Source organism: Aphelocoma coerulescens, chromosome 12 (assembly GCF_041296385.1).
Source record: "Aphelocoma coerulescens isolate FSJ_1873_10779 chromosome 12, UR_Acoe_1.0, whole genome shotgun sequence".
NCBI classification, from domain to species: domain Eukaryota; kingdom Metazoa; phylum Chordata; class Aves; order Passeriformes; family Corvidae; genus Aphelocoma; species Aphelocoma coerulescens.
In genome coordinates this window covers 3,428,206-3,702,223 of record NC_091026.1, presented here as the reverse complement: position 1 = coordinate 3,702,223, position 274,018 = coordinate 3,428,206, and the positions used below count along the sequence as shown (strand labels likewise).

Genomic DNA, 274,018 nt, shown 5'->3' with positions numbered 1-274,018 from the left:
TATTATCTGCATAACCTCAGCAGAACCTAGCCCATATTGTGCCACCTTGGATTGGAGGTCCTGGGCAACTTTCCAGGCAATTACCTCATGCTTGTCATGCTCCCCTGAATCTGGGAGAGCCTTATACACTGGGAAAGCTTGGATCTCCCCTTTAGGGGAAGCACTACCATCCTGAACTTCTGGCACCGCCTGTGGATGGAGCGTAACAGCTCCCCGGTTACCCCCAGAATCCTCAGATCTATATGGCATTCCAAGGATTTTTAATGACCTCCAGTCACCCTCCTCCAATGCTCGCATCTTAAGGGACTCTAAGAAGCGATTATAATGCGTCGGACGCACTGTTACTGTGCAGTCCTGAAAGGTCCAGGGGCGAGACCGGCGCAGCCTTTTTCTTCGCCGCGCGGCTACAGCCGCCTGACGACCTGGGGCCAGCACCTCATCTGCCTCACTGCCTGACGAGGAATCATCAGGCAAAGGCAACTTTGGGGTGCTGGGAGTGAACAGAAATTTACGTGGAGGGGCACTTTGGCTAAGTTCGCTAGAGGCAGAACAGACAGGACAGACTGCAGCTGGCTGCGCGGCAGTTTTTGCACCAGTTTCTATACGGGAGGCCGTCTCGGCCAGCCCCGACCGAACTGGTACTGGAACTGCTGCCGCTGTCTCTGAGGCTACAGCTGCTCTCGGCGCCGCCGCCTCTGGCACAGCAGCTGCGTTCGGCGCGGTCGCCGCTGCCGCTGCTGTTTCGCGCTCCCCAGCCGCGCTCGGCGCTGCTGCCGCTGGCCCGCTCTCGGCGGTCGCTCTGGGCGCTTCCCCCCCTGCCCGCTGCTCCGCAGCCGCCGTCTCTGGCCGCGTCTCCGCAGCCGCGTCCGGGTTTTCCCGCGGCTGCGCCGCTTCTGGGTTCGCCGCCGGCCGCGCCGTTTCTCGGCTCGGAGCCGCGTCTCCCGCAGATGGCGGGGGGGGGGCGCGGGCGGCGCTGGTTCGGGCATTCGCCGATCTAGCAGGGTGAGGAGTTCCTCCATCCTTCGGGATAGGTTTGGCAGCTCCATCAGAAAAGGCAAATGCTGCATTAAAAGGTCGATGGCTCGGTTCTGCGACTGCGCAGAACAGTCCAGCGCCAGGGAGGGCAGCGGACCACACCCAGGGAGTCCCGGGGCAGGCACGCCCGGCGCTACGCCGGCTAAGAAGTTAGATCCAGGTCCATACGGAACCGAGCTAGGAGCCTCTCTGGGCATCCAAGTGGCTAAGCCGCTGATCTGAGGCCCTGGATAAGCCGTGGCCGCTGCCCAGCCGAACGGCAAGGCAGGCTGTGCGCCCTCCTGCTGCCTTGACCCCACCGCCTCTGGCGGCGCGGGGTCCCTGGGGGCTGTGGAGTCCTGCGATTGTGCAGGGTGAGCCGGCGCAAGCTCTGCCTGTGGAGCCGGGGGGGGTTTTCTGAATCCATTATCATTTTCCCCGGAAACCCAGTCAACGGGGCCCCCCTCGGACATTCCTCCGTCACTCATCACCGAGATAGGCGAGCCAGCCCTGCTATCACAGTCAAGGTCTGTCAGCAGGATAAATAATGAACGCCAGGTTTTGTATAATTCTAACGCTGCTGAGTCCCCAGTCGGGAGCTCCTGTCGGACAGCGCATCCGAGTTCCTGCCATAAGGCAAAGTCCAGGGCAGTATCTCTGTCCATGGAAATCCCTTTTAAAGTAGCCCAGTCTAATAATTCCCGAACTGAGTTTTCAGGAATGGAGGTGCGCAATATGCTAAACACACCTTTCCAGACCAGCATCGCAGCTTCGGTTTGTGAGCCGCTGTTTGCCATTTCTCAGTTCTGTCGGACCTCCCGGTCCCGGGGGACAAAGGAGAACAGCGTACCTCTAGAGGAATTCGGCTCGGCTCGCAGCAGCAGGACACGTCAGAGAGTGCAGATCACGTCGGGCAGCACCAAATATTACCGCAGGCCTGGTTCCTACGGTATAGCACCGTGTCCCGCAGCCATAGGGAGGAGGAGGAGGAGAAGATCCAGCAGGCAGGAGTTGTGCAGCAAGATTGATTTATTTAATTATTTTACAAACTCTTTTATAGACTTTTTTCTTCATAGACTAATTGGACAAAGGGCCAGCCACCCCTTGGGGGTGATTGGCTAAAATCCTAAAACATCCATTGTCAAAATATTTTTCTACTATACCATAAACAAGACTTTTCAAGGTTGCAGGTGGCTTGGTTGTTTACATTCCCTGCTACCTCTTCTGTGAGAGAGAAAAGTCTCTCACGGACTTAGAAAATAACAAGAAAATCCTCGCTAGCAGCATTTTTGTATCTACATCAGGCAGGTGCAGGGTGTCCCTGCTCGTCACCCCTTGCTTTCCAGGGGTCCCGCTGATTGTTCTAGAAGCCATTGATCTGGATTTTCCAGGAGCATGCCTGCAAAGACATGAATGAGAAAAGGCCAAAAGAACGGTTTGTGCTTCTCTTCTAGCTGTTTTTTTCAATTTATTTATTTGCTAGTAGGAAGGCATGGACCAAACTGGCAAAAGTGCCTTTCATGTGGGAAAAGCATCCTCCTGCATTTGACTTCTGAGTCGAGGACTGGTTCAAGCTCTCCAGTCAGCTGCACGCAGAAAACTCCCACTGAATTCTCTGGGTTTCCATCAGAGTCAGTGTAAAAGCTGACGTTTCTCAGGAGCTTAACACTAACTTTTCCATTTAATACTAAATGTCAAAGTTGTTAGTTCATAGGGTGACAGGATAATTGAGGTTGGGAGCCACGTGTGGTGGTCTCCAGTTTTATCTCCTGTTCCCAACACTGATCAGCAAGAGCATCAAATCAGGTTCCTCTGGGATTTCTCCAGACAGGTGTCAGGGAAAACGTCGCTCCACCTGGGGCAGCTTTTGAATCTGTCCAGTGCAAGAGAGCCCACAAGCTCTCTGGGCAGCCGACTGCCAGGGGCAGGAGCCCTGGAGTGGCACTGCCTGAACAGCCCCTTTCTGCCAACAGTGCCACCCTCGATGGCTGCCCCAGGGCCTGGCATCTGACCCTGCACTTGCTGCAGGAGCCCCTGCCCTGGTTGGGCTCTGACCAAAGGCTCGGACCCATCTCAGAACCTCGGTTCCCAAGGGGGCAGCCTCAAATGGGTGGCGTGGGACTGAGGCCATCGCTGCCCCCATTTTGGGTGCACGTTGCTGATGTCAGAGTGGCCATTGTGACCCGTGCGACCAAGGCCACAAGAGGGAACGCTGAGCTCAGGCCAGCGTGTGTCAGTGCGACCTGACAACGGGAGGGGAAGGTAGGACAGGGACAGGGCTGCCCAGGGGCCAGAGGGGCCCCACACCTCGGGGCTCTGGGCCTGTGCTGCAGGCTCACCTGCCTCTTCTTTCCCAGACGCAGCAGAGGAACATCCACGGGAGACAGCAGTGTTCCTCGACGCTGTGACAGGAGGAGAAGGCGGACTGGAGCAGGGCTCACGCAGGGCTCACCAGGGAGTAGTGCCCTCGTGGCTCTGGGCCTGTTCTACAAACTCCCCACACTCTTCTTTCTCCCACAAAAGGAGAGGACGAGCCCCTGGAGAAGACCGCGGTGTTTCTGCACAGGGACTCACTGCTGACAAGAGCCATGGCAGAAGGGAAGCAGGAGGCCCCTGATGCCAGAGAGCCAGGTGAGGGCAAAGCAGCCCTCCCGCAGGCTGGCACAGGGGCTGTCGGGGCAGCCAGCGTGGGGCCCGGAGCGGAGGCAGGGGGAGGCAGGAGCTGCCCAGCCATGCTGGGGCTGGGAGCCTCCTTCCTCCCCAAGGGGGGCCCAGCCGGGCCAGGGGGCAGCTGTGGGGACACCCGTGCCCGCGCTGTCCCCTGCTCCCCAAGGCCTCCAGGCCTGCCCATCAGCCAGGCAGGCAGGGCCAGAGCAGCCCTTGGGGCCGATGCTGCGGGCTAAGAGCCCCGCAGAGGTGCCCGGTGCCATTGGCTCTGTCCCCTGCAGCATGCCTGCTGTGCCGCCGCGCAGAGGCTGACCCGGACATCTGCGGCGACAAATGGGAGAAGCACGGGCTCTGTGCCCACGTCTTCTGCCTGGTGAGCTGCGCTGAGCCTCTCTCCAGCACTGCAGTGGGCAGCCCCTGCCACTCTCTCCTCATCAGCTCCCTGCCTTTGCCACAGAATTTCGCCAGCCTCATTTTTCAACAAGACAGTGATCGGATTGGACTCAAGGGGTTTCGCCCTCGCGATATCCAACTTGCAGTCAGCCGGGCGGCTCAGCAGGTGAGAGCCTGACAAGAGCAGGGAGGCTTGTGCCAGGCGAGGTTTGCCAGGGCTTAGCCCAGACCCCACAAAAGAAAGGCCGGCCCTTCCCACCAGCTGTGGGACAAAAGTCTGGCTCCCAGCAGCTCCACAGAGGCTCTGGCACAGGAGCCTCTTCCTCCAGGCGGGTCTGTGGGCTGAGACCCAGCAGCGGCCACAGTCCTGCGCCCTGCCCGGAGCCGTGGGGCTGCCTGGGGAGGCCCGAGGCTGCCTCTGATGGGGCTGCTTGGCTCTTTCCAGCACTGCTGCGTCTGTGGGGAGACTGGGGCCACCATCATGTGCTGTCACGAAGACTGCGACAGATGGTTCCACCTGCCCTGTGCCAAGGAGGGTCACTGTGTGACTAACTACATAACCCCATACAGGTACGTCCTCTCCCGTTCTGGCCACCCCTGCAGAAGGACCCAGCACGTCTCACTTTGCCCATCCCTTTTCCCCCAGGTCCTACTGCCCTGAGCACTCCCCAGAACAGGATGCGACGGTGATTCCGGAGCCGGGCACCGAATGCCCCATCTGCATGGAGCCTGTGGAGGAGAGAAAGAGCTACACAACACTGGTGTGCCCAGCGTGCAAAAGGGCCTGGTTCCACAGGGACTGCATCCAGGTAGGAGCCATTCCCGCAGCCCCGGGGCACAGCGGGTGCTCAGCAGCACCAGGGCCTTGCTCACACTGCTGCTGTTTGCCCTGCAGGGACAGGCCTTGCGCGCTGGTGCATTGTACTTCCAGTGCCCCCTCTGCAGAGACGATGATGAGTTTCTTGTCCAAATGTTCATCATGGGGATCCGAATCCCCTTCAGGTCGGTGTCCTTCTGCCTGGCTCACAACACAGGAGGGGGCAGCTGCTGTGCCAGGGCCTGCCCCCGCAGTCCTGGCCCTGCCCTGTCCCGTGAGTTTGGGCTTCAGCTTCACGCAAGACTTGGAAAAGCACTGGAGGAAGAGCAGGGACAGCCTGTACCTCCAGGATGGTGGAGCAGCACGAGCTCATCGGCTTCTCCTTTCCTCATCAGAGAGCCAACATGGGAGGACAACGATGCCTTTGCAGAATTAGGAGACAGGCACAGCCAGTGCAATGCCAGGAAGTGCCTTTATCCAGGAGGCAGGGAGGAGGCAGAGGAAGAGGGGTAAGTTGGGCAGCTGCACCCCAGGGCTCTGCAGGGAACCTGTGTCTTGGCAAGGGCTCGAAGCAGAAGGAGCCAGAAGAAGAGCTCAGCCGGACAATCCCGAGCTGTGGACGCTTTGTCCTCAGTGCCATGAAACCATTTGTTTTCCCAGGCCCTGGGAACTGCTCCTGTGCTCCTCCTGTGCTGCTGAGGGCACCCACAGGCGCTGCTCTGGCCTCAGAAACGACACACCCAGCTGGGAGTGCGACAGCTGTGCTGATCTGGGCACAGGTATGAGGCAACGCAGCTGCGTGGCCCTGGGCTGGGGTCAGTGCCAAGGCTGGGCTTGGCAGAGCCTGTCCGCTCCTGGAGGGCTGGGGGCACCGCACTGGCCTGGCCTGGCCCAGGCCTGCTGGGCCCCTCTCATTCCTTCTTCCCCTTACAGCCCCCAGGGATGAGCCGGAGCTCTATGCCCCCAGGGATGAACTGGAGCTCAATGTCCCCAGCCTGGCTGGACAGTCAGGATTGGAACCTTCCCATGGATTGGAGCCTTCCCATGGCTCTGCACAATCCGAGGCCATCAGCCCCAACTCTGGCATCCTGGCACCATCGGGTGTGCCTCCCCTGTCTCCATCTCCAGAGACCAGCAAACGCAGCAGCGTCCAACATGCACCAATGGGGCAGCTGCTGCAATCTTCCTCGCTGGAGAGCAGCAGCCCCTGCATGGAGAGTGAGGTGACATCAAGGTCATCAGACACCAGCCATTCCAGAAGCTCTGGGTCTGACCGCAGGCGAAATCGCTCTCGCCGGCAAAGCTGGGCCTCAAATCCACCTGTCCGATCGAGGAGTTGCCGTGACAGGAGCCAGAGCACAGCACCAAGGGCTGAGAGGCCCAGGCACAGAAGGACACCATCGGAGACATCCCCCAGACGCAGCCGCACCCGCCAGCGACGTCGGGCCTCAAATCCACCGGTGCGGTCGAGGAGTCGCCGTGACAGGAGCCGCAGGACAGCACCAAGGGCTGAGACGCCCAGGCCAAGGGAGACAGCATCAGGGACATCCACCAGGAGCAACCGCTCCCGCCAGCGACGTCGGGCCTCAAATCCACCTGCCCGGTCGAGGAGTCGCCGTGACAGGAGCCAGAGCACAGCACCAAGGGCTGAGAGGCCCAGGCACAGAAGGACACCATCGGAGACATCCCCCAGACGCAGCCGCACCCGCCAGCGACGTCGGGCCTCAAATCCACCGGTGCGGTCGAGGAGTCGCCGTGACAGCAGCCGCAGGACAGCACCAAGGGCTGAGACGCCCAGGCGTAGGGTGACATTGTCGGAGACATCCACCAGGAGCAACCGCTCCCGCCAGCGACGTCGGGCCTCAACTCAGGCCTCGAAAAGCAGCATGTAGTGTCATCTTTTCTTTCTAGTCCGTCTGTTCTCTGCCGTAAGTGAAGGTGAGGAAGCTCAATACAGGGACCTTGAGATTTGCAGGTCTCTGAGAAAAGTGTATTAACTCTTGACATTGCTATTGGCAGGAATCTGTGCTAAATACCTGATTTCTATGTTACCACCTATTAAGTGAAAAGTCACTTAAGGGGGTGGCTAATTAAAAAGGACACTTGCTCCTGCCTTTAGACTCAAACCTCAGATGTTTCCCCACTGCTTCCCCTTGATAGTGAACCACTCCTTAATGGGCTTGGATACGTTTAGGGAGACAGAAGAGCAAGGTGGCTCTTAGGGAAGCTGTCTTTGGAAAGGACATGTGCTGTGTTGCTATCCTTGAACAATCTGATTTCAGGAAAGCCAAAAGGAAGAAGAAAGAAGAGAGTGAGACACTGCCTCAAGTGTCTGAAGAAATCTATTACGACATTGCTGCTGATTTAAAAGACTTGTTTGGACCTTCAAAGAACAAACCAGAAAACACTGAGGACATACCCTTGGGACAAAGAGGATGCGCAGGACTCTGTCCCAGCTGACCATCTGGGACCTTTGCCTGCGAACGACGTAGCTCAGGAGTTGAGTGCTTTCACTTTTCCTTCTTCGGAGACACACAGGAGTTGGGCATGAAAGAAGGTAACAGCAGAACCCTTCTAACGGTGCCATTCCTAGGAAGAGCTTAAGGCAGGCACTGCAGAGCAATACGGTGTAAAGAGGGTCTGGATCCAGGGGATTTTCAGCGGCAGAAGCCAGTAATTAGGCAGAAGCATTCTGATCTTCATTTCTACTTGCCAGGCTTGCGGTAGATTAAGGAGAGGTAACTCGTGCTTGCATCTCAGAGTTCTGAAAGGCGGGCTTTGAGAGAGAAGGCAGTGGGGTCTTTGCAGAGTGGTGAAAAAGCTTGTTGTCATCCCCTAAATTTCTCAAACAGGGAAAAAGGTGACACACCAGTCCTGGCAAGTTTCATAGAACCCAACCAGATTGCAAAGAAAATGTGTGTTAATGTAGAGTGAAGAGCAAAATCCTGGAGCTGACCCCAAGATTCAAGAATATTTTATTAGTTACTGAATTCTATTCTTGGACCTTTAGAGAATGGAAGCTGAATGACACATCATCATTGGCATGTCCTAACCTCAGATAAAATGAGGCCTTATGAAATGAAGATGAAACAATATTAAATCAAGTCACAGTCTTGTAGGAAAGAAAAGAAACTGTGCAAAGTTACCCAAAAGATTAAAAAACCCAAGGTGCTTTGTGTGCAACAGCACAAAGCAACAAGCCCCCCACACTTCTGCTGAATTCAGAAGGTAGTTAGTGTCTTCTGAATGCAGCGATCAAGGTTTAGGAATACGTGGGAGATGCCTAGAACAAAGGGGAAAATACTGGAGCAGAGATTTAGCTCAGAAAATCTGAGGGGAGAAGATTCTGTCCTTCCTAAATCTGCCTTCTCCAGTGTAAGTATTTCACTTGAAAGGAAGGACTTTTCCTGGCAAGTAGAGGAATAACCTGGTTTTGGCTTTTTTTTCTTTTTTGGTGCTGTTATATTGCAGAGCCTTACATACTGGGACCAATAAAACCGGTAAAAGTCACGTGGCAAGAGGATCCACGTTTCCAAGACAGCAGTTCTGAGAGTGATGATGAGCCTGAGCCATCAGAAATTGGAAAGGACCGAGAAATGCAAGTTCCATTTGTATTGGTTCTCTCCTTGGTTGTCGTAGTTGGATGCTGTGGGCATATTAAGAGCAGCACTCAGGAAATGGGAAACGGACGTTGCACACCTCTGAGCAGTGAAAGTCATCTTGGACAAACCGTTTGTGCTGCACAGAGTCAAAACTCCCAGCAGCCCCTTTGATGTGAAGTTGAATATGAAGAGAGAGAAGTTGAGCACAAGAAATTAACTGGGTCGTTTTGGGTTGACCAAACCCAATCTGAGTTTGGCCAAAAGCCAAAGACACAGTCAGTTTTCTTTTAAAAAGTGGGGGTTTTTATAGAAGGCTCTGTTTGGTTACTGTGGAGTAAAGCTCTTCAATGTTTACCGTTTCTCTGAAGCGCTGCAGCTTTAACTCATGTTCATGGAATTTGGTAGTGCCTTTTAGGATGCTAAAATCCCTTTGTACTTGTCCAGGTTTCTTTCTTTACCCCACACGGAAAGTGCTAGAGTTTTCTTCTTCTCCAAAGATGATGAACGCCTAAGAGGTACAACTGAACTTATTCACCCCTTTTGTATTTTTTTCTTTTTAAACTCTTACTGGAATTCAGTGAGGAAAAAATGCTGCCCGCTTATGAATGGTTTGTAGTCAACATTTGCCACCCTTACTTGGGGTCTAGGTTGTGGTAGCAGCCCGTGAGGAAGTCCTGGCAAAATAAAGGCTGAGCAGCTGTCTGGCTTTCTTGTCTTTCAGATAATTGCCTAATGGGTATCTGGACTTTTGGAGCTTACCAAAAAGATAGTCACTGGACAAGTTGCCTAGACATTTCAGACCCTTTCAGGCATGTATATCATCTTTATTTTTTTCCTGTCTTTCTGCTGCTATCATTAAGAATGTTGAGTATTCTTATCAGCCACATATGCCCTTCTTTGTCCTCATGAATCTTGGTTTTTCTCTTCTGAATCCAGTGAATTTTGTACTTAAAAACAAAGGAAACAACAACCAAAGAAAACATACAATGCCCTAAAACATTCCACAGGCCACCAAAACAATAGCTTGTTACATGTGATAGAACACAGTTCTAGGACAGGCTTCTTTCTTGAGACCTACTAGGTAACTCTGATGCAATAACTGATGTGTTCATACAGTTACCATCCTGCGTGCTTCCAGTCTGCCTGATTTACAGCGCGCGTTAAAATGGGGATCGCAGTCATCAGCAGCCATCAGTTTTGGGGGGAGATGTGGGATCCTGGTGTTGAGCTTTTACTGGAGCAGCTGCTATTTCACTGCAATCTAGATTTCAGCATGTTCAGGAGAACTGCTGCTGCCTTTCATTCTTCGTAGTACACGAGGCTGTAACACAGAACATTTCTGTTGGAGCCCACGTGTGGTGGTGGGGGGAAGAGAATAGGAAGGATGCGAAGAATAGGGCTGCTGACTTTATTGCTGTGTTGCTCATGAGTGATCCAAGCAGCAGCAGCAGCAGAAGTGTTTAACCCTTATAATTGGTTCTTTGTTTTGTGCAGAAGGCCCAAAGTTATTTTGTAGATCTGTAGAGCTCAGTGAAGAAAAAGAGGATTGGGAAGACAGACGTAGATTATTGCTTGAGGTGAGTGTGAAACGTCCGTTCCCTGGTAACTGTGGCTGAAAGCTGAGCATGAGGAGGGAACAGGGCTATGAATCTGCATGAGAAATTAATTCAGGACCTCAACAAGAGCCTGAAACTTTGTAATTACCAGAGAACAAAAGTGGTTTAGTATACTGGTGTGTATAACATCAGGTTGTGACGTCACTCAGGTAAACCACTAAATCTCTGCACGTTACAGGACAGGACCAGCGACTTAACTGTACATAAAGAAAGTGTTCAAGAGAAAGAGTGAATTTAGAGACTTCTCCTAATAGTGGATTCAGAAACTTCTAATAATAATACGTTGGATTTTCACTATTTTCAGGAATGCCGGAAGAAGCATAAGGACGCCAAAAGAAAAGTGAAAGCAAACCAATAAAGCTTCTTTTACTGATGAGAAGTGTGTCATGTTTCTTCCTTGAAGAAGTTGCCAAACAATGTTACTTTGGAAATCCTTTCCAAGATCTAATAGGAAAAACTATTGGCCAACACTGTCAGCCTGTGTTTCTGAACAGGTATACATGTCCTGTGTCAATTCAAGGTTTGTACCAGGGGTTGGGGTTTTCTGTGTGTAGGGCTTCAATGTCAGTTGCTTCTTGGCCGGACTTTTGATAATTAGATCATGTAACGAAGACAACATTTTACTGTGTCCTCCTGTCCAGTGCTGCACAGGGTTGGGAAAGAGCAGGTAGCTCTGTGTCTATACATAACTTGCAGGGGCAGCACAGGAGCAGCTCCCAGGGCCTGGGGAACAAGGAGGTTCATGGCGCCGAGGACAAAGTGTCCAGAGCTCGGCATTGTCCGGCTGAGCTCTTCTGGTTCCTTCTGCTTCCAGCCCTTGCCGAGACACGGGTTCACTACAGACCCCGGGGTGCCACTTCCCAACTTAGCCCTCTTCCTCTGCCTCCTCCCTGCCTCCTGGATAAAGGCACTCCCTGGCATTGCACCAGCTGTGCCTCCCTCCTAGTTCAGTGAAGGCATCCTTGTCCTCCCAAGGTGCCTCTCCCATGGAGACAGGAAAATTGATGAACTCCCCCTGCCCCGGCATCAGGCAGGTGCAGGGTGTCCCTGCTCGTCACCCCTTGCTTTCCAGGGGTCCCGCTGATTGTTCTAGAAGCCATTGATCTGGATTTTCCAGGAGCATGCCTGCAAAGACATGAATGAGAAAAGGCCAAAAGAACGGTTTGTGTTTCTCTTCTAGCTGTTTTTTTCAATTTATTTATTTGCTAGTAGGAAGGCATGGACCAAACTGGCAAAAGTGCCTTTCATGTGGGAAAAGCATCCTCCTGCATTTGACTTCTGAGTCGAGGACTGGTTCAAGCTCTCCAGTCAGCTGCACGCAGAAAACTCCCACTGAATTCTCTGGGTTTCCATCAGAGTCAGTGTAAAAGCTGACGTTTCTCAGGAGCTTAACACTAACTTTTCCATTTAATACTAAATGTCAAAGTTGTTAGTTCATAGGGTGACAGGATAATTGAGGTTGGGAGCCACGTGTGGTGGTCTCCAGTTTTATCTCCTGTTCCCAACACTGATCAGCAAGAGCATCAAATCAGGTTCCTCTGGGATTTCTCCAGACAGGTGTCAGGGAAAACGTCGCTCCACCTGGGGCAGCTTTTGAATCTGTCCAGTGCAAGAGAGCCCACAAGCTCTCTGGGCAGCCGACTGCCAGGGGCAGGAGCCCTGGAGTGGCACTGCCTGAACAGCCCCTTTCTGCCAACAGTGCCACCCTCGATGGCTGCCCCAGGGCCTGGCATCTGACCCTGCACTTGCTGCAGGAGCCCCTGCCCTGGTTGGGCTCTGACCAAAGGCTCGGACCCATCTCAGAACCTCGGTTCCCAAGGGGGCAGCCTCAAATGGGTGGCGTGGGACTGAGGCCATCGCTGCCCCCATTTTGGGTGCACGTTGCTGATGTCAGAGTGGCCATTGTGACCCGTGCGACCAAGGCCACAAGAGGGAACGCTGAGCTCAGGCCAGCGTGTGTCAGTGCGACCTGACAACGGGAGGGGAAGGTAGGACAGGGACAGGGCTGCCCAGGGGCCAGAGGGGCCCCACACCTCGGGGCTCTGGGCCTGTGCTGCAGGCTCACCTGCCTCTTCCTTCCCAGACGCAGCAGAGGAACATCCACGGGAGACAGCAGTGTTCCTCGACGCTGTGACGGGAGGAGAAGGCGGACTGGAGCAGGGCTCACGCAGGGCTCACCAGGGAGTAGTGCCCTCGTGGCTCTGGGCCTGTTCTACAAACTCCCCACACTCTTCTTTCTCCCACAAAAGGAGAGGACGAGCCCCTGGAGAAGACCGCGGTGTTTCTGCACAGGGACTCACTGCTGACAAGAGCCATGGCAGAAGGGAAGCAGGAGGCCCCTGATGCCAGAGAGCCAGGTGAGGGCAAAGCAGCCCTCCCGCAGGCTGGCACAGGGGCTGTCGGGGCAGCCAGCGTGGGGCCCGGAGCGGAGGCAGGGGGAGGCAGGAGCTGCCCAGCCATGCTGGGGCTGGGAGCCTCCTTCCTCCCCAAGGGGGGCCCAGCCGGGCCAGGGGGCAGCTGTGGGGACACCCGTGCCCGCGCTGTCCCCTGCTCCCCAAGGCCTCCAGGCCTGCCCATCAGCCAGGCAGGCAGGGCCAGAGCAGCCCTTGGGGCCGATGCTGCGGGCTAAGAGCCCCGCAGAGGTGCCCGGTGCCATTGGCTCTGTCCCCTGCAGCATGCCTGCTGTGCCGCCGCGCAGAGGCTGACCCGGACATCTGCGGCGACAAATGGGAGAAGCACGGGCTCTGTGCCCACGTCTTCTGCCTGGTGAGCTGCGCTGAGCCTCTCTCCAGCACTGCAGTGGGCAGCCCCTGCCACTCTCTCCTCATCAGCTCCCTGCCTTTGCCACAGAATTTCGCCAGCCTCATTTTTCAACAAGACAGTGATCGGATTGGACTCAAGGGGTTTCGCCCTCGCGATATCCAACTTGCAGTCAGCCGGGCGGCTCAGCAGGTGAGAGCCTGACAAGAGCAGGGAGGCTTGTGCCAGGCGAGGTTTGCCAGGGCTTAGCCCAGACCCCACAAAAGAAAGGCCGGCCCTTCCCACCAGCTGTGGGACAAAAGTCTGGCTCCCAGCAGCTCCACAGAGGCTCTGGCACAGGAGCCTCTTCCTCCAGGCGGGTCTGTGGGCTGAGACCCAGCAGCGGCCACAGTCCTGCGCCCTGCCCGGAGCCGTGGGGCTGCCTGGGGAGGCCCGAGGCTGCCTCTGATGGGGCTGCTTGGCTCTTTCCAGCACTGCTGCGTCTGTGGGGAGACTGGGGCCACCATCATGTGCTGTCACGAAGACTGCGACAGATGGTTCCACCTGCCCTGTGCCAAGGAGGGTCACTGTGTGACTAACTACATAACCCCATACAGGTACGTCCTCTCCCGTTCTGGCCACCCCTGCAGAAGGACCCAGCACGTCTCACTTTGCCCATCCCTTTTCCCCCAGGTCCTACTGCCCTGAGCACTCCCCAGAACAGGATGCGACGGTGATTCCGGAGCCGGGCACCGAATGCCCCATCTGCATGGAGCCTGTGGAGGAGAGAAAGAGCTACACAACACTGGTGTGCCCAGCGTGCAAAAGGGCCTGGTTCCACAGGGACTGCATCCAGGTAGGAGCCATTCCCGCAGCCCCGGGGCACAGCGGGTGCTCAGCAGCACCAGGGCCTTGCTCACACTGCTGCTGTTTGCCCTGCAGGGACAGGCCTTGCGCGCTGGTGCATTGTACTTCCAGTGCCCCCTCTGCAGAGACGATGATGAGTTTCTTGTCCAAATGTTCATCATGGGGATCCGAATCCCCTTCAGGTCGGTGTCCTTCTGCCTGGCTCACAACACAGGAGGGGGCAGCTGCTGTGCCAGGGCCTGCCCCCGCAGTCCTGGCCCTGCCCTGTCCCGTGAGTTTGGGCTTCAGCTTCACGCAAGACTTGGAAAAGCACTGGAGGAAGAGCAGGGACAGCCTGTACCTCCAGGATGGTGGAGCAGCACGAGCTCATCGGCTTCTCCTTTCCTCATCAGAGAGCCAACATGGGAGGACAACGATGCCTTTGCAGAATTAGGAGACAGGCACAGCCAGTGCAATGCCAGGAAGTGCCTTTATCCAGGAGGCAGGGAGGAGGCAGAGGAAGAGGGGTAAGTTGGGCAGCTGCACCCCAGGGCTCTGCAGGGAACCTGTGTCTTGGCAAGGGCTCGAAGCAGAAGGAGCCAGAAGAAGAGCTCAGCCGGACAATCCCGAGCTGTGGACGCTTTGTCCTCAGTGCCATGAAACCATTTGTTTTCCCAGGCCCTGGGAACTGCTCCTGTGCTCCTCCTGTGCTGCTGAGGGCACCCACAGGCGCTGCTCTGGCCTCAGAAACGACACACCCAGCTGGGAGTGCGACAGCTGTGCTGATCTGGGCACAGGTATGAGGCAACGCAGCTGCGTGGCCCTGGGCTGGGGTCAGTGCCAAGGCTGGGCTTGGCAGAGCCTGTCCGCTCCTGGAGGGCTGGGGGCACCGCACTGGCCTGGCCTGGCCCAGGCCTGCTGGGCCCCTCTCATTCCTTCTTCCCCTTACAGCCCCCAGGGATGAGCCGGAGCTCTATGCCCCCAGGGATGAACTGGAGCTCAATGTCCCCAGCCTGGCTGGACAGTCAGGATTGGAACCTTCCCATGGATTGGAGCCTTCCCATGGCTCTGCACAATCCGAGGCCATCAGCCCCAACTCTGGCATCCTGGCACCATCGGGTGTGCCTCCCCTGTCTCCATCTCCAGAGACCAGCAAACGCAGCAGCGTCCAACATGCACCAATGGGGCAGCTGCTGCAATCTTCCTCGCTGGAGAGCAGCAGCCCCTGCATGGAGAGTGAGGTGACATCAAGGTCATCAGACACCAGCCATTCCAGAAGCTCTGGGTCTGACCGCAGGCGAAATCGCTCTCGCCGGCAAAGCTGGGCCTCAAATCCACCTGTCCGATCGAGGAGTTGCCGTGACAGGAGCCAGAGCACAGCACCAAGGGCTGAGACGCCCAGGCACAGAAGGACACCATCGGAGACATCCCCCAGATGCAGCCGCACCCGCCAGCGACGTCGGGCCTCAAATCCACCGGTGCGGTCGAGGAGTCGCCGTGACAGGAGCCAGAGCACAGCACCAAGGGCTGAGAGGCCCAGGCACAGAAGGACACCATCGGAGACATCCCCCAGACGCAGCCGCACCCGCCAGCGACGTCGGGCCTCAAATCCACCGGTGCGGTCGAGGAGTCGCCGTGACAGGAGCCGCAGGACAGCACCAAGGGCTGAGACGCCCAGGCCAAGGGAGACAGCATCAGGGACATCCACCAGGAGCAACCGCTCCCGCCAGCGACGTCGGGCCTCAAATCCACCTGCCCGGTCGAGGAGTCGCCGTGACAGGAGCCAGAGCACAGCACCAAGGGCTGAGAGGCCCAGGCACAGAAGGACACCATCGGAGACATCCCCCAGACGCAGCCGCACCCGCCAGCGACGTCGGGCCTCAAATCCACCGGTGCGGTCGAGGAGTCGCCGTGACAGCAGCCGCAGGACAGCACCAAGGGCTGAGACGCCCAGGCGTAGGGTGACATTGTCGGAGACATCCACCAGGAGCAACCGCTCCCGCCAGCGACGTCGGGCCTCAACTCAGGCCTCGAAAAGCAGCATGTAGTGTCATCTTTTCTTTCTAGTCCGTCTGTTCTCTGCCGTAAGTGAAGGTGAGGAAGCTCAATACAGGGACCTTGAGATTTGCAGGTCTCTGAGAAAAGTGTATTAACTCTTGACATTGCTATTGGCAGGAATCTGTGCTAAATACCTGATTTCTATGTTACCACCTATTAAGTGAAAAGTCACTTAAGGGGGTGGCTAATTAAAAAGGACACTTGCTCCTGCCTTTAGACTCAAACCTCAGATGTTTCCCCACTGCTTCCCCTTGATAGTGAACCACTCCTTAATGGGCTTGGATACGTTTAGGGAGACAGAAGAGCAAGGTGGCTCTTAGGGAAGCTGTCTTTGGAAAGGACATGTGCTGTGTTGCTATCCTTGAACAATCTGATTTCAGGAAAGCCAAAAGGAAGAAGAAAGAAGAGAGTGAGACACTGCCTCAAGTGTCTGAAGAAATCTATTACGACATTGCTGCTGATTTAAAAGACTTGTTTGGACCTTCAAAGAACAAACCAGAAAACACTGAGGACATACCCTTGGGACAAAGAGGATGCGCAGGACTCTGTCCCAGCTGACCATCTGGGACCTTTGCCTGCGAACGACGTAGCTCAGGAGTTGAGTGCTTTCACTTTTCCTTCTTCGGAGACACACAGGAGTTGGGCATGAAAGAAGGTAACAGCAGAACCCTTCTAACGGTGCCATTCCTAGGAAGAGCTTAAGGCAGGCACTGCAGAGCAATACGGTGTAAAGAGGGTCTGGATCCAGGGGATTTTCAGCGGCAGAAGCCAGTAATTAGGCAGAAGCATTCTGATCTTCATTTCTACTTGCCAGGCTTGCGGTAGATTAAGGAGAGGTAACTCGTGCTTGCATCTCAGAGTTCTGAAAGGCGGGCTTTGAGAGAGAAGGCAGTGGGGTCTTTGCAGAGTGGTGAAAAAGCTTGTTGTCATCCCCTAAATTTCTCAAACAGGGAAAAAGGTGACACACCAGTCCTGGCAAGTTTCATAGAACCCAACCAGATTGCAAAGAAAATGTGTGTTAATGTAGAGTGAAGAGCAAAATCCTGGAGCTGACCCCAAGATTCAAGAATATTTTATTAGTTACTGAATTCTATTCTTGGACCTTTAGAGAATGGAAGCTGAATGACACATCATCATTGGCATGTCCTAACCTCAGATAAAATGAGGCCTTATGAAATGAAGATGAAACAATATTAAATCAAGTCACAGTCTTGTAGGAAAGAAAAGAAACTGTGCAAAGTTACCCAAAAGATTAAAAAACCCAAGGTGCTTTGTGTGCAACAGCACAAAGCAACAAGCCCCCCACACTTCTGCTGAATTCAGAAGGTAGTTAGTGTCTTCTGAATGCAGCGATCAAGGTTTAGGAATACGTGGGAGATGCCTAGAACAAAGGGGAAAATACTGGAGCAGAGATTTAGCTCAGAAAATCTGAGGGGAGAAGATTCTGTCCTTCCTAAATCTGCCTTCTCCAGTGTAAGTATTTCACTTGAAAGGAAGGACTTTTCCTGGCAAGTAGAGGAATAACCTGGTTTTGGCTTTTTTTTCTTTTTTGGTGCTGTTATATTGCAGAGCCTTACATACTGGGACCAATAAAACCGGTAAAAGTCACGTGGCAAGAGGATCCACGTTTCCAAGACAGCAGTTCTGAGAGTGATGATGAGCCTGAGCCATCAGAAATTGGAAAGGACCGAGAAATGCAAGTTCCATTTGTATTGGTTCTCTCCTTGGTTGTCGTAGTTGGATGCTGTGGGCATATTAAGAGCAGCACTCAGGAAATGGGAAACGGACGTTGCACACCTCTGAGCAGTGAAAGTCATCTTGGACAAACCGTTTGTGCTGCACAGAGTCAAAACTCCCAGCAGCCCCTTTGATGTGAAGTTGAATATGAAGAGAGAGAAGTTGAGCACAAGAAATTAACTGGGTCGTTTTGGGTTGACCAAACCCAATCTGAGTTTGGCCAAAAGCCAAAGACACAGTCAGTTTTCTTTTAAAAAGTGGGGGTTTTTATAGAAGGCTCTGTTTGGTTACTGTGGAGTAAAGCTCTTCAATGTTTACCGTTTCTCTGAAGCGCTGCAGCTTTAACTCATGTTCATGGAATTTGGTAGTGCCTTTTAGGATGCTAAAATCCCTTTGTACTTGTCCAGGTTTCTTTCTTTACCCCACACGGAAAGTGCTAGAGTTTTCTTCTTCTCCAAAGATGATGAACGCCTAAGAGGTACAACTGAACTTATTCACCCCTTTTGTATTTTTTTCTTTTTAAACTCTTACTGGAATTCAGTGAGGAAAAAATGCTGCCCGCTTATGAATGGTTTGTAGTCAACATTTGCCACCCTTACTTGGGGTCTAGGTTGTGGTAGCAGCCCGTGAGGAAGTCCTGGCAAAATAAAGGCTGAGCAGCTGTCTGGCTTTCTTGTCTTTCAGATAATTGCCTAATGGGTATCTGGACTTTTGGAGCTTACCAAAAAGATAGTCACTGGACAAGTTGCCTAGACATTTCAGACCCTTTCAGGCATGTATATCATCTTTATTTTTTTCCTGTCTTTCTGCTGCTATCATTAAGAATGTTGAGTATTCTTATCAGCCACATATGCCCTTCTTTGTCCTCATGAATCTTGGTTTTTCTCTTCTGAATCCAGTGAATTTTGTACTTAAAAACAAAGGAAACAACAACCAAAGAAAACATACAATGCCCTAAAACATTCCACAGGCCACCAAAACAATAGCTTGTTACATGTGATAGAACACAGTTCTAGGACAGGCTTCTTTCTTGAGACCTACTAGGTAACTCTGATGCAATAACTGATGTGTTCATACAGTTACCATCCTGCGTGCTTCCAGTCTGCCTGATTTACAGCGCGCGTTAAAATGGGGATCGCAGTCATCAGCAGCCATCAGTTTTGGGGGGAGATGTGGGATCCTGGTGTTGAGCTTTTACTGGAGCAGCTGCTATTTCACTGCAATCTAGATTTCAGCATGTTCAGGAGAACTGCTGCTGCCTTTCATTCTTCGTAGTACACGAGGCTGTAACACAGAACATTTCTGTTGGAGCCCACGTGTGGTGGTGGGGGGAAGAGAATAGGAAGGATGCGAAGAATAGGGCTGCTGACTTTATTGCTGTGTTGCTCATGAGTGATCCAAGCAGCAGCAGCAGCAGAAGTGTTTAACCCTTATAATTGGTTCTTTGTTTTGTGCAGAAGGCCCAAAGTTATTTTGTAGATCTGTAGAGCTCAGTGAAGAAAAAGAGGATTGGGAAGACAGACGTAGATTATTGCTTGAGGTGAGTGTGAAACGTCCGTTCCCTGGTAACTGTGGCTGAAAGCTGAGCATGAGGAGGGAACAGGGCTATGAATCTGCATGAGAAATTAATTCAGGACCTCAACAAGAGCCTGAAACTTTGTAATTACCAGAGAACAAAAGTGGTTTAGTATACTGGTGTGTATAACATCAGGTTGTGACGTCACTCAGGTAAACCACTAAATCTCTGCACGTTACAGGACAGGACCAGCGACTTAACTGTACATAAAGAAAGTGTTCAAGAGAAAGAGTGAATTTAGAGACTTCTCCTAATAGTGGATTCAGAAACTTCTAATAATAATACGTTGGATTTTCACTATTTTCAGGAATGCCGGAAGAAGCATAAGGACGCCAAAAGAAAAGTGAAAGCAAACCAATAAAGCTTCTTTTACTGATGAGAAGTGTGTCATGTTTCTTCCTTGAAGAAGTTGCCAAACAATGTTACTTTGGAAATCCTTTCCAAGATCTAATAGGAAAAACTATTGGCCAACACTGTCAGCCTGTGTTTCTGAACAGGTATACATGTCCTGTGTCAATTCAAGGTTTGTACCAGGGGTTGGGGTTTTCTGTGTGTAGGGCTTCAATGTCAGTTGCTTCTTGGCCGGACTTTTGATAATTAGATCATGTAACGAAGACAACATTTTACTGTGTCCTCCTGTCCAGTGCTGCACAGGGTTGGGAAAGAGCAGGTAGCTCTGTGTCTATACATAACTTGCAGGGGCAGCACAGGAGCAGCTCCCAGGGCCTGGGGAACAAGGAGGTTCATGGCGCCGAGGACAAAGTGTCCAGAGCTCGGCATTGTCCGGCTGAGCTCTTCTGGTTCCTTCTGCTTCCAGCCCTTGCCGAGACACGGGTTCACTACAGACCCCGGGGTGCCACTTCCCAACTTAGCCCTCTTCCTCTGCCTCCTCCCTGCCTCCTGGATAAAGGCACTCCCTGGCATTGCACCAGCTGTGCCTCCCTCCTAGTTCAGTGAAGGCATCCTTGTCCTCCCAAGGTGCCTCTCCCATGGAGACAGGAAAATTGATGAACTCCCCCTGCCCCGGCATCAGGCAGGTGCAGGGTGTCCCTGCTCGTCACCCCTTGCTTTCCAGGGGTCCCGCTGATTGTTCTAGAAGCCATTGATCTGGATTTTCCAGGAGCATGCCTGCAAAGACATGAATGAGAAAAGGCCAAAAGAACGGTTTGTGTTTCTCTTCTAGCTGTTTTTTTCAATTTATTTATTTGCTAGTAGGAAGGCATGGACCAAACTGGCAAAAGTGCCTTTCATGTGGGAAAAGCATCCTCCTGCATTTGACTTCTGAGTCGAGGACTGGTTCAAGCTCTCCAGTCAGCTGCACGCAGAAAACTCCCACTGAATTCTCTGGGTTTCCATCAGAGTCAGTGTAAAAGCTGACGTTTCTCAGGAGCTTAACACTAACTTTTCCATTTAATACTAAATGTCAAAGTTGTTAGTTCATAGGGTGACAGGATAATTGAGGTTGGGAGCCACGTGTGGTGGTCTCCAGTTTTATCTCCTGTTCCCAACACTGATCAGCAAGAGCATCAAATCAGGTTCCTCTGGGATTTCTCCAGACAGGTGTCAGGGAAAACGTCGCTCCACCTGGGGCAGCTTTTGAATCTGTCCAGTGCAAGAGAGCCCACAAGCTCTCTGGGCAGCCGACTGCCAGGGGCAGGAGCCCTGGAGTGGCACTGCCTGAACAGCCCCTTTCTGCCAACAGTGCCACCCTCGATGGCTGCCCCAGGGCCTGGCATCTGACCCTGCACTTGCTGCAGGAGCCCCTGCCCTGGTTGGGCTCTGACCAAAGGCTCGGACCCATCTCAGAACCTCGGTTCCCAAGGGGGCAGCCTCAAATGGGTGGCGTGGGACTGAGGCCATCGCTGCCCCCATTTTGGGTGCACGTTGCTGATGTCAGAGTGGCCATTGTGACCCGTGCGACCAAGGCCACAAGAGGGAACGCTGAGCTCAGGCCAGCGTGTGTCAGTGCGACCTGACAACGGGAGGGGAAGGTAGGACAGGGACAGGGCTGCCCAGGGGCCAGAGGGGCCCCACACCTCGGGGCTCTGGGCCTGTGCTGCAGGCTCACCTGCCTCTTCCTTCCCAGACGCAGCAGAGGAACATCCACGGGAGACAGCAGTGTTCCTCGACGCTGTGACGGGAGGAGAAGGCGGACTGGAGCAGGGCTCACGCAGGGCTCACCAGGGAGTAGTGCCCTCGTGGCTCTGGGCCTGTTCTACAAACTCCCCACACTCTTCTTTCTCCCACAAAAGGAGAGGACGAGCCCCTGGAGAAGACCGCGGTGTTTCTGCACAGGGACTCACTGCTGACAAGAGCCATGGCAGAAGGGAAGCAGGAGGCCCCTGATGCCAGAGAGCCAGGTGAGGGCAAAGCAGCCCTCCCGCAGGCTGGCACAGGGGCTGTCGGGGCAGCCAGCGTGGGGCCCGGAGCGGAGGCAGGGGGAGGCAGGAGCTGCCCAGCCATGCTGGGGCTGGGAGCCTCCTTCCTCCCCAAGGGGGGCCCAGCCGGGCCAGGGGGCAGCTGTGGGGACACCCGTGCCCGCGCTGTCCCCTGCTCCCCAAGGCCTCCAGGCCTGCCCATCAGCCAGGCAGGCAGGGCCAGAGCAGCCCTTGGGGCCGATGCTGCGGGCTAAGAGCCCCGCAGAGGTGCCCGGTGCCATTGGCTCTGTCCCCTGCAGCATGCCTGCTGTGCCGCCGCGCAGAGGCTGACCCGGACATCTGCGGCGACAAATGGGAGAAGCACGGGCTCTGTGCCCACGTCTTCTGCCTGGTGAGCTGCGCTGAGCCTCTCTCCAGCACTGCAGTGGGCAGCCCCTGCCACTCTCTCCTCATCAGCTCCCTGCCTTTGCCACAGAATTTCGCCAGCCTCATTTTTCAACAAGACAGTGATCGGATTGGACTCAAGGGGTTTCGCCCTCGCGATATCCAACTTGCAGTCAGCCGGGCGGCTCAGCAGGTGAGAGCCTGACAAGAGCAGGGAGGCTTGTGCCAGGCGAGGTTTGCCAGGGCTTAGCCCAGACCCCACAAAAGAAAGGCCGGCCCTTCCCACCAGCTGTGGGACAAAAGTCTGGCTCCCAGCAGCTCCACAGAGGCTCTGGCACAGGAGCCTCTTCCTCCAGGCGGGTCTGTGGGCTGAGACCCAGCAGCGGCCACAGTCCTGCGCCCTGCCCGGAGCCGTGGGGCTGCCTGGGGAGGCCCGAGGCTGCCTCTGATGGGGCTGCTTGGCTCTTTCCAGCACTGCTGCGTCTGTGGGGAGACTGGGGCCACCATCATGTGCTGTCACGAAGACTGCGACAGATGGTTCCACCTGCCCTGTGCCAAGGAGGGTCACTGTGTGACTAACTACATAACCCCATACAGGTACGTCCTCTCCCGTTCTGGCCACCCCTGCAGAAGGACCCAGCACGTCTCACTTTGCCCATCCCTTTTCCCCCAGGTCCTACTGCCCTGAGCACTCCCCAGAACAGGATGCGACGGTGATTCCGGAGCCGGGCACCGAATGCCCCATCTGCATGGAGCCTGTGGAGGAGAGAAAGAGCTACACAACACTGGTGTGCCCAGCGTGCAAAAGGGCCTGGTTCCACAGGGACTGCATCCAGGTAGGAGCCATTCCCGCAGCCCCGGGGCACAGCGGGTGCTCAGCAGCACCAGGGCCTTGCTCACACTGCTGCTGTTTGCCCTGCAGGGACAGGCCTTGCGCGCTGGTGCATTGTACTTCCAGTGCCCCCTCTGCAGAGACGATGATGAGTTTCTTGTCCAAATGTTCATCATGGGGATCCGAATCCCCTTCAGGTCGGTGTCCTTCTGCCTGGCTCACAACACAGGAGGGGGCAGCTGCTGTGCCAGGGCCTGCCCCCGCAGTCCTGGCCCTGCCCTGTCCCGTGAGTTTGGGCTTCAGCTTCACGCAAGACTTGGAAAAGCACTGGAGGAAGAGCAGGGACAGCCTGTACCTCCAGGATGGTGGAGCAGCACGAGCTCATCGGCTTCTCCTTTCCTCATCAGAGAGCCAACATGGGAGGACAACGATGCCTTTGCAGAATTAGGAGACAGGCACAGCCAGTGCAATGCCAGGAAGTGCCTTTATCCAGGAGGCAGGGAGGAGGCAGAGGAAGAGGGGTAAGTTGGGCAGCTGCACCCCAGGGCTCTGCAGGGAACCTGTGTCTTGGCAAGGGCTCGAAGCAGAAGGAGCCAGAAGAAGAGCTCAGCCGGACAATCCCGAGCTGTGGACGCTTTGTCCTCAGTGCCATGAAACCATTTGTTTTCCCAGGCCCTGGGAACTGCTCCTGTGCTCCTCCTGTGCTGCTGAGGGCACCCACAGGCGCTGCTCTGGCCTCAGAAACGACACACCCAGCTGGGAGTGCGACAGCTGTGCTGATCTGGGCACAGGTATGAGGCAACGCAGCTGCGTGGCCCTGGGCTGGGGTCAGTGCCAAGGCTGGGCTTGGCAGAGCCTGTCCGCTCCTGGAGGGCTGGGGGCACCGCACTGGCCTGGCCTGGCCCAGGCCTGCTGGGCCCCTCTCATTCCTTCTTCCCCTTACAGCCCCCAGGGATGAGCCGGAGCTCTATGCCCCCAGGGATGAACTGGAGCTCAATGTCCCCAGCCTGGCTGGACAGTCAGGATTGGAACCTTCCCATGGATTGGAGCCTTCCCATGGCTCTGCACAATCCGAGGCCATCAGCCCCAACTCTGGCATCCTGGCACCATCGGGTGTGCCTCCCCTGTCTCCATCTCCAGAGACCAGCAAACGCAGCAGCGTCCAACATGCACCAATGGGGCAGCTGCTGCAATCTTCCTCGCTGGAGAGCAGCAGCCCCTGCATGGAGAGTGAGGTGACATCAAGGTCATCAGACACCAGCCATTCCAGAAGCTCTGGGTCTGACCGCAGGCGAAATCGCTCTCGCCGGCAAAGCTGGGCCTCAAATCCACCTGTCCGATCGAGGAGTTGCCGTGACAGGAGCCAGAGCACAGCACCAAGGGCTGAGACGCCCAGGCACAGAAGGACACCATCGGAGACATCCCCCAGATGCAGCCGCACCCGCCAGCGACGTCGGGCCTCAAATCCACCGGTGCGGTCGAGGAGTCGCCGTGACAGGAGCCAGAGCACAGCACCAAGGGCTGAGAGGCCCAGGCACAGAAGGACACCATCGGAGACATCCCCCAGACGCAGCCGCACCCGCCAGCGACGTCGGGCCTCAAATCCACCGGTGCGGTCGAGGAGTCGCCGTGACAGGAGCCGCAGGACAGCACCAAGGGCTGAGACGCCCAGGCCAAGGGAGACAGCATCAGGGACATCCACCAGGAGCAACCGCTCCCGCCAGCGACGTCGGGCCTCAAATCCACCTGCCCGGTCGAGGAGTCGCCGTGACAGGAGCCAGAGCACAGCACCAAGGGCTGAGAGGCCCAGGCACAGAAGGACACCATCGGAGACATCCCCCAGACGCAGCCGCACCCGCCAGCGACGTCGGGCCTCAAATCCACCGGTGCGGTCGAGGAGTCGCCGTGACAGCAGCCGCAGGACAGCACCAAGGGCTGAGACGCCCAGGCGTAGGGTGACATTGTCGGAGACATCCACCAGGAGCAACCGCTCCCGCCAGCGACGTCGGGCCTCAACTCAGGCCTCGAAAAGCAGCATGTAGTGTCATCTTTTCTTTCTAGTCCGTCTGTTCTCTGCCGTAAGTGAAGGTGAGGAAGCTCAATACAGGGACCTTGAGATTTGCAGGTCTCTGAGAAAAGTGTATTAACTCTTGACATTGCTATTGGCAGGAATCTGTGCTAAATACCTGATTTCTATGTTACCACCTATTAAGTGAAAAGTCACTTAAGGGGGTGGCTAATTAAAAAGGACACTTGCTCCTGCCTTTAGACTCAAACCTCAGATGTTTCCCCACTGCTTCCCCTTGATAGTGAACCACTCCTTAATGGGCTTGGATACGTTTAGGGAGACAGAAGAGCAAGGTGGCTCTTAGGGAAGCTGTCTTTGGAAAGGACATGTGCTGTGTTGCTATCCTTGAACAATCTGATTTCAGGAAAGCCAAAAGGAAGAAGAAAGAAGAGAGTGAGACACTGCCTCAAGTGTCTGAAGAAATCTATTACGACATTGCTGCTGATTTAAAAGACTTGTTTGGACCTTCAAAGAACAAACCAGAAAACACTGAGGACATACCCTTGGGACAAAGAGGATGCGCAGGACTCTGTCCCAGCTGACCATCTGGGACCTTTGCCTGCGAACGACGTAGCTCAGGAGTTGAGTGCTTTCACTTTTCCTTCTTCGGAGACACACAGGAGTTGGGCATGAAAGAAGGTAACAGCAGAACCCTTCTAACGGTGCCATTCCTAGGAAGAGCTTAAGGCAGGCACTGCAGAGCAATACGGTGTAAAGAGGGTCTGGATCCAGGGGATTTTCAGCGGCAGAAGCCAGTAATTAGGCAGAAGCATTCTGATCTTCATTTCTACTTGCCAGGCTTGCGGTAGATTAAGGAGAGGTAACTCGTGCTTGCATCTCAGAGTTCTGAAAGGCGGGCTTTGAGAGAGAAGGCAGTGGGGTCTTTGCAGAGTGGTGAAAAAGCTTGTTGTCATCCCCTAAATTTCTCAAACAGGGAAAAAGGTGACACACCAGTCCTGGCAAGTTTCATAGAACCCAACCAGATTGCAAAGAAAATGTGTGTTAATGTAGAGTGAAGAGCAAAATCCTGGAGCTGACCCCAAGATTCAAGAATATTTTATTAGTTACTGAATTCTATTCTTGGACCTTTAGAGAATGGAAGCTGAATGACACATCATCATTGGCATGTCCTAACCTCAGATAAAATGAGGCCTTATGAAATGAAGATGAAACAATATTAAATCAAGTCACAGTCTTGTAGGAAAGAAAAGAAACTGTGCAAAGTTACCCAAAAGATTAAAAAACCCAAGGTGCTTTGTGTGCAACAGCACAAAGCAACAAGCCCCCCACACTTCTGCTGAATTCAGAAGGTAGTTAGTGTCTTCTGAATGCAGCGATCAAGGTTTAGGAATACGTGGGAGATGCCTAGAACAAAGGGGAAAATACTGGAGCAGAGATTTAGCTCAGAAAATCTGAGGGGAGAAGATTCTGTCCTTCCTAAATCTGCCTTCTCCAGTGTAAGTATTTCACTTGAAAGGAAGGACTTTTCCTGGCAAGTAGAGGAATAACCTGGTTTTGGCTTTTTTTTCTTTTTTGGTGCTGTTATATTGCAGAGCCTTACATACTGGGACCAATAAAACCGGTAAAAGTCACGTGGCAAGAGGATCCACGTTTCCAAGACAGCAGTTCTGAGAGTGATGATGAGCCTGAGCCATCAGAAATTGGAAAGGACCGAGAAATGCAAGTTCCATTTGTATTGGTTCTCTCCTTGGTTGTCGTAGTTGGATGCTGTGGGCATATTAAGAGCAGCACTCAGGAAATGGGAAACGGACGTTGCACACCTCTGAGCAGTGAAAGTCATCTTGGACAAACCGTTTGTGCTGCACAGAGTCAAAACTCCCAGCAGCCCCTTTGATGTGAAGTTGAATATGAAGAGAGAGAAGTTGAGCACAAGAAATTAACTGGGTCGTTTTGGGTTGACCAAACCCAATCTGAGTTTGGCCAAAAGCCAAAGACACAGTCAGTTTTCTTTTAAAAAGTGGGGGTTTTTATAGAAGGCTCTGTTTGGTTACTGTGGAGTAAAGCTCTTCAATGTTTACCGTTTCTCTGAAGCGCTGCAGCTTTAACTCATGTTCATGGAATTTGGTAGTGCCTTTTAGGATGCTAAAATCCCTTTGTACTTGTCCAGGTTTCTTTCTTTACCCCACACGGAAAGTGCTAGAGTTTTCTTCTTCTCCAAAGATGATGAACGCCTAAGAGGTACAACTGAACTTATTCACCCCTTTTGTATTTTTTTCTTTTTAAACTCTTACTGGAATTCAGTGAGGAAAAAATGCTGCCCGCTTATGAATGGTTTGTAGTCAACATTTGCCACCCTTACTTGGGGTCTAGGTTGTGGTAGCAGCCCGTGAGGAAGTCCTGGCAAAATAAAGGCTGAGCAGCTGTCTGGCTTTCTTGTCTTTCAGATAATTGCCTAATGGGTATCTGGACTTTTGGAGCTTACCAAAAAGATAGTCACTGGACAAGTTGCCTAGACATTTCAGACCCTTTCAGGCATGTATATCATCTTTATTTTTTTCCTGTCTTTCTGCTGCTATCATTAAGAATGTTGAGTATTCTTATCAGCCACATATGCCCTTCTTTGTCCTCATGAATCTTGGTTTTTCTCTTCTGAATCCAGTGAATTTTGTACTTAAAAACAAAGGAAACAACAACCAAAGAAAACATACAATGCCCTAAAACATTCCACAGGCCACCAAAACAATAGCTTGTTACATGTGATAGAACACAGTTCTAGGACAGGCTTCTTTCTTGAGACCTACTAGGTAACTCTGATGCAATAACTGATGTGTTCATACAGTTACCATCCTGCGTGCTTCCAGTCTGCCTGATTTACAGCGCGCGTTAAAATGGGGATCGCAGTCATCAGCAGCCATCAGTTTTGGGGGGAGATGTGGGATCCTGGTGTTGAGCTTTTACTGGAGCAGCTGCTATTTCACTGCAATCTAGATTTCAGCATGTTCAGGAGAACTGCTGCTGCCTTTCATTCTTCGTAGTACACGAGGCTGTAACACAGAACATTTCTGTTGGAGCCCACGTGTGGTGGTGGGGGGAAGAGAATAGGAAGGATGCGAAGAATAGGGCTGCTGACTTTATTGCTGTGTTGCTCATGAGTGATCCAAGCAGCAGCAGCAGCAGAAGTGTTTAACCCTTATAATTGGTTCTTTGTTTTGTGCAGAAGGCCCAAAGTTATTTTGTAGATCTGTAGAGCTCAGTGAAGAAAAAGAGGATTGGGAAGACAGACGTAGATTATTGCTTGAGGTGAGTGTGAAACGTCCGTTCCCTGGTAACTGTGGCTGAAAGCTGAGCATGAGGAGGGAACAGGGCTATGAATCTGCATGAGAAATTAATTCAGGACCTCAACAAGAGCCTGAAACTTTGTAATTACCAGAGAACAAAAGTGGTTTAGTATACTGGTGTGTATAACATCAGGTTGTGACGTCACTCAGGTAAACCACTAAATCTCTGCACGTTACAGGACAGGACCAGCGACTTAACTGTACATAAAGAAAGTGTTCAAGAGAAAGAGTGAATTTAGAGACTTCTCCTAATAGTGGATTCAGAAACTTCTAATAATAATACGTTGGATTTTCACTATTTTCAGGAATGCCGGAAGAAGCATAAGGACGCCAAAAGAAAAGTGAAAGCAAACCAATAAAGCTTCTTTTACTGATGAGAAGTGTGTCATGTTTCTTCCTTGAAGAAGTTGCCAAACAATGTTACTTTGGAAATCCTTTCCAAGATCTAATAGGAAAAACTATTGGCCAACACTGTCAGCCTGTGTTTCTGAACAGGTATACATGTCCTGTGTCAATTCAAGGTTTGTACCAGGGGTTGGGGTTTTCTGTGTGTAGGGCTTCAATGTCAGTTGCTTCTTGGCCGGACTTTTGATAATTAGATCATGTAACGAAGACAACATTTTACTGTGTCCTCCTGTCCAGTGCTGCACAGGGTTGGGAAAGAGCAGGTAGCTCTGTGTCTATACATAACTTGCAGGGGCAGCACAGGAGCAGCTCCCAGGGCCTGGGGAACAAGGAGGTTCATGGCGCCGAGGACAAAGTGTCCAGAGCTCGGCATTGTCCGGCTGAGCTCTTCTGGTTCCTTCTGCTTCCAGCCCTTGCCGAGACACGGGTTCACTACAGACCCCGGGGTGCCACTTCCCAACTTAGCCCTCTTCCTCTGCCTCCTCCCTGCCTCCTGGATAAAGGCACTCCCTGGCATTGCACCAGCTGTGCCTCCCTCCTAGTTCAGTGAAGGCATCCTTGTCCTCCCAAGGTGCCTCTCCCATGGAGACAGGAAAATTGATGAACTCCCCCTGCCCCGGCATCAGGCAGGTGCAGGGTGTCCCTGCTCGTCACCCCTTGCTTTCCAGGGGTCCCGCTGATTGTTCTAGAAGCCATTGATCTGGATTTTCCAGGAGCATGCCTGCAAAGACATGAATGAGAAAAGGCCAAAAGAACGGTTTGTGTTTCTCTTCTAGCTGTTTTTTTCAATTTATTTATTTGCTAGTAGGAAGGCATGGACCAAACTGGCAAAAGTGCCTTTCATGTGGGAAAAGCATCCTCCTGCATTTGACTTCTGAGTCGAGGACTGGTTCAAGCTCTCCAGTCAGCTGCACGCAGAAAACTCCCACTGAATTCTCTGGGTTTCCATCAGAGTCAGTGTAAAAGCTGACGTTTCTCAGGAGCTTAACACTAACTTTTCCATTTAATACTAAATGTCAAAGTTGTTAGTTCATAGGGTGACAGGATAATTGAGGTTGGGAGCCACGTGTGGTGGTCTCCAGTTTTATCTCCTGTTCCCAACACTGATCAGCAAGAGCATCAAATCAGGTTCCTCTGGGATTTCTCCAGACAGGTGTCAGGGAAAACGTCGCTCCACCTGGGGCAGCTTTTGAATCTGTCCAGTGCAAGAGAGCCCACAAGCTCTCTGGGCAGCCGACTGCCAGGGGCAGGAGCCCTGGAGTGGCACTGCCTGAACAGCCCCTTTCTGCCAACAGTGCCACCCTCGATGGCTGCCCCAGGGCCTGGCATCTGACCCTGCACTTGCTGCAGGAGCCCCTGCCCTGGTTGGGCTCTGACCAAAGGCTCGGACCCATCTCAGAACCTCGGTTCCCAAGGGGGCAGCCTCAAATGGGTGGCGTGGGACTGAGGCCATCGCTGCCCCCATTTTGGGTGCACGTTGCTGATGTCAGAGTGGCCATTGTGACCCGTGCGACCAAGGCCACAAGAGGGAACGCTGAGCTCAGGCCAGCGTGTGTCAGTGCGACCTGACAACGGGAGGGGAAGGTAGGACAGGGACAGGGCTGCCCAGGGGCCAGAGGGGCCCCACACCTCGGGGCTCTGGGCCTGTGCTGCAGGCTCACCTGCCTCTTCCTTCCCAGACGCAGCAGAGGAACATCCACGGGAGACAGCAGTGTTCCTCGACGCTGTGACGGGAGGAGAAGGCGGACTGGAGCAGGGCTCACGCAGGGCTCACCAGGGAGTAGTGCCCTCGTGGCTCTGGGCCTGTTCTACAAACTCCCCACACTCTTCTTTCTCCCACAAAAGGAGAGGACGAGCCCCTGGAGAAGACCGCGGTGTTTCTGCACAGGGACTCACTGCTGACAAGAGCCATGGCAGAAGGGAAGCAGGAGGCCCCTGATGCCAGAGAGCCAGGTGAGGGCAAAGCAGCCCTCCCGCAGGCTGGCACAGGGGCTGTCGGGGCAGCCAGCGTGGGGCCCGGAGCGGAGGCAGGGGGAGGCAGGAGCTGCCCAGCCATGCTGGGGCTGGGAGCCTCCTTCCTCCCCAAGGGGGGCCCAGCCGGGCCAGGGGGCAGCTGTGGGGACACCCGTGCCCGCGCTGTCCCCTGCTCCCCAAGGCCTCCAGGCCTGCCCATCAGCCAGGCAGGCAGGGCCAGAGCAGCCCTTGGGGCCGATGCTGCGGGCTAAGAGCCCCGCAGAGGTGCCCGGTGCCATTGGCTCTGTCCCCTGCAGCATGCCTGCTGTGCCGCCGCGCAGAGGCTGACCCGGACATCTGCGGCGACAAATGGGAGAAGCACGGGCTCTGTGCCCACGTCTTCTGCCTGGTGAGCTGCGCTGAGCCTCTCTCCAGCACTGCAGTGGGCAGCCCCTGCCACTCTCTCCTCATCAGCTCCCTGCCTTTGCCACAGAATTTCGCCAGCCTCATTTTTCAACAAGACAGTGATCGGATTGGACTCAAGGGGTTTCGCCCTCGCGATATCCAACTTGCAGTCAGCCGGGCGGCTCAGCAGGTGAGAGCCTGACAAGAGCAGGGAGGCTTGTGCCAGGCGAGGTTTGCCAGGGCTTAGCCCAGACCCCACAAAAGAAAGGCCGGCCCTTCCCACCAGCTGTGGGACAAAAGTCTGGCTCCCAGCAGCTCCACAGAGGCTCTGGCACAGGAGCCTCTTCCTCCAGGCGGGTCTGTGGGCTGAGACCCAGCAGCGGCCACAGTCCTGCGCCCTGCCCGGAGCCGTGGGGCTGCCTGGGGAGGCCCGAGGCTGCCTCTGATGGGGCTGCTTGGCTCTTTCCAGCACTGCTGCGTCTGTGGGGAGACTGGGGCCACCATCATGTGCTGTCACGAAGACTGCGACAGATGGTTCCACCTGCCCTGTGCCAAGGAGGGTCACTGTGTGACTAACTACATAACCCCATACAGGTACGTCCTCTCCCGTTCTGGCCACCCCTGCAGAAGGACCCAGCACGTCTCACTTTGCCCATCCCTTTTCCCCCAGGTCCTACTGCCCTGAGCACTCCCCAGAACAGGATGTGACGGTGATTCCGGAGCCGGGCACCGAATGCCCCATCTGCATGGAGCCTGTGGAGGAGAGAAAGAGCTACACAACACTGGTGTGCCCAGCGTGCAAAAGGGCCTGGTTCCACAGGGACTGCATCCAGGTAGGAGCCATTCCCGCAGCCCCGGGGCACAGCAGGTGCTCAGCAGCACCAGGGCCTTGCTCACACTGCTGCTGTTTGCCCTGCAGGGACAGGCCTTGCGCGCTGGTGCATTGTACTTCCAGTGCCCCCTCTGCAGAGACGATGATGAGTTTCTTGTCCAAATGTTCATCATGGGGATCCGAATCCCCTTCAGGTCGGTGTCCTTCTGCCTGGCTCACAACACAGGAGGGGGCAGCTGCTGTGCCAGGGCCTGCCCCCGCAGTCCTGGCCCTGCCCTGTCCCGTGAGTTTGGGCTTCAGCTTCACGCAAGACTTGGAAAAGCACTGGAGGAAGAGCAGGGACAGCCTGTACCTCCAGGATGGTGGAGCAGCACGAGCTCATCGGCTTCTCCTTTCCTCATCAGAGAGCCAACATGGGAGGACAACGATGCCTTTGCAGAATTAGGAGACAGGCACAGCCAGTGCAATGCCAGGAAGTGCCTTTATCCAGGAGGCAGGGAGGAGGCAGAGGAAGAGGGGTAAGTTGGGCAGCTGCACCCCAGGGCTCTGCAGGGAACCTGTGTCTTGGCAAGGGCTCGAAGCAGAAGGAGCCAGAAGAAGAGCTCAGCCGGACAATCCCGAGCTGTGGACGCTTTGTCCTCAGTGCCATGAAACCATTTGTTTTCCCAGGCCCTGGGAACTGCTCCTGTGCTCCTCCTGTGCTGCTGAGGGCACCCACAGGCGCTGCTCTGGCCTCAGAAACGACACACCCAGCTGGGAGTGCGACAGCTGTGCTGATCTGGGCACAGGTATGAGGCAACGCAGCTGCGTGGCCCTGGGCTGGGGTCAGTGCCAAGGCTGGGCTTGGCAGAGCCTGTCCGCTCCTGGAGGGCTGGGGGCACCGCACTGGCCTGGCCTGGCCCAGGCCTGCTGGGCCCCTCTCATTCCTTCTTCCCCTTACAGCCCCCAGGGATGAGCCGGAGCTCTATGCCCCCAGGGATGAACTGGAGCTCAATGTCCCCAGCCTGGCTGGACAGTCAGGATTGGAACCTTCCCATGGATTGGAGCCTTCCCATGGCTCTGCACAATCCGAGGCCATCAGCCCCAACTCTGGCATCCTGGCACCATCGGGTGTGCCTCCCCTGTCTCCATCTCCAGAGACCAGCAAACGCAGCAGCGTCCAACATGCACCAATGGGGCAGCTGCTGCAATCTTCCTCGCTGGAGAGCAGCAGCCCCTGCATGGAGAGTGAGGTGACATCAAGGTCATCAGACACCAGCCATTCCAGAAGCTCTGGGTCTGACCGCAGGCGAAATCGCTCTCGCCGGCAAAGCTGGGCCTCAAATCCACCTGTCCGATCGAGGAGTTGCCGTGACAGGAGCCAGAGCACAGCACCAAGGGCTGAGAGGCCCAGGCACAGAAGGACACCATCGGAGACATCCCCCAGACGCAGCCGCACCCGCCAGCGACGTCGGGCCTCAAATCCACCGGTGCGGTCGAGGAGTCGCCGTGACAGGAGCCAGAGCACAGCACCAAGGGCTGAGAGGCCCAGGCACAGAAGGACACCATCGGAGACATCCCCCAGACGCAGCCGCACCCGCCAGCGACGTCGGGCCTCAAATCCACCGGTGCGGTCGAGGAGTCGCCGTGACAGGAGCCGCAGGACAGCACCAAGGGCTGAGACGCCCAGGCCAAGGGAGACAGCATCAGGGACATCCACCAGGAGCAACCGCTCCCGCCAGCGACGTCGGGCCTCAAATCCACCTGCCCGGTCGAGGAGTCACCGTGACAGGAGCCAGAGCACAGCACCAAGGGCTGAGAGGCCCAGGCACAGAAGGACACCATCGGAGACATCCCCCAGACGCAGCCGCACCCGCCAGCGACGTCGGGCCTCAAATCCACCGGTGCGGTCGAGGAGTCGCCGTGACAGCAGCCGCAGGACAGCACCAAGGGCTGAGACGCCCAGGCGTAGGGTGACATTGTCGGAGACATCCACCAGGAGCAACCGCTCCCGCCAGCGACGTCGGGCCTCAACTCAGGCCTCGAAAAGCAGCATGTAGTGTCATCTTTTCTTTCTAGTCCGTCTGCTCTCTGCCGTAAGTGAAGGTGAGGAAGCTCAATACAGGGACCTTGAGATTTGCAGGTCTCTGAGAAAAGTGTATTAACTCTTGACATTGCTATTGGCAGGAATCTGTGCTAAATACCTGATTTCTATGTTACCACCTATTAAGTGAAAAGTCACTTAAGGGGGTGGCTAATTAAAAAGGACACTTGCTCCTGCCTTTAGACTCAAACCTCAGATGTTTCCCCACTGCTTCCCCTTGATAGTGAACCACTCCTTAATGGGCTTGGATACGTTTAGGGAGACAGAAGAGCAAGGTGGCTCTTAGGGAAGCTGTCTTTGGAAAGGACATGTGCTGTGTTGCTATCCTTGAACAATCTGATTTCAGGAAAGCCAAAAGGAAGAAGAAAGAAGAGAGTGAGACACTGCCTCAAGTGTCTGAAGAAATCTATTACGACATTGCTGCTGATTTAAAAGACTTGTTTGGACCTTCAAAGAACAAACCAGAAAACACTGAGGACATACCCTTGGGACAAAGAGGATGCGCAGGACTCTGTCCCAGCTGACCATCTGGGACCTTTGCCTGCGAACGACGTAGCTCAGGAGTTGAGTGCTTTCACTTTTCCTTCTTCGGAGACACACAGGAGTCGGGCATGAAAGAAGGTAACAGCAGAACCCTTCTAACGGTGCCATTCCTAGGAAGAGCTTAAGGCAGGCACTGCAGAGCAATACGGTGTAAAGAGGGTCTGGATCCAGGGGATTTTCAGCGGCAGAAGCCAGTAATTAGGCAGAAGCATTCTGATCTTCATTTCTACTTGCCAGGCTTGCGGTAGATTAAGGAGAGGTAACTCGTGCTTGCATCTCAGAGTTCTGAAAGGCGGGCTTTGAGAGAGAAGGCAGTGGGGTCTTTGCAGAGTGGTGAAAAAGCTTGTTGTCATCCCCTAAATTTCTCAAACAGGGAAAAAGGTGACACACCAGTCCTGGCAAGTTTCATAGAACCCAACCAGATTGCAAAGAAAATGTGTGTTAATGTAGAGTGAAGAGCAAAATCCTGGAGCTGACCCCAAGATTCAAGAATATTTTATTAGTTACTGAATTCTATTCTTGGACCTTTAGAGAATGGAAGCTGAATGACACATCATCATTGGCATGTCCTAACCTCAGATAAAATGAGGCCTTATGAAATGAAGATGAAACAATATTAAATCAAGTCACAGTCTTGTAGGAAAGAAAAGAAACTGTGCAAAGTTACCCAAAAGATTAAAAAACCCAAGGTGCTTTGTGTGCAACAGCACAAAGCAACAAGCCCCCCACACTTCTGCTGAATTCAGAAGGTAGTTAGTGTCTTCTGAATGCAGCGATCAAGGTTTAGGAATACGTGGGAGATGCCTAGAACAAAGGGGAAAATACTGGAGCAGAGATTTAGCTCAGAAAATCTGAGGGGAGAAGATTCTGTCCTTCCTAAATCTGCCTTCTCCAGTGTAAGTATTTCACTTGAAAGGAAGGACTTTTCCTGGCAAGTAGAGGAATAACCTGGTTTTGGCTTTTTTTTCTTTTTTGGTGCTGTTATATTGCAGAGCCTTACATACTGGGACCAATAAAACCGGTAAAAGTCACGTGGCAAGAGGATCCACGTTTCCAAGACAGCAGTTCTGAGAGTGATGATGAGCCTGAGCCATCAGAAATTGGAAAGGACCGAGAAATGCAAGTTCCATTTGTATTGGTTCTCTCCTTGGTTGTCGTAGTTGGATGCTGTGGGCATATTAAGAGCAGCACTCAGGAAATGGGAAACGGACGTTGCACACCTCTGAGCAGTGAAAGTCATCTTGGACAAACCGTTTGTGCTGCACAGAGTCAAAACTCCCAGCAGCCCCTTTGATGTGAAGTTGAATATGAAGAGAGAGAAGTTGAGCACAAGAAATTAACTGGGTCGTTTTGGGTTGACCAAACCCAATCTGAGTTTGGCCAAAAGCCAAAGACACAGTCAGTTTTCTTTTAAAAAGTGGGGGTTTTTATAGAAGGCTCTGTTTGGTTACTGTGGAGTAAAGCTCTTCAATGTTTACCGTTTCTCTGAAGCGCTGCAGCTTTAACTCATGTTCATGGAATTTGGTAGTGCCTTTTAGGATGCTAAAATCCCTTTGTACTTGTCCAGGTTTCTTTCTTTACCCCACACGGAAAGTGCTAGAGTTTTCTTCTTCTCCAAAGATGATGAACGCCTAAGAGGTACAACTGAACTTATTCACCCCTTTTGTATTTTTTTCTTTTTAAACTCTTACTGGAATTCAGTGAGGAAAAAATGCTGCCCGCTTATGAATGGTTTGTAGTCAACATTTGCCACCCTTACTTGGGGTCTAGGTTGTGGTAGCAGCCCGTGAGGAAGTCCTGGCAAAATAAAGGCTGAGCAGCTGTCTGGCTTTCTTGTCTTTCAGATAATTGCCTAATGGGTATCTGGACTTTTGGAGCTTACCAAAAAGATAGTCACTGGACAAGTTGCCTAGACATTTCAGACCCTTTCAGGCATGTATATCATCTTTATTTTTTTCCTGTCTTTCTGCTGCTATCATTAAGAATGTTGAGTATTCTTATCAGCCACATATGCCCTTCTTTGTCCTCATGAATCTTGGTTTTTCTCTTCTGAATCCAGTGAATTTTGTACTTAAAAACAAAGGAAACAACAACCAAAGAAAACATACAATGCCCTAAAACATTCCACAGGCCACCAAAACAATAGCTTGTTACATGTGATAGAACACAGTTCTAGGACAGGCTTCTTTCTTGAGACCTACTAGGTAACTCTGATGCAATAACTGATGTGTTCATACAGTTACCATCCTGCGTGCTTCCAGTCTGCCTGATTTACAGCGCGCGTTAAAATGGGGATCGCAGTCATCAGCAGCCATCAGTTTTGGGGGGAGATGTGGGATCCTGGTGTTGAGCTTTTACTGGAGCAGCTGCTATTTCACTGCAATCTAGATTTCAGCATGTTCAGGAGAACTGCTGCTGCCTTTCATTCTTCGTAGTACACGAGGCTGTAACACAGAACATTTCTGTTGGAGCCCACGTGTGGTGGTGGGGGGAAGAGAATAGGAAGGATGCGAAGAATAGGGCTGCTGACTTTATTGCTGTGTTGCTCATGAGTGATCCAAGCAGCAGCAGCAGCAGAAGTGTTTAACCCTTATAATTGGTTCTTTGTTTTGTGCAGAAGGCCCAAAGTTATTTTGTAGATCTGTAGAGCTCAGTGAAGAAAAAGAGGATTGGGAAGACAGACGTAGATTATTGCTTGAGGTGAGTGTGAAACGTCCGTTCCCTGGTAACTGTGGCTGAAAGCTGAGCATGAGGAGGGAACAGGGCTATGAATCTGCATGAGAAATTAATTCAGGACCTCAACAAGAGCCTGAAACTTTGTAATTACCAGAGAACAAAAGTGGTTTAGTATACTGGTGTGTATAACATCAGGTTGTGACGTCACTCAGGTAAACCACTAAATCTCTGCACGTTACAGGACAGGACCAGCGACTTAACTGTACATAAAGAAAGTGTTCAAGAGAAAGAGTGAATTTAGAGACTTCTCCTAATAGTGGATTCAGAAACTTCTAATAATAATACGTTGGATTTTCACTATTTTCAGGAATGCCGGAAGAAGCATAAGGACGCCAAAAGAAAAGTGAAAGCAAACCAATAAAGCTTCTTTTACTGATGAGAAGTGTGTCATGTTTCTTCCTTGAAGAAGTTGCCAAACAATGTTACTTTGGAAATCCTTTCCAAGATCTAATAGGAAAAACTATTGGCCAACACTGTCAGCCTGTGTTTCTGAACAGGTATACATGTCCTGTGTCAATTCAAGGTTTGTACCAGGGGTTGGGGTTTTCTGTGTGTAGGGCTTCAATGTCAGTTGCTTCTCGGCCGGACTTTTGATAATTAGATCATGTAACGAAGACAACATTTTACTGTGTCCTCCTGTCCAGTGCTGCACAGGGTTGGGAAAGAGCAGGTAGCTCTGTGTCTATACATAACTTGCAGGGGCAGCACAGGAGCAGCTCCCAGGGCCTGGGGAACAAGGAGGTTCATGGCGCCGAGGACAAAGTGTCCAGAGCTCGGCATTGTCCGGCTGAGCTCTTCTGGTTCCTTCTGCTTCCAGCCCTTGCCGAGACACGGGTTCACTACAGACCCCGGGGTGCCACTTCCCAACTTAGCCCTCTTCCTCTGCCTCCTCCCTGCCTCCTGGATAAAGGCACTCCCTGGCATTGCACCAGCTGTGCCTCCCTCCTAGTTCAGTGAAGGCATCCTTGTCCTCCCAAGGTGCCTCTCCCATGGAGACAGGAAAATTGATGAACTCCCCCTGCCCCGGCATCAGGCTATTACCGCAGGCCTGGTTCCTACGGTATAGCACCGTGTCCCGCAGCCATAGGGAGGAGGAGGAGGAGAAGATCCAGCAGGCAGGAGTTGTGCAGCAAGATTGATTTATTTAATTATTTTACAAACTCTTTTATAGACTTTTTTCTTCATAGACTAATTGGACAAAGGGCCAGCCACCCCTTGGGGGTGATTGGCTAAAATCCTAAAATATCCATTGTCAAAATATTTTTCTACTATACCATAAACAAGACTTTTCAAGGTTGCAGGTGGCTTGGTTGTTTACATTCCCTGCTACCTCTTCTGTGAGAGAGAAAAGTCTCTCACGGTCTTAGAAAATAACAAGAAAATCCTCGCTAGCAGCATTTTTGTATCTACAATTCCCCCTTTTTGTTTTATAAGATAACAACTCTACTATTAATGCCAAATAGAAATCTACATCAGTTATTAATTCTAAATATGTCCTTAAGGCTTTAACTATCTGACTCCATAACAAGAAATTTAAAGTTCAGTCTCTGCTTGTGGAAGGACCATCCCAGTCTCTGCTTGCAGAAGGACCATCTGCCTGATGGTTGACATCCTGGTCATCATCAGAAGAGCCATTAGGCTGATGCTCTACATTCTGGTCGCCATTTGGATGATTGGCGTTCTGGTCATCATTTGGAGGTTGCCTGTTCTGCCTCTGGTGCCGTAGGTCAGGGCGAACGCATTTTGAAGGTAGCCACTGTATCCCAGTATCTGTGGAAACGCAAGCATACCCACGACCCCAGACGATAAGCTCATGTGGGCCTTCCCACTGGTTAGTGAGTAAATTCCGCACCCAGACTTTTGCCTGGGGCAGTTGTCTGTCACCTGCAGACTGCAATGAGAAAAAATGATTCAGAATAACAGGATTATTTGAATTTTGTGGTACTGTAAGGTGATTAATGGTATACAAAGCTTTTGCTAGTCGGCTCTGTGGGGTTTCTCCATGCATTCCCCTTTTCTGTTTGTCCAAAACACGCTTCAAGGTACCATGAGCGCGTTCAACAATGGCTTGGCCAGTAGGAGAATGTGGGATACCAAAGGTATGGTCTACACCCCACAGGTGTAAAAACTGCCGCGTCTTCTCCGAGGCGTAGGCAGGACCATTATCGGTTTTCACAGAAGCTGGCACGCCCAGGACTGAGAAAGCCAATTTCCAATGGGCAATGACATCACGGCCCTTCTCTCCAGTGTGAGCAGTAGCCCACATAGCCAAGGAGAAAGTGTCAATAGACACGTGCACATATTTCAGCCGACCAAATTCTGGGATGTGAGTTACATCCGTTTGCCAAATCTGCAAGGCTTTCAGCCCTCTGGGGTTTACCCCCGCTGGCAAAGGCGCAGCAAGTCCATGACAGTCAGCACAAGCGCTGACAATGTCGCGCGCCTCGGTTGGCGTTAAATGAAACTGCTTCTGCAGGGTATGTGCACTTTGATGGAAGAAACCGTGCGATGCCTTGGCTTGTGCAATTTTGTCAGGCTGAGGCCCTACCCATGCAGGGTTTGCCAGCATGTCAGCCCTGGCATTGCCTTCCGTTAGAAACCCTGGTAAATTGGTGTGGCTTCGAATGTGCAGAATGTAATACGGATGCACTCGAGCCCGAATTGCAGACCACAAGGTTTGCAACAGCGAAAACAGAGCCGCATTATTCACCTCCTTCAGAAGGGAACAATCTAAGCGTTGGGTGATCTCTGCTACATAAGCAGAGTCAGTAACCAAATTCAAAGGTTCCTGTGAGAATCGCTGAAAAGCCATGGTAACAGCCCTTAGTTCAACTAACTGAGCAGAGTCTGACTCGGATTGGTGTGTTAATGAACCACCTCAAAGGCAGCGTAGGATACTGTGCGCTCTTACACACAGTGACCCCTGCTAAAATTTGTCCCAATCCGTACGCCCCAAGCTGCCAACACATCCCGTCCCCAAAGGTTACAGGAAGTGGTAGTAACATAAGGCCTAATTGTAGCTGTGTGTCCCTCTGAATCCTTCACCACCACAGGCTGTTCACTTAAATAGCTCTGTGTGGTTCCTCCTAATCCTGCGATGGCCGATCCCACCGGGGCTAAAGGCCATGAGGGAGGCCACGCAGAGAAGGAGATGACAGTTACATCAGCACCCGTATCAATCAAACCTCGAAGCTGAATCCGGGGTGGTTGGGCGCTTGGCAGGACCAGGGTACATGTCATCTGTGGCCTTTGGTCAGAGATGTCTGCAGTCCAGAAGGCCTGCGGAAGTCCCGTAGATCCACTGCCGTTATCTTCCTGAGTTTGTTCTACCCTGGGGACACAAGACTTAAAAGGCATTAATTTAGCAAGGCAGGTCTTTTCAGGAATAGTGACAGGGGGTTTTTGCGTGGAGACCATAGCGCAAATCTGGCCTTTAAAGTCAGCATCAATAACTCCTGAGTGCACTAAGATTCCTTGATGGGCAACATCAGGTTTTCCCACCAGCATCGCACTGGATCCCTGGGCTAAGGGTCCATATGCATCCAAGGGAACCTTATAAATACCGCTAGAGTCTAAGACGACTGTGGCTGCGGTGTGGACGTCAAACCCGTCTGATCCGTGGGTGCCGTCTGATCCCTGGGTGCTGTCTCTAGGGTGGCTGGGTAGGCCTGTGCCTGTACCTGTGCCACTCTCTGGGGGAGCGACTGCATCGGAGAGCAATTCCCCCTCCTTGCACCCCAGCGGAAGTTTCCCGACAAAGGCCGACCATCGGCATGAGTCCGGGATCTACAGTAGCCCGTACAATGGCCTGGCCTGCCACACCTCTTGCACTGGGGGATCGGTGTGTTCTCTTTTTGGCTCGGCTTAGGCCGCTTCCGTTTCTTCACCTGTTTTGGTGGCTTTGGTTCACGACCAGAAGATGCGTGAACAGGCTGCAGGAACGCAGCCAAGGCAGACCTTTTCTGGTTCCCAGATCCCACCTTAGCACAGGCCTCGACCATGTCTGTTACCTCAGGGTCCCCTGGTAAGGCATCTATGATTTTTCTGCACTCCTCGTTTGCGTTATCTCTCACTAACTGCCTTAACAACATCTGTCTTAACCCGTCATCCTCAACCTGCTTCTCAAGAGAAGCAGCGACTTTCTCTACAAAAGAGAGGAATGACTCTGATTTGCCTTGAACTATTTCAGTGTATCGCTTTCTGGGCGCAGACAACTCTATGGTTTTCAACAGGGCAGCCATGCCGACCTGTTGAGCTTGCTGCAGGATGCTAGAGGGCAAATTACCCTGTAGACTGGGATCAGAGAAGGGACCAGTCCCCATCAAAGCATCCACTCCTGCTGTCTGTCTAGGATCAGCAGCAGGGAGCTGCATATTTGCTAATGCAGTCTTGCCGGCCAGCTTTCTCCAGGTTTTCTCAAAAACTGTAAATTGTACAGGTTGAAATAGAATTTGACCTAAGTGTCTGATATCAAATGGAGAAAGCAAATCTGTATTTATCACCCTTATTATCTGCATAACCTCAGCAGAACCTAGCCCATATTGTGCCACCTTGGATTGGAGGTCCTGGGCAACTTTCCAGGCAATTACCTCATGCTTGTCATGCTCCCCTGAATCTGGGAGAGCCTTATACACTGGGAAAGCTTGGATCTCCCCTTTAGGGGAAGCACTACCATCCTGAACTTCTGGCACCGCCTGTGGATGGAGCGTAACAGCTCCCCGGTTACCCCCAGAATCCTCAGATCTATATGGCATTCCAAGGATTTTTAATGACCTCCAGTCACCCTCCTCCAATGCTCGCATCTTAAGGGACTCTAAGAAGCGATTATAATGCGTCGGACGCACTGTTACTGTGCAGTCCTGAAAGGTCCAGGGGCGAGACCGGCGCAGCCTTTTTCTTCGCCGCGCGGCTACAGCCGCCTGACGACCTGGGGCCAGCACCTCATCTGCCTCACTGCCTGACGAGGAATCATCAGGCAAAGGCAACTTTGGGGTGCTGGGAGTGAACAGAAATTTACGTGGAGGGGCACTTTGGCTAAGTTCGCTAGAGGCAGAACAGACAGGACAGACTGCAGCTGGCTGCGCGGCAGTTTTTGCACCAGTTTCTATACGGGAGGCCGTCTCGGCCAGCCCCGACCGAACTGGTACTGGAACTGCTGCCGCTGTCTCTGAGGCTACAGCTGCTCTCGGCGCCGCCGCCTCTGGCACAGCAGCTGCGTTCGGCGCGGTCGCCGCTGCCGCTGCTGTTTCGCGCTCCCCAGCCGCGCTCGGCGCTGCTGCCGCTGGCCCGCTCTCGGCGGTCGCTCTGGGCGCTTCCCCCCCTGCCCGCTGCTCCGCAGCCGCCGTCTCTGGCCGCGTCTCCGCAGCCGCGTCCGGGTTTTCCCGCGGCTGCGCCGCTTCTGGGTTCGCCGCCGGCCGCGCCGTTTCTCGGCTCGGAGCCGCGTCTCCCGCAGATGGCGGGGGGGGGGCGCGGGCGGCGCTGGTTCGGGCATTCGCCGATCTAGCAGGGTGAGGAGTTCCTCCATCCTTCGGGATAGGTTTGGCAGCTCCATCAGAAAAGGCAAATGCTGCATTAAAAGGTCGATGGCTCGGTTCTGCGACTGCGCAGAACAGTCCAGCGCCAGGGAGGGCAGCGGACCACACCCAGGGAGTCCCGGGGCAGGCACGCCCGGCGCTACGCCGGCTAAGAAGTTAGATCCAGGTCCATACGGAACCGAGCTAGGAGCCTCTCTGGGCATCCAAGTGGCTAAGCCGCTGATCTGAGGCCCTGGATAAGCCGTGGCCGCTGCCCAGCCGAACGGCAAGGCAGGCTGTGCGCCCTCCTGCTGCCTTGACCCCACCGCCTCTGGCGGCGCGGGGTCCCTGGGGGCTGTGGAGTCCTGCGATTGTGCAGGGTGAGCCGGCGCAAGCTCTGCCTGTGGAGCCGGGGGGGGTTTTCTGAATCCATTATCATTTTCCCCGGAAACCCAGTCAACGGGGCCCCCCTCGGACATTCCTCCGTCACTCATCACCGAGATAGGCGAGCCAGCCCTGCTATCACAGTCAAGGTCTGTCAGCAGGATAAATAATGAACGCCAGGTTTTGTATAATTCTAACGCTGCTGAGTCCCCAGTCGGGAGCTCCTGTCGGACAGCGCATCCGAGTTCCTGCCATAAGGCAAAGTCCAGGGCAGTATCTCTGTCCATGGAAATCCCTTTTAAAGTAGCCCAGTCTAATAATTCCCGAACTGAGTTTTCAGGAATGGAGGTGCGCAATATGCTAAACACACCTTTCCAGACCAGCATCGCAGCTTCGGTTTGTGAGCCGCTGTTTGCCATTTCTCAGTTCTGTCGGACCTCCCGGTCCCGGGGGACAAAGGAGAACAGCGTACCTCTAGAGGAATTCGGCTCGGCTCGCAGCAGCAGGACACGTCAGAGAGTGCAGATCACGTCGGGCAGCACCAAATATTACCGCAGGCCTGGTTCCTACGGTATAGCACCGTGTCCCGCAGCCATAGGGAGGAGGAGGAGGAGAAGATCCAGCAGGCAGGAGTTGTGCAGCAAGATTGATTTATTTAATTATTTTACAAACTCTTTTATAGACTTTTTTCTTCATAGACTAATTGGACAAAGGGCCAGCCACCCCTTGGGGGTGATTGGCTAAAATCCTAAAACATCCATTGTCAAAATATTTTTCTACTATACCATAAACAAGACTTTTCAAGGTTGCAGGTGGCTTGGTTGTTTACATTCCCTGCTACCTCTTCTGTGAGAGAGAAAAGTCTCTCACGGACTTAGAAAATAACAAGAAAATCCTCGCTAGCAGCATTTTTGTATCTACATCAGGCAGGTGCAGGGTGTCCCTGCTCGTCACCCCTTGCTTTCCAGGGGTCCCGCTGATTGTTCTAGAAGCCATTGATCTGGATTTTCCAGGAGCATGCCTGCAAAGACATGAATGAGAAAAGGCCAAAAGAACGGTTTGTGCTTCTCTTCTAGCTGTTTTTTTCAATTTATTTATTTGCTAGTAGGAAGGCATGGACCAAACTGGCAAAAGTGCCTTTCATGTGGGAAAAGCATCCTCCTGCATTTGACTTCTGAGTCGAGGACTGGTTCAAGCTCTCCAGTCAGCTGCACGCAGAAAACTCCCACTGAATTCTCTGGGTTTCCATCAGAGTCAGTGTAAAAGCTGACGTTTCTCAGGAGCTTAACACTAACTTTTCCATTTAATACTAAATGTCAAAGTTGTTAGTTCATAGGGTGACAGGATAATTGAGGTTGGGAGCCACGTGTGGTGGTCTCCAGTTTTATCTCCTGTTCCCAACACTGATCAGCAAGAGCATCAAATCAGGTTCCTCTGGGATTTCTCCAGACAGGTGTCAGGGAAAACGTCGCTCCACCTGGGGCAGCTTTTGAATCTGTCCAGTGCAAGAGAGCCCACAAGCTCTCTGGGCAGCCGACTGCCAGGGGCAGGAGCCCTGGACTGGCACTGCCTGAACAGCCCCTTTCTGCCAACAGTGCCACCCTCGATGGCTGCCCCAGGGCCTGGCATCTGACCCTGCACTTGCTGCAGGAGCCCCTGCCCTGGTTGGGCTCTGACCAAAGGCTCGGACCCATCTCAGAACCTCGGTTCCCAAGGGGGCAGCCTCAAATGGGTGGCGTGGGACTGAGGCCATCGCTGCCCCCATTTTGGGTGCACGTTGCTGATGTCAGAGTGGCCATTGTGACCCGTGCGACCAAGGCCACAAGAGGGAACGCTGAGCTCAGGCCAGCGTGTGTCAGTGCGACCTGACAACGGGAGGGGAAGGTAGGACAGGGACAGGGCTGCCCAGGGGCCAGAGGGGCCCCACACCTCGGGGCTCTGGGCCTGTGCTGCAGGCTCACCTGCCTCTTCCTTCCCAGACGCAGCAGAGGAACATCCACGGGAGACAGCAGTGTTCCTCGACGCTGTGACGGGAGGAGAAGGCGGACTGGAGCAGGGCTCACGCAGGGCTCACCAGGGAGTAGTGCCCTCGTGGCTCTGGGCCTGTTCTACAAACTCCCCACACTCTTCTTTCTCCCACAAAAGGAGAGGACGAGCCCCTGGAGAAGACCGCGGTGTTTCTGCACAGGGACTCACTGCTGACAAGAGCCATGGCAGAAGGGAAGCAGGAGGCCCCTGATGCCAGAGAGCCAGGTGAGGGCAAAGCAGCCCTCCCGCAGGCTGGCACAGGGGCTGTCGGGGCAGCCAGCGTGGGGCCCGGAGCGGAGGCAGGGGGAGGCAGGAGCTGCCCAGCCATGCTGGGGCTGGGAGCCTCCTTCCTCCCCAAGGGGGGCCCAGCCGGGCCAGGGGGCAGCTGTGGGGACACCCGTGCCCGCGCTGTCCCCTGCTCCCCAAGGCCTCCAGGCCTGCCCATCAGCCAGGCAGGCAGGGCCAGAGCAGCCCTTGGGGCCGATGCTGCGGGCTAAGAGCCCCGCAGAGGTGCCCGGTGCCATTGGCTCTGTCCCCTGCAGCATGCCTGCTGTGCCGCCGCGCAGAGGCTGACCCGGACATCTGCGGCGACAAATGGGAGAAGCACGGGCTCTGTGCCCACGTCTTCTGCCTGGTGAGCTGCGCTGAGCCTCTCTCCAGCACTGCAGTGGGCAGCCCCTGCCACTCTCTCCTCATCAGCTCCCTGCCTTTGCCACAGAATTTCGCCAGCCTCATTTTTCAACAAGACAGTGATCGGATTGGACTCAAGGGGTTTCGCCCTCGCGATATCCAACTTGCAGTCAGCCGGGCGGCTCAGCAGGTGAGAGCCTGACAAGAGCAGGGAGGCTTGTGCCAGGCGAGGTTTGCCAGGGCTTAGCCCAGACCCCACAAAAGAAAGGCCGGCCCTTCCCACCAGCTGTGGGACAAAAGTCTGGCTCCCAGCAGCTCCACAGAGGCTCTGGCACAGGAGCCTCTTCCTCCAGGCGGGTCTGTGGGCTGAGACCCAGCAGCGGCCACAGTCCTGCGCCCTGCCCGGAGCCGTGGGGCTGCCTGGGGAGGCCCGAGGCTGCCTCTGATGGGGCTGCTTGGCTCTTTCCAGCACTGCTGCGTCTGTGGGGAGACTGGGGCCACCATCATGTGCTGTCACGAAGACTGCGACAGATGGTTCCACCTGCCCTGTGCCAAGGAGGGTCACTGTGTGACTAACTACATAACCCCATACAGGTACGTCCTCTCCCGTTCTGGCCACCCCTGCAGAAGGACCCAGCACGTCTCACTTTGCCCATCCCTTTTCCCCCAGGTCCTACTGCCCTGAGCACTCCCCAGAACAGGATGCGACGGTGATTCCGGAGCCGGGCACCGAATGCCCCATCTGCATGGAGCCTGTGGAGGAGAGAAAGAGCTACACAACACTGGTGTGCCCAGCGTGCAAAAGGGCCTGGTTCCACAGGGACTGCATCCAGGTAGGAGCCATTCCCGCAGCCCCGGGGCACAGCAGGTGCTCAGCAGCACCAGGGCCTTGCTCACACTGCTGCTGTTTGCCCTGCAGGGACAGGCCTTGCGCGCTGGTGCATTGTACTTCCAGTGCCCCCTCTGCAGAGACGATGATGAGTTTCTTGTCCAAATGTTCATCATGGGGATCCGAATCCCCTTCAGGTCGGTGTCCTTCTGCCTGGCTCACAACACAGGAGGGGGCAGCTGCTGTGCCAGGGCCTGCCCCCGCAGTCCTGGCCCTGCCCTGTCCCGTGAGTTTGGGCTTCAGCTTCACGCAAGACTTGGAAAAGCACTGGAGGAAGAGCAGGGACAGCCTGTACCTCCAGGATGGTGGAGCAGCACGAGCTCATCGGCTTCTCCTTTCCTCATCAGAGAGCCAACATGGGAGGACAACGATGCCTTTGCAGAATTAGGAGACAGGCACAGCCAGTGCAATGCCAGGAAGTGCCTTTATCCAGGAGGCAGGGAGGAGGCAGAGGAAGAGGGGTAAGTTGGGCAGCTGCACCCCAGGGCTCTGCAGGGAACCTGTGTCTTGGCAAGGGCTCGAAGCAGAAGGAGCCAGAAGAAGAGCTCAGCCGGACAATCCCGAGCTGTGGACGCTTTGTCCTCAGTGCCATGAAACCATTTGTTTTCCCAGGCCCTGGGAACTGCTCCTGTGCTCCTCCTGTGCTGCTGAGGGCACCCACAGGCGCTGCTCTGGCCTCAGAAACGACACACCCAGCTGGGAGTGCGACAGCTGTGCTGATCTGGGCACAGGTATGAGGCAACGCAGCTGCGTGGCCCTGGGCTGGGGTCAGTGCCAAGGCTGGGCTTGGCAGAGCCTGTCCGCTCCTGGAGGGCTGGGGGCACCGCACTGGCCTGGCCTGGCCCAGGCCTGCTGGGCCCCTCTCATTCCTTCTTCCCCTTACAGCCCCCAGGGATGAGCCGGAGCTCTATGCCCCCAGGGATGAACTGGAGCTCAATGTCCCCAGCCTGGCTGGACAGTCAGGATTGGAACCTTCCCATGGATTGGAGCCTTCCCATGGCTCTGCACAATCCGAGGCCATCAGCCCCAACTCTGGCATCCTGGCACCATCGGGTGTGCCTCCCCTGTCTCCATCTCCAGAGACCAGCAAACGCAGCAGCGTCCAACATGCACCAATGGGGCAGCTGCTGCAATCTTCCTCGCTGGAGAGCAGCAGCCCCTGCATGGAGAGTGAGGTGACATCAAGGTCATCAGACACCAGCCATTCCAGAAGCTCTGGGTCTGACCGCAGGCGAAATCGCTCTCGCCGGCAAAGCTGGGCCTCAAATCCACCTGTCCGATCGAGGAGTCGCCGTGACAGGAGCCAGAGCACAGCACCAAGGGCTGAGAGGCCCAGGCACAGAAGGACACCATCGGAGACATCCCCCAGACGCAGCCGCACCCGCCAGCGACGTCGGGCCTCAAATCCACCGGTGCGGTCGAGGAGTCGCCGTGACAGGAGCCAGAGCACAGCACCAAGGGCTGAGACGCCCAGGCCAAGGGAGACAGCATCAGGGACATCCACCAGGAGCAACCGCTCCCGCCAGCGACGTCGGGCCTCAAATCCACCTGCCCGGTCGAGGAGTCGCCGTGACAGGAGCCAGAGCACAGCACCAAGGGCTGAGAGGCCCAGGCACAGAAGGACACCATCGGAGACATCCCCCAGACGCAGCCGCACCCGCCAGCGACGTCGGGCCTCAAATCCACCGGTGCGGTCGAGGAGTCGCCGTGACAGGAGCCGCAGGACAGCACCAAGGGCTGAGACGCCCAGGCGTAGGGTGACATTGTCGGAGACATCCACCAGGAGCAACCGCTCCCGCCAGCGACGTCGGGCCTCAACTCAGGCCTCGAAAAGCAGCATGTAGTGTCATCTTTTCTTTCTAGTCCGTCTGCTCTCTGCCGTAAGTGAAGGTGAGGAAGCTCAATACAGGGACCTTGAGATTTGCAGGTCTCTGAGAAAAGTGTATTAACTCTTGACATTGCTATTGGCAGGAATCTGTGCTAAATACCTGATTTCTATGTTACCACCTATTAAGTGAAAAGTCACTTAAGGGGGTGGCTAATTAAAAAGGACACTTGCTCCTGCCTTTAGACTCAAACCTCAGATGTTTCCCCACTGCTTCCCCTTGATAGTGAACCACTCCTTAATGGGCTTGGATACGTTTAGGGAGACAGAAGAGCAAGGTGGCTCTTAGGGAAGCTGTCTTTGGAAAGGACATGTGCTGTGTTGCTATCCTTGAACAATCTGATTTCAGGAAAGCCAAAAGGAAGAAGAAAGAAGAGAGTGAGACACTGCCTCAAGTGTCTGAAGAAATCTATTACGACATTGCTGCTGATTTAAAAGACTTGTTTGGACCTTCAAAGAACAAACCAGAAAACACTGAGGACATACCCTTGGGACAAAGAGGATGCGCAGGACTCTGTCCCAGCTGACCATCTGGGACCTTTGCCTGCGAACGACGTAGCTCAGGAGTTGAGTGCTTTCACTTTTCCTTCTTCGGAGACACACAGGAGTCGGGCATGAAAGAAGGTAACAGCAGAACCCTTCTAACGGTGCCATTCCTAGGAAGAGCTTAAGGCAGGCACTGCAGAGCAATACGGTGTAAAGAGGGTCTGGATCCAGGGGATTTTCAGCGGCAGAAGCCAGTAATTAGGCAGAAGCATTCTGATCTTCATTTCTACTTGCCAGGCTTGCGGTAGATTAAGGAGAGGTAACTCGTGCTTGCATCTCAGAGTTCTGAAAGGCGGGCTTTGAGAGAGAAGGCAGTGGGGTCTTTGCAGAGTGGTGAAAAAGCTTGTTGTCATCCCCTAAATTTCTCAAACAGGGAAAAAGGTGACACACCAGTCCTGGCAAGTTTCATAGAACCCAACCAGATTGCAAAGAAAATGTGTGTTAATGTAGAGTGAAGAGCAAAATCCTGGAGCTGACCCCAAGATTCAAGAATATTTTATTAGTTACTGAATTCTATTCTTGGACCTTTAGAGAATGGAAGCTGAATGACACATCATCATTGGCATGTCCTAACCTCAGATAAAATGAGGCCTTATGAAATGAAGATGAAACAATATTAAATCAAGTCACAGTCTTGTAGGAAAGAAAAGAAACTGTGCAAAGTTACCCAAAAGATTAAAAAACCCAAGGTGCTTTGTGTGCAACAGCACAAAGCAACAAGCCCCCCACACTTCTGCTGAATTCAGAAGGTAGTTAGTGTCTTCTGAATGCAGCGATCAAGGTTTAGGAATACGTGGGAGATGCCTAGAACAAAGGGGAAAATACTGGAGCAGAGATTTAGCTCAGAAAATCTGAGGGGAGAAGATTCTGTCCTTCCTAAATCTGCCTTCTCCAGTGTAAGTATTTCACTTGAAAGGAAGGACTTTTCCTGGCAAGTAGAGGAATAACCTGGTTTTGGCTTTTTTTTCTTTTTTGGTGCTGTTATATTGCAGAGCCTTACATACTGGGACCAATAAAACCGGTAAAAGTCACGTGGCAAGAGGATCCACGTTTCCAAGACAGCAGTTCTGAGAGTGATGATGAGCCTGAGCCATCAGAAATTGGAAAGGACCGAGAAATGCAAGTTCCATTTGTATTGGTTCTCTCCTTGGTTGTCGTAGTTGGATGCTGTGGGCATATTAAGAGCAGCACTCAGGAAATGGGAAACGGACGTTGCACACCTCTGAGCAGTGAAAGTCATCTTGGACAAACCGTTTGTGCTGCACAGAGTCAAAACTCCCAGCAGCCCCTTTGATGTGAAGTTGAATATGAAGAGAGAGAAGTTGAGCACAAGAAATTAACTGGGTCGTTTTGGGTTGACCAAACCCAATCTGAGTTTGGCCAAAAGCCAAAGACACAGTCAGTTTTCTTTTAAAAAGTGGGGGTTTTTATAGAAGGCTCTGTTTGGTTACTGTGGAGTAAAGCTCTTCAATGTTTACCGTTTCTCTGAAGCGCTGCAGCTTTAACTCATGTTCATGGAATTTGGTAGTGCCTTTTAGGATGCTAAAATCCCTTTGTACTTGTCCAGGTTTCTTTCTTTACCCCACACGGAAAGTGCTAGAGTTTTCTTCTTCTCCAAAGATGATGAACGCCTAAGAGGTACAACTGAACTTATTCACCCCTTTTGTATTTTTTTCTTTTTAAACTCTTACTGGAATTCAGTGAGGAAAAAATGCTGCCCGCTTATGAATGGTTTGTAGTCAACATTTGCCACCCTTACTTGGGGTCTAGGTTGTGGTAGCAGCCCGTGAGGAAGTCCTGGCAAAATAAAGGCTGAGCAGCTGTCTGGCTTTCTTGTCTTTCAGATAATTGCCTAATGGGTATCTGGACTTTTGGAGCTTACCAAAAAGATAGTCACTGGACAAGTTGCCTAGACATTTCAGACCCTTTCAGGCATGTATATCATCTTTATTTTTTTCCTGTCTTTCTGCTGCTATCATTAAGAATGTTGAGTATTCTTATCAGCCACATATGCCCTTCTTTGTCCTCATGAATCTTGGTTTTTCTCTTCTGAATCCAGTGAATTTTGTACTTAAAAACAAAGGAAACAACAACCAAAGAAAACATACAATGCCCTAAAACATTCCACAGGCCACCAAAACAATAGCTTGTTACATGTGATAGAACACAGTTCTAGGACAGGCTTCTTTCTTGAGACCTACTAGGTAACTCTGATGCAATAACTGATGTGTTCATACAGTTACCATCCTGCGTGCTTCCAGTCTGCCTGATTTACAGCGCGCGTTAAAATGGGGATCGCAGTCATCAGCAGCCATCAGTTTTGGGGGGAGATGTGGGATCCTGGTGTTGAGCTTTTACTGGAGCAGCTGCTATTTCACTGCAATCTAGATTTCAGCATGTTCAGGAGAACTGCTGCTGCCTTTCATTCTTCGTAGTACACGAGGCTGTAACACAGAACATTTCTGTTGGAGCCCACGTGTGGTGGTGGGGGGAAGAGAATAGGAAGGATGCGAAGAATAGGGCTGCTGACTTTATTGCTGTGTTGCTCATGAGTGATCCAAGCAGCAGCAGCAGCAGAAGTGTTTAACCCTTATAATTGGTTCTTTGTTTTGTGCAGAAGGCCCAAAGTTATTTTGTAGATCTGTAGAGCTCAGTGAAGAAAAAGAGGATTGGGAAGACAGACGTAGATTATTGCTTGAGGTGAGTGTGAAACGTCCGTTCCCTGGTAACTGTGGCTGAAAGCTGAGCATGAGGAGGGAACAGGGCTATGAATCTGCATGAGAAATTAATTCAGGACCTCAACAAGAGCCTGAAACTTTGTAATTACCAGAGAACAAAAGTGGTTTAGTATACTGGTGTGTATAACATCAGGTTGTGACGTCACTCAGGTAAACCACTAAATCTCTGCACGTTACAGGACAGGACCAGCGACTTAACTGTACATAAAGAAAGTGTTCAAGAGAAAGAGTGAATTTAGAGACTTCTCCTAATAGTGGATTCAGAAACTTCTAATAATAATACGTTGGATTTTCACTATTTTCAGGAATGCCGGAAGAAGCATAAGGACGCCAAAAGAAAAGTGAAAGCAAACCAATAAAGCTTCTTTTACTGATGAGAAGTGTGTCATGTTTCTTCCTTGAAGAAGTTGCCAAACAATGTTACTTTGGAAATCCTTTCCAAGATCTAATAGGAAAAACTATTGGCCAACACTGTCAGCCTGTGTTTCTGAACAGGTATACATGTCCTGTGTCAATTCAAGGTTTGTACCAGGGGTTGGGGTTTTCTGTGTGTAGGGCTTCAATGTCAGTTGCTTCTTGGCCGGACTTTTGATAATTAGATCATGTAACGAAGACAACATTTTACTGTGTCCTCCTGTCCAGTGCTGCACAGGGTTGGGAAAGAGCAGGTAGCTCTGTGTCTATACATAACTTGCAGGGGCAGCACAGGAGCAGCTCCCAGGGCCTGGGGAACAAGGAGGTTCATGGCGCCGAGGACAAAGTGTCCAGAGCTCGGCATTGTCCGGCTGAGCTCTTCTGGTTCCTTCTGCTTCGAGCCCTTGCCAAGACACGGGTTCACTACAGACCCCGGGGTGCCACTTCCCAACTTAGCCCTCTTCCTCTGCCTCCTCCCTGCCTCCTGGATAAAGGCACTCCCTGGCATTGCACCAGCTGTGCCTCCCTCCTAGTTCAGTGAAGGCATCCTTGTCCTCCCAAGGTGCCTCTCCCATGGAGACAGGAAAATTGATGAACTCCCCCTGCCCTGGCATCAGGCAGGTGCAGGGTGTCCCTGCTCGTCACCCCTTGCTTTCCAGGGGTCCCGCTGATTGTTCTAGAAGCCATTGATCTGGATTTTCCAGGAGCATGCCTGCAAAGACATGAATGAGAAAAGGCCAAAAGAACGGTTTGTGTTTCTCTTCTAGCTGTTTTTTTCAATTTATTTATTTGCTAGTAGGAAGGCATGGACCAAACTGGCAAAAGTGCCTTTCATGTGGGAAAAGCATCCTCCTGCATTTGACTTCTGAGTCGAGGACTGGTTCAAGCTCTCCAGTCAGCTGCACGCAGAAAACTCCCACTGAATTCTCTGGGTTTCCATCAGAGTCAGTGTAAAAGCTGACGTTTCTCAGGAGCTTAACACTAACTTTTCCATTTAATACTAAATGTCAAAGTTGTTAGTTCATAGGGTGACAGGATAATTGAGGTTGGGAGCCACGTGTGGTGGTCTCCAGTTTTATCTCCTGTTCCCAACACTGATCAGCAAGAGCATCAAATCAGGTTCCTCTGGGATTTCTCCAGACAGGTGTCAGGGAAAACGTCGCTCCACCTGGGGCAGCTTTTGAATCTGTCCAGTGCAAGAGAGCCCACAAGCTCTCTGGGCAGCCGACTGCCAGGGGCAGGAGCCCTGGACTGGCACTGCCTGAACAGCCCCTTTCTGCCAACAGTGCCACCCTCGATGGCTGCCCCAGGGCCTGGCATCTGACCCTGCACTTGCTGCAGGAGCCCCTGCCCTGGTTGGGCTCTGACCAAAGGCTCGGACCCATCTCAGAACCTCGGTTCCCAAGGGGGCAGCCTCAAATGGGTGGCGTGGGACTGAGGCCATCGCTGCCCCCATTTTGGGTGCACGTTGCTGATGTCAGAGTGGCCATTGTGACCCGTGCGACCAAGGCCACAAGAGGGAACGCTGAGCTCAGGCCAGCGTGTGTCAGTGCGACCTGACAACGGGAGGGGAAGGTAGGACAGGGACAGGGCTGCCCAGGGGCCAGAGGGGCCCCACACCTCGGGGCTCTGGGCCTGTGCTGCAGGCTCACCTGCCTCTTCCTTCCCAGACGCAGCAGAGGAACATCCACGGGAGACAGCAGTGTTCCTCGACGCTGTGACGGGAGGAGAAGGCGGACTGGAGCAGGGCTCACGCAGGGCTCACCAGGGAGTAGTGCCCTCGTGGCTCTGGGCCTGTTCTACAAACTCCCCACACTCTTCTTTCTCCCACAAAAGGAGAGGACGAGCCCCTGGAGAAGACCGCGGTGTTTCTGCACAGGGACTCACTGCTGACAAGAGCCATGGCAGAAGGGAAGCAGGAGGCCCCTGATGCCAGAGAGCCAGGTGAGGGCAAAGCAGCCCTCCCGCAGGCTGGCACAGGGGCTGTCGGGGCAGCCAGCGTGGGGCCCGGAGCGGAGGCAGGGGGAGGCAGGAGCTGCCCAGCCATGCTGGGGCTGGGAGCCTCCTTCCTCCCCAAGGGGGGCCCAGCCGGGCCAGGGGGCAGCTGTGGGGACACCCGTGCCCGCGCTGTCCCCTGCTCCCCAAGGCCTCCAGGCCTGCCCATCAGCCAGGCAGGCAGGGCCAGAGCAGCCCTTGGGGCCGATGCTGCGGGCTAAGAGCCCCGCAGAGGTGCCCGGTGCCATTGGCTCTGTCCCCTGCAGCATGCCTGCTGTGCCGCCGCGCAGAGGCTGACCCGGACATCTGCGGCGACAAATGGGAGAAGCACGGGCTCTGTGCCCACGTCTTCTGCCTGGTGAGCTGCGCTGAGCCTCTCTCCAGCACTGCAGTGGGCAGCCCCTGCCACTCTCTCCTCATCAGCTCCCTGCCTTTGCCACAGAATTTCGCCAGCCTCATTTTTCAACAAGACAGTGATCGGATTGGACTCAAGGGGTTTCGCCCTCGCGATATCCAACTTGCAGTCAGCCGGGCGGCTCAGCAGGTGAGAGCCTGACAAGAGCAGGGAGGCTTGTGCCAGGCGAGGTTTGCCAGGGCTTAGCCCAGACCCCACAAAAGAAAGGCCGGCCCTTCCCACCAGCTGTGGGACAAAAGTCTGGCTCCCAGCAGCTCCACAGAGGCTCTGGCACAGGAGCCTCTTCCTCCAGGCGGGTCTGTGGGCTGAGACCCAGCAGCGGCCACAGTCCTGCGCCCTGCCCGGAGCCGTGGGGCTGCCTGGGGAGGCCCGAGGCTGCCTCTGATGGGGCTGCTTGGCTCTTTCCAGCACTGCTGCGTCTGTGGGGAGACTGGGGCCACCATCATGTGCTGTCACGAAGACTGCGACAGATGGTTCCACCTGCCCTGTGCCAAGGAGGGTCACTGTGTGACTAACTACATAACCCCATACAGGTACGTCCTCTCCCGTTCTGGCCACCCCTGCAGAAGGACCCAGCACGTCTCACTTTGCCCATCCCTTTTCCCCCAGGTCCTACTGCCCTGAGCACTCCCCAGAACAGGATGCGACGGTGATTCCGGAGCCGGGCACCGAATGCCCCATCTGCATGGAGCCTGTGGAGGAGAGAAAGAGCTACACAACACTGGTGTGCCCAGCGTGCAAAAGGGCCTGGTTCCACAGGGACTGCATCCAGGTAGGAGCCATTCCCGCAGCCCCGGGGCACAGCAGGTGCTCAGCAGCACCAGGGCCTTGCTCACACTGCTGCTGTTTGCCCTGCAGGGACAGGCCTTGCGCGCTGGTGCATTGTACTTCCAGTGCCCCCTCTGCAGAGACGATGATGAGTTTCTTGTCCAAATGTTCATCATGGGGATCCGAATCCCCTTCAGGTCGGTGTCCTTCTGCCTGGCTCACAACACAGGAGGGGGCAGCTGCTGTGCCAGGGCCTGCCCCCGCAGTCCTGGCCCTGCCCTGTCCCGTGAGTTTGGGCTTCAGCTTCACGCAAGACTTGGAAAAGCACTGGAGGAAGAGCAGGGACAGCCTGTACCTCCAGGATGGTGGAGCAGCACGAGCTCATCGGCTTCTCCTTTCCTCATCAGAGAGCCAACATGGGAGGACAACGATGCCTTTGCAGAATTAGGAGACAGGCACAGCCAGTGCAATGCCAGGAAGTGCCTTTATCCAGGAGGCAGGGAGGAGGCAGAGGAAGAGGGGTAAGTTGGGCAGCTGCACCCCAGGGCTCTGCAGGGAACCTGTGTCTTGGCAAGGGCTCGAAGCAGAAGGAGCCAGAAGAAGAGCTCAGCCGGACAATCCCGAGCTGTGGACGCTTTGTCCTCAGTGCCATGAAACCATTTGTTTTCCCAGGCCCTGGGAACTGCTCCTGTGCTCCTCCTGTGCTGCTGAGGGCACCCACAGGCGCTGCTCTGGCCTCAGAAACGACACACCCAGCTGGGAGTGCGACAGCTGTGCTGATCTGGGCACAGGTATGAGGCAACGCAGCTGCGTGGCCCTGGGCTGGGGTCAGTGCCAAGGCTGGGCTTGGCAGAGCCTGTCCGCTCCTGGAGGGCTGGGGGCACCGCACTGGCCTGGCCTGGCCCAGGCCTGCTGGGCCCCTCTCATTCCTTCTTCCCCTTACAGCCCCCAGGGATGAGCCGGAGCTCTATGCCCCCAGGGATGAACTGGAGCTCAATGTCCCCAGCCTGGCTGGACAGTCAGGATTGGAACCTTCCCATGGATTGGAGCCTTCCCATGGCTCTGCACAATCCGAGGCCATCAGCCCCAACTCTGGCATCCTGGCACCATCGGGTGTGCCTCCCCTGTCTCCATCTCCAGAGACCAGCAAACGCAGCAGCGTCCAACATGCACCAATGGGGCAGCTGCTGCAATCTTCCTCGCTGGAGAGCAGCAGCCCCTGCATGGAGAGTGAGGTGACATCAAGGTCATCAGACACCAGCCATTCCAGAAGCTCTGGGTCTGACCGCAGGCGAAATCGCTCTCGCCGGCAAAGCTGGGCCTCAAATCCACCTGTCCGATCGAGGAGTTGCCGTGACAGGAGCCAGAGCACAGCACCAAGGGCTGAGAGGCCCAGGCACAGAAGGACACCATCGGAGACATCCCCCAGACGCAGCCGCACCCGCCAGCGACGTCGGGCCTCAAATCCACCGGTGCGGTCGAGGAGTCGCCGTGACAGGAGCCAGAGCACAGCACCAAGGGCTGAGACGCCCAGGCCAAGGGAGACAGCATCAGGGACATCCACCAGGAGCAACCGCTCCCGCCAGCGACGTCGGGCCTCAAATCCACCTGCCCGGTCGAGGAGTCGCCGTGACAGGAGCCAGAGCACAGCACCAAGGGCTGAGAGGCCCAGGCACAGAAGGACACCATCGGAGACATCCCCCAGACGCAGCCGCACCCGCCAGCGACGTCGGGCCTCAAATCCACCGGTGCGGTCGAGGAGTCGCCGTGACAGCAGCCGCAGGACAGCACCAAGGGCTGAGACGCCCAGGCGTAGGGTGACATTGTCGGAGACATCCACCAGGAGCAACCGCTCCCGCCAGCGACGTCGGGCCTCAACTCAGGCCTCGAAAAGCAGCATGTAGTGTCATCTTTTCTTTCTAGTCCGTCTGCTCTCTGCCGTAAGTGAAGGTGAGGAAGCTCAATACAGGGACCTTGAGATTTGCAGGTCTCTGAGAAAAGTGTATTAACTCTTGACATTGCTATTGGCAGGAATCTGTGCTAAATACCTGATTTCTATGTTACCACCTATTAAGTGAAAAGTCACTTAAGGGGGTGGCTAATTAAAAAGGACACTTGCTCCTGCCTTTAGACTCAAACCTCAGATGTTTCCCCACTGCTTCCCCTTGATAGTGAACCACTCCTTAATGGGCTTGGATACGTTTAGGGAGACAGAAGAGCAAGGTGGCTCTTAGGGAAGCTGTCTTTGGAAAGGACATGTGCTGTGTTGCTATCCTTGAACAATCTGATTTCAGGAAAGCCAAAAGGAAGAAGAAAGAAGAGAGTGAGACACTGCCTCAAGTGTCTGAAGAAATCTATTACGACATTGCTGCTGATTTAAAAGACTTGTTTGGACCTTCAAAGAACAAACCAGAAAACACTGAGGACATACCCTTGGGACAAAGAGGATGCGCAGGACTCTGTCCCAGCTGACCATCTGGGACCTTTGCCTGCGAACGACGTAGCTCAGGAGTTGAGTGCTTTCACTTTTCCTTCTTCGGAGACACACAGGAGTCGGGCATGAAAGAAGGTAACAGCAGAACCCTTCTAACGGTGCCATTCCTAGGAAGAGCTTAAGGCAGGCACTGCAGAGCAATACGGTGTAAAGAGGGTCTGGATCCAGGGGATTTTCAGCGGCAGAAGCCAGTAATTAGGCAGAAGCATTCTGATCTTCATTTCTACTTGCCAGGCTTGCGGTAGATTAAGGAGAGGTAACTCGTGCTTGCATCTCAGAGTTCTGAAAGGCGGGCTTTGAGAGAGAAGGCAGTGGGGTCTTTGCAGAGTGGTGAAAAAGCTTGTTGTCATCCCCTAAATTTCTCAAACAGGGAAAAAGGTGACACACCAGTCCTGGCAAGTTTCATAGAACCCAACCAGATTGCAAAGAAAATGTGTGTTAATGTAGAGTGAAGAGCAAAATCCTGGAGCTGACCCCAAGATTCAAGAATATTTTATTAGTTACTGAATTCTATTCTTGGACCTTTAGAGAATGGAAGCTGAATGACACATCATCATTGGCATGTCCTAACCTCAGATAAAATGAGGCCTTATGAAATGAAGATGAAACAATATTAAATCAAGTCACAGTCTTGTAGGAAAGAAAAGAAACTGTGCAAAGTTACCCAAAAGATTAAAAAACCCAAGGTGCTTTGTGTGCAACAGCACAAAGCAACAAGCCCCCCACACTTCTGCTGAATTCAGAAGGTAGTTAGTGTCTTCTGAATGCAGCGATCAAGGTTTAGGAATACGTGGGAGATGCCTAGAACAAAGGGGAAAATACTGGAGCAGAGATTTAGCTCAGAAAATCTGAGGGGAGAAGATTCTGTCCTTCCTAAATCTGCCTTCTCCAGTGTAAGTATTTCACTTGAAAGGAAGGACTTTTCCTGGCAAGTAGAGGAATAACCTGGTTTTGGCTTTTTTTTCTTTTTTGGTGCTGTTATATTGCAGAGCCTTACATACTGGGACCAATAAAACCGGTAAAAGTCACGTGGCAAGAGGATCCACGTTTCCAAGACAGCAGTTCTGAGAGTGATGATGAGCCTGAGCCATCAGAAATTGGAAAGGACCGAGAAATGCAAGTTCCATTTGTATTGGTTCTCTCCTTGGTTGTCGTAGTTGGATGCTGTGGGCATATTAAGAGCAGCACTCAGGAAATGGGAAACGGACGTTGCACACCTCTGAGCAGTGAAAGTCATCTTGGACAAACCGTTTGTGCTGCACAGAGTCAAAACTCCCAGCAGCCCCTTTGATGTGAAGTTGAATATGAAGAGAGAGAAGTTGAGCACAAGAAATTAACTGGGTCGTTTTGGGTTGACCAAACCCAATCTGAGTTTGGCCAAAAGCCAAAGACACAGTCAGTTTTCTTTTAAAAAGTGGGGGTTTTTATAGAAGGCTCTGTTTGGTTACTGTGGAGTAAAGCTCTTCAATGTTTACCGTTTCTCTGAAGCGCTGCAGCTTTAACTCATGTTCATGGAATTTGGTAGTGCCTTTTAGGATGCTAAAATCCCTTTGTACTTGTCCAGGTTTCTTTCTTTACCCCACACGGAAAGTGCTAGAGTTTTCTTCTTCTCCAAAGATGATGAACGCCTAAGAGGTACAACTGAACTTATTCACCCCTTTTGTATTTTTTTCTTTTTAAACTCTTACTGGAATTCAGTGAGGAAAAAATGCTGCCCGCTTATGAATGGTTTGTAGTCAACATTTGCCACCCTTACTTGGGGTCTAGGTTGTGGTAGCAGCCCGTGAGGAAGTCCTGGCAAAATAAAGGCTGAGCAGCTGTCTGGCTTTCTTGTCTTTCAGATAATTGCCTAATGGGTATCTGGACTTTTGGAGCTTACCAAAAAGATAGTCACTGGACAAGTTGCCTAGACATTTCAGACCCTTTCAGGCATGTATATCATCTTTATTTTTTTCCTGTCTTTCTGCTGCTATCATTAAGAATGTTGAGTATTCTTATCAGCCACATATGCCCTTCTTTGTCCTCATGAATCTTGGTTTTTCTCTTCTGAATCCAGTGAATTTTGTACTTAAAAACAAAGGAAACAACAACCAAAGAAAACATACAATGCCCTAAAACATTCCACAGGCCACCAAAACAATAGCTTGTTACATGTGATAGAACACAGTTCTAGGACAGGCTTCTTTCTTGAGACCTACTAGGTAACTCTGATGCAATAACTGATGTGTTCATACAGTTACCATCCTGCGTGCTTCCAGTCTGCCTGATTTACAGCGCGCGTTAAAATGGGGATCGCAGTCATCAGCAGCCATCAGTTTTGGGGGGAGATGTGGGATCCTGGTGTTGAGCTTTTACTGGAGCAGCTGCTATTTCACTGCAATCTAGATTTCAGCATGTTCAGGAGAACTGCTGCTGCCTTTCATTCTTCGTAGTACACGAGGCTGTAACACAGAACATTTCTGTTGGAGCCCACGTGTGGTGGTGGGGGGAAGAGAATAGGAAGGATGCGAAGAATAGGGCTGCTGACTTTATTGCTGTGTTGCTCATGAGTGATCCAAGCAGCAGCAGCAGCAGAAGTGTTTAACCCTTATAATTGGTTCTTTGTTTTGTGCAGAAGGCCCAAAGTTATTTTGTAGATCTGTAGAGCTCAGTGAAGAAAAAGAGGATTGGGAAGACAGACGTAGATTATTGCTTGAGGTGAGTGTGAAACGTCCGTTCCCTGGTAACTGTGGCTGAAAGCTGAGCATGAGGAGGGAACAGGGCTATGAATCTGCATGAGAAATTAATTCAGGACCTCAACAAGAGCCTGAAACTTTGTAATTACCAGAGAACAAAAGTGGTTTAGTATACTGGTGTGTATAACATCAGGTTGTGACGTCACTCAGGTAAACCACTAAATCTCTGCACGTTACAGGACAGGACCAGCGACTTAACTGTACATAAAGAAAGTGTTCAAGAGAAAGAGTGAATTTAGAGACTTCTCCTAATAGTGGATTCAGAAACTTCTAATAATAATACGTTGGATTTTCACTATTTTCAGGAATGCCGGAAGAAGCATAAGGACGCCAAAAGAAAAGTGAAAGCAAACCAATAAAGCTTCTTTTACTGATGAGAAGTGTGTCATGTTTCTTCCTTGAAGAAGTTGCCAAACAATGTTACTTTGGAAATCCTTTCCAAGATCTAATAGGAAAAACTATTGGCCAACACTGTCAGCCTGTGTTTCTGAACAGGTATACATGTCCTGTGTCAATTCAAGGTTTGTACCAGGGGTTGGGGTTTTCTGTGTGTAGGGCTTCAATGTCAGTTGCTTCTCGGCCGGACTTTTGATAATTAGATCATGTAACGAAGACAACATTTTACTGTGTCCTCCTGTCCAGTGCTGCACAGGGTTGGGAAAGAGCAGGTAGCTCTGTGTCTATACATAACTTGCAGGGGCAGCACAGGAGCAGCTCCCAGGGCCTGGGGAACAAGGAGGTTCATGGCGCCGAGGACAAAGTGTCCAGAGCTCGGCATTGTCCGGCTGAGCTCTTCTGGTTCCTTCTGCTTCCAGCCCTTGCCGAGACACGGGTTCACTACAGACCCCGGGGTGCCACTTCCCAACTTAGCCCTCTTCCTCTGCCTCCTCCCTGCCTCCTGGATAAAGGCACTCCCTGGCATTGCACCAGCTGTGCCTCCCTCCTAGTTCAGTGAAGGCATCCTTGTCCTCCCAAGGTGCCTCTCCCATGGAGACAGGAAAATTGATGAACTCCCCCTGCCCCGGCATCAGGCTATTACCGCAGGCCTGGTTCCTACGGTATAGCACCGTGTCCCGCAGCCATAGGGAGGAGGAGGAGGAGAAGATCCAGCAGGCAGGAGTTGTGCAGCAAGATTGATTTATTTAATTATTTTACAAACTCTTTTATAGACTTTTTTCTTCATAGACTAATTGGACAAAGGGCCAGCCACCCCTTGGGGGTGATTGGCTAAAATCCTAAAATATCCATTGTCAAAATATTTTTCTACTATACCATAAACAAGACTTTTCAAGGTTGCAGGTGGCTTGGTTGTTTACATTCCCTGCTACCTCTTCTGTGAGAGAGAAAAGTCTCTCACGGTCTTAGAAAATAACAAGAAAATCCTCGCTAGCAGCATTTTTGTATCTACAATTCCCCCTTTTTGTTTTATAAGATAACAACTCTACTATTAATGCCAAATAGAAATCTACATCAGTTATTAATTCTAAATATGTCCTTAAGGCTTTAACTATCTGACTCCATAACAAGAAATTTAAAGTTCAGTCTCTGCTTGTGGAAGGACCATCCCAGTCTCTGCTTGCAGAAGGACCATCTGCCTGATGGTTGACATCCTGGTCATCATCAGAAGAGCCATTAGGCTGATGCTCTACATTCTGGTCGCCATTTGGATGATTGGCGTTCTGGTCATCATTTGGAGGTTGCCTGTTCTGCCTCTGGTGCCGTAGGTCAGGGCGAACGCATTTTGAAGGTAGCCACTGTATCCCAGTATCTGTGGAAACGCAAGCATACCCACGACCCCAGACGATAAGCTCATGTGGGCCTTCCCACTGGTTAGTGAGTAAATTCCGCACCCAGACTTTTGCCTGGGGCAGTTGTCTGTCACCTGCAGACTGCAATGAGAAAAAATGATTCAGAATAACAGGATTATTTGAATTTTGTGGTACTGTAAGGTGATTAATGGTATACAAAGCTTTTGCTAGTCGGCTCTGTGGGGTTTCTCCATGCATTCCCCTTTTCTGTTTGTCCAAAACACGCTTCAAGGTACCATGAGCGCGTTCAACAATGGCTTGGCCAGTAGGAGAATGTGGGATACCAAAGGTATGGTCTACACCCCACAGGTGTAAAAACTGCCGCGTCTTCTCCGAGGCGTAGGCAGGACCATTATCGGTTTTCACAGAAGCTGGCACGCCCAGGACTGAGAAAGCCAATTTCCAATGGGCAATGACATCACGGCCCTTCTCTCCAGTGTGAGCAGTAGCCCACATAGCCAAGGAGAAAGTGTCAATAGACACGTGCACATATTTCAGCCGACCAAATTCTGGGATGTGAGTTACATCCGTTTGCCAAATCTGCAAGGCTTTCAGCCCTCTGGGGTTTACCCCCGCTGGCAAAGGCGCAGCAAGTCCATGACAGTCAGCACAAGCGCTGACAATGTCGCGCGCCTCGGTTGGCGTTAAATGAAACTGCTTCTGCAGGGTATGTGCACTTTGATGGAAGAAACCGTGCGATGCCTTGGCTTGTGCAATTTTGTCAGGCTGAGGCCCTACCCATGCAGGGTTTGCCAGCATGTCAGCCCTGGCATTGCCTTCCGTTAGAAACCCTGGTAAATTGGTGTGGCTTCGAATGTGCAGAATGTAATACGGATGCACTCGAGCCCGAATTGCAGACCACAAGGTTTGCAACAGCGAAAACAGAGCCGCATTATTCACCTCCTTCAGAAGGGAACAATCTAAGCGTTGGGTGATCTCTGCTACATAAGCAGAGTCAGTAACCAAATTCAAAGGTTCCTGTGAGAATCGCTGAAAAGCCATGGTAACAGCCCTTAGTTCAACTAACTGAGCAGAGTCTGACTCGGATTGGTGTGTTAATGAACCACCTCAAAGGCAGCGTAGGATACTGTGCGCTCTTACACACAGTGACCCCTGCTAAAATTTGTCCCAATCCGTACGCCCCAAGCTGCCAACACATCCCGTCCCCAAAGGTTACAGGAAGTGGTAGTAACATAAGGCCTAATTGTAGCTGTGTGTCCCTCTGAATCCTTCACCACCACAGGCCGTTCACTTAAATAGCTCTGTGTGGTTCCTCCTAATCCTGCGATGGCCGATCCCACCGGGGCTAAAGGCCATGAGGGAGGCCACGCAGAGAAGGAGATGACAGTTACATCAGCACCCGTATCAATCAAACCTCGAAGCTGAATCCGGGGTGGTTGGGCGCTTGGCAGGACCAGGGTACATGTCATCTGTGGCCTTTGGTCAGAGATGTCTGCAGTCCAGAAGGCCTGCGGAAGTCCCGTAGATCCACTGCCGTTATCTTCCTGAGTTTGTTCTACCCTGGGGACACAAGACTTAAAAGGCATTAATTTAGCAAGGCAGGTCTTTTCAGGAATAGTGACAGGGGGTTTTTGCGTGGAGACCATAGCGCAAATCTGGCCTTTAAAGTCAGCATCAATAACTCCTGAGTGCACTAAGATTCCTTGATGGGCAACATCAGGTTTTCCCACCAGCATCGCACTGGATCCCTGGGCTAAGGGTCCATATGCATCCAAGGGAACCTTATAAATACCGCTAGAGTCTAAGACGACTGTGGCTGCGGTGTGGACGTCAAACCCGTCTGATCCGTGGGTGCCGTCTGATCCCTGGGTGCTGTCTCTAGGGTGGCTGGGTAGGCCTGTGCCTGTACCTGTGCCACTCTCTGGGGGAGCGACTGCATCGGAGAGCAATTCCCCCTCCTTGCACCCCGGCGGAAGTTTCCCGACAAAGGCCGACCATCGGCATGAGTCCGGGATCTACAGTAGCCCGTACAATGGCCTGGCCTGCCACACCTCTTGCACTGGGGGATCGGTGTGTTCTCTTTTTGGCTCGGCTTAGGCCGCTTCCGTTTCTTCACCTGTTTTGGTGGCTTTGGTTCACGACCAGAAGATGCGTGAACAGGCTGCAGGAACGCAGCCAAGGCAGACCTTTTCTGGTTCCCAGATCCCACCTTAGCACAGGCCTCGACCATGTCTGTTACCTCAGGGTCCCCTGGTAAGGCATCTATGATTTTTCTGCACTCCTCGTTTGCGTTATCTCTCACTAACTGCCTTAACAACATCTGTCTTAACCCGTCATCCTCAACCTGCTTCTCAAGAGAAGCAGCGACTTTCTCTACAAAAGAGAGGAATGACTCTGATTTGCCTTGAACTATTTCAGTGTATCGCTTTCTGGGCGCAGACAACTCTATGGTTTTCAACAGGGCAGCCATGCCGACCTGTTGAGCTTGCTGCAGGATGCTAGAGGGCAAATTACCCTGTAGACTGGGATCAGAGAAGGGACCAGTCCCCATCAAAGCATCCACTCCTGCTGTCTGTCTAGGATCAGCAGCAGGGAGCTGCATATTTGCTAATGCAGTCTTGCCGGCCAGCTTTCTCCAGGTTTTCTCAAAAACTGTAAATTGTACAGGTTGAAATAGAATTTGACCTAAGTGTCTGATATCAAATGGAGAAAGCAAATCTGTATTTATCACCCTTATTATCTGCATAACCTCAGCAGAACCTAGCCCATATTGTGCCACCTTGGATTGGAGGTCCTGGGCAACTTTCCAGGCAATTACCTCATGCTTGTCATGCTCCCCTGAATCTGGGAGAGCCTTATACACTGGGAAAGCTTGGATCTCCCCTTTAGGGGAAGCACTACCATCCTGAACTTCTGGCACCGCCTGTGGATGGAGCGTAACAGCTCCCCGGTTACCCCCAGAATCCTCAGATCTATATGGCATTCCAAGGATTTTTAATGACCTCCAGTCACCCTCCTCCAATGCTCGCATCTTAAGGGACTCTAAGAAGCGATTATAATGCGTCGGACGCACTGTTACTGTGCAGTCCTGAAAGGTCCAGGGGCGAGACCGGCGCAGCCTTTTTCTTCGCCGCGCGGCTACAGCCGCCTGACGACCTGGGGCCAGCACCTCATCTGCCTCACTGCCTGACGAGGAATCATCAGGCAAAGGCAACTTTGGGGTGCTGGGAGTGAACAGAAATTTACGTGGAGGGGCACTTTGGCTAAGTTCGCTAGAGGCAGAACAGACAGGACAGACTGCAGCTGGCTGCGCGGCAGTTTTTGCACCAGTTTCTATACGGGAGGCCGTCTCGGCCAGCCCCGACCGAACTGGTACTGGAACCGCTGCCGCTGTCTCTGAGGCTACAGCTGCTCTCGGCGCCGCCGCCTCTGGCACAGCAGCTGCGTTCGGCGCGGTCGCCGCTGCCGCTGCTGTTTCGCGCTCCCCAGCCGCGCTCGGCGCTGCCGCCACCGGCCCGTTCTCGGGGGTCGCTCTGGGCGCTTCCCCCCCTGCCCGCTGCTCCGCAGCCGCCGTCTCTGGCCGCGTCTCCGCAGCCGCTGCCGGGTTTTCCCGCGGCTGCGCCGCTTCTGGGTTCGCCGCCGGCCGCGCCGTTTCTCGGCTCGGAGCCGCGTCTCCCGCAGATGGCGGGGGGGGGGCGCGGGCGGCGCTGGTTCGGGCATTCGCCGATCTAGCAGGGTGAGGAGCTCCTCCATCCTTCGGGATAGGTTTGGCAGCTCCATCAGAAAAGGCAAATGCTGCATTAAAAGGTCGATGGCTCGGTTCTGCGACTGCGCAGAACAGTCCAGCGCCAGGGAGGGCAGCGGACCACACCCAGGGAGTCCCGGGGCAGGCACGCCCGGCGCTACGCCGGCTAAGAAGTTAGATCCAGGTCCATACGGAACCGAGCTAGGAGCCTCTCTGGGCATCCAAGTGGCTAAGCCGCTGATCTGAGGCCCTGGATAAGCCGTGGCCGCTGCCCAGCCGAACGGCAAGGCAGGCTGTGCGCCCTCCTGCTGCCTTGACCCCACCGCCTCTGGCGGCGCGGGGTCCCTGGGGGCTGTGGAGTCCTGCGATTGTGCAGGGTGAGCCGGCGCAAGCTCTGCCTGTGGAGCCGGGGGGGGTTTTCTGAATCCATTATCATTTTCCCCGGAAACCCAGTCAACGGGGCCCCCCTCGGACATTCCTCCGTCACTCATCACCGAGATAGGCGAGCCAGCCCTGCTATCACAGTCAAGGTCTGTCAGCAGGATAAATAATGAACGCCAGGTTTTGTATAATTCTAACGCTGCTGAGTCCCCAGTCGGGAGCTCCTGTCGGACAGCGCATCCGAGTTCCTGCCATAAGGCAAAGTCCAGGGCAGTATCTCTGTCCATGGAAATCCCTTTTAAAGTAGCCCAGTCTAATAATTCCCGAACTGAGTTTTCAGGAATGGAGGTGCGCAATATGCTAAACACACCTTTCCAGACCAGCATCGCAGCTTCGGTTTGTGAGCCGCTGTTTGCCATTTCTCAGTTCTGTCGGACCTCCCGGTCCCGGGGGACAAAGGAGAACAGCGTACCTCTAGAGGAATTCGGCTCGGCTCGCAGCAGCAGGACACGTCAGAGAGTGCAGATCACGTCGGGCAGCACCAAATATTACCGCAGGCCTGGTTCCTACGGTATAGCACCGTGTCCCGCAGCCATAGGGAGGAGGAGGAGGAGAAGATCCAGCAGGCAGGAGTTGTGCAGCAAGATTGATTTATTTAATTATTTTACAAACTCTTTTATAGACTTTTTTCTTCATAGACTAATTGGACAAAGGGCCAGCCACCCCTTGGGGGTGATTGGCTAAAATCCTAAAACATCCATTGTCAAAATATTTTTCTACTATACCATAAACAAGACTTTTCAAGGTTGCAGGTGGCTTGGTTGTTTACATTCCCTGCTACCTCTTCTGTGAGAGAGAAAAGTCTCTCACGGACTTAGAAAATAACAAGAAAATCCTCGCTAGCAGCATTTTTGTATCTACATCAGGCAGGTGCAGGGTGTCCCTGCTCGTCACCCCTTGCTTTCCAGGGGTCCCGCTGATTGTTCTAGAAGCCATTGATCTGGATTTTCCAGGAGCATGCCTGCAAAGACATGAATGAGAAAAGGCCAAAAGAACGGTTTGTGCTTCTCTTCTAGCTGTTTTTTTCAATTTATTTATTTGCTAGTAGGAAGGCATGGACCAAACTGGCAAAAGTGCCTTTCATGTGGGAAAAGCATCCTCCTGCATTTGACTTCTGAGTCGAGGACTGGTTCAAGCTCTCCAGTCAGCTGCACGCAGAAAACTCCCACTGAATTCTCTGGGTTTCCATCAGAGTCAGTGTAAAAGCTGACGTTTCTCAGGAGCTTAACACTAACTTTTCCATTTAATACTAAATGTCAAAGTTGTTAGTTCATAGGGTGACAGGATAATTGAGGTTGGGAGCCACGTGTGGTGGTCTCCAGTTTTATCTCCTGTTCCCAACACTGATCAGCAAGAGCATCAAATCAGGTTCCTCTGGGATTTCTTCAGACAGGTGTCAGGGAAAACGTCGCTCCACCTGGGGCAGCTTTTGAATCTGTCCAGTGCAAGAGAGCCCACAAGCTCTCTGGGCAGCCGACTGCCAGGGGCAGGAGCCCTGGAGTGGCACTGCCTGAACAGCCCCTTTCTGCCAACAGTGCCACCCTCGATGGCTGCCCCAGGGCCTGGCATCTGACCCTGCACTTGCTGCAGGAGCCCCTGCCCTGGTTGGGCTCTGACCAAAGGCTCGGACCCATCTCAGAACCTCGGTTCCCAAGGGGGCAGCCTCAAATGGGTGGCGTGGGACTGAGGCCATCGCTGCCCCCATTTTGGGTGCACGTTGCTGATGTCAGAGTGGCCATTGTGACCCGTGCGACCAAGGCCACAAGAGGGAACGCTGAGCTCAGGCCAGCGTGTGTCAGTGCGACCTGACAACGGGAGGGGAAGGTAGGACAGGGACAGGGCTGCCCAGGGGCCAGAGGGGCCCCACACCTCGGGGCTCTGGGCCTGTGCTGCAGGCTCACCTGCCTCTTCCTTCCCAGACGCAGCAGAGGAACATCCACGGGAGACAGCAGTGTTCCTCGACGCTGTGACGGGAGGAGAAGGCGGACTGGAGCAGGGCTCACGCAGGGCTCACCAGGGAGTAGTGCCCTCGTGGCTCTGGGCCTGTTCTACAAACTCCCCACACTCTTCTTTCTCCCACAAAAGGAGAGGACGAGCCCCTGGAGAAGACCGCGGTGTTTCTGCACAGGGACTCACTGCTGACAAGAGCCATGGCAGAAGGGAAGCAGGAGGCCCCTGATGCCAGAGAGCCAGGTGAGGGCAAAGCAGCCCTCCCGCAGGCTGGCACAGGGGCTGTCGGGGCAGCCAGCGTGGGGCCCGGAGCGGAGGCAGGGGGAGGCAGGAGCTGCCCAGCCATGCTGGGGCTGGGAGCCTCCTTCCTCCCCAAGGGGGGCCCAGCCGGGCCAGGGGGCAGCTGTGGGGACACCCGTGCCCGCGCTGTCCCCTGCTCCCCAAGGCCTCCAGGCCTGCCCATCAGCCAGGCAGGCAGGGCCAGAGCAGCCCTTGGGGCCGATGCTGCGGGCTAAGAGCCCCGCAGAGGTGCCCGGTGCCATTGGCTCTGTCCCCTGCAGCATGCCTGCTGTGCCGCCGCGCAGAGGCTGACCTGGACATCTGCGGCGACAAATGGGAGAAGCACGGGCTCTGTGCCCACGTCTTCTGCCTGGTGAGCTGCGCTGAGCCTCTCTCCAGCACTGCAGTGGGCAGCCCCTGCCACTCTCTCCTCATCAGCTCCCTGCCTTTGCCACAGAATTTCGCCAGCCTCATTTTTCAACAAGACAGTGATCGGATTGGACTCAAGGGGTTTCGCCCTCGCGATATCCAACTTGCAGTCAGCCGGGCGGCTCAGCAGGTGAGAGCCTGACAAGAGCAGGGAGGCTTGTGCCAGGCGAGGTTTGCCAGGGCTTAGCCCAGACCCCACAAAAGAAAGGCCGGCCCTTCCCACCAGCTGTGGGACAAAAGTCTGGCTCCCAGCAGCTCCACAGAGGCTCTGGCACAGGAGCCTCTTCCTCCAGGCGGGTCTGTGGGCTGAGACCCAGCAGCGGCCACAGTCCTGCGCCCTGCCCGGAGCCGTGGGGCTGCCTGGGGAGGCCCGAGGCTGCCTCTGATGGGGCTGCTTGGCTCTTTCCAGCACTGCTGCGTCTGTGGGGAGACTGGGGCCACCATCATGTGCTGTCACGAAGACTGCGACAGATGGTTCCACCTGCCCTGTGCCAAGGAGGGTCACTGTGTGACTAACTACATAACCCCATACAGGTACGTCCTCTCCCGTTCTGGCCACCCCTGCAGAAGGACCCAGCACGTCTCACTTTGCCCATCCCTTTTCCCCCAGGTCCTACTGCCCTGAGCACTCCCCAGAACAGGATGCGACGGTGATTCCGGAGCCGGGCACCGAATGCCCCATCTGCATGGAGCCTGTGGAGGAGAGAAAGAGCTACACAACACTGGTGTGCCCAGCGTGCAAAAGGGCCTGGTTCCACAGGGACTGCATCCAGGTAGGAGCCATTCCCGCAGCCCCGGGGCACAGCAGGTGCTCAGCAGCACCAGGGCCTTGCTCACACTGCTGCTGTTTGCCCTGCAGGGACAGGCCTTGCGCGCTGGTGCATTGTACTTCCAGTGCCCCCTCTGCAGAGACGATGATGAGTTTCTTGTCCAAATGTTCATCATGGGGATCCGAATCCCCTTCAGGTCGGTGTCCTTCTGCCTGGCTCACAACACAGGAGGGGGCAGCTGCTGTGCCAGGGCCTGCCCCCGCAGTCCTGGCCCTGCCCTGTCCCGTGAGTTTGGGCTTCAGCTTCACGCAAGACTTGGAAAAGCACTGGAGGAAGAGCAGGGACAGCCTGTACCTCCAGGATGGTGGAGCAGCACGAGCTCATCGGCTTCTCCTTTCCTCATCAGAGAGCCAACATGGGAGGACAACGATGCCTTTGCAGAATTAGGAGACAGGCACAGCCAGTGCAATGCCAGGAAGTGCCTTTATCCAGGAGGCAGGGAGGAGGCAGAGGAAGAGGGGTAAGTTGGGCAGCTGCACCCCAGGGCTCTGCAGGGAACCTGTGTCTTGGCAAGGGCTCGAAGCAGAAGGAGCCAGAAGAAGAGCTCAGCCGGACAATCCCGAGCTGTGGACGCTTTGTCCTCAGTGCCATGAAACCATTTGTTTTCCCAGGCCCTGGGAACTGCTCCTGTGCTCCTCCTGTGCTGCTGAGGGCACCCACAGGCGCTGCTCTGGCCTCAGAAACGACACACCCAGCTGGGAGTGCGACAGCTGTGCTGATCTGGGCACAGGTATGAGGCAACGCAGCTGCGTGGCCCTGGGCTGGGGTCAGTGCCAAGGCTGGGCTTGGCAGAGCCTGTCCGCTCCTGGAGGGCTGGGGGCACCGCACTGGCCTGGCCTGGCCCAGGCCTGCTGGGCCCCTCTCATTCCTTCTTCCCCTTACAGCCCCCAGGGATGAGCCGGAGCTCTATGCCCCCAGGGATGAACTGGAGCTCAATGTCCCCAGCCTGGCTGGACAGTCAGGATTGGAACCTTCCCATGGATTGGAGCCTTCCCATGGCTCTGCACAATCCGAGGCCATCAGCCCCAACTCTGGCATCCTGGCACCATCGGGTGTGCCTCCCCTGTCTCCATCTCCAGAGACCAGCAAACGCAGCAGCGTCCAACATGCACCAATGGGGCAGCTGCTGCAATCTTCCTCGCTGGAGAGCAGCAGCCCCTGCATGGAGAGTGAGGTGACATCAAGGTCATCAGACACCAGCCATTCCAGAAGCTCTGGGTCTGACCGCAGGCGAAATCGCTCTCGCCGGCAAAGCTGGGCCTCAAATCCACCTGTCCGATCGAGGAGTCGCCGTGACAGGAGCCAGAGCACAGCACCAAGGGCTGAGAGGCCCAGGCACAGAAGGACACCATCGGAGACATCCCCCAGACGCAGCCGCACCCGCCAGCGACGTCGGGCCTCAAATCCACCGGTGCGGTCGAGGAGTCGCCGTGACAGGAGCCAGAGCACAGCACCAAGGGCTGAGAGGCCCAGGCACAGAAGGACACCATCGGAGACATCCCCCAGACGCAGCCGCACCCGCCAGCGACGTCGGGCCTCAAATCCACCGGTGCGGTCGAGGAGTCGCCGTGACAGGAGCCGCAGGACAGCACCAAGGGCTGAGACGCCCAGGCCAAGGGAGACAGCATCAGGGACATCCACCAGGAGCAACCGCTCCCGCCAGCGACGTCGGGCCTCAAATCCACCTGCCCGGTCGAGGAGTCGCCGTGACAGGAGCCAGAGCACAGCACCAAGGGCTGAGAGGCCCAGGCACAGAAGGACACCATCGGAGACATCCCCCAGACGCAGCCGCACCCGCCAGCGACGTCGGGCCTCAAATCCACCGGTGCGGTCGAGGAGTCGCCGTGACAGCAGCCGCAGGACAGCACCAAGGGCTGAGACGCCCAGGCGTAGGGTGACATTGTCGGAGACATCCACCAGGAGCAACCGCTCCCGCCAGCGACGTCGGGCCTCAACTCAGGCCTCGAAAAGCAGCATGTAGTGTCATCTTTTCTTTCTAGTCCGTCTGCTCTCTGCCGTAAGTGAAGGTGAGGAAGCTCAATACAGGGACCTTGAGATTTGCAGGTCTCTGAGAAAAGTGTATTAACTCTTGACATTGCTATTGGCAGGAATCTGTGCTAAATACCTGATTTCTATGTTACCACCTATTAAGTGAAAAGTCACTTAAGGGGGTGGCTAATTAAAAAGGACACTTGCTCCTGCCTTTAGACTCAAACCTCAGATGTTTCCCCACTGCTTCCCCTTGATAGTGAACCACTCCTTAATGGGCTTGGATACGTTTAGGGAGACAGAAGAGCAAGGTGGCTCTTAGGGAAGCTGTCTTTGGAAAGGACATGTGCTGTGTTGCTATCCTTGAACAATCTGATTTCAGGAAAGCCAAAAGGAAGAAGAAAGAAGAGAGTGAGACACTGCCTCAAGTGTCTGAAGAAATCTATTACGACATTGCTGCTGATTTAAAACACTTGTTTGGACCTTCAAAGAACAAACCAGAAAACACTGAGGACATACCCTTGGCACAAAGAGGATGCGCAGGACTCTGTCCCAGCTGACCATCTGGGACCTTTGCCTGCGAACGACGTAGCTCAGGAGTTGAGTGCTTTCACTTTTCCTTCTTCGGAGACACACAGGAGTCGGGCATGAAAGAAGGTAACAGCAGAACCCTTCTAACGGTGCCATTCCTAGGAAGAGCTTAAGGCAGGCACTGCAGAGCAATACGGTGTAAAGAGGGTCTGGATCCAGGGGATTTTCAGCGGCAGAAGCCAGTAATTAGGCAGAAGCATTCTGATCTTCATTTCTACTTGCCAGGCTTGCGGTAGATTAAGGAGAGGTAACTCGTGCTTGCATCTCAGAGTTCTGAAAGGCGGGCTTTGAGAGAGAAGGCAGTGGGGTCTTTGCAGAGTGGTGAAAAAGCTTGTTGTCATCCCCTAAATTTCTCAAACAGGGAAAAAGGTGACACACCAGTCCTGGCAAGTTTCATAGAACCCAACCAGATTGCAAAGAAAATGTGTGTTAATGTAGAGTGAAGAGCAAAATCCTGGAGCTGACCCCAAGATTCAAGAATATTTTATTAGTTACTGAATTCTATTCTTGGACCTTTAGAGAATGGAAGCTGAATGACACATCATCATTGGCATGTCCTAACCTCAGATAAAATGAGGCCTTATGAAATGAAGATGAAACAATATTAAATCAAGTCACAGTCTTGTAGGAAAGAAAAGAAACTGTGCAAAGTTACCCAAAAGATTAAAAAACCCAAGGTGCTTTGTGTGCAACAGCACAAAGCAACAAGCCCCCCACACTTCTGCTGAATTCAGAAGGTAGTTAGTGTCTTCTGAATGCAGCGATCAAGGTTTAGGAATACGTGGGAGATGCCTAGAACAAAGGGGAAAATACTGGAGCAGAGATTTAGCTCAGAAAATCTGAGGGGAGAAGATTCTGTCCTTCCTAAATCTGCCTTCTCCAGTGTAAGTATTTCACTTGAAAGGAAGGACTTTTCCTGGCAAGTAGAGGAATAACCTGGTTTTGGCTTTTTTTTCTTTTTTGGTGCTGTTATATTGCAGAGCCTTACATACTGGGACCAATAAAACCGGTAAAAGTCACGTGGCAAGAGGATCCACGTTTCCAAGACAGCAGTTCTGAGAGTGATGATGAGCCTGAGCCATCAGAAATTGGAAAGGACCGAGAAATGCAAGTTCCATTTGTATTGGTTCTCTCCTTGGTTGTCGTAGTTGGATGCTGTGGGCATATTAAGAGCAGCACTCAGGAAATGGGAAACGGACGTTGCACACCTCTGAGCAGTGAAAGTCATCTTGGACAAACCGTTTGTGCTGCACAGAGTCAAAACTCCCAGCAGCCCCTTTGATGTGAAGTTGAATATGAAGAGAGAGAAGTTGAGCACAAGAAATTAACTGGGTCGTTTTGGGTTGACCAAACCCAATCTGAGTTTGGCCAAAAGCCAAAGACACAGTCAGTTTTCTTTTAAAAAGTGGGGGTTTTTATAGAAGGCTCTGTTTGGTTACTGTGGAGTAAAGCTCTTCAATGTTTACCGTTTCTCTGAAGCGCTGCAGCTTTAACTCATGTTCATGGAATTTGGTAGTGCCTTTTAGGATGCTAAAATCCCTTTGTACTTGTCCAGGTTTCTTTCTTTACCCCACACGGAAAGTGCTAGAGTTTTCTTCTTCTCCAAAGATGATGAACGCCTAAGAGGTACAACTGAACTTATTCACCCCTTTTGTATTTTTTTCTTTTTAAACTCTTACTGGAATTCAGTGAGGAAAAAATGCTGCCCGCTTATGAATGGTTTGTAGTCAACATTTGCCACCCTTACTTGGGGTCTAGGTTGTGGTAGCAGCCCGTGAGGAAGTCCTGGCAAAATAAAGGCTGAGCAGCTGTCTGGCTTTCTTGTCTTTCAGATAATTGCCTAATGGGTATCTGGACTTTTGGAGCTTACCAAAAAGATAGTCACTGGACAAGTTGCCTAGACATTTCAGACCCTTTCAGGCATGTATATCATCTTTATTTTTTTCCTGTCTTTCTGCTGCTATCATTAAGAATGTTGAGTATTCTTATCAGCCACATATGCCCTTCTTTGTCCTCATGAATCTTGGTTTTTCTCTTCTGAATCCAGTGAATTTTGTACTTAAAAACAAAGGAAACAACAACCAAAGAAAACATACAATGCCCTAAAACATTCCACAGGCCACCAAAACAATAGCTTGTTACATGTGATAGAACACAGTTCTAGGACAGGCTTCTTTCTTGAGACCTACTAGGTAACTCTGATGCAATAACTGATGTGTTCATACAGTTACCATCCTGCGTGCTTCCAGTCTGCCTGATTTACAGCGCGCGTTAAAATGGGGATCGCAGTCATCAGCAGCCATCAGTTTTGGGGGGAGATGTGGGATCCTGGTGTTGAGCTTTTACTGGAGCAGCTGCTATTTCACTGCAATCTAGATTTCAGCATGTTCAGGAGAACTGCTGCTGCCTTTCATTCTTCGTAGTACACGAGGCTGTAACACAGAACATTTCTGTTGGAGCCCACGTGTGGTGGTGGGGGGAAGAGAATAGGAAGGATGCGAAGAATAGGGCTGCTGACTTTATTGCTGTGTTGCTCATGAGTGATCCAAGCAGCAGCAGCAGCAGAAGTGTTTAACCCTTATAATTGGTTCTTTGTTTTGTGCAGAAGGCCCAAAGTTATTTTGTAGATCTGTAGAGCTCAGTGAAGAAAAAGAGGATTGGGAAGACAGACGTAGATTATTGCTTGAGGTGAGTGTGAAACGTCCGTTCCCTGGTAACTGTGGCTGAAAGCTGAGCATGAGGAGGGAACAGGGCTATGAATCTGCATGAGAAATTAATTCAGGACCTCAACAAGAGCCTGAAACTTTGTAATTACCAGAGAACAAAAGTGGTTTAGTATACTGGTGTGTATAACATCAGGTTGTGACGTCACTCAGGTAAACCACTAAATCTCTGCACGTTACAGGACAGGACCAGCGACTTAACTGTACATAAAGAAAGTGTTCAAGAGAAAGAGTGAATTTAGAGACTTCTCCTAATAGTGGATTCAGAAACTTCTAATAATAATACGTTGGATTTTCACTATTTTCAGGAATGCCGGAAGAAGCATAAGGACGCCAAAAGAAAAGTGAAAGCAAACCAATAAAGCTTCTTTTACTGATGAGAAGTGTGTCATGTTTCTTCCTTGAAGAAGTTGCCAAACAATGTTACTTTGGAAATCCTTTCCAAGATCTAATAGGAAAAACTATTGGCCAACACTGTCAGCCTGTGTTTCTGAACAGGTATACATGTCCTGTGTCAATTCAAGGTTTGTACCAGGGGTTGGGGTTTTCTGTGTGTAGGGCTTCAATGTCAGTTGCTTCTCGGCCGGACTTTTGATAATTAGATCATGTAACGAAGACAACATTTTACTGTGTCCTCCTGTCCAGTGCTGCACAGGGTTGGGAAAGAGCAGGTAGCTCTGTGTCTATACATAACTTGCAGGGGCAGCACAGGAGCAGCTCCCAGGGCCTGGGGAACAAGGAGGTTCATGGCGCCGAGGACAAAGTGTCCAGAGCTCGGCATTGTCCGGCTGAGCTCTTCTGGTTCCTTCTGCTTCGAGCCCTTGCCAAGACACGGGTTCACTACAGACCCCGGGGTGCCACTTCCCAACTTAGCCCTCTTCCTCTGCCTCCTCCCTGCCTCCTGGATAAAGGCACTCCCTGGCATTGCACCAGCTGTGCCTCCCTCCTAGTTCAGTGAAGGCATCCTTGTCCTCCCAAGGTGCCTCTCCCATGGAGACAGGAAAATTGATGAACTCCCCCTGCCCCGGCATCAGGCAGGTGCAGGGTGTCCCTGCTCGTCACCCCTTGCTTTCCAGGGGTCCCGCTGATTGTTCTAGAAGCCATTGATCTGGATTTTCCAGGAGCATGCCTGCAAAGACATGAATGAGAAAAGGCCAAAAGAACGGTTTGTGTTTCTCTTCTAGCTGTTTTTTTCAATTTATTTATTTGCTAGTAGGAAGGCATGGACCAAACTGGCAAAAGTGCCTTTCATGTGGGAAAAGCATCCTCCTGCATTTGACTTCTGAGTCGAGGACTGGTTCAAGCTCTCCAGTCAGCTGCACGCAGAAAACTCCCACTGAATTCTCTGGGTTTCCATCAGAGTCAGTGTAAAAGCTGACGTTTCTCAGGAGCTTAACACTAACTTTTCCATTTAATACTAAATGTCAAAGTTGTTAGTTCATAGGGTGACAGGATAATTGAGGTTGGGAGCCACGTGTGGTGGTCTCCAGTTTTATCTCCTGTTCCCAACACTGATCAGCAAGAGCATCAAATCAGGTTCCTCTGGGATTTCTCCAGACAGGTGTCAGGGAAAACGTCGCTCCACCTGGGGCAGCTTTTGAATCTGTCCAGTGCAAGAGAGCCCACAAGCTCTCTGGGCAGCCGACTGCCAGGGGCAGGAGCCCTGGAGTGGCACTGCCTGAACAGCCCCTTTCTGCCAACAGTGCCACCCTCGATGGCTGCCCCAGGGCCTGGCATCTGACCCTGCACTTGCTGCAGGAGCCCCTGCCCTGGTTGGGCTCTGACCAAAGGCTCGGACCCATCTCAGAACCTCGGTTCCCAAGGGGGCAGCCTCAAATGGGTGGCGTGGGACTGAGGCCATCGCTGCCCCCATTTTGGGTGCACGTTGCTGATGTCAGAGTGGCCATTGTGACCCGTGCGACCAAGGCCACAAGAGGGAACGCTGAGCTCAGGCCAGCGTGTGTCAGTGCGACCTGACAACGGGAGGGGAAGGTAGGACAGGGACAGGGCTGCCCAGGGGCCAGAGGGGCCCCACACCTCGGGGCTCTGGGCCTGTGCTGCAGGCTCACCTGCCTCTTCCTTCCCAGACGCAGCAGAGGAACATCCACGGGAGACAGCAGTGTTCCTCGACGCTGTGACGGGAGGAGAAGGCGGACTGGAGCAGGGCTCACGCAGGGCTCACCAGGGAGTAGTGCCCTCGTGGCTCTGGGCCTGTTCTACAAACTCCCCACACTCTTCTTTCTCCCACAAAAGGAGAGGACGAGCCCCTGGAGAAGACCGCGGTGTTTCTGCACAGGGACTCACTGCTGACAAGAGCCATGGCAGAAGGGAAGCAGGAGGCCCCTGATGCCAGAGAGCCAGGTGAGGGCAAAGCAGCCCTCCCGCAGGCTGGCACAGGGGCTGTCGGGGCAGCCAGCGTGGGGCCCGGAGCGGAGGCAGGGGGAGGCAGGAGCTGCCCAGCCATGCTGGGGCTGGGAGCCTCCTTCCTCCCCAAGGGGGGCCCAGCCGGGCCAGGGGGCAGCTGTGGGGACACCCGTGCCCGCGCTGTCCCCTGCTCCCCAAGGCCTCCAGGCCTGCCCATCAGCCAGGCAGGCAGGGCCAGAGCAGCCCTTGGGGCCGATGCTGCGGGCTAAGAGCCCCGCAGAGGTGCCCGGTGCCATTGGCTCTGTCCCCTGCAGCATGCCTGCTGTGCCGCCGCGCAGAGGCTGACCCGGACATCTGCGGCGACAAATGGGAGAAGCACGGGCTCTGTGCCCACGTCTTCTGCCTGGTGAGCTGCGCTGAGCCTCTCTCCAGCACTGCAGTGGGCAGCCCCTGCCACTCTCTCCTCATCAGCTCCCTGCCTTTGCCACAGAATTTCGCCAGCCTCATTTTTCAACAAGACAGTGATCGGATTGGACTCAAGGGGTTTCGCCCTCGCGATATCCAACTTGCAGTCAGCCGGGCGGCTCAGCAGGTGAGAGCCTGACAAGAGCAGGGAGGCTTGTGCCAGGCGAGGTTTGCCAGGGCTTAGCCCAGACCCCACAAAAGAAAGGCCGGCCCTTCCCACCAGCTGTGGGACAAAAGTCTGGCTCCCAGCAGCTCCACAGAGGCTCTGGCACAGGAGCCTCTTCCTCCAGGCGGGTCTGTGGGCTGAGACCCAGCAGCGGCCACAGTCCTGCGCCCTGCCCGGAGCCGTGGGGCTGCCTGGGGAGGCCCGAGGCTGCCTCTGATGGGGCTGCTTGGCTCTTTCCAGCACTGCTGCGTCTGTGGGGAGACTGGGGCCACCATCATGTGCTGTCACGAAGACTGCGACAGATGGTTCCACCTGCCCTGTGCCAAGGAGGGTCACTGTGTGACTAACTACATAACCCCATACAGGTACGTCCTCTCCCGTTCTGGCCACCCCTGCAGAAGGACCCAGCACGTCTCACTTTGCCCATCCCTTTTCCCCCAGGTCCTACTGCCCTGAGCACTCCCCAGAACAGGATGCGACGGTGATTCCGGAGCCGGGCACCGAATGCCCCATCTGCATGGAGCCTGTGGAGGAGAGAAAGAGCTACACAACACTGGTGTGCCCAGCGTGCAAAAGGGCCTGGTTCCACAGGGACTGCATCCAGGTAGGAGCCATTCCCGCAGCCCCGGGGCACAGCAGGTGCTCAGCAGCACCAGGGCCTTGCTCACACTGCTGCTGTTTGCCCTGCAGGGACAGGCCTTGCGCGCTGGTGCATTGTACTTCCAGTGCCCCCTCTGCAGAGACGATGATGAGTTTCTTGTCCAAATGTTCATCATGGGGATCCGAATCCCCTTCAGGTCGGTGTCCTTCTGCCTGGCTCACAACACAGGAGGGGGCAGCTGCTGTGCCAGGGCCTGCCCCCGCAGTCCTGGCCCTGCCCTGTCCCGTGAGTTTGGGCTTCAGCTTCACGCAAGACTTGGAAAAGCACTGGAGGAAGAGCAGGGACAGCCTGTACCTCCAGGATGGTGGAGCAGCACGAGCTCATCGGCTTCTCCTTTCCTCATCAGAGAGCCAACATGGGAGGACAACGATGCCTTTGCAGAATTAGGAGACAGGCACAGCCAGTGCAATGCCAGGAAGTGCCTTTATCCAGGAGGCAGGGAGGAGGCAGAGGAAGAGGGGTAAGTTGGGCAGCTGCACCCCAGGGCTCTGCAGGGAACCTGTGTCTTGGCAAGGGCTCGAAGCAGAAGGAGCCAGAAGAAGAGCTCAGCCGGACAATCCCGAGCTGTGGACGCTTTGTCCTCAGTGCCATGAAACCATTTGTTTTCCCAGGCCCTGGGAACTGCTCCTGTGCTCCTCCTGTGCTGCTGAGGGCACCCACAGGCGCTGCTCTGGCCTCAGAAACGACACACCCAGCTGGGAGTGCGACAGCTGTGCTGATCTGGGCACAGGTATGAGGCAACGCAGCTGCGTGGCCCTGGGCTGGGGTCAGTGCCAAGGCTGGGCTTGGCAGAGCCTGTCCGCTCCTGGAGGGCTGGGGGCACCGCACTGGCCTGGCCTGGCCCAGGCCTGCTGGGCCCCTCTCATTCCTTCTTCCCCTTACAGCCCCCAGGGATGAGCCGGAGCTCTATGCCCCCAGGGATGAACTGGAGCTCAATGTCCCCAGCCTGGCTGGACAGTCAGGATTGGAACCTTCCCATGGATTGGAGCCTTCCCATGGCTCTGCACAATCCGAGGCCATCAGCCCCAACTCTGGCATCCTGGCACCATCGGGTGTGCCTCCCCTGTCTCCATCTCCAGAGACCAGCAAACGCAGCAGCGTCCAACATGCACCAATGGGGCAGCTGCTGCAATCTTCCTCGCTGGAGAGCAGCAGCCCCTGCATGGAGAGTGAGGTGACATCAAGGTCATCAGACACCAGCCATTCCAGAAGCTCTGGGTCTGACCGCAGGCGAAATCGCTCTCGCCGGCAAAGCTGGGCCTCAAATCCACCTGTCCGATCGAGGAGTCGCCGTGACAGGAGCCAGAGCACAGCACCAAGGGCTGAGACGCCCAGGCACAGAAGGACACCATCGGAGACATCCCCCAGACGCAGCCGCTCCCGCCAGCGACGTCGGGCCTCAAATCCACCTGCCCGGTCGAGGAGTCGCCGTGACAGGAGCCAGAGCACAGCACCAAGGGCTGAGAGGCCCAGGCACAGAAGGACACCATCGGAGACATCCCCCAGACGCAGCCGCACCCGCCAGCGACGTCGGGCCTCAAATCCACCGGTGCGGTCGAGGAGTCGCCGTGACAGGAGCCGCAGGACAGCACCAAGGGCTGAGACGCCCAGGCCAAGGGAGACAGCATCAGGGACATCCACCAGGAGCAACCGCTCCCGCCAGCGACGTCGGGCCTCAAATCCACCTGCCCGGTCGAGGAGTCGCCGTGACAGGAGCCAGAGCACAGCACCAAGGGCTGAGAGGCCCAGGCACAGAAGGACACCATCGGAGACATCCCCCAGACGCAGCCGCACCCGCCAGCGACGTCGGGCCTCAAATTCACCGGTGCGGTCGAGGAGTCGCCGTGACAGCAGCCGCAGGACAGCACCAAGGGCTGAGACGCCCAGGCGTAGGGTGACATTGTCGGAGACATCCACCAGGAGCAACCGCTCCCGCCAGCGACGTCGGGCCTCAACTCAGGCCTCGAAAAGCAGCATGTAGTGTCATCTTTTCTTTCTAGTCCGTCTGCTCTCTGCCGTAAGTGAAGGTGAGGAAGCTCAATACAGGGACCTTGAGATTTGCAGGTCTCTGAGAAAAGTGTATTAACTCTTGACATTGCTATTGGCAGGAATCTGTGCTAAATACCTGATTTCTATGTTACCACCTATTAAGTGAAAAGTCACTTAAGGGGGTGGCTAATTAAAAAGGACACTTGCTCCTGCCTTTAGACTCAAACCTCAGATGTTTCCCCACTGCTTCCCCTTGATAGTGAACCACTCCTTAATGGGCTTGGATACGTTTAGGGAGACAGAAGAGCAAGGTGGCTCTTAGGGAAGCTGTCTTTGGAAAGGACATGTGCTGTGTTGCTATCCTTGAACAATCTGATTTCAGGAAAGCCAAAAGGAAGAAGAAAGAAGAGAGTGAGACACTGCCTCAAGTGTCTGAAGAAATCTATTACGACATTGCTGCTGATTTAAAAGACTTGTTTGGACCTTCAAAGAACAAACCAGAAAACACTGAGGACATACCCTTGGGACAAAGAGGATGCGCAGGACTCTGTCCCAGCTGACCATCTGGGACCTTTGCCTGCGAACGACGTAGCTCAGGAGTCGAGTGCTTTCACTTTTCCTTCTTCGGAGACACACAGGAGTCGGGCATGAAAGAAGGTAACAGCAGAACCCTTCTAACGGTGCCATTCCTAGGAAGAGCTTAAGGCAGGCACTGCAGAGCAATACGGTGTAAAGAGGGTCTGGATCCAGGGGATTTTCAGCGGCAGAAGCCAGTAATTAGGCAGAAGCATTCTGATCTTCATTTCTACTTGCCAGGCTTGCGGTAGATTAAGGAGAGGTAACTCGTGCTTGCATCTCAGAGTTCTGAAAGGCGGGCTTTGAGAGAGAAGGCAGTGGGGTCTTTGCAGAGTGGTGAAAAAGCTTGTTGTCATCCCCTAAATTTCTCAAACAGGGAAAAAGGTGACACACCAGTCCTGGCAAGTTTCATAGAACCCAACCAGATTGCAAAGAAAATGTGTGTTAATGTAGAGTGAAGAGCAAAATCCTGGAGCTGACCCCAAGATTCAAGAATATTTTATTAGTTACTGAATTCTATTCTTGGACCTTTAGAGAATGGAAGCTGAATGACACATCATCATTGGCATGTCCTAACCTCAGATAAAATGAGGCCTTATGAAATGAAGATGAAACAATATTAAATCAAGTCACAGTCTTGTAGGAAAGAAAAGAAACTGTGCAAAGTTACCCAAAAGATTAAAAAACCCAAGGTGCTTTGTGTGCAACAGCACAAAGCAACAAGCCCCCCACACTTCTGCTGAATTCAGAAGGTAGTTAGTGTCTTCTGAATGCAGCGATCAAGGTTTAGGAATACGTGGGAGATGCCTAGAACAAAGGGGAAAATACTGGAGCAGAGATTTAGCTCAGAAAATCTGAGGGGAGAAGATTCTGTCCTTCCTAAATCTGCCTTCTCCAGTGTAAGTATTTCACTTGAAAGGAAGGACTTTTCCTGGCAAGTAGAGGAATAACCTGGTTTTGGCTTTTTTTTCTTTTTTGGTGCTGTTATATTGCAGAGCCTTACATACTGGGACCAATAAAACCGGTAAAAGTCACGTGGCAAGAGGATCCACGTTTCCAAGACAGCAGTTCTGAGAGTGATGATGAGCCTGAGCCATCAGAAATTGGAAAGGACCGAGAAATGCAAGTTCCATTTGTATTGGTTCTCTCCTTGGTTGTCGTAGTTGGATGCTGTGGGCATATTAAGAGCAGCACTCAGGAAATGGGAAACGGACGTTGCACACCTCTGAGCAGTGAAAGTCATCTTGGACAAACCGTTTGTGCTGCACAGAGTCAAAACTCCCAGCAGCCCCTTTGATGTGAAGTTGAATATGAAGAGAGAGAAGTTGAGCACAAGAAATTAACTGGGTCGTTTTGGGTTGACCAAACCCAATCTGAGTTTGGCCAAAAGCCAAAGACACAGTCAGTTTTCTTTTAAAAAGTGGGGGTTTTTATAGAAGGCTCTGTTTGGTTACTGTGGAGTAAAGCTCTTCAATGTTTACCGTTTCTCTGAAGCGCTGCAGCTTTAACTCATGTTCATGGAATTTGGTAGTGCCTTTTAGGATGCTAAAATCCCTTTGTACTTGTCCAGGTTTCTTTCTTTACCCCACACGGAAAGTGCTAGAGTTTTCTTCTTCTCCAAAGATGATGAACGCCTAAGAGGTACAACTGAACTTATTCACCCCTTTTGTATTTTTTTCTTTTTAAACTCTTACTGGAATTCAGTGAGGAAAAAATGCTGCCCGCTTATGAATGGTTTGTAGTCAACATTTGCCACCCTTACTTGGGGTCTAGGTTGTGGTAGCAGCCCGTGAGGAAGTCCTGGCAAAATAAAGGCTGAGCAGCTGTCTGGCTTTCTTGTCTTTCAGATAATTGCCTAATGGGTATCTGGACTTTTGGAGCTTACCAAAAAGATAGTCACTGGACAAGTTGCCTAGACATTTCAGACCCTTTCAGGCATGTATATCATCTTTATTTTTTTCCTGTCTTTCTGCTGCTATCATTAAGAATGTTGAGTATTCTTATCAGCCACATATGCCCTTCTTTGTCCTCATGAATCTTGGTTTTTCTCTTCTGAATCCAGTGAATTTTGTACTTAAAAACAAAGGAAACAACAACCAAAGAAAACATACAATGCCCTAAAACATTCCACAGGCCACCAAAACAATAGCTTGTTACATGTGATAGAACACAGTTCTAGGACAGGCTTCTTTCTTGAGACCTACTAGGTAACTCTGATGCAATAACTGATGTGTTCATACAGTTACCATCCTGCGTGCTTCCAGTCTGCCTGATTTACAGCGCGCGTTAAAATGGGGATCGCAGTCATCAGCAGCCATCAGTTTTGGGGGGAGATGTGGGATCCTGGTGTTGAGCTTTTACTGGAGCAGCTGCTATTTCACTGCAATCTAGATTTCAGCATGTTCAGGAGAACTGCTGCTGCCTTTCATTCTTCGTAGTACACGAGGCTGTAACACAGAACATTTCTGTTGGAGCCCACGTGTGGTGGTGGGGGGAAGAGAATAGGAAGGATGCGAAGAATAGGGCTGCTGACTTTATTGCTGTGTTGCTCATGAGTGATCCAAGCAGCAGCAGCAGCAGAAGTGTTTAACCCTTATAATTGGTTCTTTGTTTTGTGCAGAAGGCCCAAAGTTATTTTGTAGATCTGTAGAGCTCAGTGAAGAAAAAGAGGATTGGGAAGACAGACGTAGATTATTGCTTGAGGTGAGTGTGAAACGTCCGTTCCCTGGTAACTGTGGCTGAAAGCTGAGCATGAGGAGGGAACAGGGCTATGAATCTGCATGAGAAATTAATTCAGGACCTCAACAAGAGCCTGAAACTTTGTAATTACCAGAGAACAAAAGTGGTTTAGTATACTGGTGTGTATAACATCAGGTTGTGACGTCACTCAGGTAAACCACTAAATCTCTGCACGTTACAGGACAGGACCAGCGACTTAACTGTACATAAAGAAAGTGTTCAAGAGAAAGAGTGAATTTAGAGACTTCTCCTAATAGTGGATTCAGAAACTTCTAATAATAATACGTTGGATTTTCACTATTTTCAGGAATGCCGGAAGAAGCATAAGGACGCCAAAAGAAAAGTGAAAGCAAACCAATAAAGCTTCTTTTACTGATGAGAAGTGTGTCATGTTTCTTCCTTGAAGAAGTTGCCAAACAATGTTACTTTGGAAATCCTTTCCAAGATCTAATAGGAAAAACTATTGGCCAACACTGTCAGCCTGTGTTTCTGAACAGGTATACATGTCCTGTGTCAATTCAAGGTTTGTACCAGGGGTTGGGGTTTTCTGTGTGTAGGGCTTCAATGTCAGTTGCTTCTTGGCCGGACTTTTGATAATTAGATCATGTAACGAAGACAACATTTTACTGTGTCCTCCTGTCCAGTGCTGCACAGGGTTGGGAAAGAGCAGGTAGCTCTGTGTCTATACATAACTTGCAGGGGCAGCACAGGAGCAGCTCCCAGGGCCTGGGGAACAAGGAGGTTCATGGCGCCGAGGACAAAGTGTCCAGAGCTCGGCATTGTCCGGCTGAGCTCTTCTGGTTCCTTCTGCTTCGAGCCCTTGCCAAGACACGGGTTCACTACAGACCCCGGGGTGCCACTTCCCAACTTAGCCCTCTTCCTCTGCCTCCTCCCTGCCTCCTGGATAAAGGCACTCCCTGGCATTGCACCAGCTGTACCTCCCTCCTAGTTCAGTGAAGGCATCCTTGTCCTCCCAAGGTGCCTCTCCCATGGAGACAGGAAAATTGATGAACTCCCCCTGCCCCGGCATCAGGCAGGTGCAGGGTGTCCCTGCTCGTCACCCCTTGCTTTCCAGGGGTCCCGCTGATTGTTCTAGAAGCCATTGATCTGGATTTTCCAGGAGCATGCCTGCAAAGACATGAATGAGAAAAGGCCAAAAGAACGGTTTGTGCTTCTCTTCTAGCTGTTTTTTTCAATTTATTTATTTGCTAGTAGGAAGGCATGGACCAAACTGGCAAAAGTGCCTTTCATGTGGGAAAAGCATCCTCCTGCATTTGACTTCTGAGTCGAGGACTGGTTCAAGCTCTCCAGTCAGCTGCACGCAGAAAACTCCCACTGAATTCTCTGGGTTTCCATCAGAGTCAGTGTAAAAGCTGACGTTTCTCAGGAGCTTAACACTAACTTTTCCATTTAATACTAAATGTCAAAGTTGTTAGTTCATAGGGTGACAGGATAATTGAGGTTGGGAGCCACGTGTGGTGGTCTCCAGTTTTATCTCCTGTTCCCAACACTGATCAGCAAGAGCATCAAATCAGGTTCCTCTGGGATTTCTCCAGACAGGTGTCAGGGAAAACGTCGCTCCACCTGGGGCAGCTTTTGAATCTGTCCAGTGCAAGAGAGCCCACAAGCTCTCTGGGCAGCCGACTGCCAGGGGCAGGAGCCCTGGACTGGCACTGCCTGAACAGCCCCTTTCTGCCAACAGTGCCACCCTCGATGGCTGCCCCAGGGCCTGGCATCTGACCCTGCACTTGCTGCAGGAGCCCCTGCCCTGGTTGGGCTCTGACCAAAGGCTCGGACCCATCTCAGAACCTCGGTTCCCAAGGGGGCAGCCTCAAATGGGTGGCGTGGGACTGAGGCCATCGCTGCCCCCATTTTGGGTGCACGTTGCTGATGTCAGAGTGGCCATTGTGACCCGTGCGACCAAGGCCACAAGAGGGAACGCTGAGCTCAGGCCAGCGTGTGTCAGTGCGACCTGACAACGGGAGGGGAAGGTAGGACAGGGACAGGGCTGCCCAGGGGCCAGAGGGGCCCCACACCTCGGGGCTCTGGGCCTGTGCTGCAGGCTCACCTGCCTCTTCCTTCCCAGACGCAGCAGAGGAACATCCACGGGAGACAGCAGTGTTCCTCGACGCTGTGACGGGAGGAGAAGGCGGACTGGAGCAGGGCTCACGCAGGGCTCACCAGGGAGTAGTGCCCTCGTGGCTCTGGGCCTGTTCTACAAACTCCCCACACTCTTCTTTCTCCCACAAAAGGAGAGGACGAGCCCCTGGAGAAGACCGCGGTGGTTCTGCACAGGGACTCACTGCTGACAAGAGCCATGGCAGAAGGGAAGCAGGAGGCCCCTGATGCCAGAGAGCCAGGTGAGGGCAAAGCAGCCCTCCCGCAGGCTGGCACAGGGGCTGTCGGGGCAGCCAGCGTGGGGCCCGGAGCGGAGGCAGGGGGAGGCAGGAGCTGCCCAGCCATGCTGGGGCTGGGAGCCTCCTTCCTCCCCAAGGGGGGCCCAGCCGGGCCAGGGGGCAGCTGTGGGGACACCCGTGCCCGCGCTGTCCCCTGCTCCCCAAGGCCTCCAGGCCTGCCCATCAGCCAGGCAGGCAGGGCCAGAGCAGCCCTTGGGGCCGATGCTGCGGGCTAAGAGCCCCGCAGAGGTGCCCAGTGCCATTGGCTCTGTCCCCTGCAGCATGCCTGCTGTGCCGCCGCGCAGAGGCTGACCCGGACATCTGCGGCGACAAATGGGAGAAGCACGGGCTCTGTGCCCACGTCTTCTGCCTGGTGAGCTGCGCTGAGCCTCTCTCCAGCACTGCAGTGGGCAGCCCCTGCCACTCTCTCCTCATCAGCTCCCTGCCTTTGCCACAGAATTTCGCCAGCCTCATTTTTCAACAAGACAGTGATCGGATTGGACTCAAGGGGTTTCGCCCTCGCGATATCCAACTTGCAGTCAGCCGGGCGGCTCAGCAGGTGAGAGCCTGACAAGAGCAGGGAGGCTTGTGCCAGGCGAGGTTTGCCAGGGCTTAGCCCAGACCCCACAAAAGAAAGGCCGGCCCTTCCCACCAGCTGTGGGACAAAAGTCTGGCTCCCAGCAGCTCCACAGAGGCTCTGGCACAGGAGCCTCTTCCTCCAGGCGGGTCTGTGGGCTGAGACCCAGCAGCGGCCACAGTCCTGCGCCCTGCCCGGAGCCGTGGGGCTGCCTGGGGAGGCCCGAGGCTGCCTCTGATGGGGCTGCTTGGCTCTTTCCAGCACTGCTGCGTCTGTGGGGAGACTGGGGCCACCATCATGTGCTGTCACGAAGACTGCGACAGATGGTTCCACCTGCCCTGTGCCAAGGAGGGTCACTGTGTGACTAACTACATAACCCCATACAGGTACGTCCTCTCCCGTTCTGGCCACCCCTGCAGAAGGACCCAGCACGTCTCACTTTGCCCATCCCTTTTCCCCCAGGTCCTACTGCCCTGAGCACTCCCCAGAACAGGATGTGACGGTGATTCCGGAGCCGGGCACCGAATGCCCCATCTGCATGGAGCCTGTGGAGGAGAGAAAGAGCTACACAACACTGGTGTGCCCAGCGTGCAAAAGGGCCTGGTTCCACAGGGACTGCATCCAGGTAGGAGCCATTCCCGCAGCCCCGGAGCACAGCAGGTGCTCAGCAGCACCAGGGCCTTGCTCACACTGCTGCTGTTTGCCCTGCAGGGACAGGCCTTGCGCGCTGGTGCATTGTACTTCCAGTGCCCCCTCTGCAGAGACGATGATGAGTTTCTTGTCCAAATGTTCATCATGGGGATCCGAATCCCCTTCAGGTCGGTGTCCTTCTGCCTGGCTCACAACACAGGAGGGGGCAGCTGCTGTGCCAGGGCCTGCCCCCGCAGTCCTGGCCCTGCCCTGTCCCGTGAGTTTGGGCTTCAGCTTCACGCAAGACTTGGAAAAGCACTGGAGGAAGAGCAGGGACAGCCTGTACCTCCAGGATGGTGGAGCAGCACGAGCTCATCGGCTTCTCCTTTCCTCATCAGAGAGCCAACATGGGAGGACAACGATGCCTTTGCAGAATTAGGAGACAGGCACAGCCAGTGCAATGCCAGGAAGTGCCTTTATCCAGGAGGCAGGGAGGAGGCAGAGGAAGAGGGGTAAGTTGGGCAGCTGCACCCCAGGGCTCTGCAGGGAACCTGTGTCTTGGCAAGGGCTCGAAGCAGAAGGAGCCAGAAGAAGAGCTCAGCCGGACAATCCCGAGCTGTGGACGCTTTGTCCTCAGTGCCATGAAACCATTTGTTTTCCCAGGCCCTGGGAACTGCTCCTGTGCTCCTCCTGTGCTGCTGAGGGCACCCACAGGCGCTGCTCTGGCCTCAGAAACGACACACCCAGCTGGGAGTGCGACAGCTGTGCTGATCTGGGCACAGGTATGAGGCAACGCAGCTGCGTGGCCCTGGGCTGGGGTCAGTGCCAAGGCTGGGCTTGGCAGAGCCTGTCCGCTCCTGGAGGGCTGGGGGCACCGCACTGGCCTGGCCTGGCCCAGGCCTGCTGGGCCCCTCTCATTCCTTCTTCCCCTTACAGCCCCCAGGGATGAGCCGGAGCTCTATGCCCCCAGGGATGAACTGGAGCTCAATGTCCCCAGCCTGGCTGGACAGTCAGGATTGGAACCTTCCCATGGATTGGAGCCTTCCCATGGCTCTGCACAATCCGAGGCCATCAGCCCCAACTCTGGCATCCTGGCACCATCGGGTGTGCCTCCCCTGTCTCCATCTCCAGAGACCAGCAAACGCAGCAGCGTCCAACATGCACCAATGGGGCAGCTGCTGCAATCTTCCTCGCTGGAGAGCAGCAGCCCCTGCATGGAGAGTGAGGTGACATCAAGGTCATCAGACACCAGCCATTCCAGAAGCTCTGGGTCTGACCGCAGGCGAAATCGCTCTCGCCGGCAAAGCTGGGCCTCAAATCCACCTGTCCGATCGAGGAGTCGCCGTGACAGGAGCCAGAGCACAGCACCAAGGGCTGAGACGCCCAGGCCAAGGGAGACAGCATCAGGGACATCCACCAGGAGCAATCGCTCCCGCCAGCGACGTCGGGCCTCAAATCCACCTGCCCGGTCGAGGAGTCGCCGTGACAGGAGCCAGAGCACAGCACCAAGGGCTGAGAGGCCCAGGCACAGAAGGACACCATCGGAGACATCCCCCAGACGCAGCCGCACCCGCCAGCGACGTCGGGCCTCAAATCCACCGGTGCGGTCGAGGAGTCGCCGTGACAGGAGCCGCAGGACAGCACCAAGGGCTGAGACGCCCAGGCCGAGGGAGACAGCATCAGGGACATCCACCAGGAGCAACCGCTCCCGCCAGCGACGTCGGGCCTCAAATCCACCGGTGCGGTCGAGGAGTCGCCGTGACAGGAGCCAGAGCACAGCACCAAGGGCTGAGAGGCCCAGGCACAGAAGGACACCATCGGAGACATCCCCCAGACGCAGCCGCACCTGCCAGCGACGTCGGGCCTCAAATCCACCGGTGCGGTCGAGGAGTCGCCGTGACAGGAGCCGCAGGACAGCACCAAGGGCTGAGACGCCCAGGCGTAGGGTGACATTGTCGGAGACATCCACCAGGAGCAACCGCTCCCGCCAGCGACGTCGGGCCTCAACTCAGGCCTCGAAAAGCAGCATGTAGTGTCATCTTTTCTTTCTAGTCCGTCTGCTCTCTGCCGTAAGTGAAGGTGAGGAAGCTCAATACAGGGACCTTGAGATTTGCAGGTCTCTGAGAAAAGTGTATTAACTCTTGACATTGCTATTGGCAGGAATCTGTGCTAAATACCTGATTTCTATGTTACCACCTATTAAGTGAAAAGTCACTTAAGGGGGTGGCTAATTAAAAAGGACACTTGCTCCTGCCTTTAGACTCAAACCTCAGATGTTTCCCCACTGCTTCCCCTTGATAGTGAACCACTCCTTAATGGGCTTGGATACGTTTAGGGAGACAGAAGAGCAAGGTGGCTCTTAGGGAAGCTGTCTTTGGAAAGGACATGTGCTGTGTTGCTATCCTTGAACAATCTGATTTCAGGAAAGCCAAAAGGAAGAAGAAAGAAGAGAGTGAGACACTGCCTCAAGTGTCTGAAGAAATCTATTACGACATTGCTGCTGATTTAAAAGACTTGTTTGGACCTTCAAAGAACAAACCAGAAAACACTGAGGACATACCCTTGGGACAAAGAGGATGCGCAGGACTCTGTCCCAGCTGACCATCTGGGACCTTTGCCTGCGAACGACGTAGCTCAGGAGTCGAGTGCTTTCACTTTTCCTTCTTCGGAGACACACAGGAGTCGGGCATGAAAGAAGGTAACAGCAGAACCCTTCTAACGGTGCCATTCCTAGGAAGAGCTTAAGGCAGGCACTGCAGAGCAATACGGTGTAAAGAGGGTCTGGATCCAGGGGATTTTCAGCGGCAGAAGCCAGTAATTAGGCAGAAGCATTCTGATCTTCATTTCTACTTGCCAGGCTTGCGGTAGATTAAGGAGAGGTAACTCGTGCTTGCATCTCAGAGTTCTGAAAGGCGGGCTTTGAGAGAGAAGGCAGTGGGGTCTTTGCAGAGTGGTGAAAAAGCTTGTTGTCATCCCCTAAATTTCTCAAACAGGGAAAAAGGTGACACACCAGTCCTGGCAAGTTTCATAGAACCCAACCAGATTGCAAAGAAAATGTGTGTTAATGTAGAGTGAAGAGCAAAATCCTGGAGCTGACCCCAAGATTCAAGAATATTTTATTAGTTACTGAATTCTATTCTTGGACCTTTAGAGAATGGAAGCTGAATGACACATCATCATTGGCATGTCCTAACCTCAGATAAAATGAGGCCTTATGAAATGAAGATGAAACAATATTAAATCAAGTCACAGTCTTGTAGGAAAGAAAAGAAACTGTGCAAAGTTACCCAAAAGATTAAAAAACCCAAGGTGCTTTGTGTGCAACAGCACAAAGCAACAAGCCCCCCACACTTCTGCTGAATTCAGAAGGTAGTTAGTGTCTTCTGAATGCAGCGATCAAGGTTTAGGAATACGTGGGAGATGCCTAGAACAAAGGGGAAAATACTGGAGCAGAGATTTAGCTCAGAAAATCTGAGGGGAGAAGATTCTGTCCTTCCTAAATCTGCCTTCTCCAGTGTAAGTATTTCACTTGAAAGGAAGGACTTTTCCTGGCAAGTAGAGGAATAACCTGGTTTTGGCTTTTTTTTCTTTTTTGGTGCTGTTATATTGCAGAGCCTTACATACTGGGACCAATAAAACCGGTAAAAGTCACGTGGCAAGAGGATCCACGTTTCCAAGACAGCAGTTCTGAGAGTGATGATGAGCCTGAGCCATCAGAAATTGGAAAGGACCGAGAAATGCAAGTTCCATTTGTATTGGTTCTCTCCTTGGTTGTCGTAGTTGGATGCTGTGGGCATATTAAGAGCAGCACTCAGGAAATGGGAAACGGACGTTGCACACCTCTGAGCAGTGAAAGTCATCTTGGACAAACCGTTTGTGCTGCACAGAGTCAAAACTCCCAGCAGCCCCTTTGATGTGAAGTTGAATATGAAGAGAGAGAAGTTGAGCACAAGAAATTAACTGGGTCGTTTTGGGTTGACCAAACCCAATCTGAGTTTGGCCAAAAGCCAAAGACACAGTCAGTTTTCTTTTAAAAAGTGGGGGTTTTTATAGAAGGCTCTGTTTGGTTACTGTGGAGTAAAGCTCTTCAATGTTTACCGTTTCTCTGAAGCGCTGCAGCTTTAACTCATGTTCATGGAATTTGGTAGTGCCTTTTAGGATGCTAAAATCCCTTTGTACTTGTCCAGGTTTCTTTCTTTACCCCACACGGAAAGTGCTAGAGTTTTCTTCTTCTCCAAAGATGATGAACGCCTAAGAGGTACAACTGAACTTATTCACCCCTTTTGTATTTTTTTCTTTTTAAACTCTTACTGGAATTCAGTGAGGAAAAAATGCTGCCCGCTTATGAATGGTTTGTAGTCAACATTTGCCACCCTTACTTGGGGTCTAGGTTGTGGTAGCAGCCCGTGAGGAAGTCCTGGCAAAATAAAGGCTGAGCAGCTGTCTGGCTTTCTTGTCTTTCAGATAATTGCCTAATGGGTATCTGGACTTTTGGAGCTTACCAAAAAGATAGTCACTGGACAAGTTGCCTAGACATTTCAGACCCTTTCAGGCATGTATATCATCTTTATTTTTTTCCTGTCTTTCTGCTGCTATCATTAAGAATGTTGAGTATTCTTATCAGCCACATATGCCCTTCTTTGTCCTCATGAATCTTGGTTTTTCTCTTCTGAATCCAGTGAATTTTGTACTTAAAAACAAAGGAAACAACAACCAAAGAAAACATACAATGCCCTAAAACATTCCACAGGCCACCAAAACAATAGCTTGTTACATGTGATAGAACACAGTTCTAGGACAGGCTTCTTTCTTGAGACCTACTAGGTAACTCTGATGCAATAACTGATGTGTTCATACAGTTACCATCCTGCGTGCTTCCAGTCTGCCTGATTTACAGCGCGCGTTAAAATGGGGATCGCAGTCATCAGCAGCCATCAGTTTTGGGGGGAGATGTGGGATCCTGGTGTTGAGCTTTTACTGGAGCAGCTGCTATTTCACTGCAATCTAGATTTCAGCATGTTCAGGAGAACTGCTGCTGCCTTTCATTCTTCGTAGTACACGAGGCTGTAACACAGAACATTTCTGTTGGAGCCCACGTGTGGTGGTGGGGGGAAGAGAATAGGAAGGATGCGAAGAATAGGGCTGCTGACTTTATTGCTGTGTTGCTCATGAGTGATCCAAGCAGCAGCAGCAGCAGAAGTGTTTAACCCTTATAATTGGTTCTTTGTTTTGTGCAGAAGGCCCAAAGTTATTTTGTAGATCTGTAGAGCTCAGTGAAGAAAAAGAGGATTGGGAAGACAGACGTAGATTATTGCTTGAGGTGAGTGTGAAACGTCCGTTCCCTGGTAACTGTGGCTGAAAGCTGAGCATGAGGAGGGAACAGGGCTATGAATCTGCATGAGAAATTAATTCAGGACCTCAACAAGAGCCTGAAACTTTGTAATTACCAGAGAACAAAAGTGGTTTAGTATACTGGTGTGTATAACATCAGGTTGTGACGTCACTCAGGTAAACCACTAAATCTCTGCACGTTACAGGACAGGACCAGCGACTTAACTGTACATAAAGAAAGTGTTCAAGAGAAAGAGTGAATTTAGAGACTTCTCCTAATAGTGGATTCAGAAACTTCTAATAATAATACGTTGGATTTTCACTATTTTCAGGAATGCCGGAAGAAGCATAAGGACGCCAAAAGAAAAGTGAAAGCAAACCAATAAAGCTTCTTTTACTGATGAGAAGTGTGTCATGTTTCTTCCTTGAAGAAGTTGCCAAACAATGTTACTTTGGAAATCCTTTCCAAGATCTAATAGGAAAAACTATTGGCCAACACTGTCAGCCTGTGTTTCTGAACAGGTATACATGTCCTGTGTCAATTCAAGGTTTGTACCAGGGGTTGGGGTTTTCTGTGTGTAGGGCTTCAATGTCAGTTGCTTCTTGGCCGGACTTTTGATAATTAGATCATGTAACGAAGACAACATTTTACTGTGTCCTCCTGTCCAGTGCTGCACAGGGTTGGGAAAGAGCAGGTAGCTCTGTGTCTATACATAACTTGCAGGGGCAGCACAGGAGCAGCTCCCAGGGCCTGGGGAACAAGGAGGTTCATGGCGCCGAGGACAAAGTGTCCAGAGCTCGGCATTGTCCGGCTGAGCTCTTCTGGTTCCTTCTGCTTCGAGCCCTTGCCGAGACACGGGTTCACTACAGACCCCGGGGTGCCACTTCCCAACTTAGCCCTCTTCCTCTGCCTCCTCCCTGCCTCCTGGATAAAGGCACTCCCTGGCATTGCACCAGCTGTACCTCCCTCCTAGTTCAGTGAAGGCATCCTTGTCCTCCCAAGGTGCCTCTCCCATGGAGACAGGAAAATTGATGAACTCCCCCTGCCCCGGCATCAGGCAGGTGCAGGGTGTCCCTGCTCGTCACCCCTTGCTTTCCAGGGGTCCCGCTGATTGTTCTAGAAGCCATTGATCTGGATTTTCCAGGAGCATGCCTGCAAAGACATGAATGAGAAAAGGCCAAAAGAACGGTTTGTGCTTCTCTTCTAGCTGTTTTTTTCAATTTATTTATTTGCTAGTAGGAAGGCATGGACCAAACTGGCAAAAGTGCCTTTCATGTGGGAAAAGCATCCTCCTGCATTTGACTTCTGAGTCGAGGACTGGTTCAAGCTCTCCAGTCAGCTGCACGCAGAAAACTCCCACTGAATTCTCTGGGTTTCCATCAGAGTCAGTGTAAAAGCTGACGTTTCTCAGGAGCTTAACACTAACTTTTCCATTTAATACTAAATGTCAAAGTTGTTAGTTCATAGGGTGACAGGATAATTGAGGTTGGGAGCCACGTGTGGTGGTCTCCAGTTTTATCTCCTGTTCCCAACACTGATCAGCAAGAGCATCAAATCAGGTTCCTCTGGGATTTCTCCAGACAGGTGTCAGGGAAAACGTCGCTCCACCTGGGGCAGCTTTTGAATCTGTCCAGTGCAAGAGAGCCCACAAGCTCTCTGGGCAGCCGACTGCCAGGGGCAGGAGCCCTGGAGTGGCACTGCCTGAACAGCCCCTTTCTGCCAACAGTGCCACCCTCGATGGCTGCCCCAGGGCCTGGCATCTGACCCTGCACTTGCTGCAGGAGCCCCTGCCCTGGTTGGGCTCTGACCAAAGGCTCGGACCCATCTCAGAACCTCGGTTCCCAAGGGGGCAGCCTCAAATGGGTGGCGTGGGACTGAGGCCATCGCTGCCCCCATTTTGGGTGCACGTTGCTGATGTCAGAGTGGCCATTGTGACCCGTGCGACCAAGGCCACAAGAGGGAACGCTGAGCTCAGGCCAGCGTGTGTCAGTGCGACCTGACAACGGGAGGGGAAGGTAGGACAGGGACAGGGCTGCCCAGGGGCCAGAGGGGCCCCACACCTCGGGGCTCTGGGCCTGTGCTGCAGGCTCACCTGCCTCTTCCTTCCCAGACGCAGCAGAGGAACATCCACGGGAGACAGCAGTGTTCCTCGACGCTGTGACGGGAGGAGAAGGCGGACTGGAGCAGGGCTCACGCAGGGCTCACCAGGGAGTAGTGCCCTCGTGGCTCTGGGCCTGTTCTACAAACTCCCCACACTCTTCTTTCTCCCACAAAAGGAGAGGACGAGCCCCTGGAGAAGACCGCGGTGGTTCTGCACAGGGACTCACTGCTGACAAGAGCCATGGCAGAAGGGAAGCAGGAGGCCCCTGATGCCAGAGAGCCAGGTGAGGGCAAAGCAGCCCTCCCGCAGGCTGGCACAGGGGCTGTCGGGGCAGCCAGCGTGGGGCCCGGAGCGGAGGCAGGGGGAGGCAGGAGCTGCCCAGCCATGCTGGGGCTGGGAGCCTCCTTCCTCCCCAAGGGGGGCCCAGCCGGGCCAGGGGGCAGCTGTGGGGACACCCGTGCCCGCGCTGTCCCCTGCTCCCCAAGGCCTCCAGGCCTGCCCATCAGCCAGGCAGGCAGGGCCAGAGCAGCCCTTGGGGCCGATGCTGCGGGCTAAGAGCCCCGCAGAGGTGCCCGGTGCCATTGGCTCTGTCCCCTGCAGCATGCCTGCTGTGCCGCCGCGCAGAGGCTGACCCGGACATCTGCGGCGACAAATGGGAGAAGCACGGGCTCTGTGCCCACGTCTTCTGCCTGGTGAGCTGCGCTGAGCCTCTCTCCAGCACTGCAGTGGGCAGCCCCTGCCACTCTCTCCTCATCAGCTCCCTGCCTTTGCCACAGAATTTCGCCAGCCTCATTTTTCAACAAGACAGTGATCGGATTGGACTCAAGGGGTTTCGCCCTCGCGATATCCAACTTGCAGTCAGCCGGGCGGCTCAGCAGGTGAGAGCCTGACAAGAGCAGGGAGGCTTGTGCCAGGCGAGGTTTGCCAGGGCTTAGCCCAGACCCCACAAAAGAAAGGCCGGCCCTTCCCACCAGCTGTGGGACAAAAGTCTGGCTCCCAGCAGCTCCACAGAGGCTCTGGCACAGGAGCCTCTTCCTCCAGGCGGGTCTGTGGGCTGAGACCCAGCAGCGGCCACAGTCCTGCGCCCTGCCCGGAGCCGTGGGGCTGCCTGGGGAGGCCCGAGGCTGCCTCTGATGGGGCTGCTTGGCTCTTTCCAGCACTGCTGCGTCTGTGGGGAGACTGGGGCCACCATCATGTGCTGTCACGAAGACTGCGACAGATGGTTCCACCTGCCCTGTGCCAAGGAGGGTCACTGTGTGACTAACTACATAACCCCATACAGGTACGTCCTCTCCCGTTCTGGCCACCCCTGCAGAAGGACCCAGCACGTCTCACTTTGCCCATCCCTTTTCCCCCAGGTCCTACTGCCCTGAGCACTCCCCAGAACAGGATGTGACGGTGATTCCGGAGCCGGGCACCGAATGCCCCATCTGCATGGAGCCTGTGGAGGAGAGAAAGAGCTACACAACACTGGTGTGCCCAGCGTGCAAAAGGGCCTGGTTCCACAGGGACTGCATCCAGGTAGGAGCCATTCCCGCAGCCCCGGAGCACAGCAGGTGCTCAGCAGCACCAGGGCCTTGCTCACACTGCTGCTGTTTGCCCTGCAGGGACAGGCCTTGCGCGCTGGTGCATTGTACTTCCAGTGCCCCCTCTGCAGAGACGATGATGAGTTTCTTGTCCAAATGTTCATCATGGGGATCCGAATCCCCTTCAGGTCGGTGTCCTTCTGCCTGGCTCACAACACAGGAGGGGGCAGCTGCTGTGCCAGGGCCTGCCCCCGCAGTCCTGGCCCTGCCCTGTCCCGTGAGTTTGGGCTTCAGCTTCACGCAAGACTTGGAAAAGCACTGGAGGAAGAGCAGGGACAGCCTGTACCTCCAGGATGGTGGAGCAGCACGAGCTCATCGGCTTCTCCTTTCCTCATCAGAGAGCCAACATGGGAGGACAACGATGCCTTTGCAGAATTAGGAGACAGGCACAGCCAGTGCAATGCCAGGAAGTGCCTTTATCCAGGAGGCAGGGAGGAGGCAGAGGAAGAGGGGTAAGTTGGGCAGCTGCACCCCAGGGCTCTGCAGGGAACCTGTGTCTTGGCAAGGGCTCGAAGCAGAAGGAGCCAGAAGAAGAGCTCAGCCGGACAATCCCGAGCTGTGGACGCTTTGTCCTCAGTGCCATGAAACCATTTGTTTTCCCAGGCCCTGGGAACTGCTCCTGTGCTCCTCCTGTGCTGCTGAGGGCACCCACAGGCGCTGCTCTGGCCTCAGAAACGACACACCCAGCTGGGAGTGCGACAGCTGTGCTGATCTGGGCACAGGTATGAGGCAACGCAGCTGCGTGGCCCTGGGCTGGGGTCAGTGCCAAGGCTGGGCTTGGCAGAGCCTGTCCGCTCCTGGAGGGCTGGGGGCACCGCACTGGCCTGGCCTGGCCCAGGCCTGCTGGGCCCCTCTCATTCCTTCTTCCCCTTACAGCCCCCAGGGATGAGCCGGAGCTCTATGCCCCCAGGGATGAACTGGAGCTCAATGTCCCCAGCCTGGCTGGACAGTCAGGATTGGAACCTTCCCATGGATTGGAGCCTTCCCATGGCTCTGCACAATCCGAGGCCATCAGCCCCAACTCTGGCATCCTGGCACCATCGGGTGTGCCTCCCCTGTCTCCATCTCCAGAGACCAGCAAACGCAGCAGCGTCCAACATGCACCAATGGGGCAGCTGCTGCAATCTTCCTCGCTGGAGAGCAGCAGCCCCTGCATGGAGAGTGAGGTGACATCAAGGTCATCAGACACCAGCCATTCCAGAAGCTCTGGGTCTGACCGCAGGCGAAATCGCTCTCGCCGGCAAAGCTGGGCCTCAAATCCACCTGTCCGATCGAGGAGTCGCCGTGACAGGAGCCAGAGCACAGCACCAAGGGCTGAGACGCCCAGGCCAAGGGAGACAGCATCAGGGACATCCACCAGGAGCAATCGCTCCCGCCAGCGACGTCGGGCCTCAAATCCACCTGCCCGGTCGAGGAGTCGCCGTGACAGGAGCCAGAGCACAGCACCAAGGGCTGAGAGGCCCAGGCACAGAAGGACACCATCGGAGACATCCCCCAGACGCAGCCGCACCCGCCAGCGACGTCGGGCCTCAAATCCACCGGTGCGGTCGAGGAGTCGCCGTGACAGGAGCCGCAGGACAGCACCAAGGGCTGAGACGCCCAGGCCGAGGGAGACAGCATCAGGGACATCCACCAGGAGCAACCGCTCCCGCCAGCGACGTCGGGCCTCAAATCCACCGGTGCGGTCGAGGAGTCGCCGTGACAGGAGCCAGAGCACAGCACCAAGGGCTGAGAGGCCCAGGCACAGAAGGACACCATCGGAGACATCCCCCAGACGCAGCCGCACCTGCCAGCGACGTCGGGCCTCAAATCCACCGGTGCGGTCGAGGAGTCGCCGTGACAGGAGCCGCAGGACAGCACCAAGGGCTGAGACGCCCAGGCGTAGGGTGACATTGTCGGAGACATCCACCAGGAGCAACCGCTCCCGCCAGCGACGTCGGGCCTCAACTCAGGCCTCGAAAAGCAGCATGTAGTGTCATCTTTTCTTTCTAGTCCGTCTGCTCTCTGCCGTAAGTGAAGGTGAGGAAGCTCAATACAGGGACCTTGAGATTTGCAGGTCTCTGAGAAAAGTGTATTAACTCTTGACATTGCTATTGGCAGGAATCTGTGCTAAATACCTGATTTCTATGTTACCACCTATTAAGTGAAAAGTCACTTAAGGGGGTGGCTAATTAAAAAGGACACTTGCTCCTGCCTTTAGACTCAAACCTCAGATGTTTCCCCACTGCTTCCCCTTGATAGTGAACCACTCCTTAATGGGCTTGGATACGTTTAGGGAGACAGAAGAGCAAGGTGGCTCTTAGGGAAGCTGTCTTTGGAAAGGACATGTGCTGTGTTGCTATCCTTGAACAATCTGATTTCAGGAAAGCCAAAAGGAAGAAGAAAGAAGAGAGTGAGACACTGCCTCAAGTGTCTGAAGAAATCTATTACGACATTGCTGCTGATTTAAAAGACTTGTTTGGACCTTCAAAGAACAAACCAGAAAACACTGAGGACATACCCTTGGGACAAAGAGGATGCGCAGGACTCTGTCCCAGCTGACCATCTGGGACCTTTGCCTGCGAACGACGTAGCTCAGGAGTCGAGTGCTTTCACTTTTCCTTCTTCGGAGACACACAGGAGTCGGGCATGAAAGAAGGTAACAGCAGAACCCTTCTAACGGTGCCATTCCTAGGAAGAGCTTAAGGCAGGCACTGCAGAGCAATACGGTGTAAAGAGGGTCTGGATCCAGGGGATTTTCAGCGGCAGAAGCCAGTAATTAGGCAGAAGCATTCTGATCTTCATTTCTACTTGCCAGGCTTGCGGTAGATTAAGGAGAGGTAACTCGTGCTTGCATCTCAGAGTTCTGAAAGGCGGGCTTTGAGAGAGAAGGCAGTGGGGTCTTTGCAGAGTGGTGAAAAAGCTTGTTGTCATCCCCTAAATTTCTCAAACAGGGAAAAAGGTGACACACCAGTCCTGGCAAGTTTCATAGAACCCAACCAGATTGCAAAGAAAATGTGTGTTAATGTAGAGTGAAGAGCAAAATCCTGGAGCTGACCCCAAGATTCAAGAATATTTTATTAGTTACTGAATTCTATTCTTGGACCTTTAGAGAATGGAAGCTGAATGACACATCATCATTGGCATGTCCTAACCTCAGATAAAATGAGGCCTTATGAAATGAAGATGAAACAATATTAAATCAAGTCACAGTCTTGTAGGAAAGAAAAGAAACTGTGCAAAGTTACCCAAAAGATTAAAAAACCCAAGGTGCTTTGTGTGCAACAGCACAAAGCAACAAGCCCCCCACACTTCTGCTGAATTCAGAAGGTAGTTAGTGTCTTCTGAATGCAGCGATCAAGGTTTAGGAATACGTGGGAGATGCCTAGAACAAAGGGGAAAATACTGGAGCAGAGATTTAGCTCAGAAAATCTGAGGGGAGAAGATTCTGTCCTTCCTAAATCTGCCTTCTCCAGTGTAAGTATTTCACTTGAAAGGAAGGACTTTTCCTGGCAAGTAGAGGAATAACCTGGTTTTGGCTTTTTTTTCTTTTTTGGTGCTGTTATATTGCAGAGCCTTACATACTGGGACCAATAAAACCGGTAAAAGTCACGTGGCAAGAGGATCCACGTTTCCAAGACAGCAGTTCTGAGAGTGATGATGAGCCTGAGCCATCAGAAATTGGAAAGGACCGAGAAATGCAAGTTCCATTTGTATTGGTTCTCTCCTTGGTTGTCGTAGTTGGATGCTGTGGGCATATTAAGAGCAGCACTCAGGAAATGGGAAACGGACGTTGCACACCTCTGAGCAGTGAAAGTCATCTTGGACAAACCGTTTGTGCTGCACAGAGTCAAAACTCCCAGCAGCCCCTTTGATGTGAAGTTGAATATGAAGAGAGAGAAGTTGAGCACAAGAAATTAACTGGGTCGTTTTGGGTTGACCAAACCCAATCTGAGTTTGGCCAAAAGCCAAAGACACAGTCAGTTTTCTTTTAAAAAGTGGGGGTTTTTATAGAAGGCTCTGTTTGGTTACTGTGGAGTAAAGCTCTTCAATGTTTACCGTTTCTCTGAAGCGCTGCAGCTTTAACTCATGTTCATGGAATTTGGTAGTGCCTTTTAGGATGCTAAAATCCCTTTGTACTTGTCCAGGTTTCTTTCTTTACCCCACACGGAAAGTGCTAGAGTTTTCTTCCTCTCCAAAGATGATGAACGCCTAAGAGGTACAACTGAACTTATTCACCCCTTTTGTGTTTTTTTCCTTTTAAACTCTTACTGGAATTCAGTGAGGAAAAAATGCTGCCCGCTTATGAATGGTTTGTAGTCAACATTTGCCACCCTTACTTGGGGTCTAGGTTGTGGTAGCAGCCCGTGAGGAAGTCCTGGCAAAATAAAGGCTGAGCAGCTGTCTGGCTTTCTTGTCTTTCAGATAATTGCCTAGTAAATATCTGGACTTTTGGAGATTACCAAAAAAATAGTCACTGGACAAGTTGCCTAGACATTTTGGATCCTTTTCAGCATATATATAATCTTAGTGCTCTGTAGTCTTCCAGCCTATCTGATTTACAGCGCGTGTTAAAATGGAGATCTCAGTCCTTAGCCAGCATCAGTTTTCATCCTGGTGTTGAGCTTTTACTGGAGCAGCTGCTATTTCACTGCAATCTAGATTTCAGCATGTTCAGGAGAACTGCTACTGCCTTTCATTCTTCGTAGTACACGAGGCTGTAACACAGAACATTTCTGTTGGAGCCCACGTGTGGTGGTGGGGGGAAGAGAATAGGAAGGATGCGAAGAATAGGGCTGCTGACTTTATTGCTGTGTTGCTCATGAGTGATCCAAGCAGCAGCAGCAGCAGAAGTGTTTAACCCTTATAATTGGTTCTTTGTTTTGTGCAGAAGGCCCAAAGTTATTTTGTAGATCTGTAGAGCTCAGTGAAGAAAAAGAGGATTGGGAAGACAGACGTAGATTATTGCTTGAGGTGAGTGTGAAACGTCCGTTCCCTGGTAACTGTGGCTGAAAGCTGAGCATGAGGAGGGAACAGGGCTATGAATCTGCATGAGAAATTAATTCAGGACCTCAACAAGAGCCTGAAACTTTGTAATTACCAGAGAACAAAAGTGGTTTAGTATACTGGTGTGTATAACATCAGGTTGTGACGTCACTCAGGTAAACCACTAAATCTCTGCACGTTACAGGACAGGACCAGCGACTTAACTGTACATAAAGAAAGTGTTCAAGAGAAAGAGTGAATTTAGAGACTTCTCCTAATAGTGGATTCAGAAACTTCTAATAATAATACGTTGGATTTTCACTATTTTCAGGAATGCCGGAAGAAGCATAAGGACGCCAAAAGAAAAGTGAAAGCAAACCAATAAAGCTTCTTTTACTGATGAGAAGTGTGTCATGTTTCTTCCTTGAAGAAGTTGCCAAACAATGTTACTTTGGAAATCCTTTCCAAGATCTAATAGGAAAAACTATTGGCCAACACTGTCAGCCTGTGTTTCTGAACAGGTATACATGTCCTGTGTCAATTCAAGGTTTGTACCAGGGGTTGGGGTTTTCTGTGTGTAGGGCTTCAATGTCAGTTGCTTCTTGGCCGGACTTTTGATAATTAGATCATGTAACGAAGACAACATTTTACTGTGTCCTCCTGTCCAGTGCTGCACAGGGTTGGGAAAGAGCAGGTAGCTCTGTGTCTATACATAACTTGCAGGGGCAGCACAGGAGCAGCTCCCAGGGCCTGGGGAACAAGGAGGTTCATGGCGCCGAGGACAAAGTGTCCAGAGCTCGGCATTGTCCGGCTGAGCTCTTCTGGTTCCTTCTGCTTCCAGCCCTTGCCGAGACACGGGTTCACTACAGACCCCGGGGTGCCACTTCCCAACTTAGCCCTCTTCCTCTGCCTCCTCCCTGCCTCCTGGATAAAGGCACTCCCTGGCATTGCACCAGCTGTGCCTCCCTCCTAGTTCAGTGAAGGCATCCTTGTCCTCCCAAGGTGCCTCTCCCATGGAGACAGGAAAATTGATGAACTCCCCCTGCCCCGGCATCAGGCAGGTGCAGGGTGTCCCTGCTCGTCACCCCTTGCTTTCCAGGGGTCCCGCTGATTGTTCTAGAAGCCATTGATCTGGATTTTCCAGGAGCATGCCTGCAAAGACATGAATGAGAAAAGGCCAAAAGAACGGTTTGTGCTTCTCTTCTAGCTGTTTTTTTCAATTTATTTATTTGCTAGTAGGAAGGCATGGACCAAACTGGCAAAAGTGCCTTTCATGTGGGAAAAGCATCCTCCTGCATTTGACTTCTGAGTCGAGGACTGGTTCAAGCTCTCCAGTCAGCTGCACGCAGAAAACTCCCACTGAATTCTCTGGGTTTCCATCAGAGTCAGTGTAAAAGCTGACGTTTCTCAGGAGCTTAACACTAACTTTTCCATTTAATACTAAATGTCAAAGTTGTTAGTTCATAGGGTGACAGGATAATTGAGGTTGGGAGCCACGTGTGGTGGTCTCCAGTTTTATCTCCTGTTCCCAACACTGATCAGCAAGAGCATCAAATCAGGTTCCTCTGGGATTTCTCCAGACAGGTGTCAGGGAAAACGTCGCTCCACCTGGGGCAGCTTTTGAATCTGTCCAGTGCAAGAGAGCCCACAAGCTCTCTGGGCAGCCGACTGCCAGGGGCAGGAGCCCTGGAGTGGCACTGCCTGAACAGCCCCTTTCTGCCAACAGTGCCACCCTCGATGGCTGCCCCAGGGCCTGGCATCTGACCCTGCACTTGCTGCAGGAGCCCCTGCCCTGGTTGGGCTCTGACCAAAGGCTCGGACCCATCTCAGAACCTCGGTTCCCAAGGGGGCAGCCTCAAATGGGTGACGTGGGACTGAGGCCATCGCTGCCCCCATTTTGGGTGCACGTTGCTGATGTCAGAGTGGCCATTGTGACCCGTGCGACCAAGGCCACAAGAGGGAACGCTGAGCTCAGGCCAGCGTGTGTCAGTGCGACCTGACAACGGGAGGGGAAGGTAGGACAGGGACAGGGCTGCCCAGGGGCCAGAGGGGCCCCACACCTCGGGGCTCTGGGCCTGTGCTGCAGGCTCACCTGCCTCTTCCTTCCCAGACGCAGCAGAGGAACATCCACGGGAGACAGCAGTGTTCCTCGACGCTGTGACGGGAGGAGAAGGCGGACTGGAGCAGGGCTCACGCAGGGCTCACCAGGGAGTAGTGCCCTCGTGGCTCTGGGCCTGTTCTACAAACTCCCCACACTCTTCTTTCTCCCACAAAAGGAGAGGACGAGCCCCTGGAGAAGACCGCGGTGGTTCTGCACAGGGACTCACTGCTGACAAGAGCCATGGCAGAAGGGAAGCAGGAGGCCCCTGATGCCAGAGAGCCAGGTGAGGGCAAAGCAGCCCTCCCGCAGGCTGGCACAGGGGCTGTCGGGGCAGCCAGCGTGGGGCCCGGAGCGGAGGCAGGGGGAGGCAGGAGCTGCCCAGCCATGCTGGGGCTGGGAGCCTCCTTCCTCCCCAAGGGGGGCCCAGCCGGGCCAGGGGGCAGCTGTGGGGACACCCGTGCCCGCGCTGTCCCCTGCTCCCCAAGGCCTCCAGGCCTGCCCATCAGCCAGGCAGGCAGGGCCAGAGCAGCCCTTGGGGCCGATGCTGCGGGCTAAGAGCCCCGCAGAGGTGCCCGGTGCCATTGGCTCTGTCCCCTGCAGCATGCCTGCTGTGCCGCCGCGCAGAGGCTGACCCGGACATCTGCGGCGACAAATGGGAGAAGCACGGGCTCTGTGCCCACGTCTTCTGCCTGGTGAGCTGCGCTGAGCCTCTCTCCAGCACTGCAGTGGGCAGCCCCTGCCACTCTCTCCTCATCAGCTCCCTGCCTTTGCCACAGAATTTCGCCAGCCTCATTTTTCAACAAGACAGTGATCGGATTGGACTCAAGGGGTTTCGCCCTCGCGATATCCAACTTGCAGTCAGCCGGGCGGCTCAGCAGGTGAGAGCCTGACAAGAGCAGGGAGGCTTGTGCCAGGCGAGGTTTGCCAGGGCTTAGCCCAGACCCCACAAAAGAAAGGCCGGCCCTTCCCACCAGCTGTGGGACAAAAGTCTGGCTCCCAGCAGCTCCACAGAGGCTCTGGCACAGGAGCCTCTTCCTCCAGGCGGGTCTGTGGGCTGAGACCCAGCAGCGGCCACAGTCCTGCGCCCTGCCCGGAGCCGTGGGGCTGCCTGGGGAGGCCCGAGGCTGCCTCTGATGGGGCTGCTTGGCTCTTTCCAGCACTGCTGCGTCTGTGGGGAGACTGGGGCCACCATCATGTGCTGTCACAAAGACTGCGACAGATGGTTCCACCTGCCCTGTGCCAAGGAGGGTCACTGTGTGACTAACTACATAACCCCATACAGGTACGTCCTCTCCCGTTCTGGCCACCCCTGCAGAAGGACCCAGCACGTCTCACTTTGCCCATCCCTTTTCCCCCAGGTCCTACTGCCCTGAGCACTCCCCAGAACAGGATGTGACGGTGATTCCGGAGCCGGGCACCGAATGCCCCATCTGCATGGAGCCTGTGGAGGAGAGAAAGAGCTACACAACACTGGTGTGCCCAGCGTGCAAAAGGGCCTGGTTCCACAGGGACTGCATCCAGGTAGGAGCCATTCCCGCAGCCCCGGGGCACAGCAGGTGCTCAGCAGCACCAGGGCCTTGCTCACACTGCTGCTGTTTGCCCTGCAGGGACAGGCCTTGCGCGCTGGTGCATTGTACTTCCAGTGCCCCCTCTGCAGAGACGATGATGAGTTTCTTGTCCAAATGTTCATCATGGGGATCCGAATCCCCTTCAGGTCGGTGTCCTTCTGCCTGGCTCACAACACAGGAGGGGGCAGCTGCTGTGCCAGGGCCTGCCCCCGCAGTCCTGGCCCTGCCCTGTCCCGTGAGTTTGGGCTTCAGCTTCACGCAAGACTTGGAAAAGCACTGGAGGAAGAGCAGGGACAGCCTGTACCTCCAGGATGGTGGAGCAGCACGAGCTCATCGGCTTCTCCTTTCCTCATCAGAGAGCCAACATGGGAGGACAACGATGCCTTTGCAGAATTAGGAGACAGGCACAGCCAGTGCAATGCCAGGAAGTGCCTTTATCCAGGAGGCAGGGAGGAGGCAGAGGAAGAGGGGTAAGTTGGGCAGCTGCACCCCAGGGCTCTGCAGGGAACCTGTGTCTTGGCAAGGGCTCGAAGCAGAAGGAGCCAGAAGAAGAGCTCAGCCGGACAATCCCGAGCTGTGGACGCTTTGTCCTCAGTGCCATGAAACCATTTGTTTTCCCAGGCCCTGGGAACTGCTCCTGTGCTCCTCCTGTGCTGCTGAGGGCACCCACAGGCGCTGCTCTGGCCTCAGAAACGACACACCCAGCTGGGAGTGCGACAGCTGTGCTGATCTGGGCACAGGTATGAGGCAACGCAGCTGCGTGGCCCTGGGCTGGGGTCAGTGCCAAGGCTGGGCTTGGCAGAGCCTGTCCGCTCCTGGAGGGCTGGGGGCACCGCACTGGCCTGGCCTGGCCCAGGCCTGCTGGGCCCCTCTCATTCCTTCTTCCCCTTACAGCCCCCAGGGATGAGCCGGAGCTCTATGCCCCCAGGGATGAACTGGAGCTCAATGTCCCCAGCCTGGCTGGACAGTCAGGATTGGAACCTTCCCATGGATTGGAGCCTTCCCATGGCTCTGCACAATCCGAGGCCATCAGCCCCAACTCTGGCATCCTGGCACCATCGGGTGTGCCTCCCCTGTCTCCATCTCCAGAGACCAGCAAACGCAGCAGCGTCCAACATGCACCAATGGGGCAGCTGCTGCAATCTTCCTCGCTGGAGAGCAGCAGCCCCTGCATGGAGAGTGAGGTGACATCAAGGTCATCAGACACCAGCCATTCCAGAAGCTCTGGGTCTGACCGCAGGCGAAATCGCTCTCGCCGGCAAAGCTGGGCCTCAAATCCACCTGTCCGATCGAGGAGTCGCCGTGACAGGAGCCAGAGCACAGCACCAAGGGCTGAGAGGCCCAGGCACAGAAGGACACCATCGGAGACATCCCCCAGACGCAGCCGCTCCCGCCAGCGACGTCGGGCCTCAAATCCACCTGCCCGGTCGAGGAGTCGCCGTGACAGGAGCCAGAGCACAGCACCAAGGGCTGAGAGGCCCAGGCACAGAAGGACACCATCGGAGACATCCCCCAGACGCAGCCGCACCCGCCAGCGACGTCGGGCCTCAAATCCACCGGTGCGGTCGAGGAGTCGCCGTGACAGGAGCCAGAGCACAGCACCAAGGGCTGAGACGCCCAGGCCAAGGGAGACAGCATCAGGGACATCCACCAGGAGCAACCGCTCCCGCCAGCGACGTCGGGCCTCAAATCCACCTGCCCGGTCGAGGAGTCGCCGTGACAGGAGCCAGAGCACAGCACCAAGGGCTGAGAGGCCCAGGCACAGAAGGACACCATCGGAGACATCCCCCAGACGCAGCCGCACCCGCCAGCGACGTCGGGCCTCAAATTCACCGGTGCGGTCGAGGAGTCGCCGTGACAGCAGCCGCAGGACAGCACCAAGGGCTGAGACGCCCAGGCGTAGGGTGACATTGTCGGAGACATCCACCAGGAGCAACCGCTCCCGCCAGCGACGTCGGGCCTCAACTCAGGCCTCGAAAAGCAGCATGTAGTGTCATCTTTTCTTTCTAGTCCGTCTGCTCTCTGCCGTAAGTGAAGGTGAGGAAGCTCAATACAGGGACCTTGAGATTTGCAGGTCTCTGAGAAAAGTGTATTAACTCTTGACATTGCTATTGGCAGGAATCTGTGCTAAATACCTGATTTCTATGTTACCACCTATTAAGTGAAAAGTCACTTAAGGGGGTGGCTAATTAAAAAGGACACTTGCTCCTGCCTTTAGACTCAAACCTCAGATGTTTCCCCACTGCTTCCCCTTGATAGTGAACCACTCCTTAATGGGCTTGGATACGTTTAGGGAGACAGAAGAGCAAGGTGGCTCTTAGGGAAGCTGTCTTTGGAAAGGACATGTGCTGTGTTGCTATCCTTGAACAATCTGATTTCAGGAAAGCCAAAAGGAAGAAGAAAGAAGAGAGTGAGACACTGCCTCAAGTGTCTGAAGAAATCTATTACGACATTGCTGCTGATTTAAAAGACTTGTTTGGACCTTCAAAGAACAAACCAGAAAACACTGAGGACATACCCTTGGGACAAAGAGGATGCGCAGGACTCTGTCCCAGCTGACCATCTGGGACCTTTGCCTGCGAACGACGTAGCTCAGGAGTCGAGTGCTTTCACTTTTCCTTCTTCGGAGACACACAGGAGTCGGGCATGAAAGAAGGTAACAGCAGAACCCTTCTAACGGTGCCATTCCTAGGAAGAGCTTAAGGCAGGCACTGCAGAGCAATACGGTGTAAAGAGGGTCTGGATCCAGGGGATTTTCAGCAGCAGAAGCCAGTAATTAGGCAGAAGCATTCTGATCTTCATTTCTACTTGCCAGGCTTGCGGTAGATTAAGGAGAGGTAACTCGTGCTTGCATCTCAGAGTTCTGAAAGGCGGGCTTTGAGAGAGAAGGCAGTGGGGTCTTTGCAGAGTGGTGAAAAAGCTTGTTGTCATCCCCTAAATTTCTCAAACAGGGAAAAAGGTGACACACCAGTCCTGGCAAGTTTCATAGAACCCAACCAGATTGCAAAGAAAATGTGTGTTAATGTAGAGTGAAGAGCAAAATCCTGGAGCTGACCCCAAGATTCAAGAATATTTTATTAGTTACTGAATTCTATTCTTGGACCTTTAGAGAATGGAAGCTGAATGACACATCATCATTGGCATGTCCTAACCTCAGATAAAATGAGGCCTTATGAAATGAAGATGAAACAATATTAAATCAAGTCACAGTCTTGTAGGAAAGAAAAGAAACTGTGCAAAGTTACCCAAAAGATTAAAAAACCCAAGGTGCTTTGTGTGCAACAGCACAAAGCAACAAGCCCCCCACACTTCTGCTGAATTCAGAAGGTAGTTAGTGTCTTCTGAATGCAGCGATCAAGGTTTAGGAATACGTGGGAGATGCCTAGAACAAAGGGGAAAATACTGGAGCAGAGATTTAGCTCAGAAAATCTGAGGGGAGAAGATTCTGTCCTTCCTAAATCTGCCTTCTCCAGTGTAAGTATTTCACTTGAAAGGAAGGACTTTTCCTGGCAAGTAGAGGAATAACCTGGTTTTGGCTTTTTTTTCTTTTTTGGTGCTGTTATATTGCAGAGCCTTACATACTGGGACCAATAAAACCGGTAAAAGTCACGTGGCAAGAGGATCCACGTTTCCAAGACAGCAGTTCTGAGAGTGATGATGAGCCTGAGCCATCAGAAATTGGAAAGGACCGAGAAATGCAAGTTCCATTTGTATTGGTTCTCTCCTTGGTTGTCGTAGTTGGATGCTGTGGGCATATTAAGAGCAGCACTCAGGAAATGGGAAACGGACGTTGCACACCTCTGAGCAGTGAAAGTCATCTTGGACAAACCGTTTGTGCTGCACAGAGTCAAAACTCCCAGCAGCCCCTTTGATGTGAAGTTGAATATGAAGAGAGAGAAGTTGAGCACAAGAAATTAACTGGGTCGTTTTGGGTTGACCAAACCCAATCTGAGTTTGGCCAAAAGCCAAAGACACAGTCAGTTTTCTTTTAAAAAGTGGGGGTTTTTATAGAAGGCTCTGTTTGGTTACTGTGGAGTAAAGCTCTTCAATGTTTACCGTTTCTCTGAAGCGCTGCAGCTTTAACTCATGTTCATGGAATTTGGTAGTGCCTTTTAGGATGCTAAAATCCCTTTGTACTTGTCCAGGTTTCTTTCTTTACCCCACACGGAAAGTGCTAGAGTTTTCTTCCTCTCCAAAGATGATGAACGCCTAAGAGGTACAACTGAACTTATTCACCCCTTTTGTGTTTTTTTCCTTTTAAACTCTTACTGGAATTCAGTGAGGAAAAAATGCTGCCCGCTTATGAATGGTTTGTAGTCAACATTTGCCACCCTTACTTGGGGTCTAGGTTGTGGTAGCAGCCCGTGAGGAAGTCCTGGCAAAATAAAGGCTGAGCAGCTGTCTGGCTTTCTTGTCTTTCAGATAATTGCCTAGTAAATATCTGGACTTTTGGAGATTACCAAAAAAATAGTCACTGGACAAGTTGCCTAGACATTTTGGATCCTTTTCAGCATATATATAATCTTAGTGCTCTGTAGTCTTCCAGCCTATCTGATTTACAGCGCGTGTTAAAATGGAGATCTCAGTCCTTAGCCAGCATCAGTTTTCATCCTGGTGTTGAGCTTTTACTGGAGCAGCTGCTATTTCACTGCAATCTAGATTTCAGCATGTTCAGGAGAACTGCTGCTGCCTTTCATTCTTCGTAGTACACGAGGCTGTAACACAGAACATTTCTGTTGGAGCCCACGTGTGGTGGTGGGGGGAAGAGAATAGGAAGGATGCGAAGAATAGGGCTGCTGACTTTATTGCTGTGTTGCTCATGAGTGATCCAAGCAGCAGCAGCAGCAGAAGTGTTTAACCCTTATAATTGGTTCTTTGTTTTGTGCAGAAGGCCCAAAGTTATTTTGTAGATCTGTAGAGCTCAGTGAAGAAAAAGAGGATTGGGAAGACAGACGTAGATTATTGCTTGAGGTGAGTGTGAAACGTCCGTTCCCTGGTAACTGTGGCTGAAAGCTGAGCATGAGGAGGGAACAGGGCTATGAATCTGCATGAGAAATTAATTCAGGACCTCAACAAGAGCCTGAAACTTTGTAATTACCAGAGAACAAAAGTGGTTTAGTATACTGGTGTGTATAACATCAGGTTGTGACGTCACTCAGGTAAACCACTAAATCTCTGCACGTTACAGGACAGGACCAGCGACTTAACTGTACATAAAGAAAGTGTTCAAGAGAAAGAGTGAATTTAGAGACTTCTCCTAATAGTGGATTCAGAAACTTCTAATAATAATACGTTGGATTTTCACTATTTTCAGGAATGCCGGAAGAAGCATAAGGACGCCAAAAGAAAAGTGAAAGCAAACCAATAAAGCTTCTTTTACTGATGAGAAGTGTGTCATGTTTCTTCCTTGAAGAAGTTGCCAAACAATGTTACTTTGGAAATCCTTTCCAAGATCTAATAGGAAAAACTATTGGCCAACACTGTCAGCCTGTGTTTCTGAACAGGTATACATGTCCTGTGTCAATTCAAGGTTTGTACCAGGGGTTGGGGTTTTCTGTGTGTAGGGCTTCAATGTCAGTTGCTTCTCGGCCGGACTTTTGATAATTAGATCATGTAACGAAGACAACATTTTACTGTGTCCTCCTGTCCAGTGCTGCACAGGGTTGGGAAAGAGCAGGTAGCTCTGTGTCTATACATAACTTGCAGGGGCAGCACAGGAGCAGCTCCCAGGGCCTGGGGAACAAGGAGGTTCATGGCGCCGAGGACAAAGTGTCCAGAGCTCGGCATTGTCCGGCTGAGCTCTTCTGGTTCCTTCTGCTTCCAGCCCTTGCCGAGACACGGGTTCACTACAGACCCCGGGGTGCCACTTCCCAACTTAGCCCTCTTCCTCTGCCTCCTCCCTGCCTCCTGGATAAAGGCACTCCCTGGCATTGCACCAGCTGTGCCTCCCTCCTAGTTCAGTGAAGGCATCCTTGTCCTCCCAAGGTGCCTCTCCCATGGAGACAGGAAAATTGATGAACTCCCCCTGCCCCGGCATCAGGCTATTACCGCAGGCCTGGTTCCTACGGTATAGCACCGTGTCCCGCAGCCATAGGGAGGAGGAGGAGGAGAAGATCCAGCAGGCAGGAGTTGTGCAGCAAGATTGATTTATTTAATTATTTTACAAACTCTTTTATAGACTTTTTTCTTCATAGACTAATTGGACAAAGGGCCAGCCACCCCTTGGGGGTGATTGGCTAAAATCCTAAAATATCCATTGTCAAAATATTTTTCTACTATACCATAAACAAGACTTTTCAAGGTTGCAGGTGGCTTGGTTGTTTACATTCCCTGCTACCTCTTCTGTGAGAGAGAAAAGTCTCTCACGGTCTTAGAAAATAACAAGAAAATCCTCGCTAGCAGCATTTTTGTATCTACAATTCCCCCTTTTTGTTTTATAAGATAACAACTCTACTATTAATGCCAAATAGAAATCTACATCAGTTATTAATTCTAAATATGTCCTTAAGGCTTTAACTATCTGACTCCATAACAAGAAATTTAAAGTTCAGTCTCTGCTTGTGGAAGGACCATCCCAGTCTCTGCTTGCAGAAGGACCATCTGCCTGATGGTTGACATCCTGGTCATCATCAGAAGAGCCATTAGGCTGATGCTCTACATTCTGGTCACCATTTGGATGATTGGCGTTCTGGTCATCATTTGGAGGTTGCCTGTTCTGCCTCTGGTGCCGTAGGTCAGGGCGAACGCATTTTGAAGGTAGCCACTGTATCCCAGTATCTGTGGAAACGCAAGCATACCCACGACCCCAGACGATAAGCTCATGTGGGCCTTCCCACTGGTTAGTGAGTAAATTCCGCACCCAGACTTTTGCCTGGGGCAGTTGTCTGTCACCTGCAGACTGCAATGAGAAAAAATGATTCAGAATAACAGGATTATTTGAATTTTGTGGTACTGTAAGGTGATTAATGGTATACAAAGCTTTTGCTAGTCGGCTCTGTGGGGTTTCTCCATGCATTCCCCTTTTCTGTTTGTCCAAAACACGCTTCAAGGTACCATGAGCGCGTTCAACAATGGCTTGGCCAGTAGGAGAATGTGGGATACCAAAGGTATGGTCTACACCCCACAGGTGTAAAAACTGCCGCGTCTTCTCCGAGGCGTAGGCAGGACCATTATCGGTTTTCACAGAAGCTGGCACGCCCAGGACTGAGAAAGCCAATTTCCAATGGGCAATGACATCACGGCCCTTCTCTCCAGTGTGAGCAGTAGCCCACATAGCCAAGGAGAAAGTGTCAATAGACACGTGCACATATTTCAGCCGACCAAATTCTGGGATGTGAGTTACATCCGTTTGCCAAATCTGCAAGGCTTTCAGCCCTCTGGGGTTTACCCCCGCTGGCAAAGGCGCAGCAAGTCCATGACAGTCAGCACAAGCGCTGACAATGTCGCGCGCCTCGGTTGGCGTTAAATGAAACTGCTTCTGCAGGGTATGTGCACTTTGATGGAAGAAACCGTGCGATGCCTTGGCTTGTGCAATTTTGTCAGGCTGAGGCCCTACCCATGCAGGGTTTGCCAGCATGTCAGCCCTGGCATTGCCTTCCGTTAGAAACCCTGGTAAATTGGTGTGGCTTCGAATGTGCAGAATGTAATACGGATGCACTCGAGCCCGAATTGCAGACCACAAGGTTTGCAACAGCGAAAACAGAGCCGCATTATTCACCTCCTTCAGAAGGGAACAATCTAAGCGTTGGGTGATCTCTGCTACATAAGCAGAGTCAGTAACCAAATTCAAAGGTTCCTGTGAGAATCGCTGAAAAGCCATGGTAACAGCCCTTAGTTCAACTAACTGAGCAGAGTCTGACTCGGATTGGTGTGTTAATGAACCACCTCAAAGGCAGCGTAGGATACTGTGCGCTCTTACACACAGTGACCCCTGCTAAAATTTGTCCCAATCCGTACGCCCCAAGCTGCCAACACATCCCGTCCCCAAAGGTTACAGGAAGTGGTAGTAACATAAGGCCTAATTGTAGCTGTGTGTCCCTCTGAATCCTTCACCACCACAGGCCGTTCACTTAAATAGCTCTGTGTGGTTCCTCCTAATCCTGCGATGGCCGATCCCACCGGGGCTAAAGGCCATGAGGGAGGCCACGCAGAGAAGGAGATGACAGTTACATCAGCACCCGTATCAATCAAACCTCGAAGCTGAATCCGGGGTGGTTGGGCGCTTGGCAGGACCAGGGTACATGTCATCTGTGGCCTTTGGTCAGAGATGTCTGCAGTCCAGAAGGCCTGCGGAAGTCCCGTAGATCCACTGCCGTTATCTTCCTGAGTTTGTTCTACCCTGGGGACACAAGACTTAAAAGGCATTAATTTAGCAAGGCAGGTCTTTTCAGGAATAGTGACAGGGGGTTTTTGCGTGGAGACCATAGCGCAAATCTGGCCTTTAAAGTCAGCATCAATAACTCCTGAGTGCACTAAGATTCCTTGATGGGCAACATCAGGTTTTCCCACCAGCATCGCACTGGATCCCTGGGCTAAGGGTCCATATGCATCCAAGGGAACCTTATAAATACCGCTAGAGTCTAAGACGACTGTGGCTGCGGTGTGGACGTCAAACCCGTCTGATCCGTGGGTGCCGTCTGATCCCTGGGTGCTGTCTCTAGGGTGGCTGGGTAGGCCTGTGCCTGTACCTGTGCCACTCTCTGGGGGAGCGACTGCATCGGAGAGCAATTCCCCCTCCTTGCACCCCGGCGGAAGTTTCCCGACAAAGGCCGACCATCGGCATGAGTCCGGGATCTACAGTAGCCCGTACAATGGCCTGGCCTGCCACACCTCTTGCACTGGGGGATCGGTGTGTTCTCTTTTTGGCTCGGCTTAGGCCGCTTCCGTTTCTTCACCTGTTTTGGTGGCTTTGGTTCACGACCAGAAGATGCGTGAACAGGCTGCAGGAACGCAGCCAAGGCAGACCTTTTCTGGTTCCCAGATCCCACCTTAGCACAGGCCTCGACCATGTCTGTTACCTCAGGGTCCCCTGGTAAGGCATCTATGATTTTTCTGCACTCCTCGTTTGCGTTATCTCTCACTAACTGCCTTAACAACATCTGTCTTAACCCGTCATCCTCAACCTGCTTCTCAAGAGAAGCAGCGACTTTCTCTACAAAAGAGAGGAATGACTCTGATTTGCCTTGAACTATTTCAGTGTATCGCTTTCTGGGCGCAGACAACTCTATGGTTTTCAACAGGGCAGCCATGCCGACCTGTTGAGCTTGCTGCAGGATGCTAGAGGGCAAATTACCCTGTAGACTGGGATCAGAGAAGGGACCAGTCCCCATCAAAGCATCCACTCCTGCTGTCTGTCTAGGATCAGCAGCAGGGAGCTGCATATTTGCTAATGCAGTCTTGCCGGCCAGCTTTCTCCAGGTTTTCTCAAAAACTGTAAATTGTACAGGTTGAAATAGAATTTGACCTAAGTGTCTGATATCAAATGGAGAAAGCAAATCTGTATTTATCACCCTTATTATCTGCATAACCTCAGCAGAACCTAGCCCATATTGTGCCACCTTGGATTGGAGGTCCTGGGCAACTTTCCAGGCAATTACCTCATGCTTGTCATGCTCCCCTGAATCTGGGAGAGCCTTATACACTGGGAAAGCTTGGATCTCCCCTTTAGGGGAAGCACTACCATCCTGAACTTCTGGCACCGCCTGTGGATGGAGCGTAACAGCTCCCCGGTTACCCCCAGAATCCTCAGATCTATATGGCATTCCAAGGATTTTTAATGACCTCCAGTCACCCTCCTCCAATGCTCGCATCTTAAGGGACTCTAAGAAGCGATTATAATGCGTCGGACGCACTGTTACTGTGCAGTCCTGAAAGGTCCAGGGGCGAGACCGGCGCAGCCTTTTTCTTCGCCGCGCGGCTACAGCCGCCTGACGACCTGGGGCCAGCACCTCATCTGCCTCACTGCCTGACGAGGAATCATCAGGCAAAGGCAACTTTGGGGTGCTGGGAGTGAACAGAAATTTACGTGGAGGGGCACTTTGGCTAAGTTCGCTAGAGGCAGAACAGACAGGACAGACTGCAGCTGGCTGCGCGGCAGTTTTTGCACCAGTTTCTATACGGGAGGCCGTCTCGGCCAGCCCCGACCGAACTGGTACTGGAACCGCTGCCGCTGTCTCTGAGGCTACAGCTGCTCTCGGCGCCGCCGCCTCTGGCACAGCAGCTGCGTTCGGCGCGGTCGCCGCTGCCGCTGCTGTTTCGCGCTCCCCAGCCGCGCTCGGCGCTGCCGCCACCGGCCCGTTCTCGGGGGTCGCTCTGGGCGCTTCCCCCCCTGCCCGCTGCTCCGCAGCCGCCGTCTCTGGCCGCGTCTCCGCAGCCGCTGCCGGGTTTTCCCGCGGCTGCGCCGCTTCTGGGTTCGCCGCCGGCCGCGCCGTTTCTCGGCTCGGAGCCGCGTCTCCCGCAGATGGCGGGGGGGGGCGCGGGCGGCGCTGGTTCGGGCATTCGCCGATCTAGCAGGGTGAGGAGCTCCTCCATCCTTCGGGATAGGTTTGGCAGCTCCATCAGAAAAGGCAAATGCTGCATTAAAAGGTCGATGGCTCGGTTCTGCGACTGCGCAGAACAGTCCAGCGCCAGGGAGGGCAGCGGACCACACCCAGGGAGTCCCGGGGCAGGCACGCCCGGCGCTACGCCGGCTAAGAAGTTAGATCCAGGTCCATACGGAACCGAGCTAGGAGCCTCTCTGGGCATCCAAGTGGCTAAGCCGCTGATCTGAGGCCCTGGATAAGCCGTGGCCGCTGCCCAGCCGAACGGCAAGGCAGGCTGTGCGCCCTCCTGCTGCCTTGACCCCACCGCCTCTGGCGGCGCGGGGTCCCTGGGGGCTGTGGAGTCCTGCGATTGTGCAGGGTGAGCCGGCGCAAGCTCTGCCTGTGGAGCCGGGGGGGGTTTTCTGAATCCATTATCATTTTCCCCGGAAACCCAGTCAACGGGGCCCCCCTCGGACATTCCTCCGTCACTCATCACCGAGATAGGCGAGCCAGCCCTGCTATCACAGTCAAGGTCTGTCAGCAGGATAAATAATGAACGCCAGGTTTTGTATAATTCTAACGCTGCTGAGTCCCCAGTCGGGAGCTCCTGTCGGACAGCGCATCCGAGTTCCTGCCATAAGGCAAAGTCCAGGGCAGTATCTCTGTCCATGGAAATCCCTTTTAAAGTAGCCCAGTCTAATAATTCCCGAACTGAGTTTTCAGGAATGGAGGTGCGCAATATGCTAAACACACCTTTCCAGACCAGCATCGCAGCTTCGGTTTGTGAGCCGCTGTTTGCCATTTCTCAGTTCTGTCGGACCTCCCGGTCCCGGGGGACAAAGGAGAACAGCGTACCTCTAGAGGAATTCGGCTCGGCTCGCAGCAGCAGGACACGTCAGAGAGTGCAGATCACGTCGGGCAGCACCAAATATTACCGCAGGCCTGGTTCCTACGGTATAGCACCGTGTCCCGCAGCCATAGGGAGGAGGAGGAGGAGAAGATCCAGCAGGCAGGAGTTGTGCAGCAAGATTGATTTATTTAATTATTTTACAAACTCTTTTATAGACTTTTTTCTTCATAGACTAATTGGACAAAGGGCCAGCCACCCCTTGGGGGTGATTGGCTAAAATCCTAAAACATCCATTGTCAAAATATTTTTCTACTATACCATAAACAAGACTTTTCAAGGTTGCAGGTGGCTTGGTTGTTTACATTCCCTGCTACCTCTTCTGTGAGAGAGAAAAGTCTCTCACGGACTTAGAAAATAACAAGAAAATCCTCGCTAGCAGCATTTTTGTATCTACATCAGGCAGGTGCAGGGTGTCCCTGCTCGTCACCCCTTGCTTTCCAGGGGTCCCGCTGATTGTTCTAGAAGCCATTGATCTGGATTTTCCAGGAGCATGCCTGCAAAGACATGAATGAGAAAAGGCCAAAAGAACGGTTTGTGCTTCTCTTCTAGCTGTTTTTTTCAATTTATTTATTTGCTAGTAGGAAGGCATGGACCAAACTGGCAAAAGTGCCTTTCATGTGGGAAAAGCATCCTCCTGCATTTGACTTCTGAGTCGAGGACTGGTTCAAGCTCTCCAGTCAGCTGCACGCAGAAAACTCCCACTGAATTCTCTGGGTTTCCATCAGAGTCAGTGTAAAAGCTGACGTTTCTCAGGAGCTTAACACTAACTTTTCCATTTAATACTAAATGTCAAAGTTGTTAGTTCATAGGGTGACAGGATAATTGAGGTTGGGAGCCACGTGTGGTGGTCTCCAGTTTTATCTCCTGTTCCCAACACTGATCAGCAAGAGCATCAAATCAGGTTCCTCTGGGATTTCTCCAGACAGGTGTCAGGGAAAACGTCGCTCCACCTGGGGCAGCTTTTGAATCTGTCCAGTGCAAGAGAGCCCACAAGCTCTCTGGGCAGCCGACTGCCAGGGGCAGGAGCCCTGGACTGGCACTGCCTGAACAGCCCCTTTCTGCCAACAGTGCCACCCTCGATGGCTGCCCCAGGGCCTGGCATCTGACCCTGCACTTGCTGCAGGAGCCCCTGCCCTGGTTGGGCTCTGACCAAAGGCTCGGACCCATCTCAGAACCTCGGTTCCCAAGGGGGCAGCCTCAAATGGGTGGCGTGGGACTGAGGCCATCGCTGCCCCCATTTTGGGTGCACGTTGCTGATGTCAGAGTGGCCATTGTGACCCGTGCGACCAAGGCCACAAGAGGGAACGCTGAGCTCAGGCCAGCGTGTGTCAGTGCGACCTGACAACGGGAGGGGAAGGTAGGACAGGGACAGGGCTGCCCAGGGGCCAGAGGGGCCCCACACCTCGGGGCTCTGGGCCTGTGCTGCAGGCTCACCTGCCTCTTCCTTCCCAGACGCAGCAGAGGAACATCCACGGGAGACAGCAGTGTTCCTCGACGCTGTGACGGGAGGAGAAGGCGGACTGGAGCAGGGCTCACGCAGGGCTCACCAGGGAGTAGTGCCCTCGTGGCTCTGGGCCTGTTCTACAAACTCCCCACACTCTTCTTTCTCCCACAAAAGGAGAGGACGAGCCCCTGGAGAAGACCGCGGTGGTTCTGCACAGGGACTCACTGCTGACAAGAGCCATGGCAGAAGGGAAGCAGGAGGCCCCTGATGCCAGAGAGCCAGGTGAGGGCAAAGCAGCCCTCCCGCAGGCTGGCACAGGGGCTGTCGGGGCAGCCAGCGTGGGGCCCGGAGCGGAGGCAGGGGGAGGCAGGAGCTGCCCAGCCATGCTGGGGCTGGGAGCCTCCTTCCTCCCCAAGGGGGGCCCAGCCGGGCCAGGGGGCAGCTGTGGGGACACCCGTGCCCGCGCTGTCCCCTGCTCCCCAAGGCCTCCAGGCCTGCCCATCAGCCAGGCAGGCAGGGCCAGAGCAGCCCTTGGGGCCGATGCTGCGGGCTAAGAGCCCCGCAGAGGTGCCCGGTGCCATTGGCTCTGTCCCCTGCAGCATGCCTGCTGTGCCGCCGCGCAGAGGCTGACCCGGACATCTGCGGCGACAAATGGGAGAAGCACGGGCTCTGTGCCCACGTCTTCTGCCTGGTGAGCTGCGCTGAGCCTCTCTCCAGCACTGCAGTGGGCAGCCCCTGCCACTCTCTCCTCATCAGCTCCCTGCCTTTGCCACAGAATTTCGCCAGCCTCATTTTTCAACAAGACAGTGATCGGATTGGACTCAAGGGGTTTCGCCCTCGCGATATCCAACTTGCAGTCAGCCGGGCGGCTCAGCAGGTGAGAGCCTGACAAGAGCAGGGAGGCTTGTGCCAGGCGAGGTTTGCCAGGGCTTAGCCCAGACCCCACAAAAGAAAGGCCGGCCCTTCCCACCAGCTGTGGGACAAAAGTCTGGCTCCCAGCAGCTCCACAGAGGCTCTGGCACAGGAGCCTCTTCCTCCAGGCGGGTCTGTGGGCTGAGACCCAGCAGCGGCCACAGTCCTGCGCCCTGCCCGGAGCCGTGGGGCTGCCTGGGGAGGCCCGAGGCTGCCTCTGATGGGGCTGCTTGGCTCTTTCCAGCACTGCTGCGTCTGTGGGGAGACTGGGGCCACCATCATGTGCTGTCACGAAGACTGCGACAGATGGTTCCACCTGCCCTGTGCCAAGGAGGGTCACTGTGTGACTAACTACATAACCCCATACAGGTACGTCCTCTCCCGTTCTGGCCACCCCTGCAGAAGGACCCAGCACGTCTCACTTTGCCCATCCCTTTTCCCCCAGGTCCTACTGCCCTGAGCACTCCCCAGAACAGGATGCGACGGTGATTCCGGAGCCGGGCACCGAATGCCCCATCTGCATGGAGCCTGTGGAGGAGAGAAAGAGCTACACAACACTGGTGTGCCCAGCGTGCAAAAGGGCCTGGTTCCACAGGGACTGCATCCAGGTAGGAGCCATTCCCGCAGCCCCGGAGCACAGCAGGTGCTCAGCAGCACCAGGGCCTTGCTCACACTGCTGCTGTTTGCCCTGCAGGGACAGGCCTTGCGCGCTGGTGCATTGTACTTCCAGTGCCCCCTCTGCAGAGACGATGATGAGTTTCTTGTCCAAATGTTCATCATGGGGATCCGAATCCCCTTCAGGTCGGTGTCCTTCTGCCTGGCTCACAACACAGGAGGGGGCAGCTGCTGTGCCAGGGCCTGCCCCCGCAGTCCTGGCCCTGCCCTGTCCCGTGAGTTTGGGCTTCAGCTTCACGCAAGACTTGGAAAAGCACTGGAGGAAGAGCAGGGACAGCCTGTACCTCCAGGATGGTGGAGCAGCACGAGCTCATCGGCTTCTCCTTTCCTCATCAGAGAGCCAACATGGGAGGACAACGATGCCTTTGCAGAATTAGGAGACAGGCACAGCCAGTGCAATGCCAGGAAGTGCCTTTATCCAGGAGGCAGGGAGGAGGCAGAGGAAGAGGGGTAAGTTGGGCAGCTGCACCCCAGGGCTCTGCAGGGAACCTGTGTCTTGGCAAGGGCTCGAAGCAGAAGGAGCCAGAAGAAGAGCTCAGCCGGACAATCCCGAGCTGTGGACGCTTTGTCCTCAGTGCCATGAAACCATTTGTTTTCCCAGGCCCTGGGAACTGCTCCTGTGCTCCTCCTGTGCTGCTGAGGGCACCCACAGGCGCTGCTCTGGCCTCAGAAACGACACACCCAGCTGGGAGTGCGACAGCTGTGCTGATCTGGGCACAGGTATGAGGCAACGCAGCTGCGTGGCCCTGGGCTGGGGTCAGTGCCAAGGCTGGGCTTGGCAGAGCCTGTCCGCTCCTGGAGGGCTGGGGGCACCGCACTGGCCTGGCCTGGCCCAGGCCTGCTGGGCCCCTCTCATTCCTTCTTCCCCTTACAGCCCCCAGGGATGAGCCGGAGCTCTATGCCCCCAGGGATGAACTGGAGCTCAATGTCCCCAGCCTGGCTGGACAGTCAGGATTGGAACCTTCCCATGGATTGGAGCCTTCCCATGGCTCTGCACAATCCGAGGCCATCAGCCCCAACTCTGGCATCCTGGCACCATCGGGTGTGCCTCCCCTGTCTCCATCTCCAGAGACCAGCAAACGCAGCAGCGTCCAACATGCACCAATGGGGCAGCTGCTGCAATCTTCCTCGCTGGAGAGCAGCAGCCCCTGCATGGAGAGTGAGGTGACATCAAGGTCATCAGACACCAGCCATTCCAGAAGCTCTGGGTCTGACCGCAGGCGAAATCGCTCTCGCCGGCAAAGCTGGGCCTCAAATCCACCTGTCCGATCGAGGAGTCGCCGTGACAGGAGCCAGAGCACAGCACCAAGGGCTGAGACGCCCAGGCCAAGGGAGACAGCATCAGGGACATCCACCAGGAGCAATCGCTCCCGCCAGCGACGTCGGGCCTCAAATCCACCTGCCCGGTCGAGGAGTCGCCGTGACAGGAGCCAGAGCACAGCACCAAGGGCTGAGAGGCCCAGGCACAGAAGGACACCATCGGAGACATCCCCCAGACGCAGCCGCACCCGCCAGCGACGTCGGGCCTCAAATCCACCGGTGCGGTCGAGGAGTCGCCGTGACAGGAGCCGCAGGACAGCACCAAGGGCTGAGACGCCCAGGCCGAGGGAGACAGCATCAGGGACATCCACCAGGAGCAACCGCTCCCGCCAGCGACGTCGGGCCTCAAATCCACCGGTGCGGTCGAGGAGTCGCCGTGACAGGAGCCAGAGCACAGCACCAAGGGCTGAGAGGCCCAGGCACAGAAGGACACCATCGGAGACATCCCCCAGACGCAGCCGCACCTGCCAGCGACGTCGGGCCTCAAATCCACCGGTGCGGTCGAGGAGTCGCCGTGACAGGAGCCGCAGGACAGCACCAAGGGCTGAGACGCCCAGGCGTAGGGTGACATTGTCGGAGACATCCACCAGGAGCAACCGCTCCCGCCAGCGACGTCGGGCCTCAACTCAGGCCTCGAAAAGCAGCATGTAGTGTCATCTTTTCTTTCTAGTCCGTCTGCTCTCTGCCGTAAGTGAAGGTGAGGAAGCTCAATACAGGGACCTTGAGATTTGCAGGTCTCTGAGAAAAGTGTATTAACTCTTGACATTGCTATTGGCAGGAATCTGTGCTAAATACCTGATTTCTATGTTACCACCTATTAAGTGAAAAGTCACTTAAGGGGGTGGCTAATTAAAAAGGACACTTGCTCCTGCCTTTAGACTCAAACCTCAGATGTTTCCCCACTGCTTCCCCTTGATAGTGAACCACTCCTTAATGGGCTTGGATACGTTTAGGGAGACAGAAGAGCAAGGTGGCTCTTAGGGAAGCTGTCTTTGGAAAGGACATGTGCTGTGTTGCTATCCTTGAACAATCTGATTTCAGGAAAGCCAAAAGGAAGAAGAAAGAAGAGAGTGAGACACTGCCTCAAGTGTCTGAAGAAATCTATTACGACATTGCTGCTGATTTAAAAGACTTGTTTGGACCTTCAAAGAACAAACCAGAAAACACTGAGGACATACCCTTGGGACAAAGAGGATGCGCAGGACTCTGTCCCAGCTGACCATCTGGGACCTTTGCCTGCGAACGACGTAGCTCAGGAGTCGAGTGCTTTCACTTTTCCTTCTTCGGAGACACACAGGAGTCGGGCATGAAAGAAGGTAACAGCAGAACCCTTCTAACGGTGCCATTCCTAGGAAGAGCTTAAGGCAGGCACTGCAGAGCAATACGGTGTAAAGAGGGTCTGGATCCAGGGGATTTTCAGCGGCAGAAGCCAGTAATTAGGCAGAAGCATTCTGATCTTCATTTCTACTTGCCAGGCTTGCGGTAGATTAAGGAGAGGTAACTCGTGCTTGCATCTCAGAGTTCTGAAAGGCGGGCTTTGAGAGAGAAGGCAGTGGGGTCTTTGCAGAGTGGTGAAAAAGCTTGTTGTCATCCCCTAAATTTCTCAAACAGGGAAAAAGGTGACACACCAGTCCTGGCAAGTTTCATAGAACCCAACCAGATTGCAAAGAAAATGTGTGTTAATGTAGAGTGAAGAGCAAAATCCTGGAGCTGACCCCAAGATTCAAGAATATTTTATTAGTTACTGAATTCTATTCTTGGACCTTTAGAGAATGGAAGCTGAATGACACATCATCATTGGCATGTCCTAACCTCAGATAAAATGAGGCCTTATGAAATGAAGATGAAACAATATTAAATCAAGTCACAGTCTTGTAGGAAAGAAAAGAAACTGTGCAAAGTTACCCAAAAGATTAAAAAACCCAAGGTGCTTTGTGTGCAACAGCACAAAGCAACAAGCCCCCCACACTTCTGCTGAATTCAGAAGGTAGTTAGTGTCTTCTGAATGCAGCGATCAAGGTTTAGGAATACGTGGGAGATGCCTAGAACAAAGGGGAAAATACTGGAGCAGAGATTTAGCTCAGAAAATCTGAGGGGAGAAGATTCTGTCCTTCCTAAATCTGCCTTCTCCAGTGTAAGTATTTCACTTGAAAGGAAGGACTTTTCCTGGCAAGTAGAGGAATAACCTGGTTTTGGCTTTTTTTTCTTTTTTGGTGCTGTTATATTGCAGAGCCTTACATACTGGGACCAATAAAACCGGTAAAAGTCACGTGGCAAGAGGATCCACGTTTCCAAGACAGCAGTTCTGAGAGTGATGATGAGCCTGAGCCATCAGAAATTGGAAAGGACCGAGAAATGCAAGTTCCATTTGTATTGGTTCTCTCCTTGGTTGTCGTAGTTGGATGCTGTGGGCATATTAAGAGCAGCACTCAGGAAATGGGAAACGGACGTTGCACACCTCTGAGCAGTGAAAGTCATCTTGGACAAACCGTTTGTGCTGCACAGAGTCAAAACTCCCAGCAGCCCCTTTGATGTGAAGTTGAATATGAAGAGAGAGAAGTTGAGCACAAGAAATTAACTGGGTCGTTTTGGGTTGACCAAACCCAATCTGAGTTTGGCCAAAAGCCAAAGACACAGTCAGTTTTCTTTTAAAAAGTGGGGGTTTTTATAGAAGGCTCTGTTTGGTTACTGTGGAGTAAAGCTCTTCAATGTTTACCGTTTCTCTGAAGCGCTGCAGCTTTAACTCATGTTCATGGAATTTGGTAGTGCCTTTTAGGATGCTAAAATCCCTTTGTACTTGTCCAGGTTTCTTTCTTTACCCCACACGGAAAGTGCTAGAGTTTTCTTCCTCTCCAAAGATGATGAACGCCTAAGAGGTACAACTGAACTTATTCACCCCTTTTGTGTTTTTTTCCTTTTAAACTCTTACTGGAATTCAGTGAGGAAAAAATGCTGCCCGCTTATGAATGGTTTGTAGTCAACATTTGCCACCCTTACTTGGGGTCTAGGTTGTGGTAGCAGCCCGTGAGGAAGTCCTGGCAAAATAAAGGCTGAGCAGCTGTCTGGCTTTCTTGTCTTTCAGATAATTGCCTAGTAAATATCTGGACTTTTGGAGATTACCAAAAAAATAGTCACTGGACAAGTTGCCTAGACATTTTGGATCCTTTTCAGCATATATATAATCTTAGTGCTCTGTAGTCTTCCAGCCTATCTGATTTACAGCGCGTGTTAAAATGGAGATCTCAGTCCTTAGCCAGCATCAGTTTTCATCCTGGTGTTGAGCTTTTACTGGAGCAGCTGCTATTTCACTGCAATCTAGATTTCAGCATGTTCAGGAGAACTGCTGCTGCCTTTCATTCTTCGTAGTACACGAGGCTGTAACACAGAACATTTCTGTTGGAGCCCACGTGTGGTGGTGGGGGGAAGAGAATAGGAAGGATGCGAAGAATAGGGCTGCTGACTTTATTGCTGTGTTGCTCATGAGTGATCCAAGCAGCAGCAGCAGCAGAAGTGTTTAACCCTTATAATTGGTTCTTTGTTTTGTGCAGAAGGCCCAAAGTTATTTTGTAGATCTGTAGAGCTCAGTGAAGAAAAAGAGGATTGGGAAGACAGACGTAGATTATTGCTTGAGGTGAGTGTGAAACGTCCGTTCCCTGGTAACTGTGGCTGAAAGCTGAGCATGAGGAGGGAACAGGGCTATGAATCTGCATGAGAAATTAATTCAGGACCTCAACAAGAGCCTGAAACTTTGTAATTACCAGAGAACAAAAGTGGTTTAGTATACTGGTGTGTATAACATCAGGTTGTGACGTCACTCAGGTAAACCACTAAATCTCTGCACGTTACAGGACAGGACCAGCGACTTAACTGTACATAAAGAAAGTGTTCAAGAGAAAGAGTGAATTTAGAGACTTCTCCTAATAGTGGATTCAGAAACTTCTAATAATAATACGTTGGATTTTCACTATTTTCAGGAATGCCGGAAGAAGCATAAGGACGCCAAAAGAAAAGTGAAAGCAAACCAATAAAGCTTCTTTTACTGATGAGAAGTGTGTCATGTTTCTTCCTTGAAGAAGTTGCCAAACAATGTTACTTTGGAAATCCTTTCCAAGATCTAATAGGAAAAACTATTGGCCAACACTGTCAGCCTGTGTTTCTGAACAGGTATACATGTCCTGTGTCAATTCAAGGTTTGTACCAGGGGTTGGGGTTTTCTGTGTGTAGGGCTTCAATGTCAGTTGCTTCTTGGCCGGACTTTTGATAATTAGATCATGTAACGAAGACAACATTTTACTGTGTCCTCCTGTCCAGTGCTGCACAGGGTTGGGAAAGAGCAGGTAGCTCTGTGTCTATACATAACTTGCAGGGGCAGCACAGGAGCAGCTCCCAGGGCCTGGGGAACAAGGAGGTTCATGGCGCCGAGGACAAAGTGTCCAGAGCTCGGCATTGTCCGGCTGAGCTCTTCTGGTTCCTTCTGCTTCCAGCCCTTGCCGAGACACGGGTTCACTACAGACCCCGGGGTGCCACTTCCCAACTTAGCCCTCTTCCTCTGCCTCCTCCCTGCCTCCTGGATAAAGGCACTCCCTGGCATTGCACCAGCTGTGCCTCCCTCCTAGTTCAGTGAAGGCATCCTTGTCCTCCCAAGGTGCCTCTCCCATGGAGACAGGAAAATTGATGAACTCCCCCTGCCCCGGCATCAGGCAGGTGCAGGGTGTCCCTGCTCGTCACCCCTTGCTTTCCAGGGGTCCCGCTGATTGTTCTAGAAGCCATTGATCTGGATTTTCCAGGAGCATGCCTGCAAAGACATGAATGAGAAAAGGCCAAAAGAACGGTTTGTGCTTCTCTTCTAGCTGTTTTTTTCAATTTATTTATTTGCTAGTAGGAAGGCATGGACCAAACTGGCAAAAGTGCCTTTCATGTGGGAAAAGCATCCTCCTGCATTTGACTTCTGAGTCGAGGACTGGTTCAAGCTCTCCAGTCAGCTGCACGCAGAAAACTCCCACTGAATTCTCTGGGTTTCCATCAGAGTCAGTGTAAAAGCTGACGTTTCTCAGGAGCTTAACACTAACTTTTCCATTTAATACTAAATGTCAAAGTTGTTAGTTCATAGGGTGACAGGATAATTGAGGTTGGGAGCCACGTGTGGTGGTCTCCAGTTTTATCTCCTGTTCCCAACACTGATCAGCAAGAGCATCAAATCAGGTTCCTCTGGGATTTCTCCAGACAGGTGTCAGGGAAAACGTCGCTCCACCTGGGGCAGCTTTTGAATCTGTCCAGTGCAAGAGAGCCCACAAGCTCTCTGGGCAGCCGACTGCCAGGGGCAGGAGCCCTGGAGTGGCACTGCCTGAACAGCCCCTTTCTGCCAACAGTGCCACCCTCGATGGCTGCCCCAGGGCCTGGCATCTGACCCTGCACTTGCTGCAGGAGCCCCTGCCCTGGTTGGGCTCTGACCAAAGGCTCGGACCCATCTCAGAACCTCGGTTCCCAAGGGGGCAGCCTCAAATGGGTGGCGTGGGACTGAGGCCATCGCTGCCCCCATTTTGGGTGCACGTTGCTGATGTCAGAGTGGCCATTGTGACCCGTGCGACCAAGGCCACAAGAGGGAACGCTGAGCTCAGGCCAGCGTGTGTCAGTGCGACCTGACAACGGGAGGGGAAGGTAGGACAGGGACAGGGCTGCCCAGGGGCCAGAGGGGCCCCACACCTCGGGGCTCTGGGCCTGTGCTGCAGGCTCACCTGCCTCTTCCTTCCCAGACGCAGCAGAGGAACATCCACGGGAGACAGCAGTGTTCCTCGACGCTGTGACGGGAGGAGAAGGCGGACTGGAGCAGGGCTCACGCAGGGCTCACCAGGGAGTAGTGCCCTCGTGGCTCTGGGCCTGTTCTACAAACTCCCCACACTCTTCTTTCTCCCACAAAAGGAGAGGACGAGCCCCTGGAGAAGACCGCGGTGGTTCTGCACAGGGACTCACTGCTGACAAGAGCCATGGCAGAAGGGAAGCAGGAGGCCCCTGATGCCAGAGAGCCAGGTGAGGGCAAAGCAGCCCTCCCGCAGGCTGGCACAGGGGCTGTCGGGGCAGCCAGCGTGGGGCCCGGAGCGGAGGCAGGGGGAGGCAGGAGCTGCCCAGCCATGCTGGGGCTGGGAGCCTCCTTCCTCCCCAAGGGGGGCCCAGCCGGGCCAGGGGGCAGCTGTGGGGACACCCGTGCCCGCGCTGTCCCCTGCTCCCCAAGGCCTCCAGGCCTGCCCATCAGCCAGGCAGGCAGGGCCAGAGCAGCCCTTGGGGCCGATGCTGCGGGCTAAGAGCCCCGCAGAGGTGCCCGGTGCCATTGGCTCTGTCCCCTGCAGCATGCCTGCTGTGCCGCCGCGCAGAGGCTGACCCGGACATCTGCGGCGACAAATGGGAGAAGCACGGGCTCTGTGCCCACGTCTTCTGCCTGGTGAGCTGCGCTGAGCCTCTCTCCAGCACTGCAGTGGGCAGCCCCTGCCACTCTCTCCTCATCAGCTCCCTGCCTTTGCCACAGAATTTCGCCAGCCTCATTTTTCAACAAGACAGTGATCGGATTGGACTCAAGGGGTTTCGCCCTCGCGATATCCAACTTGCAGTCAGCCGGGCGGCTCAGCAGGTGAGAGCCTGACAAGAGCAGGGAGGCTTGTGCCAGGCGAGGTTTGCCAGGGCTTAGCCCAGACCCCACAAAAGAAAGGCCGGCCCTTCCCACCAGCTGTGGGACAAAAGTCTGGCTCCCAGCAGCTCCACAGAGGCTCTGGCACAGGAGCCTCTTCCTCCAGGCGGGTCTGTGGGCTGAGACCCAGCAGCGGCCACAGTCCTGCGCCCTGCCCGGAGCCGTGGGGCTGCCTGGGGAGGCCCGAGGCTGCCTCTGATGGGGCTGCTTGGCTCTTTCCAGCACTGCTGCGTCTGTGGGGAGACTGGGGCCACCATCATGTGCTGTCACGAAGACTGCGACAGATGGTTCCACCTGCCCTGTGCCAAGGAGGGTCACTGTGTGACTAACTACATAACCCCATACAGGTACGTCCTCTCCCGTTCTGGCCACCCCTGCAGAAGGACCCAGCACGTCTCACTTTGCCCATCCCTTTTCCCCCAGGTCCTACTGCCCTGAGCACTCCCCAGAACAGGATGTGACGGTGATTCCGGAGCCGGGCACCGAATGCCCCATCTGCATGGAGCCTGTGGAGGAGAGAAAGAGCTACACAACACTGGTGTGCCCAGCGTGCAAAAGGGCCTGGTTCCACAGGGACTGCATCCAGGTAGGAGCCATTCCCGCAGCCCCGGGGCACAGCAGGTGCTCAGCAGCACCAGGGCCTTGCTCACACTGCTGCTGTTTGCCCTGCAGGGACAGGCCTTGCGCGCTGGTGCATTGTACTTCCAGTGCCCCCTCTGCAGAGACGATGATGAGTTTCTTGTCCAAATGTTCATCATGGGGATCCGAATCCCCTTCAGGTCGGTGTCCTTCTGCCTGGCTCACAACACAGGAGGGGGCAGCTGCTGTGCCAGGGCCTGCCCCCGCAGTCCTGGCCCTGCCCTGTCCCGTGAGTTTGGGCTTCAGCTTCACGCAAGACTTGGAAAAGCACTGGAGGAAGAGCAGGGACAGCCTGTACCTCCAGGATGGTGGAGCAGCACGAGCTCATCGGCTTCTCCTTTCCTCATCAGAGAGCCAACATGGGAGGACAACGATGCCTTTGCAGAATTAGGAGACAGGCACAGCCAGTGCAATGCCAGGAAGTGCCTTTATCCAGGAGGCAGGGAGGAGGCAGAGGAAGAGGGGTAAGTTGGGCAGCTGCACCCCAGGGCTCTGCAGGGAACCTGTGTCTTGGCAAGGGCTCGAAGCAGAAGGAGCCAGAAGAAGAGCTCAGCCGGACAATCCCGAGCTGTGGACGCTTTGTCCTCAGTGCCATGAAACCATTTGTTTTCCCAGGCCCTGGGAACTGCTCCTGTGCTCCTCCTGTGCTGCTGAGGGCACCCACAGGCGCTGCTCTGGCCTCAGAAACGACACACCCAGCTGGGAGTGCGACAGCTGTGCTGATCTGGGCACAGGTATGAGGCAACGCAGCTGCGTGGCCCTGGGCTGGGGTCAGTGCCAAGGCTGGGCTTGGCAGAGCCTGTCCGCTCCTGGAGGGCTGGGGGCACCGCACTGGCCTGGCCTGGCCCAGGCCTGCTGGGCCCCTCTCATTCCTTCTTCCCCTTACAGCCCCCAGGGATGAGCCGGAGCTCTATGCCCCCAGGGATGAACTGGAGCTCAATGTCCCCAGCCTGGCTGGACAGTCAGGATTGGAACCTTCCCATGGATTGGAGCCTTCCCATGGCTCTGCACAATCCGAGGCCATCAGCCCCAACTCTGGCATCCTGGCACCATCGGGTGTGCCTCCCCTGTCTCCATCTCCAGAGACCAGCAAACGCAGCAGCGTCCAACATGCACCAATGGGGCAGCTGCTGCAATCTTCCTCGCTGGAGAGCAGCAGCCCCTGCATGGAGAGTGAGGTGACATCAAGGTCATCAGACACCAGCCATTCCAGAAGCTCTGGGTCTGACCGCAGGCGAAATCGCTCTCGCCGGCAAAGCTGGGCCTCAAATCCACCTGTCCGATCGAGGAGTCGCCGTGACAGGAGCCAGAGCACAGCACCAAGGGCTGAGAGGCCCAGGCACAGAAGGACACCATCGGAGACATCCCCCAGACGCAGCCGCTCCCGCCAGCGACGTCGGGCCTCAAATCCACCTGCCCGGTCGAGGAGTCGCCGTGACAGGAGCCAGAGCACAGCACCAAGGGCTGAGAGGCCCAGGCACAGAAGGACACCATCGGAGACATCCCCCAGACGCAGCCGCACCCGCCAGCGACGTCGGGCCTCAAATCCACCGGTGCGGTCGAGGAGTCGCCGTGACAGGAGCCAGAGCACAGCACCAAGGGCTGAGACGCCCAGGCCAAGGGAGACAGCATCAGGGACATCCACCAGGAGCAACCGCTCCCGCCAGCGACGTCGGGCCTCAAATCCACCTGCCCGGTCGAGGAGTCGCCGTGACAGGAGCCAGAGCACAGCACCAAGGGCTGAGAGGCCCAGGCACAGAAGGACACCATCGGAGACATCCCCCAGACGCAGCCGCACCCGCCAGCGACGTCGGGCCTCAAATTCACCGGTGCGGTCGAGGAGTCGCCGTGACAGCAGCCGCAGGACAGCACCAAGGGCTGAGACGCCCAGGCGTAGGGTGACATTGTCGGAGACATCCACCAGGAGCAACCGCTCCCGCCAGCGACGTCGGGCCTCAACTCAGGCCTCGAAAAGCAGCATGTAGTGTCATCTTTTCTTTCTAGTCCGTCTGCTCTCTGCCGTAAGTGAAGGTGAGGAAGCTCAATACAGGGACCTTGAGATTTGCAGGTCTCTGAGAAAAGTGTATTAACTCTTGACATTGCTATTGGCAGGAATCTGTGCTAAATACCTGATTTCTATGTTACCACCTATTAAGTGAAAAGTCACTTAAGGGGGTGGCTAATTAAAAAGGACACTTGCTCCTGCCTTTAGACTCAAACCTCAGATGTTTCCCCACTGCTTCCCCTTGATAGTGAACCACTCCTTAATGGGCTTGGATACGTTTAGGGAGACAGAAGAGCAAGGTGGCTCTTAGGGAAGCTGTCTTTGGAAAGGACATGTGCTGTGTTGCTATCCTTGAACAATCTGATTTCAGGAAAGCCAAAAGGAAGAAGAAAGAAGAGAGTGAGACACTGCCTCAAGTGTCTGAAGAAATCTATTACGACATTGCTGCTGATTTAAAAGACTTGTTTGGACCTTCAAAGAACAAACCAGAAAACACTGAGGACATACCCTTGGGACAAAGAGGATGCGCAGGACTCTGTCCCAGCTGACCATCTGGGACCTTTGCCTGCGAACGACGTAGCTCAGGAGTCGAGTGCTTTCACTTTTCCTTCTTCGGAGACACACAGGAGTCGGGCATGAAAGAAGGTAACAGCAGAACCCTTCTAACGGTGCCATTCCTAGGAAGAGCTTAAGGCAGGCACTGCAGAGCAATACGGTGTAAAGAGGGTCTGGATCCAGGGGATTTTCAGCAGCAGAAGCCAGTAATTAGGCAGAAGCATTCTGATCTTCATTTCTACTTGCCAGGCTTGCGGTAGATTAAGGAGAGGTAACTCGTGCTTGCATCTCAGAGTTCTGAAAGGCGGGCTTTGAGAGAGAAGGCAGTGGGGTCTTTGCAGAGTGGTGAAAAAGCTTGTTGTCATCCCCTAAATTTCTCAAACAGGGAAAAAGGTGACACACCAGTCCTGGCAAGTTTCATAGAACCCAACCAGATTGCAAAGAAAATGTGTGTTAATGTAGAGTGAAGAGCAAAATCCTGGAGCTGACCCCAAGATTCAAGAATATTTTATTAGTTACTGAATTCTATTCTTGGACCTTTAGAGAATGGAAGCTGAATGACACATCATCATTGGCATGTCCTAACCTCAGATAAAATGAGGCCTTATGAAATGAAGATGAAACAATATTAAATCAAGTCACAGTCTTGTAGGAAAGAAAAGAAACTGTGCAAAGTTACCCAAAAGATTAAAAAACCCAAGGTGCTTTGTGTGCAACAGCACAAAGCAACAAGCCCCCCACACTTCTGCTGAATTCAGAAGGTAGTTAGTGTCTTCTGAATGCAGCGATCAAGGTTTAGGAATACGTGGGAGATGCCTAGAACAAAGGGGAAAATACTGGAGCAGAGATTTAGCTCAGAAAATCTGAGGGGAGAAGATTCTGTCCTTCCTAAATCTGCCTTCTCCAGTGTAAGTATTTCACTTGAAAGGAAGGACTTTTCCTGGCAAGTAGAGGAATAACCTGGTTTTGGCTTTTTTTTCTTTTTTGGTGCTGTTATATTGCAGAGCCTTACATACTGGGACCAATAAAACCGGTAAAAGTCACGTGGCAAGAGGATCCACGTTTCCAAGACAGCAGTTCTGAGAGTGATGATGAGCCTGAGCCATCAGAAATTGGAAAGGACCGAGAAATGCAAGTTCCATTTGTATTGGTTCTCTCCTTGGTTGTCGTAGTTGGATGCTGTGGGCATATTAAGAGCAGCACTCAGGAAATGGGAAACGGACGTTGCACACCTCTGAGCAGTGAAAGTCATCTTGGACAAACCGTTTGTGCTGCACAGAGTCAAAACTCCCAGCAGCCCCTTTGATGTGAAGTTGAATATGAAGAGAGAGAAGTTGAGCACAAGAAATTAACTGGGTCGTTTTGGGTTGACCAAACCCAATCTGAGTTTGGCCAAAAGCCAAAGACACAGTCAGTTTTCTTTTAAAAAGTGGGGGTTTTTATAGAAGGCTCTGTTTGGTTACTGTGGAGTAAAGCTCTTCAATGTTTACCGTTTCTCTGAAGCGCTGCAGCTTTAACTCATGTTCATGGAATTTGGTAGTGCCTTTTAGGATGCTAAAATCCCTTTGTACTTGTCCAGGTTTCTTTCTTTACCCCACACGGAAAGTGCTAGAGTTTTCTTCCTCTCCAAAGATGATGAACGCCTAAGAGGTACAACTGAACTTATTCACCCCTTTTGTGTTTTTTTCCTTTTAAACTCTTACTGGAATTCAGTGAGGAAAAAATGCTGCCCGCTTATGAATGGTTTGTAGTCAACATTTGCCACCCTTACTTGGGGTCTAGGTTGTGGTAGCAGCCCGTGAGGAAGTCCTGGCAAAATAAAGGCTGAGCAGCTGTCTGGCTTTCTTGTCTTTCAGATAATTGCCTAGTAAATATCTGGACTTTTGGAGATTACCAAAAAAATAGTCACTGGACAAGTTGCCTAGACATTTTGGATCCTTTTCAGCATATATATAATCTTAGTGCTCTGTAGTCTTCCAGCCTATCTGATTTACAGCGCGTGTTAAAATGGAGATCTCAGTCCTTAGCCAGCATCAGTTTTCATCCTGGTGTTGAGCTTTTACTGGAGCAGCTGCTATTTCACTGCAATCTAGATTTCAGCATGTTCAGGAGAACTGCTGCTGCCTTTCATTCTTCGTAGTACACGAGGCTGTAACACAGAACATTTCTGTTGGAGCCCACGTGTGGTGGTGGGGGGAAGAGAATAGGAAGGATGCGAAGAATAGGGCTGCTGACTTTATTGCTGTGTTGCTCATGAGTGATCCAAGCAGCAGCAGCAGCAGAAGTGTTTAACCCTTATAATTGGTTCTTTGTTTTGTGCAGAAGGCCCAAAGTTATTTTGTAGATCTGTAGAGCTCAGTGAAGAAAAAGAGGATTGGGAAGACAGACGTAGATTATTGCTTGAGGTGAGTGTGAAACGTCCGTTCCCTGGTAACTGTGGCTGAAAGCTGAGCATGAGGAGGGAACAGGGCTATGAATCTGCATGAGAAATTAATTCAGGACCTCAACAAGAGCCTGAAACTTTGTAATTACCAGAGAACAAAAGTGGTTTAGTATACTGGTGTGTATAACATCAGGTTGTGACGTCACTCAGGTAAACCACTAAATCTCTGCACGTTACAGGACAGGACCAGCGACTTAACTGTACATAAAGAAAGTGTTCAAGAGAAAGAGTGAATTTAGAGACTTCTCCTAATAGTGGATTCAGAAACTTCTAATAATAATACGTTGGATTTTCACTATTTTCAGGAATGCCGGAAGAAGCATAAGGACGCCAAAAGAAAAGTGAAAGCAAACCAATAAAGCTTCTTTTACTGATGAGAAGTGTGTCATGTTTCTTCCTTGAAGAAGTTGCCAAACAATGTTACTTTGGAAATCCTTTCCAAGATCTAATAGGAAAAACTATTGGCCAACACTGTCAGCCTGTGTTTCTGAACAGGTATACATGTCCTGTGTCAATTCAAGGTTTGTACCAGGGGTTGGGGTTTTCTGTGTGTAGGGCTTCAATGTCAGTTGCTTCTCGGCCGGACTTTTGATAATTAGATCATGTAACGAAGACAACATTTTACTGTGTCCTCCTGTCCAGTGCTGCACAGGGTTGGGAAAGAGCAGGTAGCTCTGTGTCTATACATAACTTGCAGGGGCAGCACAGGAGCAGCTCCCAGGGCCTGGGGAACAAGGAGGTTCATGGCGCCGAGGACAAAGTGTCCAGAGCTCGGCATTGTCCGGCTGAGCTCTTCTGGTTCCTTCTGCTTCCAGCCCTTGCCGAGACACGGGTTCACTACAGACCCCGGGGTGCCACTTCCCAACTTAGCCCTCTTCCTCTGCCTCCTCCCTGCCTCCTGGATAAAGGCACTCCCTGGCATTGCACCAGCTGTGCCTCCCTCCTAGTTCAGTGAAGGCATCCTTGTCCTCCCAAGGTGCCTCTCCCATGGAGACAGGAAAATTGATGAACTCCCCCTGCCCCGGCATCAGGCTATTACCGCAGGCCTGGTTCCTACGGTATAGCACCGTGTCCCGCAGCCATAGGGAGGAGGAGGAGGAGAAGATCCAGCAGGCAGGAGTTGTGCAGCAAGATTGATTTATTTAATTATTTTACAAACTCTTTTATAGACTTTTTTCTTCATAGACTAATTGGACAAAGGGCCAGCCACCCCTTGGGGGTGATTGGCTAAAATCCTAAAATATCCATTGTCAAAATATTTTTCTACTATACCATAAACAAGACTTTTCAAGGTTGCAGGTGGCTTGGTTGTTTACATTCCCTGCTACCTCTTCTGTGAGAGAGAAAAGTCTCTCACGGTCTTAGAAAATAACAAGAAAATCCTCGCTAGCAGCATTTTTGTATCTACAATTCCCCCTTTTTGTTTTATAAGATAACAACTCTACTATTAATGCCAAATAGAAATCTACATCAGTTATTAATTCTAAATATGTCCTTAAGGCTTTAACTATCTGACTCCATAACAAGAAATTTAAAGTTCAGTCTCTGCTTGTGGAAGGACCATCCCAGTCTCTGCTTGCAGAAGGACCATCTGCCTGATGGTTGACATCCTGGTCATCATCAGAAGAGCCATTAGGCTGATGCTCTACATTCTGGTCACCATTTGGATGATTGGCGTTCTGGTCATCATTTGGAGGTTGCCTGTTCTGCCTCTGGTGCCGTAGGTCAGGGCGAACGCATTTTGAAGGTAGCCACTGTATCCCAGTATCTGTGGAAACGCAAGCATACCCACGACCCCAGACGATAAGCTCATGTGGGCCTTCCCACTGGTTAGTGAGTAAATTCCGCACCCAGACTTTTGCCTGGGGCAGTTGTCTGTCACCTGCAGACTGCAATGAGAAAAAATGATTCAGAATAACAGGATTATTTGAATTTTGTGGTACTGTAAGGTGATTAATGGTATACAAAGCTTTTGCTAGTCGGCTCTGTGGGGTTTCTCCATGCATTCCCCTTTTCTGTTTGTCCAAAACACGCTTCAAGGTACCATGAGCGCGTTCAACAATGGCTTGGCCAGTAGGAGAATGTGGGATACCAAAGGTATGGTCTACACCCCACAGGTGTAAAAACTGCCGCGTCTTCTCCGAGGCGTAGGCAGGACCATTATCGGTTTTCACAGAAGCTGGCACGCCCAGGACTGAGAAAGCCAATTTCCAATGGGCAATGACATCACGGCCCTTCTCTCCAGTGTGAGCAGTAGCCCACATAGCCAAGGAGAAAGTGTCAATAGACACGTGCACATATTTCAGCCGACCAAATTCTGGGATGTGAGTTACATCCGTTTGCCAAATCTGCAAGGCTTTCAGCCCTCTGGGGTTTACCCCCGCTGGCAAAGGCGCAGCAAGTCCATGACAGTCAGCACAAGCGCTGACAATGTCGCGCGCCTCGGTTGGCGTTAAATGAAACTGCTTCTGCAGGGTATGTGCACTTTGATGGAAGAAACCGTGCGATGCCTTGGCTTGTGCAATTTTGTCAGGCTGAGGCCCTACCCATGCAGGGTTTGCCAGCATGTCAGCCCTGGCATTGCCTTCCGTTAGAAACCCTGGTAAATTGGTGTGGCTTCGAATGTGCAGAATGTAATACGGATGCACTCGAGCCCGAATTGCAGACCACAAGGTTTGCAACAGCGAAAACAGAGCCGCATTATTCACCTCCTTCAGAAGGGAACAATCTAAGTGTTGGGTGATCTCTGCTACATAAGCAGAGTCAGTAACCAAATTCAAAGGTTCCTGTGAGAATCGCTGAAAAGCCATGGTAACAGCCCTTAGTTCAACTAACTGAGCAGAGTCTGACTCGGATTGGTGTGTTAATGAACCACCTCAAAGGCAGCGTAGGATACTGTGCGCTCTTACACACAGTGACCCCTGCTAAAATTTGTCCCAATCCGTACGCCCCAAGCTGCCAACACATCCCGTCCCCAAAGGTTACAGGAAGTGGTAGTAACATAAGGCCTAATTGTAGCTGTGTGTCCCTCTGAATCCTTCACCACCACAGGCCGTTCACTTAAATAGCTCTGTGTGGTTCCTCCTAATCCTGCGATGGCCGATCCCACCGGGGCTAAAGGCCATGAGGGAGGCCACGCAGAGAAGGAGATGACAGTTACATCAGCACCCGTATCAATCAAACCTCGAAGCTGAATCCGGGGTGGTTGGGCGCTTGGCAGGACCAGGGTACATGTCATCTGTGGCCTTTGGTCAGAGATGTCTGCAGTCCAGAAGGCCTGCGGAAGTCCCGTAGATCCACTGCCGTTATCTTCCTGAGTTTGTTCTACCCTGGGGACACAAGACTTAAAAGGCATTAATTTAGCAAGGCAGGTCTTTTCAGGAATAGTGACAGGGGGTTTTTGCGTGGAGACCATAGCGCAAATCTGGCCTTTAAAGTCAGCATCAATAACTCCTGAGTGCACTAAGATTCCTTGATGGGCAACATCAGGTTTTCCCACCAGCATCGCACTGGATCCCTGGGCTAAGGGTCCATATGCATCCAAGGGAACCTTATAAATACCGCTAGAGTCTAAGACGACTGTGGCTGCGGTGTGGACGTCAAACCCGTCTGATCCGTGGGTGCCGTCTGATCCCTGGGTGCTGTCTCTAGGGTGGCTGGGTAGGCCTGTGCCTGTACCTGTGCCACTCTCTGGGGGAGCGACTGCATCGGAGAGCAATTCCCCCTCCTTGCACCCCAGCGGAAGTTTCCCGACAAAGGCCGACCATCGGCATGAGTCCGGGATCTACAGTAGCCCGTACAATGGCCTGGCCTGCCACACCTCTTGCACTGGGGGATCGGTGTGTTCTCTTTTTGGCTCGGCTTAGGCCGCTTCCGTTTCTTCACCTGTTTTGGTGGCTTTGGTTCACGACCAGAAGATGCGTGAACAGGCTGCAGGAACGCAGCCAAGGCAGACCTTTTCTGGTTCCCAGATCCCACCTTAGCACAGGCCTCGACCATGTCTGTTACCTCAGGGTCCCCTGGTAAGGCATCTATGATTTTTCTGCACTCCTCGTTTGCGTTATCTCTCACTAACTGCCTTAACAACATCTGTCTTAACCCGTCATCCTCAACCTGCTTCTCAAGAGAAGCAGCGACTTTCTCTACAAAAGAGAGGAATGACTCTGATTTGCCTTGAACTATTTCAGTGTATCGCTTTCTGGGCGCAGACAACTCTATGGTTTTCAACAGGGCAGCCATGCCGACCTGTTGAGCTTGCTGCAGGATGCTAGAGGGCAAATTACCCTGTAGACTGGGATCAGAGAAGGGACCAGTCCCCATCAAAGCATCCACTCCTGCTGTCTGTCTAGGATCAGCAGCAGGGAGCTGCATATTTGCTAATGCAGTCTTGCCGGCCAGCTTTCTCCAGGTTTTCTCAAAAACTGTAAATTGTACAGGTTGAAATAGAATTTGACCTAAGTGTCTGATATCAAATGGAGAAAGCAAATCTGTATTTATCACCCTTATTATCTGCATAACCTCAGCAGAACCTAGCCCATATTGTGCCACCTTGGATTGGAGGTCCTGGGCAACTTTCCAGGCAATTACCTCATGCTTGTCATGCTCCCCTGAATCTGGGAGAGCCTTATACACTGGGAAAGCTTGGATCTCCCCTTTAGGGGAAGCACTACCATCCTGAACTTCTGGCACCGCCTGTGGATGGAGCGTAACAGCTCCCCGGTTACCCCCAGAATCCTCAGATCTATATGGCATTCCAAGGATTTTTAATGACCTCCAGTCACCCTCCTCCAATGCTCGCATCTTAAGGGACTCTAAGAAGCGATTATAATGCGTCGGACGCACTGTTACTGTGCAGTCCTGAAAGGTCCAGGGGCGAGACCGGCGCAGCCTTTTTCTTCGCCGCGCGGCTACAGCCGCCTGACGACCTGGGGCCAGCACCTCATCTGCCTCACTGCCTGACGAGGAATCATCAGGCAAAGGCAACTTTGGGGTGCTGGGAGTGAACAGAAATTTACGTGGAGGGGCACTTTGGCTAAGTTCGCTAGAGGCAGAACAGACAGGACAGACTGCAGCTGGCTGCGCGGCAGTTTTTGCACCAGTTTCTATACGGGAGGCCGTCTCGGCCAGCCCCGACCGAACTGGTACTGGAACCGCTGCCGCTGTCTCTGAGGCTACAGCTGCTCTCGGCGCCGCCGCCTCTGGCACAGCAGCTGCGTTCGGCGCGGTCGCCGCTGCCGCTGCTGTTTCGCGCTCCCCAGCCGCGCTCGGCGCTGCCGCCACCGGCCCGTTCTCGGGGGTCGCTCTGGGCGCTTCCCCCCCTGCCCGCTGCTCCGCAGCCGCCGTCTCTGGCCGCGTCTCCGCAGCCGCGTCCGGGTTTTCCCGCGGCTGCGCCGCTTCTGGGTTCGCCGCCGGCCGCGCCGTTTCTCGGCTCGGAGCCGCGTCTCCCGCAGATGGCGGGGGGGGGGCGCGGGCGGCGCTGGTTCGGGCATTCGCCGATCTAGCAGGGTGAGGAGCTCCTCCATCCTTCGGGATAGGTTTGGCAGCTCCATCAGAAAAGGCAAATGCTGCATTAAAAGGTCGATGGCTCGGTTCTGCGACTGCGCAGAACAGTCCAGCGCCAGGGAGGGCAGCGGACCACACCCAGGGAGTCCCGGGGCAGGCACGCCCGGCGCTACGCCGGCTAAGAAGTTAGATCCAGGTCCATACGGAACCGAGCTAGGAGCCTCTCTGGGCATCCAAGTGGCTAAGCCGCTGATCTGAGGCCCTGGATAAGCCGTGGCCGCTGCCCAGCCGAACGGCAAGGCAGGCTGTGCGCCCTCCTGCTGCCTTGACCCCACCGCCTCTGGCGGCGCGGGGTCCCTGGGGGCTGTGGAGTCCTGCGATTGTGCAGGGTGAGCCGGCGCAAGCTCTGCCTGTGGAGCCGGGGGGGGTTTTCTGAATCCATTATCATTTTCCCCGGAAACCCAGTCAACGGGGCCCCCCTCGGACATTCCTCCGTCACTCATCACCGAGATAGGCGAGCCAGCCCTGCTATCACAGTCAAGGTCTGTCAGCAGGATAAATAATGAACGCCAGGTTTTGTATAATTCTAACGCTGCTGAGTCCCCAGTCGGGAGCTCCTGTCGGACAGCGCATCCGAGTTCCTGCCATAAGGCAAAGTCCAGGGCAGTATCTCTGTCCATGGAAATCCCTTTTAAAGTAGCCCAGTCTAATAATTCCCGAACTGAGTTTTCAGGAATGGAGGTGCGCAATATGCTAAACACACCTTTCCAGACCAGCATCGCAGCTTCGGTTTGTGAGCCGCTGTTTGCCATTTCTCAGTTCTGTCGGACCTCCCGGTCCCGGGGGACAAAGGAGAACAGCGTACCTCTAGAGGAATTCGGCTCGGCTCGCAGCAGCAGGACACGTCAGAGAGTGCAGATCACGTCGGGCAGCACCAAATATTACCGCAGGCCTGGTTCCTACGGTATAGCACCGTGTCCCGCAGCCATAGGGAGGAGGAGGAGGAGAAGATCCAGCAGGCAGGAGTTGTGCAGCAAGATTGATTTATTTAATTATTTTACAAACTCTTTTATAGACTTTTTTCTTCATAGACTAATTGGACAAAGGGCCAGCCACCCCTTGGGGGTGATTGGCTAAAATCCTAAAACATCCATTGTCAAAATATTTTTCTACTATACCATAAACAAGACTTTTCAAGGTTGCAGGTGGCTTGGTTGTTTACATTCCCTGCTACCTCTTCTGTGAGAGAGAAAAGTCTCTCACGGACTTAGAAAATAACAAGAAAATCCTCGCTAGCAGCATTTTTGTATCTACATCAGGCAGGTGCAGGGTGTCCCTGCTCGTCACCCCTTGCTTTCCAGGGGTCCCGCTGATTGTTCTAGAAGCCATTGATCTGGATTTTCCAGGAGCATGCCTGCAAAGACATGAATGAGAAAAGGCCAAAAGAACGGTTTGTGCTTCTCTTCTAGCTGTTTTTTTCAATTTATTTATTTGCTAGTAGGAAGGCATGGACCAAACTGGCAAAAGTGCCTTTCATGTGGGAAAAGCATCCTCCTGCATTTGACTTCTGAGTCGAGGACTGGTTCAAGCTCTCCAGTCAGCTGCACGCAGAAAACTCCCACTGAATTCTCTGGGTTTCCATCAGAGTCAGTGTAAAAGCTGACGTTTCTCAGGAGCTTAACACTAACTTTTCCATTTAATACTAAATGTCAAAGTTGTTAGTTCATAGGGTGACAGGATAATTGAGGTTGGGAGCCACGTGTGGTGGTCTCCAGTTTTATCTCCTGTTCCCAACACTGATCAGCAAGAGCATCAAATCAGGTTCCTCTGGGATTTCTCCAGACAGGTGTCAGGGAAAACGTCGCTCCACCTGGGGCAGCTTTTGAATCTGTCCAGTGCAAGAGAGCCCACAAGCTCTCTGGGCAGCCGACTGCCAGGGGCAGGAGCCCTGGAGTGGCACTGCCTGAACAGCCCCTTTCTGCCAACAGTGCCACCCTCGATGGCTGCCCCAGGGCCTGGCATCTGACCCTGCACTTGCTGCAGGAGCCCCTGCCCTGGTTGGGCTCTGACCAAAGGCTCGGACCCATCTCAGAACCTCGGTTCCCAAGGGGGCAGCCTCAAATGGGTGGCGTGGGACTGAGGCCATCGCTGCCCCCATTTTGGGTGCACGTTGCTGATGTCAGAGTGGCCATTGTGACCCGTGCGACCAAGGCCACAAGAGGGAACGCTGAGCTCAGGCCAGCGTGTGTCAGTGCGACCTGACAACGGGAGGGGAAGGTAGGACAGGGACAGGGCTGCCCAGGGGCCAGAGGGGCCCCACACCTCGGGGCTCTGGGCCTGTGCTGCAGGCTCACCTGCCTCTTCCTTCCCAGACACAGCAGAGGAACATCCACGGGAGACAGCAGTGTTCCTCGACGCTGTGACAGGAGGAGAAGGCGGACTGGAGCAGGGCTCACGCAGGGCTCACCAGGGAGTAGTGCCCTCGTGGCTCTGGGCCTGTTCTACAAACTCCCCACACTCTTCTTTCTCCCACAAAAGGAGAGGACGAGCCCCTGGAGAAGACCGCGGTGTTTCTGCACAGGGACTCACTGCTGACAAGAGCCATGGCAGAAGGGAAGCAGGAGGCCCCTGATGCCAGAGAGCCAGGTGAGGGCAAAGCAGCCCTCCCGCAGGCTGGCACAGGGGCTGTCGGGGCAGCCAGCGTGGGGCCCGGAGCGGAGGCAGGGGGAGGCAGGAGCTGCCCAGCCATGCTGGGGCTGGGAGCCTCCTTCCTCCCCAAGGGGGGCCCAGCCGGGCCAGGGGGCAGCTGTGGGGACACCCGTGCCCGCGCTGTCCCCTGCTCCCCAAGGCCTCCAGGCCTGCCCATCAGCCAGGCAGGCAGGGCCAGAGCAGCCCTTGGGGCCGATGCTGCGGGCTAAGAGCCCCGCAGAGGTGCCCGGTGCCATTGGCTCTGTCCCCTGCAGCATGCCTGCTGTGCCGCCGCGCAGAGGCTGACCCGGACATCTGCGGCGACAAATGGGAGAAGCACGGGCTCTGTGCCCACGTCTTCTGCCTGGTGAGCTGCGCTGAGCCTCTCTCCAGCACTGCAGTGGGCAGCCCCTGCCACTCTCTCCTCATCAGCTCCCTGCCTTTGCCACAGAATTTCGCCAGCCTCATTTTTCAACAAGACAGTGATCGGATTGGACTCAAGGGGTTTCGCCCTCGCGATATCCAACTTGCAGTCAGCCGGGCGGCTCAGCAGGTGAGAGCCTGACAAGAGCAGGGAGGCTTGTGCCAGGCGAGGTTTGCCAGGGCTTAGCCCAGACCCCACAAAAGAAAGGCCGGCCCTTCCCACCAGCTGTGGGACAAAAGTCTGGCTCCCAGCAGCTCCACAGAGGCTCTGGCACAGGAGCCTCTTCCTCCAGGCGGGTCTGTGGGCTGAGACCCAGCAGCGGCCACAGTCCTGCGCCCTGCCCGGAGCCGTGGGGCTGCCTGGGGAGGCCCGAGGCTGCCTCTGATGGGGCTGCTTGGCTCTTTCCAGCACTGCTGCGTCTGTGGGGAGACTGGGGCCACCATCATGTGCTGTCACGAAGACTGCGACAGATGGTTCCACCTGCCCTGTGCCAAGGAGGGTCACTGTGTGACTAACTACATAACCCCATACAGGTACGTCCTCTCCCGTTCTGGCCACCCCTGCAGAAGGACCCAGCACGTCTCACTTTGCCCATCCCTTTTCCCCCAGGTCCTACTGCCCTGAGCACTCCCCAGAACAGGATGCGACGGTGATTCCGGAGCCGGGCACCGAATGCCCCATCTGCATGGAGCCTGTGGAGGAGAGAAAGAGCTACACAACACTGGTGTGCCCAGCGTGCAAAAGGGCCTGGTTCCACAGGGACTGCATCCAGGTAGGAGCCATTCCCGCAGCCCCGGGGCACAGCAGGTGCTCAGCAGCACCAGGGCCTTGCTCACACTGCTGCTGTTTGCCCTGCAGGGACAGGCCTTGCGCGCTGGTGCATTGTACTTCCAGTGCCCCCTCTGCAGAGACGATGATGAGTTTCTTGTCCAAATGTTCATCATGGGGATCCGAATCCCCTTCAGGTCGGTGTCCTTCTGCCTGGCTCACAACACAGGAGGGGGCAGCTGCTGTGCCAGGGCCTGCCCCCGCAGTCCTGGCCCTGCCCTGTCCCGTGAGTTTGGGCTTCAGCTTCACGCAAGACTTGGAAAAGCACTGGAGGAAGAGCAGGGACAGCCTGTACCTCCAGGATGGTGGAGCAGCACGAGCTCATCGGCTTCTCCTTTCCTCATCAGAGAGCCAACATGGGAGGACAACGATGCCTTTGCAGAATTAGGAGACAGGCACAGCCAGTGCAATGCCAGGAAGTGCCTTTATCCAGGAGGCAGGGAGGAGGCAGAGGAAGAGGGGTAAGTTGGGCAGCTGCACCCCAGGGCTCTGCAGGGAACCTGTGTCTTGGCAAGGGCTCGAAGCAGAAGGAGCCAGAAGAAGAGCTCAGCCGGACAATCCCGAGCTGTGGACGCTTTGTCCTCAGTGCCATGAAACCATTTGTTTTCCCAGGCCCTGGGAACTGCTCCTGTGCTCCTCCTGTGCTGCTGAGGGCACCCACAGGCGCTGCTCTGGCCTCAGAAACGACACACCCAGCTGGGAGTGCGACAGCTGTGCTGATCTGGGCACAGGTATGAGGCAACGCAGCTGCGTGGCCCTGGGCTGGGGTCAGTGCCAAGGCTGGGCTTGGCAGAGCCTGTCCGCTCCTGGAGGGCTGGGGGCACCGCACTGGCCTGGCCTGGCCCAGGCCTGCTGGGCCCCTCTCATTCCTTCTTCCCCTTACAGCCCCCAGGGATGAGCCGGAGCTCTATGCCCCCAGGGATGAACTGGAGCTCAATGTCCCCAGCCTGGCTGGACAGTCAGGATTGGAACCTTCCCATGGATTGGAGCCTTCCCATGGCTCTGCACAATCCGAGGCCATCAGCCCCAACTCTGGCATCCTGGCACCATCGGGTGTGCCTCCCCTGTCTCCATCTCCAGAGACCAGCAAACGCAGCAGCGTCCAACATGCACCAATGGGGCAGCTGCTGCAATCTTCCTCGCTGGAGAGCAGCAGCCCCTGCATGGAGAGTGAGGTGACATCAAGGTCATCAGACACCAGCCATTCCAGAAGCTCTGGGTCTGACCGCAGGCGAAATCGCTCTCGCCGGCAAAGCTGGGCCTCAAATCCACCTGTCCGATCGAGGAGTCGCCGTGACAGGAGCCAGAGCACAGCACCAAGGGCTGAGACGCCCAGGCACAGAAGGACACCATCGGAGACATCCCCCAGATGCAGCCGCTCCCGCCAGCGACGTCGGGCCTCAAATCCACCTGCCCGGTCGAGGAGTCGCCGTGACAGGAGCCAGAGCACAGCACCAAGGGCTGAGAGGCCCAGGCACAGAAGGACACCATCGGAGACATCCCCCAGACGCAGCCGCACCCGCCAGCGACGTCGGGCCTCAAATCCACCGGTGCGGTCGAGGAGTCGCCGTGACAGGAGCCGCAGGACAGCACCAAGGGCTGAGACGCCCAGGCCAAGGGAGACAGCATCAGGGACATCCACCAGGAGCAACCGCTCCCGCCAGCGACGTCGGGCCTCAAATCCACCTGCCCGGTCGAGGAGTCGCCGTGACAGGAGCCAGAGCACAGCACCAAGGGCTGAGAGGCCCAGGCACAGAAGGACACCATCGGAGACATCCCCCAGACGCAGCCGCACCCGCCAGCGACGTCGGGCCTCAAATTCACCGGTGCGGTCGAGGAGTCGCCGTGACAGCAGCCGCAGGACAGCACCAAGGGCTGAGACGCCCAGGCGTAGGGTGACATTGTCGGAGACATCCACCAGGAGCAACCGCTCCCGCCAGCGACGTCGGGCCTCAACTCAGGCCTCGAAAAGCAGCATGTAGTGTCATCTTTTCTTTCTAGTCCGTCTGCTCTCTGCCGTAAGTGAAGGTGAGGAAGCTCAATACAGGGACCTTGAGATTTGCAGGTCTCTGAGAAAAGTGTATTAACTCTTGACATTGCTATTGGCAGGAATCTGTGCTAAATACCTGATTTCTATGTTACCACCTATTAAGTGAAAAGTCACTTAAGGGGGTGGCTAATTAAAAAGGACACTTGCTCCTGCCTTTAGACTCAAACCTCAGATGTTTCCCCACTGCTTCCCCTTGATAGTGAACCACTCCTTAATGGGCTTGGATACGTTTAGGGAGACAGAAGAGCAAGGTGGCTCTTAGGGAAGCTGTCTTTGGAAAGGACATGTGCTGTGTTGCTATCCTTGAACAATCTGATTTCAGGAAAGCCAAAAGGAAGAAGAAAGAAGAGAGTGAGACACTGCCTCAAGTGTCTGAAGAAATCTATTACGACATTGCTGCTGATTTAAAAGACTTGTTTGGACCTTCAAAGAACAAACCAGAAAACACTGAGGACATACCCTTGGGACAAAGAGGATGCGCAGGACTCTGTCCCAGCTGACCATCTGGGACCTTTGCCTGCGAACGACGTAGCTCAGGAGTCGAGTGCTTTCACTTTTCCTTCTTCGGAGACACACAGGAGTTGGGCATGAAAGAAGGTAACAGCAGAACCCTTCTAACGGTGCCATTCCTAGGAAGAGCTTAAGGCAGGCACTGCAGAGCAATACGGTGTAAAGAGGGTCTGGATCCAGGGGATTTTCAGCGGCAGAAGCCAGTAATTAGGCAGAAGCATTCTGATCTTCATTTCTACTTGCCAGGCTTGCGGTAGATTAAGGAGAGGTAACTCGTGCTTGCATCTCAGAGTTCTGAAAGGCGGGCTTTGAGAGAGAAGGCAGTGGGGTCTTTGCAGAGTGGTGAAAAAGCTTGTTGTCATCCCCTAAATTTCTCAAACAGGGAAAAAGGTGACACACCAGTCCTGGCAAGTTTCATAGAACCCAACCAGATTGCAAAGAAAATGTGTGTTAATGTAGAGTGAAGAGCAAAATCCTGGAGCTGACCCCAAGATTCAAGAATATTTTATTAGTTACTGAATTCTATTCTTGGACCTTTAGAGAATGGAAGCTGAATGACACATCATCATTGGCATGTCCTAACCTCAGATAAAATGAGGCCTTATGAAATGAAGATGAAACAATATTAAATCAAGTCACAGTCTTGTAGGAAAGAAAAGAAACTGTGCAAAGTTACCCAAAAGATTAAAAAACCCAAGGTGCTTTGTGTGCAACAGCACAAAGCAACAAGCCCCCCACACTTCTGCTGAATTCAGAAGGTAGTTAGTGTCTTCTGAATGCAGCGATCAAGGTTTAGGAATACGTGGGAGATGCCTAGAACAAAGGGGAAAATACTGGAGCAGAGATTTAGCTCAGAAAATCTGAGGGGAGAAGATTCTGTCCTTCCTAAATCTGCCTTCTCCAGTGTAAGTATTTCACTTGAAAGGAAGGACTTTTCCTGGCAAGTAGAGGAATAACCTGGTTTTGGCTTTTTTTTCTTTTTTGGTGCTGTTATATTGCAGAGCCTTACATACTGGGACCAATAAAACCGGTAAAAGTCACGTGGCAAGAGGATCCACGTTTCCAAGACAGCAGTTCTGAGAGTGATGATGAGCCTGAGCCATCAGAAATTGGAAAGGACCGAGAAATGCAAGTTCCATTTGTATTGGTTCTCTCCTTGGTTGTCGTAGTTGGATGCTGTGGGCATATTAAGAGCAGCACTCAGGAAATGGGAAACGGACGTTGCACACCTCTGAGCAGTGAAAGTCATCTTGGACAAACCGTTTGTGCTGCACAGAGTCAAAACTCCCAGCAGCCCCTTTGATGTGAAGTTGAATATGAAGAGAGAGAAGTTGAGCACAAGAAATTAACTGGGTCGTTTTGGGTTGACCAAACCCAATCTGAGTTTGGCCAAAAGCCAAAGACACAGTCAGTTTTCTTTTAAAAAGTGGGGGTTTTTATAGAAGGCTCTGTTTGGTTACTGTGGAGTAAAGCTCTTCAATGTTTACCGTTTCTCTGAAGCGCTGCAGCTTTAACTCATGTTCATGGAATTTGGTAGTGCCTTTTAGGATGCTAAAATCCCTTTGTACTTGTCCAGGTTTCTTTCTTTACCCCACACGGAAAGTGCTAGAGTTTTCTTCCTCTCCAAAGATGATGAACGCCTAAGAGGTACAACTGAACTTATTCACCCCTTTTGTATTTTTTTCCTTTTAAACTCTTACTGGAATTCAGTGAGGAAAAAATGCTGCCCGCTTATGAATGGTTTGTAGTCAACATTTGCCACCCTTACTTGGGGTCTAGGTTGTGGTAGCAGCCCGTGAGGAAGTCCTGGCAAAATAAAGGCTGAGCAGCTGTCTGGCTTTCTTGTCTTTCAGATAATTGCCTAGTAAATATCTGGACTTTTGGAGATTACCAAAAAAATAGTCACTGGACAAGTTGCCTAGACATTTTGGATCCTTTTCAGCATATATATAATCTTAGTGCTCTGTAGTCTTCCAGCCTATCTGATTTACAGCGCGTGTTAAAATGGAGATCTCAGTCCTTAGCCAGCATCAGTTTTCATCCTGGTGTTGAGCTTTTACTGGAGCAGCTGCTATTTCACTGCAATCTAGATTTCAGCATGTTCAGGAGAACTGCTGCTGCCTTTCATTCTTCGTAGTACACGAGGCTGTAACACAGAACATTTCTGTTGGAGCCCACGTGTGGTGGTGGGGGGAAGAGAATAGGAAGGATGCGAAGAATAGGGCTGCTGACTTTATTGCTGTGTTGCTCATGAGTGATCCAAGCAGCAGCAGCAGCAGAAGTGTTTAACCCTTATAATTGGTTCTTTGTTTTGTGCAGAAGGCCCAAAGTTATTTTGTAGATCTGTAGAGCTCAGTGAAGAAAAAGAGGATTGGGAAGACAGACGTAGATTATTGCTTGAGGTGAGTGTGAAACGTCCGTTCCCTGGTAACTGTGGCTGAAAGCTGAGCATGAGGAGGGAACAGGGCTATGAATCTGCATGAGAAATTAATTCAGGACCTCAACAAGAGCCTGAAACTTTGTAATTACCAGAGAACAAAAGTGGTTTAGTATACTGGTGTGTATAACATCAGGTTGTGACGTCACTCAGGTAAACCACTAAATCTCTGCACGTTACAGGACAGGACCAGCGACTTAACTGTACATAAAGAAAGTGTTCAAGAGAAAGAGTGAATTTAGAGACTTCTCCTAATAGTGGATTCAGAAACTTCTAATAATAATACGTTGGATTTTCACTATTTTCAGGAATGCCGGAAGAAGCATAAGGACGCCAAAAGAAAAGTGAAAGCAAACCAATAAAGCTTCTTTTACTGATGAGAAGTGTGTCATGTTTCTTCCTTGAAGAAGTTGCCAAACAATGTTACTTTGGAAATCCTTTCCAAGATCTAATAGGAAAAACTATTGGCCAACACTGTCAGCCTGTGTTTCTGAACAGGTATACATGTCCTGTGTCAATTCAAGGTTTGTACCAGGGGTTGGGGTTTTCTGTGTGTAGGGCTTCAATGTCAGTTGCTTCTCGGCCGGACTTTTGATAATTAGATCATGTAACGAAGACAACATTTTACTGTGTCCTCCTGTCCAGTGCTGCACAGGGTTGGGAAAGAGCAGGTAGCTCTGTGTCTATACATAACTTGCAGGGGCAGCACAGGAGCAGCTCCCAGGGCCTGGGGAACAAGGAGGTTCATGGCGCCGAGGACAAAGTGTCCAGAGCTCGGCATTGTCCGGCTGAGCTCTTCTGGTTCCTTCTGCTTCCAGCCCTTGCCGAGACACGGGTTCACTACAGACCCCGGGGTGCCACTTCCCAACTTAGCCCTCTTCCTCTGCCTCCTCCCTGCCTCCTGGATAAAGGCACTCCCTGGCATTGCACCAGCTGTGCCTCCCTCCTAGTTCAGTGAAGGCATCCTTGTCCTCCCAAGGTGCCTCTCCCATGGAGACAGGAAAATTGATGAACTCCCCCTGCCCCGGCATCAGGCTATTACCGCAGGCCTGGTTCCTACGGTATAGCACCGTGTCCCGCAGCCATAGGGAGGAGGAGGAGGAGAAGATCCAGCAGGCAGGAGTTGTGCAGCAAGATTGATTTATTTAATTATTTTACAAACTCTTTTATAGACTTTTTTCTTCATAGACTAATTGGACAAAGGGCCAGCCACCCCTTGGGGGTGATTGGCTAAAATCCTAAAATATCCATTGTCAAAATATTTTTCTACTATACCATAAACAAGACTTTTCAAGGTTGCAGGTGGCTTGGTTGTTTACATTCCCTGCTACCTCTTCTGTGAGAGAGAAAAGTCTCTCACGGTCTTAGAAAATAACAAGAAAATCCTCGCTAGCAGCATTTTTGTATCTACAATTCCCCCTTTTTGTTTTATAAGATAACAACTCTACTATTAATGCCAAATAGAAATCTACATCAGTTATTAATTCTAAATATGTCCTTAAGGCTTTAACTATCTGACTCCATAACAAGAAATTTAAAGTTCAGTCTCTGCTTGTGGAAGGACCATCCCAGTCTCTGCTTGCAGAAGGACCATCTGCCTGATGGTTGACATCCTGGTCATCATCAGAAGAGCCATTAGGCTGATGCTCTACATTCTGGTCGCCATTTGGATGATTGGCGTTCTGGTCATCATTTGGAGGTTGCCTGTTCTGCCTCTGGTGCCGTAGGTCAGGGCGAACGCATTTTGAAGGTAGCCACTGTATCCCAGTATCTGTGGAAACGCAAGCATACCCACGACCCCAGACGATAAGCTCATGTGGGCCTTCCCACTGGTTAGTGAGTAAATTCCGCACCCAGACTTTTGCCTGGGGCAGTTGTCTGTCACCTGCAGACTGCAATGAGAAAAAATGATTCAGAATAACAGGATTATTTGAATTTTGTGGTACTGTAAGGTGATTAATGGTATACAAAGCTTTTGCTAGTCGGCTCTGTGGGGTTTCTCCATGCATTCCCCTTTTCTGTTTGTCCAAAACACGCTTCAAGGTACCATGAGCGCGTTCAACAATGGCTTGGCCAGTAGGAGAATGTGGGATACCAAAGGTATGGTCTACACCCCACAGGTGTAAAAACTGCCGCGTCTTCTCCGAGGCGTAGGCAGGACCATTATCGGTTTTCACAGAAGCTGGCACGCCCAGGACTGAGAAAGCCAATTTCCAATGGGCAATGACATCACGGCCCTTCTCTCCAGTGTGAGCAGTAGCCCACATAGCCAAGGAGAAAGTGTCAATAGACACGTGCACATATTTCAGCCGACCAAATTCTGGGATGTGAGTTACATCCGTTTGCCAAATCTGCAAGGCTTTCAGCCCTCTGGGGTTTACCCCCGCTGGCAAAGGCGCAGCAAGTCCATGACAGTCAGCACAAGCGCTGACAATGTCGCGCGCCTCGGTTGGCGTTAAATGAAACTGCTTCTGCAGGGTATGTGCACTTTGATGGAAGAAACCGTGCGATGCCTTGGCTTGTGCAATTTTGTCAGGCTGAGGCCCTACCCATGCAGGGTTTGCCAGCATGTCAGCCCTGGCATTGCCTTCCGTTAGAAACCCTGGTAAATTGGTGTGGCTTCGAATGTGCAGAATGTAATACGGATGCACTCGAGCCCGAATTGCAGACCACAAGGTTTGCAACAGCGAAAACAGAGCCGCATTATTCACCTCCTTCAGAAGGGAACAATCTAAGTGTTGGGTGATCTCTGCTACATAAGCAGAGTCAGTAACCAAATTCAAAGGTTCCTGTGAGAATCGCTGAAAAGCCATGGTAACAGCCCTTAGTTCAACTAACTGAGCAGAGTCTGACTCGGATTGGTGTGTTAATGAACCACCTCAAAGGCAGCGTAGGATACTGTGCGCTCTTACACACAGTGACCCCTGCTAAAATTTGTCCCAATCCGTACGCCCCAAGCTGCCAACACATCCCGTCCCCAAAGGTTACAGGAAGTGGTAGTAACATAAGGCCTAATTGTAGCTGTGTGTCCCTCTGAATCCTTCACCACCACAGGCCGTTCACTTAAATAGCTCTGTGTGGTTCCTCCTAATCCTGCGATGGCCGATCCCACCGGGGCTAAAGGCCATGAGGGAGGCCACGCAGAGAAGGAGATGACAGTTACATCAGCACCCGTATCAATCAAACCTCGAAGCTGAATCCGGGGTGGTTGGGCGCTTGGCAGGACCAGGGTACATGTCATCTGTGGCCTTTGGTCAGAGATGTCTGCAGTCCAGAAGGCCTGCGGAAGTCCCGTAGATCCACTGCCGTTATCTTCCTGAGTTTGTTCTACCCTGGGGACACAAGACTTAAAAGGCATTAATTTAGCAAGGCAGGTCTTTTCAGGAATAGTGACAGGGGGTTTTTGCGTGGAGACCATAGCGCAAATCTGGCCTTTAAAGTCAGCATCAATAACTCCTGAGTGCACTAAGATTCCTTGATGGGCAACATCAGGTTTTCCCACCAGCATCGCACTGGATCCCTGGGCTAAGGGTCCATATGCATCCAAGGGAACCTTATAAATACCGCTAGAGTCTAAGACGACTGTGGCTGCGGTGTGGACGTCAAACCCGTCTGATCCGTGGGTGCCGTCTGATCCCTGGGTGCTGTCTCTAGGGTGGCTGGGTAGGCCTGTGCCTGTACCTGTGCCACTCTCTGGGGGAGCGACTGCATCGGAGAGCAATTCCCCCTCCTTGCACCCCAGCGGAAGTTTCCCGACAAAGGCCGACCATCGGCATGAGTCCGGGATCTACAGTAGCCCGTACAATGGCCTGGCCTGCCACACCTCTTGCACTGGGGGATCGGTGTGTTCTCTTTTTGGCTCGGCTTAGGCCGCTTCCGTTTCTTCACCTGTTTTGGTGGCTTTGGTTCACGACCAGAAGATGCGTGAACAGGCTGCAGGAACGCAGCCAAGGCAGACCTTTTCTGGTTCCCAGATCCCACCTTAGCACAGGCCTCGACCATGTCTGTTACCTCAGGGTCCCCTGGTAAGGCATCTATGATTTTTCTGCACTCCTCGTTTGCGTTATCTCTCACTAACTGCCTTAACAACATCTGTCTTAACCCGTCATCCTCAACCTGCTTCTCAAGAGAAGCAGCGACTTTCTCTACAAAAGAGAGGAATGACTCTGATTTGCCTTGAACTATTTCAGTGTATCGCTTTCTGGGCGCAGACAACTCTATGGTTTTCAACAGGGCAGCCATGCCGACCTGTTGAGCTTGCTGCAGGATGCTAGAGGGCAAATTACCCTGTAGACTGGGATCAGAGAAGGGACCAGTCCCCATCAAAGCATCCACTCCTGCTGTCTGTCTAGGATCAGCAGCAGGGAGCTGCATATTTGCTAATGCAGTCTTGCCGGCCAGCTTTCTCCAGGTTTTCTCAAAAACTGTAAATTGTACAGGTTGAAATAGAATTTGACCTAAGTGTCTGATATCAAATGGAGAAAGCAAATCTGTATTTATCACCCTTATTATCTGCATAACCTCAGCAGAACCTAGCCCATATTGTGCCACCTTGGATTGGAGGTCCTGGGCAACTTTCCAGGCAATTACCTCATGCTTGTCATGCTCCCCTGAATCTGGGAGAGCCTTATACACTGGGAAAGCTTGGATCTCCCCTTTAGGGGAAGCACTACCATCCTGAACTTCTGGCACCGCCTGTGGATGGAGCGTAACAGCTCCCCGGTTACCCCCAGAATCCTCAGATCTATATGGCATTCCAAGGATTTTTAATGACCTCCAGTCACCCTCCTCCAATGCTCGCATCTTAAGGGACTCTAAGAAGCGATTATAATGCGTCGGACGCACTGTTACTGTGCAGTCCTGAAAGGTCCAGGGGCGAGACCGGCGCAGCCTTTTTCTTCGCCGCGCGGCTACAGCCGCCTGACGACCTGGGGCCAGCACCTCATCTGCCTCACTGCCTGACGAGGAATCATCAGGCAAAGGCAACTTTGGGGTGCTGGGAGTGAACAGAAATTTACGTGGAGGGGCACTTTGGCTAAGTTCGCTAGAGGCAGAACAGACAGGACAGACTGCAGCTGGCTGCGCGGCAGTTTTTGCACCAGTTTCTATACGGGAGGCCGTCTCGGCCAGCCCCGACCGAACTGGTACTGGAACCGCTGCCGCTGTCTCTGAGGCTACAGCTGCTCTCGGCGCCGCCGCCTCTGGCACAGCAGCTGCGTTCGGCGCGGTCGCCGCTGCCGCTGCTGTTTCGCGCTCCCCAGCCGCGCTCGGCGCTGCCGCCACCGGCCCGTTCTCGGGGGTCGCTCTGGGCGCTTCCCCCCCTGCCCGCTGCTCCGCAGCCGCCGTCTCTGGCCGCGTCTCCGCAGCCGCTGCCGGGTTTTCCCGCGGCTGCGCCGCTTCTGGGTTCGCCGCCGGCCGCGCCGTTTCTCGGCTCGGAGCCGCGTCTCCCGCAGATGGCGGGGGGGGGCGCGGGCGGCGCTGGTTCGGGCATTCGCCGATCTAGCAGGGTGAGGAGCTCCTCCATCCTTCGGGATAGGTTTGGCAGCTCCATCAGAAAAGGCAAATGCTGCATTAAAAGGTCGATGGCTCGGTTCTGCGACTGCGCAGAACAGTCCAGCGCCAGGGAGGGCAGCGGACCACACCCAGGGAGTCCCGGGGCAGGCACGCCCGGCGCTACGCCGGCTAAGAAGTTAGATCCAGGTCCATACGGAACCGAGCTAGGAGCCTCTCTGGGCATCCAAGTGGCTAAGCCGCTGATCTGAGGCCCTGGATAAGCCGTGGCCGCTGCCCAGCCGAACGGCAAGGCAGGCTGTGCGCCCTCCTGCTGCCTTGACCCCACCGCCTCTGGCGGCGCGGGGTCCCTGGGGGCTGTGGAGTCCTGCGATTGTGCAGGGTGAGCCGGCGCAAGCTCTGCCTGTGGAGCCGGGGGGGGTTTTCTGAATCCATTATCATTTTCCCCGGAAACCCAGTCAACGGGGCCCCCCTCGGACATTCCTCCGTCACTCATCACCGAGATAGGCGAGCCAGCCCTGCTATCACAGTCAAGGTCTGTCAGCAGGATAAATAATGAACGCCAGGTTTTGTATAATTCTAACGCTGCTGAGTCCCCAGTCGGGAGCTCCTGTCGGACAGCGCATCCGAGTTCCTGCCATAAGGCAAAGTCCAGGGCAGTATCTCTGTCCATGGAAATCCCTTTTAAAGTAGCCCAGTCTAATAATTCCCGAACTGAGTTTTCAGGAATGGAGGTGCGCAATATGCTAAACACACCTTTCCAGACCAGCATCGCAGCTTCGGTTTGTGAGCCGCTGTTTGCCATTTCTCAGTTCTGTCGGACCTCCCGGTCCCGGGGGACAAAGGAGAACAGCGTACCTCTAGAGGAATTCGGCTCGGCTCGCAGCAGCAGGACACGTCAGAGAGTGCAGATCACGTCGGGCAGCACCAAATATTACCGCAGGCCTGGTTCCTACGGTATAGCACCGTGTCCCGCAGCCATAGGGAGGAGGAGGAGGAGAAGATCCAGCAGGCAGGAGTTGTGCAGCAAGATTGATTTATTTAATTATTTTACAAACTCTTTTATAGACTTTTTTCTTCATAGACTAATTGGACAAAGGGCCAGCCACCCCTTGGGGGTGATTGGCTAAAATCCTAAAACATCCATTGTCAAAATATTTTTCTACTATACCATAAACAAGACTTTTCAAGGTTGCAGGTGGCTTGGTTGTTTACATTCCCTGCTACCTCTTCTGTGAGAGAGAAAAGTCTCTCACGGACTTAGAAAATAACAAGAAAATCCTCGCTAGCAGCATTTTTGTATCTACATCAGGCAGGTGCAGGGTGTCCCTGCTCGTCACCCCTTGCTTTCCAGGGGTCCCGCTGATTGTTCTAGAAGCCATTGATCTGGATTTTCCAGGAGCATGCCTGCAAAGACATGAATGAGAAAAGGCCAAAAGAACGGTTTGTGCTTCTCTTCTAGCTGTTTTTTTCAATTTATTTATTTGCTAGTAGGAAGGCATGGACCAAACTGGCAAAAGTGCCTTTCATGTGGGAAAAGCATCCTCCTGCATTTGACTTCTGAGTCGAGGACTGGTTCAAGCTCTCCAGTCAGCTGCACGCAGAAAACTCCCACTGAATTCTCTGGGTTTCCATCAGAGTCAGTGTAAAAGCTGACGTTTCTCAGGAGCTTAACACTAACTTTTCCATTTAATACTAAATGTCAAAGTTGTTAGTTCATAGGGTGACAGGATAATTGAGGTTGGGAGCCACGTGTGGTGGTCTCCAGTTTTATCTCCTGTTCCCAACACTGATCAGCAAGAGCATCAAATCAGGTTCCTCTGGGATTTCTCCAGACAGGTGTCAGGGAAAACGTCGCTCCACCTGGGGCAGCTTTTGAATCTGTCCAGTGCAAGAGAGCCCACAAGCTCTCTGGGCAGCCGACTGCCAGGGGCAGGAGCCCTGGAGTGGCACTGCCTGAACAGCCCCTTTCTGCCAACAGTGCCACCCTCGATGGCTGCCCCAGGGCCTGGCATCTGACCCTGCACTTGCTGCAGGAGCCCCTGCCCTGGTTGGGCTCTGACCAAAGGCTCGGACCCATCTCAGAACCTCGGTTCCCAAGGGGGCAGCCTCAAATGGGTGGCGTGGGACTGAGGCCATCGCTGCCCCCATTTTGGGTGCACGTTGCTGATGTCAGAGTGGCCATTGTGACCCGTGCGACCAAGGCCACAAGAGGGAACGCTGAGCTCAGGCCAGCGTGTGTCAGTGCGACCTGACAACGGGAGGGGAAGGTAGGACAGGGACAGGGCTGCCCAGGGGCCAGAGGGGCCCCACACCTCGGGGCTCTGGGCCTGTGCTGCAGGCTCACCTGCCTCTTCCTTCCCAGACACAGCAGAGGAACATCCACGGGAGACAGCAGTGTTCCTCGACGCTGTGACAGGAGGAGAAGGCGGACTGGAGCAGGGCTCACGCAGGGCTCACCAGGGAGTAGTGCCCTCGTGGCTCTGGGCCTGTTCTACAAACTCCCCACACTCTTCTTTCTCCCACAAAAGGAGAGGACGAGCCCCTGGAGAAGACCGCGGTGTTTCTGCACAGGGACTCACTGCTGACAAGAGCCATGGCAGAAGGGAAGCAGGAGGCCCCTGATGCCAGAGAGCCAGGTGAGGGCAAAGCAGCCCTCCCGCAGGCTGGCACAGGGGCTGTCGGGGCAGCCAGCGTGGGGCCCGGAGCGGAGGCAGGGGGAGGCAGGAGCTGCCCAGCCATGCTGGGGCTGGGAGCCTCCTTCCTCCCCAAGGGGGGCCCAGCCGGGCCAGGGGGCAGCTGTGGGGACACCCGTGCCCGCGCTGTCCCCTGCTCCCCAAGGCCTCCAGGCCTGCCCATCAGCCAGGCAGGCAGGGCCAGAGCAGCCCTTGGGGCCGATGCTGCGGGCTAAGAGCCCCGCAGAGGTGCCCGGTGCCATTGGCTCTGTCCCCTGCAGCATGCCTGCTGTGCCGCCGCGCAGAGGCTGACCCGGACATCTGCGGCGACAAATGGGAGAAGCACGGGCTCTGTGCCCACGTCTTCTGCCTGGTGAGCTGCGCTGAGCCTCTCTCCAGCACTGCAGTGGGCAGCCCCTGCCACTCTCTCCTCATCAGCTCCCTGCCTTTGCCACAGAATTTCGCCAGCCTCATTTTTCAACAAGACAGTGATCGGATTGGACTCAAGGGGTTTCGCCCTCGCGATATCCAACTTGCAGTCAGCCGGGCGGCTCAGCAGGTGAGAGCCTGACAAGAGCAGGGAGGCTTGTGCCAGGCGAGGTTTGCCAGGGCTTAGCCCAGACCCCACAAAAGAAAGGCCGGCCCTTCCCACCAGCTGTGGGACAAAAGTCTGGCTCCCAGCAGCTCCACAGAGGCTCTGGCACAGGAGCCTCTTCCTCCAGGCGGGTCTGTGGGCTGAGACCCAGCAGCGGCCACAGTCCTGCGCCCTGCCCGGAGCCGTGGGGCTGCCTGGGGAGGCCCGAGGCTGCCTCTGATGGGGCTGCTTGGCTCTTTCCAGCACTGCTGCGTCTGTGGGGAGACTGGGGCCACCATCATGTGCTGTCACGAAGACTGCGACAGATGGTTCCACCTGCCCTGTGCCAAGGAGGGTCACTGTGTGACTAACTACATAACCCCATACAGGTACGTCCTCTCCCGTTCTGGCCACCCCTGCAGAAGGACCCAGCACGTCTCACTTTGCCCATCCCTTTTCCCCCAGGTCCTACTGCCCTGAGCACTCCCCAGAACAGGATGCGACGGTGATTCCGGAGCCGGGCACCGAATGCCCCATCTGCATGGAGCCTGTGGAGGAGAGAAAGAGCTACACAACACTGGTGTGCCCAGCGTGCAAAAGGGCCTGGTTCCACAGGGACTGCATCCAGGTAGGAGCCATTCCCGCAGCCCCGGGGCACAGCAGGTGCTCAGCAGCACCAGGGCCTTGCTCACACTGCTGCTGTTTGCCCTGCAGGGACAGGCCTTGCGCGCTGGTGCATTGTACTTCCAGTGCCCCCTCTGCAGAGACGATGATGAGTTTCTTGTCCAAATGTTCATCATGGGGATCCGAATCCCCTTCAGGTCGGTGTCCTTCTGCCTGGCTCACAACACAGGAGGGGGCAGCTGCTGTGCCAGGGCCTGCCCCCGCAGTCCTGGCCCTGCCCTGTCCCGTGAGTTTGGGCTTCAGCTTCACGCAAGACTTGGAAAAGCACTGGAGGAAGAGCAGGGACAGCCTGTACCTCCAGGATGGTGGAGCAGCACGAGCTCATCGGCTTCTCCTTTCCTCATCAGAGAGCCAACATGGGAGGACAACGATGCCTTTGCAGAATTAGGAGACAGGCACAGCCAGTGCAATGCCAGGAAGTGCCTTTATCCAGGAGGCAGGGAGGAGGCAGAGGAAGAGGGGTAAGTTGGGCAGCTGCACCCCAGGGCTCTGCAGGGAACCTGTGTCTTGGCAAGGGCTCGAAGCAGAAGGAGCCAGAAGAAGAGCTCAGCCGGACAATCCCGAGCTGTGGACGCTTTGTCCTCAGTGCCATGAAACCATTTGTTTTCCCAGGCCCTGGGAACTGCTCCTGTGCTCCTCCTGTGCTGCTGAGGGCACCCACAGGCGCTGCTCTGGCCTCAGAAACGACACACCCAGCTGGGAGTGCGACAGCTGTGCTGATCTGGGCACAGGTATGAGGCAACGCAGCTGCGTGGCCCTGGGCTGGGGTCAGTGCCAAGGCTGGGCTTGGCAGAGCCTGTCCGCTCCTGGAGGGCTGGGGGCACCGCACTGGCCTGGCCTGGCCCAGGCCTGCTGGGCCCCTCTCATTCCTTCTTCCCCTTACAGCCCCCAGGGATGAGCCGGAGCTCTATGCCCCCAGGGATGAACTGGAGCTCAATGTCCCCAGCCTGGCTGGACAGTCAGGATTGGAACCTTCCCATGGATTGGAGCCTTCCCATGGCTCTGCACAATCCGAGGCCATCAGCCCCAACTCTGGCATCCTGGCACCATCGGGTGTGCCTCCCCTGTCTCCATCTCCAGAGACCAGCAAACGCAGCAGCGTCCAACATGCACCAATGGGGCAGCTGCTGCAATCTTCCTCGCTGGAGAGCAGCAGCCCCTGCATGGAGAGTGAGGTGACATCAAGGTCATCAGACACCAGCCATTCCAGAAGCTCTGGGTCTGACCGCAGGCGAAATCGCTCTCGCCGGCAAAGCTGGGCCTCAAATCCACCTGTCCGATCGAGGAGTCGCCGTGACAGGAGCCAGAGCACAGCACCAAGGGCTGAGACGCCCAGGCACAGAAGGACACCATCGGAGACATCCCCCAGATGCAGCCGCTCCCGCCAGCGACGTCGGGCCTCAAATCCACCTGCCCGGTCGAGGAGTCGCCGTGACAGGAGCCAGAGCACAGCACCAAGGGCTGAGAGGCCCAGGCACAGAAGGACACCATCGGAGACATCCCCCAGACGCAGCCGCACCCGCCAGCGACGTCGGGCCTCAAATCCACCGGTGCGGTCGAGGAGTCGCCGTGACAGGAGCCGCAGGACAGCACCAAGGGCTGAGACGCCCAGGCCAAGGGAGACAGCATCAGGGACATCCACCAGGAGCAACCGCTCCCGCCAGCGACGTCGGGCCTCAAATCCACCGGTGCGGTCGAGGAGTCGCCGTGACAGCAGCCGCAGGACAGCACCAAGGGCTGAGACGCCCAGGCGTAGGGTGACATTGTCGGAGACATCCACCAGGAGCAACCGCTCCCGCCAGCGACGTCGGGCCTCAACTCAGGCCTCGAAAAGCAGCATGTAGTGTCATCTTTTCTTTCTAGTCCGTCTGCTCTCTGCCGTAAGTGAAGGTGAGGAAGCTCAATACAGGGACCTTGAGATTTGCAGGTCTCTGAGAAAAGTGTATTAACTCTTGACATTGCTATTGGCAGGAATCTGTGCTAAATACCTGATTTCTATGTTACCACCTATTAAGTGAAAAGTCACTTAAGGGGGTGGCTAATTAAAAAGGACACTTGCTCCTGCCTTTAGACTCAAACCTCAGATGTTTCCCCACTGCTTCCCCTTGATAGTGAACCACTCCTTAATGGGCTTGGATACGTTTAGGGAGACAGAAGAGCAAGGTGGCTCTTAGGGAAGCTGTCTTTGGAAAGGACATGTGCTGTGTTGCTATCCTTGAACAATCTGATTTCAGGAAAGCCAAAAGGAAGAAGAAAGAAGAGAGTGAGACACTGCCTCAAGTGTCTGAAGAAATCTATTACGACATTGCTGCTGATTTAAAAGACTTGTTTGGACCTTCAAAGAACAAACCAGAAAACACTGAGGACATACCCTTGGGACAAAGAGGATGCGCAGGACTCTGTCCCAGCTGACCATCTGGGACCTTTGCCTGCGAACGACGTAGCTCAGGAGTCGAGTGCTTTCACTTTTCCTTCTTCGGAGACACACAGGAGTCGGGCATGAAAGAAGGTAACAGCAGAACCCTTCTAACGGTGCCATTCCTAGGAAGAGCTTAAGGCAGGCACTGCAGAGCAATACGGTGTAAAGAGGGTCTGGATCCAGGGGATTTTCAGCGGCAGAAGCCAGTAATTAGGCAGAAGCATTCTGATCTTCATTTCTACTTGCCAGGCTTGCGGTAGATTAAGGAGAGGTAACTCGTGCTTGCATCTCAGAGTTCTGAAAGGCGGGCTTTGAGAGAGAAGGCAGTGGGGTCTTTGCAGAGTGGTGAAAAAGCTTGTTGTCATCCCCTAAATTTCTCAAACAGGGAAAAAGGTGACACACCAGTCCTGGCAAGTTTCATAGAACCCAACCAGATTGCAAAGAAAATGTGTGTTAATGTAGAGTGAAGAGCAAAATCCTGGAGCTGACCCCAAGATTCAAGAATATTTTATTAGTTACTGAATTCTATTCTTGGACCTTTAGAGAATGGAAGCTGAATGACACATCATCATTGGCATGTCCTAACCTCAGATAAAATGAGGCCTTATGAAATGAAGATGAAACAATATTAAATCAAGTCACAGTCTTGTAGGAAAGAAAAGAAACTGTGCAAAGTTACCCAAAAGATTAAAAAACCCAAGGTGCTTTGTGTGCAACAGCACAAAGCAACAAGCCCCCCACACTTCTGCTGAATTCAGAAGGTAGTTAGTGTCTTCTGAATGCAGCGATCAAGGTTTAGGAATACGTGGGAGATGCCTAGAACAAAGGGGAAAATACTGGAGCAGAGATTTAGCTCAGAAAATCTGAGGGGAGAAGATTCTGTCCTTCCTAAATCTGCCTTCTCCAGTGTAAGTATTTCACTTGAAAGGAAGGACTTTTCCTGGCAAGTAGAGGAATAACCTGGTTTTGGCTTTTTTTTCTTTTTTGGTGCTGTTATATTGCAGAGCCTTACATACTGGGACCAATAAAACCGGTAAAAGTCACGTGGCAAGAGGATCCACGTTTCCAAGACAGCAGTTCTGAGAGTGATGATGAGCCTGAGCCATCAGAAATTGGAAAGGACCGAGAAATGCAAGTTCCATTTGTATTGGTTCTCTCCTTGGTTGTCGTAGTTGGATGCTGTGGGCATATTAAGAGCAGCACTCAGGAAATGGGAAACGGACGTTGCACACCTCTGAGCAGTGAAAGTCATCTTGGACAAACCGTTTGTGCTGCACAGAGTCAAAACTCCCAGCAGCCCCTTTGATGTGAAGTTGAATATGAAGAGAGAGAAGTTGAGCACAAGAAATTAACTGGGTCGTTTTGGGTTGACCAAACCCAATCTGAGTTTGGCCAAAAGCCAAAGACACAGTCAGTTTTCTTTTAAAAAGTGGGGGTTTTTATAGAAGGCTCTGTTTGGTTACTGTGGAGTAAAGCTCTTCAATGTTTACCGTTTCTCTGAAGCGCTGCAGCTTTAACTCATGTTCATGGAATTTGGTAGTGCCTTTTAGGATGCTAAAATCCCTTTGTACTTGTCCAGGTTTCTTTCTTTACCCCACACGGAAAGTGCTAGAGTTTTCTTCCTCTCCAAAGATGATGAACGCCTAAGAGGTACAACTGAACTTATTCACCCCTTTTGTATTTTTTTCCTTTTAAACTCTTACTGGAATTCAGTGAGGAAAAAATGCTGCCCGCTTATGAATGGTTTGTAGTCAACATTTGCCACCCTTACTTGGGGTCTAGGTTGTGGTAGCAGCCCGTGAGGAAGTCCTGGCAAAATAAAGGCTGAGCAGCTGTCTGGCTTTCTTGTCTTTCAGATAATTGCCTAGTAAATATCTGGACTTTTGGAGATTACCAAAAAAATAGTCACTGGACAAGTTGCCTAGACATTTTGGATCCTTTTCAGCATATATATAATCTTAGTGCTCTGTAGTCTTCCAGCCTATCTGATTTACAGCGCGTGTTAAAATGGAGATCTCAGTCCTTAGCCAGCATCAGTTTTCATCCTGGTGTTGAGCTTTTACTGGAGCAGCTGCTATTTCACTGCAATCTAGATTTCAGCATGTTCAGGAGAACTGCTGCTGCCTTTCATTCTTCGTAGTACACGAGGCTGTAACACAGAACATTTCTGTTGGAGCCCACGTGTGGTGGTGGGGGGAAGAGAATAGGAAGGATGCGAAGAATAGGGCTGCTGACTTTATTGCTGTGTTGCTCATGAGTGATCCAAGCAGCAGCAGCAGCAGAAGTGTTTAACCCTTATAATTGGTTCTTTGTTTTGTGCAGAAGGCCCAAAGTTATTTTGTAGATCTGTAGAGCTCAGTGAAGAAAAAGAGGATTGGGAAGACAGACGTAGATTATTGCTTGAGGTGAGTGTGAAACGTCCGTTCCCTGGTAACTGTGGCTGAAAGCTGAGCATGAGGAGGGAACAGGGCTATGAATCTGCATGAGAAATTAATTCAGGACCTCAACAAGAGCCTGAAACTTTGTAATTACCAGAGAACAAAAGTGGTTTAGTATACTGGTGTGTATAACATCAGGTTGTGACGTCACTCAGGTAAACCACTAAATCTCTGCACGTTACAGGACAGGACCAGCGACTTAACTGTACATAAAGAAAGTGTTCAAGAGAAAGAGTGAATTTAGAGACTTCTCCTAATAGTGGATTCAGAAACTTCTAATAATAATACGTTGGATTTTCACTATTTTCAGGAATGCCGGAAGAAGCATAAGGACGCCAAAAGAAAAGTGAAAGCAAACCAATAAAGCTTCTTTTACTGATGAGAAGTGTGTCATGTTTCTTCCTTGAAGAAGTTGCCAAACAATGTTACTTTGGAAATCCTTTCCAAGATCTAATAGGAAAAACTATTGGCCAACACTGTCAGCCTGTGTTTCTGAACAGGTATACATGTCCTGTGTCAATTCAAGGTTTGTACCAGGGGTTGGGGTTTTCTGTGTGTAGGGCTTCAATGTCAGTTGCTTCTCGGCCGGACTTTTGATAATTAGATCATGTAACGAAGACAACATTTTACTGTGTCCTCCTGTCCAGTGCTGCACAGGGTTGGGAAAGAGCAGGTAGCTCTGTGTCTATACATAACTTGCAGGGGCAGCACAGGAGCAGCTCCCAGGGCCTGGGGAACAAGGAGGTTCATGGCGCCGAGGACAAAGTGTCCAGAGCTCGGCATTGTCCGGCTGAGCTCTTCTGGTTCCTTCTGCTTCCAGCCCTTGCCGAGACACGGGTTCACTACAGACCCCGGGGTGCCACTTCCCAACTTAGCCCTCTTCCTCTGCCTCCTCCCTGCCTCCTGGATAAAGGCACTCCCTGGCATTGCACCAGCTGTGCCTCCCTCCTAGTTCAGTGAAGGCATCCTTGTCCTCCCAAGGTGCCTCTCCCATGGAGACAGGAAAATTGATGAACTCCCCCTGCCCCGGCATCAGGCAGGTGCAGGGTGTCCCTGCTCGTCACCCCTTGCTTTCCAGGGGTCCCGCTGATTGTTCTAGAAGCCATTGATCTGGATTTTCCAGGAGCATGCCTGCAAAGACATGAATGAGAAAAGGCCAAAAGAACGGTTTGTGCTTCTCTTCTAGCTGTTTTTTTCAATTTATTTATTTGCTAGTAGGAAGGCATGGACCAAACTGGCAAAAGTGCCTTTCATGTGGGAAAAGCATCCTCCTGCATTTGACTTCTGAGTCGAGGACTGGTTCAAGCTCTCCAGTCAGCTGCACGCAGAAAACTCCCACTGAATTCTCTGGGTTTCCATCAGAGTCAGTGTAAAAGCTGACGTTTCTCAGGAGCTTAACACTAACTTTTCCATTTAATACTAAATGTCAAAGTTGTTAGTTCATAGGGTGACAGGATAATTGAGGTTGGGAGCCACGTGTGGTGGTCTCCAGTTTTATCTCCTGTTCCCAACACTGATCAGCAAGAGCATCAAATCAGGTTCCTCTGGGATTTCTCCAGACAGGTGTCAGGGAAAACGTCGCTCCACCTGGGGCAGCTTTTGAATCTGTCCAGTGCAAGAGAGCCCACAAGCTCTCTGGGCAGCCGACTGCCAGGGGCAGGAGCCCTGGACTGGCACTGCCTGAACAGCCCCTTTCTGCCAACAGTGCCACCCTCGATGGCTGCCCCAGGGCCTGGCATCTGACCCTGCACTTGCTGCAGGAGCCCCTGCCCTGGTTGGGCTCTGACCAAAGGCTCGGACCCATCTCAGAACCTCGGTTCCCAAGGGGGCAGCCTCAAATGGGTGGCGTGGGACTGAGGCCATCGCTGCCCCCATTTTGGGTGCACGTTGCTGATGTCAGAGTGGCCATTGTGACCCGTGCGACCAAGGCCACAAGAGGGAACGCTGAGCTCAGGCCAGCGTGTGTCAGTGCGACCTGACAACGGGAGGGGAAGGTAGGACAGGGACAGGGCTGCCCAGGGGCCAGAGGGGCCCCACACCTCGGGGCTCTGGGCCTGTGCTGCAGGCTCACCTGCCTCTTCCTTCCCAGACGCAGCAGAGGAACATCCACGGGAGACAGCAGTGTTCCTCGACGCTGTGACGGGAGGAGAAGGCGGACTGGAGCAGGGCTCACGCAGGGCTCACCAGGGAGTAGTGCCCTCGTGGCTCTGGGCCTGTTCTACAAACTCCCCACACTCTTCTTTCTCCCACAAAAGGAGAGGACGAGCCCCTGGAGAAGACCGCGGTGGTTCTGCACAGGGACTCACTGCTGACAAGAGCCATGGCAGAAGGGAAGCAGGAGGCCCCTGATGCCAGAGAGCCAGGTGAGGGCAAAGCAGCCCTCCCGCAGGCTGGCACAGGGGCTGTCGGGGCAGCCAGCGTGGGGCCCGGAGCGGAGGCAGGGGGAGGCAGGAGCTGCCCAGCCATGCTGGGGCTGGGAGCCTCCTTCCTCCCCAAGGGGGGCCCAGCCGGGCCAGGGGGCAGCTGTGGGGACACCCGTGCCCGCGCTGTCCCCTGCTCCCCAAGGCCTCCAGGCCTGCCCATCAGCCAGGCAGGCAGGGCCAGAGCAGCCCTTGGGGCCGATGCTGCGGGCTAAGAGCCCCGCAGAGGTGCCCGGTGCCATTGGCTCTGTCCCCTGCAGCATGCCTGCTGTGCCGCCGCGCAGAGGCTGACCCGGACATCTGCGGCGACAAATGGGAGAAGCACGGGCTCTGTGCCCACGTCTTCTGCCTGGTGAGCTGCGCTGAGCCTCTCTCCAGCACTGCAGTGGGCAGCCCCTGCCACTCTCTCCTCATCAGCTCCCTGCCTTTGCCACAGAATTTCGCCAGCCTCATTTTTCAACAAGACAGTGATCGGATTGGACTCAAGGGGTTTCGCCCTCGCGATATCCAACTTGCAGTCAGCCGGGCGGCTCAGCAGGTGAGAGCCTGACAAGAGCAGGGAGGCTTGTGCCAGGCGAGGTTTGCCAGGGCTTAGCCCAGACCCCACAAAAGAAAGGCCGGCCCTTCCCACCAGCTGTGGGACAAAAGTCTGGCTCCCAGCAGCTCCACAGAGGCTCTGGCACAGGAGCCTCTTCCTCCAGGCGGGTCTGTGGGCTGAGACCCAGCAGCGGCCACAGTCCTGCGCCCTGCCCGGAGCCGTGGGGCTGCCTGGGGAGGCCCGAGGCTGCCTCTGATGGGGCTGCTTGGCTCTTTCCAGCACTGCTGCGTCTGTGGGGAGACTGGGGCCACCATCATGTGCTGTCACGAAGACTGCGACAGATGGTTCCACCTGCCCTGTGCCAAGGAGGGTCACTGTGTGACTAACTACATAACCCCATACAGGTACGTCCTCTCCCGTTCTGGCCACCCCTGCAGAAGGACCCAGCACGTCTCACTTTGCCCATCCCTTTTCCCCCAGGTCCTACTGCCCTGAGCACTCCCCAGAACAGGATGCGACGGTGATTCCGGAGCCGGGCACCGAATGCCCCATCTGCATGGAGCCTGTGGAGGAGAGAAAGAGCTACACAACACTGGTGTGCCCAGCGTGCAAAAGGGCCTGGTTCCACAGGGACTGCATCCAGGTAGGAGCCATTCCCGCAGCCCCGGGGCACAGCAGGTGCTCAGCAGCACCAGGGCCTTGCTCACACTGCTGCTGTTTGCCCTGCAGGGACAGGCCTTGCGCGCTGGTGCATTGTACTTCCAGTGCCCCCTCTGCAGAGACGATGATGAGTTTCTTGTCCAAATGTTCATCATGGGGATCCGAATCCCCTTCAGGTCGGTGTCCTTCTGCCTGGCTCACAACACAGGAGGGGGCAGCTGCTGTGCCAGGGCCTGCCCCCGCAGTCCTGGCCCTGCCCTGTCCCGTGAGTTTGGGCTTCAGCTTCACGCAAGACTTGGAAAAGCACTGGAGGAAGAGCAGGGACAGCCTGTACCTCCAGGATGGTGGAGCAGCACGAGCTCATCGGCTTCTCCTTTCCTCATCAGAGAGCCAACATGGGAGGACAACGATGCCTTTGCAGAATTAGGAGACAGGCACAGCCAGTGCAATGCCAGGAAGTGCCTTTATCCAGGAGGCAGGGAGGAGGCAGAGGAAGAGGGGTAAGTTGGGCAGCTGCACCCCAGGGCTCTGCAGGGAACCTGTGTCTTGGCAAGGGCTCGAAGCAGAAGGAGCCAGAAGAAGAGCTCAGCCGGACAATCCCGAGCTGTGGACGCTTTGTCCTCAGTGCCATGAAACCATTTGTTTTCCCAGGCCCTGGGAACTGCTCCTGTGCTCCTCCTGTGCTGCTGAGGGCACCCACAGGCGCTGCTCTGGCCTCAGAAACGACACACCCAGCTGGGAGTGCGACAGCTGTGCTGATCTGGGCACAGGTATGAGGCAACGCAGCTGCGTGGCCCTGGGCTGGGGTCAGTGCCAAGGCTGGGCTTGGCAGAGCCTGTCCGCTCCTGGAGGGCTGGGGGCACCGCACTGGCCTGGCCTGGCCCAGGCCTGCTGGGCCCCTCTCATTCCTTCTTCCCCTTACAGCCCCCAGGGATGAGCCGGAGCTCTATGCCCCCAGGGATGAACTGGAGCTCAATGTCCCCAGCCTGGCTGGACAGTCAGGATTGGAACCTTCCCATGGATTGGAGCCTTCCCATGGCTCTGCACAATCCGAGGCCATCAGCCCCAACTCTGGCATCCTGGCACCATCGGGTGTGCCTCCCCTGTCTCCATCTCCAGAGACCAGCAAACGCAGCAGCGTCCAACATGCACCAATGGGGCAGCTGCTGCAATCTTCCTCGCTGGAGAGCAGCAGCCCCTGCATGGAGAGTGAGGTGACATCAAGGTCATCAGACACCAGCCATTCCAGAAGCTCTGGGTCTGACCGCAGGCGAAATCGCTCTCGCCGGCAAAGCTGGGCCTCAAATCCACCTGTCCGATCGAGGAGTCGCCGTGACAGGAGCCAGAGCACAGCACCAAGGGCTGAGACGCCCAGGCACAGAAGGACACCATCGGAGACATCCCCCAGACGCAGCCGCTCCCGCCAGCGACGTCGGGCCTCAAATCCACCTGCCCGGTCGAGGAGTCGCCGTGACAGGAGCCAGAGCACAGCACCAAGGGCTGAGAGGCCCAGGCACAGAAGGACACCATCGGAGACATCCCCCAGACGCAGCCGCACCCGCCAGCGACGTCGGGCCTCAAATCCACCGGTGCGGTCGAGGAGTCGCCGTGACAGGAGCCGCAGGACAGCACCAAGGGCTGAGACGCCCAGGCCAAGGGAGACAGCATCAGGGACATCCACCAGGAGCAACCGCTCCCGCCAGCGACGTCGGGCCTCAAATCCACCTGCCCGGTCGAGGAGTCGCCGTGACAGGAGCCAGAGCACAGCACCAAGGGCTGAGAGGCCCAGGCACAGAAGGACACCATCGGAGACATCCCCCAGACGCAGCCGCACCCGCCAGCGACGTCGGGCCTCAAATTCACCGGTGCGGTCGAGGAGTCGCCGTGACAGCAGCCGCAGGACAGCACCAAGGGCTGAGACGCCCAGGCGTAGGGTGACATTGTCGGAGACATCCACCAGGAGCAACCGCTCCCGCCAGCGACGTCGGGCCTCAACTCAGGCCTCGAAAAGCAGCATGTAGTGTCATCTTTTCTTTCTAGTCCGTCTGCTCTCTGCCGTAAGTGAAGGTGAGGAAGCTCAATACAGGGACCTTGAGATTTGCAGGTCTCTGAGAAAAGTGTATTAACTCTTGACATTGCTATTGGCAGGAATCTGTGCTAAATACCTGATTTCTATGTTACCACCTATTAAGTGAAAAGTCACTTAAGGGGGTGGCTAATTAAAAAGGACACTTGCTCCTGCCTTTAGACTCAAACCTCAGATGTTTCCCCACTGCTTCCCCTTGATAGTGAACCACTCCTTAATGGGCTTGGATACGTTTAGGGAGACAGAAGAGCAAGGTGGCTCTTAGGGAAGCTGTCTTTGGAAAGGACATGTGCTGTGTTGCTATCCTTGAACAATCTGATTTCAGGAAAGCCAAAAGGAAGAAGAAAGAAGAGAGTGAGACACTGCCTCAAGTGTCTGAAGAAATCTATTACGACATTGCTGCTGATTTAAAAGACTTGTTTGGACCTTCAAAGAACAAACCAGAAAACACTGAGGACATACCCTTGGGACAAAGAGGATGCGCAGGACTCTGTCCCAGCTGACCATCTGGGACCTTTGCCTGCGAACGACGTAGCTCAGGAGTTGAGTGCTTTCACTTTTCCTTCTTCGGAGACACACAGGAGTCGGGCATGAAAGAAGGTAACAGCAGAACCCTTCTAACGGTGCCATTCCTAGGAAGAGCTTAAGGCAGGCACTGCAGAGCAATACGGTGTAAAGAGGGTCTGGATCCAGGGGATTTTCAGCGGCAGAAGCCAGTAATTAGGCAGAAGCATTCTGATCTTCATTTCTACTTGCCAGGCTTGCGGTAGATTAAGGAGAGGTAACTCGTGCTTGCATCTCAGAGTTCTGAAAGGCGGGCTTTGAGAGAGAAGGCAGTGGGGTCTTTGCAGAGTGGTGAAAAAGCTTGTTGTCATCCCCTAAATTTCTCAAACAGGGAAAAAGGTGACACACCAGTCCTGGCAAGTTTCATAGAACCCAACCAGATTGCAAAGAAAATGTGTGTTAATGTAGAGTGAAGAGCAAAATCCTGGAGCTGACCCCAAGATTCAAGAATATTTTATTAGTTACTGAATTCTATTCTTGGACCTTTAGAGAATGGAAGCTGAATGACACATCATCATTGGCATGTCCTAACCTCAGATAAAATGAGGCCTTATGAAATGAAGATGAAACAATATTAAATCAAGTCACAGTCTTGTAGGAAAGAAAAGAAACTGTGCAAAGTTACCCAAAAGATTAAAAAACCCAAGGTGCTTTGTGTGCAACAGCACAAAGCAACAAGCCCCCCACACTTCTGCTGAATTCAGAAGGTAGTTAGTGTCTTCTGAATGCAGCGATCAAGGTTTAGGAATACGTGGGAGATGCCTAGAACAAAGGGGAAAATACTGGAGCAGAGATTTAGCTCAGAAAATCTGAGGGGAGAAGATTCTGTCCTTCCTAAATCTGCCTTCTCCAGTGTAAGTATTTCACTTGAAAGGAAGGACTTTTCCTGGCAAGTAGAGGAATAACCTGGTTTTGGCTTTTTTTTCTTTTTTGGTGCTGTTATATTGCAGAGCCTTACATACTGGGACCAATAAAACCGGTAAAAGTCACGTGGCAAGAGGATCCACGTTTCCAAGACAGCAGTTCTGAGAGTGATGATGAGCCTGAGCCATCAGAAATTGGAAAGGACCGAGAAATGCAAGTTCCATTTGTATTGGTTCTCTCCTTGGTTGTCGTAGTTGGATGCTGTGGGCATATTAAGAGCAGCACTCAGGAAATGGGAAACGGACGTTGCACACCTCTGAGCAGTGAAAGTCATCTTGGACAAACCGTTTGTGCTGCACAGAGTCAAAACTCCCAGCAGCCCCTTTGATGTGAAGTTGAATATGAAGAGAGAGAAGTTGAGCACAAGAAATTAACTGGGTCGTTTTGGGTTGACCAAACCCAATCTGAGTTTGGCCAAAAGCCAAAGACACAGTCAGTTTTCTTTTAAAAAGTGGGGGTTTTTATAGAAGGCTCTGTTTGGTTACTGTGGAGTAAAGCTCTTCAATGTTTACCGTTTCTCTGAAGCGCTGCAGCTTTAACTCATGTTCATGGAATTTGGTAGTGCCTTTTAGGATGCTAAAATCCCTTTGTACTTGTCCAGGTTTCTTTCTTTACCCCACACGGAAAGTGCTAGAGTTTTCTTCTTCTCCAAAGATGATGAACGCCTAAGAGGTACAACTGAACTTATTCACCCCTTTTGTATTTTTTTCTTTTTAAACTCTTACTGGAATTCAGTGAGGAAAAAATGCTGCCCGCTTATGAATGGTTTGTAGTCAACATTTGCCACCCTTACTTGGGGTCTAGGTTGTGGTAGCAGCCCGTGAGGAAGTCCTGGCAAAATAAAGGCTGAGCAGCTGTCTGGCTTTCTTGTCTTTCAGATAATTGCCTAATGGGTATCTGGACTTTTGGAGCTTACCAAAAAGATAGTCACTGGACAAGTTGCCTAGACATTTCAGACCCTTTCAGGCATGTATATCATCTTTATTTTTTTCCTGTCTTTCTGCTGCTATCATTAAGAATGTTGAGTATTCTTATCAGCCACATATGCCCTTCTTTGTCCTCATGAATCTTGGTTTTTCTCTTCTGAATCCAGTGAATTTTGTACTTAAAAACAAAGGAAACAACAACCAAAGAAAACATACAATGCCCTAAAACATTCCACAGGCCACCAAAACAATAGCTTGTTACATGTGATAGAACACAGTTCTAGGACAGGCTTCTTTCTTGAGACCTACTAGGTAACTCTGATGCAATAACTGATGTGTTCATACAGTTACCATCCTGCGTGCTTCCAGTCTGCCTGATTTACAGCGCGCGTTAAAATGGGGATCGCAGTCATCAGCAGCCATCAGTTTTGGGGGGAGATGTGGGATCCTGGTGTTGAGCTTTTACTGGAGCAGCTGCTATTTCACTGCAATCTAGATTTCAGCATGTTCAGGAGAACTGCTGCTGCCTTTCATTCTTCGTAGTACACGAGGCTGTAACACAGAACATTTCTGTTGGAGCCCACGTGTGGTGGTGGGGGGAAGAGAATAGGAAGGATGCGAAGAATAGGGCTGCTGACTTTATTGCTGTGTTGCTCATGAGTGATCCAAGCAGCAGCAGCAGCAGAAGTGTTTAACCCTTATAATTGGTTCTTTGTTTTGTGCAGAAGGCCCAAAGTTATTTTGTAGATCTGTAGAGCTCAGTGAAGAAAAAGAGGATTGGGAAGACAGACGTAGATTATTGCTTGAGGTGAGTGTGAAACGTCCGTTCCCTGGTAACTGTGGCTGAAAGCTGAGCATGAGGAGGGAACAGGGCTATGAATCTGCATGAGAAATTAATTCAGGACCTCAACAAGAGCCTGAAACTTTGTAATTACCAGAGAACAAAAGTGGTTTAGTATACTGGTGTGTATAACATCAGGTTGTGACGTCACTCAGGTAAACCACTAAATCTCTGCACGTTACAGGACAGGACCAGCGACTTAACTGTACATAAAGAAAGTGTTCAAGAGAAAGAGTGAATTTAGAGACTTCTCCTAATAGTGGATTCAGAAACTTCTAATAATAATACGTTGGATTTTCACTATTTTCAGGAATGCCGGAAGAAGCATAAGGACGCCAAAAGAAAAGTGAAAGCAAACCAATAAAGCTTCTTTTACTGATGAGAAGTGTGTCATGTTTCTTCCTTGAAGAAGTTGCCAAACAATGTTACTTTGGAAATCCTTTCCAAGATCTAATAGGAAAAACTATTGGCCAACACTGTCAGCCTGTGTTTCTGAACAGGTATACATGTCCTGTGTCAATTCAAGGTTTGTACCAGGGGTTGGGGTTTTCTGTGTGTAGGGCTTCAATGTCAGTTGCTTCTTGGCCGGACTTTTGATAATTAGATCATGTAACGAAGACAACATTTTACTGTGTCCTCCTGTCCAGTGCTGCACAGGGTTGGGAAAGAGCAGGTAGCTCTGTGTCTATACATAACTTGCAGGGGCAGCACAGGAGCAGCTCCCAGGGCCTGGGGAACAAGGAGGTTCATGGCGCCGAGGACAAAGTGTCCAGAGCTCGGCATTGTCCGGCTGAGCTCTTCTGGTTCCTTCTGCTTCCAGCCCTTGCCGAGACACGGGTTCACTACAGACCCCGGGGTGCCACTTCCCAACTTAGCCCTCTTCCTCTGCCTCCTCCCTGCCTCCTGGATAAAGGCACTCCCTGGCATTGCACCAGCTGTACCTCCCTCCTAGTTCAGTGAAGGCATCCTTGTCCTCCCAAGGTGCCTCTCCCATGGAGACAGGAAAATTGATGAACTCCCCCTGCCCCGGCATCAGGCAGGTGCAGGGTGTCCCTGCTCGTCACCCCTTGCTTTCCAGGGGTCCCGCTGATTGTTCTAGAAGCCATTGATCTGGATTTTCCAGGAGCATGCCTGCAAAGACATGAATGAGAAAAGGCCAAAAGAACGGTTTGTGCTTCTCTTCTAGCTGTTTTTTTCAATTTATTTATTTGCTAGTAGGAAGGCATGGACCAAACTGGCAAAAGTGCCTTTCATGTGGGAAAAGCATCCTCCTGCATTTGACTTCTGAGTCGAGGACTGGTTCAAGCTCTCCAGTCAGCTGCACGCAGAAAACTCCCACTGAATTCTCTGGGTTTCCATCAGAGTCAGTGTAAAAGCTGACGTTTCTCAGGAGCTTAACACTAACTTTTCCATTTAATACTAAATGTCAAAGTTGTTAGTTCATAGGGTGACAGGATAATTGAGGTTGGGAGCCACGTGTGGTGGTCTCCAGTTTTATCTCCTGTTCCCAACACTGATCAGCAAGAGCATCAAATCAGGTTCCTCTGGGATTTCTCCAGACAGGTGTCAGGGAAAACGTCGCTCCACCTGGGGCAGCTTTTGAATCTGTCCAGTGCAAGAGAGCCCACAAGCTCTCTGGGCAGCCGACTGCCAGGGGCAGGAGCCCTGGACTGGCACTGCCTGAACAGCCCCTTTCTGCCAACAGTGCCACCCTCGATGGCTGCCCCAGGGCCTGGCATCTGACCCTGCACTTGCTGCAGGAGCCCCTGCCCTGGTTGGGCTCTGACCAAAGGCTCGGACCCATCTCAGAACCTCGGTTCCCAAGGGGGCAGCCTCAAATGGGTGGCGTGGGACTGAGGCCATCGCTGCCCCCATTTTGGGTGCACGTTGCTGATGTCAGAGTGGCCATTGTGACCCGTGCGACCAAGGCCACAAGAGGGAACGCTGAGCTCAGGCCAGCGTGTGTCAGTGCGACCTGACAACGGGAGGGGAAGGTAGGACAGGGACAGGGCTGCCCAGGGGCCAGAGGGGCCCCACACCTCGGGGCTCTGGGCCTGTGCTGCAGGCTCACCTGCCTCTTCCTTCCCAGACGCAGCAGAGGAACATCCACGGGAGACAGCAGTGTTCCTCGACGCTGTGACGGGAGGAGAAGGCGGACTGGAGCAGGGCTCACGCAGGGCTCACCAGGGAGTAGTGCCCTCGTGGCTCTGGGCCTGTTCTACAAACTCCCCACACTCTTCTTTCTCCCACAAAAGGAGAGGACGAGCCCCTGGAGAAGACCGCGGTGGTTCTGCACAGGGACTCACTGCTGACAAGAGCCATGGCAGAAGGGAAGCAGGAGGCCCCTGATGCCAGAGAGCCAGGTGAGGGCAAAGCAGCCCTCCCGCAGGCTGGCACAGGGGCTGTCGGGGCAGCCAGCGTGGGGCCCGGAGCGGAGGCAGGGGGAGGCAGGAGCTGCCCAGCCATGCTGGGGCTGGGAGCCTCCTTCCTCCCCAAGGGGGGCCCAGCCGGGCCAGGGGGCAGCTGTGGGGACACCCGTGCCCGCGCTGTCCCCTGCTCCCCAAGGCCTCCAGGCCTGCCCATCAGCCAGGCAGGCAGGGCCAGAGCAGCCCTTGGGGCCGATGCTGCGGGCTAAGAGCCCCGCAGAGGTGCCCGGTGCCATTGGCTCTGTCCCCTGCAGCATGCCTGCTGTGCCGCCGCGCAGAGGCTGACCCGGACATCTGCGGCGACAAATGGGAGAAGCACGGGCTCTGTGCCCACGTCTTCTGCCTGGTGAGCTGCGCTGAGCCTCTCTCCAGCACTGCAGTGGGCAGCCCCTGCCACTCTCTCCTCATCAGCTCCCTGCCTTTGCCACAGAATTTCGCCAGCCTCATTTTTCAACAAGACAGTGATCGGATTGGACTCAAGGGGTTTCGCCCTCGCGATATCCAACTTGCAGTCAGCCGGGCGGCTCAGCAGGTGAGAGCCTGACAAGAGCAGGGAGGCTTGTGCCAGGCGAGGTTTGCCAGGGCTTAGCCCAGACCCCACAAAAGAAAGGCCGGCCCTTCCCACCAGCTGTGGGACAAAAGTCTGGCTCCCAGCAGCTCCACAGAGGCTCTGGCACAGGAGCCTCTTCCTCCAGGCGGGTCTGTGGGCTGAGACCCAGCAGCGGCCACAGTCCTGCGCCCTGCCCGGAGCCGTGGGGCTGCCTGGGGAGGCCCGAGGCTGCCTCTGATGGGGCTGCTTGGCTCTTTCCAGCACTGCTGCGTCTGTGGGGAGACTGGGGCCACCATCATGTGCTGTCACGAAGACTGCGACAGATGGTTCCACCTGCCCTGTGCCAAGGAGGGTCACTGTGTGACTAACTACATAACCCCATACAGGTACGTCCTCTCCCGTTCTGGCCACCCCTGCAGAAGGACCCAGCACGTCTCACTTTGCCCATCCCTTTTCCCCCAGGTCCTACTGCCCTGAGCACTCCCCAGAACAGGATGTGACGGTGATTCCGGAGCCGGGCACCGAATGCCCCATCTGCATGGAGCCTGTGGAGGAGAGAAAGAGCTACACAACACTGGTGTGCCCAGCGTGCAAAAGGGCCTGGTTCCACAGGGACTGCATCCAGGTAGGAGCCATTCCCGCAGCCCCGGAGCACAGCAGGTGCTCAGCAGCACCAGGGCCTTGCTCACACTGCTGCTGTTTGCCCTGCAGGGACAGGCCTTGCGCGCTGGTGCATTGTACTTCCAGTGCCCCCTCTGCAGAGACGATGATGAGTTTCTTGTCCAAATGTTCATCATGGGGATCCGAATCCCCTTCAGGTCGGTGTCCTTCTGCCTGGCTCACAACACAGGAGGGGGCAGCTGCTGTGCCAGGGCCTGCCCCCGCAGTCCTGGCCCTGCCCTGTCCCGTGAGTTTGGGCTTCAGCTTCACGCAAGACTTGGAAAAGCACTGGAGGAAGAGCAGGGACAGCCTGTACCTCCAGGATGGTGGAGCAGCACGAGCTCATCGGCTTCTCCTTTCCTCATCAGAGAGCCAACATGGGAGGACAACGATGCCTTTGCAGAATTAGGAGACAGGCACAGCCAGTGCAATGCCAGGAAGTGCCTTTATCCAGGAGGCAGGGAGGAGGCAGAGGAAGAGGGGTAAGTTGGGCAGCTGCACCCCAGGGCTCTGCAGGGAACCTGTGTCTTGGCAAGGGCTCGAAGCAGAAGGAGCCAGAAGAAGAGCTCAGCCGGACAATCCCGAGCTGTGGACGCTTTGTCCTCAGTGCCATGAAACCATTTGTTTTCCCAGGCCCTGGGAACTGCTCCTGTGCTCCTCCTGTGCTGCTGAGGGCACCCACAGGCGCTGCTCTGGCCTCAGAAACGACACACCCAGCTGGGAGTGCGACAGCTGTGCTGATCTGGGCACAGGTATGAGGCAACGCAGCTGCGTGGCCCTGGGCTGGGGTCAGTGCCAAGGCTGGGCTTGGCAGAGCCTGTCCGCTCCTGGAGGGCTGGGGGCACCGCACTGGCCTGGCCTGGCCCAGGCCTGCTGGGCCCCTCTCATTCCTTCTTCCCCTTACAGCCCCCAGGGATGAGCCGGAGCTCTATGCCCCCAGGGATGAACTGGAGCTCAATGTCCCCAGCCTGGCTGGACAGTCAGGATTGGAACCTTCCCATGGATTGGAGCCTTCCCATGGCTCTGCACAATCCGAGGCCATCAGCCCCAACTCTGGCATCCTGGCACCATCGGGTGTGCCTCCCCTGTCTCCATCTCCAGAGACCAGCAAACGCAGCAGCGTCCAACATGCACCAATGGGGCAGCTGCTGCAATCTTCCTCGCTGGAGAGCAGCAGCCCCTGCATGGAGAGTGAGGTGACATCAAGGTCATCAGACACCAGCCATTCCAGAAGCTCTGGGTCTGACCGCAGGCGAAATCGCTCTCGCCGGCAAAGCTGGGCCTCAAATCCACCTGTCCGATCGAGGAGTCGCCGTGACAGGAGCCAGAGCACAGCACCAAGGGCTGAGACGCCCAGGCCAAGGGAGACAGCATCAGGGACATCCACCAGGAGCAATCGCTCCCGCCAGCGACGTCGGGCCTCAAATCCACCTGCCCGGTCGAGGAGTCGCCGTGACAGGAGCCAGAGCACAGCACCAAGGGCTGAGAGGCCCAGGCACAGAAGGACACCATCGGAGACATCCCCCAGACGCAGCCGCACCCGCCAGCGACGTCGGGCCTCAAATCCACCGGTGCGGTCGAGGAGTCGCCGTGACAGGAGCCGCAGGACAGCACCAAGGGCTGAGACGCCCAGGCCGAGGGAGACAGCATCAGGGACATCCACCAGGAGCAACCGCTCCCGCCAGCGACGTCGGGCCTCAAATCCACCGGTGCGGTCGAGGAGTCGCCGTGACAGGAGCCAGAGCACAGCACCAAGGGCTGAGAGGCCCAGGCACAGAAGGACACCATCGGAGACATCCCCCAGACGCAGCCGCACCTGCCAGCGACGTCGGGCCTCAAATCCACCGGTGCGGTCGAGGAGTCGCCGTGACAGGAGCCGCAGGACAGCACCAAGGGCTGAGACGCCCAGGCGTAGGGTGACATTGTCGGAGACATCCACCAGGAGCAACCGCTCCCGCCAGCGACGTCGGGCCTCAACTCAGGCCTCGAAAAGCAGCATGTAGTGTCATCTTTTCTTTCTAGTCCGTCTGCTCTCTGCCGTAAGTGAAGGTGAGGAAGCTCAATACAGGGACCTTGAGATTTGCAGGTCTCTGAGAAAAGTGTATTAACTCTTGACATTGCTATTGGCAGGAATCTGTGCTAAATACCTGATTTCTATGTTACCACCTATTAAGTGAAAAGTCACTTAAGGGGGTGGCTAATTAAAAAGGACACTTGCTCCTGCCTTTAGACTCAAACCTCAGATGTTTCCCCACTGCTTCCCCTTGATAGTGAACCACTCCTTAATGGGCTTGGATACGTTTAGGGAGACAGAAGAGCAAGGTGGCTCTTAGGGAAGCTGTCTTTGGAAAGGACATGTGCTGTGTTGCTATCCTTGAACAATCTGATTTCAGGAAAGCCAAAAGGAAGAAGAAAGAAGAGAGTGAGACACTGCCTCAAGTGTCTGAAGAAATCTATTACGACATTGCTGCTGATTTAAAAGACTTGTTTGGACCTTCAAAGAACAAACCAGAAAACACTGAGGACATACCCTTGGGACAAAGAGGATGCGCAGGACTCTGTCCCAGCTGACCATCTGGGACCTTTGCCTGCGAACGACGTAGCTCAGGAGTCGAGTGCTTTCACTTTTCCTTCTTCGGAGACACACAGGAGTCGGGCATGAAAGAAGGTAACAGCAGAACCCTTCTAACGGTGCCATTCCTAGGAAGAGCTTAAGGCAGGCACTGCAGAGCAATACGGTGTAAAGAGGGTCTGGATCCAGGGGATTTTCAGCGGCAGAAGCCAGTAATTAGGCAGAAGCATTCTGATCTTCATTTCTACTTGCCAGGCTTGCGGTAGATTAAGGAGAGGTAACTCGTGCTTGCATCTCAGAGTTCTGAAAGGCGGGCTTTGAGAGAGAAGGCAGTGGGGTCTTTGCAGAGTGGTGAAAAAGCTTGTTGTCATCCCCTAAATTTCTCAAACAGGGAAAAAGGTGACACACCAGTCCTGGCAAGTTTCATAGAACCCAACCAGATTGCAAAGAAAATGTGTGTTAATGTAGAGTGAAGAGCAAAATCCTGGAGCTGACCCCAAGATTCAAGAATATTTTATTAGTTACTGAATTCTATTCTTGGACCTTTAGAGAATGGAAGCTGAATGACACATCATCATTGGCATGTCCTAACCTCAGATAAAATGAGGCCTTATGAAATGAAGATGAAACAATATTAAATCAAGTCACAGTCTTGTAGGAAAGAAAAGAAACTGTGCAAAGTTACCCAAAAGATTAAAAAACCCAAGGTGCTTTGTGTGCAACAGCACAAAGCAACAAGCCCCCCACACTTCTGCTGAATTCAGAAGGTAGTTAGTGTCTTCTGAATGCAGCGATCAAGGTTTAGGAATACGTGGGAGATGCCTAGAACAAAGGGGAAAATACTGGAGCAGAGATTTAGCTCAGAAAATCTGAGGGGAGAAGATTCTGTCCTTCCTAAATCTGCCTTCTCCAGTGTAAGTATTTCACTTGAAAGGAAGGACTTTTCCTGGCAAGTAGAGGAATAACCTGGTTTTGGCTTTTTTTTCTTTTTTGGTGCTGTTATATTGCAGAGCCTTACATACTGGGACCAATAAAACCGGTAAAAGTCACGTGGCAAGAGGATCCACGTTTCCAAGACAGCAGTTCTGAGAGTGATGATGAGCCTGAGCCATCAGAAATTGGAAAGGACCGAGAAATGCAAGTTCCATTTGTATTGGTTCTCTCCTTGGTTGTCGTAGTTGGATGCTGTGGGCATATTAAGAGCAGCACTCAGGAAATGGGAAACGGACGTTGCACACCTCTGAGCAGTGAAAGTCATCTTGGACAAACCGTTTGTGCTGCACAGAGTCAAAACTCCCAGCAGCCCCTTTGATGTGAAGTTGAATATGAAGAGAGAGAAGTTGAGCACAAGAAATTAACTGGGTCGTTTTGGGTTGACCAAACCCAATCTGAGTTTGGCCAAAAGCCAAAGACACAGTCAGTTTTCTTTTAAAAAGTGGGGGTTTTTATAGAAGGCTCTGTTTGGTTACTGTGGAGTAAAGCTCTTCAGTGTTTACCGTTTCTCTGAAGCGCTGCAGCTTTAACTCATGTTCATGGAATTTGGTAGTGCCTTTTAGGATGCTAAAATCCCTTTGTACTTGTCCAGGTTTCTTTCTTTACCCCACACGGAAAGTGCTAGAGTTTTCTTCCTCTCCAAAGATGATGAACGCCTAAGAGGTACAACTGAACTTATTCACCCCTTTTGTGTTTTTTTCCTTTTAAACTCTTACTGGAATTCAGTGAGGAAAAAATGCTGCCCGCTTATGAATGGTTTGTAGTCAACATTTGCCACCCTTACTTGGGGTCTAGGTTGTGGTAGCAGCCCGTGAGGAAGTCCTGGCAAAATAAAGGCTGAGCAGCTGTCTGGCTTTCTTGTCTTTCAGATAATTGCCTAGTAAATATCTGGACTTTTGGAGATTACCAAAAAAATAGTCACTGGACAAGTTGCCTAGACATTTTGGATCCTTTTCAGCATATATATAATCTTAGTGCTCTGTAGTCTTCCAGCCTATCTGATTTACAGCGCGTGTTAAAATGGAGATCTCAGTCCTTAGCCAGCATCAGTTTTCATCCTGGTGTTGAGCTTTTACTGGAGCAGCTGCTATTTCACTGCAATCTAGATTTCAGCATGTTCAGGAGAACTGCTGCTGCCTTTCATTCTTCGTAGTACACGAGGCTGTAACACAGAACATTTCTGTTGGAGCCCACGTGTGGTGGTGGGGGGAAGAGAATAGGAAGGATGCGAAGAATAGGGCTGCTGACTTTATTGCTGTGTTGCTCATGAGTGATCCAAGCAGCAGCAGCAGCAGAAGTGTTTAACCCTTATAATTGGTTCTTTGTTTTGTGCAGAAGGCCCAAAGTTATTTTGTAGATCTGTAGAGCTCAGTGAAGAAAAAGAGGATTGGGAAGACAGACGTAGATTATTGCTTGAGGTGAGTGTGAAACGTCCGTTCCCTGGTAACTGTGGCTGAAAGCTGAGCATGAGGAGGGAACAGGGCTATGAATCTGCATGAGAAATTAATTCAGGACCTCAACAAGAGCCTGAAACTTTGTAATTACCAGAGAACAAAAGTGGTTTAGTATACTGGTGTGTATAACATCAGGTTGTGACGTCACTCAGGTAAACCACTAAATCTCTGCACGTTACAGGACAGGACCAGCGACTTAACTGTACATAAAGAAAGTGTTCAAGAGAAAGAGTGAATTTAGAGACTTCTCCTAATAGTGGATTCAGAAACTTCTAATAATAATACGTTGGATTTTCACTATTTTCAGGAATGCCGGAAGAAGCATAAGGACGCCAAAAGAAAAGTGAAAGCAAACCAATAAAGCTTCTTTTACTGATGAGAAGTGTGTCATGTTTCTTCCTTGAAGAAGTTGCCAAACAATGTTACTTTGGAAATCCTTTCCAAGATCTAATAGGAAAAACTATTGGCCAACACTGTCAGCCTGTGTTTCTGAACAGGTATACATGTCCTGTGTCAATTCAAGGTTTGTACCAGGGGTTGGGGTTTTCTGTGTGTAGGGCTTCAATGTCAGTTGCTTCTTGGCCGGACTTTTGATAATTAGATCATGTAACGAAGACAACATTTTACTGTGTCCTCCTGTCCAGTGCTGCACAGGGTTGGGAAAGAGCAGGTAGCTCTGTGTCTATGCATAACTTGCAGGGGCAGCACAGGAGCAGCTCCCAGGGCCTGGGGAACAAGGAGGTTCATGGCGCCGAGGACAAAGTGTCCAGAGCTCGGCATTGTCCGGCTGAGCTCTTCTGGTTCCTTCTGCTTCCAGCCCTTGCCGAGACACGGGTTCACTACAGACCCCGGGGTGCCACTTCCCAACTTAGCCCTCTTCCTCTGCCTCCTCCCTGCCTCCTGGATAAAGGCACTCCCTGGCATTGCACCAGCTGTGCCTCCCTCCTAGTTCAGTGAAGGCATCCTTGTCCTCCCAAGGTGCCTCTCCCATGGAGACAGGAAAATTGATGAACTCCCCCTGCCCCGGCATCAGGCAGGTGCAGGGTGTCCCTGCTCGTCACCCCTTGCTTTCCAGGGGTCCCGCTGATTGTTCTAGAAGCCATTGATCTGGATTTTCCAGGAGCATGCCTGCAAAGACATGAATGAGAAAAGGCCAAAAGAACGGTTTGTGCTTCTCTTCTAGCTGTTTTTTTCAATTTATTTATTTGCTAGTAGGAAGGCATGGACCAAACTGGCAAAAGTGCCTTTCATGTGGGAAAAGCATCCTCCTGCATTTGACTTCTGAGTCGAGGACTGGTTCAAGCTCTCCAGTCAGCTGCACGCAGAAAACTCCCACTGAATTCTCTGGGTTTCCATCAGAGTCAGTGTAAAAGCTGACGTTTCTCAGGAGCTTAACACTAACTTTTCCATTTAATACTAAATGTCAAAGTTGTTAGTTCATAGGGTGACAGGATAATTGAGGTTGGGAGCCACGTGTGGTGGTCTCCAGTTTTATCTCCTGTTCCCAACACTGATCAGCAAGAGCATCAAATCAGGTTCCTCTGGGATTTCTCCAGACAGGTGTCAGGGAAAACGTCGCTCCACCTGGGGCAGCTTTTGAATCTGTCCAGTGCAAGAGAGCCCACAAGCTCTCTGGGCAGCCGACTGCCAGGGGCAGGAGCCCTGGAGTGGCACTGCCTGAACAGCCCCTTTCTGCCAACAGTGCCACCCTCGATGGCTGCCCCAGGGCCTGGCATCTGACCCTGCACTTGCTGCAGGAGCCCCTGCCCTGGTTGGGCTCTGACCAAAGGCTCGGACCCATCTCAGAACCTCGGTTCCCAAGGGGGCAGCCTCAAACGGGTGACGTGGGACTGAGGCCATCGCTGCCCCCATTTTGGGTGCACGTTGCTGATGTCAGAGTGGCCATTGTGACCCGTGCGACCAAGGCCACAAGAGGGAACGCTGAGCTCAGGCCAGCGTGTGTCAGTGCGACCTGACAACGGGAGGGGAAGGTAGGACAGGGACAGGGCTGCCCAGGGGCCAGAGGGGCCCCACACCTCGGGGCTCTGGGCCTGTGCTGCAGGCTCACCTGCCTCTTCCTTCCCAGACGCAGCAGAGGAACATCCACGGGAGACAGCAGTGTTCCTCGACGCTGTGACGGGAGGAGAAGGCGGACTGGAGCAGGGCTCACGCAGGGCTCACCAGGGAGTAGTGCCCTCGTGGCTCTGGGCCTGTTCTACAAACTCCCCACACTCTTCTTTCTCCCACAAAAGGAGAGGACGAGCCCCTGGAGAAGACCGCGGTGGTTCTGCACAGGGACTCACTGCTGACAAGAGCCATGGCAGAAGGGAAGCAGGAGGCCCCTGATGCCAGAGAGCCAGGTGAGGGCAAAGCAGCCCTCCCGCAGGCTGGCACAGGGGCTGTCGGGGCAGCCAGCGTGGGGCCCGGAGCGGAGGCAGGGGGAGGCAGGAGCTGCCCAGCCATGCTGGGGCTGGGAGCCTCCTTCCTCCCCAAGGGGGGCCCAGCCGGGCCAGGGGGCAGCTGTGGGGACACCCGTGCCCGCGCTGTCCCCTGCTCCCCAAGGCCTCCAGGCCTGCCCATCAGCCAGGCAGGCAGGGCCAGAGCAGCCCTTGGGGCCGATGCTGCGGGCTAAGAGCCCCGCAGAGGTGCCCGGTGCCATTGGCTCTGTCCCCTGCAGCATGCCTGCTGTGCCGCCGCGCAGAGGCTGACCCGGACATCTGCGGCGACAAATGGGAGAAGCACGGGCTCTGTGCCCACGTCTTCTGCCTGGTGAGCTGCGCTGAGCCTCTCTCCAGCACTGCAGTGGGCAGCCCCTGCCACTCTCTCCTCATCAGCTCCCTGCCTTTGCCACAGAATTTCGCCAGCCTCATTTTTCAACAAGACAGTGATCGGATTGGACTCAAGGGGTTTCGCCCTCGCGATATCCAACTTGCAGTCAGCCGGGCGGCTCAGCAGGTGAGAGCCTGACAAGAGCAGGGAGGCTTGTGCCAGGCGAGGTTTGCCAGGGCTTAGCCCAGACCCCACAAAAGAAAGGCCGGCCCTTCCCACCAGCTGTGGGACAAAAGTCTGGCTCCCAGCAGCTCCACAGAGGCTCTGGCACAGGAGCCTCTTCCTCCAGGCGGGTCTGTGGGCTGAGACCCAGCAGCGGCCACAGTCCTGCGCCCTGCCCGGAGCCGTGGGGCTGCCTGGGGAGGCCCGAGGCTGCCTCTGATGGGGCTGCTTGGCTCTTTCCAGCACTGCTGCGTCTGTGGGGAGACTGGGGCCACCATCATGTGCTGTCACAAAGACTGCGACAGATGGTTCCACCTGCCCTGTGCCAAGGAGGGTCACTGTGTGACTAACTACATAACCCCATACAGGTACGTCCTCTCCCGTTCTGGCCACCCCTGCAGAAGGACCCAGCACGTCTCACTTTGCCCATCCCTTTTCCCCCAGGGCCTACTGCCCTGAGCACTCCCCAGAACAGGATGTGACGGTGATTCCGGAGCCGGGCACCGAATGCCCCATCTGCATGGAGCCTGTGGAGGAGAGAAAGAGCTACACAACACTGGTGTGCCCAGCGTGCAAAAGGGCCTGGTTCCACAGGGACTGCATCCAGGTAGGAGCCATTCCCGCAGCCCCGGGGCACAGCAGGTGCTCAGCAGCACCAGGGCCTTGCTCACACTGCTGCTGTTTGCCCTGCAGGGACAGGCCTTGCGCGCTGGTGCATTGTACTTCCAGTGCCCCCTCTGCAGAGACGATGATGAGTTTCTTGTCCAAATGTTCATCATGGGGATCCGAATCCCCTTCAGGTCGGTGTCCTTCTGCCTGGCTCACAACACAGGAGGGGGCAGCTGCTGTGCCAGGGCCTGCCCCCGCAGTCCTGGCCCTGCCCTGTCCCGTGAGTTTGGGCTTCAGCTTCACGCAAGACTTGGAAAAGCACTGGAGGAAGAGCAGGGACAGCCTGTACCTCCAGGATGGTGGAGCAGCACGAGCTCATCGGCTTCTCCTTTCCTCATCAGAGAGCCAACATGGGAGGACAACGATGCCTTTGCAGAATTAGGAGACAGGCACAGCCAGTGCAATGCCAGGAAGTGCCTTTATCCAGGAGGCAGGGAGGAGGCAGAGGAAGAGGGGTAAGTTGGGCAGCTGCACCCCAGGGCTCTGCAGGGAACCTGTGTCTTGGCAAGGGCTCGAAGCAGAAGGAGCCAGAAGAAGAGCTCAGCCGGACAATCCCGAGCTGTGGACGCTTTGTCCTCAGTGCCATGAAACCATTTGTTTTCCCAGGCCCTGGGAACTGCTCCTGTGCTCCTCCTGTGCTGCTGAGGGCACCCACAGGCGCTGCTCTGGCCTCAGAAACGACACACCCAGCTGGGAGTGCGACAGCTGTGCTGATCTGGGCACAGGTATGAGGCAACGCAGCTGCGTGGCCCTGGGCTGGGGTCAGTGCCAAGGCTGGGCTTGGCAGAGCCTGTCCGCTCCTGGAGGGCTGGGGGCACCGCACTGGCCTGGCCTGGCCCAGGCCTGCTGGGCCCCTCTCATTCCTTCTTCCCCTTACAGCCCCCAGGGATGAGCCGGAGCTCTATGCCCCCAGGGATGAACTGGAGCTCAATGTCCCCAGCCTGGCTGGACAGTCAGGATTGGAACCTTCCCATGGATTGGAGCCTTCCCATGGCTCTGCACAATCCGAGGCCATCAGCCCCAACTCTGGCATCCTGGCACCATCGGGTGTGCCTCCCCTGTCTCCATCTCCAGAGACCAGCAAACGCAGCAGCGTCCAACATGCACCAATGGGGCAGCTGCTGCAATCTTCCTCGCTGGAGAGCAGCAGCCCCTGCATGGAGAGTGAGGTGACATCAAGGTCATCAGACACCAGCCATTCCAGAAGCTCTGGGTCTGACCGCAGGCGAAATCGCTCTCGCCGGCAAAGCTGGGCCTCAAATCCACCTGTCCGATCGAGGAGTCGCCGTGACAGGAGCCAGAGCACAGCACCAAGGGCTGAGAGGCCCAGGCACAGAAGGACACCATCGGAGACATCCCCCAGACGCAGCCGCTCCCGCCAGCGACGTCGGGCCTCAAATCCACCTGCCCGGTCGAGGAGTCGCCGTGACAGGAGCCAGAGCACAGCACCAAGGGCTGAGAGGCCCAGGCACAGAAGGACACCATCGGAGACATCCCCCAGACGCAGCCGCACCCGCCAGCGACGTCGGGCCTCAAATCCACCGGTGCGGTCGAGGAGTCGCCGTGACAGGAGCCAGAGCACAGCACCAAGGGCTGAGACGCCCAGGCCAAGGGAGACAGCATCAGGGACATCCACCAGGAGCAACCGCTCCCGCCAGCGACGTCGGGCCTCAAATCCACCTGCCCGGTCGAGGAGTCGCCGTGACAGGAGCCAGAGCACAGCACCAAGGGCTGAGAGGCCCAGGCACAGAAGGACACCATCGGAGACATCCCCCAGACGCAGCCGCACCCGCCAGCGACGTCGGGCCTCAAATTCACCGGTGCGGTCGAGGAGTCGCCGTGACAGCAGCCGCAGGACAGCACCAAGGGCTGAGACGCCCAGGCGTAGGGTGACATTGTCGGAGACATCCACCAGGAGCAACCGCTCCCGCCAGCGACGTCGGGCCTCAACTCAGGCCTCGAAAAGCAGCATGTAGTGTCATCTTTTCTTTCTAGTCCGTCTGCTCTCTGCCGTAAGTGAAGGTGAGGAAGCTCAATACAGGGACCTTGAGATTTGCAGGTCTCTGAGAAAAGTGTATTAACTCTTGACATTGCTATTGGCAGGAATCTGTGCTAAATACCTGATTTCTATGTTACCACCTATTAAGTGAAAAGTCACTTAAGGGGGTGGCTAATTAAAAAGGACACTTGCTCCTGCCTTTAGACTCAAACCTCAGATGTTTCCCCACTGCTTCCCCTTGATAGTGAACCACTCCTTAATGGGCTTGGATACGTTTAGGGAGACAGAAGAGCAAGGTGGCTCTTAGGGAAGCTGTCTTTGGAAAGGACATGTGCTGTGTTGCTATCCTTGAACAATCTGATTTCAGGAAAGCCAAAAGGAAGAAGAAAGAAGAGAGTGAGACACTGCCTCAAGTGTCTGAAGAAATCTATTACGACATTGCTGCTGATTTAAAAGACTTGTTTGGACCTTCAAAGAACAAACCAGAAAACACTGAGGACATACCCTTGGGACAAAGAGGATGCGCAGGACTCTGTCCCAGCTGACCATCTGGGACCTTTGCCTGCGAACGACGTAGCTCAGGAGTCGAGTGCTTTCACTTTTCCTTCTTCGGAGACACACAGGAGTCGGGCATGAAAGAAGGTAACAGCAGAACCCTTCTAACGGTGCCATTCCTAGGAAGAGCTTAAGGCAGGCACTGCAGAGCAATACGGTGTAAAGAGGGTCTGGATCCAGGGGATTTTCAGCAGCAGAAGCCAGTAATTAGGCAGAAGCATTCTGATCTTCATTTCTACTTGCCAGGCTTGCGGTAGATTAAGGAGAGGTAACTCGTGCTTGCATCTCAGAGTTCTGAAAGGCGGGCTTTGAGAGAGAAGGCAGTGGGGTCTTTGCAGAGTGGTGAAAAAGCTTGTTGTCATCCCCTAAATTTCTCAAACAGGGAAAAAGGTGACACACCAGTCCTGGCAAGTTTCATAGAACCCAACCAGATTGCAAAGAAAATGTGTGTTAATGTAGAGTGAAGAGCAAAATCCTGGAGCTGACCCCAAGATTCAAGAATATTTTATTAGTTACTGAATTCTATTCTTGGACCTTTAGAGAATGGAAGCTGAATGACACATCATCATTGGCATGTCCTAACCTCAGATAAAATGAGGCCTTATGAAATGAAGATGAAACAATATTAAATCAAGTCACAGTCTTGTAGGAAAGAAAAGAAACTGTGCAAAGTTACCCAAAAGATTAAAAAACCCAAGGTGCTTTGTGTGCAACAGCACAAAGCAACAAGCCCCCCACACTTCTGCTGAATTCAGAAGGTAGTTAGTGTCTTCTGAATGCAGCGATCAAGGTTTAGGAATACGTGGGAGATGCCTAGAACAAAGGGGAAAATACTGGAGCAGAGATTTAGCTCAGAAAATCTGAGGGGAGAAGATTCTGTCCTTCCTAAATCTGCCTTCTCCAGTGTAAGTATTTCACTTGAAAGGAAGGACTTTTCCTGGCAAGTAGAGGAATAACCTGGTTTTGGCTTTTTTTTCTTTTTTGGTGCTGTTATATTGCAGAGCCTTACATACTGGGACCAATAAAACCGGTAAAAGTCACGTGGCAAGAGGATCCACGTTTCCAAGACAGCAGTTCTGAGAGTGATGATGAGCCTGAGCCATCAGAAATTGGAAAGGACCGAGAAATGCAAGTTCCATTTGTATTGGTTCTCTCCTTGGTTGTCGTAGTTGGATGCTGTGGGCATATTAAGAGCAGCACTCAGGAAATGGGAAACGGACGTTGCACACCTCTGAGCAGTGAAAGTCATCTTGGACAAACCGTTTGTGCTGCACAGAGTCAAAACTCCCAGCAGCCCCTTTGATGTGAAGTTGAATATGAAGAGAGAGAAGTTGAGCACAAGAAATTAACTGGGTCGTTTTGGGTTGACCAAACCCAATCTGAGTTTGGCCAAAAGCCAAAGACACAGTCAGTTTTCTTTTAAAAAGTGGGGGTTTTTATAGAAGGCTCTGTTTGGTTACTGTGGAGTAAAGCTCTTCAATGTTTACCGTTTCTCTGAAGCGCTGCAGCTTTAACTCATGTTCATGGAATTTGGTAGTGCCTTTTAGGATGCTAAAATCCCTTTGTACTTGTCCAGGTTTCTTTCTTTACCCCACACGGAAAGTGCTAGAGTTTTCTTCCTCTCCAAAGATGATGAACGCCTAAGAGGTACAACTGAACTTATTCACCCCTTTTGTGTTTTTTTCCTTTTAAACTCTTACTGGAATTCAGTGAGGAAAAAATGCTGCCCGCTTATGAATGGTTTGTAGTCAACATTTGCCACCCTTACTTGGGGTCTAGGTTGTGGTAGCAGCCCGTGAGGAAGTCCTGGCAAAATAAAGGCTGAGCAGCTGTCTGGCTTTCTTGTCTTTCAGATAATTGCCTAGTAAATATCTGGACTTTTGGAGATTACCAAAAAAATAGTCACTGGACAAGTTGCCTAGACATTTTGGATCCTTTTCAGCATATATATAATCTTAGTGCTCTGTAGTCTTCCAGCCTATCTGATTTACAGCGCGTGTTAAAATGGAGATCTCAGTCCTTAGCCAGCATCAGTTTTCATCCTGGTGTTGAGCTTTTACTGGAGCAGCTGCTATTTCACTGCAATCTAGATTTCAGCATGTTCAGGAGAACTGCTGCTGCCTTTCATTCTTCGTAGTACACGAGGCTGTAACACAGAACATTTCTGTTGGAGCCCACGTGTGGTGGTGGGGGGAAGAGAATAGGAAGGATGCGAAGAATAGGGCTGCTGACTTTATTGCTGTGTTGCTCATGAGTGATCCAAGCAGCAGCAGCAGCAGAAGTGTTTAACCCTTATAATTGGTTCTTTGTTTTGTGCAGAAGGCCCAAAGTTATTTTGTAGATCTGTAGAGCTCAGTGAAGAAAAAGAGGATTGGGAAGACAGACGTAGATTATTGCTTGAGGTGAGTGTGAAACGTCCGTTCCCTGGTAACTGTGGCTGAAAGCTGAGCATGAGGAGGGAACAGGGCTATGAATCTGCATGAGAAATTAATTCAGGACCTCAACAAGAGCCTGAAACTTTGTAATTACCAGAGAACAAAAGTGGTTTAGTATACTGGTGTGTATAACATCAGGTTGTGACGTCACTCAGGTAAACCACTAAATCTCTGCACGTTACAGGACAGGACCAGCGACTTAACTGTACATAAAGAAAGTGTTCAAGAGAAAGAGTGAATTTAGAGACTTCTCCTAATAGTGGATTCAGAAACTTCTAATAATAATACGTTGGATTTTCACTATTTTCAGGAATGCCGGAAGAAGCATAAGGACGCCAAAAGAAAAGTGAAAGCAAACCAATAAAGCTTCTTTTACTGATGAGAAGTGTGTCATGTTTCTTCCTTGAAGAAGTTGCCAAACAATGTTACTTTGGAAATCCTTTCCAAGATCTAATAGGAAAAACTATTGGCCAACACTGTCAGCCTGTGTTTCTGAACAGGTATACATGTCCTGTGTCAATTCAAGGTTTGTACCAGGGGTTGGGGTTTTCTGTGTGTAGGGCTTCAATGTCAGTTGCTTCTCGGCCGGACTTTTGATAATTAGATCATGTAACGAAGACAACATTTTACTGTGTCCTCCTGTCCAGTGCTGCACAGGGTTGGGAAAGAGCAGGTAGCTCTGTGTCTATACATAACTTGCAGGGGCAGCACAGGAGCAGCTCCCAGGGCCTGGGGAACAAGGAGGTTCATGGCGCCGAGGACAAAGTGTCCAGAGCTCGGCATTGTCCGGCTGAGCTCTTCTGGTTCCTTCTGCTTCCAGCCCTTGCCGAGACACGGGTTCACTACAGACCCCGGGGTGCCACTTCCCAACTTAGCCCTCTTCCTCTGCCTCCTCCCTGCCTCCTGGATAAAGGCACTCCCTGGCATTGCACCAGCTGTGCCTCCCTCCTAGTTCAGTGAAGGCATCCTTGTCCTCCCAAGGTGCCTCTCCCATGGAGACAGGAAAATTGATGAACTCCCCCTGCCCCGGCATCAGGCTATTACCGCAGGCCTGGTTCCTACGGTATAGCACCGTGTCCCGCAGCCATAGGGAGGAGGAGGAGGAGAAGATCCAGCAGGCAGGAGTTGTGCAGCAAGATTGATTTATTTAATTATTTTACAAACTCTTTTATAGACTTTTTTCTTCATAGACTAATTGGACAAAGGGCCAGCCACCCCTTGGGGGTGATTGGCTAAAATCCTAAAATATCCATTGTCAAAATATTTTTCTACTATACCATAAACAAGACTTTTCAAGGTTGCAGGTGGCTTGGTTGTTTACATTCCCTGCTACCTCTTCTGTGAGAGAGAAAAGTCTCTCACGGACTTAGAAAATAACAAGAAAATCCTCGCTAGCAGCATTTTTGTATCTACAATTCCCCCTTTTTGTTTTATAAGATAACAACTCTACTATTAATGCCAAATAGAAATCTACATCAGTTATTAATTCTAAATATGTCCTTAAGGCTTTAACTATCTGACTCCATAACAAGAAATTTAAAGTTCAGTCTCTGCTTGTGGAAGGACCATCCCAGTCTCTGCTTGCAGAAGGACCATCTGCCTGATGGTTGACATCCTGGTCATCATCAGAAGAGCCATTAGGCTGATGCTCTACATTCTGGTCGCCATTTGGATGATTGGCGTTCTGGTCATCATTTGGAGGTTGCCTGTTCTGCCTCTGGTGCCGTAGGTCAGGGCGAACGCATTTTGAAGGTAGCCACTGTATCCCAGTATCTGTGGAAACGCAAGCATACCCACGACCCCAGACGATAAGCTCATGTGGGCCTTCCCACTGGTTAGTGAGTAAATTCCGCACCCAGACTTTTGCCTGGGGCAGTTGTCTGTCACCTGCAGACTGCAATGAGAAAAAATGATTCAGAATAACAGGATTATTTGAATTTTGTGGTACTGTAAGGTGATTAATGGTATACAAAGCTTTTGCTAGTCGGCTCTGTGGGGTTTCTCCATGCATTCCCCTTTTCTGTTTGTCCAAAACACGCTTCAAGGTACCATGAGCGCGTTCAACAATGGCTTGGCCAGTAGGAGAATGTGGGATACCAAAGGTATGGTCTACACCCCACAGGTGTAAAAACTGCCGCGTCTTCTCCGAGGCGTAGGCAGGACCATTATCGGTTTTCACAGAAGCTGGCACGCCCAGGACTGAGAAAGCCAATTTCCAATGGGCAATGACATCACGGCCCTTCTCTCCAGTGTGAGCAGTAGCCCACATAGCCAAGGAGAAAGTGTCAATAGACACGTGCACATATTTCAGCCGACCAAATTCTGGGATGTGAGTTACATCCGTTTGCCAAATCTGCAAGGCTTTCAGCCCTCTGGGGTTTACCCCCGCTGGCAAAGGCGCAGCAAGTCCATGACAGTCAGCACAAGCGCTGACAATGTCGCGCGCCTCGGTTGGCGTTAAATGAAACTGCTTCTGCAGGGTATGTGCACTTTGATGGAAGAAACCGTGCGATGCCTTGGCTTGTGCAATTTTGTCAGGCTGAGGCCCTACCCATGCAGGGTTTGCCAGCATGTCAGCCCTGGCATTGCCTTCCGTTAGAAACCCTGGTAAATTGGTGTGGCTTCGAATGTGCAGAATGTAATACGGATGCACTCGAGCCCGAATTGCAGACCACAAGGTTTGCAACAGCGAAAACAGAGCCGCATTATTCACCTCCTTCAGAAGGGAACAATCTAAGTGTTGGGTGATCTCTGCTACATAAGCAGAGTCAGTAACCAAATTCAAAGGTTCCTGTGAGAATCGCTGAAAAGCCATGGTAACAGCCCTTAGTTCAACTAACTGAGCAGAGTCTGACTCGGATTGGTGTGTTAATGAACCACCTCAAAGGCAGCGTAGGATACTGTGCGCTCTTACACACAGTGACCCCTGCTAAAATTTGTCCCAATCCGTACGCCCCAAGCTGCCAACACATCCCGTCCCCAAAGGTTACAGGAAGTGGTAGTAACATAAGGCCTAATTGTAGCTGTGTGTCCCTCTGAATCCTTCACCACCACAGGCCGTTCACTTAAATAGCTCTGTGTGGTTCCTCCTAATCCTGCGATGGCCGATCCCACCGGGGCTAAAGGCCATGAGGGAGGCCACGCAGAGAAGGAGATGACAGTTACATCAGCACCCGTATCAATCAAACCTCGAAGCTGAATCCGGGGTGGTTGGGCGCTTGGCAGGACCAGGGTACATGTCATCTGTGGCCTTTGGTCAGAGATGTCTGCAGTCCAGAAGGCCTGCGGAAGTCCCGTAGATCCACTGCCGTTATCTTCCTGAGTTTGTTCTACCCTGGGGACACAAGACTTAAAAGGCATTAATTTAGCAAGGCAGGTCTTTTCAGGAATAGTGACAGGGGGTTTTTGCGTGGAGACCATAGCGCAAATCTGGCCTTTAAAGTCAGCATCAATAACTCCTGAGTGCACTAAGATTCCTTGATGGGCAACATCAGGTTTTCCCACCAGCATCGCACTGGATCCCTGGGCTAAGGGTCCATATGCATCCAAGGGAACCTTATAAATACCGCTAGAGTCTAAGACGACTGTGGCTGCGGTGTGGACGTCAAACCCGTCTGATCCGTGGGTGCCGTCTGATCCCTGGGTGCTGTCTCTAGGGTGGCTGGGTAGGCCTGTGCCTGTACCTGTGCCACTCTCTGGGGGAGCGACTGCATCGGAGAGCAATTCCCCCTCCTTGCACCCCAGCGGAAGTTTCCCGACAAAGGCCGACCATCGGCATGAGTCCGGGATCTACAGTAGCCCGTACAATGGCCTGGCCTGCCACACCTCTTGCACTGGGGGATCGGTGTGTTCTCTTTTTGGCTCGGCTTAGGCCGCTTCCGTTTCTTCACCTGTTTTGGTGGCTTTGGTTCACGACCAGAAGATGCGTGAACAGGCTGCAGGAACGCAGCCAAGGCAGACCTTTTCTGGTTCCCAGATCCCACCTTAGCACAGGCCTCGACCATGTCTGTTACCTCAGGGTCCCCTGGTAAGGCATCTATGATTTTTCTGCACTCCTCGTTTGCGTTATCTCTCACTAACTGCCTTAACAACATCTGTCTTAACCCGTCATCCTCAACCTGCTTCTCAAGAGAAGCAGCGACTTTCTCTACAAAAGAGAGGAATGACTCTGATTTGCCTTGAACTATTTCAGTGTATCGCTTTCTGGGCGCAGACAACTCTATGGTTTTCAACAGGGCAGCCATGCCGACCTGTTGAGCTTGCTGCAGGATGCTAGAGGGCAAATTACCCTGTAGACTGGGATCAGAGAAGGGACCAGTCCCCATCAAAGCATCCACTCCTGCTGTCTGTCTAGGATCAGCAGCAGGGAGCTGCATATTTGCTAATGCAGTCTTGCCGGCCAGCTTTCTCCAGGTTTTCTCAAAAACTGTAAATTGTACAGGTTGAAATAGAATTTGACCTAAGTGTCTGATATCAAATGGAGAAAGCAAATCTGTATTTATCACCCTTATTATCTGCATAACCTCAGCAGAACCTAGCCCATATTGTGCCACCTTGGATTGGAGGTCCTGGGCAACTTTCCAGGCAATTACCTCATGCTTGTCATGCTCCCCTGAATCTGGGAGAGCCTTATACACTGGGAAAGCTTGGATCTCCCCTTTAGGGGAAGCACTACCATCCTGAACTTCTGGCACCGCCTGTGGATGGAGCGTAACAGCTCCCCGGTTACCCCCAGAATCCTCAGATCTATATGGCATTCCAAGGATTTTTAATGACCTCCAGTCACCCTCCTCCAATGCTCGCATCTTAAGGGACTCTAAGAAGCGATTATAATGCGTCGGACGCACTGTTACTGTGCAGTCCTGAAAGGTCCAGGGGCGAGACCGGCGCAGCCTTTTTCTTCGCCGCGCGGCTACAGCCGCCTGACGACCTGGGGCCAGCACCTCATCTGCCTCACTGCCTGACGAGGAATCATCAGGCAAAGGCAACTTTGGGGTGCTGGGAGTGAACAGAAATTTACGTGGAGGGGCACTTTGGCTAAGTTCGCTAGAGGCAGAACAGACAGGACAGACTGCAGCTGGCTGCGCGGCAGTTTTTGCACCAGTTTCTATACGGGAGGCCGTCTCGGCCAGCCCCGACCGAACTGGTACTGGAACTGCTGCCGCTGTCTCTGAGGCTACAGCTGCTCTCGGCGCCGCCGCCTCTGGCACAGCAGCTGCGTTCGGCGCGGTCGCCGCTGCCGCTGCTGTTTCGCGCTCCCCAGCCGCGCTCGGCGCTGCCGCCACCGGCCCGTTCTCGGGGGTCGCTCTGGGCGCTTCCCCCCCTGCCCGCTGCTCCGCAGCCGCCGTCTCTGGCCGCGTCTCCGCAGCCGCGTCCGGGTTTTCCCGCGGCTGCGCCGCTTCTGGGTTCGCCGCCGGCCGCGCCGTTTCTCGGCTCGGAGCCGCGTCTCCCGCAGATGGCGGGGGGGGGCGCGGGCGGCGCTGGTTCGGGCATTCGCCGATCTAGCAGGGTGAGGAGCTCCTCCATCCTTCGGGATAGGTTTGGCAGCTCCATCAGAAAAGGCAAATGCTGCATTAAAAGGTCGATGGCTCGGTTCTGCGACTGCGCAGAACAGTCCAGCGCCAGGGAGGGCAGCGGACCACACCCAGGGAGTCCCGGGGCAGGCACGCCCGGCGCTACGCCGGCTAAGAAGTTAGATCCAGGTCCATACGGAACCGAGCTAGGAGCCTCTCTGGGCATCCAAGTGGCTAAGCCGCTGATCTGAGGCCCTGGATAAGCCGTGGCCGCTGCCCAGCCGAACGGCAAGGCAGGCTGTGCGCCCTCCTGCTGCCTTGACCCCACCGCCTCTGGCGGCGCGGGGTCCCTGGGGGCTGTGGAGTCCTGCGATTGTGCAGGGTGAGCCGGCGCAAGCTCTGCCTGTGGAGCCGGGGGGGGTTTTCTGAATCCATTATCATTTTCCCCGGAAACCCAGTCAACGGGGCCCCCCTCGGACATTCCTCCGTCACTCATCACCGAGATAGGCGAGCCAGCCCTGCTATCACAGTCAAGGTCTGTCAGCAGGATAAATAATGAACGCCAGGTTTTGTATAATTCTAACGCTGCTGAGTCCCCAGTCGGGAGCTCCTGTCGGACAGCGCATCCGAGTTCCTGCCATAAGGCAAAGTCCAGGGCAGTATCTCTGTCCATGGAAATCCCTTTTAAAGTAGCCCAGTCTAATAATTCCCGAACTGAGTTTTCAGGAATGGAGGTGCGCAATATGCTAAACACACCTTTCCAGACCAGCATCGCAGCTTCGGTTTGTGAGCCGCTGTTTGCCATTTCTCAGTTCTGTCGGACCTCCCGGTCCCGGGGGACAAAGGAGAACAGCGTACCTCTAGAGGAATTCGGCTCGGCTCGCAGCAGCAGGACACGTCAGAGAGTGCAGATCACGTCGGGCAGCACCAAATATTACCGCAGGCCTGGTTCCTACGGTATAGCACCGTGTCCCGCAGCCATAGGGAGGAGGAGGAGGAGAAGATCCAGCAGGCAGGAGTTGTGCAGCAAGATTGATTTATTTAATTATTTTACAAACTCTTTTATAGACTTTTTTCTTCATAGACTAATTGGACAAAGGGCCAGCCACCCCTTGGGGGTGATTGGCTAAAATCCTAAAACATCCATTGTCAAAATATTTTTCTACTATACCATAAACAAGACTTTTCAAGGTTGCAGGTGGCTTGGTTGTTTACATTCCCTGCTACCTCTTCTGTGAGAGAGAAAAGTCTCTCACGGACTTAGAAAATAACAAGAAAATCCTCGCTAGCAGCATTTTTGTATCTACATCAGGCAGGTGCAGGGTGTCCCTGCTCGTCACCCCTTGCTTTCCAGGGGTCCCGCTGATTGTTCTAGAAGCCATTGATCTGGATTTTCCAGGAGCATGCCTGCAAAGACATGAATGAGAAAAGGCCAAAAGAACGGTTTGTGCTTCTCTTCTAGCTGTTTTTTTCAATTTATTTATTTGCTAGTAGGAAGGCATGGACCAAACTGGCAAAAGTGCCTTTCATGTGGGAAAAGCATCCTCCTGCATTTGACTTCTGAGTCGAGGACTGGTTCAAGCTCTCCAGTCAGCTGCACGCAGAAAACTCCCACTGAATTCTCTGGGTTTCCATCAGAGTCAGTGTAAAAGCTGACGTTTCTCAGGAGCTTAACACTAACTTTTCCATTTAATACTAAATGTCAAAGTTGTTAGTTCATAGGGTGACAGGATAATTGAGGTTGGGAGCCACGTGTGGTGGTCTCCAGTTTTATCTCCTGTTCCCAACACTGATCAGCAAGAGCATCAAATCAGGTTCCTCTGGGATTTCTCCAGACAGGTGTCAGGGAAAACGTCGCTCCACCTGGGGCAGCTTTTGAATCTGTCCAGTGCAAGAGAGCCCACAAGCTCTCTGGGCAGCCGACTGCCAGGGGCAGGAGCCCTGGAGTGGCACTGCCTGAACAGCCCCTTTCTGCCAACAGTGCCACCCTCGATGGCTGCCCCAGGGCCTGGCATCTGACCCTGCACTTGCTGCAGGAGCCCCTGCCCTGGTTGGGCTCTGACCAAAGGCTCGGACCCATCTCAGAACCTCGGTTCCCAAGGGGGCAGCCTCAAATGGGTGGCGTGGGACTGAGGCCATCGCTGCCCCCATTTTGGGTGCACGTTGCTGATGTCAGAGTGGCCATTGTGACCCGTGCGACCAAGGCCACAAGAGGGAACGCTGAGCTCAGGCCAGCGTGTGTCAGTGCGACCTGACAACGGGAGGGGAAGGTAGGACAGGGACAGGGCTGCCCAGGGGCCAGAGGGGCCCCACACCTCGGGGCTCTGGGCCTGTGCTGCAGGCTCACCTGCCTCTTCCTTCCCAGACACAGCAGAGGAACATCCACGGGAGACAGCAGTGTTCCTCGACGCTGTGACAGGAGGAGAAGGCGGACTGGAGCAGGGCTCACGCAGGGCTCACCAGGGAGTAGTGCCCTCGTGGCTCTGGGCCTGTTCTACAAACTCCCCACACTCTTCTTTCTCCCACAAAAGGAGAGGACGAGCCCCTGGAGAAGACCGCGGTGTTTCTGCACAGGGACTCACTGCTGACAAGAGCCATGGCAGAAGGGAAGCAGGAGGCCCCTGATGCCAGAGAGCCAGGTGAGGGCAAAGCAGCCCTCCCGCAGGCTGGCACAGGGGCTGTCGGGGCAGCCAGCGTGGGGCCCGGAGCGGAGGCAGGGGGAGGCAGGAGCTGCCCAGCCATGCTGGGGCTGGGAGCCTCCTTCCTCCCCAAGGGGGGCCCAGCCGGGCCAGGGGGCAGCTGTGGGGACACCCGTGCCCGCGCTGTCCCCTGCTCCCCAAGGCCTCCAGGCCTGCCCATCAGCCAGGCAGGCAGGGCCAGAGCAGCCCTTGGGGCCGATGCTGCGGGCTAAGAGCCCCGCAGAGGTGCCCGGTGCCATTGGCTCTGTCCCCTGCAGCATGCCTGCTGTGCCGCCGCGCAGAGGCTGACCCGGACATCTGCGGCGACAAATGGGAGAAGCACGGGCTCTGTGCCCACGTCTTCTGCCTGGTGAGCTGCGCTGAGCCTCTCTCCAGCACTGCAGTGGGCAGCCCCTGCCACTCTCTCCTCATCAGCTCCCTGCCTTTGCCACAGAATTTCGCCAGCCTCATTTTTCAACAAGACAGTGATCGGATTGGACTCAAGGGGTTTCGCCCTCGCGATATCCAACTTGCAGTCAGCCGGGCGGCTCAGCAGGTGAGAGCCTGACAAGAGCAGGGAGGCTTGTGCCAGGCGAGGTTTGCCAGGGCTTAGCCCAGACCCCACAAAAGAAAGGCCGGCCCTTCCCACCAGCTGTGGGACAAAAGTCTGGCTCCCAGCAGCTCCACAGAGGCTCTGGCACAGGAGCCTCTTCCTCCAGGCGGGTCTGTGGGCTGAGACCCAGCAGCGGCCACAGTCCTGCGCCCTGCCCGGAGCCGTGGGGCTGCCTGGGGAGGCCCGAGGCTGCCTCTGATGGGGCTGCTTGGCTCTTTCCAGCACTGCTGCGTCTGTGGGGAGACTGGGGCCACCATCATGTGCTGTCACGAAGACTGCGACAGATGGTTCCACCTGCCCTGTGCCAAGGAGGGTCACTGTGTGACTAACTACATAACCCCATACAGGTACGTCCTCTCCCGTTCTGGCCACCCCTGCAGAAGGACCCAGCACGTCTCACTTTGCCCATCCCTTTTCCCCCAGGTCCTACTGCCCTGAGCACTCCCCAGAACAGGATGCGACGGTGATTCCGGAGCCGGGCACCGAATGCCCCATCTGCATGGAGCCTGTGGAGGAGAGAAAGAGCTACACAACACTGGTGTGCCCAGCGTGCAAAAGGGCCTGGTTCCACAGGGACTGCATCCAGGTAGGAGCCATTCCCGCAGCCCCGGGGCACAGCAGGTGCTCAGCAGCACCAGGGCCTTGCTCACACTGCTGCTGTTTGCCCTGCAGGGACAGGCCTTGCGCGCTGGTGCATTGTACTTCCAGTGCCCCCTCTGCAGAGACGATGATGAGTTTCTTGTCCAAATGTTCATCATGGGGATCCGAATCCCCTTCAGGTCGGTGTCCTTCTGCCTGGCTCACAACACAGGAGGGGGCAGCTGCTGTGCCAGGGCCTGCCCCCGCAGTCCTGGCCCTGCCCTGTCCCGTGAGTTTGGGCTTCAGCTTCACGCAAGACTTGGAAAAGCACTGGAGGAAGAGCAGGGACAGCCTGTACCTCCAGGATGGTGGAGCAGCACGAGCTCATCGGCTTCTCCTTTCCTCATCAGAGAGCCAACATGGGAGGACAACGATGCCTTTGCAGAATTAGGAGACAGGCACAGCCAGTGCAATGCCAGGAAGTGCCTTTATCCAGGAGGCAGGGAGGAGGCAGAGGAAGAGGGGTAAGTTGGGCAGCTGCACCCCAGGGCTCTGCAGGGAACCTGTGTCTTGGCAAGGGCTCGAAGCAGAAGGAGCCAGAAGAAGAGCTCAGCCGGACAATCCCGAGCTGTGGACGCTTTGTCCTCAGTGCCATGAAACCATTTGTTTTCCCAGGCCCTGGGAACTGCTCCTGTGCTCCTCCTGTGCTGCTGAGGGCACCCACAGGCGCTGCTCTGGCCTCAGAAACGACACACCCAGCTGGGAGTGCGACAGCTGTGCTGATCTGGGCACAGGTATGAGGCAACGCAGCTGCGTGGCCCTGGGCTGGGGTCAGTGCCAAGGCTGGGCTTGGCAGAGCCTGTCCGCTCCTGGAGGGCTGGGGGCACCGCACTGGCCTGGCCTGGCCCAGGCCTGCTGGGCCCCTCTCATTCCTTCTTCCCCTTACAGCCCCCAGGGATGAGCCGGAGCTCTATGCCCCCAGGGATGAACTGGAGCTCAATGTCCCCAGCCTGGCTGGACAGTCAGGATTGGAACCTTCCCATGGATTGGAGCCTTCCCATGGCTCTGCACAATCCGAGGCCATCAGCCCCAACTCTGGCATCCTGGCACCATCGGGTGTGCCTCCCCTGTCTCCATCTCCAGAGACCAGCAAACGCAGCAGCGTCCAACATGCACCAATGGGGCAGCTGCTGCAATCTTCCTCGCTGGAGAGCAGCAGCCCCTGCATGGAGAGTGAGGTGACATCAAGGTCATCAGACACCAGCCATTCCAGAAGCTCTGGGTCTGACCGCAGGCGAAATCGCTCTCGCCGGCAAAGCTGGGCCTCAAATCCACCTGTCCGATCGAGGAGTCGCCGTGACAGGAGCCAGAGCACAGCACCAAGGGCTGAGACGCCCAGGCACAGAAGGACACCATCGGAGACATCCCCCAGATGCAGCCGCTCCCGCCAGCGACGTCGGGCCTCAAATCCACCTGCCCGGTCGAGGAGTCGCCGTGACAGGAGCCAGAGCACAGCACCAAGGGCTGAGAGGCCCAGGCACAGAAGGACACCATCGGAGACATCCCCCAGACGCAGCCGCACCCGCCAGCGACGTCGGGCCTCAAATCCACCGGTGCGGTCGAGGAGTCGCCGTGACAGGAGCCGCAGGACAGCACCAAGGGCTGAGACGCCCAGGCCAAGGGAGACAGCATCAGGGACATCCACCAGGAGCAACCGCTCCCGCCAGCGACGTCGGGCCTCAAATCCACCTGCCCGGTCGAGGAGTCGCCGTGACAGGAGCCAGAGCACAGCACCAAGGGCTGAGAGGCCCAGGCACAGAAGGACACCATCGGAGACATCCCCCAGACGCAGCCGCACCCGCCAGCGACGTCGGGCCTCAAATCCACCGGTGCGGTCGAGGAGTCGCCGTGACAGGAGCCGCAGGACAGCACCAAGGGCTGAGACGCCCAGGCCGAGGGAGACAGCATCAGGGACATCCACCAGGAGCAACCGCTCCCGCCAGCGACGTCGGGCCTCAAATCCACCGGTGCGGTCGAGGAGTCGCCGTGACAGGAGCCAGAGCACAGCACCAAGGGCTGAGAGGCCCAGGCACAGAAGGACACCATCGGAGACATCCCCCAGACGCAGCCGCACCCGCCAGCGACGTCGGGCCTCAAATCCACCGGTGCGGTCGAGGAGTCGCCGTGACAGGAGCCGCAGGACAGCACCAAGGGCTGAGACGCCCAGGCCAAGGGAGACAGCATCAGGGACATCCACCAGGAGCAACCGCTCCCGCCAGCGACGTCGGGCCTCAAATCCACCTGCCCGGTCGAGGAGTCGCCGTGACAGGAGCCAGAGCACAGCACCAAGGGCTGAGAGGCCCAGGCACAGAAGGACACCATCGGAGACATCCCCCAGACGCAGCCGCACCCGCCAGCGACGTCGGGCCTCAAATCCACCGGTGCGGTCGAGGAGTCGCCGTGACAGCAGCCGCAGGACAGCACCAAGGGCTGAGACGCCCAGGCGTAGGGTGACATTGTCGGAGACATCCACCAGGAGCAACCGCTCCCGCCAGCGACGTCGGGCCTCAACTCAGGCCTCGAAAAGCAGCATGTAGTGTCATCTTTTCTTTCTAGTCCGTCTGCTCTCTGCCGTAAGTGAAGGTGAGGAAGCTCAATACAGGGACCTTGAGATTTGCAGGTCTCTGAGAAAAGTGTATTAACTCTTGACATTGCTATTGGCAGGAATCTGTGCTAAATACCTGATTTCTATGTTACCACCTATTAAGTGAAAAGTCACTTAAGGGGGTGGCTAATTAAAAAGGACACTTGCTCCTGCCTTTAGACTCAAACCTCAGATGTTTCCCCACTGCTTCCCCTTGATAGTGAACCACTCCTTAATGGGCTTGGATACGTTTAGGGAGACAGAAGAGCAAGGTGGCTCTTAGGGAAGCTGTCTTTGGAAAGGACATGTGCTGTGTTGCTATCCTTGAACAATCTGATTTCAGGAAAGCCAAAAGGAAGAAGAAAGAAGAGAGTGAGACACTGCCTCAAGTGTCTGAAGAAATCTATTACGACATTGCTGCTGATTTAAAAGACTTGTTTGGACCTTCAAAGAACAAACCAGAAAACACTGAGGACATACCCTTGGGACAAAGAGGATGCGCAGGACTCTGTCCCAGCTGACCATCTGGGACCTTTGCCTGCGAACGACGTAGCTCAGGAGTCGAGTGCTTTCACTTTTCCTTCTTCGGAGACACACAGGAGTCGGGCATGAAAGAAGGTAACAGCAGAACCCTTCTAACGGTGCCATTCCTAGGAAGAGCTTAAGGCAGGCACTGCAGAGCAATACGGTGTAAAGAGGGTCTGGATCCAGGGGATTTTCAGCGGCAGAAGCCAGTAATTAGGCAGAAGCATTCTGATCTTCATTTCTACTTGCCAGGCTTGCGGTAGATTAAGGAGAGGTAACTCGTGCTTGCATCTCAGAGTTCTGAAAGGCGGGCTTTGAGAGAGAAGGCAGTGGGGTCTTTGCAGAGTGGTGAAAAAGCTTGTTGTCATCCCCTAAATTTCTCAAACAGGGAAAAAGGTGACACACCAGTCCTGGCAAGTTTCATAGAACCCAACCAGATTGCAAAGAAAATGTGTGTTAATGTAGAGTGAAGAGCAAAATCCTGGAGCTGACCCCAAGATTCAAGAATATTTTATTAGTTACTGAATTCTATTCTTGGACCTTTAGAGAATGGAAGCTGAATGACACATCATCATTGGCATGTCCTAACCTCAGATAAAATGAGGCCTTATGAAATGAAGATGAAACAATATTAAATCAAGTCACAGTCTTGTAGGAAAGAAAAGAAACTGTGCAAAGTTACCCAAAAGATTAAAAAACCCAAGGTGCTTTGTGTGCAACAGCACAAAGCAACAAGCCCCCCACACTTCTGCTGAATTCAGAAGGTAGTTAGTGTCTTCTGAATGCAGCGATCAAGGTTTAGGAATACGTGGGAGATGCCTAGAACAAAGGGGAAAATACTGGAGCAGAGATTTAGCTCAGAAAATCTGAGGGGAGAAGATTCTGTCCTTCCTAAATCTGCCTTCTCCAGTGTAAGTATTTCACTTGAAAGGAAGGACTTTTCCTGGCAAGTAGAGGAATAACCTGGTTTTGGCTTTTTTTTCTTTTTTGGTGCTGTTATATTGCAGAGCCTTACATACTGGGACCAATAAAACCGGTAAAAGTCACGTGGCAAGAGGATCCACGTTTCCAAGACAGCAGTTCTGAGAGTGATGATGAGCCTGAGCCATCAGAAATTGGAAAGGACCGAGAAATGCAAGTTCCATTTGTATTGGTTCTCTCCTTGGTTGTCGTAGTTGGATGCTGTGGGCATATTAAGAGCAGCACTCAGGAAATGGGAAACGGACGTTGCACACCTCTGAGCAGTGAAAGTCATCTTGGACAAACCGTTTGTGCTGCACAGAGTCAAAACTCCCAGCAGCCCCTTTGATGTGAAGTTGAATATGAAGAGAGAGAAGTTGAGCACAAGAAATTAACTGGGTCGTTTTGGGTTGACCAAACCCAATCTGAGTTTGGCCAAAAGCCAAAGACACAGTCAGTTTTCTTTTAAAAAGTGGGGGTTTTTATAGAAGGCTCTGTTTGGTTACTGTGGAGTAAAGCTCTTCAATGTTTACCGTTTCTCTGAAGCGCTGCAGCTTTAACTCATGTTCATGGAATTTGGTAGTGCCTTTTAGGATGCTAAAATCCCTTTGTACTTGTCCAGGTTTCTTTCTTTACCCCACACGGAAAGTGCTAGAGTTTTCTTCCTCTCCAAAGATGATGAACGCCTAAGAGGTACAACTGAACTTATTCACCCCTTTTGTATTTTTTTCCTTTTAAACTCTTACTGGAATTCAGTGAGGAAAAAATGCTGCCCGCTTATGAATGGTTTGTAGTCAACATTTGCCACCCTTACTTGGGGTCTAGGTTGTGGTAGCAGCCCGTGAGGAAGTCCTGGCAAAATAAAGGCTGAGCAGCTGTCTGGCTTTCTTGTCTTTCAGATAATTGCCTAGTAAATATCTGGACTTTTGGAGATTACCAAAAAAATAGTCACTGGACAAGTTGCCTAGACATTTTGGATCCTTTTCAGCATATATATAATCTTAGTGCTCTGTAGTCTTCCAGCCTATCTGATTTACAGCGCGTGTTAAAATGGAGATCTCAGTCCTTAGCCAGCATCAGTTTTCATCCTGGTGTTGAGCTTTTACTGGAGCAGCTGCTATTTCACTGCAATCTAGATTTCAGCATGTTCAGGAGAACTGCTGCTGCCTTTCATTCTTCGTAGTACACGAGGCTGTAACACAGAACATTTCTGTTGGAGCCCACGTGTGGTGGTGGGGGGAAGAGAATAGGAAGGATGCGAAGAATAGGGCTGCTGACTTTATTGCTGTGTTGCTCATGAGTGATCCAAGCAGCAGCAGCAGCAGAAGTGTTTAACCCTTATAATTGGTTCTTTGTTTTGTGCAGAAGGCCCAAAGTTATTTTGTAGATCTGTAGAGCTCAGTGAAGAAAAAGAGGATTGGGAAGACAGACGTAGATTATTGCTTGAGGTGAGTGTGAAACGTCCGTTCCCTGGTAACTGTGGCTGAAAGCTGAGCATGAGGAGGGAACAGGGCTATGAATCTGCATGAGAAATTAATTCAGGACCTCAACAAGAGCCTGAAACTTTGTAATTACCAGAGAACAAAAGTGGTTTAGTATACTGGTGTGTATAACATCAGGTTGTGACGTCACTCAGGTAAACCACTAAATCTCTGCACGTTACAGGACAGGACCAGCGACTTAACTGTACATAAAGAAAGTGTTCAAGAGAAAGAGTGAATTTAGAGACTTCTCCTAATAGTGGATTCAGAAACTTCTAATAATAATACGTTGGATTTTCACTATTTTCAGGAATGCCGGAAGAAGCATAAGGACGCCAAAAGAAAAGTGAAAGCAAACCAATAAAGCTTCTTTTACTGATGAGAAGTGTGTCATGTTTCTTCCTTGAAGAAGTTGCCAAACAATGTTACTTTGGAAATCCTTTCCAAGATCTAATAGGAAAAACTATTGGCCAACACTGTCAGCCTGTGTTTCTGAACAGGTATACATGTCCTGTGTCAATTCAAGGTTTGTACCAGGGGTTGGGGTTTTCTGTGTGTAGGGCTTCAATGTCAGTTGCTTCTCGGCCGGACTTTTGATAATTAGATCATGTAACGAAGACAACATTTTACTGTGTCCTCCTGTCCAGTGCTGCACAGGGTTGGGAAAGAGCAGGTAGCTCTGTGTCTATACATAACTTGCAGGGGCAGCACAGGAGCAGCTCCCAGGGCCTGGGGAACAAGGAGGTTCATGGCGCCGAGGACAAAGTGTCCAGAGCTCGGCATTGTCCGGCTGAGCTCTTCTGGTTCCTTCTGCTTCCAGCCCTTGCCGAGACACGGGTTCACTACAGACCCCGGGGTGCCACTTCCCAACTTAGCCCTCTTCCTCTGCCTCCTCCCTGCCTCCTGGATAAAGGCACTCCCTGGCATTGCACCAGCTGTGCCTCCCTCCTAGTTCAGTGAAGGCATCCTTGTCCTCCCAAGGTGCCTCTCCCATGGAGACAGGAAAATTGATGAACTCCCCCTGCCCCGGCATCAGGCAGGTGCAGGGTGTCCCTGCTCGTCACCCCTTGCTTTCCAGGGGTCCCGCTGATTGTTCTAGAAGCCATTGATCTGGATTTTCCAGGAGCATGCCTGCAAAGACATGAATGAGAAAAGGCCAAAAGAACGGTTTGTGCTTCTCTTCTAGCTGTTTTTTTCAATTTATTTATTTGCTAGTAGGAAGGCATGGACCAAACTGGCAAAAGTGCCTTTCATGTGGGAAAAGCATCCTCCTGCATTTGACTTCTGAGTCGAGGACTGGTTCAAGCTCTCCAGTCAGCTGCACGCAGAAAACTCCCACTGAATTCTCTGGGTTTCCATCAGAGTCAGTGTAAAAGCTGACGTTTCTCAGGAGCTTAACACTAACTTTTCCATTTAATACTAAATGTCAAAGTTGTTAGTTCATAGGGTGACAGGATAATTGAGGTTGGGAGCCACGTGTGGTGGTCTCCAGTTTTATCTCCTGTTCCCAACACTGATCAGCAAGAGCATCAAATCAGGTTCCTCTGGGATTTCTCCAGACAGGTGTCAGGGAAAACGTCGCTCCACCTGGGGCAGCTTTTGAATCTGTCCAGTGCAAGAGAGCCCACAAGCTCTCTGGGCAGCCGACTGCCAGGGGCAGGAGCCCTGGAGTGGCACTGCCTGAACAGCCCCTTTCTGCCAACAGTGCCACCCTCGATGGCTGCCCCAGGGCCTGGCATCTGACCCTGCACTTGCTGCAGGAGCCCCTGCCCTGGTTGGGCTCTGACCAAAGGCTCGGACCCATCTCAGAACCTCGGTTCCCAAGGGGGCAGCCTCAAATGGGTGACGTGGGACTGAGGCCATCGCTGCCCCCATTTTGGGTGCACGTTGCTGATGTCAGAGTGGCCATTGTGACCCGTGCGACCAAGGCCACAAGAGGGAACGCTGAGCTCAGGCCAGCGTGTGTCAGTGCGACCTGACAACGGGAGGGGAAGGTAGGACAGGGACAGGGCTGCCCAGGGGCCAGAGGGGCCCCACACCTCGGGGCTCTGGGCCTGTGCTGCAGGCTCACCTGCCTCTTCCTTCCCAGACGCAGCAGAGGAACATCCACGGGAGACAGCAGTGTTCCTCGACGCTGTGACAGGAGGAGAAGGCGGACTGGAGCAGGGCTCACGCAGGGCTCACCAGGGAGTAGTGCCCTCGTGGCTCTGGGCCTGTTCTACAAACTCCCCACACTCTTCTTTCTCCCACAAAAGGAGAGGACGAGCCCCTGGAGAAGACCGCGGTGGTTCTGCACAGGGACTCACTGCTGACAAGAGCCATGGCAGAAGGGAAGCAGGAGGCCCCTGATGCCAGAGAGCCAGGTGAGGGCAAAGCAGCCCTCCCGCAGGCTGGCACAGGGGCTGTCGGGGCAGCCAGCGTGGGGCCCGGAGCGGAGGCAGGGGGAGGCAGGAGCTGCCCAGCCATGCTGGGGCTGGGAGCCTCCTTCCTCCCCAAGGGGGGCCCAGCCGGGCCAGGGGGCAGCTGTGGGGACACCCGTGCCCGCGCTGTCCCCTGCTCCCCAAGGCCTCCAGGCCTGCCCATCAGCCAGGCAGGCAGGGCCAGAGCAGGCCTTGGGGCCGATGCTGCGGGCTAAGAGCCCCGCAGAGGTGCCCGGTGCCATTGGCTCTGTCCCCTGCAGCATGCCTGCTGTGCCGCCGCGCAGAGGCTGACCCGGACATCTGCGGCGACAAATGGGAGAAGCACGGGCTCTGTGCCCACGTCTTCTGCCTGGTGAGCTGCGCTGAGCCTCTCTCCAGCACTGCAGTGGGCAGCCCCTGCCACTCTCTCCTCATCAGCTCCCTGCCTTTGCCACAGAATTTCGCCAGCCTCATTTTTCAACAAGACAGTGATCGGATTGGACTCAAGGGGTTTCGCCCTCGCGATATCCAACTTGCAGTCAGCCGGGCGGCTCAGCAGGTGAGAGCCTGACAAGAGCAGGGAGGCTTGTGCCAGGCGAGGTTTGCCAGGGCTTAGCCCAGACCCCACAAAAGAAAGGCCGGCCCTTCCCACCAGCTGTGGGACAAAAGTCTGGCTCCCAGCAGCTCCACAGAGGCTCTGGCACAGGAGCCTCTTCCTCCAGGCGGGTCTGTGGGCTGAGACCCAGCAGCGGCCACAGTCCTGCGCCCTGCCCGGAGCCGTGGGGCTGCCTGGGGAGGCCCGAGGCTGCCTCTGATGGGGCTGCTTGGCTCTTTCCAGCACTGCTGCGTCTGTGGGGAGACTGGGGCCACCATCATGTGCTGTCACAAAGACTGCGACAGATGGTTCCACCTGCCCTGTGCCAAGGAGGGTCACTGTGTGACTAACTACATAACCCCATACAGGTACGTCCTCTCCCGTTCTGGCCACCCCTGCAGAAGGACCCAGCACGTCTCACTTTGCCCATCCCTTTTCCCCCAGGTCCTACTGCCCTGAGCACTCCCCAGAACAGGATGTGACGGTGATTCCGGAGCCGGGCACCGAATGCCCCATCTGCATGGAGCCTGTGGAGGAGAGAAAGAGCTACACAACACTGGTGTGCCCAGCGTGCAAAAGGGCCTGGTTCCACAGGGACTGCATCCAGGTAGGAGCCATTCCCGCAGCCCCGGGGCACAGCAGGTGCTCAGCAGCACCAGGGCCTTGCTCACACTGCTGCTGTTTGCCCTGCAGGGACAGGCCTTGCGCGCTGGTGCATTGTACTTCCAGTGCCCCCTCTGCAGAGACGATGATGAGTTTCTTGTCCAAATGTTCATCATGGGGATCCGAATCCCCTTCAGGTCGGTGTCCTTCTGCCTGGCTCACAACACAGGAGGGGGCAGCTGCTGTGCCAGGGCCTGCCCCCGCAGTCCTGGCCCTGCCCTGTCCCGTGAGTTTGGGCTTCAGCTTCACGCAAGACTTGGAAAAGCACTGGAGGAAGAGCAGGGACAGCCTGTACCTCCAGGATGGTGGAGCAGCACGAGCTCATCGGCTTCTCCTTTCCTCATCAGAGAGCCAACATGGGAGGACAACGATGCCTTTGCAGAATTAGGAGACAGGCACAGCCAGTGCAATGCCAGGAAGTGCCTTTATCCAGGAGGCAGGGAGGAGGCAGAGGAAGAGGGGTAAGTTGGGCAGCTGCACCCCAGGGCTCTGCAGGGAACCTGTGTCTTGGCAAGGGCTCGAAGCAGAAGGAGCCAGAAGAAGAGCTCAGCCGGACAATCCCGAGCTGTGGACGCTTTGTCCTCAGTGCCATGAAACCATTTGTTTTCCCAGGCCCTGGGAACTGCTCCTGTGCTCCTCCTGTGCTGCTGAGGGCACCCACAGGCGCTGCTCTGGCCTCAGAAACGACACACCCAGCTGGGAGTGCGACAGCTGTGCTGATCTGGGCACAGGTATGAGGCAACGCAGCTGCGTGGCCCTGGGCTGGGGTCAGTGCCAAGGCTGGGCTTGGCAGAGCCTGTCCGCTCCTGGAGGGCTGGGGGCACCGCACTGGCCTGGCCTGGCCCAGGCCTGCTGGGCCCCTCTCATTCCTTCTTCCCCTTACAGCCCCCAGGGATGAGCCGGAGCTCTATGCCCCCAGGGATGAACTGGAGCTCAATGTCCCCAGCCTGGCTGGACAGTCAGGATTGGAACCTTCCCATGGATTGGAGCCTTCCCATGGCTCTGCACAATCCGAGGCCATCAGCCCCAACTCTGGCATCCTGGCACCATCGGGTGTGCCTCCCCTGTCTCCATCTCCAGAGACCAGCAAACGCAGCAGCGTCCAACATGCACCAATGGGGCAGCTGCTGCAATCTTCCTCGCTGGAGAGCAGCAGCCCCTGCATGGAGAGTGAGGTGACATCAAGGTCATCAGACACCAGCCATTCCAGAAGCTCTGGGTCTGACCGCAGGCGAAATCGCTCTCGCCGGCAAAGCTGGGCCTCAAATCCACCTGTCCGATCGAGGAGTCGCCGTGACAGGAGCCAGAGCACAGCACCAAGGGCTGAGAGGCCCAGGCACAGAAGGACACCATCGGAGACATCCCCCAGACGCAGCCGCACCCGCCAGCGACGTCGGGCCTCAAATCCACCGGTGCGGTCGAGGAGTCGCCGTGACAGGAGCCGCAGGACAGCACCAAGGGCTGAGACGCCCAGGCCAAGGGAGACAGCATCAGGGACATCCACCAGGAGCAACCGCTCCCGCCAGCGACGTCGGGCCTCAAATCCACCGGTGCGGTCGAGGAGTCGCCGTGACAGGAGCCAGAGCACAGCACCAAGGGCTGAGACGCCCAGGCGTAGGGTGACATTGTCGGAGACATCCACCAGGAGCAACCGCTCCCGCCAGCGACGTCGGGCCTCAACTCAGGCCTCGAAAAGCAGCATGTAGTGTCATCTTTTCTTTCTAGTCCGTCTGCTCTCTGCCGTAAGTGAAGGTGAGGAAGCTCAATACAGGGACCTTGAGATTTGCAGGTCTCTGAGAAAAGTGTATTAACTCTTGACATTGCTATTGGCAGGAATCTGTGCTAAATACCTGATTTCTATGTTACCACCTATTAAGTGAAAAGTCACTTAAGGGGGTGGCTAATTAAAAAGGACACTTGCTCCTGCCTTTAGACTCAAACCTCAGATGTTTCCCCACTGCTTCCCCTTGATAGTGAACCACTCCTTAATGGGCTTGGATACGTTTAGGGAGACAGAAGAGCAAGGTGGCTCTTAGGGAAGCTGTCTTTGGAAAGGACATGTGCTGTGTTGCTATCCTTGAACAATCTGATTTCAGGAAAGCCAAAAGGAAGAAGAAAGAAGAGAGTGAGACACTGCCTCAAGTGTCTGAAGAAATCTATTACGACATTGCTGCTGATTTAAAAGACTTGTTTGGACCTTCAAAGAACAAACCAGAAAACACTGAGGACATACCCTTGGGACAAAGAGGATGCGCAGGACTCTGTCCCAGCTGACCATCTGGGACCTTTGCCTGCGAACGACGTAGCTCAGGAGTCGAGTGCTTTCACTTTTCCTTCTTCGGAGACACACAGGAGTCGGGCATGAAAGAAGGTAACAGCAGAACCCTTCTAACGGTGCCATTCCTAGGAAGAGCTTAAGGCAGGCACTGCAGAGCAATACGGTGTAAAGAGGGTCTGGATCCAGGGGATTTTCAGCAGCAGAAGCCAGTAATTAGGCAGAAGCATTCTGATCTTCATTTCTACTTGCCAGGCTTGCGGTAGATTAAGGAGAGGTAACTCGTGCTTGCATCTCAGAGTTCTGAAAGGCGGGCTTTGAGAGAGAAGGCAGTGGGGTCTTTGCAGAGTGGTGAAAAAGCTTGTTGTCATCCCCTAAATTTCTCAAACAGGGAAAAAGGTGACACACCAGTCCTGGCAAGTTTCATAGAACCCAACCAGATTGCAAAGAAAATGTGTGTTAATGTAGAGTGAAGAGCAAAATCCTGGAGCTGACCCCAAGATTCAAGAATATTTTATTAGTTACTGAATTCTATTCTTGGACCTTTAGAGAATGGAAGCTGAATGACACATCATCATTGGCATGTCCTAACCTCAGATAAAATGAGGCCTTATGAAATGAAGATGAAACAATATTAAATCAAGTCACAGTCTTGTAGGAAAGAAAAGAAACTGTGCAAAGTTACCCAAAAGATTAAAAAACCCAAGGTGCTTTGTGTGCAACAGCACAAAGCAACAAGCCCCCCACACTTCTGCTGAATTCAGAAGGTAGTTAGTGTCTTCTGAATGCAGCGATCAAGGTTTAGGAATACGTGGGAGATGCCTAGAACAAAGGGGAAAATACTGGAGCAGAGATTTAGCTCAGAAAATCTGAGGGGAGAAGATTCTGTCCTTCCTAAATCTGCCTTCTCCAGTGTAAGTATTTCACTTGAAAGGAAGGACTTTTCCTGGCAAGTAGAGGAATAACCTGGTTTTGGCTTTTTTTTCTTTTTTGGTGCTGTTATATTGCAGAGCCTTACATACTGGGACCAATAAAACCGGTAAAAGTCACGTGGCAAGAGGATCCACGTTTCCAAGACAGCAGTTCTGAGAGTGATGATGAGCCTGAGCCATCAGAAATTGGAAAGGACCGAGAAATGCAAGTTCCATTTGTATTGGTTCTCTCCTTGGTTGTCGTAGTTGGATGCTGTGGGCATATTAAGAGCAGCACTCAGGAAATGGGAAACGGACGTTGCACACCTCTGAGCAGTGAAAGTCATCTTGGACAAACCGTTTGTGCTGCACAGAGTCAAAACTCCCAGCAGCCCCTTTGATGTGAAGTTGAATATGAAGAGAGAGAAGTTGAGCACAAGAAATTAACTGGGTCGTTTTGGGTTGACCAAACCCAATCTGAGTTTGGCCAAAAGCCAAAGACACAGTCAGTTTTCTTTTAAAAAGTGGGGGTTTTTATAGAAGGCTCTGTTTGGTTACTGTGGAGTAAAGCTCTTCAATGTTTACCGTTTCTCTGAAGCGCTGCAGCTTTAACTCATGTTCATGGAATTTGGTAGTGCCTTTTAGGATGCTAAAATCCCTTTGTACTTGTCCAGGTTTCTTTCTTTACCCCACACGGAAAGTGCTAGAGTTTTCTTCCTCTCCAAAGATGATGAACGCCTAAGAGGTACAACTGAACTTATTCACCCCTTTTGTATTTTTTTCCTTTTAAACTCTTACTGGAATTCAGTGAGGAAAAAATGCTGCCCGCTTATGAATGGTTTGTAGTCAACATTTGCCACCCTTACTTGGGGTCTAGGTTGTGGTAGCAGCCCGTGAGGAAGTCCTGGCAAAATAAAGGCTGAGCAGCTGTCTGGCTTTCTTGTCTTTCAGATAATTGCCTAGTAAATATCTGGACTTTTGGAGATTACCAAAAAAATAGTCACTGGACAAGTTGCCTAGACATTTTGGATCCTTTTCAGCATATATATAATCTTAGTGCTCTGTAGTCTTCCAGCCTATCTGATTTACAGCGCGTGTTAAAATGGAGATCTCAGTCCTTAGCCAGCATCAGTTTTCATCCTGGTGTTGAGCTTTTACTGGAGCAGCTGCTATTTCACTGCAATCTAGATTTCAGCATGTTCAGGAGAACTGCTGCTGCCTTTCATTCTTCGTAGTACACGAGGCTGTAACACAGAACATTTCTGTTGGAGCCCACGTGTGGTGGTGGGGGGAAGAGAATAGGAAGGATGCGAAGAATAGGGCTGCTGACTTTATTGCTGTGTTGCTCATGAGTGATCCAAGCAGCAGCAGCAGCAGAAGTGTTTAACCCTTATAATTGGTTCTTTGTTTTGTGCAGAAGGCCCAAAGTTATTTTGTAGATCTGTAGAGCTCAGTGAAGAAAAAGAGGATTGGGAAGACAGACGTAGATTATTGCTTGAGGTGAGTGTGAAACGTCCGTTCCCTGGTAACTGTGGCTGAAAGCTGAGCATGAGGAGGGAACAGGGCTATGAATCTGCATGAGAAATTAATTCAGGACCTCAACAAGAGCCTGAAACTTTGTAATTACCAGAGAACAAAAGTGGTTTAGTATACTGGTGTGTATAACATCAGGTTGTGACGTCACTCAGGTAAACCACTAAATCTCTGCACGTTACAGGACAGGACCAGCGACTTAACTGTACATAAAGAAAGTGTTCAAGAGAAAGAGTGAATTTAGAGACTTCTCCTAATAGTGGATTCAGAAACTTCTAATAATAATACGTTGGATTTTCACTATTTTCAGGAATGCCGGAAGAAGCATAAGGACGCCAAAAGAAAAGTGAAAGCAAACCAATAAAGCTTCTTTTACTGATGAGAAGTGTGTCATGTTTCTTCCTTGAAGAAGTTGCCAAACAATGTTACTTTGGAAATCCTTTCCAAGATCTAATAGGAAAAACTATTGGCCAACACTGTCAGCCTGTGTTTCTGAACAGGTATACATGTCCTGTGTCAATTCAAGGTTTGTACCAGGGGTTGGGGTTTTCTGTGTGTAGGGCTTCAATGTCAGTTGCTTCTCGGCCGGACTTTTGATAATTAGATCATGTAACGAAGACAACATTTTACTGTGTCCTCCTGTCCAGTGCTGCACAGGGTTGGGAAAGAGCAGGTAGCTCTGTGTCTATACATAACTTGCAGGGGCAGCACAGGAGCAGCTCCCAGGGCCTGGGGAACAAGGAGGTTCATGGCGCCGAGGACAAAGTGTCCAGAGCTCGGCATTGTCCGGCTGAGCTCTTCTGGTTCCTTCTGCTTCCAGCCCTTGCCGAGACACGGGTTCACTACAGACCCCGGGGTGCCACTTCCCAACTTAGCCCTCTTCCTCTGCCTCCTCCCTGCCTCCTGGATAAAGGCACTCCCTGGCATTGCACCAGCTGTGCCTCCCTCCTAGTTCAGTGAAGGCATCCTTGTCCTCCCAAGGTGCCTCTCCCATGGAGACAGGAAAATTGATGAACTCCCCCTGCCCCGGCATCAGGCTATTACCGCAGGCCTGGTTCCTACGGTATAGCACCGTGTCCCGCAGCCATAGGGAGGAGGAGGAGGAGAAGATCCAGCAGGCAGGAGTTGTGCAGCAAGATTGATTTATTTAATTATTTTACAAACTCTTTTATAGACTTTTTTCTTCATAGACTAATTGGACAAAGGGCCAGCCACCCCTTGGGGGTGATTGGCTAAAATCCTAAAATATCCATTGTCAAAATATTTTTCTACTATACCATAAACAAGACTTTTCAAGGTTGCAGGTGGCTTGGTTGTTTACATTCCCTGCTACCTCTTCTGTGAGAGAGAAAAGTCTCTCACGGTCTTAGAAAATAACAAGAAAATCCTCGCTAGCAGCATTTTTGTATCTACAATTCCCCCTTTTTGTTTTATAAGATAACAACTCTACTATTAATGCCAAATAGAAATCTACATCAGTTATTAATTCTAAATATGTCCTTAAGGCTTTAACTATCTGACTCCATAACAAGAAATTTAAAGTTCAGTCTCTGCTTGTGGAAGGACCATCCCAGTCTCTGCTTGCAGAAGGACCATCTGCCTGATGGTTGACATCCTGGTCATCATCAGAAGAGCCATTAGGCTGATGCTCTACATTCTGGTCGCCATTTGGATGATTGGCGTTCTGGTCATCATTTGGAGGTTGCCTGTTCTGCCTCTGGTGCCGTAGGTCAGGGCGAACGCATTTTGAAGGTAGCCACTGTATCCCAGTATCTGTGGAAACGCAAGCATACCCACGACCCCAGACGATAAGCTCATGTGGGCCTTCCCACTGGTTAGTGAGTAAATTCCGCACCCAGACTTTTGCCTGGGGCAGTTGTCTGTCACCTGCAGACTGCAATGAGAAAAAATGATTCAGAATAACAGGATTATTTGAATTTTGTGGTACTGTAAGGTGATTAATGGTATACAAAGCTTTTGCTAGTCGGCTCTGTGGGGTTTCTCCATGCATTCCCCTTTTCTGTTTGTCCAAAACACGCTTCAAGGTACCATGAGCGCGTTCAACAATGGCTTGGCCAGTAGGAGAATGTGGGATACCAAAGGTATGGTCTACACCCCACAGGTGTAAAAACTGCCGCGTCTTCTCCGAGGCGTAGGCAGGACCATTATCGGTTTTCACAGAAGCTGGCACGCCCAGGACTGAGAAAGCCAATTTCCAATGGGCAATGACATCACGGCCCTTCTCTCCAGTGTGAGCAGTAGCCCACATAGCCAAGGAGAAAGTGTCAATAGACACGTGCACATATTTCAGCCGACCAAATTCTGGGATGTGAGTTACATCCGTTTGCCAAATCTGCAAGGCTTTCAGCCCTCTGGGGTTTACCCCCGCTGGCAAAGGCGCAGCAAGTCCATGACAGTCAGCACAAGCGCTGACAATGTCGCGCGCCTCGGTTGGCGTTAAATGAAACTGCTTCTGCAGGGTATGTGCACTTTGATGGAAGAAACCGTGCGATGCCTTGGCTTGTGCAATTTTGTCAGGCTGAGGCCCTACCCATGCAGGGTTTGCCAGCATGTCAGCCCTGGCATTGCCTTCCGTTAGAAACCCTGGTAAATTGGTGTGGCTTCGAATGTGCAGAATGTAATACGGATGCACTCGAGCCCGAATTGCAGACCACAAGGTTTGCAACAGCGAAAACAGAGCCGCATTATTCACCTCCTTCAGAAGGGAACAATCTAAGCGTTGGGTGATCTCTGCTACATAAGCAGAGTCAGTAACCAAATTCAAAGGTTCCTGTGAGAATCGCTGAAAAGCCATGGTAACAGCCCTTAGTTCAACTAACTGAGCAGAGTCTGACTCGGATTGGTGTGTTAATGAACCACCTCAAAGGCAGCGTAGGATACTGTGCGCTCTTACACACAGTGACCCCTGCTAAAATTTGTCCCAATCCGTACGCCCCAAGCTGCCAACACATCCCGTCCCCAAAGGTTACAGGAAGTGGTAGTAACATAAGGCCTAATTGTAGCTGTGTGTCCCTCTGAATCCTTCACCACCACAGGCCGTTCACTTAAATAGCTCTGTGTGGTTCCTCCTAATCCTGCGGTGGCCGATCCCACCGGGGCTAAAGGCCATGAGGGAGGCCACGCAGAGAAGGAGATGACAGTTACATCAGCACCCGTATCAATCAAACCTCGAAGCTGAATCCGGGGTGGTTGGGCGCTTGGCAGGACCAGGGTACATGTCATCTGTGGCCTTTGGTCAGAGATGTCTGCAGTCCAGAAGGCCTGCGGAAGTCCCGTAGATCCACTGCCGTTATCTTCCTGAGTTTGTTCTACCCTGGGGACACAAGACTTAAAAGGCATTAATTTAGCAAGGCAGGTCTTTTCAGGAATAGTGACAGGGGGTTTTTGCGTGGAGACCATAGCGCAAATCTGGCCTTTAAAGTCAGCATCAATAACTCCTGAGTGCACTAAGATTCCTTGATGGGCAACATCAGGTTTTCCCACCAGCATCGCACTGGATCCCTGGGCTAAGGGTCCATATGCATCCAAGGGAACCTTATAAATACCGCTAGAGTCTAAGACGACTGTGGCTGCGGTGTGGACGTCAAACCCGTCTGATCCGTGGGTGCCGTCTGATCCCTGGGTGCTGTCTCTAGGGTGGCTGGGTAGGCCTGTGCCTGTACCTGTGCCACTCTCTGGGGGAGCGACTGCATCGGAGAGCAATTCCCCCTCCTTGCACCCCGGCGGAAGTTTCCCGACAAAGGCCGACCATCGGCATGAGTCCGGGATCTACAGTAGCCCGTACAATGGCCTGGCCTGCCACACCTCTTGCACTGGGGGATCGGTGTGTTCTCTTTTTGGCTCGGCTTAGGCCGCTTCCGTTTCTTCACCTGTTTTGGTGGCTTTGGTTCACGACCAGAAGATGCGTGAACAGGCTGCAGGAACGCAGCCAAGGCAGACCTTTTCTGGTTCCCAGATCCCACCTTAGCACAGGCCTCGACCATGTCTGTTACCTCAGGGTCCCCTGGTAAGGCATCTATGATTTTTCTGCACTCCTCGTTTGCGTTATCTCTCACTAACTGCCTTAACAACATCTGTCTTAACCCGTCATCCTCAACCTGCTTCTCAAGAGAAGCAGCGACTTTCTCTACAAAAGAGAGGAATGACTCTGATTTGCCTTGAACTATTTCAGTGTATCGCTTTCTGGGCGCAGACAACTCTATGGTTTTCAACAGGGCAGCCATGCCGACCTGTTGAGCTTGCTGCAGGATGCTAGAGGGCAAATTACCCTGTAGACTGGGATCAGAGAAGGGACCAGTCCCCATCAAAGCATCCACTCCTGCTGTCTGTCTAGGATCAGCAGCAGGGAGCTGCATATTTGCTAATGCAGTCTTGCCGGCCAGCTTTCTCCAGGTTTTCTCAAAAACTGTAAATTGTACAGGTTGAAATAGAATTTGACCTAAGTGTCTGATATCAAATGGAGAAAGCAAATCTGTATTTATCACCCTTATTATCTGCATAACCTCAGCAGAACCTAGCCCATATTGTGCCACCTTGGATTGGAGGTCCTGGGCAACTTTCCAGGCAATTACCTCATGCTTGTCATGCTCCCCTGAATCTGGGAGAGCCTTATACACTGGGAAAGCTTGGATCTCCCCTTTAGGGGAAGCACTACCATCCTGAACTTCTGGCACCGCCTGTGGATGGAGCGTAACAGCTCCCCGGTTACCCCCAGAATCCTCAGATCTATATGGCATTCCAAGGATTTTTAATGACCTCCAGTCACCCTCCTCCAATGCTCGCATCTTAAGGGACTCTAAGAAGCGATTATAATGCGTCGGACGCACTGTTACTGTGCAGTCCTGAAAGGTCCAGGGGCGAGACCGGCGCAGCCTTTTTCTTCGCCGCGCGGCTACAGCCGCCTGACGACCTGGGGCCAGCACCTCATCTGCCTCACTGCCTGACGAGGAATCATCAGGCAAAGGCAACTTTGGGGTGCTGGGAGTGAACAGAAATTTACGTGGAGGGGCACTTTGGCTAAGTTCGCTAGAGGCAGAACAGACAGGACAGACTGCAGCTGGCTGCGCGGCAGTTTTTGCACCAGTTTCTATACGGGAGGCCGTCTCGGCCAGCCCCGACCGAACTGGTACTGGAACTGCTGCCGCTGTCTCTGAGGCTACAGCTGCTCTCGGCGCCGCCGCCTCTGGCACAGCAGCTGCGTTCGGCGCGGTCGCCGCTGCCGCTGCTGTTTCGCGCTCCCCAGCCGCGCTCGGCGCTGCCGCCACCGGCCCGTTCTCGGGGGTCGCTCTGGGCGCTTCCCCCCCTGCCCGCTGCTCCGCAGCCGCCGTCTCTGGCCGCGTCTCCGCAGCCGCGTCCGGGTTTTCCCGCGGCTGCGCCGCTTCTGGGTTCGCCGCCGGCCGCGCCGTTTCTCGGCTCGGAGCCGCGTCTCCCGCAGATGGCGGGGGGGGGCGCGGGCGGCGCTGGTTCGGGCATTCGCCGATCTAGCAGGGTGAGGAGCTCCTCCATCCTTCGGGATAGGTTTGGCAGCTCCATCAGAAAAGGCAAATGCTGCATTAAAAGGTCGATGGCTCGGTTCTGCGACTGCGCAGAACAGTCCAGCGCCAGGGAGGGCAGCGGACCACACCCAGGGAGTCCCGGGGCAGGCACGCCCGGCGCTACGCCGGCTAAGAAGTTAGATCCAGGTCCATACGGAACCGAGCTAGGAGCCTCTCTGGGCATCCAAGTGGCTAAGCCGCTGATCTGAGGCCCTGGATAAGCCGTGGCCGCTGCCCAGCCGAACGGCAAGGCAGGCTGTGCGCCCTCCTGCTGCCTTGACCCCACCGCCTCTGGCGGCGCGGGGTCCCTGGGGGCTGTGGAGTCCTGCGATTGTGCAGGGTGAGCCGGCGCAAGCTCTGCCTGTGGAGCCGGGGGGGGTTTTCTGAATCCATTATCATTTTCCCCGGAAACCCAGTCAACGGGGCCCCCCTCGGACATTCCTCCGTCACTCATCACCGAGATAGGCGAGCCAGCCCTGCTATCACAGTCAAGGTCTGTCAGCAGGATAAATAATGAACGCCAGGTTTTGTATAATTCTAACGCTGCTGAGTCCCCAGTCGGGAGCTCCTGTCGGACAGCGCATCCGAGTTCCTGCCATAAGGCAAAGTCCAGGGCAGTATCTCTGTCCATGGAAATCCCTTTTAAAGTAGCCCAGTCTAATAATTCCCGAACTGAGTTTTCAGGAATGGAGGTGCGCAATATGCTAAACACACCTTTCCAGACCAGCATCGCAGCTTCGGTTTGTGAGCCGCTGTTTGCCATTTCTCAGTTCTGTCGGACCTCCCGGTCCCGGGGGACAAAGGAGAACAGCGTACCTCTAGAGGAATTCGGCTCGGCTCGCAGCAGCAGGACACGTCAGAGAGTGCAGATCACGTCGGGCAGCACCAAATATTACCGCAGGCCTGGTTCCTACGGTATAGCACCGTGTCCCGCAGCCATAGGGAGGAGGAGGAGGAGAAGATCCAGCAGGCAGGAGTTGTGCAGCAAGATTGATTTATTTAATTATTTTACAAACTCTTTTATAGACTTTTTTCTTCATAGACTAATTGGACAAAGGGCCAGCCACCCCTTGGGGGTGATTGGCTAAAATCCTAAAACATCCATTGTCAAAATATTTTTCTACTATACCATAAACAAGACTTTTCAAGGTTGCAGGTGGCTTGGTTGTTTACATTCCCTGCTACCTCTTCTGTGAGAGAGAAAAGTCTCTCACGGACTTAGAAAATAACAAGAAAATCCTCGCTAGCAGCATTTTTGTATCTACATCAGGCAGGTGCAGGGTGTCCCTGCTCGTCACCCCTTGCTTTCCAGGGGTCCCGCTGATTGTTCTAGAAGCCATTGATCGGGATTTTCCAGGAGCATGCCTGCAAAGACATGAATGAGAAAAGGCCAAAAGAACGGTTTGTGCTTCTCTTCTAGCTGTTTTTTTCAATTTATTTATTTGCTAGTAGGAAGGCATGGACCAAACTGGCAAAAGTGCCTTTCATGTGGGAAAAGCATCCTCCTGCATTTGACTTCTGAGTCGAGGACTGGTTCAAGCTCTCCAGTCAGCTGCACGCAGAAAACTCCCACTGAATTCTCTGGGTTTCCATCAGAGTCAGTGTAAAAGCTGACGTTTCTCAGGAGCTTAACACTAACTTTTCCATTTAATACTAAATGTCAAAGTTGTTAGTTCATAGGGTGACAGGATAATTGAGGTTGGGAGCCACGTGTGGTGGTCTCCAGTTTTATCTCCTGTTCCCAACACTGATCAGCAAGAGCATCAAATCAGGTTCCTCTGGGATTTCTCCAGACAGGTGTCAGGGAAAACGTCGCTCCACCTGGGGCAGCTTTTGAATCTGTCCAGTGCAAGAGAGCCCACAAGCTCTCTGGGCAGCCGACTGCCAGGGGCAGGAGCCCTGGAGTGGCACTGCCTGAACAGCCCCTTTCTGCCAACAGTGCCACCCTCGATGGCTGCCCCAGGGCCTGGCATCTGACCCTGCACTTGCTGCAGGAGCCCCTGCCCTGGTTGGGCTCTGACCAAAGGCTCGGACCCATCTCAGAACCTCGGTTCCCAAGGGGGCAGCCTCAAACGGGTGACGTGGGACTGAGGCCATCGCTGCCCCCATTTTGGGTGCACGTTGCTGATGTCAGAGTGGCCATTGTGACCCGTGCGACCAAGGCCACAAGAGGGAACGCTGAGCTCAGGCCAGCGTGTGTCAGTGCGACCTGACAACGGGAGGGGAAGGTAGGACAGGGACAGGGCTGCCCAGGGGCCAGAGGGGCCCCACACCTCGGGGCTCTGGGCCTGTGCTGCAGGCTCACCTGCCTCTTCCTTCCCAGACGCAGCAGAGGAACATCCACGGGAGACAGCAGTGTTCCTCGACGCTGTGACAGGAGGAGAAGGCGGACTGGAGCAGGGCTCACGCAGGGCTCACCAGGGAGTAGTGCCCTCGTGGCTCTGGGCCTGTTCTACAAACTCCCCACACTCTTCTTTCTCCCACAAAAGGAGAGGACGAGCCCCTGGAGAAGACCGCGGTGTTTCTGCACAGGGACTCACTGCTGACAAGAGCCATGGCAGAAGGGAAGCAGGAGGCCCCTGATGCCAGAGAGCCAGGTGAGGGCAAAGCAGCCCTCCCGCAGGCTGGCACAGGGGCTGTCGGGGCAGCCAGCGTGGGGCCCGGAGCGGAGGCAGGGGGAGGCAGGAGCTGCCCAGCCATGCTGGGGCTGGGAGCCTCCTTCCTCCCCAAGGGGGGCCCAGCCGGGCCAGGGGGCAGCTGTGGGGACACCCGTGCCCGCGCTGTCCCCTGCTCCCCAAGGCCTCCAGGCCTGCCCATCAGCCAGGCAGGCAGGGCCAGAGCAGCCCTTGGGGCCGATGCTGCGGGCTAAGAGCCCCGCAGAGGTGCCCGGTGCCATTGGCTCTGTCCCCTGCAGCATGCCTGCTGTGCCGCCGCGCAGAGGCTGACCCGGACATCTGCGGCGACAAATGGGAGAAGCACGGGCTCTGTGCCCACGTCTTCTGCCTGGTGAGCTGCGCTGAGCCTCTCTCCAGCACTGCAGTGGGCAGCCCCTGCCACTCTCTCCTCATCAGCTCCCTGCCTTTGCCACAGAATTTCGCCAGCCTCATTTTTCAACAAGACAGTGATCGGATTGGACTCAAGGGGTTTCGCCCTCGCGATATCCAACTTGCAGTCAGCCGGGCGGCTCAGCAGGTGAGAGCCTGACAAGAGCAGGGAGGCTTGTGCCAGGCGAGGTTTGCCAGGGCTTAGCCCAGACCCCACAAAAGAAAGGCCGGCCCTTCCCACCAGCTGTGGGACAAAAGTCTGGCTCCCAGCAGCTCCACAGAGGCTCTGGCACAGGAGCCTCTTCCTCCAGGCGGGTCTGTGGGCTGAGACCCAGCAGCGGCCACAGTCCTGCGCCCTGCCCGGAGCCGTGGGGCTGCCTGGGGAGGCCCGAGGCTGCCTCTGATGGGGCTGCTTGGCTCTTTCCAGCACTGCTGCGTCTGTGGGGAGACTGGGGCCACCATCATGTGCTGTCACGAAGACTGCGACAGATGGTTCCACCTGCCCTGTGCCAAGGAGGGTCACTGTGTGACTAACTACATAACCCCATACAGGTACGTCCTCTCCCGTTCTGGCCACCCCTGCAGAAGGACCCAGCACGTCTCACTTTGCCCATCCCTTTTCCCCCAGGTCCTACTGCCCTGAGCACTCCCCAGAACAGGATGCGACGGTGATTCCGGAGCCGGGCACCGAATGCCCCATCTGCATGGAGCCTGTGGAGGAGAGAAAGAGCTACACAACACTGGTGTGCCCAGCGTGCAAAAGGGCCTGGTTCCACAGGGACTGCATCCAGGTAGGAGCCATTCCCGCAGCCCCGGGGCACAGCAGGTGCTCAGCAGCACCAGGGCCTTGCTCACACTGCTGCTGTTTGCCCTGCAGGGACAGGCCTTGCGCGCTGGTGCATTGTACTTCCAGTGCCCCCTCTGCAGAGACGATGATGAGTTTCTTGTCCAAATGTTCATCATGGGGATCCGAATCCCCTTCAGGTCGGTGTCCTTCTGCCTGGCTCACAACACAGGAGGGGGCAGCTGCTGTGCCAGGGCCTGCCCCCGCAGTCCTGGCCCTGCCCTGTCCCGTGAGTTTGGGCTTCAGCTTCACGCAAGACTTGGAAAAGCACTGGAGGAAGAGCAGGGACAGCCTGTACCTCCAGGATGGTGGAGCAGCACGAGCTCATCGGCTTCTCCTTTCCTCATCAGAGAGCCAACATGGGAGGACAACGATGCCTTTGCAGAATTAGGAGACAGGCACAGCCAGTGCAATGCCAGGAAGTGCCTTTATCCAGGAGGCAGGGAGGAGGCAGAGGAAGAGGGGTAAGTTGGGCAGCTGCACCCCAGGGCTCTGCAGGGAACCTGTGTCTTGGCAAGGGCTCGAAGCAGAAGGAGCCAGAAGAAGAGCTCAGCCGGACAATCCCGAGCTGTGGACGCTTTGTCCTCAGTGCCATGAAACCATTTGTTTTCCCAGGCCCTGGGAACTGCTCCTGTGCTCCTCCTGTGCTGCTGAGGGCACCCACAGGCGCTGCTCTGGCCTCAGAAACGACACACCCAGCTGGGAGTGCGACAGCTGTGCTGATCTGGGCACAGGTATGAGGCAACGCAGCTGCGTGGCCCTGGGCTGGGGTCAGTGCCAAGGCTGGGCTTGGCAGAGCCTGTCCGCTCCTGGAGGGCTGGGGGCACCGCACTGGCCTGGCCTGGCCCAGGCCTGCTGGGCCCCTCTCATTCCTTCTTCCCCTTACAGCCCCCAGGGATGAGCCGGAGCTCTATGCCCCCAGGGATGAACTGGAGCTCAATGTCCCCAGCCTGGCTGGACAGTCAGGATTGGAACCTTCCCATGGATTGGAGCCTTCCCATGGCTCTGCACAATCCGAGGCCATCAGCCCCAACTCTGGCATCCTGGCACCATCGGGTGTGCCTCCCCTGTCTCCATCTCCAGAGACCAGCAAACGCAGCAGCGTCCAACATGCACCAATGGGGCAGCTGCTGCAATCTTCCTCGCTGGAGAGCAGCAGCCCCTGCATGGAGAGTGAGGTGACATCAAGGTCATCAGACACCAGCCATTCCAGAAGCTCTGGGTCTGACCGCAGGCGAAATCGCTCTCGCCGGCAAAGCTGGGCCTCAAATCCACCTGTCCGATCGAGGAGTCGCCGTGACAGGAGCCAGAGCACAGCACCAAGGGCTGAGACGCCCAGGCACAGAAGGACACCATCGGAGACATCCCCCAGACGCAGCCGCTCCCGCCAGCGACGTCGGGCCTCAAATCCACCTGCCCGGTCGAGGAGTCGCCGTGACAGGAGCCAGAGCACAGCACCAAGGGCTGAGAGGCCCAGGCACAGAAGGACACCATCGGAGACATCCCCCAGACGCAGCCGCACCCGCCAGCGACGTCGGGCCTCAAATCCACCGGTGCGGTCGAGGAGTCGCCGTGACAGGAGCCGCAGGACAGCACCAAGGGCTGAGACGCCCAGGCCAAGGGAGACAGCATCAGGGACATCCACCAGGAGCAACCGCTCCCGCCAGCGACGTCGGGCCTCAAATCCACCTGCCCGGTCGAGGAGTCGCCGTGACAGGAGCCAGAGCACAGCACCAAGGGCTGAGAGGCCCAGGCACAGAAGGACACCATCGGAGACATCCCCCAGACGCAGCCGCACCCGCCAGCGACGTCGGGCCTCAAATTCACCGGTGCGGTCGAGGAGTCGCCGTGACAGCAGCCGCAGGACAGCACCAAGGGCTGAGACGCCCAGGCGTAGGGTGACATTGTCGGAGACATCCACCAGGAGCAACCGCTCCCGCCAGCGACGTCGGGCCTCAACTCAGGCCTCGAAAAGCAGCATGTAGTGTCATCTTTTCTTTCTAGTCCGTCTGCTCTCTGCCGTAAGTGAAGGTGAGGAAGCTCAATACAGGGACCTTGAGATTTGCAGGTCTCTGAGAAAAGTGTATTAACTCTTGACATTGCTATTGGCAGGAATCTGTGCTAAATACCTGATTTCTATGTTACCACCTATTAAGTGAAAAGTCACTTAAGGGGGTGGCTAATTAAAAAGGACACTTGCTCCTGCCTTTAGACTCAAACCTCAGATGTTTCCCCACTGCTTCCCCTTGATAGTGAACCACTCCTTAATGGGCTTGGATACGTTTAGGGAGACAGAAGAGCAAGGTGGCTCTTAGGGAAGCTGTCTTTGGAAAGGACATGTGCTGTGTTGCTATCCTTGAACAATCTGATTTCAGGAAAGCCAAAAGGAAGAAGAAAGAAGAGAGTGAGACACTGCCTCAAGTGTCTGAAGAAATCTATTACGACATTGCTGCTGATTTAAAAGACTTGTTTGGACCTTCAAAGAACAAACCAGAAAACACTGAGGACATACCCTTGGGACAAAGAGGATGCGCAGGACTCTGTCCCAGCTGACCATCTGGGACCTTTGCCTGCGAACGACGTAGCTCAGGAGTTGAGTGCTTTCACTTTTCCTTCTTCGGAGACACACAGGAGTCGGGCATGAAAGAAGGTAACAGCAGAACCCTTCTAACGGTGCCATTCCTAGGAAGAGCTTAAGGCAGGCACTGCAGAGCAATACGGTGTAAAGAGGGTCTGGATCCAGGGGATTTTCAGCGGCAGAAGCCAGTAATTAGGCAGAAGCATTCTGATCTTCATTTCTACTTGCCAGGCTTGCGGTAGATTAAGGAGAGGTAACTCGTGCTTGCATCTCAGAGTTCTGAAAGGCGGGCTTTGAGAGAGAAGGCAGTGGGGTCTTTGCAGAGTGGTGAAAAAGCTTGTTGTCATCCCCTAAATTTCTCAAACAGGGAAAAAGGTGACACACCAGTCCTGGCAAGTTTCATAGAACCCAACCAGATTGCAAAGAAAATGTGTGTTAATGTAGAGTGAAGAGCAAAATCCTGGAGCTGACCCCAAGATTCAAGAATATTTTATTAGTTACTGAATTCTATTCTTGGACCTTTAGAGAATGGAAGCTGAATGACACATCATCATTGGCATGTCCTAACCTCAGATAAAATGAGGCCTTATGAAATGAAGATGAAACAATATTAAATCAAGTCACAGTCTTGTAGGAAAGAAAAGAAACTGTGCAAAGTTACCCAAAAGATTAAAAAACCCAAGGTGCTTTGTGTGCAACAGCACAAAGCAACAAGCCCCCCACACTTCTGCTGAATTCAGAAGGTAGTTAGTGTCTTCTGAATGCAGCGATCAAGGTTTAGGAATACGTGGGAGATGCCTAGAACAAAGGGGAAAATACTGGAGCAGAGATTTAGCTCAGAAAATCTGAGGGGAGAAGATTCTGTCCTTCCTAAATCTGCCTTCTCCAGTGTAAGTATTTCACTTGAAAGGAAGGACTTTTCCTGGCAAGTAGAGGAATAACCTGGTTTTGGCTTTTTTTTCTTTTTTGGTGCTGTTATATTGCAGAGCCTTACATACTGGGACCAATAAAACCGGTAAAAGTCACGTGGCAAGAGGATCCACGTTTCCAAGACAGCAGTTCTGAGAGTGATGATGAGCCTGAGCCATCAGAAATTGGAAAGGACCGAGAAATGCAAGTTCCATTTGTATTGGTTCTCTCCTTGGTTGTCGTAGTTGGATGCTGTGGGCATATTAAGAGCAGCACTCAGGAAATGGGAAACGGACGTTGCACACCTCTGAGCAGTGAAAGTCATCTTGGACAAACCGTTTGTGCTGCACAGAGTCAAAACTCCCAGCAGCCCCTTTGATGTGAAGTTGAATATGAAGAGAGAGAAGTTGAGCACAAGAAATTAACTGGGTCGTTTTGGGTTGACCAAACCCAATCTGAGTTTGGCCAAAAGCCAAAGACACAGTCAGTTTTCTTTTAAAAAGTGGGGGTTTTTATAGAAGGCTCTGTTTGGTTACTGTGGAGTAAAGCTCTTCAATGTTTACCGTTTCTCTGAAGCGCTGCAGCTTTAACTCATGTTCATGGAATTTGGTAGTGCCTTTTAGGATGCTAAAATCCCTTTGTACTTGTCCAGGTTTCTTTCTTTACCCCACACGGAAAGTGCTAGAGTTTTCTTCTTCTCCAAAGATGATGAACGCCTAAGAGGTACAACTGAACTTATTCACCCCTTTTGTATTTTTTTCTTTTTAAACTCTTACTGGAATTCAGTGAGGAAAAAATGCTGCCCGCTTATGAATGGTTTGTAGTCAACATTTGCCACCCTTACTTGGGGTCTAGGTTGTGGTAGCAGCCCGTGAGGAAGTCCTGGCAAAATAAAGGCTGAGCAGCTGTCTGGCTTTCTTGTCTTTCAGATAATTGCCTAATGGGTATCTGGACTTTTGGAGCTTACCAAAAAGATAGTCACTGGACAAGTTGCCTAGACATTTCAGACCCTTTCAGGCATGTATATCATCTTTATTTTTTTCCTGTCTTTCTGCTGCTATCATTAAGAATGTTGAGTATTCTTATCAGCCACATATGCCCTTCTTTGTCCTCATGAATCTTGGTTTTTCTCTTCTGAATCCAGTGAATTTTGTACTTAAAAACAAAGGAAACAACAACCAAAGAAAACATACAATGCCCTAAAACATTCCACAGGCCACCAAAACAATAGCTTGTTACATGTGATAGAACACAGTTCTAGGACAGGCTTCTTTCTTGAGACCTACTAGGTAACTCTGATGCAATAACTGATGTGTTCATACAGTTACCATCCTGCGTGCTTCCAGTCTGCCTGATTTACAGCGCGCGTTAAAATGGGGATCGCAGTCATCAGCAGCCATCAGTTTTGGGGGGAGATGTGGGATCCTGGTGTTGAGCTTTTACTGGAGCAGCTGCTATTTCACTGCAATCTAGATTTCAGCATGTTCAGGAGAACTGCTGCTGCCTTTCATTCTTCGTAGTACACGAGGCTGTAACACAGAACATTTCTGTTGGAGCCCACGTGTGGTGGTGGGGGGAAGAGAATAGGAAGGATGCGAAGAATAGGGCTGCTGACTTTATTGCTGTGTTGCTCATGAGTGATCCAAGCAGCAGCAGCAGCAGAAGTGTTTAACCCTTATAATTGGTTCTTTGTTTTGTGCAGAAGGCCCAAAGTTATTTTGTAGATCTGTAGAGCTCAGTGAAGAAAAAGAGGATTGGGAAGACAGACGTAGATTATTGCTTGAGGTGAGTGTGAAACGTCCGTTCCCTGGTAACTGTGGCTGAAAGCTGAGCATGAGGAGGGAACAGGGCTATGAATCTGCATGAGAAATTAATTCAGGACCTCAACAAGAGCCTGAAACTTTGTAATTACCAGAGAACAAAAGTGGTTTAGTATACTGGTGTGTATAACATCAGGTTGTGACGTCACTCAGGTAAACCACTAAATCTCTGCACGTTACAGGACAGGACCAGCGACTTAACTGTACATAAAGAAAGTGTTCAAGAGAAAGAGTGAATTTAGAGACTTCTCCTAATAGTGGATTCAGAAACTTCTAATAATAATACGTTGGATTTTCACTATTTTCAGGAATGCCGGAAGAAGCATAAGGACGCCAAAAGAAAAGTGAAAGCAAACCAATAAAGCTTCTTTTACTGATGAGAAGTGTGTCATGTTTCTTCCTTGAAGAAGTTGCCAAACAATGTTACTTTGGAAATCCTTTCCAAGATCTAATAGGAAAAACTATTGGCCAACACTGTCAGCCTGTGTTTCTGAACAGGTATACATGTCCTGTGTCAATTCAAGGTTTGTACCAGGGGTTGGGGTTTTCTGTGTGTAGGGCTTCAATGTCAGTTGCTTCTTGGCCGGACTTTTGATAATTAGATCATGTAACGAAGACAACATTTTACTGTGTCCTCCTGTCCAGTGCTGCACAGGGTTGGGAAAGAGCAGGTAGCTCTGTGTCTATACATAACTTGCAGGGGCAGCACAGGAGCAGCTCCCAGGGCCTGGGGAACAAGGAGGTTCATGGCGCCGAGGACAAAGTGTCCAGAGCTCGGCATTGTCCGGCTGAGCTCTTCTGGTTCCTTCTGCTTCCAGCCCTTGCCGAGACACGGGTTCACTACAGACCCCGGGGTGCCACTTCCCAACTTAGCCCTCTTCCTCTGCCTCCTCCCTGCCTCCTGGATAAAGGCACTCCCTGGCATTGCACCAGCTGTACCTCCCTCCTAGTTCAGTGAAGGCATCCTTGTCCTCCCAAGGTGCCTCTCCCATGGAGACAGGAAAATTGATGAACTCCCCCTGCCCCGGCATCAGGCAGGTGCAGGGTGTCCCTGCTCGTCACCCCTTGCTTTCCAGGGGTCCCGCTGATTGTTCTAGAAGCCATTGATCTGGATTTTCCAGGAGCATGCCTGCAAAGACATGAATGAGAAAAGGCCAAAAGAACGGTTTGTGCTTCTCTTCTAGCTGTTTTTTTCAATTTATTTATTTGCTAGTAGGAAGGCATGGACCAAACTGGCAAAAGTGCCTTTCATGTGGGAAAAGCATCCTCCTGCATTTGACTTCTGAGTCGAGGACTGGTTCAAGCTCTCCAGTCAGCTGCACGCAGAAAACTCCCACTGAATTCTCTGGGTTTCCATCAGAGTCAGTGTAAAAGCTGACGTTTCTCAGGAGCTTAACACTAACTTTTCCATTTAATACTAAATGTCAAAGTTGTTAGTTCATAGGGTGACAGGATAATTGAGGTTGGGAGCCACGTGTGGTGGTCTCCAGTTTTATCTCCTGTTCCCAACACTGATCAGCAAGAGCATCAAATCAGGTTCCTCTGGGATTTCTCCAGACAGGTGTCAGGGAAAACGTCGCTCCACCTGGGGCAGCTTTTGAATCTGTCCAGTGCAAGAGAGCCCACAAGCTCTCTGGGCAGCCGACTGCCAGGGGCAGGAGCCCTGGACTGGCACTGCCTGAACAGCCCCTTTCTGCCAACAGTGCCACCCTCGATGGCTGCCCCAGGGCCTGGCATCTGACCCTGCACTTGCTGCAGGAGCCCCTGCCCTGGTTGGGCTCTGACCAAAGGCTCGGACCCATCTCAGAACCTCGGTTCCCAAGGGGGCAGCCTCAAATGGGTGGCGTGGGACTGAGGCCATCGCTGCCCCCATTTTGGGTGCACGTTGCTGATGTCAGAGTGGCCATTGTGACCCGTGCGACCAAGGCCACAAGAGGGAACGCTGAGCTCAGGCCAGCGTGTGTCAGTGCGACCTGACAACGGGAGGGGAAGGTAGGACAGGGACAGGGCTGCCCAGGGGCCAGAGGGGCCCCACACCTCGGGGCTCTGGGCCTGTGCTGCAGGCTCACCTGCCTCTTCCTTCCCAGACGCAGCAGAGGAACATCCACGGGAGACAGCAGTGTTCCTCGACGCTGTGACGGGAGGAGAAGGCGGACTGGAGCAGGGCTCACGCAGGGCTCACCAGGGAGTAGTGCCCTCGTGGCTCTGGGCCTGTTCTACAAACTCCCCACACTCTTCTTTCTCCCACAAAAGGAGAGGACGAGCCCCTGGAGAAGACCGCGGTGGTTCTGCACAGGGACTCACTGCTGACAAGAGCCATGGCAGAAGGGAAGCAGGAGGCCCCTGATGCCAGAGAGCCAGGTGAGGGCAAAGCAGCCCTCCCGCAGGCTGGCACAGGGGCTGTCGGGGCAGCCAGCGTGGGGCCCGGAGCGGAGGCAGGGGGAGGCAGGAGCTGCCCAGCCATGCTGGGGCTGGGAGCCTCCTTCCTCCCCAAGGGGGGCCCAGCCGGGCCAGGGGGCAGCTGTGGGGACACCCGTGCCCGCGCTGTCCCCTGCTCCCCAAGGCCTCCAGGCCTGCCCATCAGCCAGGCAGGCAGGGCCAGAGCAGCCCTTGGGGCCGATGCTGCGGGCTAAGAGCCCCGCAGAGGTGCCCGGTGCCATTGGCTCTGTCCCCTGCAGCATGCCTGCTGTGCCGCCGCGCAGAGGCTGACCCGGACATCTGCGGCGACAAATGGGAGAAGCACGGGCTCTGTGCCCACGTCTTCTGCCTGGTGAGCTGCGCTGAGCCTCTCTCCAGCACTGCAGTGGGCAGCCCCTGCCACTCTCTCCTCATCAGCTCCCTGCCTTTGCCACAGAATTTCGCCAGCCTCATTTTTCAACAAGACAGTGATCGGATTGGACTCAAGGGGTTTCGCCCTCGCGATATCCAACTTGCAGTCAGCCGGGCGGCTCAGCAGGTGAGAGCCTGACAAGAGCAGGGAGGCTTGTGCCAGGCGAGGTTTGCCAGGGCTTAGCCCAGACCCCACAAAAGAAAGGCCGGCCCTTCCCACCAGCTGTGGGACAAAAGTCTGGCTCCCAGCAGCTCCACAGAGGCTCTGGCACAGGAGCCTCTTCCTCCAGGCGGGTCTGTGGGCTGAGACCCAGCAGCGGCCACAGTCCTGCGCCCTGCCCGGAGCCGTGGGGCTGCCTGGGGAGGCCCGAGGCTGCCTCTGATGGGGCTGCTTGGCTCTTTCCAGCACTGCTGCGTCTGTGGGGAGACTGGGGCCACCATCATGTGCTGTCACGAAGACTGCGACAGATGGTTCCACCTGCCCTGTGCCAAGGAGGGTCACTGTGTGACTAACTACATAACCCCATACAGGTACGTCCTCTCCCGTTCTGGCCACCCCTGCAGAAGGACCCAGCACGTCTCACTTTGCCCATCCCTTTTCCCCCAGGTCCTACTGCCCTGAGCACTCCCCAGAACAGGATGTGACGGTGATTCCGGAGCCGGGCACCGAATGCCCCATCTGCATGGAGCCTGTGGAGGAGAGAAAGAGCTACACAACACTGGTGTGCCCAGCGTGCAAAAGGGCCTGGTTCCACAGGGACTGCATCCAGGTAGGAGCCATTCCCGCAGCCCCGGAGCACAGCAGGTGCTCAGCAGCACCAGGGCCTTGCTCACACTGCTGCTGTTTGCCCTGCAGGGACAGGCCTTGCGCGCTGGTGCATTGTACTTCCAGTGCCCCCTCTGCAGAGACGATGATGAGTTTCTTGTCCAAATGTTCATCATGGGGATCCGAATCCCCTTCAGGTCGGTGTCCTTCTGCCTGGCTCACAACACAGGAGGGGGCAGCTGCTGTGCCAGGGCCTGCCCCCGCAGTCCTGGCCCTGCCCTGTCCCGTGAGTTTGGGCTTCAGCTTCACGCAAGACTTGGAAAAGCACTGGAGGAAGAGCAGGGACAGCCTGTACCTCCAGGATGGTGGAGCAGCACGAGCTCATCGGCTTCTCCTTTCCTCATCAGAGAGCCAACATGGGAGGACAACGATGCCTTTGCAGAATTAGGAGACAGGCACAGCCAGTGCAATGCCAGGAAGTGCCTTTATCCAGGAGGCAGGGAGGAGGCAGAGGAAGAGGGGTAAGTTGGGCAGCTGCACCCCAGGGCTCTGCAGGGAACCTGTGTCTTGGCAAGGGCTCGAAGCAGAAGGAGCCAGAAGAAGAGCTCAGCCGGACAATCCCGAGCTGTGGACGCTTTGTCCTCAGTGCCATGAAACCATTTGTTTTCCCAGGCCCTGGGAACTGCTCCTGTGCTCCTCCTGTGCTGCTGAGGGCACCCACAGGCGCTGCTCTGGCCTCAGAAACGACACACCCAGCTGGGAGTGCGACAGCTGTGCTGATCTGGGCACAGGTATGAGGCAACGCAGCTGCGTGGCCCTGGGCTGGGGTCAGTGCCAAGGCTGGGCTTGGCAGAGCCTGTCCGCTCCTGGAGGGCTGGGGGCACCGCACTGGCCTGGCCTGGCCCAGGCCTGCTGGGCCCCTCTCATTCCTTCTTCCCCTTACAGCCCCCAGGGATGAGCCGGAGCTCTATGCCCCCAGGGATGAACTGGAGCTCAATGTCCCCAGCCTGGCTGGACAGTCAGGATTGGAACCTTCCCATGGATTGGAGCCTTCCCATGGCTCTGCACAATCCGAGGCCATCAGCCCCAACTCTGGCATCCTGGCACCATCGGGTGTGCCTCCCCTGTCTCCATCTCCAGAGACCAGCAAACGCAGCAGCGTCCAACATGCACCAATGGGGCAGCTGCTGCAATCTTCCTCGCTGGAGAGCAGCAGCCCCTGCATGGAGAGTGAGGTGACATCAAGGTCATCAGACACCAGCCATTCCAGAAGCTCTGGGTCTGACCGCAGGCGAAATCGCTCTCGCCGGCAAAGCTGGGCCTCAAATCCACCTGTCCGATCGAGGAGTCGCCGTGACAGGAGCCAGAGCACAGCACCAAGGGCTGAGACGCCCAGGCCAAGGGAGACAGCATCAGGGACATCCACCAGGAGCAATCGCTCCCGCCAGCGACGTCGGGCCTCAAATCCACCTGCCCGGTCGAGGAGTCGCCGTGACAGGAGCCAGAGCACAGCACCAAGGGCTGAGAGGCCCAGGCACAGAAGGACACCATCGGAGACATCCCCCAGACGCAGCCGCACCCGCCAGCGACGTCGGGCCTCAAATCCACCGGTGCGGTCGAGGAGTCGCCGTGACAGGAGCCGCAGGACAGCACCAAGGGCTGAGACGCCCAGGCCGAGGGAGACAGCATCAGGGACATCCACCAGGAGCAACCGCTCCCGCCAGCGACGTCGGGCCTCAAATCCACCGGTGCGGTCGAGGAGTCGCCGTGACAGGAGCCAGAGCACAGCACCAAGGGCTGAGAGGCCCAGGCACAGAAGGACACCATCGGAGACATCCCCCAGACGCAGCCGCACCTGCCAGCGACGTCGGGCCTCAAATCCACCGGTGCGGTCGAGGAGTCGCCGTGACAGGAGCCGCAGGACAGCACCAAGGGCTGAGACGCCCAGGCGTAGGGTGACATTGTCGGAGACATCCACCAGGAGCAACCGCTCCCGCCAGCGACGTCGGGCCTCAACTCAGGCCTCGAAAAGCAGCATGTAGTGTCATCTTTTCTTTCTAGTCCGTCTGCTCTCTGCCGTAAGTGAAGGTGAGGAAGCTCAATACAGGGACCTTGAGATTTGCAGGTCTCTGAGAAAAGTGTATTAACTCTTGACATTGCTATTGGCAGGAATCTGTGCTAAATACCTGATTTCTATGTTACCACCTATTAAGTGAAAAGTCACTTAAGGGGGTGGCTAATTAAAAAGGACACTTGCTCCTGCCTTTAGACTCAAACCTCAGATGTTTCCCCACTGCTTCCCCTTGATAGTGAACCACTCCTTAATGGGCTTGGATACGTTTAGGGAGACAGAAGAGCAAGGTGGCTCTTAGGGAAGCTGTCTTTGGAAAGGACATGTGCTGTGTTGCTATCCTTGAACAATCTGATTTCAGGAAAGCCAAAAGGAAGAAGAAAGAAGAGAGTGAGACACTGCCTCAAGTGTCTGAAGAAATCTATTACGACATTGCTGCTGATTTAAAAGACTTGTTTGGACCTTCAAAGAACAAACCAGAAAACACTGAGGACATACCCTTGGGACAAAGAGGATGCGCAGGACTCTGTCCCAGCTGACCATCTGGGACCTTTGCCTGCGAACGACGTAGCTCAGGAGTCGAGTGCTTTCACTTTTCCTTCTTCGGAGACACACAGGAGTCGGGCATGAAAGAAGGTAACAGCAGAACCCTTCTAACGGTGCCATTCCTAGGAAGAGCTTAAGGCAGGCACTGCAGAGCAATACGGTGTAAAGAGGGTCTGGATCCAGGGGATTTTCAGCGGCAGAAGCCAGTAATTAGGCAGAAGCATTCTGATCTTCATTTCTACTTGCCAGGCTTGCGGTAGATTAAGGAGAGGTAACTCGTGCTTGCATCTCAGAGTTCTGAAAGGCGGGCTTTGAGAGAGAAGGCAGTGGGGTCTTTGCAGAGTGGTGAAAAAGCTTGTTGTCATCCCCTAAATTTCTCAAACAGGGAAAAAGGTGACACACCAGTCCTGGCAAGTTTCATAGAACCCAACCAGATTGCAAAGAAAATGTGTGTTAATGTAGAGTGAAGAGCAAAATCCTGGAGCTGACCCCAAGATTCAAGAATATTTTATTAGTTACTGAATTCTATTCTTGGACCTTTAGAGAATGGAAGCTGAATGACACATCATCATTGGCATGTCCTAACCTCAGATAAAATGAGGCCTTATGAAATGAAGATGAAACAATATTAAATCAAGTCACAGTCTTGTAGGAAAGAAAAGAAACTGTGCAAAGTTACCCAAAAGATTAAAAAACCCAAGGTGCTTTGTGTGCAACAGCACAAAGCAACAAGCCCCCCACACTTCTGCTGAATTCAGAAGGTAGTTAGTGTCTTCTGAATGCAGCGATCAAGGTTTAGGAATACGTGGGAGATGCCTAGAACAAAGGGGAAAATACTGGAGCAGAGATTTAGCTCAGAAAATCTGAGGGGAGAAGATTCTGTCCTTCCTAAATCTGCCTTCTCCAGTGTAAGTATTTCACTTGAAAGGAAGGACTTTTCCTGGCAAGTAGAGGAATAACCTGGTTTTGGCTTTTTTTTCTTTTTTGGTGCTGTTATATTGCAGAGCCTTACATACTGGGACCAATAAAACCGGTAAAAGTCACGTGGCAAGAGGATCCACGTTTCCAAGACAGCAGTTCTGAGAGTGATGATGAGCCTGAGCCATCAGAAATTGGAAAGGACCGAGAAATGCAAGTTCCATTTGTATTGGTTCTCTCCTTGGTTGTCGTAGTTGGATGCTGTGGGCATATTAAGAGCAGCACTCAGGAAATGGGAAACGGACGTTGCACACCTCTGAGCAGTGAAAGTCATCTTGGACAAACCGTTTGTGCTGCACAGAGTCAAAACTCCCAGCAGCCCCTTTGATGTGAAGTTGAATATGAAGAGAGAGAAGTTGAGCACAAGAAATTAACTGGGTCGTTTTGGGTTGACCAAACCCAATCTGAGTTTGGCCAAAAGCCAAAGACACAGTCAGTTTTCTTTTAAAAAGTGGGGGTTTTTATAGAAGGCTCTGTTTGGTTACTGTGGAGTAAAGCTCTTCAGTGTTTACCGTTTCTCTGAAGCGCTGCAGCTTTAACTCATGTTCATGGAATTTGGTAGTGCCTTTTAGGATGCTAAAATCCCTTTGTACTTGTCCAGGTTTCTTTCTTTACCCCACACGGAAAGTGCTAGAGTTTTCTTCCTCTCCAAAGATGATGAACGCCTAAGAGGTACAACTGAACTTATTCACCCCTTTTGTGTTTTTTTCCTTTTAAACTCTTACTGGAATTCAGTGAGGAAAAAATGCTGCCCGCTTATGAATGGTTTGTAGTCAACATTTGCCACCCTTACTTGGGGTCTAGGTTGTGGTAGCAGCCCGTGAGGAAGTCCTGGCAAAATAAAGGCTGAGCAGCTGTCTGGCTTTCTTGTCTTTCAGATAATTGCCTAGTAAATATCTGGACTTTTGGAGATTACCAAAAAAATAGTCACTGGACAAGTTGCCTAGACATTTTGGATCCTTTTCAGCATATATATAATCTTAGTGCTCTGTAGTCTTCCAGCCTATCTGATTTACAGCGCGTGTTAAAATGGAGATCTCAGTCCTTAGCCAGCATCAGTTTTCATCCTGGTGTTGAGCTTTTACTGGAGCAGCTGCTATTTCACTGCAATCTAGATTTCAGCATGTTCAGGAGAACTGCTGCTGCCTTTCATTCTTCGTAGTACACGAGGCTGTAACACAGAACATTTCTGTTGGAGCCCACGTGTGGTGGTGGGGGGAAGAGAATAGGAAGGATGCGAAGAATAGGGCTGCTGACTTTATTGCTGTGTTGCTCATGAGTGATCCAAGCAGCAGCAGCAGCAGAAGTGTTTAACCCTTATAATTGGTTCTTTGTTTTGTGCAGAAGGCCCAAAGTTATTTTGTAGATCTGTAGAGCTCAGTGAAGAAAAAGAGGATTGGGAAGACAGACGTAGATTATTGCTTGAGGTGAGTGTGAAACGTCCGTTCCCTGGTAACTGTGGCTGAAAGCTGAGCATGAGGAGGGAACAGGGCTATGAATCTGCATGAGAAATTAATTCAGGACCTCAACAAGAGCCTGAAACTTTGTAATTACCAGAGAACAAAAGTGGTTTAGTATACTGGTGTGTATAACATCAGGTTGTGACGTCACTCAGGTAAACCACTAAATCTCTGCACGTTACAGGACAGGACCAGCGACTTAACTGTACATAAAGAAAGTGTTCAAGAGAAAGAGTGAATTTAGAGACTTCTCCTAATAGTGGATTCAGAAACTTCTAATAATAATACGTTGGATTTTCACTATTTTCAGGAATGCCGGAAGAAGCATAAGGACGCCAAAAGAAAAGTGAAAGCAAACCAATAAAGCTTCTTTTACTGATGAGAAGTGTGTCATGTTTCTTCCTTGAAGAAGTTGCCAAACAATGTTACTTTGGAAATCCTTTCCAAGATCTAATAGGAAAAACTATTGGCCAACACTGTCAGCCTGTGTTTCTGAACAGGTATACATGTCCTGTGTCAATTCAAGGTTTGTACCAGGGGTTGGGGTTTTCTGTGTGTAGGGCTTCAATGTCAGTTGCTTCTTGGCCGGACTTTTGATAATTAGATCATGTAACGAAGACAACATTTTACTGTGTCCTCCTGTCCAGTGCTGCACAGGGTTGGGAAAGAGCAGGTAGCTCTGTGTCTATGCATAACTTGCAGGGGCAGCACAGGAGCAGCTCCCAGGGCCTGGGGAACAAGGAGGTTCATGGCGCCGAGGACAAAGTGTCCAGAGCTCGGCATTGTCCGGCTGAGCTCTTCTGGTTCCTTCTGCTTCCAGCCCTTGCCGAGACACGGGTTCACTACAGACCCCGGGGTGCCACTTCCCAACTTAGCCCTCTTCCTCTGCCTCCTCCCTGCCTCCTGGATAAAGGCACTCCCTGGCATTGCACCAGCTGTGCCTCCCTCCTAGTTCAGTGAAGGCATCCTTGTCCTCCCAAGGTGCCTCTCCCATGGAGACAGGAAAATTGATGAACTCCCCCTGCCCCGGCATCAGGCAGGTGCAGGGTGTCCCTGCTCGTCACCCCTTGCTTTCCAGGGGTCCCGCTGATTGTTCTAGAAGCCATTGATCTGGATTTTCCAGGAGCATGCCTGCAAAGACATGAATGAGAAAAGGCCAAAAGAACGGTTTGTGCTTCTCTTCTAGCTGTTTTTTTCAATTTATTTATTTGCTAGTAGGAAGGCATGGACCAAACTGGCAAAAGTGCCTTTCATGTGGGAAAAGCATCCTCCTGCATTTGACTTCTGAGTCGAGGACTGGTTCAAGCTCTCCAGTCAGCTGCACGCAGAAAACTCCCACTGAATTCTCTGGGTTTCCATCAGAGTCAGTGTAAAAGCTGACGTTTCTCAGGAGCTTAACACTAACTTTTCCATTTAATACTAAATGTCAAAGTTGTTAGTTCATAGGGTGACAGGATAATTGAGGTTGGGAGCCACGTGTGGTGGTCTCCAGTTTTATCTCCTGTTCCCAACACTGATCAGCAAGAGCATCAAATCAGGTTCCTCTGGGATTTCTCCAGACAGGTGTCAGGGAAAACGTCGCTCCACCTGGGGCAGCTTTTGAATCTGTCCAGTGCAAGAGAGCCCACAAGCTCTCTGGGCAGCCGACTGCCAGGGGCAGGAGCCCTGGAGTGGCACTGCCTGAACAGCCCCTTTCTGCCAACAGTGCCACCCTCGATGGCTGCCCCAGGGCCTGGCATCTGACCCTGCACTTGCTGCAGGAGCCCCTGCCCTGGTTGGGCTCTGACCAAAGGCTCGGACCCATCTCAGAACCTCGGTTCCCAAGGGGGCAGCCTCAAACGGGTGACGTGGGACTGAGGCCATCGCTGCCCCCATTTTGGGTGCACGTTGCTGATGTCAGAGTGGCCATTGTGACCCGTGCGACCAAGGCCACAAGAGGGAACGCTGAGCTCAGGCCAGCGTGTGTCAGTGCGACCTGACAACGGGAGGGGAAGGTAGGACAGGGACAGGGCTGCCCAGGGGCCAGAGGGGCCCCACACCTCGGGGCTCTGGGCCTGTGCTGCAGGCTCACCTGCCTCTTCCTTCCCAGACGCAGCAGAGGAACATCCACGGGAGACAGCAGTGTTCCTCGACGCTGTGACGGGAGGAGAAGGCGGACTGGAGCAGGGCTCACGCAGGGCTCACCAGGGAGTAGTGCCCTCGTGGCTCTGGGCCTGTTCTACAAACTCCCCACACTCTTCTTTCTCCCACAAAAGGAGAGGACGAGCCCCTGGAGAAGACCGCGGTGGTTCTGCACAGGGACTCACTGCTGACAAGAGCCATGGCAGAAGGGAAGCAGGAGGCCCCTGATGCCAGAGAGCCAGGTGAGGGCAAAGCAGCCCTCCCGCAGGCTGGCACAGGGGCTGTTGGGGCAGCCAGCGTGGGGCCCGGAGCGGAGGCAGGGGGAGGCAGGAGCTGCCCAGCCATGCTGGGGCTGGGAGCCTCCTTCCTCCCCAAGGGGGGCCCAGCCGGGCCAGGGGGCAGCTGTGGGGACACCCGTGCCCGCGCTGTCCCCTGCTCCCCAAGGCCTCCAGGCCTGCCCATCAGCCAGGCAGGCAGGGCCAGAGCAGCCCTTGGGGCCGATGCTGCGGGCTAAGAGCCCCGCAGAGGTGCCCGGTGCCATTGGCTCTGTCCCCTGCAGCATGCCTGCTGTGCCGCCGCGCAGAGGCTGACCCGGACATCTGCGGCGACAAATGGGAGAAGCACGGGCTCTGTGCCCACGTCTTCTGCCTGGTGAGCTGCGCTGAGCCTCTCTCCAGCACTGCAGTGGGCAGCCCCTGCCACTCTCTCCTCATCAGCTCCCTGCCTTTGCCACAGAATTTCGCCAGCCTCATTTTTCAACAAGACAGTGATCGGATTGGACTCAAGGGGTTTCGCCCTCGCGATATCCAACTTGCAGTCAGCCGGGCGGCTCAGCAGGTGAGAGCCTGACAAGAGCAGGGAGGCTTGTGCCAGGCGAGGTTTGCCAGGGCTTAGCCCAGACCCCACAAAAGAAAGGCCGGCCCTTCCCACCAGCTGTGGGACAAAAGTCTGGCTCCCAGCAGCTCCACAGAGGCTCTGGCACAGGAGCCTCTTCCTCCAGGCGGGTCTGTGGGCTGAGACCCAGCAGCGGCCACAGTCCTGCGCCCTGCCCGGAGCCGTGGGGCTGCCTGGGGAGGCCCGAGGCTGCCTCTGATGGGGCTGCTTGGCTCTTTCCAGCACTGCTGCGTCTGTGGGGAGACTGGGGCCACCATCATGTGCTGTCACAAAGACTGCGACAGATGGTTCCACCTGCCCTGTGCCAAGGAGGGTCACTGTGTGACTAACTACATAACCCCATACAGGTACGTCCTCTCCCGTTCTGGCCACCCCTGCAGAAGGACCCAGCACGTCTCACTTTGCCCATCCCTTTTCCCCCAGGGCCTACTGCCCTGAGCACTCCCCAGAACAGGATGTGACGGTGATTCCGGAGCCGGGCACTGAATGCCCCATCTGCATGGAGCCTGTGGAGGAGAGAAAGAGCTACACAACACTGGTGTGCCCAGCGTGCAAAAGGGCCTGGTTCCACAGGGACTGCATCCAGGTAGGAGCCATTCCCGCAGCCCCGGGGCACAGCAGGTGCTCAGCAGCACCAGGGCCTTGCTCACACTGCTGCTGTTTGCCCTGCAGGGACAGGCCTTGCGCGCTGGTGCATTGTACTTCCAGTGCCCCCTCTGCAGAGACGATGATGAGTTTCTTGTCCAAATGTTCATCATGGGGATCCGAATCCCCTTCAGGTCGGTGTCCTTCTGCCTGGCTCACAACACAGGAGGGGGCAGCTGCTGTGCCAGGGCCTGCCCCCGCAGTCCTGGCCCTGCCCTGTCCCGTGAGTTTGGGCTTCAGCTTCACGCAAGACTTGGAAAAGCACTGGAGGAAGAGCAGGGACAGCCTGTACCTCCAGGATGGTGGAGCAGCACGAGCTCATCGGCTTCTCCTTTCCTCATCAGAGAGCCAACATGGGAGGACAACGATGCCTTTGCAGAATTAGGAGACAGGCACAGCCAGTGCAATGCCAGGAAGTGCCTTTATCCAGGAGGCAGGGAGGAGGCAGAGGAAGAGGGGTAAGTTGGGCAGCTGCACCCCAGGGCTCTGCAGGGAACCTGTGTCTTGGCAAGGGCTCGAAGCAGAAGGAGCCAGAAGAAGAGCTCAGCCGGACAATCCCGAGCTGTGGACGCTTTGTCCTCAGTGCCATGAAACCATTTGTTTTCCCAGGCCCTGGGAACTGCTCCTGTGCTCCTCCTGTGCTGCTGAGGGCACCCACAGGCGCTGCTCTGGCCTCAGAAACGACACACCCAGCTGGGAGTGCGACAGCTGTGCTGATCTGGGCACAGGTATGAGGCAACGCAGCTGCGTGGCCCTGGGCTGGGGTCAGTGCCAAGGCTGGGCTTGGCAGAGCCTGTCCGCTCCTGGAGGGCTGGGGGCACCGCACTGGCCTGGCCTGGCCCAGGCCTGCTGGGCCCCTCTCATTCCTTCTTCCCCTTACAGCCCCCAGGGATGAGCCGGAGCTCTATGCCCCCAGGGATGAACTGGAGCTCAATGTCCCCAGCCTGGCTGGACAGTCAGGATTGGAACCTTCCCATGGATTGGAGCCTTCCCATGGCTCTGCACAATCCGAGGCCATCAGCCCCAACTCTGGCATCCTGGCACCATCGGGTGTGCCTCCCCTGTCTCCATCTCCAGAGACCAGCAAACGCAGCAGCGTCCAACATGCACCAATGGGGCAGCTGCTGCAATCTTCCTCGCTGGAGAGCAGCAGCCCCTGCATGGAGAGTGAGGTGACATCAAGGTCATCAGACACCAGCCATTCCAGAAGCTCTGGGTCTGACCGCAGGCGAAATCGCTCTCGCCGGCAAAGCTGGGCCTCAAATCCACCTGTCCGATCGAGGAGTCGCCGTGACAGGAGCCAGAGCACAGCACCAAGGGCTGAGAGGCCCAGGCACAGAAGGACACCATCGGAGACATCCCCCAGACGCAGCCGCACCCGCCAGCGACGTCGGGCCTCAAATCCACCGGTGCGGTCGAGGAGTCGCCGTGACAGGAGCCAGAGCACAGCACCAAGGGCTGAGACGCCCAGGCCAAGGGAGACAGCATCAGGGACATCCACCAGGAGCAACCGCTCCCGCCAGCGACGTCGGGCCTCAAATCCACCTGCCCGGTCGAGGAGTCGCCGTGACAGGAGCCAGAGCACAGCACCAAGGGCTGAGAGGCCCAGGCACAGAAGGACACCATCGGAGACATCCCCCAGACGCAGCCGCACCCGCCAGCGACGTCGGGCCTCAAATTCACCGGTGCGGTCGAGGAGTCGCCGTGACAGCAGCCGCAGGACAGCACCAAGGGCTGAGACGCCCAGGCGTAGGGTGACATTGTCGGAGACATCCACCAGGAGCAACCGCTCCCGCCAGCGACGTCGGGCCTCAACTCAGGCCTCGAAAAGCAGCATGTAGTGTCATCTTTTCTTTCTAGTCCGTCTGCTCTCTGCCGTAAGTGAAGGTGAGGAAGCTCAATACAGGGACCTTGAGATTTGCAGGTCTCTGAGAAAAGTGTATTAACTCTTGACATTGCTATTGGCAGGAATCTGTGCTAAATACCTGATTTCTATGTTACCACCTATTAAGTGAAAAGTCACTTAAGGGGGTGGCTAATTAAAAAGGACACTTGCTCCTGCCTTTAGACTCAAACCTCAGATGTTTCCCCACTGCTTCCCCTTGATAGTGAACCACTCCTTAATGGGCTTGGATACGTTTAGGGAGACAGAAGAGCAAGGTGGCTCTTAGGGAAGCTGTCTTTGGAAAGGACATGTGCTGTGTTGCTATCCTTGAACAATCTGATTTCAGGAAAGCCAAAAGGAAGAAGAAAGAAGAGAGTGAGACACTGCCTCAAGTGTCTGAAGAAATCTATTACGACATTGCTGCTGATTTAAAAGACTTGTTTGGACCTTCAAAGAACAAACCAGAAAACACTGAGGACATACCCTTGGGACAAAGAGGATGCGCAGGACTCTGTCCCAGCTGACCATCTGGGACCTTTGCCTGCGAACGACGTAGCTCAGGAGTCGAGTGCTTTCACTTTTCCTTCTTCGGAGACACACAGGAGTCGGGCATGAAAGAAGGTAACAGCAGAACCCTTCTAACGGTGCCATTCCTAGGAAGAGCTTAAGGCAGGCACTGCAGAGCAATACGGTGTAAAGAGGGTCTGGATCCAGGGGATTTTCAGCAGCAGAAGCCAGTAATTAGGCAGAAGCATTCTGATCTTCATTTCTACTTGCCAGGCTTGCGGTAGATTAAGGAGAGGTAACTCGTGCTTGCATCTCAGAGTTCTGAAAGGCGGGCTTTGAGAGAGAAGGCAGTGGGGTCTTTGCAGAGTGGTGAAAAAGCTTGTTGTCATCCCCTAAATTTCTCAAACAGGGAAAAAGGTGACACACCAGTCCTGGCAAGTTTCATAGAACCCAACCAGATTGCAAAGAAAATGTGTGTTAATGTAGAGTGAAGAGCAAAATCCTGGAGCTGACCCCAAGATTCAAGAATATTTTATTAGTTACTGAATTCTATTCTTGGACCTTTAGAGAATGGAAGCTGAATGACACATCATCATTGGCATGTCCTAACCTCAGATAAAATGAGGCCTTATGAAATGAAGATGAAACAATATTAAATCAAGTCACAGTCTTGTAGGAAAGAAAAGAAACTGTGCAAAGTTACCCAAAAGATTAAAAAACCCAAGGTGCTTTGTGTGCAACAGCACAAAGCAACAAGCCCCCCACACTTCTGCTGAATTCAGAAGGTAGTTAGTGTCTTCTGAATGCAGCGATCAAGGTTTAGGAATACGTGGGAGATGCCTAGAACAAAGGGGAAAATACTGGAGCAGAGATTTAGCTCAGAAAATCTGAGGGGAGAAGATTCTGTCCTTCCTAAATCTGCCTTCTCCAGTGTAAGTATTTCACTTGAAAGGAAGGACTTTTCCTGGCAAGTAGAGGAATAACCTGGTTTTGGCTTTTTTTTCTTTTTTGGTGCTGTTATATTGCAGAGCCTTACATACTGGGACCAATAAAACCGGTAAAAGTCACGTGGCAAGAGGATCCACGTTTCCAAGACAGCAGTTCTGAGAGTGATGATGAGCCTGAGCCATCAGAAATTGGAAAGGACCGAGAAATGCAAGTTCCATTTGTATTGGTTCTCTCCTTGGTTGTCGTAGTTGGATGCTGTGGGCATATTAAGAGCAGCACTCAGGAAATGGGAAACGGACGTTGCACACCTCTGAGCAGTGAAAGTCATCTTGGACAAACCGTTTGTGCTGCACAGAGTCAAAACTCCCAGCAGCCCCTTTGATGTGAAGTTGAATATGAAGAGAGAGAAGTTGAGCACAAGAAATTAACTGGGTCGTTTTGGGTTGACCAAACCCAATCTGAGTTTGGCCAAAAGCCAAAGACACAGTCAGTTTTCTTTTAAAAAGTGGGGGTTTTTATAGAAGGCTCTGTTTGGTTACTGTGGAGTAAAGCTCTTCAATGTTTACCGTTTCTCTGAAGCGCTGCAGCTTTAACTCATGTTCATGGAATTTGGTAGTGCCTTTTAGGATGCTAAAATCCCTTTGTACTTGTCCAGGTTTCTTTCTTTACCCCACACGGAAAGTGCTAGAGTTTTCTTCCTCTCCAAAGATGATGAACGCCTAAGAGGTACAACTGAACTTATTCACCCCTTTTGTGTTTTTTTCCTTTTAAACTCTTACTGGAATTCAGTGAGGAAAAAATGCTGCCCGCTTATGAATGGTTTGTAGTCAACATTTGCCACCCTTACTTGGGGTCTAGGTTGTGGTAGCAGCCCGTGAGGAAGTCCTGGCAAAATAAAGGCTGAGCAGCTGTCTGGCTTTCTTGTCTTTCAGATAATTGCCTAGTAAATATCTGGACTTTTGGAGATTACCAAAAAAATAGTCACTGGACAAGTTGCCTAGACATTTTGGATCCTTTTCAGCATATATATAATCTTAGTGCTCTGTAGTCTTCCAGCCTATCTGATTTACAGCGCGTGTTAAAATGGAGATCTCAGTCCTTAGCCAGCATCAGTTTTCATCCTGGTGTTGAGCTTTTACTGGAGCAGCTGCTATTTCACTGCAATCTAGATTTCAGCATGTTCAGGAGAACTGCTGCTGCCTTTCATTCTTCGTAGTACACGAGGCTGTAACACAGAACATTTCTGTTGGAGCCCACGTGTGGTGGTGGGGGGAAGAGAATAGGAAGGATGCGAAGAATAGGGCTGCTGACTTTATTGCTGTGTTGCTCATGAGTGATCCAAGCAGCAGCAGCAGCAGAAGTGTTTAACCCTTATAATTGGTTCTTTGTTTTGTGCAGAAGGCCCAAAGTTATTTTGTAGATCTGTAGAGCTCAGTGAAGAAAAAGAGGATTGGGAAGACAGACGTAGATTATTGCTTGAGGTGAGTGTGAAACGTCCGTTCCCTGGTAACTGTGGCTGAAAGCTGAGCATGAGGAGGGAACAGGGCTATGAATCTGCATGAGAAATTAATTCAGGACCTCAACAAGAGCCTGAAACTTTGTAATTACCAGAGAACAAAAGTGGTTTAGTATACTGGTGTGTATAACATCAGGTTGTGACGTCACTCAGGTAAACCACTAAATCTCTGCACGTTACAGGACAGGACCAGCGACTTAACTGTACATAAAGAAAGTGTTCAAGAGAAAGAGTGAATTTAGAGACTTCTCCTAATAGTGGATTCAGAAACTTCTAATAATAATACGTTGGATTTTCACTATTTTCAGGAATGCCGGAAGAAGCATAAGGACGCCAAAAGAAAAGTGAAAGCAAACCAATAAAGCTTCTTTTACTGATGAGAAGTGTGTCATGTTTCTTCCTTGAAGAAGTTGCCAAACAATGTTACTTTGGAAATCCTTTCCAAGATCTAATAGGAAAAACTATTGGCCAACACTGTCAGCCTGTGTTTCTGAACAGGTATACATGTCCTGTGTCAATTCAAGGTTTGTACCAGGGGTTGGGGTTTTCTGTGTGTAGGGCTTCAATGTCAGTTGCTTCTCGGCCGGACTTTTGATAATTAGATCATGTAACGAAGACAACATTTTACTGTGTCCTCCTGTCCAGTGCTGCACAGGGTTGGGAAAGAGCAGGTAGCTCTGTGTCTATACATAACTTGCAGGGGCAGCACAGGAGCAGCTCCCAGGGCCTGGGGAACAAGGAGGTTCATGGCGCCGAGGACAAAGTGTCCAGAGCTCGGCATTGTCCGGCTGAGCTCTTCTGGTTCCTTCTGCTTCCAGCCCTTGCCGAGACACGGGTTCACTACAGACCCCGGGGTGCCACTTCCCAACTTAGCCCTCTTCCTCTGCCTCCTCCCTGCCTCCTGGATAAAGGCACTCCCTGGCATTGCACCAGCTGTGCCTCCCTCCTAGTTCAGTGAAGGCATCCTTGTCCTCCCAAGGTGCCTCTCCCATGGAGACAGGAAAATTGATGAACTCCCCCTGCCCCGGCATCAGGCTATTACCGCAGGCCTGGTTCCTACGGTATAGCACCGTGTCCCGCAGCCATAGGGAGGAGGAGGAGGAGAAGATCCAGCAGGCAGGAGTTGTGCAGCAAGATTGATTTATTTAATTATTTTACAAACTCTTTTATAGACTTTTTTCTTCATAGACTAATTGGACAAAGGGCCAGCCACCCCTTGGGGGTGATTGGCTAAAATCCTAAAATATCCATTGTCAAAATATTTTTCTACTATACCATAAACAAGACTTTTCAAGGTTGCAGGTGGCTTGGTTGTTTACATTCCCTGCTACCTCTTCTGTGAGAGAGAAAAGTCTCTCACGGACTTAGAAAATAACAAGAAAATCCTCGCTAGCAGCATTTTTGTATCTACAATTCCCCCTTTTTGTTTTATAAGATAACAACTCTACTATTAATGCCAAATAGAAATCTACATCAGTTATTAATTCTAAATATGTCCTTAAGGCTTTAACTATCTGACTCCATAACAAGAAATTTAAAGTTCAGTCTCTGCTTGTGGAAGGACCATCCCAGTCTCTGCTTGCAGAAGGACCATCTGCCTGATGGTTGACATCCTGGTCATCATCAGAAGAGCCATTAGGCTGATGCTCTACATTCTGGTCGCCATTTGGATGATTGGCGTTCTGGTCATCATTTGGAGGTTGCCTGTTCTGCCTCTGGTGCCGTAGGTCAGGGCGAACGCATTTTGAAGGTAGCCACTGTATCCCAGTATCTGTGGAAACGCAAGCATACCCACGACCCCAGACGATAAGCTCATGTGGGCCTTCCCACTGGTTAGTGAGTAAATTCCGCACCCAGACTTTTGCCTGGGGCAGTTGTCTGTCACCTGCAGACTGCAATGAGAAAAAATGATTCAGAATAACAGGATTATTTGAATTTTGTGGTACTGTAAGGTGATTAATGGTATACAAAGCTTTTGCTAGTCGGCTCTGTGGGGTTTCTCCATGCATTCCCCTTTTCTGTTTGTCCAAAACACGCTTCAAGGTACCATGAGCGCGTTCAACAATGGCTTGGCCAGTAGGAGAATGTGGGATACCAAAGGTATGGTCTACACCCCACAGGTGTAAAAACTGCCGCGTCTTCTCCGAGGCGTAGGCAGGACCATTATCGGTTTTCACAGAAGCTGGCACGCCCAGGACTGAGAAAGCCAATTTCCAATGGGCAATGACATCACGGCCCTTCTCTCCAGTGTGAGCAGTAGCCCACATAGCCAAGGAGAAAGTGTCAATAGACACGTGCACATATTTCAGCCGACCAAATTCTGGGATGTGAGTTACATCCGTTTGCCAAATCTGCAAGGCTTTCAGCCCTCTGGGGTTTACCCCCGCTGGCAAAGGCGCAGCAAGTCCATGACAGTCAGCACAAGCGCTGACAATGTCGCGCGCCTCGGTTGGCGTTAAATGAAACTGCTTCTGCAGGGTATGTGCACTTTGATGGAAGAAACCGTGCGATGCCTTGGCTTGTGCAATTTTGTCAGGCTGAGGCCCTACCCATGCAGGGTTTGCCAGCATGTCAGCCCTGGCATTGCCTTCCGTTAGAAACCCTGGTAAATTGGTGTGGCTTCGAATGTGCAGAATGTAATACGGATGCACTCGAGCCCGAATTGCAGACCACAAGGTTTGCAACAGCGAAAACAGAGCCGCATTATTCACCTCCTTCAGAAGGGAACAATCTAAGTGTTGGGTGATCTCTGCTACATAAGCAGAGTCAGTAACCAAATTCAAAGGTTCCTGTGAGAATCGCTGAAAAGCCATGGTAACAGCCCTTAGTTCAACTAACTGAGCAGAGTCTGACTCGGATTGGTGTGTTAATGAACCACCTCAAAGGCAGCGTAGGATACTGTGCGCTCTTACACACAGTGACCCCTGCTAAAATTTGTCCCAATCCGTACGCCCCAAGCTGCCAACACATCCCGTCCCCAAAGGTTACAGGAAGTGGTAGTAACATAAGGCCTAATTGTAGCTGTGTGTCCCTCTGAATCCTTCACCACCACAGGCCGTTCACTTAAATAGCTCTGTGTGGTTCCTCCTAATCCTGCGATGGCCGATCCCACCGGGGCTAAAGGCCATGAGGGAGGCCACGCAGAGAAGGAGATGACAGTTACATCAGCACCCGTATCAATCAAACCTCGAAGCTGAATCCGGGGTGGTTGGGCGCTTGGCAGGACCAGGGTACATGTCATCTGTGGCCTTTGGTCAGAGATGTCTGCAGTCCAGAAGGCCTGCGGAAGTCCCGTAGATCCACTGCCGTTATCTTCCTGAGTTTGTTCTACCCTGGGGACACAAGACTTAAAAGGCATTAATTTAGCAAGGCAGGTCTTTTCAGGAATAGTGACAGGGGGTTTTTGCGTGGAGACCATAGCGCAAATCTGGCCTTTAAAGTCAGCATCAATAACTCCTGAGTGCACTAAGATTCCTTGATGGGCAACATCAGGTTTTCCCACCAGCATCGCACTGGATCCCTGGGCTAAGGGTCCATATGCATCCAAGGGAACCTTATAAATACCGCTAGAGTCTAAGACGACTGTGGCTGCGGTGTGGACGTCAAACCCGTCTGATCCGTGGGTGCCGTCTGATCCCTGGGTGCTGTCTCTAGGGTGGCTGGGTAGGCCTGTGCCTGTACCTGTGCCACTCTCTGGGGGAGCGACTGCATCGGAGAGCAATTCCCCCTCCTTGCACCCCAGCGGAAGTTTCCCGACAAAGGCCGACCATCGGCATGAGTCCGGGATCTACAGTAGCCCGTACAATGGCCTGGCCTGCCACACCTCTTGCACTGGGGGATCGGTGTGTTCTCTTTTTGGCTCGGCTTAGGCCGCTTCCGTTTCTTCACCTGTTTTGGTGGCTTTGGTTCACGACCAGAAGATGCGTGAACAGGCTGCAGGAACGCAGCCAAGGCAGACCTTTTCTGGTTCCCAGATCCCACCTTAGCACAGGCCTCGACCATGTCTGTTACCTCAGGGTCCCCTGGTAAGGCATCTATGATTTTTCTGCACTCCTCGTTTGCGTTATCTCTCACTAACTGCCTTAACAACATCTGTCTTAACCCGTCATCCTCAACCTGCTTCTCAAGAGAAGCAGCGACTTTCTCTACAAAAGAGAGGAATGACTCTGATTTGCCTTGAACTATTTCAGTGTATCGCTTTCTGGGCGCAGACAACTCTATGGTTTTCAACAGGGCAGCCATGCCGACCTGTTGAGCTTGCTGCAGGATGCTAGAGGGCAAATTACCCTGTAGACTGGGATCAGAGAAGGGACCAGTCCCCATCAAAGCATCCACTCCTGCTGTCTGTCTAGGATCAGCAGCAGGGAGCTGCATATTTGCTAATGCAGTCTTGCCGGCCAGCTTTCTCCAGGTTTTCTCAAAAACTGTAAATTGTACAGGTTGAAATAGAATTTGACCTAAGTGTCTGATATCAAATGGAGAAAGCAAATCTGTATTTATCACCCTTATTATCTGCATAACCTCAGCAGAACCTAGCCCATATTGTGCCACCTTGGATTGGAGGTCCTGGGCAACTTTCCAGGCAATTACCTCATGCTTGTCATGCTCCCCTGAATCTGGGAGAGCCTTATACACTGGGAAAGCTTGGATCTCCCCTTTAGGGGAAGCACTACCATCCTGAACTTCTGGCACCGCCTGTGGATGGAGCGTAACAGCTCCCCGGTTACCCCCAGAATCCTCAGATCTATATGGCATTCCAAGGATTTTTAATGACCTCCAGTCACCCTCCTCCAATGCTCGCATCTTAAGGGACTCTAAGAAGCGATTATAATGCGTCGGACGCACTGTTACTGTGCAGTCCTGAAAGGTCCAGGGGCGAGACCGGCGCAGCCTTTTTCTTCGCCGCGCGGCTACAGCCGCCTGACGACCTGGGGCCAGCACCTCATCTGCCTCACTGCCTGACGAGGAATCATCAGGCAAAGGCAACTTTGGGGTGCTGGGAGTGAACAGAAATTTACGTGGAGGGGCACTTTGGCTAAGTTCGCTAGAGGCAGAACAGACAGGACAGACTGCAGCTGGCTGCGCGGCAGTTTTTGCACCAGTTTCTATACGGGAGGCCGTCTCGGCCAGCCCCGACCGAACTGGTACTGGAACCGCTGCCGCTGTCTCTGAGGCTACAGCTGCTCTCGGCGCCGCCGCCTCTGGCACAGCAGCTGCGTTCGGCGCGGTCGCCGCTGCCGCTGCTGTTTCGCGCTCCCCAGCCGCGCTCGGCGCTGCCGCCACCGGCCCGTTCTCGGGGGTCGCTCTGGGCGCTTCCCCCCCTGCCCGCTGCTCCGCAGCCGCCGTCTCTGGCCGCGTCTCCGCAGCCGCGTCCGGGTTTTCCCGCGGCTGCGCCGCTTCTGGGTTCGCCGCCGGCCGCGCCGTTTCTCGGCTCGGAGCCGCGTCTCCCGCAGATGGCGGGGGGGGGCGCGGGCGGCGCTGGTTCGGGCATTCGCCGATCTAGCAGGGTGAGGAGCTCCTCCATCCTTCGGGATAGGTTTGGCAGCTCCATCAGAAAAGGCAAATGCTGCATTAAAAGGTCGATGGCTCGGTTCTGCGACTGCGCAGAACAGTCCAGCGCCAGGGAGGGCAGCGGACCACACCCAGGGAGTCCCGGGGCAGGCACGCCCGGCGCTACGCCGGCTAAGAAGTTAGATCCAGGTCCATACGGAACCGAGCTAGGAGCCTCTCTGGGCATCCAAGTGGCTAAGCCGCTGATCTGAGGCCCTGGATAAGCCGTGGCCGCTGCCCAGCCGAACGGCAAGGCAGGCTGTGCGCCCTCCTGCTGCCTTGACCCCACCGCCTCTGGCGGCGCGGGGTCCCTGGGGGCTGTGGAGTCCTGCGATTGTGCAGGGTGAGCCGGCGCAAGCTCTGCCTGTGGAGCCGGGGGGGGTTTTCTGAATCCATTATCATTTTCCCCGGAAACCCAGTCAACGGGGCCCCCCTCGGACATTCCTCCGTCACTCATCACCGAGATAGGCGAGCCAGCCCTGCTATCACAGTCAAGGTCTGTCAGCAGGATAAATAATGAACGCCAGGTTTTGTATAATTCTAACGCTGCTGAGTCCCCAGTCGGGAGCTCCTGTCGGACAGCGCATCCGAGTTCCTGCCATAAGGCAAAGTCCAGGGCAGTATCTCTGTCCATGGAAATCCCTTTTAAAGTAGCCCAGTCTAATAATTCCCGAACTGAGTTTTCAGGAATGGAGGTGCGCAATATGCTAAACACACCTTTCCAGACCAGCATCGCAGCTTCGGTTTGTGAGCCGCTGTTTGCCATTTCTCAGTTCTGTCGGACCTCCCGGTCCCGGGGGACAAAGGAGAACAGCGTACCTCTAGAGGAATTCGGCTCGGCTCGCAGCAGCAGGACACGTCAGAGAGTGCAGATCACGTCGGGCAGCACCAAATATTACCGCAGGCCTGGTTCCTACGGTATAGCACCGTGTCCCGCAGCCATAGGGAGGAGGAGGAGGAGAAGATCCAGCAGGCAGGAGTTGTGCAGCAAGATTGATTTATTTAATTATTTTACAAACTCTTTTATAGACTTTTTTCTTCATAGACTAATTGGACAAAGGGCCAGCCACCCCTTGGGGGTGATTGGCTAAAATCCTAAAACATCCATTGTCAAAATATTTTTCTACTATACCATAAACAAGACTTTTCAAGGTTGCAGGTGGCTTGGTTGTTTACATTCCCTGCTACCTCTTCTGTGAGAGAGAAAAGTCTCTCACGGACTTAGAAAATAACAAGAAAATCCTCGCTAGCAGCATTTTTGTATCTACATCAGGCAGGTGCAGGGTGTCCCTGCTCGTCACCCCTTGCTTTCCAGGGGTCCCGCTGATTGTTCTAGAAGCCATTGATCTGGATTTTCCAGGAGCATGCCTGCAAAGACATGAATGAGAAAAGGCCAAAAGAACGGTTTGTGCTTCTCTTCTAGCTGTTTTTTTCAATTTATTTATTTGCTAGTAGGAAGGCATGGACCAAACTGGCAAAAGTGCCTTTCATGTGGGAAAAGCATCCTCCTGCATTTGACTTCTGAGTCGAGGACTGGTTCAAGCTCTCCAGTCAGCTGCACGCAGAAAACTCCCACTGAATTCTCTGGGTTTCCATCAGAGTCAGTGTAAAAGCTGACGTTTCTCAGGAGCTTAACACTAACTTTTCCATTTAATACTAAATGTCAAAGTTGTTAGTTCATAGGGTGACAGGATAATTGAGGTTGGGAGCCACGTGTGGTGGTCTCCAGTTTTATCTCCTGTTCCCAACACTGATCAGCAAGAGCATCAAATCAGGTTCCTCTGGGATTTCTCCAGACAGGTGTCAGGGAAAACGTCGCTCCACCTGGGGCAGCTTTTGAATCTGTCCAGTGCAAGAGAGCCCACAAGCTCTCTGGGCAGCCGACTGCCAGGGGCAGGAGCCCTGGAGTGGCACTGCCTGAACAGCCCCTTTCTGCCAACAGTGCCACCCTCGATGGCTGCCCCAGGGCCTGGCATCTGACCCTGCACTTGCTGCAGGAGCCCCTGCCCTGGTTGGGCTCTGACCAAAGGCTCGGACCCATCTCAGAACCTCGGTTCCCAAGGGGGCAGCCTCAAATGGGTGGCGTGGGACTGAGGCCATCGCTGCCCCCATTTTGGGTGCACGTTGCTGATGTCAGAGTGGCCATTGTGACCCGTGCGACCAAGGCCACAAGAGGGAACGCTGAGCTCAGGCCAGCGTGTGTCAGTGCGACCTGACAACGGGAGGGGAAGGTAGGACAGGGACAGGGCTGCCCAGGGGCCAGAGGGGCCCCACACCTCGGGGCTCTGGGCCTGTGCTGCAGGCTCACCTGCCTCTTCCTTCCCAGACACAGCAGAGGAACATCCACGGGAGACAGCAGTGTTCCTCGACGCTGTGACAGGAGGAGAAGGCGGACTGGAGCAGGGCTCACGCAGGGCTCACCAGGGAGTAGTGCCCTCGTGGCTCTGGGCCTGTTCTACAAACTCCCCACACTCTTCTTTCTCCCACAAAAGGAGAGGACGAGCCCCTGGAGAAGACCGCGGTGTTTCTGCACAGGGACTCACTGCTGACAAGAGCCATGGCAGAAGGGAAGCAGGAGGCCCCTGATGCCAGAGAGCCAGGTGAGGGCAAAGCAGCCCTCCCGCAGGCTGGCACAGGGGCTGTCGGGGCAGCCAGCGTGGGGCCCGGAGCGGAGGCAGGGGGAGGCAGGAGCTGCCCAGCCATGCTGGGGCTGGGAGCCTCCTTCCTCCCCAAGGGGGGCCCAGCCGGGCCAGGGGGCAGCTGTGGGGACACCCGTGCCCGCGCTGTCCCCTGCTCCCCAAGGCCTCCAGGCCTGCCCATCAGCCAGGCAGGCAGGGCCAGAGCAGCCCTTGGGGCCGATGCTGCGGGCTAAGAGCCCCGCAGAGGTGCCCGGTGCCATTGGCTCTGTCCCCTGCAGCATGCCTGCTGTGCCGCCGCGCAGAGGCTGACCCGGACATCTGCGGCGACAAATGGGAGAAGCACGGGCTCTGTGCCCACGTCTTCTGCCTGGTGAGCTGCGCTGAGCCTCTCTCCAGCACTGCAGTGGGCAGCCCCTGCCACTCTCTCCTCATCAGCTCCCTGCCTTTGCCACAGAATTTCGCCAGCCTCATTTTTCAACAAGACAGTGATCGGATTGGACTCAAGGGGTTTCGCCCTCGCGATATCCAACTTGCAGTCAGCCGGGTGGCTCAGCAGGTGAGAGCCTGACAAGAGCAGGGAGGCTTGTGCCAGGCGAGGTTTGCCAGGGCTTAGCCCAGACCCCACAAAAGAAAGGCCGGCCCTTCCCACCAGCTGTGGGACAAAAGTCTGGCTCCCAGCAGCTCCACAGAGGCTCTGGCACAGGAGCCTCTTCCTCCAGGCGGGTCTGTGGGCTGAGACCCAGCAGCGGCCACAGTCCTGCGCCCTGCCCGGAGCCGTGGGGCTGCCTGGGGAGGCCCGAGGCTGCCTCTGATGGGGCTGCTTGGCTCTTTCCAGCACTGCTGCGTCTGTGGGGAGACTGGGGCCACCATCATGTGCTGTCACGAAGACTGCGACAGATGGTTCCACCTGCCCTGTGCCAAGGAGGGTCACTGTGTGACTAACTACATAACCCCATACAGGTACGTCCTCTCCCGTTCTGGCCACCCCTGCAGAAGGACCCAGCACGTCTCACTTTGCCCATCCCTTTTCCCCCAGGTCCTACTGCCCTGAGCACTCCCCAGAACAGGATGCGACGGTGATTCCGGAGCCGGGCACCGAATGCCCCATCTGCATGGAGCCTGTGGAGGAGAGAAAGAGCTACACAACACTGGTGTGCCCAGCGTGCAAAAGGGCCTGGTTCCACAGGGACTGCATCCAGGTAGGAGCCATTCCCGCAGCCCCGGGGCACAGCAGGTGCTCAGCAGCACCAGGGCCTTGCTCACACTGCTGCTGTTTGCCCTGCAGGGACAGGCCTTGCGCGCTGGTGCATTGTACTTCCAGTGCCCCCTCTGCAGAGACGATGATGAGTTTCTTGTCCAAATGTTCATCATGGGGATCCGAATCCCCTTCAGGTCGGTGTCCTTCTGCCTGGCTCACAACACAGGAGGGGGCAGCTGCTGTGCCAGGGCCTGCCCCCGCAGTCCTGGCCCTGCCCTGTCCCGTGAGTTTGGGCTTCAGCTTCACGCAAGACTTGGAAAAGCACTGGAGGAAGAGCAGGGACAGCCTGTACCTCCAGGATGGTGGAGCAGCACGAGCTCATCGGCTTCTCCTTTCCTCATCAGAGAGCCAACATGGGAGGACAACGATGCCTTTGCAGAATTAGGAGACAGGCACAGCCAGTGCAATGCCAGGAAGTGCCTTTATCCAGGAGGCAGGGAGGAGGCAGAGGAAGAGGGGTAAGTTGGGCAGCTGCACCCCAGGGCTCTGCAGGGAACCTGTGTCTTGGCAAGGGCTCGAAGCAGAAGGAGCCAGAAGAAGAGCTCAGCCGGACAATCCCGAGCTGTGGACGCTTTGTCCTCAGTGCCATGAAACCATTTGTTTTCCCAGGCCCTGGGAACTGCTCCTGTGCTCCTCCTGTGCTGCTGAGGGCACCCACAGGCGCTGCTCTGGCCTCAGAAACGACACACCCAGCTGGGAGTGCGACAGCTGTGCTGATCTGGGCACAGGTATGAGGCAACGCAGCTGCGTGGCCCTGGGCTGGGGTCAGTGCCAAGGCTGGGCTTGGCAGAGCCTGTCCGCTCCTGGAGGGCTGGGGGCACCGCACTGGCCTGGCCTGGCCCAGGCCTGCTGGGCCCCTCTCATTCCTTCTTCCCCTTACAGCCCCCAGGGATGAGCCGGAGCTCTATGCCCCCAGGGATGAACTGGAGCTCAATGTCCCCAGCCTGGCTGGACAGTCAGGATTGGAACCTTCCCATGGATTGGAGCCTTCCCATGGCTCTGCACAATCCGAGGCCATCAGCCCCAACTCTGGCATCCTGGCACCATCGGGTGTGCCTCCCCTGTCTCCATCTCCAGAGACCAGCAAACGCAGCAGCGTCCAACATGCACCAATGGGGCAGCTGCTGCAATCTTCCTCGCTGGAGAGCAGCAGCCCCTGCATGGAGAGTGAGGTGACATCAAGGTCATCAGACACCAGCCATTCCAGAAGCTCTGGGTCTGACCGCAGGCGAAATCGCTCTCGCCGGCAAAGCTGGGCCTCAAATCCACCTGTCCGATCGAGGAGTCGCCGTGACAGGAGCCAGAGCACAGCACCAAGGGCTGAGACGCCCAGGCACAGAAGGACACCATCGGAGACATCCCCCAGATGCAGCCGCTCCCGCCAGCGACGTCGGGCCTCAAATCCACCTGCCCGGTCGAGGAGTCGCCGTGACAGGAGCCAGAGCACAGCACCAAGGGCTGAGAGGCCCAGGCACAGAAGGACACCATCGGAGACATCCCCCAGACGCAGCCGCACCCGCCAGCGACGTCGGGCCTCAAATCCACCGGTGCGGTCGAGGAGTCGCCGTGACAGGAGCCGCAGGACAGCACCAAGGGCTGAGACGCCCAGGCCAAGGGAGACAGCATCAGGGACATCCACCAGGAGCAACCGCTCCCGCCAGCGACGTCGGGCCTCAAATCCACCTGCCCGGTCGAGGAGTCGCCGTGACAGGAGCCAGAGCACAGCACCAAGGGCTGAGAGGCCCAGGCACAGAAGGACACCATCGGAGACATCCCCCAGACGCAGCCGCACCCGCCAGCGACGTCGGGCCTCAAATCCACCGGTGCGGTCGAGGAGTCGCCGTGACAGCAGCCGCAGGACAGCACCAAGGGCTGAGACGCCCAGGCGTAGGGTGACATTGTCGGAGACATCCACCAGGAGCAACCGCTCCCGCCAGCGACGTCGGGCCTCAACTCAGGCCTCGAAAAGCAGCATGTAGTGTCATCTTTTCTTTCTAGTCCGTCTGCTCTCTGCCGTAAGTGAAGGTGAGGAAGCTCAATACAGGGACCTTGAGATTTGCAGGTCTCTGAGAAAAGTGTATTAACTCTTGACATTGCTATTGGCAGGAATCTGTGCTAAATACCTGATTTCTATGTTACCACCTATTAAGTGAAAAGTCACTTAAGGGGGTGGCTAATTAAAAAGGACACTTGCTCCTGCCTTTAGACTCAAACCTCAGATGTTTCCCCACTGCTTCCCCTTGATAGTGAACCACTCCTTAATGGGCTTGGATACGTTTAGGGAGACAGAAGAGCAAGGTGGCTCTTAGGGAAGCTGTCTTTGGAAAGGACATGTGCTGTGTTGCTATCCTTGAACAATCTGATTTCAGGAAAGCCAAAAGGAAGAAGAAAGAAGAGAGTGAGACACTGCCTCAAGTGTCTGAAGAAATCTATTACGACATTGCTGCTGATTTAAAAGACTTGTTTGGACCTTCAAAGAACAAACCAGAAAACACTGAGGACATACCCTTGGGACAAAGAGGATGCGCAGGACTCTGTCCCAGCTGACCATCTGGGACCTTTGCCTGCGAACGACGTAGCTCAGGAGTTGAGTGCTTTCACTTTTCCTTCTTCGGAGACACACAGGAGTCGGGCATGAAAGAAGGTAACAGCAGAACCCTTCTAACGGTGCCATTCCTAGGAAGAGCTTAAGGCAGGCACTGCAGAGCAATACGGTGTAAAGAGGGTCTGGATCCAGGGGATTTTCAGCGGCAGAAGCCAGTAATTAGGCAGAAGCATTCTGATCTTCATTTCTACTTGCCAGGCTTGCGGTAGATTAAGGAGAGGTAACTCGTGCTTGCATCTCAGAGTTCTGAAAGGCGGGCTTTGAGAGAGAAGGCAGTGGGGTCTTTGCAGAGTGGTGAAAAAGCTTGTTGTCATCCCCTAAATTTCTCAAACAGGGAAAAAGGTGACACACCAGTCCTGGCAAGTTTCATAGAACCCAACCAGATTGCAAAGAAAATGTGTGTTAATGTAGAGTGAAGAGCAAAATCCTGGAGCTGACCCCAAGATTCAAGAATATTTTATTAGTTACTGAATTCTATTCTTGGACCTTTAGAGAATGGAAGCTGAATGACACATCATCATTGGCATGTCCTAACCTCAGATAAAATGAGGCCTTATGAAATGAAGATGAAACAATATTAAATCAAGTCACAGTCTTGTAGGAAAGAAAAGAAACTGTGCAAAGTTACCCAAAAGATTAAAAAACCCAAGGTGCTTTGTGTGCAACAGCACAAAGCAACAAGCCCCCCACACTTCTGCTGAATTCAGAAGGTAGTTAGTGTCTTCTGAATGCAGCGATCAAGGTTTAGGAATACGTGGGAGATGCCTAGAACAAAGGGGAAAATACTGGAGCAGAGATTTAGCTCAGAAAATCTGAGGGGAGAAGATTCTGTCCTTCCTAAATCTGCCTTCTCCAGTGTAAGTATTTCACTTGAAAGGAAGGACTTTTCCTGGCAAGTAGAGGAATAACCTGGTTTTGGCTTTTTTTTCTTTTTTGGTGCTGTTATATTGCAGAGCCTTACATACTGGGACCAATAAAACCGGTAAAAGTCACGTGGCAAGAGGATCCACGTTTCCAAGACAGCAGTTCTGAGAGTGATGATGAGCCTGAGCCATCAGAAATTGGAAAGGACCGAGAAATGCAAGTTCCATTTGTATTGGTTCTCTCCTTGGTTGTCGTAGTTGGATGCTGTGGGCATATTAAGAGCAGCACTCAGGAAATGGGAAACGGACGTTGCACACCTCTGAGCAGTGAAAGTCATCTTGGACAAACCGTTTGTGCTGCACAGAGTCAAAACTCCCAGCAGCCCCTTTGATGTGAAGTTGAATATGAAGAGAGAGAAGTTGAGCACAAGAAATTAACTGGGTCGTTTTGGGTTGACCAAACCCAATCTGAGTTTGGCCAAAAGCCAAAGACACAGTCAGTTTTCTTTTAAAAAGTGGGGGTTTTTATAGAAGGCTCTGTTTGGTTACTGTGGAGTAAAGCTCTTCAATGTTTACCGTTTCTCTGAAGCGCTGCAGCTTTAACTCATGTTCATGGAATTTGGTAGTGCCTTTTAGGATGCTAAAATCCCTTTGTACTTGTCCAGGTTTCTTTCTTTACCCCACACGGAAAGTGCTAGAGTTTTCTTCCTCTCCAAAGATGATGAACGCCTAAGAGGTACAACTGAACTTATTCACCCCTTTTGTATTTTTTTCCTTTTAAACTCTTACTGGAATTCAGTGAGGAAAAAATGCTGCCCGCTTATGAATGGTTTGTAGTCAACATTTGCCACCCTTACTTGGGGTCTAGGTTGTGGTAGCAGCCCGTGAGGAAGTCCTGGCAAAATAAAGGCTGAGCAGCTGTCTGGCTTTCTTGTCTTTCAGATAATTGCCTAGTAAATATCTGGACTTTTGGAGATTACCAAAAAAATAGTCACTGGACAAGTTGCCTAGACATTTTGGATCCTTTTCAGCATATATATAATCTTAGTGCTCTGTAGTCTTCCAGCCTATCTGATTTACAGCGCGTGTTAAAATGGAGATCTCAGTCCTTAGCCAGCATCAGTTTTCATCCTGGTGTTGAGCTTTTACTGGAGCAGCTGCTATTTCACTGCAATCTAGATTTCAGCATGTTCAGGAGAACTGCTGCTGCCTTTCATTCTTCGTAGTACACGAGGCTGTAACACAGAACATTTCTGTTGGAGCCCACGTGTGGTGGTGGGGGGAAGAGAATAGGAAGGATGCGAAGAATAGGGCTGCTGACTTTATTGCTGTGTTGCTCATGAGTGATCCAAGCAGCAGCAGCAGCAGAAGTGTTTAACCCTTATAATTGGTTCTTTGTTTTGTGCAGAAGGCCCAAAGTTATTTTGTAGATCTGTAGAGCTCAGTGAAGAAAAAGAGGATTGGGAAGACAGACGTAGATTATTGCTTGAGGTGAGTGTGAAACGTCCGTTCCCTGGTAACTGTGGCTGAAAGCTGAGCATGAGGAGGGAACAGGGCTATGAATCTGCATGAGAAATTAATTCAGGACCTCAACAAGAGCCTGAAACTTTGTAATTACCAGAGAACAAAAGTGGTTTAGTATACTGGTGTGTATAACATCAGGTTGTGACGTCACTCAGGTAAACCACTAAATCTCTGCACGTTACAGGACAGGACCAGCGACTTAACTGTACATAAAGAAAGTGTTCAAGAGAAAGAGTGAATTTAGAGACTTCTCCTAATAGTGGATTCAGAAACTTCTAATAATAATACGTTGGATTTTCACTATTTTCAGGAATGCCGGAAGAAGCATAAGGACGCCAAAAGAAAAGTGAAAGCAAACCAATAAAGCTTCTTTTACTGATGAGAAGTGTGTCATGTTTCTTCCTTGAAGAAGTTGCCAAACAATGTTACTTTGGAAATCCTTTCCAAGATCTAATAGGAAAAACTATTGGCCAACACTGTCAGCCTGTGTTTCTGAACAGGTATACATGTCCTGTGTCAATTCAAGGTTTGTACCAGGGGTTGGGGTTTTCTGTGTGTAGGGCTTCAATGTCAGTTGCTTCTCGGCCGGACTTTTGATAATTAGATCATGTAACGAAGACAACATTTTACTGTGTCCTCCTGTCCAGTGCTGCACAGGGTTGGGAAAGAGCAGGTAGCTCTGTGTCTATACATAACTTGCAGGGGCAGCACAGGAGCAGCTCCCAGGGCCTGGGGAACAAGGAGGTTCATGGCGCCGAGGACAAAGTGTCCAGAGCTCGGCATTGTCCGGCTGAGCTCTTCTGGTTCCTTCTGCTTCCAGCCCTTGCCGAGACACGGGTTCACTACAGACCCCGGGGTGCCACTTCCCAACTTAGCCCTCTTCCTCTGCCTCCTCCCTGCCTCCTGGATAAAGGCACTCCCTGGCATTGCACCAGCTGTGCCTCCCTCCTAGTTCAGTGAAGGCATCCTTGTCCTCCCAAGGTGCCTCTCCCATGGAGACAGGAAAATTGATGAACTCCCCCTGCCCCGGCATCAGGCTATTACCGCAGGCCTGGTTCCTACGGTATAGCACCGTGTCCCGCAGCCATAGGGAGGAGGAGGAGGAGAAGATCCAGCAGGCAGGAGTTGTGCAGCAAGATTGATTTATTTAATTATTTTACAAACTCTTTTATAGACTTTTTTCTTCATAGACTAATTGGACAAAGGGCCAGCCACCCCTTGGGGGTGATTGGCTAAAATCCTAAAATATCCATTGTCAAAATATTTTTCTACTATACCATAAACAAGACTTTTCAAGGTTGCAGGTGGCTTGGTTGTTTACATTCCCTGCTACCTCTTCTGTGAGAGAGAAAAGTCTCTCACGGTCTTAGAAAATAACAAGAAAATCCTCGCTAGCAGCATTTTTGTATCTACAATTCCCCCTTTTTGTTTTATAAGATAACAACTCTACTATTAATGCCAAATAGAAATCTACATCAGTTATTAATTCTAAATATGTCCTTAAGGCTTTAACTATCTGACTCCATAACAAGAAATTTAAAGTTCAGTCTCTGCTTGTGGAAGGACCATCCCAGTCTCTGCTTGCAGAAGGACCATCTGCCTGATGGTTGACATCCTGGTCATCATCAGAAGAGCCATTAGGCTGATGCTCTACATTCTGGTCGCCATTTGGATGATTGGCGTTCTGGTCATCATTTGGAGGTTGCCTGTTCTGCCTCTGGTGCCGTAGGTCAGGGCGAACGCATTTTGAAGGTAGCCACTGTATCCCAGTATCTGTGGAAACGCAAGCATACCCACGACCCCAGACGATAAGCTCATGTGGGCCTTCCCACTGGTTAGTGAGTAAATTCCGCACCCAGACTTTTGCCTGGGGCAGTTGTCTGTCACCTGCAGACTGCAATGAGAAAAAATGATTCAGAATAACAGGATTATTTGAATTTTGTGGTACTGTAAGGTGATTAATGGTATACAAAGCTTTTGCTAGTCGGCTCTGTGGGGTTTCTCCATGCATTCCCCTTTTCTGTTTGTCCAAAACACGCTTCAAGGTACCATGAGCGCGTTCAACAATGGCTTGGCCAGTAGGAGAATGTGGGATACCAAAGGTATGGTCTACACCCCACAGGTGTAAAAACTGCCGCGTCTTCTCCGAGGCGTAGGCAGGACCATTATCGGTTTTCACAGAAGCTGGCACGCCCAGGACTGAGAAAGCCAATTTCCAATGGGCAATGACATCACGGCCCTTCTCTCCAGTGTGAGCAGTAGCCCACATAGCCAAGGAGAAAGTGTCAATAGACACGTGCACATATTTCAGCCGACCAAATTCTGGGATGTGAGTTACATCCGTTTGCCAAATCTGCAAGGCTTTCAGCCCTCTGGGGTTTACCCCCGCTGGCAAAGGCGCAGCAAGTCCATGACAGTCAGCACAAGCGCTGACAATGTCGCGCGCCTCGGTTGGCGTTAAATGAAACTGCTTCTGCAGGGTATGTGCACTTTGATGGAAGAAACCGTGCGATGCCTTGGCTTGTGCAATTTTGTCAGGCTGAGGCCCTACCCATGCAGGGTTTGCCAGCATGTCAGCCCTGGCATTGCCTTCCGTTAGAAACCCTGGTAAATTGGTGTGGCTTCGAATGTGCAGAATGTAATACGGATGCACTCGAGCCCGAATTGCAGACCACAAGGTTTGCAACAGCGAAAACAGAGCCGCATTATTCACCTCCTTCAGAAGGGAACAATCTAAGCGTTGGGTGATCTCTGCTACATAAGCAGAGTCAGTAACCAAATTCAAAGGTTCCTGTGAGAATCGCTGAAAAGCCATGGTAACAGCCCTTAGTTCAACTAACTGAGCAGAGTCTGACTCGGATTGGTGTGTTAATGAACCACCTCAAAGGCAGCGTAGGATACTGTGCGCTCTTACACACAGTGACCCCTGCTAAAATTTGTCCCAATCCGTACGCCCCAAGCTGCCAACACATCCCGTCCCCAAAGGTTACAGGAAGTGGTAGTAACATAAGGCCTAATTGTAGCTGTGTGTCCCTCTGAATCCTTCACCACCACAGGCCGTTCACTTAAATAGCTCTGTGTGGTTCCTCCTATTCCTGCGATGGCCGATCCCACCGGGGCTAAAGGCCATGAGGGAGGCCACGCAGAGAAGGAGATGACAGTTACATCAGCACCCGTATCAATCAAACCTCGAAGCTGAATCCGGGGTGGTTGGGCGCTTGGCAGGACCAGGGTACATGTCATCTGTGGCCTTTGGTCAGAGATGTCTGCAGTCCAGAAGGCCTGCGGAAGTCCCGTAGATCCACTGCCGTTATCTTCCTGAGTTTGTTCTACCCTGGGGACACAAGACTTAAAAGGCATTAATTTAGCAAGGCAGGTCTTTTCAGGAATAGTGACAGGGGGTTTTTGCGTGGAGACCATAGCGCAAATCTGGCCTTTAAAGTCAGCATCAATAACTCCTGAGTGCACTAAGATTCCTTGATGGGCAACATCAGGTTTTCCCACCAGCATCGCACTGGATCCCTGGGCTAAGGGTCCATATGCATCCAAGGGAACCTTATAAATACCGCTAGAGTCTAAGACGACTGTGGCTGCGGTGTGGACGTCAAACCCGTCTGATCCGTGGGTGCCGTCTGATCCCTGGGTGCTGTCTCTAGGGTGGCTGGGTAGGCCTGTGCCTGTACCTGTGCCACTCTCTGGGGGAGCGACTGCATCGGAGAGCAATTCCCCCTCCTTGCACCCCGGCGGAAGTTTCCCGACAAAGGCCGACCATCGGCATGAGTCCGGGATCTACAGTAGCCCGTACAATGGCCTGGCCTGCCACACCTCTTGCACTGGGGGATCGGTGTGTTCTCTTTTTGGCTCGGCTTAGGCCGCTTCCGTTTCTTCACCTGTTTTGGTGGCTTTGGTTCACGACCAGAAGATGCGTGAACAGGCTGCAGGAACGCAGCCAAGGCAGACCTTTTCTGGTTCCCAGATCCCACCTTAGCACAGGCCTCGACCATGTCTGTTACCTCAGGGTCCCCTGGTAAGGCATCTATGATTTTTCTGCACTCCTCGTTTGCGTTATCTCTCACTAACTGCCTTAACAACATCTGTCTTAACCCGTCATCCTCAACCTGCTTCTCAAGAGAAGCAGCGACTTTCTCTACAAAAGAGAGGAATGACTCTGATTTGCCTTGAACTATTTCAGTGTATCGCTTTCTGGGCGCAGACAACTCTATGGTTTTCAACAGGGCAGCCATGCCGACCTGTTGAGCTTGCTGCAGGATGCTAGAGGGCAAATTACCCTGTAGACTGGGATCAGAGAAGGGACCAGTCCCCATCAAAGCATCCACTCCTGCTGTCTGTCTAGGATCAGCAGCAGGGAGCTGCATATTTGCTAATGCAGTCTTGCCGGCCAGCTTTCTCCAGGTTTTCTCAAAAACTGTAAATTGTACAGGTTGAAATAGAATTTGACCTAAGTGTCTGATATCAAATGGAGAAAGCAAATCTGTATTTATCACCCTTATTATCTGCATAACCTCAGCAGAACCTAGCCCATATTGTGCCACCTTGGATTGGAGGTCCTGGGCAACTTTCCAGGCAATTACCTCATGCTTGTCATGCTCCCCTGAATCTGGGAGAGCCTTATACACTGGGAAAGCTTGGATCTCCCCTTTAGGGGAAGCACTACCATCCTGAACTTCTGGCACCGCCTGTGGATGGAGCGTAACAGCTCCCCGGTTACCCCCAGAATCCTCAGATCTATATGGCATTCCAAGGATTTTTAATGACCTCCAGTCACCCTCCTCCAATGCTCGCATCTTAAGGGACTCTAAGAAGCGATTATAATGCGTCGGACGCACTGTTACTGTGCAGTCCTGAAAGGTCCAGGGGCGAGACCGGCGCAGCCTTTTTCTTCGCCGCGCGGCTACAGCCGCCTGACGACCTGGGGCCAGCACCTCATCTGCCTCACTGCCTGACGAGGAATCATCAGGCAAAGGCAACTTTGGGGTGCTGGGAGTGAACAGAAATTTACGTGGAGGGGCACTTTGGCTAAGTTCGCTAGAGGCAGAACAGACAGGACAGACTGCAGCTGGCTGCGCGGCAGTTTTTGCACCAGTTTCTATACGGGAGGCCGTCTCGGCCAGCCCCGACCGAACTGGTACTGGAACTGCTGCCGCTGTCTCTGAGGCTACAGCTGCTCTCGGCGCCGCCGCCTCTGGCACAGCAGCTGCGTTCGGCGCGGTCGCCGCTGCCGCTGCTGTTTCGCGCTCCCCAGCCGCGCTCGGCGCTGCTGCCGCTGGCCCGCTCTCGGCGGTCGCTCTGGGCGCTTCCCCCCCTGCCCGCTGCTCCGCAGCCGCCGTCTCTGGCCGCGTCTCCGCAGCCGCGTCCGGGTTTTCCCGCGGCTGCGCCGCTTCTGGGTTCGCCGCCGGCCGCGCCGTTTCTCGGCTCGGAGCCGCGTCTCCCGCAGATGGCGGGGGGGGGGCGCGGGCGGCGCTGGTTCGGGCATTCGCCGATCTAGCAGGGTGAGGAGTTCCTCCATCCTTCGGGATAGGTTTGGCAGCTCCATCAGAAAAGGCAAATGCTGCATTAAAAGGTCGATGGCTCGGTTCTGCGACTGCGCAGAACAGTCCAGCGCCAGGGAGGGCAGCGGACCACACCCAGGGAGTCCCGGGGCAGGCACGCCCGGCGCTACGCCGGCTAAGAAGTTAGATCCAGGTCCATACGGAACCGAGCTAGGAGCCTCTCTGGGCATCCAAGTGGCTAAGCCGCTGATCTGAGGCCCTGGATAAGCCGTGGCCGCTGCCCAGCCGAACGGCAAGGCAGGCTGTGCGCCCTCCTGCTGCCTTGACCCCACCGCCTCTGGCGGCGCGGGGTCCCTGGGGGCTGTGGAGTCCTGCGATTGTGCAGGGTGAGCCGGCGCAAGCTCTGCCTGTGGAGCCGGGGGGGGTTTTCTGAATCCATTATCATTTTCCCCGGAAACCCAGTCAACGGGGCCCCCCTCGGACATTCCTCCGTCACTCATCACCGAGATAGGCGAGCCAGCCCTGCTATCACAGTCAAGGTCTGTCAGCAGGATAAATAATGAACGCCAGGTTTTGTATAATTCTAACGCTGCTGAGTCCCCAGTCGGGAGCTCCTGTCGGACAGCGCATCCGAGTTCCTGCCATAAGGCAAAGTCCAGGGCAGTATCTCTGTCCATGGAAATCCCTTTTAAAGTAGCCCAGTCTAATAATTCCCGAACTGAGTTTTCAGGAATGGAGGTGCGCAATATGCTAAACACACCTTTCCAGACCAGCATCGCAGCTTCGGTTTGTGAGCCGCTGTTTGCCATTTCTCAGTTCTGTCGGACCTCCCGGTCCCGGGGGACAAAGGAGAACAGCGTACCTCTAGAGGAATTCGGCTCGGCTCGCAGCAGCAGGACACGTCAGAGAGTGCAGATCACGTCGGGCAGCACCAAATATTACCGCAGGCCTGGTTCCTACGGTATAGCACCGTGTCCCGCAGCCATAGGGAGGAGGAGGAGGAGAAGATCCAGCAGGCAGGAGTTGTGCAGCAAGATTGATTTATTTAATTATTTTACAAACTCTTTTATAGACTTTTTTCTTCATAGACTAATTGGACAAAGGGCCAGCCACCCCTTGGGGGTGATTGGCTAAAATCCTAAAACATCCATTGTCAAAATATTTTTCTACTATACCATAAACAAGACTTTTCAAGGTTGCAGGTGGCTTGGTTGTTTACATTCCCTGCTACCTCTTCTGTGAGAGAGAAAAGTCTCTCACGGACTTAGAAAATAACAAGAAAATCCTCGCTAGCAGCATTTTTGTATCTACATCAGGCAGGTGCAGGGTGTCCCTGCTCGTCACCCCTTGCTTTCCAGGGGTCCCGCTGATTGTTCTAGAAGCCATTGATCTGGATTTTCCAGGAGCATGCCTGCAAAGACATGAATGAGAAAAGGCCAAAAGAACGGTTTGTGCTTCTCTTCTAGCTGTTTTTTTCAATTTATTTATTTGCTAGTAGGAAGGCATGGACCAAACTGGCAAAAGTGCCTTTCATGTGGGAAAAGCATCCTCCTGCATTTGACTTCTGAGTCGAGGACTGGTTCAAGCTCTCCAGTCAGCTGCACGCAGAAAACTCCCACTGAATTCTCTGGGTTTCCATCAGAGTCAGTGTAAAAGCTGACGTTTCTCAGGAGCTTAACACTAACTTTTCCATTTAATACTAAATGTCAAAGTTGTTAGTTCATAGGGTGACAGGATAATTGAGGTTGGGAGCCACGTGTGGTGGTCTCCAGTTTTATCTCCTGTTCCCAACACTGATCAGCAAGAGCATCAAATCAGGTTCCTCTGGGATTTCTCCAGACAGGTGTCAGGGAAAACGTCGCTCCACCTGGGGCAGCTTTTGAATCTGTCCAGTGCAAGAGAGCCCACAAGCTCTCTGGGCAGCCGACTGCCAGGGGCAGGAGCCCTGGAGTGGCACTGCCTGAACAGCCCCTTTCTGCCAACAGTGCCACCCTCGATGGCTGCCCCAGGGCCTGGCATCTGACCCTGCACTTGCTGCAGGAGCCCCTGCCCTGGTTGGGCTCTGACCAAAGGCTCGGACCCATCTCAGAACCTCGGTTCCCAAGGGGGCAGCCTCAAATGGGTGGCGTGGGACTGAGGCCATCGCTGCCCCCATTTTGGGTGCACGTTGCTGATGTCAGAGTGGCCATTGTGACCCGTGCGACCAAGGCCACAAGAGGGAACGCTGAGCTCAGGCCAGCGTGTGTCAGTGCGACCTGACAACGGGAGGGGAAGGTAGGACAGGGACAGGGCTGCCCAGGGGCCAGAGGGGCCCCACACCTCGGGGCTCTGGGCCTGTGCTGCAGGCTCACCTGCCTCTTCTTTCCCAGACGCAGCAGAGGAACATCCACGGGAGACAGCAGTGTTCCTCGACGCTGTGACAGGAGGAGAAGGCGGACTGGAGCAGGGCTCACGCAGGGCTCACCAGGGAGTAGTGCCCTCGTGGCTCTGGGCCTGTTCTACAAACTCCCCACACTCTTCTTTCTCCCACAAAAGGAGAGGACGAGCCCCTGGAGAAGACCGCGGTGTTTCTGCACAGGGACTCACTGCTGACAAGAGCCATGGCAGAAGGGAAGCAGGAGGCCCCTGATGCCAGAGAGCCAGGTGAGGGCAAAGCAGCCCTCCCGCAGGCTGGCACAGGGGCTGTCGGGGCAGCCAGCGTGGGGCCCGGAGCGGAGGCAGGGGGAGGCAGGAGCTGCCCAGCCATGCTGGGGCTGGGAGCCTCCTTCCTCCCCAAGGGGGGCCCAGCCGGGCCAGGGGGCAGCTGTGGGGACACCCGTGCCCGCGCTGTCCCCTGCTCCCCAAGGCCTCCAGGCCTGCCCATCAGCCAGGCAGGCAGGGCCAGAGCAGCCCTTGGGGCCGATGCTGCGGGCTAAGAGCCCCGCAGAGGTGCCCGGTGCCATTGGCTCTGTCCCCTGCAGCATGCCTGCTGTGCCGCCGCGCAGAGGCTGACCCGGACATCTGCGGCGACAAATGGGAGAAGCACGGGCTCTGTGCCCACGTCTTCTGCCTGGTGAGCTGCGCTGAGCCTCTCTCCAGCACTGCAGTGGGCAGCCCCTGCCACTCTCTCCTCATCAGCTCCCTGCCTTTGCCACAGAATTTCGCCAGCCTCATTTTTCAACAAGACAGTGATCGGATTGGACTCAAGGGGTTTCGCCCTCGCGATATCCAACTTGCAGTCAGCCGGGCGGCTCAGCAGGTGAGAGCCTGACAAGAGCAGGGAGGCTTGTGCCAGGCGAGGTTTGCCAGGGCTTAGCCCAGACCCCACAAAAGAAAGGCCGGCCCTTCCCACCAGCTGTGGGACAAAAGTCTGGCTCCCAGCAGCTCCACAGAGGCTCTGGCACAGGAGCCTCTTCCTCCAGGCGGGTCTGTGGGCTGAGACCCAGCAGCGGCCACAGTCCTGCGCCCTGCCCGGAGCCGTGGGGCTGCCTGGGGAGGCCCGAGGCTGCCTCTGATGGGGCTGCTTGGCTCTTTCCAGCACTGCTGCGTCTGTGGGGAGACTGGGGCCACCATCATGTGCTGTCACGAAGACTGCGACAGATGGTTCCACCTGCCCTGTGCCAAGGAGGGTCACTGTGTGACTAACTACATAACCCCATACAGGTACGTCCTCTCCCGTTCTGGCCACCCCTGCAGAAGGACCCAGCACGTCTCACTTTGCCCATCCCTTTTCCCCCAGGTCCTACTGCCCTGAGCACTCCCCAGAACAGGATGCGACGGTGATTCCGGAGCCGGGCACCGAATGCCCCATCTGCATGGAGCCTGTGGAGGAGAGAAAGAGCTACACAACACTGGTGTGCCCAGCGTGCAAAAGGGCCTGGTTCCACAGGGACTGCATCCAGGTAGGAGCCATTCCCGCAGCCCCGGGGCACAGCGGGTGCTCAGCAGCACCAGGGCCTTGCTCACACTGCTGCTGTTTGCCCTGCAGGGACAGGCCTTGCGCGCTGGTGCATTGTACTTCCAGTGCCCCCTCTGCAGAGACGATGATGAGTTTCTTGTCCAAATGTTCATCATGGGGATCCGAATCCCCTTCAGGTCGGTGTCCTTCTGCCTGGCTCACAACACAGGAGGGGGCAGCTGCTGTGCCAGGGCCTGCCCCCGCAGTCCTGGCCCTGCCCTGTCCCGTGAGTTTGGGCTTCAGCTTCACGCAAGACTTGGAAAAGCACTGGAGGAAGAGCAGGGACAGCCTGTACCTCCAGGATGGTGGAGCAGCACGAGCTCATCGGCTTCTCCTTTCCTCATCAGAGAGCCAACATGGGAGGACAACGATGCCTTTGCAGAATTAGGAGACAGGCACAGCCAGTGCAATGCCAGGAAGTGCCTTTATCCAGGAGGCAGGGAGGAGGCAGAGGAAGAGGGGTAAGTTGGGCAGCTGCACCCCAGGGCTCTGCAGGGAACCTGTGTCTTGGCAAGGGCTCGAAGCAGAAGGAGCCAGAAGAAGAGCTCAGCCGGACAATCCCGAGCTGTGGACGCTTTGTCCTCAGTGCCATGAAACCATTTGTTTTCCCAGGCCCTGGGAACTGCTCCTGTGCTCCTCCTGTGCTGCTGAGGGCACCCACAGGCGCTGCTCTGGCCTCAGAAACGACACACCCAGCTGGGAGTGCGACAGCTGTGCTGATCTGGGCACAGGTATGAGGCAACGCAGCTGCGTGGCCCTGGGCTGGGGTCAGTGCCAAGGCTGGGCTTGGCAGAGCCTGTCCGCTCCTGGAGGGCTGGGGGCACCGCACTGGCCTGGCCTGGCCCAGGCCTGCTGGGCCCCTCTCATTCCTTCTTCCCCTTACAGCCCCCAGGGATGAGCCGGAGCTCTATGCCCCCAGGGATGAACTGGAGCTCAATGTCCCCAGCCTGGCTGGACAGTCAGGATTGGAACCTTCCCATGGATTGGAGCCTTCCCATGGCTCTGCACAATCCGAGGCCATCAGCCCCAACTCTGGCATCCTGGCACCATCGGGTGTGCCTCCCCTGTCTCCATCTCCAGAGACCAGCAAACGCAGCAGCGTCCAACATGCACCAATGGGGCAGCTGCTGCAATCTTCCTCGCTGGAGAGCAGCAGCCCCTGCATGGAGAGTGAGGTGACATCAAGGTCATCAGACACCAGCCATTCCAGAAGCTCTGGGTCTGACCGCAGGCGAAATCGCTCTCGCCGGCAAAGCTGGGCCTCAAATCCACCTGTCCGATCGAGGAGTCGCCGTGACAGGAGCCAGAGCACAGCACCAAGGGCTGAGACGCCCAGGCACAGAAGGACACCATCGGAGACATCCCCCAGATGCAGCCGCTCCCGCCAGCGACGTCGGGCCTCAAATCCACCTGCCCGGTCGAGGAGTCGCCGTGACAGGAGCCAGAGCACAGCACCAAGGGCTGAGAGGCCCAGGCACAGAAGGACACCATCGGAGACATCCCCCAGACGCAGCCGCACCCGCCAGCGACGTCGGGCCTCAAATCCACCGGTGCGGTCGAGGAGTCGCCGTGACAGGAGCCGCAGGACAGCACCAAGGGCTGAGACGCCCAGGCCAAGGGAGACAGCATCAGGGACATCCACCAGGAGCAACCGCTCCCGCCAGCGACGTCGGGCCTCAAATCCACCTGCCCGGTCGAGGAGTCGCCGTGACAGGAGCCAGAGCACAGCACCAAGGGCTGAGAGGCCCAGGCACAGAAGGACACCATCGGAGACATCCCCCAGACGCAGCCGCACCCGCCAGCGACGTCGGGCCTCAAATCCACCGGTGCGGTCGAGGAGTCGCCGTGACAGCAGCCGCAGGACAGCACCAAGGGCTGAGACGCCCAGGCGTAGGGTGACATTGTCGGAGACATCCACCAGGAGCAACCGCTCCCGCCAGCGACGTCGGGCCTCAACTCAGGCCTCGAAAAGCAGCATGTAGTGTCATCTTTTCTTTCTAGTCCGTCTGCTCTCTGCCGTAAGTGAAGGTGAGGAAGCTCAATACAGGGACCTTGAGATTTGCAGGTCTCTGAGAAAAGTGTATTAACTCTTGACATTGCTATTGGCAGGAATCTGTGCTAAATACCTGATTTCTATGTTACCACCTATTAAGTGAAAAGTCACTTAAGGGGGTGGCTAATTAAAAAGGACACTTGCTCCTGCCTTTAGACTCAAACCTCAGATGTTTCCCCACTGCTTCCCCTTGATAGTGAACCACTCCTTAATGGGCTTGGATACGTTTAGGGAGACAGAAGAGCAAGGTGGCTCTTAGGGAAGCTGTCTTTGGAAAGGACATGTGCTGTGTTGCTATCCTTGAACAATCTGATTTCAGGAAAGCCAAAAGGAAGAAGAAAGAAGAGAGTGAGACACTGCCTCAAGTGTCTGAAGAAATCTATTACGACATTGCTGCTGATTTAAAAGACTTGTTTGGACCTTCAAAGAACAAACCAGAAAACACTGAGGACATACCCTTGGGACAAAGAGGATGCGCAGGACTCTGTCCCAGCTGACCATCTGGGACCTTTGCCTGCGAACGACGTAGCTCAGGAGTTGAGTGCTTTCACTTTTCCTTCTTCGGAGACACACAGGAGTCGGGCATGAAAGAAGGTAACAGCAGAACCCTTCTAACGGTGCCATTCCTAGGAAGAGCTTAAGGCAGGCACTGCAGAGCAATACGGTGTAAAGAGGGTCTGGATCCAGGGGATTTTCAGCGGCAGAAGCCAGTAATTAGGCAGAAGCATTCTGATCTTCATTTCTACTTGCCAGGCTTGCGGTAGATTAAGGAGAGGTAACTCGTGCTTGCATCTCAGAGTTCTGAAAGGCGGGCTTTGAGAGAGAAGGCAGTGGGGTCTTTGCAGAGTGGTGAAAAAGCTTGTTGTCATCCCCTAAATTTCTCAAACAGGGAAAAAGGTGACACACCAGTCCTGGCAAGTTTCATAGAACCCAACCAGATTGCAAAGAAAATGTGTGTTAATGTAGAGTGAAGAGCAAAATCCTGGAGCTGACCCCAAGATTCAAGAATATTTTATTAGTTACTGAATTCTATTCTTGGACCTTTAGAGAATGGAAGCTGAATGACACATCATCATTGGCATGTCCTAACCTCAGATAAAATGAGGCCTTATGAAATGAAGATGAAACAATATTAAATCAAGTCACAGTCTTGTAGGAAAGAAAAGAAACTGTGCAAAGTTACCCAAAAGATTAAAAAACCCAAGGTGCTTTGTGTGCAACAGCACAAAGCAACAAGCCCCCCACACTTCTGCTGAATTCAGAAGGTAGTTAGTGTCTTCTGAATGCAGCGATCAAGGTTTAGGAATACGTGGGAGATGCCTAGAACAAAGGGGAAAATACTGGAGCAGAGATTTAGCTCAGAAAATCTGAGGGGAGAAGATTCTGTCCTTCCTAAATCTGCCTTCTCCAGTGTAAGTATTTCACTTGAAAGGAAGGACTTTTCCTGGCAAGTAGAGGAATAACCTGGTTTTGGCTTTTTTTTCTTTTTTGGTGCTGTTATATTGCAGAGCCTTACATACTGGGACCAATAAAACCGGTAAAAGTCACGTGGCAAGAGGATCCACGTTTCCAAGACAGCAGTTCTGAGAGTGATGATGAGCCTGAGCCATCAGAAATTGGAAAGGACCGAGAAATGCAAGTTCCATTTGTATTGGTTCTCTCCTTGGTTGTCGTAGTTGGATGCTGTGGGCATATTAAGAGCAGCACTCAGGAAATGGGAAACGGACGTTGCACACCTCTGAGCAGTGAAAGTCATCTTGGACAAACCGTTTGTGCTGCACAGAGTCAAAACTCCCAGCAGCCCCTTTGATGTGAAGTTGAATATGAAGAGAGAGAAGTTGAGCACAAGAAATTAACTGGGTCGTTTTGGGTTGACCAAACCCAATCTGAGTTTGGCCAAAAGCCAAAGACACAGTCAGTTTTCTTTTAAAAAGTGGGGGTTTTTATAGAAGGCTCTGTTTGGTTACTGTGGAGTAAAGCTCTTCAATGTTTACCGTTTCTCTGAAGCGCTGCAGCTTTAACTCATGTTCATGGAATTTGGTAGTGCCTTTTAGGATGCTAAAATCCCTTTGTACTTGTCCAGGTTTCTTTCTTTACCCCACACGGAAAGTGCTAGAGTTTTCTTCCTCTCCAAAGATGATGAACGCCTAAGAGGTACAACTGAACTTATTCACCCCTTTTGTATTTTTTTCCTTTTAAACTCTTACTGGAATTCAGTGAGGAAAAAATGCTGCCCGCTTATGAATGGTTTGTAGTCAACATTTGCCACCCTTACTTGGGGTCTAGGTTGTGGTAGCAGCCCGTGAGGAAGTCCTGGCAAAATAAAGGCTGAGCAGCTGTCTGGCTTTCTTGTCTTTCAGATAATTGCCTAGTAAATATCTGGACTTTTGGAGATTACCAAAAAAATAGTCACTGGACAAGTTGCCTAGACATTTTGGATCCTTTTCAGCATATATATAATCTTAGTGCTCTGTAGTCTTCCAGCCTATCTGATTTACAGCGCGTGTTAAAATGGAGATCTCAGTCCTTAGCCAGCATCAGTTTTCATCCTGGTGTTGAGCTTTTACTGGAGCAGCTGCTATTTCACTGCAATCTAGATTTCAGCATGTTCAGGAGAACTGCTGCTGCCTTTCATTCTTCGTAGTACACGAGGCTGTAACACAGAACATTTCTGTTGGAGCCCACGTGTGGTGGTGGGGGGAAGAGAATAGGAAGGATGCGAAGAATAGGGCTGCTGACTTTATTGCTGTGTTGCTCATGAGTGATCCAAGCAGCAGCAGCAGCAGAAGTGTTTAACCCTTATAATTGGTTCTTTGTTTTGTGCAGAAGGCCCAAAGTTATTTTGTAGATCTGTAGAGCTCAGTGAAGAAAAAGAGGATTGGGAAGACAGACGTAGATTATTGCTTGAGGTGAGTGTGAAACGTCCGTTCCCTGGTAACTGTGGCTGAAAGCTGAGCATGAGGAGGGAACAGGGCTATGAATCTGCATGAGAAATTAATTCAGGACCTCAACAAGAGCCTGAAACTTTGTAATTACCAGAGAACAAAAGTGGTTTAGTATACTGGTGTGTATAACATCAGGTTGTGACGTCACTCAGGTAAACCACTAAATCTCTGCACGTTACAGGACAGGACCAGCGACTTAACTGTACATAAAGAAAGTGTTCAAGAGAAAGAGTGAATTTAGAGACTTCTCCTAATAGTGGATTCAGAAACTTCTAATAATAATACGTTGGATTTTCACTATTTTCAGGAATGCCGGAAGAAGCATAAGGACGCCAAAAGAAAAGTGAAAGCAAACCAATAAAGCTTCTTTTACTGATGAGAAGTGTGTCATGTTTCTTCCTTGAAGAAGTTGCCAAACAATGTTACTTTGGAAATCCTTTCCAAGATCTAATAGGAAAAACTATTGGCCAACACTGTCAGCCTGTGTTTCTGAACAGGTATACATGTCCTGTGTCAATTCAAGGTTTGTACCAGGGGTTGGGGTTTTCTGTGTGTAGGGCTTCAATGTCAGTTGCTTCTCGGCCGGACTTTTGATAATTAGATCATGTAACGAAGACAACATTTTACTGTGTCCTCCTGTCCAGTGCTGCACAGGGTTGGGAAAGAGCAGGTAGCTCTGTGTCTATACATAACTTGCAGGGGCAGCACAGGAGCAGCTCCCAGGGCCTGGGGAACAAGGAGGTTCATGGCGCCGAGGACAAAGTGTCCAGAGCTCGGCATTGTCCGGCTGAGCTCTTCTGGTTCCTTCTGCTTCCAGCCCTTGCCGAGACACGGGTTCACTACAGACCCCGGGGTGCCACTTCCCAACTTAGCCCTCTTCCTCTGCCTCCTCCCTGCCTCCTGGATAAAGGCACTCCCTGGCATTGCACCAGCTGTGCCTCCCTCCTAGTTCAGTGAAGGCATCCTTGTCCTCCCAAGGTGCCTCTCCCATGGAGACAGGAAAATTGATGAACTCCCCCTGCCCCGGCATCAGGCTATTACCGCAGGCCTGGTTCCTACGGTATAGCACCGTGTCCCGCAGCCATAGGGAGGAGGAGGAGGAGAAGATCCAGCAGGCAGGAGTTGTGCAGCAAGATTGATTTATTTAATTATTTTACAAACTCTTTTATAGACTTTTTTCTTCATAGACTAATTGGACAAAGGGCCAGCCACCCCTTGGGGGTGATTGGCTAAAATCCTAAAATATCCATTGTCAAAATATTTTTCTACTATACCATAAACAAGACTTTTCAAGGTTGCAGGTGGCTTGGTTGTTTACATTCCCTGCTACCTCTTCTGTGAGAGAGAAAAGTCTCTCACGGTCTT

The 274,018-nt window shown here is 53.2% G+C and overlaps 16 protein-coding genes across 16 annotated transcripts; all 16 read left to right on the top strand.

The window, feature by feature from the left end:
- The first annotated feature begins 3,602 nt into the window (after positions 1–3,602).
- On the top strand, positions 3,603–6,783 carry LOC138117768 (G2/M phase-specific E3 ubiquitin-protein ligase-like). Its single transcript, XM_069028324.1, has 10 exons — positions 3,603–3,645; positions 3,963–4,054; positions 4,139–4,240; positions 4,520–4,644; positions 4,721–4,883; positions 4,970–5,080; positions 5,291–5,400; positions 5,552–5,670; positions 5,825–6,407; positions 6,546–6,783. The coding sequence occupies exons 1-10, from the start codon at positions 3,603–3,605 to the stop codon at positions 6,781–6,783; spliced, it is 1,686 nt and encodes a 561-aa protein (XP_068884425.1).
- Positions 6,784–12,423: 5,640 nt separating this feature from the next.
- LOC138117767 (G2/M phase-specific E3 ubiquitin-protein ligase-like) lies at positions 12,424–16,310 on the top strand. The gene is made up of 10 exons (XM_069028323.1): positions 12,424–12,466; positions 12,784–12,875; positions 12,960–13,061; positions 13,341–13,465; positions 13,542–13,704; positions 13,791–13,901; positions 14,112–14,221; positions 14,373–14,491; positions 14,646–15,467; positions 16,045–16,310. Exons 1-10 carry the CDS (start codon positions 12,424–12,426, stop codon positions 16,308–16,310), a joined length of 1,953 nt encoding a protein of 650 aa, XP_068884424.1.
- Positions 16,311–21,382: 5,072 nt separating this feature from the next.
- LOC138117766 (G2/M phase-specific E3 ubiquitin-protein ligase-like) lies at positions 21,383–25,269 on the top strand. Its single transcript, XM_069028322.1, has 10 exons — positions 21,383–21,425; positions 21,743–21,834; positions 21,919–22,020; positions 22,300–22,424; positions 22,501–22,663; positions 22,750–22,860; positions 23,071–23,180; positions 23,332–23,450; positions 23,605–24,426; positions 25,004–25,269. Exons 1-10 carry the CDS (start codon positions 21,383–21,385, stop codon positions 25,267–25,269), a joined length of 1,953 nt encoding a protein of 650 aa, XP_068884423.1.
- Positions 25,270–68,522: 43,253 nt separating this feature from the next.
- Positions 68,523–72,409, top strand: LOC138117765 (G2/M phase-specific E3 ubiquitin-protein ligase-like). Its single transcript, XM_069028321.1, has 10 exons — positions 68,523–68,565; positions 68,883–68,974; positions 69,059–69,160; positions 69,440–69,564; positions 69,641–69,803; positions 69,890–70,000; positions 70,211–70,320; positions 70,472–70,590; positions 70,745–71,566; positions 72,144–72,409. The coding sequence occupies exons 1-10, from the start codon at positions 68,523–68,525 to the stop codon at positions 72,407–72,409; spliced, it is 1,953 nt and encodes a 650-aa protein (XP_068884422.1).
- A 31,642-nt stretch (positions 72,410–104,051) lies between these two features.
- On the top strand, positions 104,052–126,964 carry LOC138117764 (uncharacterized). The gene is made up of 19 exons (XM_069028320.1): positions 104,052–104,094; positions 104,412–104,503; positions 104,588–104,689; positions 104,969–105,093; positions 105,170–105,332; positions 105,419–105,529; positions 105,740–105,849; positions 106,001–106,119; positions 106,274–107,095; positions 118,428–118,535; positions 118,853–118,944; positions 119,029–119,130; positions 119,410–119,534; positions 119,611–119,773; positions 119,860–119,966; positions 120,177–120,290; positions 120,442–120,560; positions 120,715–121,004; positions 126,914–126,964. The coding sequence occupies exons 1-19, from the start codon at positions 104,052–104,054 to the stop codon at positions 126,962–126,964; spliced, it is 2,958 nt and encodes a 985-aa protein (XP_068884421.1).
- Positions 126,965–127,144: 180 nt separating this feature from the next.
- Positions 127,145–131,031, top strand: LOC138117763 (G2/M phase-specific E3 ubiquitin-protein ligase-like). The gene is made up of 10 exons (XM_069028318.1): positions 127,145–127,187; positions 127,505–127,596; positions 127,681–127,782; positions 128,062–128,186; positions 128,263–128,425; positions 128,512–128,622; positions 128,833–128,942; positions 129,094–129,212; positions 129,367–130,188; positions 130,766–131,031. Exons 1-10 carry the CDS (start codon positions 127,145–127,147, stop codon positions 131,029–131,031), a joined length of 1,953 nt encoding a protein of 650 aa, XP_068884419.1.
- A 10,555-nt stretch (positions 131,032–141,586) lies between these two features.
- On the top strand, positions 141,587–145,473 carry LOC138117762 (G2/M phase-specific E3 ubiquitin-protein ligase-like). The gene is made up of 10 exons (XM_069028317.1): positions 141,587–141,629; positions 141,947–142,038; positions 142,123–142,224; positions 142,504–142,628; positions 142,705–142,867; positions 142,954–143,064; positions 143,275–143,384; positions 143,536–143,654; positions 143,809–144,630; positions 145,208–145,473. Exons 1-10 carry the CDS (start codon positions 141,587–141,589, stop codon positions 145,471–145,473), a joined length of 1,953 nt encoding a protein of 650 aa, XP_068884418.1.
- Positions 145,474–156,027: 10,554 nt separating this feature from the next.
- LOC138117761 (G2/M phase-specific E3 ubiquitin-protein ligase-like) lies at positions 156,028–159,208 on the top strand. The gene is made up of 9 exons (XM_069028316.1): positions 156,028–156,070; positions 156,388–156,479; positions 156,564–156,665; positions 156,945–157,069; positions 157,146–157,308; positions 157,395–157,505; positions 157,716–157,825; positions 157,977–158,095; positions 158,250–159,208. The coding sequence occupies exons 1-9, from the start codon at positions 156,028–156,030 to the stop codon at positions 159,206–159,208; spliced, it is 1,824 nt and encodes a 607-aa protein (XP_068884417.1).
- A 5,333-nt stretch (positions 159,209–164,541) lies between these two features.
- On the top strand, positions 164,542–181,972 carry LOC138117759 (uncharacterized). Its single transcript, XM_069028315.1, has 19 exons — positions 164,542–164,584; positions 164,902–164,993; positions 165,078–165,179; positions 165,459–165,583; positions 165,660–165,822; positions 165,909–166,019; positions 166,230–166,339; positions 166,491–166,609; positions 166,764–167,585; positions 173,436–173,543; positions 173,861–173,952; positions 174,037–174,138; positions 174,418–174,542; positions 174,619–174,781; positions 174,868–174,974; positions 175,185–175,298; positions 175,450–175,568; positions 175,723–176,012; positions 181,922–181,972. The coding sequence occupies exons 1-19, from the start codon at positions 164,542–164,544 to the stop codon at positions 181,970–181,972; spliced, it is 2,958 nt and encodes a 985-aa protein (XP_068884416.1).
- A 180-nt stretch (positions 181,973–182,152) lies between these two features.
- LOC138117758 (G2/M phase-specific E3 ubiquitin-protein ligase-like) lies at positions 182,153–186,039 on the top strand. The gene is made up of 10 exons (XM_069028314.1): positions 182,153–182,195; positions 182,513–182,604; positions 182,689–182,790; positions 183,070–183,194; positions 183,271–183,433; positions 183,520–183,630; positions 183,841–183,950; positions 184,102–184,220; positions 184,375–185,196; positions 185,774–186,039. Exons 1-10 carry the CDS (start codon positions 182,153–182,155, stop codon positions 186,037–186,039), a joined length of 1,953 nt encoding a protein of 650 aa, XP_068884415.1.
- Positions 186,040–196,593: 10,554 nt separating this feature from the next.
- Positions 196,594–201,032, top strand: LOC138117757 (G2/M phase-specific E3 ubiquitin-protein ligase-like). Its single transcript, XM_069028313.1, has 10 exons — positions 196,594–196,636; positions 196,954–197,045; positions 197,130–197,231; positions 197,511–197,635; positions 197,712–197,874; positions 197,961–198,071; positions 198,282–198,391; positions 198,543–198,661; positions 198,816–199,637; positions 200,767–201,032. The coding sequence occupies exons 1-10, from the start codon at positions 196,594–196,596 to the stop codon at positions 201,030–201,032; spliced, it is 1,953 nt and encodes a 650-aa protein (XP_068884414.1).
- A 4,765-nt stretch (positions 201,033–205,797) lies between these two features.
- Positions 205,798–208,840, top strand: LOC138117756 (G2/M phase-specific E3 ubiquitin-protein ligase-like). The gene is made up of 9 exons (XM_069028312.1): positions 205,798–205,840; positions 206,158–206,249; positions 206,334–206,435; positions 206,715–206,839; positions 206,916–207,078; positions 207,165–207,275; positions 207,486–207,595; positions 207,747–207,865; positions 208,020–208,840. The coding sequence occupies exons 1-9, from the start codon at positions 205,798–205,800 to the stop codon at positions 208,838–208,840; spliced, it is 1,686 nt and encodes a 561-aa protein (XP_068884413.1).
- An 11,122-nt stretch (positions 208,841–219,962) lies between these two features.
- LOC138117755 (G2/M phase-specific E3 ubiquitin-protein ligase-like) lies at positions 219,963–223,849 on the top strand. The gene is made up of 10 exons (XM_069028311.1): positions 219,963–220,005; positions 220,323–220,414; positions 220,499–220,600; positions 220,880–221,004; positions 221,081–221,243; positions 221,330–221,440; positions 221,651–221,760; positions 221,912–222,030; positions 222,185–223,006; positions 223,584–223,849. The coding sequence occupies exons 1-10, from the start codon at positions 219,963–219,965 to the stop codon at positions 223,847–223,849; spliced, it is 1,953 nt and encodes a 650-aa protein (XP_068884412.1).
- A 5,072-nt stretch (positions 223,850–228,921) lies between these two features.
- Positions 228,922–241,322, top strand: LOC138117754 (uncharacterized). Its single transcript, XM_069028310.1, has 19 exons — positions 228,922–228,964; positions 229,282–229,373; positions 229,458–229,559; positions 229,839–229,963; positions 230,040–230,202; positions 230,289–230,399; positions 230,610–230,719; positions 230,871–230,989; positions 231,144–232,148; positions 237,509–237,616; positions 237,934–238,025; positions 238,110–238,211; positions 238,491–238,615; positions 238,692–238,854; positions 238,941–239,047; positions 239,258–239,371; positions 239,523–239,641; positions 239,796–240,080; positions 241,057–241,322. The coding sequence occupies exons 1-19, from the start codon at positions 228,922–228,924 to the stop codon at positions 241,320–241,322; spliced, it is 3,351 nt and encodes a 1,116-aa protein (XP_068884411.1).
- Positions 241,323–251,876: 10,554 nt separating this feature from the next.
- On the top strand, positions 251,877–255,763 carry LOC138117752 (G2/M phase-specific E3 ubiquitin-protein ligase-like). Its single transcript, XM_069028309.1, has 10 exons — positions 251,877–251,919; positions 252,237–252,328; positions 252,413–252,514; positions 252,794–252,918; positions 252,995–253,157; positions 253,244–253,354; positions 253,565–253,674; positions 253,826–253,944; positions 254,099–254,920; positions 255,498–255,763. Exons 1-10 carry the CDS (start codon positions 251,877–251,879, stop codon positions 255,761–255,763), a joined length of 1,953 nt encoding a protein of 650 aa, XP_068884410.1.
- A 10,555-nt stretch (positions 255,764–266,318) lies between these two features.
- On the top strand, positions 266,319–270,205 carry LOC138117751 (G2/M phase-specific E3 ubiquitin-protein ligase-like). The gene is made up of 10 exons (XM_069028308.1): positions 266,319–266,361; positions 266,679–266,770; positions 266,855–266,956; positions 267,236–267,360; positions 267,437–267,599; positions 267,686–267,796; positions 268,007–268,116; positions 268,268–268,386; positions 268,541–269,362; positions 269,940–270,205. Exons 1-10 carry the CDS (start codon positions 266,319–266,321, stop codon positions 270,203–270,205), a joined length of 1,953 nt encoding a protein of 650 aa, XP_068884409.1.
- The last annotated feature ends 3,813 nt before the right edge of the window (positions 270,206–274,018 follow it).

Excerpts from the sequence above, each read along its gene's own strand:
- LOC138117768 (XM_069028324.1), top strand. The coding sequence starts at position 3,603 with ATGGCAGAAGGGAAGCAGGAGGCCCCTGATGCCAGAGAGCCAG. Across the intron at positions 4,884-4,969 it reads TCCACAGGGACTGCATCCAG|GGACAGGCCTTGCGCGCTGG; the intron begins GTAGGAGCCATT and ends TTTGCCCTGCAG. Across the intron at positions 5,081-5,290 it reads TCCGAATCCCCTTCAGGTCG|CCAACATGGGAGGACAACGA; the intron begins GTGTCCTTCTGC and ends CTCATCAGAGAG.
- LOC138117767 (XM_069028323.1), top strand. The coding sequence starts at position 12,424 with ATGGCAGAAGGGAAGCAGGAGGCCCCTGATGCCAGAGAGCCAG. Across the intron at positions 12,876-12,959 it reads GTGCCCACGTCTTCTGCCTG|AATTTCGCCAGCCTCATTTT; the intron begins GTGAGCTGCGCT and ends CCTTTGCCACAG. Across the intron at positions 13,466-13,541 it reads AACTACATAACCCCATACAG|GTCCTACTGCCCTGAGCACT; the intron begins GTACGTCCTCTC and ends CTTTTCCCCCAG.
- LOC138117766 (XM_069028322.1), top strand. The coding sequence starts at position 21,383 with ATGGCAGAAGGGAAGCAGGAGGCCCCTGATGCCAGAGAGCCAG. Across the intron at positions 21,426-21,742 it reads CCCTGATGCCAGAGAGCCAG|CATGCCTGCTGTGCCGCCGC; the intron begins GTGAGGGCAAAG and ends TGTCCCCTGCAG. Across the intron at positions 21,835-21,918 it reads GTGCCCACGTCTTCTGCCTG|AATTTCGCCAGCCTCATTTT; the intron begins GTGAGCTGCGCT and ends CCTTTGCCACAG.
- LOC138117765 (XM_069028321.1), top strand. The coding sequence starts at position 68,523 with ATGGCAGAAGGGAAGCAGGAGGCCCCTGATGCCAGAGAGCCAG. Across the intron at positions 68,975-69,058 it reads GTGCCCACGTCTTCTGCCTG|AATTTCGCCAGCCTCATTTT; the intron begins GTGAGCTGCGCT and ends CCTTTGCCACAG. Across the intron at positions 69,804-69,889 it reads TCCACAGGGACTGCATCCAG|GGACAGGCCTTGCGCGCTGG; the intron begins GTAGGAGCCATT and ends TTTGCCCTGCAG.
- LOC138117764 (XM_069028320.1), top strand. The coding sequence starts at position 104,052 with ATGGCAGAAGGGAAGCAGGAGGCCCCTGATGCCAGAGAGCCAG. Across the intron at positions 104,504-104,587 it reads GTGCCCACGTCTTCTGCCTG|AATTTCGCCAGCCTCATTTT; the intron begins GTGAGCTGCGCT and ends CCTTTGCCACAG. Across the intron at positions 119,774-119,859 it reads TCCACAGGGACTGCATCCAG|GGACAGGCCTTGCGCGCTGG; the intron begins GTAGGAGCCATT and ends TTTGCCCTGCAG.
- LOC138117763 (XM_069028318.1), top strand. The coding sequence starts at position 127,145 with ATGGCAGAAGGGAAGCAGGAGGCCCCTGATGCCAGAGAGCCAG. Across the intron at positions 127,597-127,680 it reads GTGCCCACGTCTTCTGCCTG|AATTTCGCCAGCCTCATTTT; the intron begins GTGAGCTGCGCT and ends CCTTTGCCACAG. Across the intron at positions 130,189-130,765 it reads TGCCCGGTCGAGGAGTCGCC|GGAGACAGAAGAGCAAGGTG; the intron begins GTGACAGGAGCC and ends GGATACGTTTAG.
- LOC138117762 (XM_069028317.1), top strand. The coding sequence starts at position 141,587 with ATGGCAGAAGGGAAGCAGGAGGCCCCTGATGCCAGAGAGCCAG. Across the intron at positions 142,868-142,953 it reads TCCACAGGGACTGCATCCAG|GGACAGGCCTTGCGCGCTGG; the intron begins GTAGGAGCCATT and ends TTTGCCCTGCAG. Across the intron at positions 143,655-143,808 it reads CTGTGCTGATCTGGGCACAG|CCCCCAGGGATGAGCCGGAG; the intron begins GTATGAGGCAAC and ends TTCCCCTTACAG.
- LOC138117761 (XM_069028316.1), top strand. The coding sequence starts at position 156,028 with ATGGCAGAAGGGAAGCAGGAGGCCCCTGATGCCAGAGAGCCAG. Across the intron at positions 156,071-156,387 it reads CCCTGATGCCAGAGAGCCAG|CATGCCTGCTGTGCCGCCGC; the intron begins GTGAGGGCAAAG and ends TGTCCCCTGCAG. Across the intron at positions 157,506-157,715 it reads TCCGAATCCCCTTCAGGTCG|CCAACATGGGAGGACAACGA; the intron begins GTGTCCTTCTGC and ends CTCATCAGAGAG.
- LOC138117759 (XM_069028315.1), top strand. The coding sequence starts at position 164,542 with ATGGCAGAAGGGAAGCAGGAGGCCCCTGATGCCAGAGAGCCAG. Across the intron at positions 173,953-174,036 it reads GTGCCCACGTCTTCTGCCTG|AATTTCGCCAGCCTCATTTT; the intron begins GTGAGCTGCGCT and ends CCTTTGCCACAG. Across the intron at positions 175,569-175,722 it reads CTGTGCTGATCTGGGCACAG|CCCCCAGGGATGAGCCGGAG; the intron begins GTATGAGGCAAC and ends TTCCCCTTACAG.
- LOC138117758 (XM_069028314.1), top strand. The coding sequence starts at position 182,153 with ATGGCAGAAGGGAAGCAGGAGGCCCCTGATGCCAGAGAGCCAG. Across the intron at positions 182,605-182,688 it reads GTGCCCACGTCTTCTGCCTG|AATTTCGCCAGCCTCATTTT; the intron begins GTGAGCTGCGCT and ends CCTTTGCCACAG. Across the intron at positions 183,951-184,101 it reads GAGGAGGCAGAGGAAGAGGG|GCCCTGGGAACTGCTCCTGT; the intron begins GTAAGTTGGGCA and ends TTGTTTTCCCAG.
- LOC138117757 (XM_069028313.1), top strand. The coding sequence starts at position 196,594 with ATGGCAGAAGGGAAGCAGGAGGCCCCTGATGCCAGAGAGCCAG. Across the intron at positions 198,072-198,281 it reads TCCGAATCCCCTTCAGGTCG|CCAACATGGGAGGACAACGA; the intron begins GTGTCCTTCTGC and ends CTCATCAGAGAG. Across the intron at positions 198,662-198,815 it reads CTGTGCTGATCTGGGCACAG|CCCCCAGGGATGAGCCGGAG; the intron begins GTATGAGGCAAC and ends TTCCCCTTACAG.
- LOC138117756 (XM_069028312.1), top strand. The coding sequence starts at position 205,798 with ATGGCAGAAGGGAAGCAGGAGGCCCCTGATGCCAGAGAGCCAG. Across the intron at positions 206,250-206,333 it reads GTGCCCACGTCTTCTGCCTG|AATTTCGCCAGCCTCATTTT; the intron begins GTGAGCTGCGCT and ends CCTTTGCCACAG. Across the intron at positions 207,276-207,485 it reads TCCGAATCCCCTTCAGGTCG|CCAACATGGGAGGACAACGA; the intron begins GTGTCCTTCTGC and ends CTCATCAGAGAG.
- LOC138117755 (XM_069028311.1), top strand. The coding sequence starts at position 219,963 with ATGGCAGAAGGGAAGCAGGAGGCCCCTGATGCCAGAGAGCCAG. Across the intron at positions 220,601-220,879 it reads TCAGCCGGGCGGCTCAGCAG|CACTGCTGCGTCTGTGGGGA; the intron begins GTGAGAGCCTGA and ends GGCTCTTTCCAG. Across the intron at positions 221,244-221,329 it reads TCCACAGGGACTGCATCCAG|GGACAGGCCTTGCGCGCTGG; the intron begins GTAGGAGCCATT and ends TTTGCCCTGCAG.
- LOC138117754 (XM_069028310.1), top strand. The coding sequence starts at position 228,922 with ATGGCAGAAGGGAAGCAGGAGGCCCCTGATGCCAGAGAGCCAG. Across the intron at positions 230,203-230,288 it reads TCCACAGGGACTGCATCCAG|GGACAGGCCTTGCGCGCTGG; the intron begins GTAGGAGCCATT and ends TTTGCCCTGCAG. Across the intron at positions 230,990-231,143 it reads CTGTGCTGATCTGGGCACAG|CCCCCAGGGATGAGCCGGAG; the intron begins GTATGAGGCAAC and ends TTCCCCTTACAG.
- LOC138117752 (XM_069028309.1), top strand. The coding sequence starts at position 251,877 with ATGGCAGAAGGGAAGCAGGAGGCCCCTGATGCCAGAGAGCCAG. Across the intron at positions 251,920-252,236 it reads CCCTGATGCCAGAGAGCCAG|CATGCCTGCTGTGCCGCCGC; the intron begins GTGAGGGCAAAG and ends TGTCCCCTGCAG. Across the intron at positions 253,945-254,098 it reads CTGTGCTGATCTGGGCACAG|CCCCCAGGGATGAGCCGGAG; the intron begins GTATGAGGCAAC and ends TTCCCCTTACAG.
- LOC138117751 (XM_069028308.1), top strand. The coding sequence starts at position 266,319 with ATGGCAGAAGGGAAGCAGGAGGCCCCTGATGCCAGAGAGCCAG. Across the intron at positions 266,362-266,678 it reads CCCTGATGCCAGAGAGCCAG|CATGCCTGCTGTGCCGCCGC; the intron begins GTGAGGGCAAAG and ends TGTCCCCTGCAG. Across the intron at positions 266,771-266,854 it reads GTGCCCACGTCTTCTGCCTG|AATTTCGCCAGCCTCATTTT; the intron begins GTGAGCTGCGCT and ends CCTTTGCCACAG.